The sequence below is a fragment of the Hyla sarda genome, chromosome 9 (assembly GCF_029499605.1).
Source record: "Hyla sarda isolate aHylSar1 chromosome 9, aHylSar1.hap1, whole genome shotgun sequence".
Taxonomy (NCBI): domain Eukaryota; kingdom Metazoa; phylum Chordata; class Amphibia; order Anura; family Hylidae; genus Hyla; species Hyla sarda.
This window is the reverse complement of record NC_079197.1, coordinates 157,745,026-158,033,383: the sequence shown is the minus strand read 5'-3', so window position 1 is coordinate 158,033,383 and position 288,358 is coordinate 157,745,026. Positions and strand designations below refer to the sequence as shown.

Here is a 288,358-nt window from a genome sequence, read left to right as displayed (position 1 = left end):
GAAAAATTGTGGTTACCTTATCTTCCTAGGTGCCGCTAAAAGTCATATATGTAAATGAAAGTATTGGCATTCCCTAGCCCCAAGATGTACTGGGTCATTTTTCCAGGCCAGTCTCTCACTCACACCCCCTATTGAATATTCACATGTTCCATCTTCTGTGTGTAGATGCTACATGCTCAGATCGTGCAGGTTCTCAATAGGGGTCCTGAGTCAGAGATCGGCCAGGGAGGTGAACCAGTGCACCATAGGGCTAGGGATCTCCGAAGTGTACCCAGAGCCTCATATACATGTATTGATTTTTTAGGATTTCTCAGGAACTGCAGCACTTAAGGGAATTAGTAACCACCATTCTTATCAGTGTCATTGGCCCTAACATAGGGACAGAACATGAGAACATTGATCCAGGGATTTATTCTGATCGCCATACTTGGAGTTGGGAAGCAATTGGCATCAGCCTCTTAAAGGGCATCTGCAGCGAAAACAACTTATCCAAGAGCCACAGGATAGGGGATATGTGTCTGATCACGGGGGTCCGACAGCTGGGACCCACTGCGATCTCCCAAACGGAAAACCCCCATTGCCGCGCTCTGCGCAGGCTAATGCGTGTAGCCATGACCTCAGCTCTATGGGAGAGGCAGGGAGGCATGAACGCTGCCTTTCCCATAGAGACACATGGAGGGGGCATGTTGGCCGCAACGTCATGTTGCAGCCGACACGCCTCCTACATGGCAGAGCCGTGGCCCCGTGCAGGAGATTGCAGGGGGGGTCCCAGCATTTGGACCCCCACGATCATACACTTTTTCCCTATTCTGTAGATAGGGGATAAGTTGTTTTTGCTGCATATTTCCTTTAAGGGATTTTTGACTTTTTCTGGATTAACACAGTAGGGACACCATAGAGAAATAGGCTAACCTTAAGGGACTCTAGTTGTTTTTTCAACTTTATGAACTATATTACTAAGTAACAGAAAGTATCAGGGGGCTATTGCCAGTGATGCTGCTTACTAAAATCAAAGCACATACACACAAAGGGTCCTTTTTGATTTGAGTTTAATAAAAGCTAATATTTGGCTATTTTCTCACCTACAAATGGTCAACATTTACAGTTGATAAAAATCCAAGCTAATGGAGGCGGAACAGGGGACCCCTCTATAAATTAGAATTTCTCAAAAGAGTATCTCAAATGCATTTTACAAAGCAGATAATCATCAGATTGTCAAAAAGTAACATAGGTTCACATTTGGCAGATTTGTTACTGTAAATTGTAAACGGACCTTGCCGAAATCCATGCCCATGCAGCAGAAACAACCCCATTCAGATTTATGGATGTAGTGCTCCTCAACATAACTGGAAGCTGTGGGGTGAGCAGTGATGCATTCAGTAATGGATGCATCGTCACTCAGGCTCACTAAGGCTATGTTCAGACGATGGAATATCCATGCCATTAGAATTCCACACGGATATTGCACAGCAGCAGCAGTCCCATTCATTTCAATGAGATTCTGCTGTGTTGTGCACACGGTGGAATTTCTGCGACAGATGTTTCTGCCACGGAAATCCTCATTCTGGAGTCCGTAGAAAGAATAGACATGTCTGTTCTTTTTGCGGAGTCTGCACGGAAATGCATGGAAATTCGACCAACTAGCACTCTGCTGTTGGTGGAATGACATTCCACCATGTGAACATAGCCCAAAAAGTGCTGTGGGTCGGGGGCTATTTGCAGCATGTGAATTAAGCATACCAACAAAGTAACATACGTAACATACGAGTTGGGGGCCCCTACAAGTGTATGAAATTAAAGGGGTTTTCCAGGCAAAAAATAAAATATTTTGGCTCCAGAAAAATATACTGGCTCCAGAAAGTTAAACAGATTTGTAAATTACTTCTATTAAAAAATCTTAATCCTTCCAATAATTATCAGCTGCAGAAGTTGAGTTGTTCTTTTCTGTCTGGCAACAGTGCTCTCTGCTGACATCTCTACTTGTCTCGGGAACTGCACAGAGTAGAAGAGGTTTGCTATGGGGATTTGATTCTACTCTTGACAGTTCCCGAGACAGGTGTCATCAGAGAGCACTTAGATGGAAAAGAGCAACTCAACTTCAGCGGCTCATAAATACTGAGAGGATTAAGATTTTTTTTAATAGAAGTAATTTACAAATCTGTTTAACTTTCTGGAGCCAGTTGATATATATATATTAGGGATCTACCGATTATCGGCAGATAATCACGATTATGGGCATTATCGGTATCGGCAATTACCTTGCCGATAAGCCGATAATGCCCTGCCCCCCGCACCACCCCCACTGCACCACGACCACCCCCCGACCCGCCGCACCACGACCGCCCCCCCCGACCCGCCGCACCGCGTCACACCCCCCACCGCACCGCCCCGGCCCCATTACCTCCCCCATCCCAGGTTTTATAATTACCTGTTCCCAGGGCCCACGCTACTTTTGGCTCCTGCTGCGTCCTGCGTTATGCTGTGCGCAATGACGAGTGACGTGATGTGCGCAACGTGACGTCACCGTCAGTGCACACAGTGACAGCTCAGGAGGACGGAGCCAGATGTAGAGTGGACCCCGGGAACAGGTAATTATAAAACCGGGGATGGGGGAGGTAATGGGGCCGGGGCGGTGCGGTGCGGCGGTGGGGGTGCGACGCGGCGTGGTGCGGCGGTGGGGGGAGCGGTGCGGTGGTGGGGGGAGTGGTGCAGCCGCCACCGCCACCCGCTACTCTCCCTCTGCCTGTCCGGGGGTCCCGAGTCCTATCACCTAAAAAAACTATATCGGTCGATCCCTAATATATATATATATATATATATATATATATACACATACATTTCCTGGATAATCCCTTCAACCTACAGTCCCAGAAACTTCTACTTCTGAATATAAGCAACTGAATTTTTACAGGCTGAGATTCCATTGGCGCTATGACCATGTGGATATGCGCTATCCCCATTGACAACAATGAAGTCCGGGTGGAATTTCGGCAAAAGAACAAACATTCCAGATTGGTGGAGCCCCGAATCCGGAATTTCCACAGTGAAAGAGCAGCAGAATTCCATTGAGATCAATGGGATTCTGCTGCAAGTGGAATTCTACTAGAAAATCCCAGTGTGTATTGCTTTCCTGACATAAAGAAGAAAAAAAATTATTGAACTGGAAATAGAATATTTTGCTTGTCAAAAAAGGTAGTGGAACCAAAGAGTATCTTCTCAGTGGATGTAGTTACAATGGAGTGACAAGACACCAGGGAATAGCTGCCAAGGCGTACATATATATCAAGGTCATCTCTGGATCACCGTGCTTTTGCAAGTACATCTTCCTCCCCGACATTTCTGCCTGCCATAGTCTCCGAGCTGACACCTCTGCACCTCTAGGAGAGAACACACATAGAATATGGAGATCAGCGTGAAAACAGGAGCAGATGTTGCTCCCAGCCTGGTAACTACGGGGATGAGAGAGTCACATTAAGTCACGCTGATAGGAAATACAAAATCTGGAATTGCAGCTTCCACGAATTCAGCTGGCAGCCAAGCTCGGGCTCAGCCAAGTCTGAATACATCAATCCTGCTTCAGAGCTCTGTCACCGAGCTGTGTACAAACCGCACTGCCGGGTCAGCCAGCACTTTGTCCTAAAATAGCTTTAAATAGTATGAGAAGTGCCTAACATGGACACAGACACGACGTTGACACAGGATCACATGACCATCGCAGTCGGACAACTAACATAAACATCTAACTTAAACGGCTAACTTGGGTGTGTGTGCGCTGGTTAAGTGCCCATTAGCATGCCCGTGTTTATACGCCATGTTTGGTCTGTATCTTTTTGTGCCAAAATCGAGACCAGATCCAAGAGTAAAGCCTCTATCTAGACGCTAGGTATCCAACTTGTGGACGTCCAGCTGTTGCAAAACTACGATTTCCAGTATGCCCGGACAGCCGTTGGCTGTCCGGGCATACTGGAAGTTGTAGTTTTGAAACAACTGGAGGCACACTGGTTGGAAAACACTGGTGTAGACTAGCTGACATGTTGGCACAGACACAAAAAGGAGATCCTGTTCCCTTATATCTCTATAGTACATCCTCAGAAACCCCTCTCCATAGACTTGTATAGGCAGCTGTGACCTGATACATCATCAGCTGTTTTTTCTCCAGAATGTTTCACTCAGTTGATGTAGAGTAAAAGATGAGTTTATTAGGAACATGGGTGCAGAAAAAGGGGCCGATAAGTGGAGAAAGAGACATTTTACATTCTAACATTTACTTAAATTTTTTCACATTTATTTGCACTATAGATTTTTTTGACGTTTGTTAGAAGTGTACTGCCTATTTAGGGACTAATAAAGTTGAGATTCCACAGGAGTTAAGTGGTGGTGAAAAGCATCACTACTTACCTCCATCACTGTTCTCTCTCTCTCTCTCTCTCTCTCTCTCTCTCTCTCTCTCTCTCTCTCTCTCTCTCTCTATATATATATATACATACAGGGACCCTTAACAAAATCACAGGAGTTCCAGCTTTTACCAATGCTGGGACATACACAAAAAGCGCTGATGCATCTCAGGTTCTCCCATAACAAATTCATGGAGGGCATGTCGACATTTAGCTCCATGCAGAGGTAGAAACGGCACCCCATTCCCATTCTGGAGATTGTGGAGGGGGGTGGGGGGAGTCCAACCTCTGGGACACTTATCCCCTTATGCTTGGAAAAGTTTTAAATTAGTGGAGTACCCCATTAACGCCTCAGCCACTGTACAACTTGACTCTATAGCAGCTGGGAGACGGTATTGGGGCGCTTCACTATAACTGCCGTAAAGCAAATTTCTGAACTGCTGTTATCAGAGAAAACCAACTCAGGCAAGATGGCTGCCCCCATGTTGATGTACTGAAGATCAAATTACTAAACATTTACAGAAATTTTTTAAAAATATGTTTTCCATTCTGAATTAATTAAAAAAAATATTTATATAGGTGATACATTTAATTTAGAAACATTTTGCTTAACATCTGTACAAATTTATTATGGTTAGGGAATCTGTCATCACTCATTCTTTTTTTTTTTTTCCCTTTTCTTAACAATCCATATGTGATGGGAAAATTGTTGTTATCGCCGCTGTTTTGTATTAATGAGCAGAGAATTATACATTAGATAAGTGAAAGTTTCACCATCTGTGTTGTCTTCCTCTCCACTGCAGCAAGGTGCTTCTATATATGAAGGTGCTGATGAGACGTTATTTAAAGAGCTATTCCCGCAGCGATAACCTAAAGCTTACCTCCATTTCCAGGTAACTTTTCAGGATCTCTGTGTGTGTACGTGAGCAGTAGCACTGTTTTGGGCCATTATATGACTTGTACAAGACATTTTCACTTGTTTTCCCTTCCGTCTGTAAGTTTAATTGTCCCTGTTCTATTGGGTATATGATTAAGGTCTAAAGACCAAAACACGTCAGGTCTCCTGAACCCAGATTTGATCTGAACTTCGGGGGTACGCGACTCGTAGAACTTGTGAACATTGCCAGGTTCGGCTCGCATGAACTTTGCAATGTAGGGCCTAAGCTGTGCCCGCAGCTAGACAGTTTTGGTAAAGATAATGCTTTAAATGGCCACTCTCATTAAAGGGTACCTCTCATCAAAAAAACTTTTGATATGTTATAGATTAATGTATGCAGAATAACTTTACAATTGCATGTTATTAAAAAATATGTTTCTTTCTATTTAATTTTCCACTTTGAAGAAATGACCACTAGGGGTCTCCCTACCAGTCCTGGCAGCAAGCATTTCAGACTCATACTGGAGTCCTAAACACTACGTGCTGCCAGTCTGCTTTTTTCACAAAGGAGAACACTCAGAGCTGCCAGCCTGCTTTGTTCACAGCCTGTTTGGCTGTGAACAAAGCAGGCTGGCAGCTCTGAGTGTTTAGGACTCCAGCATGAGTCAGAAATGCTTGCTGACAGGACTGATCGGGAAAAATACAATAGAAAGAAGCATATTTTTCATTAACATGCTATTGGAAAGTTATTCAACATCCATTAATCTAAAATATATCAAAAGTTTATTTGATGAGAGGTACCCTTTAAAACTAATTTTTGCTATTGCACTGTTCCCCTTGATCTTTAGAATACACCCTCAGAAACCCCTTTCTATAGACTTCTATAGGCAGATGTAACCTGATACATCAGTCAGCTGTTTCTTCTCCATCCCTGTACCTACTCAACCATGTATCAACTGTGTAATGTCTTACACAGTTGATACATGGTTGAGTAGGTACAGGGATGCAGAAAATGAGCCTGAAAAGTGAAGTACTCTGATAATATATAATATATATATATATATATATATATATATATATATATATATATATATCAAATTTTCTTACATGCACATTCACTATTGATTTATGTAAAGTTTGTTAGACATATAGGTGAAATGTATCAAAACCTGTGCAAAGGAAAAGTTGCCCAGTTACCCATAGCAACCAGTCAGATCGCTTATTCCAGGATATATATATCAACTGGCTCCAGAAAGTTAAACAGATTTGTAAATTACTTCTATTAAAAAATCTTAATCCTTTCAATAATTATCAGCTGCTGAAGTTGAGTTGTTCTTTTCTGTCTGGCAACAGTGCTCTCTGCTGACATCTCTGCTTGTCTCGGGAACTGCACAGAGTAGAAGAGGTTTGCTATGGGGATTTGCTTCTAAACTGGGCAGTTCCCAAGACAGGTGTCATCAGAGAGCACTTAGACTGAAAAGAACAACTCAACTTCAGCAGCTCATAAGTACTGAAAGGATTAAGATTTTTTAATAGAAGTAATTTACAAATCTGTTTAACTTTCTGGAGCCAGTTGATATATAAAATAAAGTTTTTTTTTCCTTGATAACCCCTTTAAGACCTCTTTGTGGCCTCCTCCTCTTTGGCCCCATGCAACCACACACTTAGTAGTGAGAATATCTATGAGCCAAGTTCACTCCCGATGTCTTCCTCATTGGCCTCTAGTGACAATTTAGTTATCACTTTTTCTCCTGCAATACTCTAGTGATTACTAAATGGTCACTAGAGGCCGTACTTCTGATGGCTTTGTATCATCCACGTGTACATTACAATTATATATTGTACATGACTAGTCTGCTATAGACCAAGTCATGAGATTTCTTTTTGGCCTCCTCCTCTTTGGCCCCATAAAGCCACACACATAGTGGTTAGAATAGCTATGAACCGGCCGGTTACAGCGAGGGTGCTGCACCTAAAAAATTGGGGCCCCCCCCGACTGCCTGCTGCAAAGACCTTTACTATAACAGAGCCGCTGTCAGATTAGCAATGTTCTATTAATGTTCCATTCATGTTCTAGCTGGGAGGCTCCTATTATGTGTGATATTTGGTTCTCAGGATTGTGGGTTCGGTGGCACGGCGAGTGTTGTGAAGCAGACAGGTTTGCTCTTGATGCGGCAGGCTTGTTTTGTCAGCAGGCGCGGCAGCTCTGTTAGATCATTTCTTAATCCAACTCCCAATAGGCAAAGAGGAGAATAATATTATCTGCATGTTAATATTTGGAAGTAATCCGACACAATTCAGTCAAGCGCAAATGCCGAAATCGCTTCTCACAAAAGAGAAAATGGGAAAAATAACTGTGCCACGCCCTGTGTATCAGTGTTTCCCAACCAGGGTGCTTCCAGCTGATGCCAAACTACAACTCCCAGCATGCCCGGACAGCCAAAGGCTGTCCGGGCATGCTGGGAGTTGTAGTTTGGCACCAGTTGGGGGCACCCTGGTTGGGAGACACTGCTGGATATCATCTAATAGACCGGGCTCTACGACAGCCATGACCTACCCAATCATTTCTCTGATACATTGTTAATCCCCATGCATGTTAACATAGCAAAGTTGAGTTTGTGACGTGGTACATGTTATTCTGATACTACAATGTGTTAGCTGTTATTTTCTACATAGTACCATAAAGGGTAATCCAGAAATAGAAAAACAGAGCTAATATGTTTTAAAACAGCACCACGCCTGTTTTCAGGTTGTGTGTGGTATTGCAACTTGGCTCCATTCACTTCAATGGAACTGAGCAGCAGAACCACACCCAATCTTAGCTCTGTTGTAATCCTAGATAACCCCCTTTGAAGCATACCTGTCATATCACAGACAATATAGCTAGGGCCTTGTTCACATTGCCGTTCGCAACCGAGCCGTTAAAGGGGTACTCCACTGGCCAGCGTTCAGAACATTTAGTTCCGAACGCTGTGTGTGCGCTGCGGGGGTCGGCCACGCCCCATCGTGATGTCACGCCATGCCCCCTAAAGGCAAGTCTATGGGAGGGGGCGTGGAGCGCACCAGCATGCAGCATGCACACAGCGTTCTGAACTAAATGTTCCAAACGCTGGCCAGTGGAGTACCCTTTTAAGGGTGGGATCGGCTTTTTTTTTTTTTTGAGCCAATCAGACCATAAAATGGGTTGGATGCAAACAGCTACTATCGGGTCCTGACGGACCCTATTCACTTGCATGGGGTCCATCTGGGATCTGGTAATTTTACAGGAATTTGGCGGAGAAAAAAATAAGTGCTCGCACTAAACTCCCATCCTTCTGGATGGATTGCCGACGACACTAAGAATAGCAGAGTTAGATGGCAATGTGAATGAGGCCTTATATATGTTACTCACTAGATCTGGACAGGCTTCCGTACCCGGCAGACAGGAGGCCATCAGCTGGCTTCATGCTGGCAACAGTTTCCTATTAATCCTATAGATGCCATGCTCAGTACTGACCACGGCATCTATGGGGTAAATATGGCCAGGACCAACGCGATCCCGGTCTTGTCAGTTGCTGTGATTGAAAGCCAGTTTCTTCCAGGAGTACAGTGAGAATGAAGGACATATATATATATATATATATATATATATATATATATATATATATATGCAGGAGAATACAGTAGCACACTGCTAGCACAAAGATATAGATGAAATATGAAATGATGCTATTTTGCTATAATGAAAAATGTTGGTACTTAGCTTACCATTTGGCCACATAGTGTGTACCATCCCACCAACATAAGATGACCTAATTGGAACGGATCCTACACTATGAACAGCCTCTGAGCATTTGGTTACCAGGCTTGTAAGGTCTGGGACATCCAGTATATATATATATATATATATATATATATATATATGTATATATATATATATATATATGTATATATATATATATATATATATATATATATATATATATATATATATCAACAGGAAAATACAGCAGCACACTGCTAGCACAAATATATAGATGAAACATGAGTATATAGATAAAACATGGGTATATAGATAGAACATGAAAGCTATACAGCTGTAGTGCAATAAATGAAAATATGAAACTATGAAATTATGAGGTACTTAGCTTGCAAAAATAGCGTGGACCGTCCCACCACGGTAAGGTGACCTCATTCTGGGACGGACCCTACACTATGAATATACCTCTGTGTGAACAGTACAGCAGGCATGCAAGGTCTGAAACATCCAAGGCCCCTAATAGACACCTAATAGAGGTGGGTGGGGTGCAAGAGCCAACATGGAGCTAGCCACTCCCCCTTATGTGTAATACAACCAAAGAATAAGTTGGCCAGCACTATTAACTCCAAACTATTGTATAGACCTGGCTTACAGGTGCAGGCTGGTGGGCTAAATATACAGCATCAGGAGAATACAGCAGCACACTATTTGGCCGCCAAATTCGCAAGCTAAGTACCTCATAATTTCATAGTTTCATATTTTCATTTATTGCACTACAGCTGTATAGCTTTTCATGTTCTATCTATATACCCATGTTTTATCTATATACTCATGTTTCATCTATATCTTTGTGCTAGCAGTGTGCTGCTGTATTCTCCTGTTGCTATATATTTAGCCCAGCAGCCTGCACCTGTAAGCCAGGCCTTTACAATAGTTTGGAATCAAATAGTGCTGGCCAACTTATTCTTTGGTTTTATATATATATATATATATATATATATATATATATATATATATATATGCCCAGTTGCACTCCATATGCATACGTCTCATAGCAGGAAGGGGTATTAACTGAGCTCCTTACTTAATTACATTACATATTGGAATGTGTGCGGTCTACTGTTCACCCAACTACTAGTTCCTACAATCAGCTCTTAAAGGGGTACTCCAGTGAAAAAACACTTTTTCTTTTTAAATCAACTGGTGCCAGAACATTAAACAATGAATTCTCTTTAAAAATCTTAATCCTTCCAGTACTTATCAGCAGCCGTATGCTCCGGGGGAAATTCTTTTTTTTTTTATTTCCTTTCTGTCTGACCACAGTGCTCTCTGCTGACACCTCTGTCTGTCTCAGGAACTGTCCAGAGCAGGAGCACTTCCCCATAGCAAACCTCTCCTGCCTTGGACAGTTCCTGAGACAGACAGAGGTGTCAGCAGAGAGCACTGTGGCCAGGCTGGAAAGAAATGTAAAAAGAAAAGAACTTCCTGTGGAACATACAGCAGCTGATAAGTACTGGAAGGATTAAGATTTTTATATAGAAGTAATTTACAAATCTGTTTAACTTTCTGGCACCAGTTGATTTAAAAAAAAATAGTTTTTCACCAGAGTAGTACAGTGGTCCCTCAACATATGATATTAATTGGTTCCAGGAGAACCATCATATGTTGAAACCATCATATGTCGAGTACATATGTCTATGTAAAAATGGTAATTGGTTCTGGGGCCTTGGAACCATTGTATGTTGAATACATATCTCTATGGGAAACTGCTAATTGGTTCTGGAATGACCATTGTATGTGGAGTGTATGGGGAGTGTTTAACAAACCAGGGTGCCTCCAGCTGTTGCACAACTACAACTCCCAGCATGCATGTACAGCCATTGACTGTCTGGGCATGCTGGGAGTTATAGTTTTGCAACAGCTGGATGCACACTGATAGGGAAACATTGATGTATGGGGTGTATTGTGTGTATATGTATTGTATGTGATGTGTGACATCGCATACAGTACTGTACAGTTCTTTAAATACCTTCAGGGGGGACAGAATGTCCTCCATTACGATCCTGCCGACTACAGCTCTATAGGAAAGGAAGGGGAGCAGCTCATTGGATGCCTGCAGCAAGATGCTGCAGGCTATTGGCTATGGCTGCACTGGGGGGGGCGGGGCTTACACGGAGCTCACAGTGGAAGCCTGCGTGAGTTAGCAGGACAGCATGTGAGTAACAGGAGGCAGAACGGGGCACACGGGGCACATTATATAACTATCTGTCAGTTACTGAAGTTGTCAGCGCTGTCAGATAGCTGTTTGTACGATGGCCCCGACACACAGCAGCATCATATGTCCATGCTGACTTCAACATACGATGGGCTCTGAGAGGCCATCATATGTTGAAATGATCATATGTCGGGGCCAACATAAGTCGGGGGGTCACTGTATTTTGGTGCTCATATTCCTGGGGTCTGTATGGGGGGATCCTGATATGTAAGTCGGGGTTCTGCCTCTATGATGGCAGCTCTGGGATCCAGCTCCTGGCTGTGTGTGGCTGCAGTATTTGGCAGGGCACCGCCTGGAAACATATGCTCAGCACCTGGGAGGCAGCAGCACAGCCAGCCATTGGAGATGGAGAACGATACAGTCTATGCACACAGAGCATTACACAATCTCGAGATGCAACCGGATAAAACACACAAAGCAATGTGGATAGATCTTCTCATTCCTGACAGCGTCCGTACATCACAGGGCTGACAGATAATAAAGAATCAAATTACAGATTCTACATTTTACAAGTATAGGAACAGCTAGAATCTTCAAGATATGTTTCAGGATACATTCCCAGTCAAGGGCCTATACCAGTGGTCTAGGCCCTTCCCAATCAGGGTGCCTGCAGATGTTGCAAAACTACAACTCCCAGCAGCTGTTGCAAAACTACAACTCCCAGCATGCCCAGACAGCTGTTGGCTGTCCGGGCATGCTGGAAGTTGTAGTTTTGCAACAGCTGGAGGCACCCTGTTTGGAAAGCACTGGCCTATTTTTATTTTTTTTAAGAGCCGAGGAACGTGCTCTCGAATCACTCAAAGTGCAAGAAAAAGTGCAAACGTGTTACACTAAAAAAACATGCACAGAGGATGCGGTCTATCGCAAGCCCTACTCCGATAGGAGAGAGGCCCCCGCAACAAACCTTACCCTTCACCTCCGGACCAAAAGGTACCTCCTGCGAGGTTCCAGGTTCGATGTCCCTACTAAGGGACCACAAATGCTCCCGGCATCTCCCTTGGTATTAGCCAAGGTATCTGCCTGTAGAGCCGATAACAGTAGGTACCCTGCCAGAGCAGGAGTACCCGGGGTGTTTGCAGGGAGGTGCGGAACCTAATGGCCACACACACCTCCCCTAGACCGCCAGGAGGGACACCCAAAAGGGCTACCGCATCCTGATAAATCCTGTGGACACACAACACACAAAAAGTGACACAGTGAGACAAAAATAAATAAATAAGTGAATGTGTGCAGATTAGAGATGAGCGAACTTAGAGTAAATTCAATTCGTCACGAACTTCTCGGCTCGGCTGTTGGTGACTAATCCTGCGTAAATTAGTTCAGCCTTCAGGTGCTCCGGTGGGCTGGAAAAGGTGGATACAGTCCTAGGAAAGAGTCTCCTAGGACTGTATCCACCTTTTCCAGCCCACGGGAGCACCTGAAAGCTGAACTAATTTATGCAGGAAAAAAACTAAAACTGCCGGCATCAACTGCCGAGCCGAGAAGTTCGTGACGAATCAAATTTACTGTAAGTTCGCTCATCTCTGGTGCAGATATACTGCCCGGAAATCAAGCCGGATCTATAAAAATGTCTCTGATCCTTGCCAGAAGGCCGGGAATCAAGAGGTGAGTGCCACAAGGTGAAGAGATTATGGTGCCCGTGCTTCAACTCAGTGAGCCAGTACTCCCAGTGAGTTTCGGCACCTCGGGGTCACCACTCCCCGAGGCACTAAAGTACCTCGGCTCTAGACCCTCTCAGCCTCATGGCGAGACGCGGAGGAAGCAGGTCACATCGGGGCAGCCGTCGGGCTGATTCCTCAGAACCAGCCCCGGAACGTCCTGGTACACCTGTCCCCTCCATGCAGCACCCATCCCTACCAGCCCCACACCGTTGTGGACTGCCACTGACATGAAACTGATAAGAACAGATACTACACTTGATCTTAGCCAAAAGGCCGAGAAGCGATACTGTATACCATAAAGACAGACCAAGGAGCTGCTATGGAGCCCTTAGAGTGAGGTAGCCCCCTATCCTGGTTGGTCTCATTCCCTTTCGACTATTGGTAAGAAACTGTGCAGAACTCCTGTCTCCAAGTGAATGCATTGTCAGAAAATTCATGGAGGGGGTATTGTCCAATAGTGATGAGCGGCAGGGGCCATATTCGAATTTGCGAGATTTTGCGAATATATTGACGATTCGTGAGAATTCGCATATTCGCTATGTTTGTTCACTTTTGGTTCCATGCAAAAATTCTCATGGAAAATTTGCATAAAAATTTGCATGTGAAAAAAAAATGAATATTCGTCATTACGATTATATAGCACTATGTTCTAAATATTCACGAAATTGCAAAGTGCCGACATTCGCGATAAAAATTTGCATTACGAATATTCATGCTCAACACTATTGGCCAATGGGAATAAACACCTGAACTCTGTCCCGGAGGACAAAATCAGACGCTATGATAGGAGACACATTTAGGTATTTGCTATGGCGCCCCCCTTCTTCTATCCACGACACTGTTCACAATACATAAATAAAAGGCCCCTATTTGGAGCATTGGATCAATACTGGAGAAACATGTACAACTGGGCAACATTCTCGCTATGTGGCGGCAGCTTGCTAATGACCTTACAACTTTGCTGGTAATGCCACAACGAAGCCAAGTGGCCATTGGCAACATGTGGGCATGATCTCATCTGAATATGGCAACTTCTGCTTGGTAACACAGTCCTGGTTCTATCTACCACTTATAAATGGGGCTGCAGTTAAAGGGGTACTCCGGTGGGGGGGAAAAAATGCTTTCAAATCAACTAGTGCCAGAAAGTTAAACAGATTTGTAAATTACTTCTATATAAAAATCTTAACACTTACAGTACTTATCAGCTACTGTATGCTCCAGATATACTACAGAGAAATTTGTTAATTTCCTTTCTGTCTGACCACAGTGCTCTCTGCTGACACCTCTGTCCATGTCAGGAGCTGTCCAGAGCAGGATACGTTTTCTATGGGGATTTGCTCCTGTTCCGAACAGTTCCCAAACTGTAGAGAGCACTGTGGTTAGACAGAAAGGAAATTCAAGAAGAAAAGAACTTCATGTGGAGCATACAGCAGCTTGTAATTACTGTAAGGATTAAGATTTTTTAAATAGAGGAAATTTACAAATCTTTTTAACTTTCTTGCACCAGTTGATTTGAAAACATTTGTTTTCCACTTGTTTTCACCAGAGTACCCCTTTAAGTCTGTGCACTGCCGCTGCATTCAGAGTCCCGTTCAGGAGGCTGTTATTGAGATTACCGGGGGTCCAATGGATCAGGCCCCTGTGAACATTGGTCCCCTGTACTATAGTTATAGCCTGTAGTATACTCCACTTACTTTTCTGATGGAGGAGTCACCATATACTCATTACATGACTTATCCTGTACTGATCCTGAGTGATATCCTTATATTATACTCCAGAGCTGTACTCACTATTCTGCTGGTGAGATCACTGTGTACATACATTACATTACTTATCCTGTACTAATCCTGATTGATATCCTTATATTATACTCCAGAGCTGCACTCACTATTCTGCTGGTGAGATCACTGTGTACATACATTACATTACTTATCCTGTACTGATCCTGATTGACATCCTTATATTATACTCCAGAGCTGCACTCACTATTCTGCTGGTGGGGTCACTGTGTACATACATTACATTACTTATCCTGTACTTATCCTGAGTTATATCCTGTATTATACTCCAGAGCTGCACTCACTATTCTGCTGGTGGGGTCACTGTGTACATACATTACATTACTTATCCTGTACTGATCCTGAGTTATATCCTGTATTATACTCCAGAGCTGTAGTGTTGAGCGGCATAGGCCATATTCGAATTCGGGAATATTCGCGAATATATGGACGAATATTTGTCATATTCGCGAATATTTGCATATTCGTAATATCCTCGTTTTATTTTCGTATATGAGAATATTCACGTGTGCGAAAATTAACCTATGCGAAAATGTACATATACAAAAATTAACATAAGCGACAATTCGCATATACGAAAATTAGCATATGCAAATTTTCGCATATGCGAATATTCGCACACCAGTTTCATACAGTAGTATTAGAGCCTTCTTTACACCACATAAGCTGGAAGCAGAGAGGGATGATCACTGTGATGTGTACTGTGAAAAAAAAATAATAAATAACTAATATTCGTAATTACGAATATATAGCGCTATATTCGCGAATATTCGCGAATTCGCGAATATGCGATATTCGCGAATAAAATTCGAATTGCGAATATTCGCGAGCAACACTACAGAGCTTCACTCACTATTCTGCTGGGGAGGTCACTGTGTACATACATTACATTACTTATCCTGTACTGATCCTGAGTTATATCCTGTATTATACTCCAGAGCTGAAATTTGTATTTTCTCCACCATGGTGCCCCCAGCTATTACAAAGCTACAACTCCCAGCATGTCCGGGCATGCTGGGAGTTGTAGTTTTGCAACTGGTGAAGGCAACCTGGTTGGGAAACACTGGTCTATAACATAGGATTGGTACAAGATAAAGTAATGAAATATTTTTACACAATCATCCTTTTTATGTAGATCAAGCTGTCTTTATTGCAATATTCTCTTTTTTTTTCCCATGGGAACCAACCAGATCTTAGCTTTTCTTTCCCATAATGGTCTGTCAAAATGAACGCTGAGCTCTGATTGGCTACCATGAAGCTCGATACTTTAAATCCCCCTCTGACTATATATAAAATGGAAATCAACATTGGACTTGTGACCCCTTCACTTACAGTACGATTAATAAGGCCGTAAATATTCCATGACGTTTTCCAGTATAGAGTAGAACAAGTATTCATGAGCTAGTAGAGCAAGACCAAGTGCCAGATATCAGTCTTCACCCCGGGACTTATGTGTGAAGACATGGAAATTGGCTTCTGTGAGATTGTGTGACCAGACCTGTACTCACTGGTTCAGTAGAATGGATACAGCTGGGGATGCAGAGCCATAAATTCAATCTGAAGATAATGGTTTCTATCGTATTAGATACCTTCATCGCCAGGATAGGAACCGGCGGCATGTCTAATAGTCATCCATGTATCTTCCTTTATAGAATTTATACATGCAGAAATGATTTTACTCTCTACATTCCATGTCCCGTAATGATTTATGGTCATGCTCCACCGTATCTTGAAGAATAATTCCAAATAAGAAGTTCTAGCTGGGAGTGCAAAATTTGGAATAATTCCACTTGACAATGAATTGACATTCGTGGGTGTCCCGGCAAAGCTGATGTATGAGGCCGGCACACGGTCTCTATCTGCCACTGGAGGTTCGTGTCCTGTGCCCAACTCTACACCGGTCACTGCTGTGTCCCTGCTGTGCCACTTCCTGGTCTGGCCTATAGGGGACTGCGCACTCTCTTGTTGCTGTTCAAAGATCCAGCACACGACCAACATCCTGTGATCCACCCAACATTCTGTGCCGGGGCGTCGTTGTGGTTCCTTGCATCCATTACATGTGCTGAATCTGTTCCTGCTATCCTGTATAATGACCCTTGCCTGTCCCCATGCCTGTCCTCTGCAATCTGTCTCTGTACCATATCATCTCTCCTGAGACCAACCTTTGTGGTGTCTACTGGATGTATGGAGGCGCGCGCGACGTCAGGATGTTGGACAAACCTGACCTTAGTGATCGCCCCTGTCTGCCTGGGAGGTGGCGCTGTACTCTTCCAGCAGGCTGAAAAAAACTGATTTTTATAGTACGGCTGGGATGGAGGTAGGTTTTGCTTGATGAGTAGGTGCTTCGGATGCTGGATAACTTTATTGCAGCAGGCAGAGCAGCATGAGCATCAAGAGGGCGCTCTAGGCGGCTGCCTACTTTGCCTATAAGCGCTCCATAGAGTAGGAACATTTAAAACCCAATGGTGGGAAGAATATATTGATTTACTGCTCACTCTGGGTGGTTGTGTAGCCTCATACACAACAATGATAACAGCGTGTAATCGTAGGTTGTCTGCTGCCCTCCGGTAAGTATATGGCAATAGAAGAATTGGCTTCAACGGAACCCGGCTCCATGGCGCTGACTGACCACAACAGGTGTATAGGTAAAAGAGGATTTATTAACCAGAATGCAACGCATTCTGGTTAATAAATCCTCTTTTACCTATACACCTGTTTTGGTCGGTCAGCTCCATGAGGCCGTGTTACTTTGCCTATAGGCAGAGTCGGCCCTACCTAGAGAGTGCTGAGTGAGACTCCACTCCTGAGCGTGGCCCATTTCAAACCCGTTGGCTAAGATAACTGGTCCCAACCCTTTGTTGCTCAGAACAAAATGATAACTCACCATTAGGCTAGGTTCAGACTATGGAATCTCCGGGCAGAAAATTTTCACCCGGAGATTCCGAGTGCGGACAGCGCTGACTGATTCAGGACCGCGCGGACACTGCAGTCTCCAATAGACTGCAATGTGTTCCGCGAGTATTTCCGCCTGAAGAAAGAGCAACGCCATTCTTCAGGTGGAAATTTCCAAACGGATTTCCCGTTCACAAATTCCGCTTCACAAATTCCGAAGTGTGAATTTGTGAACGGAAACCCTTTCACTGCACTATACATTTAAGCAAGCGGAATTTCCGCCTGCAATTTCAAAGCCGAATTGCAGGCGGAAATTCCGTAGTCTGAACCTAGCCTTAGGCCAAGTTCACACTACGGAATTTTTGGGCAGAATTTCTGCTGGAGATCAAGCCAGCGGCACTAAGACCGCACAGACTGCATTTCCATCCCAATAGACAGCAATGCATTTCTGGGTGGATCTTTCGGAAGACCTGCTCAGAAATGCATTGACATCTATGGGGACGGCAATGCAGTCAGCACGGTCCTAGTGCCGCTGTCTTGATCTCCAGCAGAAATTCCACAGTGTGAACTAAGCCTTAGATGACAGGAATTGTAGTAATGTTTTGCAGTATGGTTCAGCTGAAAGACAAACATCAGACAGTGATGTAAATTAACTGAGATGAGGGCAACGCTTAGGGTATTTTTATCTGGCGGAATATTTGCGAAATGTCAGGCTGGGAAACACGGCCAACATTTCGCAAGTATCGGGCGCCCAGCAAAACATGCAGGCACTAGGACCACTCGAAAATGTCTCCATAGAAGGCAATGTCATTTCCAAGCTGATTTTTTTCTGCCGGATTCTACACCGAAATTTTGTTGTGTTTGTTTTGTTGTTGTGTGAATGAGGCCTAACTTAGGAAAACAAGCTGAGAGCATTAGGATCCAGCAGAACTCAATATGCAAAAGACTCACCAGAGAAACTCTCCAAGCACAAGTCCTGTAACCTTCCCCTCATACTAAACGCTGAAGTAACTCAAACAAGAAACATGAAAAAGACAAAAACATTTAAAGGGGTACTCCGCCCCTAGACATCTTATCCCCTATCCAAAGGATAGGGGATAAGATGTCAGATCGCCGCGGTCCCGCTGCTGGGGACCCCCGGGATCCCTGCTGCAGCACCGCGCTATCATTACAGCACAGAGCGAGTTCGCTCTGCACGTAATGACGCGCAAAACAGGGGCCGGAGCATCGTTATGTCACGGCTCCACCCCTCGTGACGTCACGGCCCGCCCCTTTCAATACAAGTCTACGGGAGGGGGCGCGGCGGTCGTCGCACCCCCTGCCATAGACTTGCATTAAGGGGACGGGCCGTGATGTCACAAGGGGCGGAGCCATGACGTCACGCGGCTCCGTCCCCTGTATCGCCCGTCATTACGCACAGAGCGAACTCGTTCTGTGCTGTAATGATAGCGCGTGCCGCAGCAGGGATCCCGGGGGTCCCCAGCAGCAGCACCGTGGCGATCTGACATCTTATCCCCTATCCTTTGGATAGGGGATAAGATGTCTGGGGCGGAGTACCCCTTTAAGAAACCAGCACATTTGAAGCACTGGATGCTATTCAGTGGAACCTTAAAGGGGTACTCTGCTGCCCCAGCATTCGGAACATTTTGTTCCGAGCGCTTGCAGCGGGCAACGGGATCGTAACGTCGCAGTCACGCTGCTAGTGCTGCCACGCCCCCTTCCATAGACTCACATTGAGGGGATGTGGTGTGATGGCACAAGGGGCGTGGATGTGATGTCACGGTCCCGCCGCCCGCACTTAGCGTTCGCAGATGGGACCCCGGCAATCTCTGTGCAGCACACAGCGTTCGTAGAGGATAGAGGATAAGAAATCTAGGGGTGGAGAACCGCCTTTAAAGGGGTACTCCGGTGTAAAACTTTTTTTTTTTTTTTATCAACTGGTGCCAGAAAGTTAAACAGATTTGTAAATTATTTCTAATAAAAAATCTTTACTCTTCCAGTACTTTTTAGCAGTTGTATGCTACAGAGGAAATTCTTTGCTTTTTGAATTTCTTTTTGTCTTGTCCACAGTGCTCTCTGCTGATGTCCGTATCAGGAATTGTCCAGAGCAGGAGAAAATCCCCATAGCAAACCTATGTTGCTCTGGACAGTTCCTGACATGGACAGAGGTGTCAGCAGAGAGCACTGTGGACAAAAAAGACAAAAAGAAATTCAAAAACAACATAATTTCCTCTGTAGCATACAGCAGCTGAAAAGTACTGAACGAGTAAGATTTTTTAATAGAAGAAATTTACAAATCTGTTGAACTTTCTGGCACCAGTTGACTTATAAAGACCTAAAAAAAAAATACCCCTTTAAAAAGGAGTACCCCTTAAAAGTTCTTTCCAGTCTGACCACAATGCTCTCTGCTGACACCTCTGTCCATGTCAGGAATAGTGTTGATCGTGAAAATTCAAAATTAAATTTTTTACCACGAATATTGACACTTCGCGATGTTGCAAATATTTAGAATATAGTGAGATATATATATATATATATATATATATATATATATATATATATATATTCGTAATGATGAATATTCCTTTTTTTATGTGAATTTATGCGAATATTTATGCGAATATCGTCACTTCCAGACTGGACACTGACCCCTCCCTTCTTTTAGGTGATATATAAGTACGCATGCACACTACGCAAATTTCATTGCGGATTTTCACATGGAAAATGAAAAAAAAAAAAGAGAACGAACATAGCCAATGTGCAAATTTCGCTAGAATAGGATGAATATGCGTCCATATATTCATGAAATATCACTCATCGATAGTCAGGAACTGCCCAGAGCAGGAGAGGTTTTCCATGGGGATCTGCTCCAGCTATGTACAATTCCTGACCGGGACAGAGGTGGCAGCAGAGAGCACTGTAGTCAGACTGAAAAGAACTACACAACTTTCTCTGTAGTATACAGCAGTTTAAGTACTGGAAGGATTAAGATTTTTATATAGAAGTAATTTACATATCTGTATAACTATATGGCACCAGTTGATTTGCAAAAAAATTTTTCCCTCTTACTGCTGGACCACTTTAACCTACCCATCACGACATACTGCTGCTACACAAAGGAGCAACACAATAATAATAATTCCTTATTAATATAGCAAAAAAACATATACCATAGAGCTTTTACCAGAATTTTTTTGGGAGTGTAAGGGTATACACAGCAGAATGTCCATGCGGAATTCCACCCAGACATTCCGCTACAGCAGAGTCCCATTGATTTCAATTGGATTCTTCTGCACTGTTCACATGGGAGTATTTCCGTGGCAGAAATCCTGATTTCTGTGTCTGTAGAAAGAAAAGACACGTCTTTTATTTCTGTGGATTTCGCTCGGAGACGGACTGCTGTCTAGTGGTGTTGTTAAGGATGCCTTAAAGGGGTACTCCGGTGAAAACCTTTTTTCTTTTAAATCAATTGGTGCCAGAAAGTTAAACAGATTTGTAAATTACTTCTATTAAAAAATATTTTTCCTTCCTGTACTTATTAGCTGCTGAATACTACAGAGGAAATTCTTTTCTTTTTGGAATTCACTCTGATGACATCACAAGCACAGTTCTCTCTGCTTACGTCATTATAATAATAACTCTTTATTTATTGTTGTCCTTAGTGGGATTTGAACCCCAGGCCCCAGCGCTGCGAGGCAGCAGTGCTAACCACTAAGCCACCATGCTGCCCTTAGCAGAGAGCACTGTGCTCGTGATGTCATCAGTGTTCCAAAAAGAAAGGAATTTCCTCTGAAGCATTCAGCAGCTAATAAGTACTGGAAGGATTAAGATTTTTTAATAGAAGTAATTTACAAATATGTTTAACTTTTTGGCACCAGTTGATTTAAAAGAAAAAAGGTTTGCACCGGAGTACCCCTTTAATGTGCGGCCTTAATCTGTGAGTGACTACCGCTGTACTAATTTCCGAGTGTCGACATAAGAAAATTCACACCAGGCCAGGTTGGTATGAGTTCCCTCCTCGGTACCCCAGGGAGTTCTGTTTATTACAGGAAGTAAATTTGGTTTTTACATTGTACAAAGAAGGAGGGTGAATTATGACATCATAATTAGCATATTACATTCTGATTGGTGTCCGTACATATTAGCATATCTAGTGTCCATTAATTTTTCTTGGCCAAAGTTCATTTATGCAGCCCTCTCACTCTTTGCCCTTCTTATACAATTTGCATCTTCCTCAAATATTTTGACTCAACATCTCATCTTGGGTCTTCTGTCGTTGTTCCAAGGTTATTAAGTCACGAGTAGATTGCAAGCTCAGGAAAGATGTGCATAGTTTAACCGATAGCTTTTTCCTTCAGCATTAGAAATGACATATAAATATATGAGTATTAATATATATTGATCAACAGTCAGAATCAGTTTGGTCAACTTGACAGTGTTGGGTGCGAATATTTGCATTTTGAATTTTTATCGCGAATATCTCAAATTGCGAATATATTCGCTATAAATTGTAAATGACAAATTATCTTTTTTTTTTTATTCACAGAACACATCACGGTGATCATCATCCCTCCCTGCTTCCAGCTTGTGGTCTACAGAATGCTCCAATAGTAGTTACTGTGTGAGACTGTGGAGCGTGAATATTTTGCACATGTGCATATTCGCATATTCCTTCTTTTCACTTGTGGGCCAATTAGAATGATGCAAATACACTTGTCAGAGGTTATCAACAACATCCCTAGAAACCAATAGTAAAATTTCCCACCCCTTCACTATATAAGATTCCTCCCAGCAGCGTTTTTTTTGCAGTTTCATGTGCGATTACATGAATATACAATGAATACGCGCATTCGCGATGACGAGAATATGCAACGAATATGCAATTACACAACAAATATAAAGAATACGCAAAATTTGTGACTATAGGATGAATATTCATCCATATATTCTCGAAATATCGCAAATTCGAAAATGTCCCCTACCGCTCATCACTACTGTCTAGGAGATGACGCATTTCCGAATAGTCCTAGCGCCCACCGGATTAATCAAATGTACACCCGTGTTTTCTGAGTGAACATTTTGCATATATTAGGTCATGTGAAAATGGCCAAAGAGGAAACCCACCCAAATACAGGGAGAACAAAGTCTTTCACAAATGTTGCCCTTGGTGGGATTTGAACCTTGGACCCCAGCATGTCAGGGCAGTAGTACTAACCACTAGTGATGAGCAGTAGTGTTGAGCACGAATATTCGTAATGTGAATTTTTATCGCGAATATCGGCAATTAGCTATTTCGTGAATATTTAGACTATAGTGCTATATACCGGTATTCGTAGTGACGAATATTCTTTTTTATTTTTATTTTTTTTCACATGTGACATAGCGAATATGCAAATTTCGCGAACATAGGGCAAATAATCGTCAATATATTCGCGGAATATCGCCAATTCCAATATGGCCCTGCTGCTCATCACCAATGATCCAATTAGCGATATTTCGCGAATATATTGACGATTATACGTCCTATGTTCGCAAAATTTGCATATTCGCTATGTTCATTCACTTTTTTTCCATGCGAAAATTGCATGAAAAATGTGCATAAAAATTTGCATGTGAAAAAAAACCAAAAATTTGCATACAAATTCCCATGTGAAAAAAAGGAATATTCGTAATCACGAATATATGGCACTATATTCAAAAAATTCGAGAAATTGCATAGTGCCGATATTCGCAATAAAAATTCGCAATAAGAATATTCGTGCTCAACACTACTAACCACTGAGCTACCTGTAAATGTTTGCTTACGTTGTATTTATAGTGACAGCCGCAATGTTGCTGTTGCATCTTTGCCATGACTTTACTGTGACCGGAGAACAGTGATGAGCAGTAGTGTTGAGCACGAATATTCGTAATGTGAATTTTTATCACGAATATCGGCAATTCGCGATTTTGCGAATATTTAGAATATAGTGCTATATATTCGTAATGACAAATATTCTTTTTTTTTCTTTTTTTTCACATGTGAATTTTTATGCAACTTCCCGTTTTTTTTTCCACATGCAAATATTTTGCGGATTTTACATGCGAAAATGAAAAAGTGAATGGACATAACGAATATGCAAATTTCGCGAACATAGGGCAAATAATCGTCAATTTATTCGCAAAATATCGCCAATTCGACTATGGCCCCTGCTGCTCATCCCTAGTGATCGAATTTGCGATATTTCGCGAATAGATTGACGATTATACGTCCTATGTTCGCATATTCACTATGTTCATTCACTTTTTTTTCCATGCGAAAATTGCATGAAAAAAATTGCATTCAAATTTGCATGTAAAAAAACAAAACAAAATTTGCATACAAATTTGCATGTGAAAAAAAATGAATATTCGTCATTACTAGAGATGAGCGAGCTTACAGTAAATTCGATTCGTCACGAACTTCTCGGCTCGGCAGTTGATGAGTTATCCTGCATAAATTAGTTCAGCTTTCAGGTGCTCCAGTGGGCTGGAAAAAGTGGAAACAGTCCTAGGAAAGAGTCTCCTAGGACTGTATCCACCTTTTCCAGCCCACCGGAGCACCTGAAAGCTGAACTCATTTATGCAGGATAAGACATGAACTGCCGAGCCGAGAAGTTCGTGACGAATCAAATTTACTGTAAGTTCGCTCATCTCTAGTCATTACGAATATATAGCACTATATTCTAAATATTTGCGAAAAAAGTGCCGCTATTTGTGAAAACAATTTGCATAACGAATATTCGTGCTCAACACTACTAACTAGAGATGAGCGAACTTACAGTAAATTTGATTGGTCACGAACTTCTCGGCTCGGCAGTTGATGACTTTTCCTGCATAAATTAGTTCAGCTTTCAGGTGCTCCCGTGGGCTGGAAAAGGTGGATACAGTCCTAGGAGACTCTTTCCTAGGACTGTATCCACCTTTTCCAGCCCACCGGAGCACCTGAAGACTGAACTAATTTACGCAGGAAAAGTCATCAACTGCCGAGCCGAGAAGTTTGTGACGAATCGAATTTACTGTAAGTTCGCTCATCTCTACTACTAACCACTGAGCTACCTGTAAACTTTTGTTTACGTTGCATTTATAGTGATAGTTGCGGTTGCATCTTTGCCATGACTTTACTGTGACCGGAGAACAGTGTTTTCCAAACAGCGTGCCTCCAGCTGTTGCAAAACTACAACTCCCAGCATGCCCGGACAGCCGAAGGCTGTCCGGGCATGCTGGGAGTTGTAGTTTTGCAACAGCTGGAGGCACGCTGTTTGGAAAACGCTGCTGGAGAACGAGCACATGTCACATCGAAGCCGTAGCCTTATGGTCAGGCTTTGCATTGGTAGGAGAATTAGAAGTCCTGATACATTGTAGTTCTTCATCAGGTTGTCTGTCTTGAAGAGATGAAATATATCAGCCTCCCCATGTATTTGGCTTGTCCCTGGCAGTCCTGTGGTGGCAGCTCATATCAATAGAGAAGATTAATGGACTATTAGCAACAGCTGCCTGGGATTCCTAGTATGATAAAATGGTCTCCACAATGCATAACACGCCCAGACACTTCACTGATTTCCGCAACTGAAGTAAAGTGTTCCATGAAAACCCTGGGTCCACGCCGCGTTTCTGCAATACGGTCCCCGTATACCTTTTCAATTTTAAAAACCGTACGGAACCGTATTGAAAAACATACGCATTGACTCTCCATGCCAAAAGATGCATCAGGTTGTGTCCGTTTTTCATCCTGCACGTTTTTTTTTTCCCGTACCCAAAATCGCAGCCTACCACGGTTTTTGGTCCGGGTGACAAACCGTGTTGAAACGTTTTTTGTTTTTTTTTAACATGGGAGTCAATGAGAACCGCACGGAACCGTATGTGCGTAGGGTTCCATCCGGTTTTCACCATCCGGTTTTTGACTTTGCACAGTTTGTTTCTTGGAATTTCAATCAAACAAGTGAAACTTTATTCATAATGGAGTGAAAAGTTAAAAACGAAAAACGTATAAGTTTTTTTTTCTTAAAAACGGATGCAACCGGACATCATTTTTTAAAAAAACGTATACGGGTTAAAAATTGTAAACACGTTTTGATACAGTTTAGTCCGGTTTTGAGAAATCCGTTTTTCATCAAAAACCTGATACGGAAACTGTATTGCGAAATCGTGATGTGAACCCAGCCTTATATGGCGGAATCTGACTGTTAAAGTGTACCTGTCATATCACGGAAATAAATATTGCTTCTATATGTTACTCACGAGGTCATGCTGATTATTTATACGCCTTTTTATTTGTCTGGCTTCTGTATTTGTCTCACAAATACCTCTGTTCTGTTGCTCACTCATTCTGACATCCACTGTTCAGCAAGAGGCATGTCTGAGGCAAGCACTGAGCCCAACCTCACTCACCATGCATTCACTTTCTCCCTGAATCTGCTGTGCTGGGTTTCTTCATCCAATCACTGCATACTGCTCTGTAACCCCCTCCTCTCTGTTTTCATGCTGCAGTCTGATAGGACAGGAGTGAGCACAGGGGAACGCTAGTCCCGCCCTCACTTACTGGACTTTGTACTAGCCTGTGCTTCAGCTGGGACAAAGATGATGCTGCAGCCGGACAGAATTATGTTCTGGATTGTATGGGGACCCCTAGTGGTCTTTTTTTTTTATAAACCATGATTTCTATAAAAAGAAATATTTTTTTATTAAGTAAACAGTCATGGAAGTAAATGTTGACACCCCTTACATTTTAAAAAATGAAGTATTTCTCACAGAAAACAATTGCAGTAACACATGTTTTGCTATCCACATGTTTATTCCCTTTGTGTGTATTAGAACTAATCCAAAAAAGGGAGGAAAAAAGCAAATTGGACATAATGTCACACCAAACTCCAAAAATATGCTGGACAAAATTATTGGCGCCCTTAACTTAATATGGAAAAAATAACTGAAATCAGTGGCTTCCTATAACCATCAATAAGCTTCTTACACCTCTCAGCCGGAATGTTGGATCACTCTTCCTTTGCAAACTGCTCCAGATCTCTCTCATCCCAACAGCAATTTTAAGATCTCTCCACAGGTGATCAATGGGATTTTGATCTGGACTCATTGCTGCCACTTCAGAACTCTCCTGCCCTTTGTTGTCATCCATTTCTGGGGGCTTTTCGACATATGTTTGGGGTCATTGGGGGAGATTTATCCAGACCTGTCCAGAGGAAAAGTTGCTGAGTTGCCCATAGAAACCAATCAGATTGCTTCTTTAATTTTTCAGAGGCCTTTTCAAAAATAAAATAAAAACTCTGTTTGGTTGCTATGGGCAACTTAGCAACTTTTTCTCTAGACAGGTTTTGATAAATCTCCCCCATTGTCCTGCTAGAAGCCCCAAGATCTCGGACACAAACCCAGCTTTCTGACACTGGGCTGTACAGTGTGACCCAAAATCCATTGGTAATCCTCAGATTTCATGATGCCTTGTACACATTCAAGGCCCCCAGTGCCAGAGGCAGCAAAACAACCCCAAAACATCATTGAAGCTCCACCATATTTCACTGTAGGTACTGTGTTCTTTTCTTTGTAGGCCTCATTCCATTTTCGGAAAACAGCAGAATGATTTGCTTTACCAAAAAGCTCTATCTTGGTCTCATCTGTCCACAAGACATTTTCCCAGAAGGATTTTGGTTACTCAAGTTCATTTTGGCAAAACGTAGTCTTGCTTTTTTATGTCTCTGTGTCAGCAGTGGGGTCCTCCTGGGTCTCCTCCATAGTGGGGTCCTCCTGGGTCTCCTCCATAGTGGAGTCCTCCTGGGTCTCCTCCATAGTGGGGTCCTCCTGAGTCTCCTCCATAGTGGGGTCCTCCTGGGTCTCCTCCATAGTGGGGTCCTCCTGGGTCTCCTCCATAGTGGGGTCCTCCTGGGTCTCCTCCATAGTGGGGTCCTCCTGAGTCTCCTCCATAGTGGGGTTCTCCTGGGTCTCCTCCATAGTGGGGTCCTCCTGGGTCTCCTCCATAGTGGGGTCCTCCTGGGTCTCCTCCATAGTGGGGTCCTCCTGGGTCTCCTGCCATTGGGTTTAATTTCATTTAAATGTCGACGGATAGTTCACGCTGACACTGATGCTCCCTGAGCCTGCAGGACAGCTTGAATATCTTTGGAACGTGTTTGGGGCTGCTTATCCACCATCCGAACTATCCTGCGTTGACACCTTTCATCAATTTTTCTCTTCTGTCCACGCCCAGGGAGATTAGCTACAGTGCCATGGGTTGCAAACTTCTTGATAATGTTGCACACTGTGGACAAAGGCAAATCTACATTTCTAGAGATGGACTTGTAACCTTGAGATATTTTTCTACAATTTTGGTTCTCAAGTCCTCAGACAGTTCTCTCCTCCTCTTTCTGTTGTCCATGCTTAGTGTAGCACACACAGACACACAATGCAAAGACTAAGTGAACTTCTCTCCTTTTTAATCTGCTTTGAGGTGTGATTTTTATATTGCCCACACCTGTTACTTGTCCCAGGTGAGTTTAAAGGAGCATCACATGCTTGAAACAATCTTATTTATCCACAATTTTGAAAAGGTGCCAATAATTTTGTACAGACCATTTTTGGAGTTTGGTGACATTATGTCCAATTTGCTTTTTTTCCTCCCTTTTTTTGGTTTAGTTCCAATACACACAAAGGCAATAAACATGTGTATAGCAAAATGTGTTACTGCAATCCTTTCTTGTGAGAAATACTTCATTTTCTAGTAAAATTTCAGGGGTGCCAACATTTACGGCCGTGACTGTATTAGAAAGGATGATATTTTGCTGAGATGTACAACATATAAAAAGTTTTTGAATCTGACAGTGCCCATTTAACTTTCATACGAAAATAAATAATTAGACGATAGTTTTGCCTAGTAATACCATTGGTAGTAGTAGTGTTAGCAGTAAATATGGCAGTACTAAGGGTAGAAGTGGCACTAGTGTTGTAGCATTAGCAGCAATAGTGTTAGTAATGGAAATAATCAAATGGGTAATAATAGGTTCAAATGTTCAAAAAAGTATCTTTATCTAACCCCCTGGCTCATTATACAGTTGCATATTAGTATGTTGAACTATTTGCACATATTTGTTGAAGCATATGCCCACATACCAAACACCCGCTTTGACCCCTTGATTCCTGCACTAGGAATGTCACATTGGGGAGGGGGGGGGGGTTCTGTGATTGGAGTTTGTCCACTGAAGTAAGATGCAACAAACCAAGAGTGAGGAACATGTCATTTTAGTGCAATTTCTCATTCTCTACATTTTAGTAGGTGGGACTAGGCTGATCTGTTTGACATGAGTACACACACAGGCACTTCCTCCCTTAGTTGCCTAGCCAATCACAGCGCAGCCCAACACTCAGCGCTTACTGCTATGCCATGACATAGTGAAACTGCACTGAACAGGCTAGCTCTGCGCTGGGGAATGCATTATACACGGTTATACAGATGGAATGTGAGGTGGGGGGAGGGGTTACTGATGTACTTGGTCTGTAACGTGCTGTGTGAGCAGAAATGTAAAACACAACAGTAGCAAGGAACTAAAAGGTAGGAGGGGGGTTACAGTGCAACACTGTGGACATACAGGAGAAGTAACATTCCCTTTAAGTGTTTTTTTTTAAGTTTGGCAAATTGTCAGGCGTCTATAGTAGATAGATAGTAGATAGTATACATCTTATAGGCAGCATTGTTTCCCCTGAGGAGTCTTAGTCACTGTTTCCCAGCCAGTGTGCCTCCAGCTGTTGCACAAGTACAACTCCCAGCATGCCCGGACAGCCTTCCCCTGATGAGTCTTAGTCACTGTTTCCCAGTCAGTGTGCCTCCAGCTGTTGCACAAGTACAACTCCCAGCATGCCCGGACAGCCTTCCCCTGATGAGTCTTAGTCACTGTTTCCCAGTCAGTGTGCCTCCAGCTGTTGCACAAGTACAACTCCCAGCATGCCCGGACAGCCTTCCCCTGATGAGTCTTAGTCACTGTTTCCCAGTCAGTGTGCCTCCAGCTGTTGCACAAGTACAACTCCCAGCATGCCCGGACAGCCTTCCCCTGATGAGTCTTAGTCACTGTTTCCCAGTCAGTGTGCCTCCAGCTGTTGCACAAGTACAACTCCCAGCATGCCCGGACAGCCTTCCCCTGATGAGTCTTAGTCACTGTTTCCCAGTCAGTGTGCCTCCAGCTGTTGCACAAGTACAACTCCCAGCATGCCCGGACAGCCTTCGGCTGTCCGGGCATGCTGTGAGTTGTACTTGTGCAACAGCTGGAGGCACACTGGCTAGGAAAAAGTGTTCTGTGTAAGTGTATTTTTGGTGTTGCTGCCTGAAGAATTGCATTGCGTGTTGTTGTGTTTTTGCTTTACATATTGTATTTTCAGTGTGCCATATATGTGTATTCTAGATATGGGGAAAAAAGGGGACATATACAGGTCCACCCTCCAATCACAGTTCTGTGATTGGAGTTTGTCCACTGAAGTAAGATGCAACAAACCAAGAGTGAGGAAAATGTCATTTTAGTGCAATTTCTCATTCTCTACATTTTAGTAGGTGGGACTAGGCTGATCTGTTTGACATGAGTACACACACAGGCACTTCCTCCCTTAGTTGCCTAGCCAATCACAGCGCAGCCCAACACTCAGCGCTTACTGCTATGCCATGACATAGTGAAACTGCACTGAACAGGCTAGCTCTGCGCTGGGGAATGCATTATACACGGTTATACAGATGGAATGTGAGGTGGGGGGAGGGGTTACTGATGTACTTGGTCTGTAACGTGCTGTGTGAGCAGAAATGTAAAACACAACAGCAGCAAGGAACTAAAAGGTAGGAGGGGGGTTACAGTGCAACACTGTGGACATACAGGAGAAGTAACATTCCCTTTAAGTGTTTTTTTTTAAGTTTGGCAAATTGTCAGGCGTCTATAGTAGATAGATAGTAGATAGTATACATCTTATAGGCAGCATTGTTTCCCCTGAGGAGTCTTAGTCACTGTTTCCCAGCCAGTGTGCCTCCAGCTGTTGCACAAGTACAACTCCCAGCATGCCCGGACAGCCTTCCCCTGATGAGTCTTAGTCACTGTTTCCCAGTCAGTGTGCCTCCAGCTGTTGCACAAGTACAACTCCCAGCATGCCCGGACAGCCTTCCCCTGATGAGTCTTAGTCACTGTTTCCCAGTCAGTGTGCCTCCAGCTGTTGCACAAGTACAACTCCCAGCATGCCCGGACAGCCTTCCCCTGATGAGTCTTAGTCACTGTTTCCCAGTCAGTGTGCCTCCAGCTGTTGCACAAGTACAACTCCCAGCATGCCCGGACAGCCTTCCCCTGATGAGTCTTAGTCACTGTTTCCCAGTCAGTGTGCCTCCAGCTGTTGCACAAGTACAACTCCCAGCATGCCCGGACAGCCTTCCCCTGATGAGTCTTAGTCACTGTTTCCCAGTCAGTGTGCCTCCAGCTGTTGCACAAGTACAACTCCCAGCATGCCCGGACAGCCTTCCCCTGATGAGTCTTAGTCACTGTTTCCCAGTCAGTGTGCCTCCAGCTGTTGCACAAGTACAACTCCCAGCATGCCCGGACAGCCTTCCCCTGATGAGTCTTAGTCACTGTTTCCCAGTCAGTGTGCCTCCAGCTGTTGCACAAGTACAACTCCCAGCATGCCCGGACAGCCTTCGGCTGTCCGGGCATGCTGTGAGTTGTACTTGTGCAACAGCTGGAGGCACACTGGCTAGGAAAAAGTGTTCTGTGTAAGTGTATTTTTGGTGTTGCTGCCTGAAGAATTGCATTGCGTGTTGTTGTGTTTTTGCTTTACATATTGTATTTTCAGTGTGCCATATATGTGTATTCTAGATATGGGGAAAAAAGGGGACATATACAGGTCCACCCTCCAATCACAGTTCTGTGATTGGAGTTTGTCCACTGAAGTAAGATGCAACAAACCAAGAGTGAGGAAAATGTCATTTTAGTGCAATTTCTCATTCTCTACATTTTAGTAGGTGGGACTAGGCTGATCTGTTTGACATGAGTACACACACATGCACTTCCTCCCTTAGTTGCCTAGCCAATCACAGCGCAGCCCAACACTCAGCGCTTACTGCTATGCCATGACATAGTGAAACTGCACTGAACAGGCTAGCTCTGCGCTGGGGAATGCATTATACACGGTTATACAGATGGAATGTGAGGTGGGGGGAGGGGTTACTGATGTACTTGGTCTGTAACGTGCTGTGTGAGCAGAAATGTAAAACACAACAGCAGCAAGGAACTAAAAGGTAGGAGGGGGGTTACAGTGCAACACTGTGGACATACAGGAGAAGTAACATTCCCTTTAAGTGTTTTTTTTTAAGTTTGGCAAATTGTCAGGCGTCTATAGTAGATAGATAGTAGATAGTATACATCTTATAGGCAGCATTGTTTCCCCTGAGGAGTCTTAGTCACTGTTTCCCAGCCAGTGTGCCTCCAGCTGTTGCACAAGTACAACTCCCAGCATGCCCGGACAGCCTTCCCCTGATGAGTCTTAGTCACTGTTTCCCAGTCAGTGTGCCTCCAGCTGTTGCACAAGTACAACTCCCAGCATGCCCGGACAGCCTTCCCCTGATGAGTCTTAGTCACTGTTTCCCAGTCAGTGTGCCTCCAGCTGTTGCACAAGTACAACTCCCAGCATGCCCGGACAGCCTTCCCCTGATGAGTCTTAGTCACTGTTTCCCAGTCAGTGTGCCTCCAGCTGTTGCACAAGTACAACTCCCAGCATGCCCGGACAGCCTTCCCCTGATGAGTCTTAGTCACTGTTTCCCAGTCAGTGTGCCTCCAGCTGTTGCACAAGTACAACTCCCAGCATGCCCGGACAGCCTTCCCCTGATGAGTCTTAGTCACTGTTTCCCAGTCAGTGTGCCTCCAGCTGTTGCACAAGTACAACTCCCAGCATGCCCGGACAGCCTTCCCCTGATGAGTCTTAGTCACTGTTTCCCAGTCAGTGTGCCTCCAGCTGTTGCACAAGTACAACTCCCAGCATGCCCGGACAGCCTTCGGCTGTCCGGGCATGCTGTGAGTTGTACTTGTGCAACAGCTGGAGGCACACTGGCTAGGAAAAAGTGTTCTGTGTAAGTGTATTTTTGGTGTTGCTGCCTGAAGAATTGCATTGCGTGTTGTTGTGTTTTTGCTTTACATATTGTATTTTCAGTGTGCCATATATGTGTATTCTAGATATGGGGAAAAAAGGGGACATATACAGGTCCACCCTGTGCCTTTATCTCATTTTAACAAGAGTTTGTGAGTGTGCAAGGGAACTGCTCACCTTGTTGTGTTGCGCTCTGGGCATAACACCGAGAATCGCCTGGGGGGGGGGGGGGGACGCGTGGGGTAACAGCAGCAGCCCGTGTCCGTCAATGCCTGGAATCCTGGAACGGTCGTAGAACTGGAGGGAAGCACAACTTGCGGCAGTGTGGGGAGAAAAAAATGGACACTTTCTCCGGCGCTTGCTGGAAGTAACTTTGTAATGATGATTTCAGACTCCAAAGAGGTAGAAGAAATAGGCGTTTTATTCATACAAAAACGGGATGACAACACGTTTCGAGGTGACAGCACCCCTCTTCCTCAGGTCATCAAGATCAGGTCATTAATCACCTGAGGAAGAGGGGTGCTGTCACCTCGAAACACGTTGTCATCCCGCTTTTGTATGAATAAAACCCCTATTTCTTCTACCTCTTTGGAGTCTGAAATCATCATTACAAAGTTACTTCCAGCAAGCGCCGGAGAAAGTGTCCATTTTTTTCTCCCCACACTGCCGCAAGTTGTGCTTCCCTCCATATATGTGTATTCGTTACAATGTTTCACTGAATATGATGTTACCATATTAAAGAAATAATAATGTGGCTGTCTAGGATTAGAAAAGCATAACTAATATAATTCAGGAACAGCCTCACACCTGTTCCTCTGCTGGTGTGTCAGCTCTGTAATTGTGAATGAGACTTAGGCTACGTTCACACAGAATTCCGCCGGAAAATTCAGCTGGTAAATTCTGAAAAATTTACAGCACATTGAACTGAAGCGTTAATTTTTAACGTAAATTTGTTTTCCCTTAGTCCTAACAGCAGCACAAGTGGGGTGTTCTGCCCCTGTGAAGCTGGCAGGACGGTGGAATTTTTAATTCCGCCCAAGCAATTTAAATTAATTAGCCCCCCCATAAAAGGCCTCCTCCCCTAGGCCATCTCGCTTAATAACAAGTAACAAAAAAGTTTAGGGCGGGAAATTTGTGTGCTGCTGTTAGGACTAAGGGAAAACAAATTTACGTTAAAAATTAACGCTTCCCTTACGTCCTAACCAGCAGCACAAGTGGGGACTTAGCGAGTAACAACACAAATAGGGAGGGACTACGGCAGAGTGGCACTTAGGATTGACTGCCCAAAGGCCAACTCTTCCGATCGTTTGGCATTAACCCTGTAATGACTCAAAAAAGTATTGTGGGTGCTCCAAGAAGCAGCAGCACAAATCTGTTCCAGAGGAACAGACCTTTTCTCAGCAAAGGAAGTAGAGACTGCCCTAGTGGAATGGGCAGTGACAAAGGCAGGAGGAGTTAGCTCCTGGACTATGAAGGTCTCTCGGATTGCCTCCTTAATCCACCTACTCAGGGTAGGTTTAGAGGCTTTCAAGCCCTTGTTCTTTCCAGAAAAAGAGACAAGGAGGTGTTCCGACTTCCTGAATTCTCCAGTTCTTGAGATATAGACTCTGAGAGCTCTAGAGATGTCCAGAGTGGGGTCAACCGCTTCTTCAGGAGAGGATGGATTAGGCAGTAGAACTGGAAGAGAAATGACCTGGTTGGTATTGGAGAAAGTCGGAACCTTAGGAAGGAAGGTAGGTAAAAACCTCAACAGGACTCTGTCCTGTAGAAAAACAGTGTAAGGCTCGAAAGCCGAAAGGGCCTGAAGCTCACCCACTCTCTTGGCTGAGGTTATGGCCAATAAAAAAGTGACTTTAAGGGATAAATACCTAAAGTCTACTTCTTCCAGAGGTTCAAAGGGGGGAGCGCATAACCCCCTGAGAACAGTGGTTAAATCCCAACTGGGAATAGGTCTGAGAACTGTAGGTTTAAGTCTTTCAGCCCCTTTGAGGAATCTTCTAACCAGGGATTCTTGTGATAGAGACCTGCCTAGGAAGGCAGAGAGTGCTGCGACCTGAACCTTTAAGGTGGATGGGCTAAGACCCTTGTCAAGGCCATCCTGGAGAAAACGCAGTATTGCAGAAAGAGGAGGATCTGAGGTAACTACCTCTTTCGTTGCACACCATTGAAGGAAAATCTTCTTTATCCTGGAGTAAACCTTGTTTGTAGACTCTGCTCTCGAGTGTGCAATAGTTCTCAAGACCTCCGCAGGAAGCCCACTCCTTAGTAGGGTCCTGTCAATCTCCAGGCTGTCAGATTGAGTCTCCTCAGATCTAGGCAGGAGCCTGTGTTGTGAGACACAAGGTTCTGCACGTGGGGAAGCCTCCAATAACACCCCTGACTCATCCTCATGAGTTGGGTGAACCAAGACCTCTTCGGCCAGAATGGGATGATGGCAATCACTGAGGTCTGGTCTTGCCTGACTTTCATCAATACCCTGGGTATCATGGAAAGTGGAGGGAATATGTAGGCCAGCCTGAACCTCCATGCGATGGACAGAGCGTCTATCGCCACCGGATTGTCCTCCTTGTAAAGGGAACAAAACTTGCTCACTTTGGCATTCAGCCGGGTTGCCATGAGGTCTATTTCTGGTGTACCCCACTTCAGGGTTATCCTCCTGAAGATCTTCTCGTTGAGAGACCATTCTCCCTGGACTGCAAGCCCGCGACTTAGACGATCTGCCACTACGTTGAGATCCCCCTTGATGTGGACTGCAACAAGGTGGGATAGGTTGAGCTCTGCCCATGATAGAATAAGTCCGGTCTCCCTGAGGAGCACTTGGGACTTTGTGCCACCCTGTCTGTTGATATAAGCCACTACAGTGGTGTTGTCTGACCGGACTCTTATTGCTTTCCCTAAGATATGGGGAGCAAAGTGGAGGAGCGCAAGACGAACTGTTCTCAGTTCTCTCATGTTGGATGAGAGTAACCTTTCCTGAGGGGTCCAGGTACCCTGAACCGGATGGTCGTCCAGATGGGCTCCCCACCCTAGAAGGGAGGCGTCTGTGGTCAGAGTGATCCACAGAGGTTGAATCAAGGACTTCCCATCTGTCAGGTTCGTCCACCACCTGAGAGAGGCACGGACTTCGGACGACAGGGTGCACTTTTTGTCCAACCCACTGGGGTTGCGATTCCAGGCAGTCAAGACCTGATCTTGGAGAGGTCGGAGGTGCCACAGGGCCCAGGGGACTGCTTCTGCAGACGCTGACATGTGGCCCAACATCTTCATTAGAGTTCTGATGGGCACTCTGCGTGGTACCGACAAAAAACTCTGCGGCTCTTATGACGCGCTCTCTCCTTTCTGGGGTGAGAGACAGCGTCATCCGAGAGGAGTCTAGGACAAACCCCAGAAACCTTCTTGAGGTAGATGGGATGATCTCGGACTTTTCCCAATTTATGAGCCACCCTAGGTGTTGAAGAAAATCCAGGGTCAGTTGAAGATGAGCTTGAAGAATGTCTAGAGACGCGGCTTTTAAAAGCCAGTCGTCTAGATAAGGAACAATCTCTAGGCCTTTTAGTCTTAGAGCAGAGACAACTGGAGCCACCACCTTTGTGAAGGTGTGGGGAGCGGAGGTAATGCCGAACGGTAGAACAGCAAATTGGAAATGCCTTACCATACCTTTTATGGTGACGGCGATTCTTAAGAACTTCCTGTGGGCAGGAAATATAGGGACATGAAGGTATGCATCCTTCAAGTCTATAGTGACCATGAGATCTTGTGGGTTCAGGATACTGACCACCGAGCGAATGGTTTCCATTCTGAACCGCCTTTTCCTTATAAATCGGTTTAGGTAGCGCAGGTCTATTATCATGCGCCAGTCGCCATTTGGTTTGGGAACCAAAAATAGACGCCAGATCCTCTTTGATCTGGGGGAACTTCTTCCAAAGCTTGCTTTCCCAAGTATTGGAGAACTGAGGTTTCTATGACAGCCTGTTTTGGCTGAGGAAGTAACTTTGTTAAGACAAACTTCCTTGGGGGAGGGGAGGTAAATTCTATCCTGTACCCCGACTGAATAACCTTCAGAACCCAGGGATCCTGGATTTCTTGCATCCAGGTTGTAAGGAATAAACTTAAACGTCCTCCTACTGGAGGAGGATGGGCAGATAGATTCTCTGCAACAAACACTTGAGGGGAAGGGAGAGGGAAAACGTTGGTGGATGTCAGTGGAGAGTCATAGCTCGGCCTTCCGGTCTTTACCGCGGCCGCGACCTCCACCACGTTTTTGAAAGGACTGACGTCTCTGGGATCTAGGAGGGCCCTGGGACTTCCCCCCTCTTGCTCTACCTTTACCCCGAAAGGCCTGAACAGGAAGGCACCTGCCTTTTTTGTCAGCATAACCTTCCATTATGCGATCCAGCTCAGAACCAAATAGCCAAGTAGGCTCGAAAGGCATCCCACACAAGTTAAACTTGGAGGTGTTGTCCGCTACCCAAGGGCGTAACCACAAGGGACGTCTGCTAGCAGAAGCGAGTGCCATGGACTTGGCAGCTAGCTTAAGGTGTTGCTGGGAGGCCTCGCAGAGGAAGTCTATACCAAGGAGGAGTGTCTTGAAGCTGTCCAAGATGTCTTCCCTAGGGACATTGTTGTCAATCTCAGTCTGTATGCGCTCCACACGCTCCTTCACGAAGTCAGACACTTCTCCCGAGGCAATAGCCACAGAGGCAGACGCTGATGCTGCTGAATATGTGCGTCTGAGAAGGGAATCCACCTTCCTATCAAGCGGGTCCTGGAGGTTGCTTCCATCATCCGCGGGAACCAAGACTCTCTTGGACAGTTTATTTACTGCCATATCAACCTTAGGAGGTGGCATCCAGGAATCAGATTCCGCGTCCGAGAGAGGGTACATCAATTTGAAGGTACGAGTGACAAGCGCAGGTTTATCTGGGTGCTTCCACTCAGCCTTCATCATCTTTTTGCGTGCATCATTCACCTTGAAAACCCAAGGTTCTCTAGAGGTGGATGCAGAGGCTTCCCCTTGGTCAACATCCTGGTCCCTTGACCGGATGGACCTAAGTAATCTCTGCGTCTTTTCCGCAGGGAAAAGAGGCGGACACATCTTCACCTCAACAGGCTGTTCAGACTGTACAGATGACCTCTGGTCCAATACATCGATCGACATAACGGATTCTTCCGCCACAGAAGGAGGAGTGGATTCAGTTCTAGCTCTTTTGGGAACAAGAGCACTCTTAATTTCAGATATGGAATTTCCCATAAACTCCTTCATCCAGATGAACATGTCCTGGACAGTAGGTTCAGCTGGATTAGGGGGTGGACGGCAACCGGGACACCTGTTATATTCGTAAGCGTCCGGAAGCGGAGTGCCGCAATTGGCGCAAGCTAGATGGCGTTTTTGGCGCTAGCCTTACGACCACCAGAGTGTGGGTCACTAGAGGAAGGAGTAGACATGACTCTGGAAAGAAAGAAAATAAGTTAGGGATAATAAACAAAATTATTATCGCCCTAACGCCAAATAGAGAGGGAGAGATACCTATAATGCAGATAGGAGCTCTAACCACTAATGCTAGGCTTGTAAATAGGACTAGCTATGATGGCAGCAGAGACTGAATGAAGGTCTCAGCTGTCTTTATATGGGAAAGGGCCCGGAAGCCCCGCCCCCTTCAGAGAAGACCAGCCTGCAATAGGCTGAAACACCCGGAAGGGAATTTTAATAAAAATTATCCACTGAGCCCTTCCCTAACTAGGAAAGGGCTCACGCCTGACTTTTCACCTAAGTATAAAACTTAAAAGGCAGCGCAAAGCGCTGAAGAAAGTGAGGCCGGGACCGGAAGTCGTCAGATGACGTACTTCCGGTCCACGGCTCGCACAGTGTAATGGAGGCGAGCGTGCGACGAGACACGTGGGACGCCAGGCGGGTAAGAAAAAAACCCGCAGCGGCATCCCTAATGCTATGAGGGATCACCGGATCCTTGTAGCAAAAAAATAGTCAAAACAAATAGTTTTAAGATAAACCAGGCCGGTGGCCTAGATAATATAAAGAGAAAAAAACAGGGGGCAGTTGAAAAAGGTACTGCGCCCCAAAAATATCTCCCCAATACAGGGGAGACATCCAGGCAGGCTCCAAAGGAGCCTGCACCGTCCTGCTGTCCTTACACAGGACAGAAAAAAAGCGAGATGGCCTAGGGGAGGAGGCCTTTTATGGGGGGGCTAATTAATTAAAATTGCTTGGGCGGAATTAAAAATTCCACCGTCCTGCCAGCTTCACAGGGGCAGAACACCCCACTTGTGCTGCTGGTTAGGACGTAAGGGAATGGTGGATTTCACTGTCCCATTCACAAGGTAGAGTTTCCACTGAAATTCTGCTGCAGAAATTCTGCTTTCCCGATTCTAAACTCAATGGGGCTTTGAATTTCCGCAGAATTCTGTGTTTCCAGCACAAAGAAAATTTGCCGAAATTCCGCTCAAATTCCACACACAAAAAAAATAAAATAATAATAATTCCTCAGCATGCCTTGCAGAACAGAATTTGAGAGGAATAGCAGAATTTCTGCCATGTGAACATAGGCTTAAGGGGATTAAAGGGGTGCTCCGGTGAAAAATTATATTTTTAATCAACTGGTGCCAGAACGTTAAACAGATTTGTAAATGACTTCTATTTAAAAACAAATCTTAATCCTTTCAGTACTTATCAGCTGCTGTATACTACAGAGGAAGTTCTTTTCTTTTTGGATTTCCTTTCTGTCTGACCACAGTGCTTTCTGCTGACACCTCTGTCCATGTCAGGAACTGTCCAGAGTAGGAGCAAATCCCCATTCCAAACCTATCCTGCTCTGGACAGTTCCTGACATGGACAGAGGTGTCAGCAGAGAGCACTGTGGTCAGACTGGAAAGAACTACACAACTTCCTCTGTAGTATACAGCAGCTGATAAGTACTGGAAGGATTACAATTTTTAAGTAGAAGTAATTAACAAATCTGTTTAACTTTCTGGCACCAGTTGATTATTATTATTTTTTTTTTCCCACCGGAGTATCTCTTTAAGGTAAAACCTCATCCAAAATGAACTTTCCCAAAATAAACATATTACACTTGGATATAAAAAAGCCATATACCAGGGTGGAGTGTTTGTTGTTTATTGTTAATTTATTGTTGTTTGATAAATAGCTCTGGGTGTTTCCATCACATACATGTATTTACCCTGTCAAATATATTTTATTTATTATTCCTTTCATACCTTTATATATGATATTTGTACAGATTTGAGAATTAAAGCATAATGTTGTATGTTTACTATGTATTTCCTGTGAACCCTGGTGATCTGATCTCTCTCCCCGCATGTCATTCTGCCATTAAGTCTTACATTTCTATGTGCGTTATTCATCATGCACATGTCAATGCTGACCTGTGTCAAAGGCTTGTCATTAATTTTTCCTTATGGACCTTTCTGTGTGTAATGTTTATGTTTATTCTACCTCAAGGTCTCTATGTCTCCATTGTCTATTATAACTGTTGTTGTTGTTGTTTTCCTATTATTTACATGTGAGCCATATTACCTGCTACGGGGCTGCACACAAGGGCCCATAACCCCTTAATGACCAAGCCCATTTTCCCCTCAAGGACCAGGCCAATTTTATTTTAGCGTTTTTTCCTCCTCGTCTTCTAAAATCCATAACTCCTTTATATTTCCATCTACAGACCCATATAAGGGCTTGTTTTTTGCGTGACCAATTGTACTTTGTAATGAAACCTCTTATTTTACCATAAAATGTACGGCGAACCCCCCAAAAAAATTTTTAGGGAGGAAATTTAAATGAAAACCCAAATTTTGCACATTTTGGAAGGTTTTGTTTTCACACTATACACTTTACGGTAAAAATGACATGTGCTCTTTATTCTGTGGGTCAATACGATTAAAGTGAAACCCATGGCTACATACTTTTATATTTTTGTACCGCATAAACAAAATCTAAAACTTTTTGTACAAAATCAGTAATCTAAAATCGCCCTATTTTGACCACCTATAACTTTTAAATTTTTCCGTATATAGGGCGGTATGAGGGCTCATTTTTTGCGCTGTCATCTGTACTTTTTTTTAGATACCACATTTGCATATATAAAACTTTTAGATAATTTTTTATTAATTTTTTTTAATATAATGTGACAAAAAAGCAGCATTTGTGGACTTTTAAAAAAAAATATGTTTACGTTTACGCCGGAACCTGCCGTGTATGACGCGATCACCCTTCCGATGCTCGCGGTCATACACAGGAAGTCCCACCAAACCAGGACGTACATTTACGTCCGTGGTTGTTAAGGGGTTAACTACAGACTTGTATTTTCAATGTCAATAAGTTTTTATTGAATTTTACCGACTTAACACACATGAATAAAGAAAATGAAGTAGATTGTGTGCAATGCATAGTCATTTCTGGTTTCACATGAATAATAATAATACAAATTAAAAAACAAAAATAATGTGTGTTATTAATAGTCATTATTACTGTTTCCGTATAATTTACAAATGATTTTTATTCTGTTTAAGGGGTACTCTGGAGGAAACAAAATATTTTGAAATCAAACTGGTGCCAGAAAGTTAAACAGATTTGTAAATTACTTTTATATAAAAATCTTAAACCTTCCAGTACTTATCAGCTGCTGTGTACTACAGAGGAATTTGTGTAGTTATTTCCAGTCTGAGCACAGTGCTCTCTGCCGACACCTCTGTCTGTATCAGGAACTTTCCAGAGTAGAAGCAAATCCCCATAGCAAGCCTCTCCTACTCTGGACAGTTCCTGACATGGACAGAGGTGTCAGCAGAGAGCACTGTGGTCAGACTGGAAATAACTAAACAACTCCCTCTGTATCATACAGCAGCTGATAAGTACTGGGAGGATTAAGATTTTTATATAGAAGTAATTTACAAAACTGTATAATTTTCTGGCACCAGTTGATTTGGATTTTTTTTTTTTCCTCTGGAGTACCCCTTTAAAGTTGAATTACTTGTAGTAAATATGTCAGATGTCATAAGTGATCATATAAGCTGATGTAACAAAATAAGTGCATGTAATATAAACAAAACAACCAAGAAAGTTAGACTTGTATTTTTATATGCAGGTCGTTATCAGAATAAATCCCTGGATCAACGTTCTTTCCCCATAAATCTAATATCCATAACCTGTAATATTATATTTTTACAGAAAAAAATCCAGGCCCCCCTTGAATTTGTTTATTGATTCAGACAACATCATGGGGCAGAGAGTTCCATAGTCTCACTGCTCTTACAGTAAAGAATCCCAGTCTGTGATGAAGGAGAAACCTTCTTTCCTCTAGATGTAGATGATGCCCCTTGTCTTGGTTATCAGCCTAGATATAAAAAGATCACTAGAAAGATCTCTGTACTGTCCATTCATATATTTGTACATTGTGATCAGATCGCCCCTAAGACGTCTTTTCTCCAAATGAAATAACCCAAAGCTTGATAACCTGTCTTGGTCCTGTAATCCTCCCATACCATTATTATCTTTGTCGCCTCCTCTGCACCCTCTCCAGTTCGGCCCTGTCCTTCTTATATACAGGGGCCCAACATTGGACACAATACTCCATATATGGTCTGACTAATGATTTATACAGAGGTAAAACTTTATTCCTGTCCCGAGACTCTATGGCCCAGATTTATCACAGAATGTCTACGGTAGAGCTATTTCCCCACGTTTATTTGGTTGTTGAGTTTGACTAGCGTCCATCTTATTTATCATGGAGATGCAGCAGGATGATGAATTTTGCGCAGCTCTGCTGTGGTGGGAAAAGCTCAACCACATACACTTTATCTAGACGCTTGTGAGGGAGGGAAGTAGACACTTTCTCGGGTCCTGAATTCGGCAGGTTTGGTGTTTTTACTTTCACAGAGCTGCCGGGACATTTTTACTTGCATTTTAGACGCTACAATCAAATTTGATTGTGGTGTCTAAGGGGTTAAAGCCGGGAATCACTGTGATCGGTAATGTCTGGCATTAGAGATGGGTCCTGGTGGCAGATAGCAGACAGGACCACCCAGCTATGACCCGCGCTCAGATCCTGAAAAGGGGATTGGGATGCTGTTGTCCACAAGGGGTTAAAGGTTGAATTGAGGAAGGTAGACATTATTCTCACGCCTACTGGTAGGTGGTGCAGCTTTGCACCTAAATAAGTACCTTTGCGCACAAATTAGCGACTTTTCAAAAGTCGTAAATGATAAATACGGGACCACTGCAGGGTCAAAAAGAAAAAGTTCTACGAGTAGGAAAAAGAGTGAAACTGTTATTATCAAAAGACGCATAAAAGTCGTTAAATATTCTGCTTGCGCCTGAACTGCGCCAAAACATAGAGAAAATAAATGCTCTAAAAGCAATGATAAATCTCCCCCTATGTCTCTCTTGATACATTCCATGATTTCTGGAATAAATGATAGTAAATCTGTCTCACCTTGGGAAGTCCATCCATACAGGCAAAGCCACGCCCACTTTTTGTGAAGGTCACGTGAGCGGAGCAAAAACGGAAAGGACTCAAACTTATGTGCAAAATCTGCCACTTGTTTAACTCCAAGAAAAAGGACACAGTTATTGTATTCAATACCCCCCCCCCCCCCCAACACAGTATTTATTCTTCATGTATGTGTATTATCAGTAGGGTTACTATTATTTATGTAAACATTATCTACAGTGAGGTCACAGCATTATTTGGTGAACGCCATCATCCTGTAAAATAAAGGGAGATGATCTGCACAAGGCCCCTCCCCTATGGTGCTATTATTATTATTATTACTATTATTATTATTATTATTATTATTATTACTATTATTATTATTATTATTACTATTATTTCTATTATTATTATTACTATTATTATTATTATTATTATTATTATTACTATTATTTCTATTATTATTATTACTATTATTATTATTATTATTATTATTATTATTATTATCATTATTACTATTATTATTATTACTATTACTATGTGCTATGCATGTGTTCCATGCCACCAGTACTACCATTATTTGATGCTGCTGATAATAATAATAATAATAATAATAATAATAATAATATGGTGTTATTAATAGTAATAATCATTATTATTATTATTATTATTATTATTATTAGTTGTACATGTGTGCTATTCCTATCATCATCATCATCATCATCAAATAATGATAGCACTGATAAGGAACACATAACAGATAGCTGCCCCTGGCAGTGCCCGGCTGTTCCCTAGCTGCCCCTGGCAGTGCCCGGCTGTGTTCCCTAGCTGCCCCGGCAGTGCCCGGCTGTGTTCCCTAGCTGCCCCTGGCAGTGCCGGCTGTGTTCCCTAGCTGCCCCCGGCAGTGCCCGGCTGTGTTCCCTAGCTGCCCCTGGCAGTGCCGGCTGTGTTCCCTAGATGCCCCTGGCAGTACCCGGCTTTGTTCCCTAGATGCCCCCCGGCAGTGCCCGGCTGTGTTCCCTAGCTGCCCCTGGCATTGCCCGGCTGTGTTCCCTAGCAGCCCCTGGCAGTGCCCGGCTGTGTTCCCTAGCTGCCCCTGGCAGTGCCCGGCTGTGTTCCTTAGCTGCCCCTGGCATTGCCCGGCTGTGTTCACTAGCTGCCCCTGGCAGTGCCCGCCTGTGTTCCCTAGCTGCCCCTGGCAGTGCCCGGCTGTGTTCCCTAGCTGCCCCTGGCATTGCCTGGCTGTGTTCCCTAGCTGCCCCTGGCAGTGCCCGGCTGTGTTCCCTAGCTGCCCCTGGCAGTGCCCGGCTGTGTTCCCTAGCTGCCCCTGGCAGTGCCGGCTGTGTTCCCTAGCTGCCCCTGGCAGTACCCGGCTTTGTTCCCTAGATGCCCCCCGGCAGTGCCCGGCTGTGTTCCCTAGCTGCCCCTGGCATTGCCCGGCTGTGTTCCCTAGCAGCCCCTGGCAGTGCCTGGCTGTGTTCCCTAGCTGCCCCTGGCAGTGCCCGGCTGTGTTCCTTAGCTGCCCCTGGCATTGCCCGGCTGTGTTCACTAGCTGCCCCTGGCAGTGCCCGCCTGTGTTCCCTAGCTGCCCCTGGCAGTGCCCGGCTGTGTTCCCTAGCTGCCCCTGGCATTGCCTGGCTGTGTTCCCTAGCTGCCCCTGGCAGTGCCCGGCTGTGTTCCCTAGCTGCCCCTGGCAGTGCCCGGCTGTGTTCCCTAGCTGCCCCGGCAGTGCCCGGCTGTGTTCCCTAGCTGCCCCTGGCAGTGCCGGCTGTGTTCCCTAGCTGCCCCCGGCAGTGCCCGGCTGTGTTCCCTAGCTGCCCCTGGCAGTGCCGGCTGTGTTCCCTAGCTGCCCCTGGCAGTACCCGGCTTTGTTCCCTAGATGCCCCCCGGCAGTGCCCGGCTGTGTTCCCTAGCTGCCCCTGGCATTGCCCGGCTGTGTTCCCTAGCAGCCCCTGGCAGTGCCCGGCTGTGTTCCCTAGCTGCCCCTGGCAGTGCCCGGCTGTGTTCCTTAGCTGCCCCTGGCATTGCCCGGCTGTGTTCACTAGCTGCCCCTGGCAGTGCCCGCCTGTGTTCCCTAGCTGCCCCTGGCAGTGCCCGGCTGTGTTCCCTAGCTGCCCCTGGCATTGCCTGGCTGTGTTCCCTAGCTGCCCCTGGCAGTGCCCGGCTGTGTTCCCTAGATGCCCCCCGGCAGTGCCCGGCTGTGTTCCCTAGCTGCCCCTGGCAGTGCCCGGCTGTGTTCCCTAGCTGCCCCCGGCAGTGCCCGGCTGTGTTCCCTAGCTGCCCCTGGCAGTGCCCGGCTGTGTTTCCTAGCTGCCCCTGGCAGTGCCCGGCTGTGTTCCCTAGCTGCCCCTGGCATTGCCGGCTGTGTTCCCTAGCAGCCCCTGGCAGTGCCCAGCTGTGTTCCCTAGCTGCCCCTGGCAGTGCCCGGCTGTGTTCCCTAGCTGCCCCTGGCAGTGCCCGGCTGTGTTCCTTAGCTGCCCCTGGCATTGCCCGGCTGTGTTCCCTAGCTGCCCCTGGCAGTGCCCGGCTGTGTTCCCTAGCTGCCCCTGGCAGTGCCCGGCTGTGTTCCCTAGCTGCCCCTGGCATTGCCCGGCTGTGTTCCCTAGCTGCCCCTGGCAGTGCCCGGCTGTGTTCCCTAGATGCCCCCCGGCAGTGCCCGGCTGTGTTCCCTAGCTGCCCCTGGCAGTGCCCGGCTGTGTTCCCTAGCTGCCCCCGGCAGTGCCCGGCTGTGTTCCCTAGCTGCCCCTGGCAGTGCCCGGCTGTGTTTCCTAGCTGCCCCTGGCAGTGCCCGGCTGTGTTCCCTAGCTGCCCCCGGCAGTGCCCGGCTGTGTTCCCTAGCTGCCCCTGGCAGTGCCGGCTGTGTTCCCTAGCTGCCCCTGGCAGTACCCGGCTTTGTTCCCTAGATGCCCCCCGGCAGTGCCCGGCTGTGTTCCCTAGCTGCCCCTGGCATTGCCCGGCTGTGTTCCCTAGCAGCCCCTGGCAGTGCCCGGCTGTGTTCCCTAGCTGCCCCTGGCAGTGCCCGGCTGTGTTCCTTAGCTGCCCCTGGCATTGCCCGGCTGTGTTCACTAGCTGCCCCTGGCAGTGCCCGCCTGTGTTCCCTAGCTGCCCCTGGCAGTGCCCGGCTGTGTTCCCTAGCTGCCCCTGGCATTGCCTGGCTGTGTTCCCTAGCTGCCCCTGGCAGTGCCCGGCTGTGTTCCCTAGCTGCCCCTGGCAGTGCCCGGCTGTTCCCTAGCTGCCCCTGGCAGTGCCCGGCTGTGTTCCCTAGCTGCCCCGGCAGTGCCCGGCTGTGTTCCCTAGCTGCCCCTGGCAGTGCCGGCTGTGTTCCCTAGCTGCCCCCGGCAGTGCCCGGCTGTGTTCCCTAGCTGCCCCTGGCAGTGCCGGCTGTGTTCCCTAGCTGCCCCTGGCAGTACCCGGCTTTGTTCCCTAATGCCCCCCGGCAGTGCCCGGCTGTGTTCCCTAGCTGCCCCTGGCATTGCCCGGCTGTGTTCCCTAGCAGCCCCTGGCAGTGCCCGGCTGTGTTCCCTAGCTGCCCCTGGCAGTGCCCGGCTGTGTTCCTTAGCTGCCCCTGGCATTGCCCGGCTGTGTTCACTAGCTGCCCCTGGCAGTGCCCGCCTGTGTTCCCTAGCTGCCCCTGGCAGTGCCCGGCTGTGTTCCCTAGCTGCCCCTGGCATTGCCTGGCTGTGTTCCCTAGCTGCCCCTGGCAGTGCCCGGCTGTGTTCCCTAGATGCCCCCCGGCAGTGCCCGGCTGTGTTCCCTAGCTGCCCCTGGCAGTGCCCGGCTGTGTTCCCTAGCTGCCCCCGGCAGTGCCCGGCTGTGTTCCCTAGATGCCCCCCGGCAGTGCCCGGCTGTGTTCCCTAGCTGCCCCTGGCAGTGCCCGGCTGTGTTCCCTAGCTGCCCCCGGCAGTGCCCGGCTGTGTTCCCTAGCTGCCCCTGGCAGTGCCCGGCTGTGTTCCCTAGCTGCCCCCGGCAGTGCCCGGCTGTGTTCCCTAGCTGCCCCTGGCAGTGCCCGGCTGTGTTCCCTAGCTGCCCCTGGTAGTGCCCGGCTGTGTTTCCTAGCTGCCCCTGGCAGTGCCCGGCTGTGTTCCCTGGCTGCCCCCGGCAGTGCCCGGCTGTGTTCCCCAGCTGCCCCCGGCTGTGTTCCCCAGCTGCCCCCGGCTGTGTTCCCCAGCTGCCCCCGGCTGTGTTCCCCAGCTGCCCCCGGCTGTGTTCCCCAGCTGCCCCCGGCAGTGCCCGGCTGTGGGCAGGTGATGCACGTGTGTCGGTGCCCGTGCCGCCCTCCGGTTCTGTGGTGCAGTGTAGAGTCTGGCTCCGCCTCCCCCCGGCAGGCCCCTCCCAGCCCCGTCCTCCCTTCCTCCCCGTCACCTCCAGCCCCCCCACCCCAAACACCCAGACTCACCGAGCGAGGGATTGGACGAGGTGGCTCCCGCACGGGTCCTCCCGGGGGTCGGATGTGTGCCCTTCTCTTCCTCTCGGGGGGCTGCCGGAGCGGGCGCAGTGTCGGGGCGCAGCCGGATGGCCTGGGATAACTAGCCGGGGATTGGCGCTATGGATGGAGCCGCTCGTGCCCTCTGAATGCCCCCTCCGTGCCAGCTGCTTTCTTGAGGCGGGGGCTGCTGCAGAAGGGGCGGCCAGTGCTGGCACCAGGTGGATGGCATGGCGCAGAGAGAGCCCAGCTGAAGGTAGGTGGTCACACACTGCAATGCCAGCCTGCCCGCGTTTTCTGCTCCATCTTCAGCCTCCTCTGGTGATGATGATGGTAGCGGCTCCACTAGACCCGGCTGTCTGCAGCTTCATTCCCTGGGCTGCCTCTTTTTGGGTAGTGGATGTCTCTCTGTCTATTCCTATGGAGAGTCTCCCCTGTGCTCTCCAGTCTATTCTGGGACTGTCTCAGCCGGTGCCTGGCTCTCTATGACATCCCCTGCAGGCAGTGACTTACTGACTCCATGTTTGGCTCTTCCCGATGCCCCTTACAGTGGAGATGGATATTTGTGCCAATGGTCCTGATCCTGATTCCACCTCAACATTGCAGAACTCTCCACATGCATAGTGCCGAACCAGGTCCAGTCCACAGTGCAGAGCTACTCTGATCCATATTACTGTCCCTGTTTATGGTCCTGGACCTGCCCTGACCAAGACTCTGAACCTGCCCTGACCAAGACTCTGAACCTGCCCTGACCAAGACTCTGAACCTGCCCTGACCAAGACTCTGAACCTGCCCTGACCAAGACTCTGAACCTGCCCTGACCAAGGCTCTGAACCTGCCCTGACCAAGACTCTGAACCTGCCCTGACCAAGGCTCTGAACCTGCCCTGACCAAGGCTCTGAACCTGCCCTGACCAAGGCTCTGAACCTGCCCTGACCAAGGCTCTGAACCTGCCCTGACCAAGGCTCTGAACCTGCCCTGACCAAGACTCTGAACCTGCCCTGACCAAGGCTCTGAACCTGCCCTGACCAAGGCTCTGAACCTGCCCTGACCAAGGCTCTGAACCTACCCTGACCAAGGCTCTGAACCTGTCCTGACCAAGACTCTGAACCTGCCCTGACCAAGACTCTGAACCTGCCCTGACCAAGACTCTGAACCTGCCCTGACCAAGACTCTGAACCTGCCCTGACCAAGGCTCTGAACCTGCCCTGACCAAGGCTCTGAACCTGCCCTGACAAGGCTCTGAACCTGCCCTGACAAGGCTCTGAACCTGCCCTGACCAAGGCTCTGAACCTGCCCCAGTCCATATTACTGGACCTGACCATGGTGCTGAGCCTGCTCTTATCTATATGACTGGACCTGCCCATGGCGCTGAGCCTGCTCTTATCTATATGACTGGACCTGTCCATGGTGCTGAGCCTGCTCTTATCTATATGACTGGACCTGTCTATGGTGCGGAGCCTGCTCTAATCCATATTACTGGACCTGCCCATGGTGCTGAGCCTGCTCTAATTCATATTACTGGACCTGCCCATGGTGCTGAGCCTGCTCTTATCTATACGACTGGACCTGTCTATGGTTCTGAGCCTGCTCTTATCTATATTACTGGACCTGTCCATGGTGCTGAGCCTGCTCTAATTCATATTACTGGACCTGCCCATGGTGCTGAGCCTGCTCTTATCCATATGACTGGACCTGCCCATGGTGCTGAGCCTGCTCTTATCTATATGACTGGACCTGCCCATGGTGCTGAGCCTGCTCTTATCTATATGACTGGACCTGTCTATGGTTCTGAGCCTGCTCTTATCCATATTACTGGACCTGTCCATGGTGCGGAGCCTGCTCTTATCCATATTACTGGACCTGTTCATGGTGCGGAGCCTGCTCTTATCTATATTACTGGACCTGTCCATGGCGCCGAGCCTGCTCTTATCCATATTACTGGACCTGTCCATGGTTCTGAGCCTGCTCTTATCTATATGACTGGACCTGTCTATGGTTCTGAGCCTGCTCTTATCCATATTACTGGACCTGTCCATGGTGCGGAGCCTGCTCTTATCCATATTACTGGACCTGTCCATGGTGCGGAGCCTGCTCTTATCCATATTACTGGACCTGCCCATGGCGCTGAGCCTGCTCTTATCTATATGACTGGACCTGTCTATGGTTCTGAGCCTGCTCTTATCCATATTACTGGACCTGTCCATGGTGCGGAGCCTGCTCTTATCCATATTACTGGACCTGTTCATGGTGCGGAGCCTGCTCTTATCTATATGACTGGACCTGTCCATGGTGCTGAGCCTGCTCTTATCCATATTACTGGACCTGTCCATGGTGCGGAGCCTGCTCTTATCTATATTACTGGACCTGTCCATGGCGCCGAGCCTGCTCTAATTCATATTACTGGACCTGCCCATGGTGCTGAGCCTGCTCTTATCTATATGACTGGACCTGTCTATGGTTCTGAGCCTGCTCTTATCCATATTACTGGACCTGTCCATGGTGCGGAGCCTGCTCTTATCCATATTACTGGACCTGTCCATGGTGCGGAGCCTGCTCTTATCTATATTACTGGACCTGTCCATGGCGCCGAGCCTGCTCTAATTCATATTACTGGACCTGTCCATGGTTCTGAGCCTGCTCTTATCTATATGACTGGACCTGTCTATGGTTCTGAGCCTGCTCTTATCCATATTACTGGTCCTGTCCATGGTGCGGAGCCTGCTCTTATCCATATTACTGGACCTGTCCATGGTGCGGAGCCTGCTCTTATCTATATTACTGGACCTGTCCATGGCGCCGAGCCTGCTCTAATTCATATTACTGGACCTGTCCATGGTTCTGAGCCTGCTCTTATCTATATGACTGGACCTGTCTATGGTTCTGAGCCTGCTCTTATCCATATTACTGGACCTGTCCATGGTGCGGAGCCTGCTCTTATCCATATTACTGGACCTGCCCATGGCGCTGAGCCTGCTCTTTTCTATATGACTGGACCTGTCCATGGCGCTGAGCCTGCTCTTATCTATATTACTGGACCTGACCATGGCTGTGACTGAACCTGCTCCAGTCCATATTTCTCTCCCTGTTTATTGTGCTGAACCTTCTCTAGGTCATATTACTGTCAATGGTGCTGAACCAATCCATATTCCTCAACCTGTCCACCATGGTAGGTCCAGTAATCAACATTACTGGTAGGTCCAGTAATCGACATTACTGGACCTACCATGGTGTGGAATCTGCTACAGTCCACATTTACATCTGATCTAGTCCATGATGATAAACCTTTTCTGATCCATATTTCCCTTGTCCATGGTGCTGAAACTGCTGTAGCCTGGATTTGAATCTGATCTTGTCCATATTGCTGAACCTCCAGTCCACATTACAAGACATGTCCATGGTGCTGAATTCTTTCAAATCCATTTTGCTAGACCTGTCCTAGACCGTCCCTGTCCATAATGATGTAATCTTTTCCAATTCAGATTACCAGATCTGCCCTTGGTGCTGAACCTACTCTAGTCTATAGTACTAGACCTGTCCCTGTCCTTGGTCCTGAACCTACTCTGATCTATAGTACTAGACCTGTCCCTGTCCATGGTGCTGAACCTACTCTAGTCTATATTTCTGGACCATTCCCTGTCGATGGTGCTGAATCTACTCTAGTCTATAGTACTAGACCTGTCCCTGTCCATGGTGCTGAACCTACTCTAGTCTATAGTACTAGACCTGTCCCTGTCCTTGGTGCTGAACCTACTCTAGTCTATATTTCTGGACCATTCCCTGTCCATGGTGCTGAACCTACTCTAGTATACATCACTAGACCCATCCCTGTCCTTGGTGCTGAACCTGCTCCAGTCCAGATGATTGGACCTGCCCTTGGTGCTGAAGCTTCTCTAGTCTATATTTCTGGATCTGTCCATGGTTCTGAATCTACTCTAGTCTTTAGTACTAGACCTGACTCTGTTCATGGTGCTGCACCTGCTATAATCCACATTTAGACCTAATCCCGTTCATATTGCAGAACCCACCATTACTCCTGGTGCTGATCCCCTTTCTCATGCCTAAGCATGCTCTGATTTATGGTGCTGATCTTTGATCCTATTGCCAGGCAAACAAACCCCCGTGTACAGTGCTACCTCTCTGTCTATAATGCTGAACATAGTGCTGAAAAAGCAAACCCGTTCTCTAATGGTAAAAGTACTGCTATCTATAAAGCTGATCCTACCCATCCAAATATGTCCTTGTCTGTCTTACTGAACGGTGTTATCTTCTGAGTCAGATTTTTGGATGCCTAATAGCTACAAGAAAACAGCGTCTGTGTCACAGGCTATAAGTCGGCATGTATGTCACATCATATATATTCACAATGCAGGTCAATAACATACCGCGTTACATCTCATAGCGTCGGGCATCCATCGGACTACATGCTAGTAACCTGGTACATACATGTCAGGAAGGACAACACCTTGAGAAAACTGAGACGTATTAATAGGCACAGGGCAGCTCCGAGGCTCAATCCCTTTTATGACAATTTATTTGCATACATGCAGCAGCCCTTGGAGGTGACATCCATATTTCTGCTGCTCCCCTTGAGACACGCCAGCAAAATGCATCCCACCATCTTATCACTAGTCAGCACTCTACATCAAATAGCCCAGCAGCATGCTTTTTTCCTTCCCTGATACACAATACCAGCATAAATCTTCCAGCCTTGACACATATCAGCAGCATGTAGAAAATATTGTCTTAAAAGAAACAACATTATAATCCTATGTATCTGAGACCTTGATATGCATTAGCTTGAATGCACTGTATAGTCCTTTCATATCCTTTCATTCTATAGCAACGTTTCCCAAGCAGTGTGCCTCCAGCTGTTGTCAAATTACAACTCCCAGCATGCCCGGACAGCCGAAGGCTGTCCGGGCATGCTGGGAGTTGTAGTTTGGCAACAGCTGGAGGCACCCAGCTTGGGAAACACCATTCTATGGTATTGCATTCACGATTGTGATACAGCAGCACAGATCTCATGCCTCGTCTGCAGATCATTAGGGTATGCGATGATCACTAGTCAGCAAAATAGGTAGGAAAATATTGTCTTAAAAGAAACATTAAAATCCTATTTATCTGAGACCTTAATATGCTGTATAGTCCTTTCATATCATGACACTGTGATATTCTATGGCAGTGTTTCTCAAGCAGGGTGCCTCCAGCTGTTGCCAAACTACAACTCCCAGCATGCCCGGACAGCCTTCGGCTGTCCGGGCATGCTGGGAGTTGTAGTTTGGCAACAGCTGGAGGCACCCGGCTTGGGAAACACCATTCTATGGTATTGCATTCACGATTGTGATACACCAGCACAGATCTGATGCCTTGTCTGCAGATCATTAGGGTATGTGATGATCACTAGTGAGCAAAATAGGTAGGAAAATATTGTCTTAAAAGAAACATTAAAATCCTATTTATCTGAGACCTTGATATGTATTGAATACAATGTATAGTCCTTTCATATCATGACACTGTGATATTCTATGGCAGTGTTTCCCAAGCAGGGTGCCTCCAGCTGTTGCCAAACTACAACTCCCAGCATGCCCGGACAGCCGGAGGATGTCCGGACATGCTGGGAGTTGTAGTTTGTCAACAGCTGGAGGCACCCTGCTTGGGAAACACCGTTCTGTGGTATTGCATTCACGATTGTGATACACCAGCAGAGATCTGATGCCTCGTCTGCAGATCATTAGGGTATGCGATGATCACTAGTGAGCAAAATAGGTAGGAAACTGATGGCAGATGTGATTAATACAAACGACGTTGTCAGAAGTTAATAAACTGGATCTCATTTGTGTACACAGAAGGGGGTTTTCTGGATGTTTGTTTATGTGTATGCGAGTCATAAGAATGGAATCTTGCTAGATGATATTCTTGATGGAGATCATTATACCGTACCTGCAGAATCCGGGGCAATACATCCTTCATGTTTGCTCAACATGTTACATTGTTACCAATGGGCTACAGTGATACATTAGAAATGACTGTTCGGTTACTTGTTGGAGAAAATTGTGGCATTTTTTTTCCATTGTCTTGTAGGGACTAAAGTCCTAGTATCTGATCCTAATGTCCAGCGGTGGAGCGCAGAACATACAGATAAGGTGCTTTAGGTAGCTTTATCATTGGAAACCAATGGGGTTATTCGCACGTGGATTAATACTTACGTGATTAAAGACGTTGGTTTTAGAGATACCCTAAAAGGGAATACTGAGTAAATAGAAAGAGTCATTCATTCGTGACCCCCATCCATTAACCAGAACAGAAAGCATTTTTCACTCCAGAGGACTTGGTGTATCCTTCCATTACACTGACAGCCCAGTGATTACAATGGGCACCGTGTAATGCTTCATTTATACTGAGGTGGTGCTGCAGGAAACGTAACATTTACTACCAGGTTCCCCCCTATTGAGTATAGCTGATTGATGGGGGTCCCAGCAGCCGAACACCCGGTGATCGGCTGAACAGAGGAAGGGTTGTCCCAAGGGAGCTTTTCCTTTTTATTGTACTATTGGGTATTATAGTAATGTTGCAAAAAGTATCATGACATGTAAATTATGGACATTTTGTATCTATTGTAATTTCATTGTATCGAATGGTTAATGAGCCTTCACCTTGTTCCCTTACACTCTTGACTATTTCTCTCTCCACTCACTTTACCATTTCCCCAAAAGTGATGAGCAGCATAGGCCATATTCAAATTTGCGATATTTTGCAAATATATGGACGAATTTTTGTACTATATTCGCAAAATTTGCATATGCAATATATTCACAGTTATTTTCGCTTTGCGTAAATGCGCATGCGCGTATTTGCATGTGGATAACTATCTACCTATCCATCTATATTATCTATCTATATTATCTATCCATCTATCTAAACAGGAGAATACAGCAGCACACTGCTAGCACAAAGATACAAGTAAAACATGAAATGCTATATTGCTACAATGCAAAAAAGGCAAAAATGAGGTACTTAGTATTTAATGTTTTACTTGTATCTTTGTGCTAGCAGTGTGCTGCTGCTGTATTCTCCTGTTTGTGTATATTCAGCCTAGCAGCGTGCACCTGTATGCCGGGTCCATGCAGTAGTTTCGATATCAGTATGTACTGGCCAACTTATCCTCGTTTTCATCTATCTATCTATCTATCTATATTATCTATCTATCCATCTATCTTTCTATCTATCTCCTAATATTCTTGGTCTATACAGAAGTGATAATGTGTCTATTAAATTTTTCATTTTGAATGTTGTCATATTATATTCCCAAATATCGTCACTACCTATCTACCTATCTCATTTTAGTGATGATATTCGCAAATTTGAGGATATTCATGAATATTTAAATATTCTCATATTCACAAATATTCGCTCTCCAGTCTAATACAGTAAATAGTATAGGAGCCTTCTTTAGACCACAAGCTTGAAGCAGGGAGGGATGAGATCACTGTGATGTGTTCTGTGGGGGAAAAAAAATTATGAATATTCGTAATTGCGAATAACTAGCGCTATATTCGCCATATTCGTCTATATGCTAAATTGCGAATATTCGCCCTCAACACTATTCACCAACTCTCACTTCATTGACTGTTCACGCTCCCTTCTTTCTCATTGTATATTTACTATTTACTATTTACTATTTAGGTATAGATGTCATATATTTACCATTTAGGTACAAAATGTACTTGGTACAACAGTCCTTTAAGCAGCGGTATAACTCTGGACTCTATGGCAAACTTTAGAAGTCTCCCTTTCCTTGAGTATGAACATCTATGTAAAATAAAAGGACACACTTTAAAAGTAAATAAATACATGAATAAACAAACATAAATAAATAAATAAAACATGTGTGCTTATCCTTACAGGTAAGCAATAACATAAGAAGCAGCTAAGCACTGATATGTGATGCAACCACAGCCCGAACCCATAAATTCTCTTTGACACCAGAACAAAAGTGTAAAATGGTTTTCCAGGCAATATTGATTGATGTCTTATTCTCAGGATAGGCTGTCAATAGTGGATTGGTGCTGTGCTAACACCTGGCACCCCTACAGATCCGCTGTTCTGCAAAGCAACGCTACCTGGATGTCAACAAAGTGAATGGAGCAGGAAGCCCCAGCTCTTTATATTGTGTAGTGGGTGTTCTGGATTAGTGCAGTCCAACCTGGCATGGCCAGTACACAATGTATAGAACTGAGGCTTCTGGTTCCATACACTATGTTTACATCCGGGTGCCATGTCTTCGCAAAACAACACATTGACAGTATGCTGGTGTCTCTAGAATTTAAGAGAGCCCAGCAGAAGGTAGGTGGCCACACACTGCAGTGCCAGCCTGTCCATGTTTTCTGCTACATCTTCAGCTTTCTTTATGGTGTCTCATGATGCTGATGGTAGTGGCTTAATTAGTCCTGGCTGTCTGCAGCTTCATCGCTCTAGGTTGGATCGTTTTGGATAGTGGATGGCTCTCATCTGTCTATTTCCATGGTGATCCTGCCTCCTTTGCTCTCCAGTCTATTCTGGGACTGTCTCAGGTGGTCTCTGCCAGTGCATGGCTCTTGTTAACATTTCCTGAAAGCAATGGCTTGATGACTCCATGTTTGGCTGTTCCTGATGTCCCTTACTGTGGAGATGACTATTATTTGACAATGGTCCTGATCCCACATCAACATTGAGGAACTCCCTACTATGATGCTGAACCTTCTGCAGTATATAGTGCAGAGCCTGCTCTAATCATATTAATTCCCCTGTCCATAGGGTTGGGCTTGTCCTGACCATGGCTCTAAACCTAACCAAGCCCTTATTCCTGAACCCGTTCATGGTGCTGAGCCTGCTCCTGCCCCTGTCATTAGACCTGCCCATGGTGCTGAGCCTGCTCTAATCTATATGAGAGTACCTGTCCATTATGCTGAACCTGCTCTAATCCATATGACAGTACCTGTCCCTGTCCATGGTGCTGAGCCTGCTCTAATCCATATCGATGTCCCTGTCCATGGTGCTGAGCCTGCTCTAATCCATATGACAGTACCTGTCCCTGTCCATGGTGCTGAGCCTGCTCTGATCCATATGACAGTACCTGTCCATGGTGCTGAGCCTGCTCTAATCCATATCGATGTCCCTGTCCATGGTGCTGAGCCTGCTCTAATCCATATGACAGTATCTGTCTCTGTCCATGGTTCTGAACTTGCTCCAGTCACCATTACTAGACCTGTCCATGATGCCTAGCTTGCTCTAATCCATATTACTGGACCTGAATGGCGGCGGTGTCAGGTGTCTTTAGAGTGTAAGAGCCCCTAGAGGGTCTGGAAAGGCATATCTTAAACAGATAAAGCTTTGTATATTATTTTAGTGCATAGAAAATATATATGCTTCTTTAATGGACTTTCAATATATCATGTATTTTTAATCTTTACTGGATGTGTTGGTGCTTGAAGGACCTAACTACCGACCAGGAGTAGATAACCTAACTTCGGACTGGGTCATCTACTCCTGGTCCATGATGTTGTCAGCATGCTCCTAGTGGTATCTAATAGCTTTATCTTCATAGAAGAGAAAAGAAAATGCTGAGCACTGCCCTTACTTTCAGATGTGGGCTCCTGGTGAATGCAGTTCTGTATGGATCCCCACCCGGTCCTCTGTGTCTCTACCTGTAGGTAGTAGTTCACATAGGATTCTTGATACAAAAGAGATAGACGCGGCCACTCAGATGCATAGTATCCCAAAAAATAGTCTTCTTTATTTCAAAAGATCAACATAACAGGTAACGGGGTAATGCGGGGAAAGACAAACAGAGGGCTATGGAGCAGTGAATGCAAAGAGCCATTTCATGCCCATAATTCACTTCTTCGGACCACCTTAAGGTGGTCCGAAGAAGTGAATTATGGGCATGAAATGGCTCTTTGCATCCACTGCTCCATTGCCCTCTGTTTGTCTCTCCCCGCATTAGCCCGTTACCTGTTATGCTGATTTTTTGAAATTAAGAAGACTATTTTTTTTTGGATACTACGCCTCTGAGTGGCCACGTTTATCTCTTTTGTATCAAGAATGCTAATAGCTTTCTACCTGGCCATAGTTTTAAACTGTATGTGCATCCTGAGATGGCAGATAAAGTTGAATGTGGTGCTTTCCTGGGTTTATAAATACAGGGAATGTAATGTTGGTTATCAGTGCAAACAACAGACAGATTGGGACTTTCTGAGACCCCAGGAACCCCAGTAGATGCTCTGGTTGCTAGTTACTAAACTGATATTAAGTCAACCGGCGTGCGGGAATACACCTTAATGAAGATCACACATTTCTCTCTATCTCATCATTAAGCCTTAGAAACCTTTTGGTTTGTTAATGTCATTAGTTCTTTTTTGTAGCCCACATTGTATTTTAGGTTTAGTGTTTATTCACGTAATGAGCTCAACTGTGAGATCCTGTGACAAACATTACTAATGGTAAAACCATATATCATAGTAATGAGAGCTTCCTTTAGAAAATGATGACTGGTAACACAATGGGCTGTCCACACAGTGCCAGGGTGGATTAAAGTTTCAATAGACTGTCTTATAAGCAATGACCTTCATATAAGCTATCAGAACTAGCACAAAAAGGGAGCAACTCTCCATAAAACCAATCTTACTCCATTATCTTAACTGGCCTATCGAGTTTAATGGTTCAGCAGTGACTCGATTGCCACTGCAGGATCCCTGTATTTATGACCGGTGGGGGTCTAACTAAGTTGTCAGCTCCATACTCATCAGGCACCCTACGTCTAGAGGAAAGAAGGTTCTACCAACATTACAGACAGAGATTCTTTACTGTAAGAGCAGTGAGACGCTGGAACTCTCTATCCTTTGATATTGTGATGTCTCACTCAATAAACAAGTTCAAGGGGGGCCTGGATGTTTTTCTGGAACAATATACTATTACAGGTTATGGATATTAGATTTATGGGGATAGAACGTTTATCCCTGGATTTATTCTGATGTCATATTGGGGTTGAGAAGGTTTTTGCCTTCATCTGGATCAACACAGTAGGGCTTTAGGTTGAACTCAATGGACTCTTGTCCTTTTTTAACCATAAATTATGTTACTATGTTACTTATCAATAGAGATTAGTAAATCAATTTGGCACAAATCAGATTCAGTCCAATCCTCAAAATTAGAATCCAAACTTTATTTATTTTTTGGGTTTTGTTTTATCTCTGCTTCTGTACACTAAGCAGCCCAGAGATAAGCAACAATGTTTCTTCTCCATAATGTTTTCTGGGCTGTCCGGTCATGCTCAGGATGGAAGTTTTGCAACATTTGGAGGGCCGCAGTTTGAGACCACTGGTCTAAAGAGTCAAGTGTCGCACAACCGACCAAATTAGCCAGAAATAGGGGTCTTGTAGATAAAATGTACCTTCTTGTTTATCTCAATTTACTGTTTATTGCACTTATTTTTAATCAATTGTTACATTGTCCTGTATGTAGCATAACCAATAGAGTGCACTATTGCTATACAGCAGTGGTCTTCAACCAGCGGACCTCCAGATGTTGCAAAACTACAAATCCCAGCATGCCCGGACAGCCAACGGCTGTCCGGGCATGCTGGGAGTTGTTGTTTTGCAACATCTGGAGGTCCGCAGGTTGAAGACCACTGCTATACAGTATAAATCAATAGCAAAAATGAATTGATCCTTAAAGATGAACTAAAACACATAAGTTCAATAAGGACTTATTTGCATATTGTTCTTTAGGGAACTGGAATGTAATAATCGTTCAGGCTTCACTTCTCTCATTGTGTCATGGAGATTCATTAATTTAGCCTTAAGGGGGTCAGATGCTTAGAACAGAAGCCACCGACCGGCTCCTTAATCTCCTTCTCCCATGGGAACAAAGGATTAAGTATGTTAAATTCTAACCAGCCTGACCTTTTCTTCTCTAGATAGCTTTAGGCTCTCAGGGCATGCTGGGAGTTGTAGTTTTGCAACAGCTGGAGGTCCACGGGTTGGGGAACGTGACCTTAAGTAGTAAATATATGATAGCTTGTAATGTAGCTTGTAACATTTATGGTGCTTGTGCATTGCTCCTCGTGTCTTCTTCCATGTTCTCGCTCCTTTGCTATCTTAACAATAATGTATAATTTCCACCAATTATAAACAATGAATTATGTGTAATTTATCTGGTGATAAGCTTTATTAGATAATAGAAGTCTATCTGTAATAGGCGTGAACCCTGATCCTGATTTTATTAGGCTGTAATCTTCTGATAATGGTAAGCGCCAACAAAATGGGTATAATGGAGTCCATGTGATGAAGTGATCTGTGATAGGAGCTAATGCCGCTTTTATGTTGTTGTGTAGTGAAGAGAGCTCAGTATATATCTCAGAGAGCTCAGTATATATGAAGAGAACAGAGCTCAGTATATATGAAGAGAAGAGAGCTCAGTATATATGAAGAGAAGAGAGCTCAGTATATATGAAGAGAAGAGAGCTCAGTATATATCTCAGAGAGCTCAGTATATATGAAGAGAAGAGAGCTCAGTATATATGAAGAGAAGAGAGCTCAGTATATATGAAGAGAAGAGAGCTCAGTATATATGAAGAGAAGAGAGCTCAGTATATATGAAGAGAAGAAAGCTCAGTATATATGAAGAGAAGAGAGCTCAGTATATATCTCAGAGAGCTCAGTATATATGAAGAGAAGAGAGCTCAGTATATATCTCAGAGAGCTCAGTATATATGAAGAGAAGAGAGCTCAGTATATATCTCAGAGAGCTCAGTATATATGAAGAGAAGAGAGCACAGTATATATGAAGAGAAGAGAACTCAGTATATATCTCAGAGAGCTCAGTATATATGAAGAGAAGAGAGCTCAGTATATATCTCAGAGAGCTCAGTATATATGAAGAGAAGAGAGCTCAGTATATATGAAGAGAGCTCAGTATATATCTCAGAGAGCTCAGTATATATGAAGAGAAGAGAGCTCAGTATATATGAAGAGAAGAGAGCACAGTATATATGAAGAGAGCTCAGTATATATCTCAGAGAGCTCAGTATATATGAAGAGAAGAGAGCTCAGTATATATCTCAGAGAGCTCAGTATATATGAAGAGAAGAGAGCTCAGTATATATGAAGAGAGCTCAGTATATATGAAGAGAGCTCAGTATATATGAAGAGAAGAGAGCTCAGTATATATGAAGAGAAGAGAGCTCAGTATATATTAAGAGAGCTCAGTATATATGAAGAGAAGAGAGCTCAGTATACATGAAGAGAGCTCAGTTTATATGAAGAGAGCTCATTATATATGAAGAGAAGAGAGCTCAGTATATATGAAGAGAAGAGAGCTCAGTATATATGAAGAGAGCTCAGTAAATATGAAGAGAAGAGAGCTCAGTATATATGAAGAGAAGAGAGCTCAGTTTATATGAAGAGAGCTCAGTATATATGAAGAGAAGAGAGCTCAGTATATATGAAGAGAAGAGAGCTCAGTATATATGAAGAGAAGAGAGCTCAGTATATATCTCAGAGAGCTCAGTATATATGAAGAGAAGATAGCTCAGTATATATGAAGAGAAGAGAGCTCAGTATATATGAAGAGAAGAGAGCTCAGTATATATGAAGAGAAGAGAGCTCAGTATATATAAAGAGAAGAGAGCTCAGTATATATGAAAAGAAGAGAGCTCAGTATATATGAAGAGAAGAGAGCTCAGTATATATGAAGAGAAGAGAGCTCAGTATATATGAAGAGAGGAGAGCTCAGTATATATCTCAGGGAATCAATGTCTTAGTGATATTTGTCATCGCCCAGTACTTGGTAGTGTTGGTGGTCATAATAGCCTTCTTCTGGGGTCTCATGGAGGTGTTGGAGATGTTTCTTTTCATTCAAATATTAATTTATTCATTCACTCACTTGTGTTTTGGGTCACAGTCATTAATTAATTTATATTCTAATAGTTGAATGTATGCTAGAATGTCATAGTGGAGACAACCAGGGCCGAGTTATACTGATCTCTGTAAATGTTTCAATTGTCAGATATTAACGATACAGGTAGAGAGCGGTATATTATGTATAGCACAGGTAGAGAGCAGTATAATATGTATAGCACAGGTAGAGAGCGGTATATTATGTATAGCACAGGTAGAGAGCAGTATAATATGTATAGCACAGGTAGAGAGCAGTATATTATGTATAGCACAGGTAGAGAGCGGAATATTATGTATAGCACAGGTAGAGAGCGGTATATTATGTATAGCACAGGTAGAGAGCAGTATATTATGTATATTACAGGTAGAGAGCAGTATAATATGTATAGCACAGGTAGAGAGCGGTATATTATGTATAGCACAGGTAGAGAGCAGTATAATATGTATAGCACAGGTAGAGAGCAGTATAATATGTATAGCACAGGTAGAGAGCAGTATATTATATATAGTACAGGTAGAGAGCAGTATAATATGTATAGCACAGGTAGAGAGCTGTATAATATGTATAGCACAGGTAGAGAGCAATATAATATGTATAGCACAGGTAGAGAGCGGTATAATATGTATAGTACAGGTAGAGAGCGGTATATTATGTATAGCACAGGTAGAGAGCAGTATAATATGTATAAAACAGGTAGAGAGCAGTAAATTATGTATAGCACAGGTAGAGAGCGGTATAATATGTATAGTACAGGTAGAGAGCGGTATATTATGTATAGCACAGGTAGAGAGCGGTATATTATGTATAGCACAGGTAGAGAGCAGTATAATATGTATAGCACAGGTAGAGAGCGGTATAATATGTATAGTACAGGTAGAGAGCGGTATATTATGTATAGCACAGGTAGAGAGCAGTATAATATGTATAAAACAGGTGGAGAGCAGTAAATTATGTATAGCACAGGTAGAGAGCGGTATAATATGTATAGTACAGGTAGAGAGCGGTATATTATGTATAGCACAGGTAGAGAGCAGTATAATATGTATAAAACAGGTGGAGAGCAGTAAATTATGTATAGCACAGGTAGAGAGCGGTATAATATGTATAGTACAGGTAGAGAGCGGTATATTATGTATAGCACAGGTAGAGAGCAGTATATTATGTATAGCACAGGTAGAGAGCAGTATATTATGTATAGCTCAGGTAGAGAGCAGTTTATTATGTATAGCACAGGTAGAGAGCAGTATAATATGTATAGCTCAGGTAGAGAGCAGTTTATTATGTATAGCACAGGTAGAGAGCAGTATAATATGTATAGCACAGGTAGAGAGCGGTATAATATGTATAGCACATTTAGAGAGCAGTATAATATGTATAGCACAGGTAGAGAGCAGTATAATATGTATAGTACAGGTAGAGAGCAGTATATTTTGTATAGCACAGGTAGAGAGCAGTATAATATGTATAGCAGATGTAGAGAGCAGTATAATATGTATAAAACAGGTAGAGAGCAGTAAATTATGTATAGCACAGGTAGAGAGCAGTATATTATGTATAGCACAGGTAGAGAGCAGTATATTATGTATAGCTCAGGTAGAGAGCAGTTTATTATGTATAGCACAGGTAGAGAGCAGTATAATATGTATAGCACAGGTAGAGAGCGGTATAATATGTATAGCACATTTAGAGAGCAGTATAATATGTATAGCACAGGTAGAGAGCAGTTTATTATGTATAGCACAGGTAGAGAGCTGTATAATATGTATAGCACAGGTAGAGAGCGGTATAATATGTATAACACAGGTATAGAGCAGTATATTATAAATAGCACAGGTAGAGAGCAGTATAATATGCATATCACAGGTAGAGAGAAGTATAATATGTATAGCACAGGTAGAGACCAGTATATTATGTATAGCACAGGTAGAGAGCAGTATAATATGTATAGCACAGGTAGAGAGCGGTATAATATGTATAGCACAGGTAGAGAGCAGTATATTATGTATAGCACAGGTAGAGAGCGGTATAATATGTATAGCACAGGTAGAGAGCAGTATATTATGTATAGCACAGGTAGAGAGCGGTATAATATGTATAGCACAGGTAGAGAGCGGTATAATATGTATAGCACAGGTAGAGAGCAGTATAATATGTATAGCACAGGTAGAGAGCAGTATAATATGTATAGCACAGGTAGAGAGTGGTATAATATTTATAGCACAGGTAGAGAGCAGTATAAAATGTATAGCACAGGTAGAGAGCAGTATAATATGTATAGCACAGGTAGAGAGCGGTATATTTTGTATAGCACAGGTAGAGAGCAGTATATTATGTATAGCACAGGTAGAGAGCAGTTTATTATGTATAGCACAGGTAGAGAGCGGTATATTATGTATAGCACAGGTAGAGAGCATTATATTTTGTATAGCACAGGTAGAGAGCAGTATAATATGTATAGCACAGGTAGAGAGTGGTATAATTTTTATAGCACAGGTAGAGAGCGGTATAAAATGTATAGCACAGGTAGAGAGCAGTATAATATGTATAGCACAGGTAGAGAGCAGTATAGAACGCAGAGCACAGGTAGAGAGCAGTATAGTACATGCAGCACAGGTAAAGAGCAGTATAGTACACAGAGCACAGGTAGAGAGCATTGTAGTACATGTAACCAAAGTAGAGAGCAGTATAGTACATGCAGCACAGGTACAGAGCAGTATAGTACATGTAGCACAGGTACAGAGCAGTATAGTACATGTAGCACAGGTACAGAGCAGTATAGTACATTCAGCACAGGTACAGAGCAGTATAGTACATGTAGCACAGGTACAGAGCAGTATAGTGCATGTAGCACAGGTACAGAGCAGTAAAGTACATGCACCACAGGTACAGAGCAGTATAGTACATGTAACACAGTTACAGAGCAGTATAGTACATGTATCACAGTTACAGAGCAGTATAGTACATGTAGCACAGGTACAGAACAGTATAGTACATGTAGCACAGGTACAGAGCAGTATAGTACATGTAGCACAGTAACAGAGCAGTATAGTACATGTAGCACAGGTAAAGAGCAGTATAGTACATGTAGCACAGTTACAGAGCAGTATAGTACATGTAGCACAGTTACAGAGCAATATAGTACATGTAGCACAGTTACAGAGCAGTATAGTACATGTAGCACAGGTACAGAGCAGTATAGTACATGTAGCACAGTTACAGAGCAGTATAGTACATGTAGCACAGGTACAGAGCAGTATAGTACATGCAGCACAGGTATAGAGCAGTATAGTACATGTAGCACAGTAACAGAGCAGTATAGTACATGTAACACAGGTACAGAGCAGTATAGTACATGCAGCACAGGTAGAGGGCAGAGTAGTACATGCACCACAGTTACAGAGCAGTATAGTACATGTAACACAAGTACAGAGCAGTATAGTACATGTAGCACAGTTACAGAGCAGTATAGTACATGTAACACAGGTACAGAGCAGTGTAGTACATGTAACACAGGTACAGAGCAGTGTAGTACATGTAGCACAGGTACAGAGCAGTATAGTACATGCAGCACAGGTAGAGGGCAGTGTAGTACATGTAACACAGGTAGAAAGCAATAAACATATATCACAGGTAGAGAGTAGTGTAGTACTGTACATGTATAGAGCAGTATAGTACACAGAGCACAGGTATAGAGCAGTATAGTACACAGAGCACAGGTAGAGAGCACTGTAGTACATGTAACCAAAGTAGAGAGCAGTGTAGTTCATGCAGCACAGGTACAGAGCAGTATAGTAAATGAACACAAAGGACAGATAGAGAGCAGTGTAGCACATGTAACACAGGTAGAGAACAGTGAAGTATATATATAGCACAGGTAGAGGGCAGTGTAGTACATGTAACACATGTAGAGCACAGTAGAGTATATAAAGCAGAGGTAGATAGCAGTATAGTACTATACATGTAGCACAGGTAGAGGTCAAGCAGTATAGTACTGTACATGTAGCACAGATATGTAAAGCCAGTGTATTGGTGTAATCATAGCGGCCAGTCAAGTGGCAGGTTAGAACAGTGCAGGCAGACACTAATACAATACATATACCTATATACTATTCTTCCAGACAGCCCTGATTGTTTCTACCAGTCTGGGATGCCCATAAAGGGCACAAGCTGACCGTCTGAAGGTGGCATACGGGCTCAGCCGGGGTCTATTTTATCCTTCAGGAGCATCAAAGACCAAAATCTTCTCTTAATAATCCCCTATACACATAGCCCTCCTCATAAGTGGATCGGAAAGCAAAATGAATATGTTGCGAAAGAAATGCGGCCCAATTTCCCTTTCATTATGGAGTAATAGGACAGCCGGCCCTGCTCCTTTTTCGCAGCCATGATCCTTTGAGTTCTTCCTTTTAAGCCACAATTATCATGCATATGAGATTTGTGTATGGATAATGAGCCTGTTTAATGGGAGCATGCACTCTTTACGAGAACATGGCCATAAAGGCAGTCACAAACAAAGGCGCAGAAACATCGGATGAGGCCGCTTCTCCACAAATGGCTGCCCTGGGTGTCGCCCTATCCCAATGCATCCGAAATGCGTCTGTTGCATCTGTCGTCTTTTGGATGGAGGAGCCAGACAGATAATTATACGTGGCGTCCTCTAGAGCATAGTCCGAGCAAGTAAGGCTCTGTTCACATCTACGTCAGAGGCGTATACCTATGCTACAAGAAAAACAGCTCAGCATGGCGTTTTTAATGTCTAAACACCTTTCCGTAACCCCACATCTCCATTATGCGTCAACAGGATCCGTGGTGTTTAGGAAATGTGTTGTGGTTGAAGTTTATATAGAAACTATTACACAGATGTGAAAAGAGCATAAAAGTCTTCTGTTACATCAGTAGTTCCCACCCAGCGTGCCTCAGGGACGTGCACACATAGACATAACAGGGGCTTGAGCCCCGGCCCTTTTTCTGCCCTTTGATGCCCTATTGACAGGCATATTATTGCATTTCGCTGCTATTTGAACACAGAAAAGGGACAATACTCACTAAGACATCCCAGTAATCAACACAATGATGTCACAGTACAGGGATAATACACACAGTGATGTCACAGTACAGGGATAATACACACAGTGATGTCACAGTACAGGGATAATACACACAGTGATGTCACAGTACAGGGATAATACACACAATGATGTCACAGTACAGGGATAATATACACAGTGATGTCACAGTACAGGGATAATACACACAGCGATGTCACAGTACAGGGATAATACACATAGCAATGTCACAGTACAGGGATAATACACATAGCGATGTCACAGTACAGGGATAATACACATAGCGATGTCACAGTACAGGGATAATACACAGTGATGTCACAGTACAGGGATAATACACACATTGATGTCACAGTACAGGGATAATATACACAGTGATGTCACTGTACAGGGATAATACACACAGTGATGTCACAGTACAGGGATAATACAAAGTGATGTCACAGTACAGGGATAATACACATAGTGATGTCACAGTACAGGGATAATACACACAGTGATGTCACAGTACAGGGATAATACACAGTGATGTCACAGTACAGGGATCATACACACAGTGATGTCACAGTACAGGGATAATACACAGTGATGTCACAGTACAGGGATAATATACAGTGATGTCACAGTACAGGGATAATACACACAGTGATGTCACAGTGCAGGGATAATACACAGTGATGTCACAGTACAGGGATAATACACACAGTGATGTCACAGTACAGGGATAATATACACAGTGATGTCACAGTACAGGGATAATACACACAGTGATGTCACAGTACAGGGATAATAGATACAGTGATGTCACAGTACAGGGATAATACACAGTGATGTCACAGTACAGGGATAATGTACAGTGATGTCACAGTACAGGGATAATACACACAGTGATGTCACAGTACAGGGATAATACACACAGTGATGTCACAGTACAGGGATAATACACAGTGATGTCACAGTACAGGGATAATACACAGTGATGTCACAGTACAGGGATAATACACACAGTGATGTCACAGTACAGGGATAATACACACAGTGATGTCACAGTACAGGGATAATACACACAGTGATGTCACAGTACAGGGATAATACCCAGTGATGTCACAGTACAGGGATAATATACAGTAATGTCACAGTAGAGGGATAATACACACAGTGATGTCACAGTACAGGGATAATACACACAGTGATGTCACAGTACAGGGATAATACACAGTGATGTCACAGTACAGGGATAATATACAGTAATGTCACAGTAGAGGGATAATACACACAGTGATGTCACAGTACAGGGATAATACACACAGTGATGTCACAGTACAGGGATAATATACACAGTGATGTCACAGTACAGGGATAATACACACAGTGATGTCACAGTACAGGGATAATACACAGTGATGTCACAGTACAGGGATAATACACACAGTGATGTCACAGTGCAGGGATAATATACACAGTGATGTCACAGTACAGTGATAAATCACAGTGATGTCACAGTACAGGGATAATATACACAGTGATGTCACAGTACAGGGATAATACACACAGTGATGTCACAGTACAGGGATAATAGATACAGTGATGTCACAGTAGAGGGATAATACACAGTGATGTCACAGTACAGGGATAATGTACAGTGATGTCACAGTACAGGGATAATACACACAGTGATGTCACAGTACAGGGATAATACACACAGTGATGTCACAGTACAGGGATAATACACAGTGGTGTCACAGTACAGGGATAATACACAGTGATGTCACAGTACAGGGATAATACACACAGTGATGTCACAGTACAGGGATAATACACACAGTGATGTCACAGTACAGGGATAATACCCAGTGATGTCACAGTACAGGGATAATATACAGTGATGTCACAGTAGAGGGATAATACACAGTGATGTCACAGTACAGGGATAATGTACAGTGATGTCACAGTACAGGGATAATACACACAGTGATGTCACAGTACAGGGATAATACACACAGTGATGTCACAGTACAGGGATAATACACAGTGGTGTCACAGTACAGGGATAATACACAGTGATGTCACAGTACAGGGATAATACACACAGTGATGTCACAGTACAGGGATAATACACACAGTGATGTCACAGTACAGGGATAATACCCAGTGATGTCACAGTACAGGGATAATATACAGTGATGTCACAGTACAGGGATAATACACACAGTGATGTCACAGTACAGGGATAATACACACAGTGATGTCACAGTACAGGGATAATAGATACAGTGATGTCACAGTACAGGATAATACACACAGTGATGTCACAGTACAGGGATAATATACACAGTGATGTCACAGTACAGGTATAATACACACAGTGATGTCACAGTACAGGGATAATACACAGTGATGTCACAGTACAGGGATAATATACAGTGATGTCACAGTAGAGGGATAATACACACAGTGATGTCACAGTACAGGGATAATACACACAGTGATGTCACAGTACAGGGATAATACACAGTGATGTCACAGTACAGGGATAATACACACAGTGGTGTCACAGTACAGGGATAATACACAGTGATGTCACAGTACAGGGATAATATACAGTGATATCACAGTACATGGATAATATACACAGTGATGTCACAGTACAGGGATAATATACAGTGATGTCACAGTACAGGGATAATACACACAGTGATGTCACAGTACAGGGAAAATACACACAGTGATGTCACAGTACAGGGATAATATACACAGTGATGTCACAGTACAGGGATAATACACAGTGATGTCACAGTACAGGGATACTACACACAGTGATGTCACAGTACAGGGATAATACACACAGTGATGTCACAGTACAGGGATAATACACACAGTGATGTAACAGTACAGGGATAATACACAGTGATGTCACAGTACAGGGGTAATACAAATCGGCTGTCTGCGAATGCTGAGAGTTGTAGTTTTGAAACAGCTGGAGGCACACTGATTGGGAAACACTACCTACAGCAGTTTATCTTTAGTTATATATAAAAAAAAATTATCAAAGGGACCTGACTATATGAAAAACCCACCAAATCTTGAGAACAAGGGTCCCAAGCATCAGTCAATTGCCAGTCCAATCACTGTTTTTTTGCGACTGGGCTTGACTCATTCTGGAAACACCCATAGATAACCAATGGAGCAGCAACATGCATGACCACTGCTCTATGGCCGACATTTATCATTGTCTTTAGACTGTTTTTTTGTGTCTAGAAAAGGCGCAAGCAGGGTTTATTTGCGCAGTTTTTGCACCTTTTGGTTTACACATTTTCTGCTGATTTTGAGTGGCAATCCACTGATTTTGGCAATACACATGATATGGAAGCGTTTTATGAACTGCGCCATTTTGTGAAAAGGCGCAAAAAAGGCGCAAAGCCACTGAAAAGTCTCTAAAACTGAATCAGCCCAGACTTAGCTTAGCTTTTTGGTGTATGTAAAGAGAGAAATTTCAGTAAAATGCGACCTGCACAAAATGTATCAAATCCTCTGTGACCTTTTAATAAATGTGGTGCTCCGACACATTACCAGAACACACAAAGAAAAGGTGTAGAAAAATGCTTCATGTACACCTACAATGATAAATGCTTCACTTACACCTACAATGATAAATGCTTCACTTACACCTACAATGATAAATGCTTCCCTTACACCTACAATGATAAATGCTTCACTTACACCTACGATGATAAATGCTTCACTTACACCTACAATGATAAATGCTTCACTTACACCTACAATGATAAGTGCCGGCCTATATTTCTATGAGAAATGCACCATAATTCCCAGGAGGGCCAGTAGTTGGACTTTTCATGATTGTATTCTTATACTCTGTTCATAAGTCTCGAAGGGGTTATCCAGGAAGCGAAAAACAAAGCTAATTTCTTTAAAAGAAATAACATAACATTGGTCCTCATTTACTAAAGGGAAACTGACAGTTTTTGTCGGCTTGTGCGCCCAAATTTGTGTCACACGGCACGTGCGACACTTTCGGCAGCAGGAAAACCCGACAAAATCAATCTTCACTCGGAGTGTTTTTTCAAACCTAAAAAATGGGCGTGTTTGCCAGAAAAAGGGGCGTGGTCCCGACAAAAGCAAAAAAACACTCCGAGTTTGTGAAATAGCTCTCCAGAAAAGTGGAGCTGTCGGGATAGGTCTCAAAGTGTAGTTTTTTTCCTTTGGATGTTCTCCTGCATTGCTTTCATCTTTTTAAACCTTTTTTTGGACTTTTTATTATTTTTATGTGTAGTTATGACATATGTTGTACACTTTATAAGACTTAGATTTCTTTATTTATTTGAATCAAATATCTTTACTTCTATGTTGCTCAAACAGATTTCACATTAAACACATTTTTCATATTTGGCCAAGGCCATATACTGACAGGCCCTCAAGCACTCGTTAACAATTTTTGAAAACAGGTAAGTTATGAAGATCGTTACATTTCATCATGTCACAATGCTCCCTATTAACACTTAGTCAGCGATTTGCTGTTCTGTTGTTAAATTATTGCAATATCAAAATGTTTTCTCCACATTTTTTTTGCTATTTAATAATTATTTTTATTTTAACCCAAAAATCAATGACAAACTTTAGTATTGTCCAAAAATTTTACCCACTAGACCATGTTTCACCTTTTTTTTTCCCAAACATTTTGGCCTACTTCATTTTTCTATTGTCCAAAAAAGGTTTGCGTTATATGCTGCCGTACAGCCTGAGATCCACTTCTTGATTAGCTACAGTAGCTATGATCTCTTCTCTCAAATCCTCTACTATTTCGTCAGGCATCTGATGTTTTTGGGCTATATTATGTAACATACAGCATGCAATCACAATCTCGCATACAATTGGTGGTTTATATAACAATGCCCCGCCGGCATATGTCATAGCATCTCTATCCATTACTCACAGCACTGAAGGGTCTGAGACTGTGAGCAGGAGTGAGACGTCTTCACGCTGCCTTCTTCCCTCACCGGTTTTGTGTGAGTGGATTTTTGGCAGTTTTTTTTTTTTTTTTAACTCCGAGAACATGCAACACTTTCAGGAAACCCGTGCGACACATTTCCAAATCCAAATCCCCCCCCCCAAAAAAAAAAGGTTGGGCGACAGATTAGTAAATATGGAGATTTTCACTCAGAGAATTCTGGGAAAACACTCAGAGATTAAACCGACACTCCTAGTAAATGAGGGCCATTGTGTGTGTGGCATTACAACTTGGCTCTATTCACTTCAATGGAACTGAGCTGCAATACCACACCCAACCTGAGGAGAAGAGTGGATAAACCATCTCTGTTCTACTAATCCTGGATCACCCTATTCATGGTGGCCAATGGTGGACTATGAGCTCCATATTGCACTAATTATTTCTCATTTTTCTATATTTCCAGTAGTTTTAAGTTTGAAACATATTTTTACTGAGAAGGAACAAAAAAAACACACTAATAATATACGATAAACAAAAGAAATGTGAGAGCTAAGGGTAAACTCTGGATTGGTCATGTAAAGATGGGCACAAGGGTTGCAATCTGATAGTGGGCAGGGTCCTCTGGGAGCCTGTATGTTCTTCATGCTCATTTCATGTTCATTTCCAATACCATTCTATATGACTGGTTTTGGTGCTCATGTTGCCTTCAACATCATTGGCCTTCAGTGTGTTTGACTTCAAAATTAAATTGTCAATGGCAGAGGTCACCAACCTAGTCCTCAAGGCCCACTAAGAGTCCAGGATTTGAATTGTTCCCTGTTCTGTTCCAAGAGAGTAAGTGAAAAAACCTAGAATGTTGGTGGGCCTTGAGGACTGGGTTGGGGACCATTGGTCAAAGAAACTGGTGTGGGGTGAATTTAGGAGACGAGAGAAAGAAACTACACTTTGTCAATGGATTGTGAATGGTTGATAATGGGATTGGGCATGTAGCATAGGGTTGGTTTTCCTAGGGCTCACGGTAAAGAATGAAGACCCACCTTCTATCCAAGCAAATGACAATTGAACTAATACAGAGAGAATAATGTCGCTTGTGGTGCATATAATTCTGAAAATGTCTAAGTCACTTAGTCAATAGATCATCTGATAATGGAATTTGGCATGTAGTGTTGGGTTGGTTCTTCTAGGACCCATCATAAAAGTGATGACCCATCTTGTATCCAAGCAAATGACAGTTGAACTAAATGAAACTCAAAGCATAACTTCAACATTGGTACATACAGGGGGAGATTTATCGATTAGCCAGAAACCCTAATTGTTTGGTTTTCCTATAGTAACCAATCACAGCTCAACTTTCATATCTTAACGAGCTCTTGTAAAGTGAAAGTTGAGCTGTGATTGGTTTGGTTACTATATGAAAAACTAGACAATTAGGTTTCTTGCTATTCGATAAATCTCCCCCTGTATGTACCAATGTTGAACTTATGCTTTGAGTTTCATTTAGTTCAATTGTCATTTGCTGGGATACAAGATGGGTTATCACTTTTATGATGGGTCCTAGAAGAACCAACCCAGCACTACATGCCGGATCCCATTATCAGCCATTCATGATCTATTGACCAAGTGGCTTAGACATTTTCTGAATTATATGCACCACAGGCTACATTTTTCTCTTTGTATTAGTTAGTCCAATTGTGATTTGCTTGGATAAAATGGGGGTCATCATTTATATGATGACAATTAGGGTTTTTAGGCTGATTGATAAATATGGGCCATAATTTCAGAAAATGTCCAAGCCACCTTATCAATAGATCATGAATGTCTGATAATGAGATTGGGCATGTAGTGTTGAATTGGATTTTCCAGGAGCCACCATTAAAAAATGATGACCCAACCTACTATCCAAGCAAATCACAATTGGACTTAATCAAACTCAAAACATAACTTCGCTATTGGAACGTATTGTTCAAAAAACGTCCAAGCTCCCCGTGTTATAATATTAGCCATGCCGCCATCCAGGCATTTTGGGAAATGTAGTTTTGCAGCAGCCGCAAGTTGGAAACCACTGCCACCATTGACCACCTTTTGTTATGTTATCACTATATAAGGAATACTTTATATCCGTATTACAGTATGAAGGAGAGACACAATACAACTGTCTTAGTAAAGGAAAAATAGATACTGGCAATTACATCCCCGCCGCATAATTTCCTGTCACCCACATCACAATGACCCAATTGTCATCTAATTATATTATTTGTCTCCTTCATCTGGATGACATTATATACCGAGACATGACAGAGAAGCCTTTGCTGGTGCCAGGGGGGTCTTGCCCTGCTCCCATGACTTTAGTATAATAACAGTCCCAGAGGACCTCTCCCTCATGACAGTGCCTGCATGGCTATTATTGTAGAAATATTAAAGAGTTTTTCTTCCTTTTTGACAATTCTTAGAATTATAAAGGCCCTGCGTCGCCCTCTGGTGTTTTTTTAATATTTAATTGCCAGATTTAATATCTTAGTTTTCTAAACAGAAAAATAGATATTGGCTTGGTCTTCATTCACCGTGCTTGGTACAGCCGCTCAATGCCATTCTCTCGAATGCGATGGCATGTGTACATGCGCCAATGGGTTCTGGCAAACATTGATGGGGAGTCTGCTCCATAAAGAATTGCTGCCCCTTCATTCTACCAATCATTAAAGGTCCTGGTGGTTGGATATCCATCGATAACACATTGATAAACTCTCTTATGCGTCTACAGTAAGATCTATAAAGAGATATGTCTCAATTGTTGGTTCCCCCATGCTAATATAACCACAGATTTGGCTTTTTTTTTAGTTTTCTGACTCTGCCTCCCCCATTCATCAGAAATTGGTGGCATTAGTTTTGGTGCCCAATATGCAAGGCTTGTAGGCTGGGACAATATCCATAGACCAGTGTTTCACACACAGTGTTCCTCCAGGTGTTGCAAAACTACAACTTCCAGGAAGTTGTAGTTTTGCAACAGCTTGGGGGGACACAGTTTGGAGACCATTGCTCCATGGCGTCATGTGCAGCACTACATGACTCAACTTCCAATCCATGCTGAGACATCTCGATTCTTGAAGGACACTGGTTGAAGAACACTGCCATAGACTGTCAGGAGGGTGCTGACCACCACCCTTGTCAATAGGGTAGGGACCTTAGTGCTGTCCCCATTGAGAACTTAGCATGTTGACCACCCAGATGACAGTCAATGGCCTCATTCACGAGGTGCGGAAATGGAAGGAACAGAAAAGCTGAGGAACAACCAACTAGTAAAAAAAAACGGTCAAATTTGTGGATTTCGGCTAATGTTTTTGGAAGAGGCCTTAGGTCTTTATTGGGGATTAATGATTTATTGACACAAACATAATTTTTCACAATGCATATGATAGGAAGCCATTTTAAAAATAAGGGAAAACTGATCCAGGTCCTTACTGGTTCTTGCTGGAAGAAGAAAGCTTTCTGCCTTAGCCGGTATGGGGACATCATGGTATTGGGATGTCTGTATTTCTCTGTTCAGTTTTTCCCACCAGAACCTAAGGTACTGTATATGGTGAGGTGAGTCTTGTATGGTTTAGTAGAATCCAAGGCAGTAGATTAAGACACTGGCATGGTCATCTAGAAAAAAATTTGACATGATCTTCTGAGGAAGACAGTGAAACACATGTCGAGGCGGTGGCGGGGAGCAGCCGATCCTGTTAAAGTCCAGCATGACTACTTCAGGTAATATCATGTGACCAAGTCGTCTATGATTTCATTACATATAGACTCAAGGGTACTTTATATCAGGCTTGGACTGTTCTGGTCGGCTGCACCTCACCATTTTGTGGGTGTTTGTTTTTAAGTGGGAGGGTCCTGTCGTAATTGTATATTTATATTGTATATTTATATTTATCAGTAAAGGTTTTGTGCATTTTGGACATTCATTGATGTTTTGGTATTTTTTATAGTGTTGGATTATATGTATATTAAAACTTTTGACATGTCCTAGCTACATGTCAAAAGTTTGGATCGTTGGAAAGTGTTCAGACCTCCACCGATCAGGAAAACTAACCGGGAGACGTCTATGTTTAGCACATTCTCTCCCGGCTTACTTAACGTTGTCCATCTCAACGTCCTCGATGGACAAGGTACATCTGCTTTGATGATAAGTGAGGAGCTTACCCTTCTGGAGAGATCTCTGGCTTGGCATACATTCCCAGTCAGTTTCTAAGACTTCTAGTTGGAGTGAAGCACTGACTTTAAGGGAAAACTGCCTGGAAAGGGTGGCTGGAGAGTTTCTTTAACTTTCTATTCCTCCCAGAATTCCCAGTGGAGCATGAATGGCCTATAAGCCTCTACACATCTTTATAAAGCTCTCCTTTTTGTGGCATGGGGCGTGCCAACAAGGGTATTTATAAACATGAATAGGGCAAGAAATGAAATAGGAGATGCTAGCTAATGGCTCTGGCTATAGAAATACCTGTAGCTTAAATATAGAAGCATAAAAAAAAGGTCAACGTGAATCATCGGCATGTGGGTTGTATTTATTTGACGTGTATGGAAACCTCATTGCGCCCATCACATCCTCTATTTTCCTATGACAAGTTAAGACAGGCCATCGTCTCGAGATCTCCGCGCCCGGCTATCGACTCGGCTGCCAATTACAATATTTGTGGTTGTAGAAAATGTCTCCGGCTGGAAATTTCTGTAAACACATTCTTATGTCTTCGGCTTCCTAGGTAAATAATATTCACATAAAGAAACAAGTCGAGACAAAACTGTTTTTGTCTGTGCAAACAGCGGGAAGCGCGGCTGACGTATGTTCAAGAGCGAAAAGAAAATGCAGATTACTGACATTTTGTTCCGGAATTGGCCATTTTATGAACCATTGTGAATTTGCAGTGACAAATGCGGGAACACTGGGGGGATGCGCTCAGATGGGCTCTCAGCATATGTCCCATGATCATGGAGTTTGTATCATATCCATAGATTAAGTACCGCATGGATATCCCAAACACACAAAGCCATCTGCTGTATTGCTCTTGTCTATCAGCTCCCTCAACATCTGTCCCCGCTTCATCTTGCTCTCTGCTCTTTTTCAAGATAAATTCTTTTTGTTCCCAGGAACCTGAATGTATTTTCTATAATGGCTAATGCACAATATAAATCTTCCGCTCCTATAGATGAGATGCAATGTGGGATATGACTAGAGGAACCTGCTCAGCAGTAAAATGTCCCCAGAGCTTTTACTAAAATAGTCCAAGCTACGGTCCGATGAAGAATTCCATTGGCCATATGTCCCGGTCATGTCCTCATTTCATAAGGTGATCATTCATAGTCTCCCCTACTGCGCGAAAGCTGTCATTACTAATTACGCCTGTAGGAACCGTGATGTCATCTTAATACTGACACTTACTGAGAGCAACTTGGACCATGTATAATGAATTAGAGGCAGCTATCCTGTACATCAGGGCTTGACAAATGGGTTATGAATCTAGGAGTCAGCAAAAAAAAGTTAGGAGCCAGAATGATGCATGTCAAGTTATGTTACATCACACAATGTGATGTGACATCATATGATCAGTCATTATTATCCCCTCATATCATGCTGTGTCACAACCATTAGTGTCCCCTCATCTTCCCCTGTGTCACAGTCATTAGTGTCCCCTCATCTATTCCTGTGTCACAGTCATTAGTGTCCCCTCATCTATCCCTATATCATAGTCATTAGTGACCTCCTTATATCTCTGTGTCACAGTCTTTAGTGCCCCTCACCTCCACATGTGTCACAGTCATTAATATCACCTTATCTCCCCCCCCCGTGTCACAGTCATTAGTGACCTACTTATCTCTTTCTCTGTGTCACAGTCATTAGTGCCCCTCACCTCCACATGTGTCACCATGTGTCACAGTTATTAGTGTCCCCTTATCTCTCCCTGTATAGCAGTCATTAGTGTCCCCTCATATCTCCCTGTGTCACAGTCATTAGTGTCCCCTTATCTCTCCCTGTATAACAGTCATTAGTGTCCCCTCATATCTCCCTGTGTCACAGTCATTAGTGTCCCGTCATCTATTCCTATGTCACAGTCATTAGTGACTCCTGATCTCTCCCTATGTCACAGTCATTAGTGACCCCCCTCTCTCTCTCTGTGTCACAGTCATTAATGCCCCCCTATCTCTGCATGTGTCACAGTCATTAGTGACCCCTGATCTCTCCCTATATCACAGTCATTCGTGACCCCCTTCTCTCTCTCTGTGTCACAGTCATTAATGCCCCTCTTTCTTTGCATGTGTCACAGTCATTAATGCCCCCCTATCTCTGCATGTGTCACAGTCATTAGTGTCATCTCATATCTCCCTCTATCAGTCATTACGGTCCCCTCATCTCCCCTGTGTCACAGTCATTAGTGTCCCATCATCTCTCCCTGTGAAACAATCATTAGTGTCCCCTAATCTCTCCCTGTGTCACAATCATTAGTGTCCCCTCATCTCTTCTTGTTTCACAGCCATTAGTGTCCCCTCATCTCTCCCTGTGTCACAGTCATTAGTGTCCCCTCATCTCTCCCTGTGTCACATTGATTGTTGTTCCCTTCATCTCCGCAGGTGTCACAGTCATTAGTGACCCCCTTATCTCTTCTTGTGTCACAGTTATTAACGTCCCCTTATCTTCTTCTGTGTCACAGTCATCAGTGGCCCACTCAGTAGGCTGCAAAGCCTGATTTCTATAGCGGGCATATTGAATTTTAATTGTGTGATCCTATTGTTCTTAAAGAGTTAAGCCATTGCCAGAGGAGTCTAGAGAAGACAGAGAAGTCTGGCAGAAGGTTAACCCTCCTCTCTCTATTCAGAACACATGAACACTTGACAGGCCCAAACATTTGCGTGCATGGAGGGATCAAGAGGTTACTGTCTGCTTATACATTTGTATAGGTACCTTATAGTTGCCTATAAAGAGGTTAGGATCTGATTTCCTATGTTTGTCAAAAAGTGTCTTTGCATCTTCTATTATATGACTTATCATGACAACCCGATAGTTTGAAATTAGCTTATCGACAGGACCAAGGTTTAGTGGTATAGTATTCCCCACAAGCCTAGAAGTGTAGTCAAATATCTTGAGCCAGAAAGGATAGGCAAGGGGACAGGACCACTACATGTGGAAGATGTCACGTCTAACTCCATGGTTTCTGCAGCCTAAGTGTCTAGGAGAAGTCTGACAGACTGACTGGTGAATAATGTACCATTGTACTAAAGTTAATTCTTAACATTTTACATATAGGACTATTTTTTAGATTGCGGTATATGTTTATACTGTGCTGTCTCTTCACCTTGACCTTCAGTAGTTTAGACTGGTAGTGGGGGTATGTTTTTATTTTTTATTTAAGGTTTTATATTCATGACTATTTTGTAAGAAGTCTGCCCCATCTATTCACAGTAACCATGCATAATACTGGTAGTGGGAACTTTTTTTCCTTTGTGGTTTGTAATTCAAGGGGTACTCTGCCCCTATACATCTTATTCCCCATCCAAAGGCTAGGGGATAAGATGTCTGATCGCAGGGGACCCCTGCAATCTCCCTGCTGCACCCGGCATTCGTTTAGAGCATCGGGTGCAGCGCCACAGCGTCGGAGGCTCATGACGTCACGGCCACACCCCGCTCATGATGTCATGGCCATGCCCCCTCAGTGCAAGTCTATTAGAGGGGGCCGTCACGCCCCCTCCAATAGACTTGCATTGAGGGGGCATGGCTGTGATGTCACGCGGGTCGTGACTGTGACATCACGAGCCCCTGCCCCGCATTGCCAGTCATCCAGAACAGGGCACTTCGCTCCATACACCTCCTTTGGATAGGGGATATAATGCCTAGGGGCTGAGTACCCCTTTAAGGAATATTTGTCATAACAAGGATTCTACAGGGTTCCACATTTTGGTGACAGATTTTTTTCACCCAGTAGAATGACCAGGGGTTTCTTTTCCCTCCGTGCTATTTTCATGGCTTTTGAAGATGACGTTTACAGGTGACCAGTAGCAAAAGTAATGGGAACGTTAAGCACTGGGCTTCGTATCTTTTAGCAGTTGCATGGGCTGCATCTATACTGTATGACTTTCTTGACCTTCACAATGACGTGTGGTGCATCCACATTGTCCATTTATAACAAGGACTTATCCTGAGAACCCTGCTTTTCCTTAGACTTTTCCATAGTTTTGTATGGACCTCCTTAGTGCCGTGTCTTCCCCTTGATATATATAGTACATGGCAAGGAACCCTGCATTCATTCTGAGTTTTCCCAGTAGGAACTTACACTGTATTTGCCACCAAATAAGGAAACAACCATGTCTATCCACTTTGACCTCATCTGAGGAACCTGTCTCGTCCATGTATTCTAATCCCGGTGATTTATACTATTGGATTTATGGTCTCATTAAATATAACAGCTCAGTATAATGTCCATGTTTCCTCATCTTCACTGCTATAAATCTGTCCTAACCATCTTTCCTACCCACTACTGGCAGCCAGATGACTTATTGCTCCACATAGATTTGCTATATTCATGCATTAACAATGATTTGAAGAACTTTATATATGTTTCCTCTATGGGATATTACATCTATACAGAATGCCCTTTCTGACCTTCACAATATGTATATGTGTGGTGTCTTCACCTTGACTATTTAAAATAAGGACTTATCCTGGGTCTCCTTGGGATTTTGAATCTTGGCTTTCCTATAGTTTTATGTTGACCTCTGCAGTGAAGTTCAGTGTCTTTTCCTTGATCTGTGTATAGTACATGGCAAGGAACCTTCATTACGGTTAGGATCTTCCATTAATTCTCATTTTTTCCACTAGGTACTTCAACCATTCTTCTTCTTCTTTACCAAAACCATATCTATCCACTTTGACCTCCTCTTTGAGGGACCTGTCCATGGTTCATGTCTTCTAATCCTGGTGAAAACTACCATATGATTTATGTTCTTAATAAATCTAGCAGCTCAATATAACATCCATGTTTCCTCATCTTCACTGTGATAAATCTATACTTACCATCTTTCCTACCCACTACTGTCAGCCTAGTGACTTATTGCTCCACATAGATCAGCTGTTTCATGCATGAACAATGGAGTTCCCACTTTTAGAAACTTGAAATGTTCCTTTTAGAGATGAGTGCGTCAATAGGGCACCAATCAGATCGGTAGGTTTTTGTTATTTGTTTTAGATTTGTCCTGTTGTGGAGTTGGAAGTGTCCTAGATGATCTGCAGTTGCCTATAAAAAGTATCTACATGAGCAGGGACTTTCAAAAGCAGGAGTCTCTGTTAAGTTCCTGCATGAACAGTGGTTTGAGGAACCTTATTTAGGTTCCCACTTTGAGGTACCTGTGATATTCCTTTTAGAGATAAGTGCGTCAATTTGGAACCAATTGGGCTATCCAAATCCAATTTGGTGCCAAATTGACGCGCTCATCTGAATTTCACGAGAAATTCTGATTTCGGCCCTGGTCCTGTTTTGGAGTTGGAAGTGTCCTAATTGCTCTACAGTTGCCTATGCAAAGTATCTACAGGAGCAGGGACTCCTTTCAAAAGCAGAAGTTTCAGCTATATTCAAGCATGAACAATGGTTTGAAGAACCTTATATGAGTTTCCACTTTGAGGAACCTGTAATGTTCCTTTTAGAGATGACCTTGTCAATTTGGCCCCAATCAGATTCGGTTCGAATTTCACAAAAAGAATTCTTATTTTTCTGATCTATTTTTTGGTATTTGTTTTAGATTTGTTTCATCTTAGTTCATATTTTTGGAGGTGGAAATGTCCTAGATGCATTGCAGTTGTCCATATAAAGTATCTACAGGAGTAGGGACTCCTCTCAAAAGCAGGAGTCCTAGCTCTGTTAATGCTTGAGCAGTGGTTTGAGGAACCTTATATAAGTTCCCACTTTGAGGGACTTATAAAGCTCCTTTTAGAGATGAGCACATCAATTTGGCACCAACTAGATTCGGCACGAATTGAACAAAAAAAATTGATCTGTCCTCTGCTTTAGATTTGTTTTAACCTGATCCTGTTTCAAAGTTGAAAATGCCCTAATGGCCCTGCAGCTACTCATGCAAAGTATCTACAGGAGAAGGGATTTCTCTCAAAAGAGGCAGTCCCTGCTCCTGTACAGTACACTGAGCAGCCAAGGGAAAAAATTGTCTTTCTGTATAGATACCACATACCACACCCTGTACTGCACAGGCCACTGTGCAGGGACTCCTGCTTTTGAGAGAAGTCCCTGCTCCAGTTGCCCACAAAAAAGTATCTACAGGAGCAGGGACTCTTAAAGGGGTACTCCGCCACTAGACATCTTATCCCTTATCCAAAGGATAGGGGATAAGATGTCAGATCGCCGGGGTCCCGCTGCTGGGGACCCTGGGGATCGCTGCTGCAGCACCCCGCTATCATTACTGCGCAGAGCGAGATCGCTCTGCACGTAATGACGGGCAATACAGGGGCCGGAGCATCGTTACGTCACGGCTCCGCCCCTTGTGACGTCACGGCCCGCCCCCGTCAATACAAGTCTATGGGAGGAGGCATGGCGGTCGTCACGCCCCGTCATAGACTTGCATTAAGGGGACGGTCCGTGATGTCATGAGGGGTGGAGCCATGACGTCACGCTGCTCCGGCCCCTGTATCGCCCGTCATTATGCACAGAGCGAATCCCCGGGGTCCCCAGCAGCGGGACCGTGGCGATCTAACATCTTATCCCCTATCCTTTGGATAGGGGAGAAAATGCCAGGGGCGGAGTACCCCTTTAAAAGCAGGAGTCTCTTCATGCAATGAACAATGGTTTGGAGAACTTTATATAAGTTCCCACTTTGAGGAACCTGTAATGTTCCTTTTAGAGATGAGCGCGTCAATTTGGCACCAATCAGATACTATCCGAATTTGAGGAAAAAACATGATCAGTACTTCTTGTTATTTGTTTTAGATTTGTTTCCTTGTATACATACAAGCTACCACTCATGAGTGATCAGTGTACTGTACAGGAGCAGGGACTCCTGTTTTTAGGAGGAGTCCCTGCTCCTGTACATACTTTGCATGGGCAACTGCAGATCAATTAGGACACTTTCAATTCCAAAACAGGAACCAAAACAAATCTCGTAGTCAGATTCAGGACCTCCAGAATTAGACCTCAGGAGTTTCACTCGTCTCTATTGGTTATCAAACTGTGGACCTTCAGGTGTTGCAAGACTACAACTTCCAACATCCCCGGACAGCCAACCATCTAGAAGTCCACAGGTTGGAGACCTAGGCTTCACATGGATGTGAAAAACCATTTGTGAATATGTAGTATCTTCTCAAACCTCGTCCTTTATTATATGCAAATCAGTCAGGCTGTTATTGGTAAAAAGGCTCATAAAGCCTTTTATCACCGGGATAATACGAACTGTAATGTCTAATAAGCTTTTCATGATTTCGGTCGTAAATTTTTGTGATTATTTATAGCATTTACTCATGAGACAAGTCAATTGTACCGGAAAGCTCCTATCCTAGAACAAAGGTATGGACAAGCATATGTGCCGACAAACAGATACAAGGGTAAAAAAATAAAAGTTAACATTTCCCAAGCCCTTGCCCTTTGGCGGCAGGGATCGATCTGCGGTTCTTTGGCTTTCCAGAAAACATGTAAAGTGGTGAGAGTCTGCGTGTTTGCGGAGATTTCCTCTAATCTGTTATATGATGTATCCTCGTGCTCGCTCCTTTGGAGTCGGTAGCGTGTGGTGAGTTGGCGGTAGACACTTTGATGGTGGATGTGTCAGATGATGAAAGGAAGACGCTTCAATAGACTATTCACCAGAGGAAGGGGGGGGGGGTCACTTGAAAAGTAATTATTAGAGGGTCCTTTACCTTCATTTAACTTTAATAAGAGCGTAACTAGGAAATTTAACTCATCCATTGTATTGAATTAAACACCGGCAGGGCTTGGTTTCCTAAATCTCATGAACTATTTAAAGGGGATATCCACCATGAGGGGATTTTCAGTACTTACCTGCCAGACAGTAAATGATATGCTTAGGAAGGATCCGTACTGGTCTTCGGGCTAAATGGCTGTGTTGTGATTCCAGTATAACGCTGCTGATTTCTTTTTGTGAAATGGCTATTTCCTGTTGGAGTCCCCTGCCTTCAACTACAAGTCCCAGAATTCCTTGTTTGTAAGTGTGAGGTCCCTTTTCTCCCTCCCACACATCAGCCACCCCATCCATTGAAGCACAGGTGTGCTGCCTTCCAAGCTTTGATGTAATCAATAGACCAGTGTTTTCTAACCAGGGTGCCTCCAGCTGTTGCAAAACTAAAATTCACTGCAGAATGATCTCCCTCCCGCCCAGCAGTTGCTAAGCCCAATGAAGCAAATACAGGCTTCTTTGATCACCTGACTAGTGATCTAATGTCTCAGTCTGCACTGCAACCTGGGAAAACAACAGTCATTTTGTATGCTGTTAAAAATAAACATTGGGGCGAAGATCACATAAGAATTGCGAGATCACCATCACACACAGGTACAGACACTAAATTATGAACTACACTAACTTTGCAGCCCCTGTAGCATAGTCAAATAAAAAGAATCTGGAATACCCCTTTAAGCAGCAGAAAGCAGTTTGTTACGTGCAGTGAGCTCGTAGCCACATACCATCTACGGATTTACATAGGACTGCAGGTAAAACCATTGCATACTTTTAATTCAAACATGTATGTGAAAGCATGCAAACATATACGTGTTAGATGTGGATATCTTTCATGTACATTATTCATGAGCAAAGAATAATTAGGGCCTTGGTCTAGCGCTACTGTTCTAGAACACACATGGATTCTTAAGGGGGCGCCACAAATGCACAGGACTTTTATGTTTATTCAAAAATGCTTCGACACTGGACAATGCGTTTCGGCCTTGAAAATCCCTTCCTCTGGTCCAAAAGTAATCTAATTCTGACGTCCTGTTCCGAATGTGACAATAGCATGTGGATTTGGATCATGGCGCCAGAATTATATTACTTTTGGAGTGAGTGCCGAAACGCGTTGTTCAGTGCCGAACCATTTTTGAATAAACATAAAAGTCCTGTGCATTTGTGATGCCCCCTTAAGCATCCATGTGTGTTCCAGAACAGTAGCGCTCGACCAAGACCCTAATTTTTCATCTCTCATGCCAGTTTCCATTCGGCACCCCAGGGTATACAGACAGGAGTCACGGTGCTGCAAAACTGTGCATACATTCCTATGCCACATGCTTATCATAGAGTTGTGCCTACTCGGTAGCCTCACCTAGCAAGGTTAGTACAGCATTTTAGGTGTGCGGGTTCATTCTTCTCCCAAAATGCTACATCTGGGAGTTCCACAGCGTTTTTGTCTCTTTTCTGTTTATATGTACATCATGCTTCCTAACATCTGCCTCCTCCTCATGTAATTAGCTTACTACTGGGGTGACACACTGTAACAAACCTCCTCATGCATGCTGCTGGCTGAGCGAGTGGTTTGGATGATGGTTGTCTAAGTTTCTTGTGGCAGGCAGAGCCTGCCCTGGTATTATAGTATTTATAGAAAGTTTATATGTGACATATATCTCAGATGAAGAAGAAGATTCCAGTGGACTCCAGTAGTCCATAAAAGCTTTATACTTGCAAATCCATAAGTGACAGGGAGGTATACACATTTCCAACAAGACAAGACAGGCTTGACGGGTTTCAAGCGATGCTTATGACTTATGGCTTATGAAAAGGTAATCCTCCCACCCCCGAAACCCGTCAAGACTATATTATCTTGTTTGAGAAGTGTATACCTCCTGTTTCTAATGGATTTACAATGTATTATAAAGCTTTTATGGTCTATTGGAGCACCAGATTATTCTTCTTCATCTCATATATGACCCTGCCCCCGTGGTTTGTCCGAGCGGACCCAGAATCCTCAAGTAGTGAGCTGACTTATCTTAATGTTTGTTTGACAAATCCCAGGTGGTATACAGAACAAACCTATTTTCTTAGTGCATGCAGAACATTGACATTCATGGATCTCTTTATAATCTTTATTACCCCCAACAGGGCTTAGATGCGCCGTGACACCTATTAAGTGCTGGGTAAGGACATATACAAGGCGGTATATAACTGGAATAAACCATTCCGTGGAGACCTTGGAATGTTCTCTCTATCTTCACAATGAGTCTGTGAAGTATTGTGCTGATGCTCTTCGAATGATCCCAATGGGGATTATCTTCGTCTCCGCAAAATGTTTTGGGACGTGTCCTATTTTATCCGACAGTGGGAGTCACGAATTGTTACTTATTGACTGAACGACATGTAAGACAACAACTCTGTGTCCCTACAGACTAGTGCTCCCCAACCTGGGGTTTCCTAGCTGTTGCAAAGCTACAATTTTCATCATGTTCTGAGAACCGAAGGGTGTCAGGGCATGATGGAAATTGTAGTTTTGCAAGAACTGGAGTGCAACAGGTTAAGGATCACTGTGATGGTGGTGAGTTATGCATTGTATGCCTCACCATTCAGTTTGTCCAAAAGCAGGGACTCATGTCAAAGAAGGGAGTCCCTACATCTGTACAATAAATGGCAATGTTTTATGCATCACTAATTGCATTTGCTCTGTGTCTAGCCGAATAAACGGTGTCTGAACGGTGAGTTATGCAGTGTAGTAGGCCTCACCATTCAGTTTGTGTAAAATCAGGGACTTGTGTCAAAGAAGGGAGTCCCTACTCCTGTACAATAGGTGGCAATGCTCTACACATCACTACATCCATTTGCTCTGTGTATGGCCAAACAAATGTTCTCTGAGTAATGAGTTATACAGTGTATGCATCACCATTTTGTTTGCGCAAGAGCAGGGACTCATATCAAAGAAAGGAGTACCTACACCTGTACAATAGGTGTCAATGCTCTATACATCGCTACCTACATTCACTCTGTTTCTGGCTAAACAAATGTTCTATGAACAGTGAGTTATATAGTGTATTTCTATATGTGGTGGAGATAGAAGGTCGAGACTGTTAAGTCAGGATGTTTATTGGATTTTTGTATTAGGCACGTGGTACCCTCAGGGATTGAACCATAGATATGATTTGATGTATCAGTATTAGGAATCTGTTTGTTGTATCATTCCAATCTGACACCTCTATATTTGTTCCTTCTTTTCTCCCTTCCATTTCCCTTCCTATTCTTCCCCCTTTCCTTTTTTCGCCTTCCTTTTTTGTACATTTCAGGTTTTGGTATTTATTACAGGTGCTATATAAAATTCATGATTGATATTCTTTATCTGTATGATTTGCACAGTGTAATCTATCTTGATGTTGCGTCTTTTTTTATCAATATACTGCTAGGAGCGTGCTTCCCTGTTTTACTTGAAACCACATGTTGTGGGAGTGTTTTAGTATTTGATCTGATATATACTGCATGTGTGTTTTTTTACATTTGTGTGTGATATGACTATGATTAAGGACCTTGTGTCCGAAATACGTCAGTCATGATTTTATATCGTTCCTGCATCTGTATACTTTAAATATTTAATAAAGTGATATTGGACTGTTATTTGAAGAGCCAGACATTCTTTTGTAAATAGTGTATGCCTCACCATTTAGTTTGCAAGAACAGAGACTCACATCTTTAACAGGAGTCCCTGCTCAGGTACATAGTTTCTGTGGCACCCTGCACCAATAGCATACATAGCTACCAAGGCATTCTATGATGATAGGATAGCACTCCTTGGAAAAGATGTAGCACGCCACCAGTAAAGTTGTCACGGACAATGAGGGTGAATTTATCAAGACCGGTTTCACACACCCTCTATTTAGCTTCCAAAATTTATTTAAAAAGCACATGCCTCTTTATAAATCAGGCAATGAAGCGGCTCTTTGCCGTGCTTCCGAAATCCACACTAGATCAGAGCTAACATAGATGCTCCACTCCTTCCTCCCCCCTTTTCTGACAAGGTGTGCTGCCCTCCAATAAACAACCCCCCCCCCCACCCCCCCTCGACCTGGACCTTGTTGCTCTGTTGGTAAATATGCCACTGGCTTCCACTCATTACTTTTGCTGGGCTTGGCACTTTGCACCTGGCCCAGCAGTTTAGTGTACTGTACAGGAACAGGGACACCTATCTTTGACAGAAGTCCCTGCTCCTGTACACACTATGCAAGGACAATCACAGTAAATTTGTAGCACTTGTGAATCCAAATCGCTATTTAAATACTAAAGGAACCTACAAACGAATTACGGGACATTTATTCATCTCCAGTGATAAGCTCAAACTCTAAGTATATTAGAAAGTTGCGGAACTTTACTGTATACAGCGATTAAAGCTTCATTTGCATAAAACCCAGAAAATCCCTTTTAAAGATTTAAGTTGAAAGGAACCTAACAAGTGGGTTACTGTAAGGTTAGAGCAACGATATGAAGAAACCTAGTTAAAGTTTTCTCCATTATATCAGTGTTTAACTACCAGGGTGCCTCCAGCTGTTGCAAAACTACAACTCCCAGCAAGTCCGGGAATGCTGGGAATTGTCGTTTTGCAACAGCTGGAGGCACCCTGGTTAGGAAACAGCGCATTACAGAATGTATGGAAGTATCTGTATGAAGTAGCAGAGTCGAATGTGCATCTATGGCAATTTTCACCTTTCTGGGTCTGTACATAAATATAAAGTTGGGCTCCAGTTCAGACTTTCACATTCTATGTGTTCAGGGATATATACAAATTGATGTTGGTCACATATGGGTTTAACACTATAACACCTTCCTCCTTCTGGATGTCTCCTTCTAACCTGCAGAACAACAGCTTCCCCATCATAGTCTATTTCTAGAACAGGGCTTTCAAACTCCCAGAATGCACGTGCGATGCAGTCACTTATAGCGCGCACCTCCGCCAGAAAGTCCCCACAGGCAGATGTAACTAGTGCAGTCCAGGTGGGGAATCTGTCCTATGGCTACCTAATGTGGAGAATCTGTGCTAGGCTACCTAATGTGGGGAAACTGTGCTAAGGCTACCTAATGTGGGGAAACTGTGCTAAGGCTACCTAATGTGGGGAAACTGTGCTAAGGCTACCTAATGTGGGGAATCTGTGCTGCGCTACCTAATGTGGGGAAACTGTGCTAAGGCTACCTAATGTGGGGAATCTGTGCTGCGCTACCTAATGTGGGGAAACTGTGCTAAGGCTACCTAATGTGGGGAAACTGTGCTGCGCTACCTGATGTGGGAAACTGTTCTAAGGCTACCTAATGTGGGTAAACTGTGCTGCGCTACCTGATGTGGGGAAACTGTGCTAAGACTACCTAATGTGGGGAAACTGTGCTGAGGCTACCTAATGTGGGGAAACTGTGCTGAGGCTACCTAATGTGGGGAAACTGTGCTACGGCTGCCTAATGTGGGGAATCTGTGCTAAGGCTACCTAATGTTGGGAAACTGTGCTACAGCTACTTAATGTGGGGAAACTGTTCTGCGCTACCTAATGTGGGGAAACTGTGCTGAGACTACCTAATGTGGTGAAACTGTGCTACAGCTACCTAATGTGGGGAAACTGTGCTAAGGCTACCTAATGTGGAGAAACTATGTTACCTAATGTGGGAAAACTCCTACCTTCCTAATGTGGGGAAACTTCTGCCTACATAATACTTCCCCCCCCCCCAGAAGCAGCACCCCCATGATCCATCAGCTCATGCTATTACTACAGGGGGAGGGTAGGGGGGATGGGAGAGGTGTTGCTGGTGGATGATGGGAGTGCTACTGCTGGTGCAGGTGTTGCTGGTTGATGATGAGGGGCGCATGATGGGGGCATTATATGTGAGGGGCGCATTATGGGGGCATTATATATGAGCTTATGAGCTGTTACCAACGGCTGTCCGAGCATGCTGGGAGTTATAGTTTTGCAACAGTCTGAGGTCCGCAGTTTGGAGACCTAGGTTATAGAGCCTTGAAATGGCTAAAGTGATGGTTGAAGGAGTTCTCCAGGGGGAATTTAGATGTTGCATGTTCAGTGGGAGCTGCAATACCCAGCATGGCCACTACACAAAGAAAGGAGCTGTCTACTTCCTGCTCTGTTTCATTATGCACATAGGTGGCCCAAACAGCTGAGTGTTGGACCTCCTTTGGTCTGATATTCTTGGCCTGTTGGTAAATACACCACTGGATAACTTGCACTACATTCTCTGGCCTTGGCATGCTGCACCTGGTTTAGCAGCTCAGTGTACTGTACAGAAGCAGGGACTCCTACCTTTGACAGGTGTCCCTGCTACTGTACATAATGGGGGTATTTATCAGTTTTACCTGTTGTCAGTTTCTTTTTACCAGTTTTTTTCTTTTACTTTGGTTTTTACCAACAGCTACTTTTACCCGTGAAGAGCAGACATTCCCGAGTCCCTCCTGCAGCTGGTCAGCAAGCGACATGAGTGTTTTTTTCGGGGGGGTTTATAGCTACCTAGTCAAAATATTATTCACGAAGTCAACGAAATTTAAGCAATGGACGAGTGAACGATTGTGGAAAGATGCGATCGTGTTAAAAGCACCAACCTTTTTAATAGTAGAATTGAGCCTTACCATATTCTCCCTTTGATATATGTGTTTTCAATGTCAGAATAATGTTGGCGGTGATTTGCGTCAAAAATGCGCCATATACCGCCAATTTAGCACCAAAGAACAATTGACGCAATTGAGAAATTACTGACCACTGCAAAAATCATACATAGGACCGTCAAAGCCCTAGCAAGTTTACAATTTGACAGAGTAGAGAATGTGCCAAACATTGACGCAAAAAGACACTGCGCCAAAGAAATGCAATAAAACACACATAAATCCATTGATTAATACCCCCCCCCCCCCCCCCAATGTGTGTGGACAATCGTGGGCAATCAGAGCCCTTCTAAATGTCAATCCTCATCTAAATCCTAAATAAACCAAATGGTTAGACTTGTCTGAGATGAGTTATGTCTGCAGTAACCCAGCACGGCCACTATACAATGTATGGAGCTGTTTGCTTCCTGCTCTGTTTCACTATGTATGTGCCCCAAACAGCTGATCATCAGGAGAGCCGGGTGTCAGACCCGCTCTGGTCTGATATTGTTGGCCTTGAAGAGTGACACAAGTGAACTAAAACTGTCTACCCCAGATGGGACTAGTATAGATACCTTCACATAGAAGTTCTTAAATGGGTTCTAGCTTGGACCCCCTTGTGTTGTTTAGCATAAGATTGGCAGAGTTTAGTAGATAATAAGGCCATAGGACACCAGAAAAATACTATATATTTTTTTTGTATTCACATAATATTGTCATATTGTGCAAATATTGTTATAAACAGCCAACAAAATACCATCAAATAATATGTAGTATCTAAATAACACATCATTACCAGTGATACAAGCAAACTGTCTGATTAATCATCCATCAGATTAAATTCAGTCAAAATCGAAAGGGTCCAGATAGACCTAAAAAGTCATAGATGACTCTCTGGGGTCTTTAGGTTTGTTATGTCTGTCCTGGGCAGAGTAGGGTTCCCAGCAGTGGCAGCACAGTATCGACATTATGGACAAGGCAGGAGATGTGCGGCTATGTAGGGCTAGTAATAGAAGTAGTAGTGTTAGTAGTAGTAGTAATAATAGTAGAATCTTCAACAGGTAGAAAATACCCAGGGCAACTCACCGAATGCGATAACTTCACCACTTCTTTATTAAGACATGAAAGGTACAAACAGTACAGGACAAGGGTGGACGATACACGCGGGGATGTTCGTTCGGGGCTACGGTGCCGTTTTGCAGAATATGCTTCAACAGGCCCACTGGTAATGAACAATAAGGATTGTGATCAAGATGGTTCAAGAGTGCCCCCTTGTGAATGGAGTGGTAATGTGCTTGCAGTACCACTGCTCCATTCACTGGTATGAGACTAATGGAGAACATGCACACAGGTCAGTCCCATAAACAGCAAATGGAGTGGTGGTCACGCAAGCGCATTAACCTTCATTGGCAAGGAACACTTGGACACCATGATTTTTTTGATCCATGTGGATGCCAGTGGCTGATCAACATTTAAAGGGGTACTCGGTGGAAAACATTTTCTTTTTTTAAATCAACTGGTGCCATGAAGCTCGTGTAACGAGTGAAACAGAGTCTGTTGCCTACTGCTTACCCCCCCTGCACGGGTCCTTCTCCCTTACTGCATTTCATGTTGTGAGTATGTATTAATAAATAAGCCTTTTTAAAGAGAAGACCGGTGAGTGCCGATGTTATTCTATTCTCTACTGTATTGAAGATTTGAACTTTGCTACTACGTCAGAGCACCACCACATCTCTATTGGTTTGTCCTAGTCATACGCCCGCCGTATAATTCAGTTTAGCCAGTAGGAGCAGTGCCGAATATCACATCTTCGCCTTGTCATTTACAAATCTGTTTAACTTTCTGGCACCAGTTGCTTTAACAAAAAAAATGTTTTCCACCGGAGCACCCCTTTAATGGCATTTAGTTTGTTTGGTGGGGGGGCATAAACTAGCACCAATGAAGGACCCATTATAGGGAAATGATCTCCTCTTTGTAGATCCCTGTATTAAAAAATTGCGCTTGCACATCTCAACACCCTCCAATAGTCTCTCTAAGCCAGTGGTCTGAAACTGTGGCCCTCCAGATGTTGATGTTACAGCTGTTGGCACACCGGTTGGGGAAACACTGGTGTAAACCAGCTGCTATGTTGGCACAAAACACAGACTCCATATACTTCTATAGGCAGCTGTATCCTGATATATCAGTCAGCTGTTTCTTCTCCATAGTGTTTTCTGGGCTGTCCAGGCAGGCTGGGAGTTGAACGTTTGCAACATCTGGAGGACCACAGTTTCAGACCACTGGTCTAAAGAGTCAAGTATCGCACAACCGACCTCAGTCCAGAGGCTAGCCGGATTACTAAACCCTACCCAATTAGCCAGAAATAGAAGTCTCTAGTCATCTAAGGCCCCTTTCACACTACAGGTATCATCCTGCTTTTTTACTGCCGTTATTTTACAATAACGGATGGGAAAAAAAACATGGATGCAATAACTAACTGGTAATAACGGATGATAACTGATGACCTGATGTTTTTCATCCGTTATCATCTGTTATTACCAGTTATATCTGTTTTTTTCATCAGGTTTTTAACCCTTATTTTGTAAAGCTGTACTGAGCATTCTCAGTACAAAAAAGTGATGTTAAAAAAACCTGACAATAACTGATGATAACCGATGTTTTTTTTTTTTTGAACATCCGTTTCCCATAGACTTCAATGTTAAATTTTAACATCCGTTTTTTTCACCATTTTTTTTTTTTGTTTAGTTTTTTTGCCTGACCAAAAATTTGTGTGTGCACCGTCTTTTGTGCCGGCAAACATTACTGATATTAGTAAAAAAAGAGAAAAAAATGGACATGCCTGATGCAAAAGGATAGTCCAAAAAAATTCCATGACATGAATGGGATTTTTTGACGGCCGTTTTCAGGACTTTTTGCCGGGAGTAATAGCGGAGTTTTTTTTTTTTTAACAGGATGATACCTGTAGTGTGACAGGGGTCTAAGCCAGTGGTCTGAAACTGTGGCCCTCCAGATGTTGCAAAACTTTAAAGGGGTATTCGAGGAAAAAAATTTTTTTTTTTTTTTAAGATCAACTGGCTCCAGAAAGTTAAAACAGATTTGTAAATTACTTCTATTAAAAAATCTTAATCCTTCCAATAATTATCAGCTGCTGAAGTTGAGTTGTTCTTTTCTGTCTAAGTGCTCTCTGATGACATGTGTCTCGGGAACTGTCCAGCGTAGAAGCAAATTCCCATAGCAAATCTATTCTGCTCTGTGCATTTCCTATAGGAATTTGCTTCTACTCTGGACAGCTCCCGAGACACATGTCATCAGACAGCACTTAGACAGAAAAGAACAATTCAACTTCAGCAGCTCAGAAGTACTGAAAGGATTAAGATATGTTAATAGAAGTAATTTACAAATCTGTTTAACTTTCTGGAGCCAGTTGATATGTAACATTTTTTTTTTCCTGGATAACCCCTTTAACTCCCAGCATGCCCGGGCATGCTGGGAGTTGAAGATTTGCAACATCTGGAGGGCCACAGTTTCAGACCACTACGCTAAGCCCTTCCTTACCTCCTAAAACTAGCCGTAGGCCGCACACGACTTCCTCCTTTCCCTTGAAGCACCTGTTTTCCTTGTCCTATATTTCGTCTCTACCGATTTCTAAGCACCGTGATACATCCTGACGTGGTTACAGTTATGATGTTGGATATGTGGGTGTTTGCCCAGGGGAATGATTATTAAGCGTTATTGTGGGATGGGTTATGCTGGGTAAGTGCTGTTAGTAATGTATCATTCCTCATACTAATGCACAGTATTACCGCCTCATACTGCTTCCCGAGCGCTCGTAGACTCCCAGTCTCCTGCACGTCGTTCACTGCTCCCCAAATATTTCTTGTTTTGTCTCCTATGTCTTTGAACAACGTTTCTTTTCGCTCCTTGTATAGAAACCGTATAACATTTTTATTTTATTTTTTATTTTTTATCGGTTGTCAAGTTTCCTTTCCTTCTCGCCGAAATGCAATGTTACAGCCCTTCCGTGCATTTGTTCTGCTCCAATAAGCGGGGACTAGTCATGCTAGGGGACATTTTACAATATTAGGATATGCACCTTGTACAAGGTTTGCCATGGGTTTTTCATTATTTAAAGGAACAATGTACATTGTATTATTTCTAGTGAAGGTACTGAAGGAGCAGCAAAGAATATATATTCCTACGCGATGTACCGCCCATTGAGCCCTGAACCATGTATAACACAATGGATAACTTTAGCTTGGAGTTTAATGTCTTTAAGAAGCATCCAGGTTACGAGTCCTACAGAGTCATCTGTTTTATTCCAGCACAGCTGCATTCATGCTTTTCATTACTGTAATTGGGTCATGTGATCACAAGCCCAACCCACAGAACCCACAGTGTTTATTTTTTGTTGGAGGAAGTGATCATTCCTGGGTCAGCTGACTTCCTGTGAACTTTAGGAGGACATCATCACCTATTAGATCTCTTCGGGAAGCTCACAGACCCCTCCCCTCTGCTCTATCTGTATACTGCTGCTGATGCTATCTCTGTATTGCTGCGGCTATTTCTATGGGACTGCAAATGAACATGTGTTCAGGGATGTGCTTTAAAATGTAACTGTCAGGCCCAAGGCCTGATTATGGAAACATACCTGTGTTTTATTATTGCATCTGTGTATAAACTAAGACCTGGGGGGTGAGGGGTCATTCAGACGGTGTGTCCCTGTTTGTGTATTGCATTTTATTAGGGGGCCTGGCTGGTTATTTGTTTGAAGTCAGGAGTTTCTTTGAAGCGGCAGGATGGGAGATAACAGATGCCCCTTGGTGGGATCAGGGGGGAGGGGGGAGTGGAGCTTCCCTCCAAAAACAAGCAGATATGATATTTAAACAATGCTAGACTCAAAGTTGGTTGTTAAGATCTGTGCCCCAAGCTGACAAGACCATCCTAAGAACAGCTGGAGACTGCTATACTATTACGCTGTAAGAACTTCATTTTTGTTTTCTGAACTTGCTAAACTCTTTTATATATTTTTGTAACTGTATGTCATTTATTTATTTTTATATGGTCAGCACTGTGATGCCTTTTATCAGATTAAATGTTTAATTAATCAGCTCTGGTCTTTGATCTCTAAATATATGAGCTCACCTTTCTGAAGGCAGCTCTGGTGAAACACGTTTATCTAAGGGTTAATTTGGTGACTTGCTGGGACTAGTAGTGGATACCCAGAGGTCTGGCGGCTTTAACCCTTGCACCATCACACTCTATCTAGCGTCTTGGCTGGACCGATAGAGTGTGATCGTGACAGTAACTTTTACTAGATATGCTTTAAAATGCAAAAACGTGCCCAAGTGAAAGGATTAACACAAGGAACCAAGATTGGACCTGTCTAGAAACAGACAAGGCACTCACTGAGGTCTGCAGGGCCCAGCCAGCCCTGCGGTGCAACACCTCAAGTATATAGACCCACTATCCAATATAGTACAGTCTTGCTACGGGTGAAAAAGAACAAATACCTCCAACGCATTTCTGCAGCTAGATTTAGAAGCGGTGTCATCAGGGGGGTATATTATGACAAAACAAATGAGGACCAAGCAGCAATATATAAATAAATAAATTATATGAAGATTGGATGTGGTGACCAACAGGACCTAGAAAGAAAAAGCCTGTCCCTATAAATCCTGAAAAAGAAAATACATATACAGTAGACTCAATAGATATGGCTCTATGTGGAGGGAAAAAGTTACTTTCCCTAGTGGTCAAACCACACTCATCCTATATTCACAGTACAGACGTCATCTGGTATCACGGTTCGTAGAAATCACGACGGAGCCGAGAGGATACACCTGAATACATGCAGGGAGCTGGAGTTGTCCGGCTCTCTAGCTGTGTGCAGCAAGGATTTGGCATCTGACCTCCTACCATATAGGGACAGACTTTTTCTTTCTAGATCCTGTTGGTCACCACCATTTTATCTGCATAATATACCCCCCTGATAACACCGCTTCTAAATCTAGCGGCAGAAACGTGTTGGGGGTATTTGTTTTTTTTCACCCATAGCAAGACTGTACTATATTGGATAGTGGGTCTATATGCTTGAGGTGTGGCACCGCTGGGCTGGCTGAGCCCTGCAGACCTCAGTGAGTGCCTTGTCTGTTTCTAGATAGGACCAATCTTGGATCTTGTGTTAATCCTTTCACTTGGGCACATTTTTGTATTTATCATTTTAAAGCATATCTAGTAAAAGTTAAATTTTAAGCTCATACATACATTATATGTTCCTTCATTTAAGGCTGGATGCTGATAATTGCCATTGGGAGTCTACCTAGTACCCATACCCTTCAGCTCTCTGTATACTGCTGCTGCTATCTCCATGGAATCATGATATATAGTTACACACCTCCCCTCCAGATCTATTTGTATACTGCTGCAGCTATCTCAATGGGATCAGAATATATATTAGTTATACACCTCCTCTCTGATCTATCTGTATACTGCTGCAGCTATCTCTATGGGATCAAAATGTATAGTAGTTATACACCTCCCATCCAGCTGTCTCTATACTGCTGCTGCTATCTCTATATGGTCAGACTATATAGTAATTATACACCTCTTCTTCAGCTCTATCTGTATACTGCTGCTGCTATCTCTATGGGATTAGAATATATAGTAGTTATACACTTCCTCTCCAGCTCTATCTGTATACTGCTGCTGCTATCTCTATGAGATCAGGATATATACTACCCATATACTGCTGCTGCTATCACTATGGAATCTGGAACTATAGTTGTTATACGCCTCTTCTCCAGCTCTATCTGTATACTGCTGCTTGCGCTATGGGATCATGATATATAGTAGATATACACCTCGCCTGAAGCTGTGTTTACCCATTGGTCCTGATTTGAGTGTAGTGTAGTTTTTCTTGTGGGTTTTAATTCCCTACATCTTTTTTTCCACAGTATTTACTAAGTTTTCCCTCCACTTTGCACTTTTCCTTACACTTTGCTTTTTTTTACACATGCTCTGATCTGTCTGGTTTTTCTCATCTCAAATCCACCACATTTACTGTGGAAATCTTAGTAAATATGTTGTTTTTTTGTAAAAATGATGGGGTCACGCCCACCTTTTGCAGCCACGCCCACTTTCCCTGATGGCTATGCCCCTTTTTCTGGTTTTCTCAGTAAAATGTGAAGTTAGTCTGGATTTTTCCAATTCTGACGCACATTCTGGCGCAGACAGAATTTCTGGCACACTATAAGATTAAGCTCATTACAGTTTATAAATTCTGAGAACCCTGGTATGACCGCCACATCAGACCCCCAGATAAATAAGAGGTCGTCGATGTAGCGGCCATACCTCAGCAAATGTTGGCTGTAGGGGTTTATGGGGGCGAAAAGAAAAAACATATTGTTGAACATAAAAACTCCACCACCAACAAAATATATTCACGTAAAGGAAGTGAGTATGGTGTGCTGCACCCTTGAGTCTGGATACAAACATGTATACTGTATCTTCAGGAAAAGACCTGAACAGAGAGGGAGATTTATCAAAACTTGTCCAGTGGAAAAGTTGCTGAGTTACCCATAGCAACCAATCAGATCGCTTCTTTCATTTTTGAAAAGGCCTCAGAAAAAGGAAAGAGGTGAGCTGATTGGTTGCTATGGGCAACTCGGCAACTTTTCCTCTGGACAAGTTTTGATAAACCTCCCCCATAGTCACTAAGGGGGAGGTATATCACCTCTTTCATTTTCAGATTCCTGCTTTCATTTTTGAAAAGACCTTGGAAAAATGAAATAAGTGATCTGATTGGTTGCTATAGGCAACTGGTAAATTTTTCCTCTACACAGGTTTTGATGACTCTCCCCCTAACTGTCCATGTTCAGGCTATTGACATCAATGGGGCCTGTTCCTGTCTGTGCCCATACATGTCGGCATCCCATGTTGACCAAGACCAGAAGCATAGAGTAAAAGTAACATGTTTATTCGGATTTCCAATACTGCAACGCGTTTCACCTCACTAGCGCGGCTTCATCAGGCATGATGAAGTCGTGCAAGCACGATGAAACGCATGGCATTGTTGGAAATCCGAATAAACCTGTTACTTTTACTCTACGCTTCTGGTCTTGGTCAGCGCCGTTCAAAGCCATCCACCCCTTGGAAGTCAATTCTCCATTACTACTCTTGTGATTGGAAAGGCTGCAGACCCGGCATTACTACCTCTCCACGCTTACCATTGTTGTGTGTGAGGTCACCCAACCACCGATGGTAAGAGTTCCTAGTTATTATACTAGTTTACCTTAAGGTGGTTTTACGATATGGAGCGCTCTCCTTTTTATCTTTGGCATCCTATGTTGACAGCTCACCATTATGTACGTGCCATGGAGCGCACCATCGTCATGTTAACCGAGTCTAAGATTTTAAAGGAGAGCTGTTTCCCCTGTGCTGAAAAAACTAAAAAAAACTAACTCATCTTCCTATGTTCCCCCGTTGCACCGATATCAACATCCCGGTCCTCCGGTGCTGGTCTTCTTCCTTGAGCCCAGGAACCAGGAAGAAGACCAGCACCGGGGGACCAGAATGCTGATAGCGGTGCAACGGGGGAACATAGGAAGATGAGTTAGGTTTTTTTTTTGTTTAGTTTTTTGCAGCCGGGGCATAGGGGAAATGGAAAATGTTACGCCACAGTTCTCCTTTAAAGATTAAACTAACATTTGTGGGTAGAGATATCACATAAGGGTTCTTGAGGTGACATTGATGGTTGTACAATGCCATAGCTGACTACTTGGCCTGAAGAAGACCATATACCCAACCTCTTGTTAAGACCATCTTTTCCGATACATGCACCTGTCCCGTGGCGGGCAGCCTGTGGGTACACCATGGCTGACTTCTGGCCTGGATAATGATGACATATGCCATATGGTCGCCTGGTCTGCTCTCTCTGTGAGGAATACGATGTTGGCCTCTGCACACAGAAGCCTAGACAGGAAGCTGGCTCTTGTGGCCGCCAGGTCCATATTGGTCGGTTCCAGGACTGAACTGCTGGTAACATTACCCAGAGATCAATGAAACTGTGGGCGCGGAGGACGGAGAGATCAACACAACAATCCTGCAGTGTGAAGAACCCATAACTGTCTGTGGAGCATGGGAGAGAGAGCAGTAGGGACGTGTTATATATAGTGCAACATTTACCAAATGACTCTCAGGAGTTTGTTGCATTTACATTAAAAGCCATCATCCCCGGAGTACGGCACCATCCAGTCTGCACTGCGCTTTATTTATCCGGGATTTGTTTATAGGAACCAGATGAGGGATCATAGATCACCTACTATTCATAGAGCTTATGTGTTCTGTAACAGAGATAGATATATAGATAGATAGAGAGATAGATAGATAGATAGATAGATAGATAGATAGAGAGATAGATAGATGAGGGATAGATAGATAGATAGATGATAGATATGAGATAGATAGATAGATATGAGATAGATCGAGAGATAGATAGATAGATAGATAGATAGATAGATATGGGAGATAGATAGATGATAGATATGAGATAGATAGATATGAGAGAAATAGATAAATAGATATGAGATAGATTAGATAGATAGAGATAGATAGGATAGATAGATAGAAATGAGTGAGATAGATAGAAGGATAGATAGATAGAAATGAGTGAGATAGATAGATAGATAGATAGATATGAGATAGATAGATATGAGATAGATAGATATGAGATAGATAGATATGAGATAGATAGATATGAGATAGATAGATATGAGATAGATAGATAGATGATAGATAGATAGATATGAGATAGATATGATATAGATAGATAGATAGATAGATAGATATGAGATAGATATGAGATAGATAGATATGAGATAGATAGATATGAGATAGATAGATATGAGATAGATAGATATGAGATAGATAGATATGAGATAGATAGATATGAGATAGATAGATAGATGATAGATAGATAGATATGAGATAGATATGATATAGATAGATAGATAGATAGATAGATAGATAGATAGATAGATATGAGATAGATATGAGATAGATAGATAGATAGATAGATAGATAGATTGTTTAAAAATTCAGGATAAGAAGTACATTGATTTTTTTTCCCTCAGGTCTGTCTAGACAACACAGTATTAATTCAGTGAATCTCCGTGTCATCACTATACATTTGTCATGCCTTTATACACTTCTTTTGTATTTTTCATGGACACATCAGTCTGTTGCAATCCACATCATTATAGCTGCAGATATAGGATAATAATTCCAGACAGTGATCAGCCAGAACATTAATCCCTGAAGTATTACTAAATATCTTGTGACAATGACATGTGAGCAAGTGAGCACTCACTTTTTGGAGTTGATGTATTGAAAGCATAATGGTTAGCACCAACCACAAGTGATCCAAAACTGCTCCAAGGAAGGACAACTTGGGAACCAGCGGCAGGATCATGGGGGTCCAATGTGCACTGATCTGCTGAAGGAGTCAAGGCTTGAGCTTATATGGGATGTGCTTAAGAATCAAGTCTGATCCATGGAGAACGCGCCTCACAATAGGATCTCCTGAGGACATCTTTCAGTGATAATGTAGAGTGAATGTCTTGAAGGGTCAAAGCGACACAAGAAGAACCTACTCTATATTAGGCAGGTGGTTTTATTGTTCCGATCTGTATACATGGTACAGTGTGTTGTGAATGCTTTTCCACAGATACATCATAGTCTCCCAGGGCAATGGGGGGAGATGATGAATTACCATTATTTCATAATTCTGCTATTTTATTAAAGGCGTAAAACATCTTATCCCCTATCAAAAGAATTGGGGATAAGATGTTAGATCGCAGGGATCCCGTCGCCCGCCGGTGCGGCACCCTGGTTATCCGTGCAGGGAGCAAACTCTGCTCTGTGCAGGATGACTGGCGACTACAGCCACTGGGCCCCCTCCATTCAGGTCTATGAGAGAAAGCATGAGGGCTACGTACTAGCCGTCACCCCCCCTCCGATAGACATGAATGGAGGGGGGCGTGATGTCACGAACATGGGAGCTCCACACTCCCGTGTTCCGGAAGCTGCTGCAGCCAACCCGGAGATCGGGAGGGTCCCCAGCGACAGGATCCACCCGATCTAACATCTTATCCCCTATCCTTTTGATAAGGGATAAGATGTTTTGCACCGGAGTACCCCTTTAATAATCTGGGTCATGATTTTCTTGTCCTGCTAAGGTAATTTCCAGCCCCTTTAAGGGTATGTTAAAGTCACCCTCACTGCTGACTCCAGCCTTTCTTCTCCTGACCTTCTGCTTCTGGCTCTTTTTATTGTGGGATTCGGAACCTCTGAAAGTCAATGTCAGAGCAAGTTACTAAATGTAAAAGCAATGAAAATTCTGGACCATCAGACTATGATCTAAGGCAGTGGTCTCCAAAACTGCAGCCCTCTAGCAGTTGCAAATCTACAACTCACAGCAGGCTGTGAGTTGTAGTTATGCAACAGCTGGAGGACCACAGTTTGGAGACCACTTTAATGAAGTTTTATATTTTCTAATTTTGAATACATGCAATGAGATACGTTTAACTATTTGGGTGCCTCCCATAGATTTATGTGGAGTGTTACCCATGCCTCCATGGTCATCACTCCACGGGCAATAGAAAAACTTGCACCTCTGTAGATTAGTGGGGTAAGACCCCTATCGACAAAATATGCCATATATGTCTCCATTGGGAAAATCCATTTACTGTTGTACAACGGCATTAAAGGGGTTATCCACCATAAGGTGATTTTTAGCACTTACCTGCCAGACAGTAATGGACATGCTTAGGAAGGATCCGTACTTGTCTTTGGGCTGAATGGCTGTGAGTCCATCATAATGCTGTTGCTTTCTTTTTGCGAAATGGCTATTTCCTGTTGGCGTTCCCTCCTTCCAACTACAAGTCCCAGTATCCCTTGTTTGTAAGTGTGAGGTCACTTTTCTCCCTCCCACACATCAGCCACCCTACCCATTGAAGCACACCTGAGCTGCCTTCCATGCTATGCTGTAAACAGTAGACCAGTGTTTTCTAACCAGGGTGTCTCCAGCTTTTGCAAAACTACAGTATCCTGCAGAATGATCTCCCTCCCACTCAGCGGTTGCTCTATCTATTGAAGCAGACCTCTAAACACCAGTAATGTAGTGGTAGTAATGTAATGTCTCGGGCCACAATGCAACATGGGAAAACCTGAAACGACATTAATTTTGTATGCTGTTAAAAATATCACATAAGACTTGCGAGACCTCCATCAAACACCGGTACATACACTATATTATGAACTTCACTAGCATAGTTAAATAAATAAAAAAATAAAAAATCAGGAAAACCCCTTTAAATAGTTACAGCAAAGGGGAATTTCACCTATCATGTGATTCCCAGACCAAAGGGACAGCAAAACTTGGTTCATGCATTGACTTTGGGGGGCTTTTCATTGGACCAGCAAATCATTTACTCATGAAATTAGTTATCCCCTATCCGCAGTTCAAGTGTTATTGCCATTTAAAAGGACTTTTGACATGTTGACCCAGGTTGAGATCGCATCAGGTCTTACTCCTGAGACTTGTTGCGAACGTAAGTTATACCCTTATTCTCCACCTGCCAAACAAATCTGACCTTTTCTATACAGATAAAAGGTCGGATCTGTCGGCTGTATGGAAGGGGGAGTGGAGGGTGCTGATGTGCACTTCACCAGCTTATAACACTCGCAGCAGGTCAAGAGTGAGACCTGGTGTGATATAAACATGGACGTGTCTGGGCCACATGTCAAAAGTTGTTTTCAAGGACAGTCATCCTTTCAGCACTCAGCAGTGTTCAGAAGCCCTATAAAGAATGGAGGCAGCGCTGGCCTTCATACTGCCAATCCATTTGTTTGGGAGACAATTGTGCCTAGAGTAGGGCCCAAAGAGGTAGAGGGTGATTCCATCATTGCACACTGTCCTCCCAGTGTTGCCTGTGTATTCCTTACTAGATCAGCTCAAGACATTATCCCTCTGAAGTATTAGGTAACAGCTGCTCATAGAATTCTATGGAGAGGAGGAGGATGAGTAGAAGTAGTCGAAAAGAGCAAGAAAGATGCAAACAGAGAAGACACAAGTAGAGACTGCAGCAGCTTGTAGTAAGGGATATAAAAGGGAGCAGTGGCCGTTGTATGGACAATCCATTTGTTTGGGATTGAGTGAGGGCTCAACTCCTGCACCACAACTGATCCTGAAAATCCCAGTCCTGCAGCTGCTCTCCACCCCGTGGCTTCTCCCTGCCCCCCCCCTCCCTCCCCCTCCTGATCCTGAGTGACGCTTCTCTCCCGATCTGTGTATAGGTAGAGACGCATCACTCTGGGCCAGGAGGGACTGAGAGCAGTCGTGGAGACCACCCTCATGACTAGTTATCCAGGTCTAGCATTTTAGAGTAAATCATAGTGTTTCAGGACCCCGCTCCCTGCACCTGTTTGATGCCACCTGCGATTTGGGTAGCATAAAACAGTTGAAAGATTCCCTTTAAAACAACTAGTTGTCGTCTTACTTTGATCTAAAATGTTATGCCACAAATTTGGCACACCGTTTCAGTTTCGCATGAAGCCTGTGCCACTTTCCGCTAAGCCACACAGCCTTGTTGAGCAAGACTCAAAAGTGTCTAAAACATATAATAAAGATGGAACAAGTTATGTACGCTGTTTTTTTTCCCATGCATTTGCAATCTGCCCCAGTATACGAGTTTTAATGATGTGTTCTGATGAATACAACACTGTTTTGGAATTTCCGACCTTAAGCATGATTCATATGATCATATGAGTCACATATCGAAGCCATAAACATTATTTCCTCTGTGAATTGAGAGGGACCCAGATTACGCAAAAATACTTAAGGCATCTGATGTCTTGATGACATATGAGATGATGACTAAAGGGGGAATTTTCCATTAAAGGAACAGTCCAAACAAAACTAATACACTATATTGTGCCTAGAGTAGGGCCGGATGGGGTACAGGATCATTTCCATCATTCCTCTTTGTCCTCCCAGTGTTGCCTGGTGTGTTTTAGGTAGCAGCTACCCATTGAATTCTATAGAAGGTAGGAAGAGGAGAAGTGGTGGAAGAGTGAAAAAGAGGCAGACAGAGAAGAAACAAGAAGAGGCTGCAACAGCTTGTAGTGAGTGTTATATCACACTTCAGTGCTGGATTCACAGCTTACACTGTCCAGTACTGCTCTATTATATCCCCTGTGTTGCTTCTGTCTCTAAAGGTATGCTGTAAAGATATAGGGATTCCTTCTCTTTTCTGTGCATGAGCAGTGTATGGGAAACATCATAGCAGCTAGTCTAATTATTTGAAATAGATCATCTCAAAAGATTAGCTCACTTAAAGGAGTACTCCGCCCCTAGACATCTTATCCCCTATCCAAAGGATAGGGGATAAGATGTCAATTCGCCGGGGTCCCGCTGCTGGGGACCCCGGAAATCGCCGCTGCAGCACCCCGCTATCATTACTGCACAGAGCGAGTTTGCTCTGCGCGTAATGACGGGCAATGCAGGGGCTGGAGCATCGTTACGTCAAGGCTCCGCCCCTCGTGACATCACGGCCCACCCCCCTCAATACAAGTCTATGGGAGGGGGTGTGGCGGTCCTCTGCCATAGGCACGACCCCTGCCATAGACTTGCATAAAGAGGGCAGGCCGTGATGTCACAAGGGGCGGAGCCATGACATCACGCTGCTCCTGTATAGCCCGTCATTACGCACAGAGCGAACTCGCTCTGTCCAGTAATGATAGCGGGGTGCCGCAGCGGTGATCCCGGGGGTCCCCAGCAGTGGGACCCCGGTGATCTGACATCTTATCCCCTATCCTTTGGATAGGGGATAAGATGTCTAGGGGCGGAGTACCCCTTTAAGGATCAGGTAACGTCTGTAAATGGAAGTCTATGGAGAGGGAAGGGTTGAGAAGAAGAAGAGGTGACTGGAGAGAGATAGAAATAAAGAGGCAGACATAGGAGACACAGTGAGAAGCTGCAACAGCTTGTAATGAGTGTTCTTACCTCAATACTGGGTTCACAGCTTACACAGCTCAATACTGCTCTATATTGTCATCCCTGCTTCTTCTGCCTATAAAAGTGTGCTACAGAGATATAAGGGAGAAGGATCTTCTGTTTTAGCAGTGTATAGGACACATCATAGTATCTAGTCGAATTATTAAAAATAGATCAGTTCAAGACATTAGCTCACTTAAGTATTAGGTAACAGCTTTCCACATAAGTCTTTGCAAAAGAAGAGGGAGAGGTAAATAGAACAATAAAGTAAGTGGCAGATAAAGGAGACACAATGAGGGTCTATACCAGCTTGTAGTGAGTCTTATATCTCACCTAGATACTGTATCTACAGTTTACACAGACCAGTAGTGCTCTATAATGTCCTTCATGCTGCATCTGCTTCTAAAGATGTGCTATAGAGATTTAGGGATAGAAATGTTCCCTCTTCTGTGTGTGAGCAATATATAGGAAATATCATAGCAGCTAGTCTAGTTATTATAAATAGATCAGCTGAAGACATTAGCTCATTTAAGTATCAAGTAACAGCTCTACACAGAAGTCTATGGAAAGGGGAAAAGGAGGAGGAGGAGAGGTGACTGGGAAGATAAAATAAGAGGCAGATAAAGAAGACATGGACAGAGACTATAGCAGCTTGTATTAAGTCTTACATCTCCCCTCAGTACAGGATTCACAGCTTACACTTCACAGCAGTGTTCTATAATGTCCTCCAATGCTGCATCTGCCTCTAAAGATATTTTTTCCCCTTTACTATGTGTGAGCAGTGTATGGGAAACATAATAGCAGCTAGTCTCGAGCCACTAAATCAGGGAGCCTGCAGAGGGAAAACTGGTGAAAAATATAATGGCCAGAAATAGCACTAATCCTCATGTACACACACATAACAGCTTATAATGGAACGTTACCTGAAATGACAGATGCGCTTTCATGTTCAGCAAAACACATGTAGTTAAGGTCACCATTCTGCTATTCAGGTGTGTTTAATAACATACTTCACATTGTACTCATATAATGATACAGTGGATTATATCTTACTACTCAGGCCGGTATAAATGCAGCATTCTGCACTATTTTCCATGTTTGTGAAGCACTTTGTGCTATTAGTCATGTTTGCCAGCTTTCCTGCCTGCTGGTTCAGTTATTAATGGCTTAAAGGAAGGTTCCGTGCCTGATATAATAGATCACTTCTGTCATATTGTGTTTAGTACATTAGTGACCTGGTTAAGCTTATTATGTGTCATGTGATTCTTTTTAATTACTGTGTTAATCAGGAAATCCTTAGAGTGAAAAAATAATATACAAGATAGTCCTCCCTACTGTAGATTATAAGAGTATTATAAGTCACCTATCTGCCTGCACGAGAAGAGAAGAGGACTGACTGGGGGCCTATACTATATGGGGACAGTGTGGGGGCCTATACTATATGGGGACAGTGTGGGGGCCTATACTATATGGGGGCAGTGTGGGGGCCTATACTATATGGGGACAGTGTGGGGGCCTATACTATATGGGGACAGTGTGGGGGCCTATACTATATGGGGGCAGTGTGGGGGCCTATACTTTATGGGGGCAGTGTGGGGGCCTATACTATATGGGGGCAGTGTGGGGGCCTATACTATATGGGGGCAGTGTGGAGGTCTATACTATATGGGGACAGTGTGGGGGCCTATACTATATGGGGACAGTGTGGGGGCCTATACTATATGGGGGCAGTGTGGAGGCCTATACTATATGGTGGCATTGTGGAGGCCTGTACTATATGGGGACAGTGTGGGGCCTATACTATATGGGGGCAGTGTGGAGGCCTATACTATATGGGGACAGTGTGGGGGCCTATACTATATGGGGGCAGTGTGGGGGCCTATACTTTATGGGGGCAGTGTGGGGGCCTATACTATATGGGGGCAGTGTGGGGGCCTATACTTTATGGGGGCAGTGTGGGGGACTATACTATATGGGGGCAGTGTGGGGGCCTATACTATATGGGGACAGTGTGGGGGCCTATACTATATGGGGACAGTGTGGGGGCCTATACTATATGGGGACAGTGTGGGGGCCTATACTATATGGGGACAGTGTGGGGGCCTATACTATATGGGGGCAGTGTGGGGGCCTATACTATATGGGGGCAGTGTGGGGGCCTATACTATATGGGGACAGTGTGGGGGCCTATACTATATGGGGACAGTGTGGGGGCCTATACTATATGGGGACAGTGTGGGGGCCTATACTATATGGGGACAGTGTGGGGGCCTATACTATATGGGAACAGTGTGGGGGCCTATACTATATGGGGACAGTGTGGGGGCATATACTATATGGGGACAGTGTGGGGGCCTATACTATATGGGGACAGTGTGGGGGCCTATACTATATGGGGACAGTGTGGGGGCCTATACTATATGGGGACAGTGTGGGGGCCTATACTATATGGGGACAGTGTGGGGGCCTATACTATATGGGGACAGTGTGGGGGCCTATACTATATGGGAACAGTGTGGGGGCCTATACTATATGGGGACAGTGTGGGGGCCTATACTATATGGGGACAGTGTGGAGGACTATACTTTATGGAGGTAGTATGGGGGCCTATACTATATGGAGGCAGTATGGGGGCCTATACTATATGGGGGCAGTGTGGAGGCCTATACTATATGGAGGCCTATACTATATGAAGGCAGTGTGGAAGCCTATCCAATATGGAGGCAGTGTGGAGGCCTATCCTATATGGAAGCAGTATGGGGGCCTATACTATATGGAGGCAGTATCGGGGCCTATACTATATGGGGACAGTATGGGGGCCTATACTATGTGGGAGCAGTGTGGGGGCCTATAATATTTGGGGGCAGTGTGGGGGCCTATATTATATGGGGGCAGTGTGTGGGGGCCTATACTATATTGGGGCAGTGTGGGGGCCTATACTATATGGGGGCAGTGTGGGGGCCTATATTATATGGGGGCAGTGTGTGGGGGCCTATACATATGGGGGCAATATGAGGGGATGATACATTATGGGGGCAGTGGGGGGACCACTACTATGTGGGATGCAAATCGGGCTAACTACTATATGTGGGCTATATAAGGGGCATTACTACTATATGGGGGTATTGTGAGGGGCCTTACTACTATTTGAAGCACAGAGGAGCCTAACTACTAAATGGGGCAAAATTTGCCTTGGGGCCCACAGAACTCTAGTTATGCCTCGTGTAGCCAATTATGTGTTTCTTGTGTTCTACAACAGCTGAGATGGGCAGTATGAGTTTCTGCAACAGTTGACGTGTATTATAAGATTCTGCAGCAGCTGAGGTGTGTATTGTGATGTTCTTTAACCTTTAAGGACTGTAATGTGATGCACTGAAGTTGCTAGGGTGTGCTCTATCATGTTCTGCAGCAGCTGTGGTGTGTATTATGTGGTTCTGCAGCAGCTGTGGTTCATATTATAATGTTATATAACAACTGAGATTTGTATTGATGTGGATTATGAGATTCTGAAGCAGCTGAGGTATGTATTAGGGGGTGTTGGCATCAGTTGGGCGTGTGTCATATGATGTTCTGCAGCAGCTTTATAATACCCACTGCAGATGATAAACAACTACATTTCAACAATAAACTGGTTCAGAACAGGAGAAGGTGACAAACTGCTGCTGTGTGAAGAGATAAGCTGCATCTATTAAGCTCCACTCAGCTCAGAATGTGATATTTATTCCAGTTTCATTTACAGATTTGTCAATAGGAAATTTCCATTAACATTCATAACATTTACATATTTCTAAAATATTAGGAAGTCTGGTGAATAAGAACCATAACTCCCACTTGATCAGAGCCTGGTACAGTCATTCTCTCTGTAGTAATAGTGTCCAGCTTCAGATATCAGTCAGTGATAAGTGGAGTCAGAGGAGCGGAACGTCGGAGTTGCAGTATGATTAGCACAGCATGAAATTATCAGGTAAAGCACTAAAGGGCCCAATATATCTGGGTATCTGGGGTCACCTGAAGTCAATGCAGGATGCAAGACACTTGATGTGCTGTACCCGCACCCAAATCAAATGGGGCATGGCGCCAGACATGTCAACTCAATGTATGAAAATTTTTCGGTCCAGCACAACATCACTTAAGCGAAGCTATATCGGCTCACCAGACATATGTGAACCCAGCCTGAGGAAGGACTTTTCTGGACTGCTTTTCAGTAAGGGTGTGTTCAGACTACAGATGTTAAAAATGGATGCTGCTACCATCTGTTCCCCATTTACTTACAATATAAAACAAAAACTGACCATAAGGCAGGATTGGTGTCCTGAAAAGGGCAGAAAAGGGACACAAAACCCTCTATGCGGTTTTATCACCGTTACTGTAAAACAAAAGAAACATCTAATGAAAACAAATTTTGCGGTGACAGAACAGATGCAGAACGCTCTCTGCTGCTTTACTACAATTATATATATATATATATATATATATATATATATATATGGATCCTACTCGTATCTGTGTTATTTACTGCTCCCTGTCCCTCACAGAGATCTTCACCTAACACATGCTATCTCTAAAATGGCTGCTGTAGCTATGTGCATAGGCTTTTACAGTGGCTTTGACATCATCCCTATACTTACTCCTGATTGCCTGGGAGAGCTGCTTGAAAGGCATTATGGGGTTCCTTGAGGCCATGTGATCCTTTCTCCTGCTCTTTTCTACTGGTGTTATTTTAGGAGGTTCTCCAGGACTAAACTGCCAGAAATTTGAGTTTGAACTAAACTGAATTTTTAGTTCTGACTAAACTTGGGTTCTATGGGTTCGGTTTGCTCATCTCTAGCAGTGACCTTTCTATTATACCCCTTAGGAGAGGACTGCATGTGGCAAGGGCAATGTGCAGAACAGGAAAAGGACAGAACATGACAAAGACCCTCAGGTACTAGCAGCAGAGGATGAATGTGCTTGTGATGTGGGACCACATTGTTAGAAAGCAGAAGCCTGCACATTACAAGAGCAGCATCAGGAAGCAAATTATATACATGTTCTCCAGCTTATTAAAAATAATTGCAGCAGAAGGAGAGGAGCATACTGATCCTGCAGGAGACAGTGACTTGTCCACTCTTGTGATTATTAGAAAGCAGAAGACTGCATGTGACAAAAAGAGAGAGTTGGAGAGAGAAAAAAACAAAACAGGGGGTGCTCCATTGTGTAGTATATCAATTGATATGTAAACCCTCCCCCACACCAAAGTGGGTGGTATACTGTCCTTAAATGGGTACTACGGTGCCCCAGCATTTAGAACATTTTGTTCCGAATGCTTAGAGCGAGCTACGGGGATCGTGATGTCACGGCCACGCCCCTCATGACATCATTCCACACCCCTCAATGGAAGTCTATTGCCACGCCCCCTCCCATAGACTTGCATTGCGGGGGCATGCCGTGATGTCACAAGGGGCTTGACCGTGACGTCACAACCCCGACCGCTCGCACCCAGCATTCTAAACAAACGCTGGGTGCTGCATAGAGATCGCGGGGGTCCCAGCTGTGGGACCCCCGTGATAAGACATCTTATCCCCTGTCCTTTGGATAGGGGATAAGATATCTAGGGGGGAGTACCCCTTTACAGAATTTTAAAAAAAGTGGCAAGTTTAACTCAAATATAGGTACCAGATGCGATGATAGAGCTGCTGCACTTCGACCCTATCCTACTCTAAGACAGAGCAGATGCACAATAGGGGGTTGAAAGAAACCAAGCAAAAAGTGGTCTAGGAGGCGCTGCTCAGTGTAAAAGCAATTACGACCACAGGCAAGCAAAAGACTATATGTAATTTTATTCTATACAATTTGGACAACACGTTCTGGCACCGTACTGTGCCTTCCTCAGGACCACTAGATATACTGGTATAATGTTCCTGGTGACATTCTGTGCTGCCGAGATCTGACATGTGACAAAAAGGCAGCATTAGCAAATAGATGATATAAATGCTCTACAACTTATAACATAATACAAAAAATTGTGGCAGAAGAAGAGGATACTGATTCTGCAGGAGACAGGGACTCGCCCACTTATGTTATTGTTAGGAAGCAGAAGACTGCACGTGGCAATGGCAGCATGAGAAAGCAGATGAGTAAGATGCTCTACAACGTATTACATATTATAAATAATTGTTGCAGAAGGAGAGGAGGGTACTGATTCTGCAGGAGACAGTGACTCGCCTGCTTATGTTATTGTTAAGAAGCAAAAGACTGCACATGAAAAAAGCACAGCATTACAAAATAGATAAATGCAAATGCTCTGCAACCCTATGGTAAAATGCAAATAATTGTAGCAGATGGAGAGGAGGATACTGATTCTGCAGGAGACAGTGACTTGCCCACTTATGTTGTTAGGAAGCAGAAGACTGCACGTGGCAATGGCAGCATGAGAAAGCAGATGGGTAAGATGCTCTACAACTTATTACATATTATAAATAATTGTTGCAGAAAGAGAGGAGGATACTGATTCTGCAGGAGACAGTGACTTGCCCACTTATGTTGTTAGGAAGCAGAAGACTGCACGTGGCCATGACAGCATGAGAAAGCAAATGGGTAAGATGCTCTACAACTTATTGCATATTATAAATAATTGTTGCAGAAGGAGGGGAGGATACTGATTCTGCAGGAGACAGTGACTCGCCTGCTTATGTTATTGTTAGGAAGCAAAAGACTGCACATGAAAAAAAGCGCAGCATCACAAAATAGATAAATGCAGATGCTCTGCAACCCTATGGTAAAATGTGAATAATTGTAGCTGAAGGAGAGGAGGATACTGATTCTGCAGGAGACAGTGACTTGTCCACTTATGTTATTGTTAGGAAGCAGAAGACTGCACGTGGCAATGGCAGCATCAGAAAGCAGATGAGTAAGATGCTCTACAACTTATTACATATTATAAATAAATGTAGCAGAAGGAGAGGAGGGTACTGATTCTGCAGGAGACAGTGACTCACCCATTTATGTTATTGTTAGAAAGAAAAAGACTGCACATGAAAAAACTGCAGCATTACAAAATATATAAATGCAAATGCTCTGCAATCCTATGGTAAGATGCCAGTAATTGTAGCAGAAGAAGAGGAGGCAGTGACTTGTCCACTTTATTAGGGAGCCTATGGCTAAATGTGAGGTAGTAGATGATATAGATACTCTATGACTAAGTAGATAATAAAAATGATCATAGAAGGATAGAAATGTGCTGACTGTGCAGGAGGCAGTGACTTGTCTAGGTATTTGAATGGATCAGTGTTCGGAAGTAGATGGATGATATTATAGAGAGGAGTATGCTGATCAACAGTAGAGGCAGATGAGCGTATTCTACTTGTGACAGTGACTTTTTCACACATTTTCACATAACTTCAATATTGTCATTGAGGTTATATGAATGACAACAGCAGAAGGAGAACAGTGTGTTGATCTTGCAAGAGGCAGTCACCGATATGATAATATTAGTGAAGACACATGTGACAAGGTTAGTGTCTAGATCACTGTTTCCCCACCAGGGTGCCTCCAGCTGTTGGGAAACTACAACTTCCAGCATGCTTGGACAGCCAACGGCTGTCCGGGCATGCTGGGAGTTGTAGTTTTCCAACAGCTGGTTGTTTATTTTGCATCATAAAGTATGTGATGCGACTGATGCAGGAAATATTTATTTATTAGTTCTGTTCTGTTCTTGTCGGGTTCTATTTACATGACCCAGATTTGTAGAAACTAAGTTGTTTGTATTCTGTAAAAAAAAATATTTTTCGACTGAATACTTTTGTTTCATTTTACATCTCCTAGAAGCTAGTGGGTTCAGACAGCAGCAAATAAACATTCTTGAATGCTTTCCGACTGCTTACTGGCATCTGGAAAGATCCTTGGATCAACCTTCAAGGTTGGTAATAGCAGTTATGCCCAAGGGCCAAACACAGATAGAATGGGGGGGGGGGGGCTGTGTAAGAGCAACATGAGGGCCCCATGCTTTCCATTAGTTCATCATAAAGTGGGCATTCACACCTAGGTTGCACAGGTTGCACCTATGAAATGTATCTAAGAAAGAAAAAAAAAAGGAGACCAAATCCAGAGGACGGCGCCTCGTGCGTTACCCTAGACAAATAGGGGTAAGGGAGGTTCCCTTGCGGGAGGGGTGCAGGCTCTGTAGATTGGCCACTCACCTTGAGCGTATAGAACATGCGCATGTCACCCCGTATAGGGGTATGAGAATGATATGGATCTGTGCAGCCAGCCGGTGTCCTGTGAAGTACTGGATATGGGGAGGAAAAGATGACCTTGACCTTGAATTACACTCAGGTCACGAGGTAGTAAAGTACGGCAACTTTATTGGATGTACTGCTATACAGCAATGATGTGTTTTGGGGTGAGGCTACCCCTTCAATGTACTACTGCCAATCTGAAGAAGGGGTAGTGACACGATTCGGCTGGCAGGAGGTGGATCCTCTGTGCCAGAGAGGGATTGGCGTGGACCGTGCTAGTGGACCGGTTCTAAGCTGCTACTGGTTTTCACCAGAGCCCGCCGCAAAGCGGGATGGTCTTGCAGCGGCGGTAGCAACCAGGTCGTATCCACTAGCAACGGCTCAACCTCTCTGACTGCTGAAGATAGGCGCGGTACAAGGGAGTAGACAGGAGCAAGGTCGGACGTAGCAGAAGGTCGGGGCAGGCAGCAAGGATCGTAGTCAATATGGCAATAGCAGGAGGTCAAGTACACAGTATGGACAAACACAGTAAACGCTTTCTCTAGGCACTAAGGCAACAAGATCCGGCAGGGGAGTGCAGGGGCAGTGATCAGATATAGCCAGGGAGCAGGTGGAAGCCAATTAAGCTAATTGGGCCAGGCACCAATCATTGGTGCACTGGCCCTTTAAGTCTCAGAGAGCTGGCACGCGCGCGCCCTAGAGAGCGGAGCCGCGCGCGCCAGCACATGACAGCAGGGGACCGGGACGGGTAAGTGACTTGGGATGCGATTCGCGAGCGGGCGCGTCCCGCTGTGCGAACCGCATCCCCGACGGCCATGTCAGAGCAGCGCTCCCGGTCAGCGGGACTGACCGGGGCGCTGCAGGGAGAGAGACGCCGTGAACGCTCCGGGGAGGAGCGGGGACCCGGAGCGCTCGGCGTAACAGTACCCCCCCCCTTAGGTCTCCCCCTTTCTTTGTGCGGTAACTGCTTCCCATGGGATGAGGACACCGGGAATGATTGAAGGGTTTCCTCAAAGGCAGGCCGTACAACAGGAGTGGGAATGGGGAGGGAGGGCAGAGGGTGACTTAGATGAGCGATCTGTCGGGATTGCTGGGCGACCAACGTGGTGAGGTCAGAGACAGCTGGCAGGGGAACCTCAGCGGGATCCATGGCCGGATCTACTGACACGACTCGGCTGGCAGGAGGTGGATCCTCTGTGCCAGAGAGGGATTGGCGTGGACCGTGCTAGTGGACCGGTTCTAAGCTGCTACTGGTTTTCACCAGAGCCCGCCGCAAAGCGGGATGGTCTTGCAGCGGTGGTAGCAACCAGGTTGTATCCACTAGCAACGGCTCAACCTCTCTGACTGCTGAAGATAGGCGCGGTACAAGGGAGTAGACAGGAGCAAGGTCGGACGTAGCAGAAGGTCGGGGCAGGCAGCAAGGATCGTAGTCAATATGGCAATAGCAGGAGGTCAAGTACACAGTATGGACAAACACAGTAAACGCTTTCTCTAGGCACTAAGGCAACAAGATCCGGCAGGGGAGTGCAGGGGCAGTGATCAGATATAGCCAGGGAGCAGGTGGAAGCCAATTAAGCTAATTGGGCCAGGCACCAATCATTGGTGCACTGGCCCTTTAAGTCTCAGAGAGCTGGCGCGCGCGCGCCCTAGAGAGCGGAGCCGCGCGCGCCAGCACATGACAGCAGGGGACCGGGACGGGTAAGTGACTTGGGATGCGATTCGCGAGCGGGCGCGTCCCGCTGTGCGAACCACATCCCCGACGGCCATGTCAGAGCAGCGCTCCCGGTCAGCGGGACTGACCGGGGCGCTGCAGGGAGAGAGACGCCGTGAACGCTCCGGGGAGGAGCAGGGACCCGGAGCGCTCGGCGTAACAGGTAGCCTCACCCCGAAATGCATCATTGCTATATTGCTGTACATCCAATAAAGTTGCCGTACTTTACTGCCTCGTGACCTGAGTGTAACTATTTCTACTGGGATTCTGAGCGCCTGCTGCCAAGGTCATCTTTTCCTCCCCATATCCAGCACCTATGAAATATTTGTTTCTGATCGTTTGAGTGGACACATGCACATTTGTGGGGTGCTGTAGGTCATTTTGCAGGGCTCTGGCAGTGCTCCTCCTTGCACAAAGGCGGAGGTAGCGGTCCTGCTGCTGGGTTGTTGCCCTCCTACGGCCTCCTCCACTTCTCCTGATGTACTGGCCTGTCTCCTGGTAGCGCCTCCATGCTCTGGACACAGTAAACCTTCTTGCCGCAGCTCGCATTGATGTGCCATTCGTAATGAGCTGCACTACCTGAGCCACTTGTGTGGGTTATAGACTCCGTCTCATGCTACCACTACAGTGAAAGCACCGCCAGCATTCAAAAGTGACTAAAACATCAGCCAGGAAGTATAGGAACTAAGAAGTGGTCTGTGGTCACCACCTGAAGAACCACTCCTTTACTGGGGGTGTCTTGCCAATTGCCTATAATTTCCACCTGTTGTCTGTTCCATTTGCACAACAGCATGTGAAATTGATAGTCAATCAGTGTTGCTTCCTGAGTGGACAGTGTGATTTCACAGAAGTGTCATTGACTTGGAGTTACATTGTGTTGTTTTGGTGTTCCCTGCATTGTTTTGAGCAGTGTATATTCTCCCTGCAGCTGCTTGTACAGTTTAGTTGCAGTATTACATGGTGGCTCCTTACATGAATAGTCAGCTATTTAAAGGGGTATTCCAGTGATTTTTTTTATTTGACTATGCTACAGGGGCTGTAAAGTTAGTGTAGTTCATAATATAGTGTCTGTACCTGTGTGTGATGGTTTTCTCACAATTCTTCTATGATTTTCACCCCAATATTTATTTTTACCAGCATACAAAATTACTGTTGTCTCAGATTTTTCCCAGTTTGCAATTCAGCCGAGACCTGACTCACTAGTCAGCTGATGACAGGGAGCCTGTCTGCTTCAATGGGTGGAGGGATCGCTTGGTGGGAGAGAGATCAATCTGCAACTAATGCAACAGCTGTAGGCACCCTGATTGAAAACCACAGGTCTTTTGAATGGATGCAGCTCATTTATGTTTCAATGGGTGGGGTGGCTGATGGGAGGAAAATGGAGTTGTGGGATTTGTAGTCAAAAAAGAAAAGTCAAACAGGAAATACAAGTTCACAAAAAGCTAGCCACAGTGTTATGGTAATCTCGCAACATAGCCATTTAGCACCAAGACTAATCCTTTTGGTAGAAAGCTGAAAAAGCTGGGTGGCACGCATACTGCGTGTCTCCCAGATTTCCCAGTCATCTGAAGCTCGAACAGTGATAGACTGCTCGTTCTTCCTGAATTCCTTACTACAGCAGCGCTGTCATGCCAGTTCCCTGCCCCCACATTGATGCCTTCTCTCCGCCCTGACTCTTCTCTTAGCCCACAATAAATATTCTATCCCTGCCCCTGCACTTACTATACTCTTCACCTGCCAGACAGTTAAATTATTCTACACCATAACGGTGTTTTGCAGGATGTTCAAAATTCCCAGGCAATCTCCGCAGTCTGACAGTAACACGATCATGAGATATCCCCGAAGTCCCATAGTTTTAAACATCTTGTTGTCAGACCAATGTCATGGTAAAGTAGGATTTAACTATTCAGGCTCTGTTATTTTACCCTTAGGCTGCAGAGAATGTCGGCATTGAGACTTTACTAAACTCTACTCTATGTTTAGTTGACATAAAAGAAAGATACGTACTAAGTTTAATCAACATATCTCTAGCCGTTCAGAAGTAAACTGTAACATATATATATAGGCCATTAACCCCTTAAAGACTCAGGGTTTTTCCGTTTTTGCACTTTCGTTTTTTCCTCCTTACCTTTTAAAAATCATAACCCTTTCAATTTTCCACCTAAAAATCCATATTATGGCTTATTTTTTGCGTCGCCAATTCTACTTTGCAGTGACATTAGTCATTTTACCCAAAAATGCACGGCGAAACGGAAAAAAAAATCATTGTGCGACAAAATCGAAGAAAAAACGCCATTTTGTAACTTTTGGGGGCTTCCGTTTCTACGCAGTACATATTTCGGTAAAAATTACACCTTATCATTATTCTGTAGGTCCATACGATTAAAATGATACCCTACTTATATAGGTTTGATTTTGTCGCACTTCTGGAAAAGTCATAACTACATGCAGGAAAATGTATACGTTTAAAAATGTCCTCTTCTGACCCCTATAACTTTTTTATTTTTCCACGTACAGGGCGGTATGAGGACTCATTTTTTGCGCCGTGATCTGAAGTTTTTATTGGTATGATTTTTGTTTTGATCGGACTTTTTGGTATAAAAAGTGACCAAAATATGCTTTTTTGGACTTTGGAATTTTTTTGCGCGTACGCCATTGACCGTGCGGTTTAATTAATGATATATTTTTATAGTTCGGACATTTACGCACGCGGCGATACCACATATGTTTATTTATTTATTTTTTTACACTGTTTTATTTTTTTTTATGGAAAAAGGGGGGTGATTCAAACTTTTATTAGGGAAGGGGTTAAATGACCTTTATTAACACTTTTTTTTTACATTTTTTTTGCAGTGTTATAGGTCCCATAGGGACCTATAACACTGCACACACTGATCTCCTATGCTGATCACTGGCGTGTATTAACACGCCTGTGATCAGCATTATCGGCGCTTGACTGCTCCTGCCTGGATCTCAGGCACGGAGCAGTCATTCGCTGATCGGACACCGGGAAGGCAGGTAAGAGTCCTCCCGGTGTCCTGTCAGCTGTTCGGGACGCCGCAATTTCACCGCGGCGGTCCCGAACAGCCCGACTGAGCAGCCGGGTCACTTTCACTTTAGAAGCGGCGGTCAGCTTTGACCGCCGCTTCTAAAGGGTTAATACCGCATATCGCCGAGATCGGCGATGTGTGGTATTAGCCGCGGGTCCCGGCCGTTGATGAGCGCCGGGACCGACGCGATATGATGCGGGATCGCGGCGCGATCCCGCTTCATATCGCGAGAGCCGGCGCAGGACGTAAATATACGTCCTGCGTCGTTAAGGGGTTAAAGGGGTACTCCGTCCCTAGACATCTTAACCCATATCCAAAGGATTGGGGATAAGATGTATGATCGTGGAGGTCCCGCCACTTGTGACCCCCGCTATCTCCCTGCTGCACCCGGCATTTGTTTAGAGCGTTGGGTGCAGCACCAGAGGCTCATGCCGTCACGCCCCCTCCCATAGATTTGCATTGAGGGGCCATGGCTGTGACGTCACAAGCCTCCGCCCCGCATCACCCTTCATCTGACACGGAGCAAAGTTCGCTACGTGCATCGGATGTCTGGGGTGCCGCAGCCGAAATCACGGGGGTCCCCAGCGGCGGGACCTCCGCAATCAAACATCTTATCCCCTATACTTTTGATAGGGGACAAGATGTCTAGGGGCGGAGTACCCCTTTAAATTGTTGGACAGGGATGTCTTGGTTCAACAACCCCTTTGTTTAGCTACCATACTTAGGACTTTGTTACCCAAATTTTTTTTTTGTGATTTTTAGTGATTTTCTTCTAATGTGTTAATATTTCGAGATGAATGAGTTGTTTCATTCAAACTGAATTTGATTTTTCATGCCTCAGATGAAAATGAAAGTGCTAAGTCAGCAGAGCTGCTAGCACAAACAGTGTGTGATTGGCTGCCAGCACAAACATTGTGATTGGTTGATGGGAGGGTGTGTGCAGTCCCACTCCACTGTTTCGACACACTTCTTTACAAACCCTAATCTCTCATGTACCCAGCTTTTCACGATTCTTCAAAACAAACCTACGCTCTCAGCTTTTACCGATTCCTGCAAAACCTAGTTATGTAGTCAGCTGTTCCTGATTCCTGCAAAACAAACCTACGCTCTCAGCTTTTCCCGATTCCTGCAAAACCTACAGTTATGTACTCAACTTTTCCCGATTCCTGCAAATCTTACACTCATTTACCCAGCTTTTCCACATTCCTGCAAATCTTACACTCATGTACCCAGCTTTTCTAGATTCCTGCAAATCTTTGCAGGAATCTGGAAAAGCTGGGTACATGAGTGTAAGATTTGCAGGAATCTGGAAAAGCTGGGTACATGAGTGTAAGTTTTGCAGGAATCGGGAAAAGCTGAGTACATAGCTGTAGGTTTTTCAGGAATCGGGAAAAGCTGAGTACATAACTGTAGGTTTTGAAAGAATCAGGAAAAGCTGAGTACATAACTAGGTTTTGCAGGAATCGGGAAAAGCTGAGAGGAAAGGTTTGTTTTGCAGGAATCGGGAAAAGCTGAGTACATGACAGATTAGGGTTTGTAAAGAAGTGTGTCGAAACAGTGGAGCGGGACTGCACACACTCTGCCATCAACCAATCACACTGTCTGTGCTAGCAGCTCTGCCGAAGCTCTGCTGACTCAGCACTTTCATTTTCGTCTGAGGCATGACAGAGTTTAGGATGACAAAGGTTTTGGCTGACGCCTGACGGAGGAGGGATGAGGCGGGACGCTGTATTCGCTGAAGGATGAGGAAGGTACGGCTGAAAACTGACAGCGATTTGTCTGAGGGAGGAGGCGGGACGCTGTTTTTCCTGACAACTGACGGAGATACAGCTGACGGCTGATGCTGTCCTAAAATGGAAACCGTAGAATTCAAATTGGCTATTGACGTCATGTTCCCATGGAAGACAATTTGCAGAACATCCACCCGGAAAACATGGGTGGACATTTCGCAATTAGCGAGCGCTGGCTGGAACATGCCACTGCTGGGACCGCTAAGAATTGCGCTGTCTCCATAGACGGCAATGGGACTCTGCTGCAGAATCCGGCAGAAACTCTGTTGTGCAAACATAACTAAATCCAAATGGAATCCAATGGTTGATTTTAGGGAATTGACCTTAAATTGGATTTAAGTCAGATTCGCTCGCTTACGGTATACGAGTAACCATCTGTAACCATTGCGCTTTAGTTAGAGACCAGAGTTTCCTCAAGTACCGGAATAGCTGCGATTTCCCATTCGGGAATTAATCCATGTGAGAGGATCTCTCATTATCTAGATTTATCCCACAGATAAGAATATCTTTCCTGTGATGTGTCCATACGTTATCCCCTCGTGAGCTTCTGCCGCTCTCTCTATAGTAGTTATCATTGGCTGAGAGTATTTTATTCACATATTATCTCTCTTTGAGAATAGAACGGCTTTCAATTATCCAGCCATAGGTCAACCTAACAAGTGGGTTACTGTAAGGTTAGAGCAACGATATGAAGAAACCTATAGTTTTCTCTATTATATCAGTGTTTTACTACCAGGGTGCCTCCAGCTGTTGCAAAACTACAACTCCCAGCATGCCCGGACAGCCTTTGGCTGTCCGGGCATGCTGGGAGTTGTAGTTTTGCAACAGCTGCCGGCACCCTGGGTTGGGAAACAAGGCTGTAAAGGGAAGTCAATTATATATGTATATATGTATATGTAGCCTATGTAACTAGGTAAAGGCCAAATTGAAAAATGATTTCACACAACAGTGCTGCTTGTCAACCTGCTTTTCCAGGAACAGATAACATTTTCCACCTCTCTTTGATTGTCTCTCCCTTAGGCTATGTTCACATGATGGAATTATTGTGCAGAATTCGGCATAAGAATTACGCACGGAGTCCCAGTGATTTCATTGGGATTCTGCTGTACTGTTCACATGGCAGAATTTAAAGGGGTATTCCAGGAAAAAAACTTTTTTTTTTTTTTTTTTTATATATATATATCAACTGGCTCCAGAAAGTTAAACAGATTTGTATATTACTTCTATTAAAAAATCTTAATCCTTTCAATAATTATCAGCTGATGAAGTTGAGTTGTTGTTTTCTGTCTGGCAACAGTGCTCTCTGCTGACATCTCTGCTTGTCTCGGGAACTGCACAGAGTAGGAGAGGTTTGCTATGGGGATTTGCATCTATACTGGGTGGTTCCTGAGACACGTGTCATCAGAGAGCACTTAGACAGAAAAGAACAAGTCAACTTCAGAATCTCATAAGTACTGAAAGGATTAATATTTTTTAATAGAAGTAATTTACAAATCTGTTTAACATTCTGGAGCCAGTTGATTTATATATAGAATAAAAAAAAAAATCCTGGATATCCCCTTTAACCCCTTAACGACGCAGGACGTATATTTACGTCCTGCGCCGGCTCCCGCGATATGAAGCGGGATCGCGCCGCGATCCCGCATCATATCGCGTGGGTCCCGGCGCTAATCAACGGCCGGGACCCGCGGCTAATACCACACATCGCCGATCGCGGCGATGTGCGGTATTAACCCTTTAGAAGCGGCGGTCAAAGCTGACCGCCGCTTCTAAAGTGAAACTGAAAGTATCCCGGCTGCTCAGTCGGGCTGTTCGGGACCGCCGCGGTGAAATCGCGGCGTCCCGAACAGCTGATCGGACACCGGGAGGGCTCTTACCTGCCTCCCCGGTGTCCGATCGACGAATGACTGCTCCGTGCCTGAGATCCAGGCAGGAGCAGTCAAGCGCCGATAATGCTGATCACAGGCGTGTTAATGCACGCCTGTGATCAGAATGAGAGATCAGTGTGTGCAGTGTTATAGGTCCCTATGGGACCTATAACACTGCAAAAAAAAAGTAAAAAAAAAGTGTTAATAAAGGTCATTTAACCCCTTCCCTAATAAAAGTTTGAATCACCCCCCTTTTCCCATAAGAAAAATAAAACAGTGTAAAAAAAAATTAAAATAAACATATGTGGTATCGCCGCGTGCGTAAATGTCCGAACTATAAAAATATATCATTAATTAAGCTGTACGGTCAATGGCGTACGCGCAAAAAAATTCCAAAGTCCAAAAAAGCGTATTTTGGTAACTTTTTATAACATTAAAAAATGAATAAAAAGTGATCAAAAAGTCATATCAAAACAAAAATCATACCAATAAAAACTTCAGATCACGGCGCAAAAAATGAGTCCTCATACCGCCCCGTACGTGGAAAAATAAAAAAGTTATAGGGGTCAGAAGATGACATTTTTAAACATATAAATTTTCCTGCATGTAGTTATGATTTTTTCCAGAAGTGCGACAAAATCAAACCTATATAAGTAGGGTATCATTTTAACCGTATGGACCTACAGAATAATGATAAGGTGTAATTTTTACCGAAATATGCACTGCGTAGAAACGGAAGCCCCCAAAAGTTACAAAATGGCGTTTTTTTTTTCGATTTTGTCGCACAATGATTTTTTTTTCCGTTTCGCCGTGCATTTTTGGGTAAAATTACTAATGTCACTGCAAAGTAGAATTGGCGACGCAAAAAATAAGCCATAATATGGATTTTTAGGTGGAAAATTGAAAGGGTTATGATTTTTTAAAGGTAAGGAGGAAAAAACGAAAGTGCAAAAACGGAAAAACCCTGAGTCCTTAAGGGGTTAAGCGCAAGATGTTTTTGGCATGGAAATTCAGATTCCGGCGTCCACAGAAAGAATGGACATGTTAATTCTTTCTGCAGAGTCTGCACAGAAATGCATTGCCGTCTATGAGATGGCACATTTCCAGGCGGTCCTAGTGCTGGCAGGTTCTGCTAGTGCTCCACTGCCAGTGGAAAGTGGGGATTTTCCATGCGGACATTCCCTCATATGAACATAGCCTTAGACAGAATGCCTGTTTTATCCCTTAACTCCTTCAGGACATCACCAATTATTATTTTTGTGGTTTAATATGTGGGGGATCTAAAAAAAAAAATCTGCAAATTTTGGAGGGTTTAGTTTTTGTGGAGTGCACTTTATGGCAAAAATGACATGTTCTCTTTGTACCGTGAATAAATACGATTAAAGGGGTTATCCAGGAAAAAACTTTTTTTTTATATATCAACTGGCTCCAGAAAGTTAAACAGATTTGTAAATTACTTCTATTAAAAAAATCTTAATCCTTTCAATACTTATGAGCTTCTGAAGTTAAGGTTGTTCTTTTCTGTCTAAGTAATCTCTGATGACACGTGTCTCGGGAACCGCCCAGTTTAGAAGAGGTTTGCTATGGGAATTTTCTTCTAAACTGGGCGTTTCCCGAGACACGTGTCATCAGAGAGCACTTAGACAGAAAAGAACAACCTTAACTTCAGAAGCTCATAAGTACTGAAAGGATTAAGATTTTTTAATAGAAGTAATTTACAAATCTGTTTAACTTTCTGGAGTCAGTTGATATATAAAATAAAGTTTTTTTTTCCTGGATAACGACTTTAAACAGTACCCATGGTTATTGTACTGCTGTTAAAAACGGTCAAACTATTTAAACAAAATAGGATGGGGGGGGGGGGTGAGAAGACCGAGGGTATAGGGGGAGGGGGGATTTGATGAGGAGACAGAGAATGGGGGGAGCTTGTTGATATGGAGATGGGGGATATGTATATATATGTATGTATGATGTGTGTATGTATCATGTGTGTATGTATCATGTGCGTATGTATGTTGTGTGTATGATGTGTGTATGTATCACGTGTGTATGTATGTAATTATGATGTGTGCATGTATGTGTGTATGTATGTGTGTGTATGATCTGTATATGTATGATGTGTGTATGTATGTTGTGTGTATGATGTGTGTATGTATGTTTGTGTGTATTGTGTGTGTATGTATGATGTGTATATGTATGATGTGTGATTGTATGTATGATGTGTATATGTATGTTGTTTGTGTATATGCATGAAGTGTATGTATGATGTGTGTGCATATGATTGGTGTGTGTATGTATGATGTGTGTATATGTATGATGTATGTATGTATGTATGTTGTGTGTATGTATGATGTTTGTGTGTGTATGTATGATATGCATGTATGATGTGTGTGTATATGATAGATGTGTGTGTGTGGTAGATGTATGTATGTATGTCTGATCTGTTATGAGAAACAACGATCAGTGTCTAGCTCACCTGAAATTCTCCACCGCGTCTCAGACTGGTGTATGGCAACACCAATAGCACGCTATAGCAAGAGAAGAAGCAGGTGCTATGCCTGCAGGTCCCGCAAATCCCACAGTAGCCTCAGACTCGGCAGCAGCAGACTCCGTAGCAGCCCCATCATCCGAGTACATTCACCAATCACTCATCATGGTGGGGCTGCTGCTCCTCCTAACTGTCTCCTCCCGCCGCTCACCTCACACCGGCGCCAGGAACTCGTGACATCATAGCCCCGGCCCCACATGATGTCCTGCTCCGCCCCCTCAATGCAAGTCTATGGGAGCGGGTGTGACAGCCGTCACACCCACTCCCATAGACTTACATTGAGGGGGCGGGGCATGGTGTCATCAGGGGGCGTGGCTATGACATCATGAGCTCCCGGTGTCGGCTCCAGCATTCAGAACAGTTTGTTCCAAACGCTGAGCAGCGGAGTACTGCTTTAAGAGTTATGTGGAAAAAGATTCAAAATATCCTGTTAAATATTGATATGAATACTGATCCTTTTAGTGCTTTGGAGTCCAGTAGGCGGTCCAATTCAGTGATTGACAGCCTTCCCTGCATGATTGTAGACACAGAAATAGCTTCAGCTTAGACTGTTTGATATGAATGGTTTCCATTCACATTACGTAAATAAGAGATAAACATTGACCAAACCCGCCATGCTGGAGGCACTAACAGACCGCTATATGTTACTAGAGATAAGGATCAAGCAGTTGGCATTTAACTGCCCAAATCTTTCCTTCTCTAGGAGATAAGGCAGGAATCTGGCAGCGGCTTATCCCCCGCTCATCTATGATCATTGATCATTTAAAACCGTGTTGCGATGAGAAATAAAAATGGACACAAATGCTAAAGTACATACAAAGAAAATGGCCCTTAAAATGTTGTTATTGGTCCTGAAAGTAGATGGTCCCGTACAGCTGAGTAATTCTTAAAGGGGCACTCCACTGGAAAAAAAATAAAAATTAAATCAACTGGCTCCAGAAAGTTAAACAGATTTGTAAATTACTTCTATTTAAAAATCTTAATCCTTCCAGTATTTATCAGCTGCTATATGCTCCAGAGGAAGTTCTTTTCTTTTTGAATTTCCTTTCTGTCTGACCACAGTGCTCTCTGCTGACACCTCTGTCCATTTTAGGAACTGTCCAGAGTAGTAGCATATCCCCATAGCAAACCTCTCCTGCTCTGGACATGGACAGAGATGTCAGCAGAGAGCACTGTGGTCAGACAGAAAAGAAATTCAAAAAGAAAATAACTTCCTGTGGAGCATGCAGCAGCTGGTAAGTACTGGAAGGATTAAGATTTTTAAATAGAAGTAATTTACAAATCTGTATAACTAGCCAGCACCATTTGATAAAAAAATAAATAAATAAAGGTTTTCCAGTGAAGTACCCCTTTAACCCCTTAAGGACTCAACCCATTTCGGCCTTAAGGACTCAGACAATTTAATTTTTACGTTTTCATTTTTTCCTCCTCGCCTTCTAAAAATCATAACTCTTTTATATTTTCATCCACAGACTAGTATGAGGGCTTGTTTTTTGCGCGACCAGTTTTCCTTTGTAATGACATAACTCATTATATCATAAAATGTATGGCGCAACCAAAAAACACTATTTTTGTGGGGAAATTAAAAAGAAAAACGCAATTTTGCTAATTTTGGAAGGTTTCGTTTTCACGCCGTACAATTTACGGTAAAAATGACGTGTGTTCTTTATTCTGAGGGTCAATACGATTAAAATGATACCATTTTTACATACTTTTCTATTATTGTTGTGCTTAAAAAAAATCCCAAACTTTTTAACCAAATTAGTACGTTTATAATCCCTTTATTTTGATGACCTCTAACTTTTTTATTTTTCCGTATAAGCGGCGGTATGGGGGCTCATTTTTTGCGCCATGATCTGTACTTTTTTTTCATACCACATTTGCATATAAAAAACTTTTAATACATTTTTTATAATTTTTTTTTTATAAAATGTATTAAAGTAGCAATTTTGGACGCTGTTCACCGTACGGGATCATTAACATTTTATTTTAATAGTTTGGACATTTACGCACGCGGCGATACCAAATATATCTATAAAATTATTTTATACTTTTTGGGGGTAAAATAGGAAAAAACGGACGTTTTACTTTTTTTATTGGGGAGGGGATTTTTCACTTTTTTTTTACTTTTACATTTTTTTACATTTTTTTTTACACTTGAATAGTCCCCATAGGGGACTATTCATAGCAATACCATGATTGCTAATACTGATCTGTTCTATGTATAGGACATAGAACAGATCAGTATTATCGGTCATCTCCTGCTCTGGTCTGCTCGATCTCAGACCAGAGCAGAAGACGCCGGGAGCCGGACGGAGGAAGGAGAGGGGACCTCCGTGCAGCGTTCTGAATGATCGGATCCCCGCAGCAGCGCTGCGGGCGATCCGATCATTCATTCAAATCGCGCACTGCCGCAGATGCTGGGATCTATATTGATCCCGGCACCTGAGGGGTTAATGGCAGACGCCCGCGAGATCGCGGGCGTCGGCCATTGCCGGCGGGTCCCTGGCTGCGATCAGCAGCCGGGATCAGCCGCGCATGACACGGGCATCGCTCCGATGCCCGTGGTTATGCACAGGACGTAAATGTACGTCCTGGTGCCTTAAGTACCAACGCACCAGGACGTACATTTACGTCCTGCGTCCTTAAGGGGTTAAAAGTCCCGAAGTTATATTAAAAACGTCCGGATATACCTCTTATTAAAGGGATTGTCTTGAGTGCCTGCTCAAATTAAAGGGGTAATGTGGTGGAAAATAAATATATTTAAATCAACTGGTGCTAGTAAGTTATACAGATTTGTAAATTACTTTTATATAAAAATCATAATCCTTCAGCTGCTGTATACTACAAAGGAAGTTGTTTAGTCCTTTCCAGTCAGACCACAGTGCTCTCTACTGCCGTCTCTGTCTATATCAGGAACTGTCCAGAGTAGAAGCAAATCCCAATAGCAAACTTCTCCTGCTCTGGACAGTTCCTGATTTGGAGAGAGGTGGCAGCAGAGAGCACTGTGGTCTGACTGGAAAGGACTACACAACTCCCTCTGTAGTATACAGCAGCTAATAAGTACTGGAAGGAGTCATTTACAAATCTGTATAACTTACTGCCACCAGCCGATTTGAAAAAATGTTTTTCCCCCCACCGGAGTATCCCTTTAAGTTCCGACTCAGTTGTTCTAGCTAGGGAAGTTGGGGCCATCCATATAGCAGCGGCCACTACAGGTTAAATGTGGTATTACATATCGTCCTGGTCCTTAAAGGGGTTGTGCGCTGCCCTGCCGCTCGCAGCGTCTGGAAGTTCATTACTCCGAACGCTGTGTGTGGGCTTCCGTGTTCGCGGCCGCCCCCTCGTGACGTCACGCCCGGCCCCTCGTGACATCACGCCCTCCCCCTCAACCAAAGTCTATGGGAAGGGGGCGCGACCGCTGTCACGCCCCCTTCCCATAGACTTTGGTTGAGGGGGCGGGCGTGACGTCACAAGGGGGCGGCCGCGAACGTGGAAGCCCGCACACAGCATTCGGAGTAATGAACTTCCGGACGCTGCGAGCGGAGCTCCGAAAGGCAGGGCAGCGCACAACCCCTTTAAGGGCTTAAAGGGATAAAGGGGTGGCCCAGGATTTTAAAAGTAAAATAAAATGTTGCCTCTTTCTTGCAAAAACAGCACCTACCTACAGGTTGTGTGTAGTACTGCAATTCAGTCCAATTCACTTCCATGGAGCTGAGCTGTAGTACCAGAGATAGGCTGTGGACTGGGGTGGTGTTATTTTTGCAAAAAAAGAAACAGCATTTCTCTTATACTGGATACCCCCTTTAACCTCAGAAAAACAAGTTGATATGCCTTTAATAGGTGTTGTATAAAATAATTGCTGCATTCCTCAAGAAACAGTGCCACTCTTATTTAAAGGCTGTGGGTGGTATTGCAGCTCCAACACCATGTGCCCCAGTAAGGATAAATATATTGATGAACCTATAGGACAGTGTTTTCCAACCAGTGTGCCTCCAGCTGTTGCAAAACTACAACTCCCAGCATTCTGGAAGTTGTAGTTTTGCAACAGCTGGAGGCACACTGGCTGAGTAACACTGCTGTATCTGGCTATTATGTGAAATGGGCATCCTGTGCCCCCACTATAGATAGCCATTATCATTGTAAAGTGGCTTCTTCCTTTTATTACAGAACAATCTCCTATATTAATGTATGTCATCTTGCGTTAGTCGCACATTTATAAGAGGTGTCTAGGGATGTTCTTCCTTCCATCTCTGGTAATATTTTTTTTTATTTCCCGAAATGACATTTTTCGCCTGAATGGTACGTGGTCTCCTCTGTGTCACCCTGAAATTCATCAAACCGTCCTGCTGAACTAATATCTAGATTGGTCGTCGAGGACACGAGGAATCCGCTCACAGCCTGACCTTCTGTGCCTTTGTACTATAGTATCATAATGTACTGCAGCCAAGCTAGATACTCAAAGATACATATGAGATAGATAGATAGATGGGTATGAGATAAATAGATATGAGATAGATAGATAGATATGAGATAGATAGATATGACATAGATAGATAGATAGATAGATAGATAGATAGATAGATAGGAGATAGATAGATAGATAGATAGATAGATATGAGATAGATAGATAGATATGAGATGAATAGATAGATATGAGATGGATAGATAGATATGAGATGGATAGACAGATATGAGATAGATGGATAGATAGATATGAGATAGATAGAAAGATAGATAGATAGATATATGATAGATACAAGCAGGAGAATACAGCAGCACACTGCTAGCACAAAGATACATATGAAATGCTAAATTGCTATAGTGAAAAATCGAGGTGCTTCGCTTACAATTTGGCCAAATAGTGTGTACCATCCCACCACGATAAGGTGACCTCATTGGGACGGACCCTAAACTCGGCCAAATGGTGAGCTAAGCACCTCCATTTTTCATTTTTCATTGTAGCAATATAGCATTTCCTGTTTTATCTGTATCTTTGTGCTAGCAGTGTGCTGCTGCTGTACTATCCTGTTTGTGTATATTTAGCCTAGCAGTGTGCACCTGTATGCCGGGTCCATGCAGTAGTTGTGTATCAGTATCAGTACGTGTTGGCCAACTTATCCTTTTTTTTTTTAGATAGATAAATTTAGAGGAGTATAGACCTACATCTCCTACTTATATACAGTTTATGTATATGTATATATATATATATATATATATATATATATATATATATATATACATATAAATAGAGAGAGAGAGAATAAATAGTACATTGTACATTAGTTAATCCACAGTCTGTGCACAGAGCAACTAATATTCTACATGTTCTGATATAAATTACCCAAACAGATCAAACACAGTGTAACAGAACTACTGCGATGTGACAACCGTATTAGGCTGGGTTCACACTACGTTTTGTCCCATACGGGAGCGCATACGGCAGGGGGGAGCTAAAAGCTCGCGCTCCCGTATGTCACCGTATGCGCTACCGTATGTCATTCATTTCAATGAGCCGACCGGAGTGAAACGTTCGGTCCGGTCGGCTCATTTTTGCGCCGTATGCGCTTTTACAACCGGACCTAAAACCGTGGTTGACCACAGTTTTAGGTCCGGTTGTAAAAGCGCATACGGCGCAAAAATGAGCCGACCGGACCGAACGTTTCACTCCGGTCGGCTCATTGAAATGAATGACATACGGTAGCGCATACGGTGACATACGGGAGCGCGAGCTTTTAGCTCCCCCCTGCCGTATGCGCTCCCGTATGGGACAAAACGTAGTGTGAACCCAGCCTTACTTAGTATTAGTAGAGCTGGTAGTTGTATATTGTCCTAGGCAAAGAACTCTTTTCAGGTCTGTCTTCAGTGAGCTCCCTCTAGTGGTGACTGGAGGCAAACAGACTTTTGCCCCAATCCTTACTAAAATAGATTATTATATTAATCAGAACAACATTTTTGAATCTAGACTATAGAGTGAGATATTTGTGGGGTGAAGGTAAATTTGAGTTACATATTACTGATTGGGGCAGAGCTCATGTTATCGGGCATCATAAGGGCATTCTTTTCATTTGGGCACAGAATAACAATGTATTACTGGAATGTTTATGACAGTGCAGAGCATAAGATTTTATGGAGAGATTTATCTCGGGGTGTCATGGTGTGAGGAGACGGATGGCGGAGAGCTGATTGACTGTCAGCTGGGAAGATGGCAGCGCATGGGACAAGTTCAAACATATCCGTCCTAGTTATAAAGTGAGGAATATGCCGACATTTTACAGATGCACAACAAATCATTATTGTCAGGGCTGGAAATATACACAACCCTGCAGATAAATATATACTTCATAGGGACACAACAGGAACAGGATATATATAATGTAAGGACCTGTCCTAATGAAGACGTCTTGTGGTGTCAGCCGGGCTCACACCAAGAACCTTACACAGATTGTATGGAGACAATGAGGAGACATAACGTGTAAAGTATAGAAAATCTACATTGATCTTAGATAAAACCCAAAATAGATACGAGATAGATAGATAGATATGAGATAGATGGATAGATATGAGACAGATAGATATGAGATAGATGGATAGATATGAGATAGATGGATAAATATGAGATAGATAGATATGAGAGAGATAGATAGATAGATAGATAGATAGATAGATAGATAGATACGAGATAGATGGATAGATATGAGATAGATAGATATGTGATAGATAGATAGATAGATAGATAGATAGATAGAAAGATATGAGATAGATAGATAGATGATAGATGATAGATAGATAGATACAAGATAGAGAAGCAGGTGGAGCAGCACTCTCAAGTTAAACTAGGTGCGGTGGGTGCAGGCTGTGGATGGGCCCTGGTCCTCGGGCCCCGATGAAATACAGCAACCAAGTAAACGCAGCAGCACTCCAGCGTAGTGAAGAATAGTGACTTTTATTTATCACCAAAAAGCAATAGCGACGTTTCAACCACCTCACGTGGCCGTCCTCAAGCAGTGCAAGTTACATAGTGAATGCATTAAATAGGGAGAGACAATGTGACCTCACTTCCTGTGGGCGTACAATAATTTGCAAGTGTAAACAAACAAGTAAGATTACAGTAATATACCTCTATACATCTCATGTACAGGGAACCCTGTTCTACTGCAAAAATAAAGTGTAACAACAAAAGATGTAAAAAGCAAAACATTTGTGCTACGCATACAATACACGATTGCTATGCAGTGCAGTGTTATAGAGCATTATTCCGTGCCAATCAGTCCATACCTCCAGTCCCAGGCGTGGGACCCGAACATACAGATCCCAAACAATCCCCCTGATACCTCCATAGGAACAGAAAAAGCAAAGTGGTAGATGATGGGCGTCCTTGCCGACTGTAGTAATTTCCGATGACCGGATCCAAACTTCCGGTTCAAAGGCCTGTGGTACTCCAATTCACGCATGCGTGGCGTTCCAGCTGGAGACTACACGCCATCTTGAGTATTGGCAGGCCCTTTCTCGTGGTGCTGGCGCCTGCGCACTTGTCGACCGAGCTCGCGCTTGCGCCTCGGCGCCTTGAGCTCCCGGTCGGCCATCTTAGGTGCTGGAAAGTGGACAATTTAAGGCTTGACATAGTCCCTGTGTTGCCAGTACTTCTCCCAGCGGGCCCCCGGTGTCAGTGCAACTGATGGTTGTTTCCCCACTGGTAGGGGTAGTTCACCAGTGCACCGTGATACCTGCTAAACCACCTATATAGTACGGGTTATAGCAGAGAGGACACCGGCCCCTGATATGGAGAATAAATGTACCCAATGGATGTCTAGCCCGTCCATAGCATCCAGTTCTCCATAGCAGGAAAACGCCACTTTAGTTAAACTGGAGTCCACATCCTGGCCCAAAACAAATAGTAAAAAATATATAAGATATATAAAAAAATCTTCTGTTTCTCTTTTTTTATATATCTTATATATTTTTTACTATGGGGAAACAACCATCAGTTGCACTGACACCGGGGACCCGCTGGGAGAAGTACTGGCAACACAGGGACTATGTCAAGCCTTAAATTGTCCACTTTCCAGCACCTAAGATGGCCGACCGGGAGCTCAAGGCGCCGAGGCGCAAGCGCGAGCTCGGTCGACAAGTGCGCAGGCGCCAGCACCACGAGAAAGGGCCTGCCAATACTCAAGATGGCGTGTAGTCTCCAGCTGTAACGCCACGCATGCGTGAATTGGAGTACCACAGGCCTTTGAACCGGAAGTTTGGATCCGGTCATCGGAAATTACTACAGTCGGCAAGGACGCCCATCATCTACCACTTTGCTTTTTCTGTTCCTATGGAGGTATCAGGGGGATTGTTTGGGATCTGTATGTTCGGGTCCCACGCCTGGGACTGGAGGTATGGACTGATTGGCACGGAATAATGCTCTATAACACTGCACTGCATAGCAATCGTGTATTGTATGCGTAGCACAAATGTTTTGCTTTTTACATCTTTTGTTGTTACACTTTATTTTTTGCAGTAGAACAGGGTTCCCTGTACATGAGATGTATAGAGGTATATTACTGTAATCTTACTTGTTTGTTTACACTTGCAAATTATTGTACGCCCACAGGAAGTGAGGTCACATTGTCTCTCCCTATTTAATGCATTCACTATGTAACTTGCACTGCTTGAGGACGGCCACGTGAGGTGGTTGAAACGTCGCTATTGCTTTTTGGTGATAAATAAAAGTCACTATTCTTCACTACGCTGGAGTGCTGCTGCGTTTACTTGGTTGCTAGATACAAGATAGATAGATAGATGATAGATAGATAGATTGATACGAGATAGATAGATAGATAGATAGATAGAGGAGGAAAGTAGCACACCAGAGGTAGGGTGTATGGGTGCCTTCCTGTTGTTGATCTGGTTCAGAGATCCGAGTCATCTAGCAGAAGCAGTGGCACTCCAGGTAGGTGAAATAAAGTGGTGTCTTTATTAATCCAAGGTGAGCTACGTTTCGGTGGCCCCTCGCCGCCTTTGTCAAGCCGGCGGTCAAATAGCCTGGACCGTCCCACCGCGATAAGGTGGCCTCATTGGGACGGACCCTACACTGTGAATATGCCTCTGTGTGAACAGTTCAATAAGCATGGCAGGGTCTGGAACATCCAAGACACCTTATATACACACCTGATAGAGGTGGGTGGGGTGCAAGGCCAACATGGAGGTAGCCACTCCCCCGTATGTGCAATACAGACAAAGAATAAGTCAGCCAGCATAGGCCAGGTCCATATAATAGTTTGGTATCAACTAAAGTGCTGGCTGACTTATTCTTTGTCTGTATTGCACATACGGGGGAGTGGCTACCTCTATGTTGGCCTTGCACCCCACCCACCTCTATCAGGTGTGTATATAAGGTGTCTTGTATGTTCCAGACCCTGCCATGCTTACTGAACTGTTCACACACAGGCATATTCACAGAGTAGGGTCCGTCCCAATGAGGCCACCTTATCACGGTGGGACGGTCCAAGCTATTTGACCGCCGGCAGAGACAAATTTCGGCTAAGTGCCTCATTATCTCATAGTTTCACATTTGCATCCATTACACCATAGCTGTATAGCTCTCCATGTTTTATCTGCATGTTCATGTTTCACCTATATCCTTGTGCTAGCAGTGTGCTGCTGCATTCTTCTGTTGCTAGATAGATAGATAGATAGTTGATGGATAGATAGATAAGATATGATGTAGATAGATAGATATGAGATAGATAGATAGATATGAGAGATAGATAGATACAAGATAGATAGATAGATGACAGATAGATAGATTGATACGAGATAGATAGATAGATAGATAGATAGATAGATAGATAGATAGAGGAGGAAAGTAGCACACCAAAGGTAGGGTGTATGGGTGCCTTCCTGTTGTTGATATGGTTCAGAGATCCGAGTCATCTAGCAGAAGCAGTGGCACTCCAGGTAGGTGAAATAAAGTGGTGTCTTTATTAATCCAAGGTGAGCTACGTTTCGGTGGCCCCTCGCCGCCTTTGTCAAGCCGCCGGTCAAATAGCTTGGACCGTCCCACCGCGATAAGGTGGCCTCATTGGGACGGACCCTACACTGTGAATATGCCTCTGTGTGAACAGTTCAGTAAGCATGGCAGGATCTGGAACATCCAAGATACCTTATATACACACCTGATAGAGGTGGGTGGAGTGCAAGGCCAACATGGAGGTAGCCACTACCCTGTATGTGTAATAGAGACAAAGAATAAGACAGCCAGCATAGGCCAGGTCCATATAATAGTTTGGTATCAACTAAAGTGCTGGCTGACTTATTCTTTGTCTGTATTGCACATACGGGGGAGTGGCTACCTCCATGTTGGCCTTGCACCCCACCCACCTCTATCAGATGTGTATATAAGGTGTCTTGGATGTTCCATACCCTGCCATGCTTACTGAACTGTTCACACACAGGCATATTCACAGAGTAGGGTCCGTCCCAATGAGGCCACCTTATCGCGGTGGGATGGTCCAAGCTATTTGACCGCCGGCAGAGACAAATTTCGGCTAAGTGCCTCATTATCTCATAGTTTCACATTTGCATCTATTACACCATAGCTGTATAGCTCTCCATGTTTTATCTGCATGTTCATGTTTCACCTATAGCCTTGTGCTAGCAGTGTGCTGCTGCATTCTTCTGTTGCTAGATAGATAAATAGATAGATAGATAGTTGATGGATAGATAGATAAGATATGATGTAGATAGATAGATAGATATGAGATAGATAGATAGATATGAGAGATAGATAGATAGATGATAGATAGATAGATATGAGATAGATAGATAGATAGATATGAGAGATAGATAGATGATAGATAGATAGATATGAGATAGATAAGATGTGATGTAGATAGATAGATATGAGATAGATATATAGAGAGATATGAGATAGATAGATATAAGATAGATAGATATGAGCTAGATAGATGATAGATGGATATGAATAGATAGACAGGCAGACAGACAGGTAGATAGATATGAGAGAGAGAGAGAGAGAGAGAGAGAGAGAGAGAGAGAGAGAGAGAGAGAGAGAGAGAGAGATAGATATGAAAGAGAGATAAATAGATAGATAGATAGATAGATAGATAGATATGAGCTAGATAGATAGATAGATTATAGATAGATAGATATGAGATAGATAGATATATAGATATACAGCAACAGAAGAATGCTGAGATAGATAGATATGAGATAGATAGATATGATATAGATAGATAGATAGATAGATATGAGATAGATAGATAGATATGAGATAGATATGAGATAGATAGATATGAGATAGATAGATATGAGATAGATAGATATGAGATAGATAGATATGAGATAGATAGATAGATAGATAGATAGATAGATAGATAGATATGAGATCGATAGATATGAGATAGATAGATAGATAGATATGAGATAGATAGATAGATAGATATGAGATAGATAGATAGATAGATAGATATGAGATAGATAGATAGATAGATATGAGAGAGATAGATAGATAGATAGATAGATATGAGATAGATAGATATGAGAGAGATTGTTCAATGTCTCACACAATGTTAGTGAATGGTGTTGCATGTGACATATTGTCACTGCGATGTAACAGTCACAAAAATCTGTCTTTGGTGGATTTTTGGTCACAACGTACGCACCACTTTGTCACTACTTATCTTAGTGCAAGTTGCCTGCCACAAGCTTGTGACTTCTCTGAAATTTGGCTTTTTTGTGACTGAAACTGTAGTAAAGTTGCACACAATACTCTGGTGCACAGGCCTAGTAGTATTGTTGTATTCTTATACCTTTGTTATTCAGTGGATGACGCAGAAGTAACTTTGTGCAGAAAGAAGCAGCACCAGGCATCTTGCAGCAGAGATAAGCAGCGCCATGTGACGCCAACCATTGTCAGACCCTGACATCACTATGAGCGTTATTCACAGACAGGCCCACTGACGTATATTATTTATAGATATTTCTGAATTATGGCGGGGATAAAGTGTACTGAAGCAGCATAGATATGGTGTAAGCCGAGCTTTGAGGATATTGTGTACCCACCCACCTCCGTAAAGTGAGGACTTATCTCCCAGAAATTGCATACACAGATGTACGGCACCGTCAGGGGCGTCTTCATAAGACTGCGCACGTAATGCACAATATCGCACACACACATAAAAGTAGACATATGACATTGCACACATGGACGCACAATATAGTAATTATACAGCTCCTAATCCATCATGCAATGCACATTAATAATAGTATGCACGGTGTACTCTATGGCGCCGCTTTTCACTGTTCATTATCAGCTGCAGATCTCACGCCTTCCCCCGGGAGCTTAGAAATATTTGATACAGACATCAGGCTTAATCCTGAATAGAAAAATGATCTGAATATCACCGGTATAGGAGAAAGAAAATGGCAAAATCTCACTTAATGCCATGGCAACCAGGAAACTTAAGTTTACCCAATGCCTTATTGTTCCCTCTCCAAACAATCAAACCTTATTTGAATTATTTGATCAGTGTCAGATCAGTGCTTGTCCCACCTCTGGAACCCAATCTGTCTCATGAACTGTGGCCCTAGATTTAAAGGGGTACTCCGGTGAAAACCTTTTTTCTTTTAAATCAACTGGTGGCAGAAAGTTAAACATATTTGTAAATTACTTCTATTAAAAAATCCAGTACTTATTAGCTGCTGAATGCTACAGAGGAAATTCCTTTCTTTTTGGAACACTGAAGACATCATGAACACAGTGCTCTCTGCTGACATCTCTGTCCATTTTAGCAACCATGCATAGCAGATGTATGCTAAGGGCAGCATGGTGGCTCAGTGGTTAGCACTGCTGCCTTGCAGTGCTGGGGACTTGGGTTGAAATCCCACTAACAATAAATAAAGCGTTATTATTATTATAATAACGTCAGCAGAGAGAATTGTGGTCGTGATGTCATCAGTGTTCCAAAAAGAAAATAATTTCCTCTGTAGTATTCAGCAGCTAATAAGTACAGGAAGGATTAAGATTTTTTAAAAGAAGTAATTTACAAATATGTTTAACTTTCTGCCACCAGTTGATTTAAAAGAAAAAAGGTTTTCACCGGAGTACCCCTTTAAGTGGAACAGAGGTAGGGATGGGTGGGGCAGTGGGAGAGAGTCCCAAAATCGGGACTCTACCGCTCAAATCGGTGTAAACTCGATACCACCTGAAAATTCGACCACTGGCCACCACATCAAGACAGGCACTAAACTGAGACGACTACCGGAACATCTGAGCTTACTTGTCTTACTTGTCTTCCTTGCTCCCATTCATATCTATGGATAAGCGTCTTAAAGGGGTTCTCCAGTTCATGAGCGTTCTGGACATTTATTTCAGAACGCTCAGAGCTGGAGGCCGTGATCATGACTTACGGCCATTCAACCTCGTGTTGTCACAACACGCCCCCTCCATTTATGTCTATGGGAGGGGGCCTCATCCCATAGACAGAAATGGAGGGGACATGGCGTGACATCACAAGGGGTGTGGCCTTGTTTAGAACAGGACCACCATCATCAGACATCTTATCCCCTATTCTTTGGATATGGGCTAGGATGTCTAGCAGCGGTGTACCCCTTTAAGGAGATTAAATTGGAATAGTAGGAGGACATGCCCAAACCCCATAGCACCAGAAAAGACATCAAATGACCACCAAATCTAGGCAGCGACCAACAGAACAGCTAAGTTTACCACTTTGATGTCTCCCTAGCTCATATTCACATCTATGGGTAAGTGTCTCAAGGAGCTTAATTGGGACAGTTGGGGTGCATGGCCAAATTCCATGCCACCTGAAAAGACAACAACCAACCACCACATCTAGGCTGGGACTAAACATAGAGGGCTACTGGAACAGTTGATCTACTGCTTCGTTGTCTCCCTACTCCTATTCACATCTATAGTTGAACGTCTCAATGAGATCCTTTTTGGTTCAGAGGAACCTGCATAAAACATGGCAGAAAGAAAAAGAAAGGATCACATGACATCAAGGAATCCCAATATATTGGGGATGTCAGAGTCACTATAAGAGTCAGAGTTATCTAGCCTATGCACATAGAATCAGCAGCCATTTTAGAGATAGCAGATGTTAGGTGAAGCTCTCTGTGAGGGACAGTGAACAGTGAACAAACAGATAGTAGTAGGAGCCATATATATATATATATATATATATATATATATATATATATATATATTATAATAGTTGTAGTAAAGCAGCAGAGATCGTTCTGCATCTCTTCTGTCAGTGCAAAATCTATTTAATAGGACACCAATCCTGTTGCAATGCCCCAAAATGGGAATAATTTTTCACAGCTTGTAAAAAGCTATTACTTCTTTACTTGCCAGGCACAAATCCTATTGCTAATCCTTAAAAATGATAATTTTTGGACCACTTTAAAAAAAATAAACCCTGGCAGGCATCTGCCTAAAAAAAGGGATAATTTTTAGACATTTTAAACAGCATAAAAAATCCACTATTACAGTGTGTGTTTATTCAATCTGTGTGTTATCACCGGGTACCATCCCTTTGCCCATAGCCATACTTTGAAATTAACTTTGCCATAAATACAGCTCGGAAGTCCATAGATACCCTCCTAGGTGACCTAACAGTATTATACATGGCTGTCAGGCCTCTTAGACAGTGTTAAACACACATTTTGGGCTATTGGTAAAGTGTAGGTTCCGAATGAATGAGTTTGGTCAAACCAGAACTTTTGCAATTTAGAAAATTAGAAATTTTCTAAAAGTTTGCTCATCTCTAGTAACAATCTCTAAAACCCTATAATCAGTATTTGTAAGACCTGGTCTAGAGTACTAGTGTTGCTCACGAATATTCGCAATTCGAATATTATTCGCGAATATCGCATATTCGCGAATTCGCGAATTTCGCGAATATAGCGCTATATATTCGTAATTACGAATATTCGTTTTTTGTTTTTTTTTTCCACAGTACACATCACAGTGATCACCCCTCTCTGCTTCCAGCTTGTGTGGTGTAAAGAAGGCTGTAATACTACTGTGTGAGACTGTCGTGCGAAAAATCGCATATGCGAAAATTCGCATATGCGAATTTTCGCATATGCTAATTTTCGCATATGCGAATTTTGTATATGTTGATATTCACATGTTAATTTTTCGCATACGAGAATGTTCACATATGCGAAAATAAAACGAGGATATAACGAATATGCGAATATTTGCGAATATATGACGAATATTCGTCCATATATTCGTGAATATTCGCGAATTCGAATATGGCCTATGCCGCTCAACACTATAGAGTACATAAGTCTTTAGCTGGAGCTGCCCATACACCTTCAGTAGCTAAACGTTCTTTCTGCCAAAAACCAATCTCACTATAGGCTGACATAATTTCTTTGCCAGATTTCCCCTGAAGATCCCAGTAGCTTCCGGGTGAAACACGAAGGGGCAGTGTTTTGTTGTTGATTGGCCTGGATATCTATAGCTAAATTTTGATCTTGATTAGCAATTTCCTTTGCTGACTGTTATATTCTAACGCAGGTATTAGATTTTAGAGATGCGGTTTACTGTTGACCTCATGGCTGATGTTCGGCTTTTAAATTATTGTTTTGTCTCTTTTTGGGGGTAACATACTTTAGACATGTTATTTAATTTCATTAAAAGTTATGTTTTTAAACAAGTGCTACAGTGGTCTATTTTCTCTTCCGATCTCCACATACACATGGGCTGTTGACTTGGGTCAACATTTATGTTTTGTAAATGATGATGGGGTGCTAAATTGCTGCCACACATCTCTGGCAGCGGCTTCTCTCTCTGAACACAAGAGGGGAGATTTATCAAAACCTGTCCTGAGGAAAAGTTGCTGAGTTGCCCATAGCAACCAATCAGATCCCTTCTTTCATTTTTGAAAAGGCCTCTAAAAAACGAAAGAAGCGATCTGATTGGTTGCTATGGGCAACTCAGCAACTTTTCCTCTGGACAGATTTTGATAAATCTCCCCCAAAGGGTTTATGACTACAACAGTGTCTTCCAAACATGTATGTCTCCAGCTATTGCAAAACAACAACTACCAGCATGCCCGGACAGCCTTAGGCTGTCCGGGCATGCTGGGAGTTATTGTTTTATGCAACAGCTGGAGACACACTGTTTGGAAATCACTGGGCTACAGAAGCTGGGAGTTGTCGTTTTGCAACAGCTGGAGGCACAATGTTTAGAAAACACTGGGCTACAGAATCTGTATTCTGTTACCATGGAGACACATAGCTCAGCACAGGTGCTGTAGAAACTGTGTATTCTGTTACCATGGAGACACATAGCTCAGCACAGGTGTTGTAGAAACCAAACAGGAGGGTAGCTTTTTAATGAAGACTATCATGAAGCACACTGATTGAAAAACTGGGAGTTGTTGTCTTGCAACAGCTGGAGGCACACTGTTTAAAAAACACTTGGCTACAGAAACTGGGATTTGTCATTTTGCAACAGCTGGAGGCACACTGTTTAGAAAACCCTGGGCTACAGAATCTGTGTTCTGTTACCATGGAGACACATAGCTCAGCACAGGTGCTGTAGAAACTGTGTATTCTGTTACCATGGAGACACATAGCTCAGCACAGGTGCTGTAGAAACTGTGTATTCTGTTACCATGGAGACACATAGCTCAGCACAGGTGCTGTAAAAACCAACACAAGAGGATCTTTTTAATGAAGACTATGAGGAAAGACGTAACATTGTTTCCTTTAGGTGCACACTATTAATCATTCAACTGTCTAATTTCCCTTCGGCGCAGAATAGCGGAAGAGTCTACGGTTACCGGTGAGACATCGCGGAGCGCCGGAGAATGACATCACACTGTGTTTTGTGTTCTCTGGCGGAATGTGATATTTATCTCACCTGCTCTTGTCCCTCTTGTCCTCTGAGCCCTCGCTGGATAATATTTATGTGATTACACCAGCGGGGAGCCAAGAACTCATCCTGAGCCTGACAGACTGATAACGCCGCCATTCCTCCAATATCTATATAAATAATATTACCTGGTTAAATGCAAATAAGACCTCTGAGGATCTTTCTAGACCTCTGAGGATCTTTCTAGACCTCTGAGGATCTTTCAAACTATATCCACACTATCTGATACGCACCAACAAGCAGGGTCATACCATAGGAGTACTGTGTTCATTGCCACTAGGTAGAGTACATAAAGATAATATAAAATAATATAAATAAAAATAATGCTACTATATATTACTCACTAGGTCATGCAGATGCTTTACATGTATTTTTTATGCGTCTAGCTTCTGTATTTGGCTCACCAATCCCTCTGTTCTGCTGCTCACTCATTCTGACATCCAATGCTCAGGAAGGGGCATGTCCAAGGCAAGCACTGAGCCTGCCCTCATGTATCACAAATTCCCTTCCTCCCTGAGTCTGCTGTGCTGGGTCTCTTCATCTAATCACTTCAGGCTGCTCTGTAACCCCCTCCTCTCTGTTTTCATGCTGCAGTCTGATAGGACAGGAGTGAGCACAGAGGAGTGCTAGTCCCACCCTCACTTCCTAGATTTTGTCCCAGCCTGTGCTTCAGTTGGGACAAAGAAAATGCTGCAGCCGGACAGGATTATGTTCAGGACGGTATGGGGACCCCTAGTGGTCTTTTTATAAGCAATTATTTCCTGTGGTTTTATGAATAGTCATAACATATGCATCACTGCAGTGCGCACGGGCCCCCAATTAGAGAGTTTGCACAACAACAAAGAAACCAACTAAAGCAACCGTAACCCAAATAGGTCAAGAAAACATCTAAATATGTATATATATCGCTACATACCAGCGGGCGGAATAGATGACATCACTCGGCGGAATCTCCGCTGAATTTCCCGGAATGATTTAGACACTTCGGGAGGTGTCAGAGGTTACTGAGCAAACGCTCATATGTTGATATGAAGGCGTGCAAGACATCTGTTATAGATCTGCTTCATATCTGGAATAACTGTGCCAAAAATATTCTTAGTATCCAAGATGTTTCCCATCTCGCAAGGATGTTTCATATAAATCAAAGTTAGAGGGGACTATCATACTTACTGAAAAGAGGTTCTGCAGCAACTGAGATGTGTATTATAAGCAGTAATTTCTACTAATATTTTTATCCCATATCTCAGTATTTCCCAACCAGGGTGCCTCCAACTGTTACAAAACTACAAGCGTTGGTTGTCCGGGCATGCTCAGAGTTGTAATTTTGCAACAGCTGGAGGCACCCTGGTTGGGAAATACTGTGGTGTATTAAGGTATCTGACCCGTGTGATGTGTGCTATTGGGGATAGGATCCATCATCTGTTTTGAGTCTTAGTGCAGGTGCATTACCAAGAGGGATGCGATGTATACGCTTTCACCGTTTTGATGTGCTAAGCCTAAAGCTTAAGCACTCACTTTATAATTGGATTTATAGGAACGATATTAATAGAGCATTAAATTACTTTTCATTCATTTGCTATAATTGTTTATTTGAAATGCAAATGGCAAAGCATTTACTAGAGCAGGAAAACCCCATATGAGCACGTTTGTAGGTGTGCTGTCTTTTACGTGCCATGTCAATCTTGTGCGCGTGTAGGGAAATCCTATTTTTTTGCAGCCGAAGAGAACCCAAGCTCACGGGTAGCCGAGGTATGATTCACATAAGGGGATAATTATATTATGTGTGGATTTAGGCTACTGCTTTATGTCCACAGCCCCTGTACAAACCTTTGTGTTACAAGCTTACAGACTACCAAACAAACACAAAAAAAATAGTAAACAGTCTCAGGGCCGGCGCTACCTTAAGGCAGCTAAGACAGCTGCCTTAGGGCGTCAATGATGCCAACGACACCGAGTCAGGGGTGTGGGATCTCCATAGCCACTTAATGGTATGTGATTCGGACACTTAACTGCGGACGAGCACCCCTGCCCCAAACCCCCCTAGAAGTACATGATACCATCCAGTACTGTAGATTGTAATGAGCACCACTAGGATGGTAGCATGCACTGTATGTTGCTATGGTCCACAGTAATATACATTACACATCATCATCTTAGAGGGGCCCATAGCAAAATATATTACATGCTACCCGCCTAAAGCAATATTATATATTGCTGCAGGTACCTCTAGGATAACAGTGCATTGCTATAGGTTCCACCAGTATGATAATATATTGCTAAAGGTACCCAGTCTTGCCGTGATTTGTGTCTCACGGCTCCATAGACTTAAATGGAGCATTGAGACAAGAGGGAGGGAGGGCATCAAAATTCACCTCCGCCTGTAGAAAACAAAATCCTTGTATTGAGTATTAAGTATGCAGAGTAGAACCCATGACCATCGGCAAGCTCCAGAAAGGGAGATACTCTTTTTTTTAAGGCACTCTCTACTTGCTAACTTATGACTGAAGGGCCATCTTATCTACTTATAATCCCCATATCCAGACCTTATATCCTGTCTTTATATCCTGACCTCCTATCCCATCCTCATATCCCGACCTCATAACCCATCCTAAAATCCCAAGCTCATATCGGGACCTCATAACCTGTCTTTATATCTTGATTTCATATCCCATCTTCATATCCATTCCTCAAATACTATCCTCATATCTTGTTCCTATATTCCGCCCTCATATTCTGACCTCATATTCAGTCTTTATATGGATAGGGGGGATAAGATGTCTAGGGGTGGAGTACCCCTTTAAAAATGAAAGCGAGCTAGATGCGGAATGCCGTCTTACGATGTTATGGCCCACGTGCTGCCATCTCTGCCCGCTCTAGTGCGAAATTGTCGAGCCAAGCAAACTTCCCGGCCGCGGCATCAAACAGCGGAGAGGGTCCACCTGTTCACGTGCCTGTGGGATTAATATTCATTTTCATGCATAAATTTGTGCTGAGCCTCGGAAATTTCTTTAGCGAATGCGAATGACCCAGATGAAAGCGAATGTCTGACTGGTTGCTGTAGGTTACTGCTTATTTGCGTTTCATTAGGGAATAAGCTCAAGTGACATTATCCATGGCTAAATAATATAGAATAGGATCAATGGCTGAGCCTCCAGAATACAACAGACACAGCTGACAGATGTTTGATGGGCCTAATCCAATTTTACATGGCTAGTTCCGCTCAGGACTTATCTATCTTTCGGTACACGCATTTTGTAGACGTGCGCTCATTCGGAGTTTCTCAAGGAGACTCAGAAAGAGACAAGCTGGGAGCGCAGTCATGACTTCTCGGTGACCGCAATTCAGTCTTGTCATTGCCCTCAGTCAGATCTCTATAAATGACTTATTCTGCCCTGGACTCATCTATCTATTGGCATGTGAATATTGTAGATGTACGCTCAGCGGGAGCGCGGTCATGGCTTTTCGCTGCTCCGTGATACACCTTGGGTTTCACCGCTGTCTCCGCGCGTCCCTTGCTGATTTCAGTGGAAATCATGTGACAAAAAATACAGAATGCATCTCTGTTAAATCCGGGGAGAATAGATTTATTTCCTCATTTTCGCACATGGCTGAGCAGCTCGACTATCTGAAAAAAAAAAATCTAATTAGGGGACAGCTTTTCTGTCACAGAGAATGTAACGGAGCCCTGTGTACACTTGTAAACAGAGGCAAATAGTCCTTGTTAGGTTGTTATTTCCTTATAATTAATGGCCCCGGGCTGACCTCGGTGGAAAACAGTTCTGATCTCTCCCACCATACTGTGCGGCAAGTCAGAGAGACAGAGCTGCCATAGTTCTCCAATGAAGAAGGCAGCAACGGCTGACGTAGGTACGAAGGATGTAGAGGGAAGAACTGTGGGTTGGAATCGCTCCAAGTCTTGTCAGGGTTACTTCGCTCCTCTGCAAGTTCTGCTTTGGAATTATTATTATTTTTTTGGTATTTTATTTAATTTACATTTATTTATTTTTTTATGTCAGTTGAGTTCATTGATAAAAGGGTCTTGGTTGGGTTTTCTGTGTAGGTGTAGAAAATAGATACTCTAGCTCTATCCACCCACGTTTGATAAGAGTTCCAGGCAGGGATTTTCGGATGTGACACATTTAGGGTTAACAAACTCCATAGGAAGATAGGACAGTGTTGTAGTACAGTAAATCATAGCTCTGTGTTATATCCAATGCAGGGAATAAATGAGTGGTGCATGACACCAGATTCTTTTTTTGGGCACCACCTACTCGGACCATGCACTGCACTTCTCACTATACTTTTTTACTAGTAGAGTACCTGGCATTACCGGGTCTTCCTACCTAAACCTTGTGGGAAAGGAAAAGCTAGAATGACGCTCTCATATCTCGTCCTCATATCCTGTCCCTATATCCCATCCTCATATCATGTCCTCAAATCCTTTCCTTATATTTCGTCCTCATATCCTGTCCCTATATCCCATCCTCATATCATGTCCTCAAATCCTTTCCTTATATTTCGTCCTCATATCCTGTCCCTATATCCCATCCTCATATCATGTCCTCAAATCCTTTCCTTATATTTCGTCCTCATATCCTGTCCCTATATCCCATCCTCATATCATGTCCTCAAATCCTTTCCTTATATTTCATCCTCATATCCTGTCCCTATATCCCATCCTCATATCATGTCCTCAAATCCTTTCCTTATATTTTGACCTCATATCCTGTCCTTATATCCCATCCTCATATCCCATCTCTCGCACTATCTATTCTCTGCTTGACAGTTGGTAGGATGTTTAAAAGTCCTGGACAATCTTTACAGCCCGAGACAAATGTGATCAGGAGATGTACCGGACGTCCCACAGACTTGCAGAGGTTTCAGACAAAAACTCCCACCTTCGCAAATGGGGGTGGATTAGGGTTATTTTAACTCTATTAATTTAAAGGGGTACTCCACTGGACAGCGTGGGACTAAATGTTCCGAACACTGTTTTCCCGCTGCGGGGGTCGGCCACGCCCCCTTGTGACGTCGCAGCTGTCACCCCCCCTCCGATAGACTTGCATTCAGGGGGCTTGGCCAACCATCGCAGCACGAAAACAGCGTTCGAAACAGTTAGCGCACCAAGTTTCATCAAAATAACTCCAGCCATTTGGAAGTTATGCTGGATCATACATACATACATACATACATGCATTGAGTTCTATATATATATATATATATATATATATATATATATATATTTATAGAAAAAGCAGGAAAGCAGCACTCCAGGTGAAAAAAAAAAGGGGGTACACGGGTGCCTTCTGTGTCAGGTCCAGGTTGGGAACTCCTCCAAAACACAAAGCCAAAATGAACAGTGGCACACCAAATGTCAAAAAAGAAAGGTGGTATATTAAAAAAAGCATGTTAGGCAACGTTTCAGCTGGCTCACCCAGATATATATCTTTTACATCAGTGGTCTTCAAACTATGGCCCTCCAGCTGTTGTAAAACTATAACTCAGCATGCTGGGAGTTGTAGTTTTGCAACTTCTTGAGGGCCACAGTATGAAGACCAACCTTTTACATCTAACCAATATAAAGGAGGGAGCTTTGCAAATAGTCTTATTTAAACATATTGCACCATTTTGTGTCTTCAGCTCCTATGCAAACCAATTTGTTTACACGATTACAGAAGCCAAACAAACCTTGTATACAATCATCCTGTGGTCATAGGGCCATCCGTTGTCACCCTACTTCTTGCAAACCCACTTAACGTAAATGAGTAAGAATGAGCAAACAAATAGTATTAAAGATGATTGCATGATCAGACTACACAGAGATTGTAGTCTGTTACCATGGAAACATAGACACACAACAAATTTAGAGTATTTACATAGGTGATTCGTTCTTCATTGTAGATTCATTGGAATGCAAATGTATTTTCCTCCATAAGGATAAAACTCTCTTACCAGCCAAACCAGAGTCTCCTCCAAAAGGAAGTGTCATCCATTTAGAGAAGTCTTTCTTTTAGAGAAGACTCTGCTGTGGCCAGTATGAGATAGTATCCTTCCTCTGGAGGAGAGGGAGTATGCATACTTTTTCCCGTAAAGAATTCTCGATAACAATGATCTCTTCAAAGAAAATCACTTTCCCCTTGGGATGCATTGGAAAAAATGGTTGTTAAGACGGATCTTAGTGTTGAGAAAGTCATTGCTCCAATTCATGTTGCCCTCTTGACCCTTTTAGTTTTATACATCATGGATGGAATTATCCTCTATGGAACCGTTGTCAGCTTAAATTTGACCTCTTTCTCTTTCCCTTTGCACAATTTCCCCACTCCACGGGTATTCCCATGTTAGCAAATAAGGGGAAAGGCAAAAGTGTACGTACCATAGAGGTAGATCTAACGGCTGCAATGGAGCCCTTAGAGGATCCAGCACTGATCGATCCCTTCCTCTTTAGAATTGAGGGGTAAGATCTGTGTTGGACCTCCTTTTTCTGATAAAATACCTAATAGCAAATAAGGAGATGAAGAATTGGTCCACTGGATCACCAAGAGATCATGGAAGACCAAACAGATACCGGACCTTTCTGTTCTGGGTGGCTAAACCATCATCAAGGGGGCTTAATTTGATCCTTGATATAGGGGGCCCCCCACTCTTCTATGTTACCCACAAGTGGGAAGGAGCTCACATAAATGGGAATCTGTAGTCCTACAAGGCATATAAAAGAGGGGGTGAACAAGGCTTTGTGTATATATATATAGTTTTTGCATTAAAGGGGTACTCTGCCCCTAGACATCTTATCCCCTATCCAAAAGATAGAGAATAAGATCGCTGGAGTCCCGCCACTGTGGACCCCCACAATCTTCCTGCTGCACCCGGCGTTCAGTAAGAGCATCGGGTGCAGCACCAGAGGCTCATGACGTCACGGCCACGCCCCCTCAATGCAAGACTTGACGTCACGAGCCTCCGCCCCGCATCACCAGTCATCTGGCACGGAGCGAAGTTCGCTCCATGCACTGGATGTCTGGGTTGCCCCAGCTGAGATCACGGGGATCCACAGCGGCGGGACCCCCCCGATCAGACATCTTATCCCCTATCCTTGGATGTACCCCTTTAAGGACTCGGACCCCTATGTACATCCAGGTTGACGCTCCACTCATTGGGCGTGCACAGGAGGGTTTTATTTTTCCCATTGTAAGGGCTGCTTTATTTTTTAAGTCCACACACTGGTATTCTCAAATATTAATCTCCTTGGATGTGTTAAAAGCAGATAAAAAGTGTTTTCCTCCGTAAAATGGCAAAGGTTGTGCGTAGATTTCATCACCATATAAAACCCCATTACTCAGAACACAAAATAAAAGGTTGTTTAGATGTCTATGTCATTAAATGGGAGAGGAACTTTTATTCAGAGGAACGCTTTGGCAGATGGCCCAGAAATACTGTAGAACCTGATATTTACAATAATTACTACTGTGTGTAGGAATAGCCGTAAGTGGTGAGACCCTGACTGACGACCTTTCTGTGGTGGACCTCATTGAATCAACTAAAAATTTTCTAGGGAAATCCATATGATCTTTTGCCTGCTTAACTCCTCAAAGTCCTACCCAAAGAGAGGATTATATAGAAACTATAGGGACGATAATGAATTAGAAACTTGGAATGGGCCAACTCTACCATGACTTAGTTTCTCTTTCCACCAAACCATTGTGACATGTAAGGCCGCCATGACAGTAGCAATGAGTCTACTGGGGTTGTTTTGGATTGGTATAAGGTTAAACTAGGGGGTGAAGTTCAAGGAACCAATGGGATTCACTCTTTAACCCCTGTACAGGGATTTGGATTTAAATGCTGGGAACCCTCTAAAACTATCCAATTTTGTGATAGCAAAATTATTTGAATAGTAATTTTCTATACCTGATGTCGCCAAACAAGCAGACAGGAGACTTAGGTTGATCAGGGCAGGAAGAGTACAGTCATCATGGGTAACCGGCAGAACATAGGACAGAGGGCAAAGAGAATGGCCCTAAAAATCATCTCTCAAAAACTGAGAGACACTATTCAAAATGCTCCTTTACAGCTCTCAGGATCTAACTTTATTGTTGAGGCGTGGACCATAGCAGAAAGGGATCCTTTATGGTATTATGGTAGGATGAAAGTACATTGGAGAGGGAAGTTTAAAAAAACTGTGTGTACTGGCACTTTAAGTAGGCAAGAGACAGACCACACTCCTTCGGACAGTACGTACCCTCAGGAAATGGGATGATGAGAAAAAGCATACTACTGGAATTACTGGGCCGGTCAGGGGCGCAGCTATAGAAGTAGCAGAGGTAACAGTCGCCCAGGGCCTCTGGTACCTAAGGGGGCCCCAAAGCACATCTGCCCCATTAGAGACAAGTAATATAATTGTCATATGGGGCCCTGTTGCAGATTCTGCATCAGGGCCCAGAAGCTACAAGCTACCCCTATAACCCCTATAATCACCCCTATAACACCCCAAGCACCTCTCATCACCATTGTAGTCTGCAAACAACACGTCCCCCCCCCCCCCCCCCCCGCCCCTTCACTTTACCTGCCGCGGGGTTCGGTGCAGCTGCTGCTCCTGTCACAGTGTTCCACTGCACGGGGAGGATGCGTCGGGAGGATGCTGGACTGGAGATTGCGCCGGGACAGGTCAGGTGACTGGAGTAGACGTGCGTGCCTGCGTGGGGCATGTCGACTCCCATCAGCCCCTGGCCTGTCCGGCCCTGCCATACTTCTTAAGGGGCCCGCGCCCTAGAAAGAGCGGGCCTCATAGTCCTGCGGGCCCCCCTGACTACAGATCCCTTGCATTTGATGGATCTGAAACGTATTAGGCGTTGTTATAGACAATAAATAGTGGGCGAGGATGTAGAATTATCAGGAGGTAAAAGTGGTAGGATGCTTGGGTGAGAAGTTAGGACCTAGGTGGCCTCCTACAACCCCACACGCAATGTTATAGGATGCAGTTAGCCATGCGGCGATCACAGTATACACAGTATATAGAATAAATTATAATTTAATGTAGTTTATAGTATCTTCACATACTATATAATATCTTCATGTAGTATATAATATCACCTTCAAAGCTTCAAAGAAATTGACATGATGTTAAAGGGGTACTCCGGTGGAAAACTGTTTTTTGTGCCACAAAGTTAAACAGATTTGTAAATTACCTGTATTAAAAAATCTTAACCCTTCCAGTACTTATCAGCTGCTGTATGCTCCAGAGAAAGTTATTTTCTTTTTGAATTTCCTTTCTGTCTGTCCACAGTGCTCTCTACTGACACCTCTGTCCATGTCAGGAACTGTCCAGAGCAGCATAGGTTTGCTATGGGGATTTGCTCCTACTCTGTACAGTTCCTGAAACGGGCATCAGGTGTCAGCAGAGAGCACTGTGGTACTGGAAGGGTAAAGATTGTTTAATAGAAGTAATTTACAAATCTGTTTCAATTTCTGGCACCAGTTGATTTGGAAAAAATAAATATTGTTTTCCATTGGAGTACCTCTTTAAAAGGGTGACGGACCATGGATTAGCGAACGCTCCGTGCAGCAGTCATTTCCCGCCATCTGTTTTCTGCACCCTTGACAGATCCTGTCAGCTTTACTCTATGGGTCACTGATCGTCGCTTCAAGCTCAGTTAAACCTCCATTCTTTACATCATGACTAGAACATACATGACCGTACACGTGAATGGGCTGAAGCATAATCCCGATAGAAGCACGTCCATCATCCCCTAGATGTACAATAGCAATTCTTCTATAACCCACAGTATGATAGATGATATGATAGTTCCTGGAACGGGTGGTGGTAGGATATATATATATGAGGAGGAACCCGCACCCTGGCGTCACGACAGTTAAGGGTTAATACAACACCCTTTCATCACTGCACAGCTACACTCTATTTCACCCTACACCCCCCAAGCTACCACAGAGACATGGCACGTCATATGGCCCCGGCTCGTCCTTTACATAGGCGTTCTCCTTTCTGATGTCACTTTCCGTAGATTCCCTTTGCTCGCAGCCTCGTTCTCCTTTGAGTAGGGGTGGGGCTGGCTGAGCGTCTGCCAGATGGGAAGGATTGATGAAAGAGGTATCGTTCTAGACTGCATTATTGTATTCAGAAAATTTGTCTTCAAAGCACAAGCTCTCGAAGAGTGGAATATACCACGGGGGATTGTGGGCCATAGTCGCTAAGCAGCCTTCTCCGTGCACTTGTACATTCAGTAGCTCAATTAGGCGCGGCAATCAACGGCGTCTCTCAGGATGTGGCAGCCGAGGCTGAAGATGTGTTTTTATGTAATGCATAGAGCAGGATCGAGCGGGGCAGGCCGATGCAAGCAATATTAATGCATTCCTGTTAACCTGTTACATTCTAGAACAGTGATCTTGAACTGTGGCCCTCCAGATATTGCAAAACTTCAACTCCCAGCATGCCCGGACAGCCAACGGCTGTCCGGGCATGCTGGGAGTTGAAGTTTTGCAACATCTGGAGGGCCACAGTTCGAGATCACTGTTCTAGAGGACTCAACACTTTTTTTTTTTATATAAAATGAGCCATCGGTGAGGCTCATGGTCATAGTCTGGGCTGTAAAGCCTCGTGTAGTACCTACTTACATTTGGGTACAGCGCAACACTATAAGGCTGAGGGTGAGTTCACACTATGTTTTGATAACACAAAGACCGGATCCGGCTAGGGGGATTGAAAACCGGGCTCTCCCTTGTGCCAGCCGGCCCCGGCCCCGATCGCATTCATTTGATTGAGCTGACTGAAGTCTGATAGTGACTCCAGTCGGCTAATTTTTGCCCCGTATCTGGTTTTCTGACAGAACCCAAAACTGCGGTATACCATGGTTTTAGGGCCAGTCAAAAAAACAGATACAGGGCAAAAATGAGCCGACCAGAGTCACTCAGACTTCAGTCGGCTCAATCAAATGAATGCGATCGAGGCCGGGGCCGGCTTGCACATCCCCCTAGCCGGATCCAGTCCTTGTATTATCAAAACGTAGGGTGAACCCACCCTTAGGGTATGTTCACACTACGTAATTCCCACGGAATTCCGTGTTGAGAACATAAATATGAGTGTGAATGGGTTTCCGCGAGACCTGTTCACACTGAGGAATTTCAGCGGCAGACAATTCCGCTGCTGAAATTGTTCCGCACAAAAAAGAACATGTTCATTCTTTACGCGGAAGTCCGCAAACACTGCATTGCCGTCAATGGTGACGGCGCAGTGCCGCACTGTAATAGAATCTCCGCTCGCGGAATTCTGCGAGTGGAGATTCCGTTCACAATCTGTAGTGTGAACATACCCTTACTGTAGGGATGCAATATTACTATAAGTTGCCAACGTCTAATGGTTGCAATGCCATACCACCAATGACGCCACACCCTGCCTATGCTACTGATGTGCTGTAATATACCGACATCACTATAGGGGACACTATTAGACATATCATTGAAATCAAGATATATATAAGCAGGGGCCTTATGGTCATAGGTGCTGGGTTAGAGTGGAGAAATAACCCATACTGCTTTGGACATCCATTTAGCAACAAATGATTTTGGTGATTTTTTTTTTCTTCATAAAATGATCTCACCAAATACCATGTTACCAAATACCAGGTTAACAAATACCAGGTTAACAAATACCAGGCAAGCAAGAGGAATGCAGAAAGCAGGATAGGGAAGCTAGCTTCAGAAACAATGTTCTTTCACAGGCCCAGACTGGTGGAACACTGAAAGCTTAAAGGACATCTGCAGCCTAAATACACTTATCCCCTATCCACAGGATAGGGGACAAGTGTTTGATCGCGGGGGGTCCGACCGCTGGGACCACCCTCGATCTCCCAAACGGGCCCCCGGCATTGCCGCTCTGTGCTGCGGCTAATGCGCATATGAGGTCGGCGGTACGCCCTCTCCACGCCCCCTCCCTATACTGCTCTATGGGTGAGATGGGGATGCATGAACGCCTTTCCCATAGAGATACATGGAGGAGGCGTGTCAGCCGCAGCATCATGCTGCGGCTGGCACGCTTCCTGCACAGGAAAGCCATGGCAAAACCCGGGCCTCGTACAGGAGATCGCGGGGGCTCCCATCGTTCGGACCCCCCGCGATCAAACACTTATCCCCCCTGTGAATAGGGGATAAGTGTATTTACTTGAATGAAGATGAAAAGAAAAGATTGTCGACTCACCACTTGTAGCTTGCAGAATTTCTTCTTTATTGAAAAATACTCACAGACATGTAGCGGGGAAGAGAGGGTAGTGGAGGGACACTGGATGGTGACCAAACTCCGTTTCGCACAGACTATGACATAGTCTGTGTGAAACGGAGCTTGGTGTCCCCCCCACTACCCTCTCTTCCCCGCTACATGTCTGTGAGTATTTTTCAATAAAGAAGAAATTCTGCAAGCTACAAGTGGTGAGTCGACGATCTTTTCTTTTCATCTTCATTCAAGTGCATATGAATCTCTATCTGTGATCTGAGCACCACCATTAACACATCAAGGGGTCCACTACCACCTATTATCCATATCCTTACACTGGGACAGTGCAGTGCCGTGCTATCTTTGTCTTTCACCGATAAGTGTATTTAGACTGCAGATGTCCTTTAAATAGGCAGCTGAACAAGTGTGGTCACACAAGGTATCTGAATGGCTAAAGAGACAGACCAACGGATAGGTCAGGGTGTAACCACAGCTTGACAAGCTAAACCAGAACCTAAAATGTTAACCTTTTGGACCAAAACTGGGACGAGTCATTACACTTACAACCTTAGATGGAAAGTCCAGTAGCATTCCTACCATAGAAACATGTGTTGGCTATGAGCCTATGGGAGGAGAGCCATCACCGAAATGTGTCTGAAGCGTGTGTGACATTGACATAATGGCTACTTGCTTAGAGTTGAAGGCATCTCCCATTGTGTTCAAATTTAGGACACTTGGGTAAGTGTCCTAGATTTCCCCGTGCTACCGTGGCCAGCAGCTGTACCTCCCAGCCTGGTAGGCAGTGGTGCCCTAGTTGGGCACTTACTCATTTTCCTAGCCCTAACCAAAAGTCTTGTGCCCCAGATGCCCAAACGGCCCCCCATGAGGATGGGAACCATAGGCAGTTCAAGCCCAGCTATATACAAATATATACAGCCTCGTTCCTGCTCTGTCCTCCATTGTTGTCCTCTTCTATCAGTCAGTCTTGTGTATGTTACTCCTTTAGTCACACCATAGTGACGGCCCACAGTATGTTCACCTCAGGAATAACTCATAGTACCATTTTCTCTAAGGGTTTCGGTCCATGTCAGTGGAGGGTACCTCCTATGAGAAATCAACTATAGAAGATGCATTTTTAAAGAACAATTGGAAGTCATAGGAAATACACTTTATGAGAGGGAAACGCAGGGTTAACATTGTTTTTGACAAACCATGCATAAGTGTTCAGGATATTTAATAAAATTATGTTGCTCTTAAAAAGGAATTGAGTTGAGCTGCTACCAACAAAGCTGCACATTTACGTTTTCATTGCCTTATTAAATGAGTCCAATAACATTTTATGGACAACTGCAAAGTGCTTCTCTTGTTCTACATGTGGAGGCCGCGTTCTTGGATCTCGTCTACATTGGGGATTTAAACACATTTTATTCTTGTTTTCACTGGTTTTACTTCTCTGTAGTCCTATGAGTGAAGGCGGGCAAATGTAGAGTTACCTACAAATGGGACCAGGCTTATCCAGAGTTACCTACAAATGGGACGAGGCTTATCCAGAGTTACCTACAAATGGGACCAGGCTTATCTAGAGTTACCTACAAATGGGACCAGGCTTATCCTGAGTTACCTACAAATGGGACGAGGCTTATCCAGAGTTACCTACAAATGGGACCAGGCTTATCTAGAGTTACCTACAAATGGGACCAGGCTTATCCTGAGTTACCTACAAATGGGACCAGGCTTGTCTAGAGTTACCTACAAATGGGACGAGGCTTATCCAGAGTTACCTACAAATGGGACGAGGCTTATCCAGAGTTACCTACAAATGGGACCAGGCTTATCTAGAGTTACCTACAAATGGGACGAGGCTTATCCAGAGTTACCTACAAATGGGACCAGGCTTATCCAGAGTTACCTACAAATGGGACCAGGCTTATCTAGAGTTACCTACAAATGGGACGAGGCTTATCCAGAGTTACCTACAAATGGGACCAGGCTTATCCAGAGTTACCTACAAATGGGACCAGGCTTATCCAGAGTTACCTACAAATGGGACCAGGCTTATCCAGAGTTACCTACAAATGGGACCAGGCTTATCTAGAGTTACCTACAAATGGGAACAGGCTTATCCAGAGTTTCCTACAAATAGGACCAGGCTTATCTAGAGTTACCTACAAATGAGACCAGGCTTATCTAGAGTTACCTACAAATGGGACCAGGCTTATCTAGAGTTACCTACAAATGGGAACAGGCTTATCCAGAGTTTCCTACAAATAGGACCAGGCTTATCTAGATTTACCTACAAATGGGACCAGGCTTATCTAGCGTTACCTACAAATGAGACCCGACTTATCTAGAGTTACCTAAAAATGGGACCAGGCTTATCTAGAGTTACCTACAAATGGGATCAGGCTTATCTAGAGTTACCTACAAATGGGACCAGGCTTATCTAGAGTTACTTACAAATGGGACCAGGCTTATTCAGAGTTACCTACAAATGGGACCAAGCTTATGTAGAGTTACCTACAAATGGGACCAGGCTTATCCAGAGTTACCTACAAATGGGACCAGGCTTATCTAGAGTTACCTACAAATGGGACCAGGCTTATCCAGAGTTACCTACAAATGGGACCATACTTATCTAGAGTTACCTACAAATGGGACCATGCTTACCCAGAGTTTCCTACAAATAGGACCAGGCTTATCTAGAGTTACCTACAAATGGGAACAGGCTTATCTAGAGTTACCTACAAATGGGACCAGGCTTATCTAGAGTTACCTACAAATGGGACCATGCTTATCCAGAGTTTCCTACAAATAGGACCAGGCTTATCTAGAGTTACCTACAAATGGGAACAGGCTTAGTCAGAGTTACCTACAAATGGGACCAGGCTTATCCAGAGTTACCTACAAATGGGAACAGGCTTATCTATAGTTACCTACAAATGAGACCAGGCTTATCCAGAGTTACCTACAAATGAGACCAGGCTTATCTAGAGTTACCTACAAATGGGAACAGGCTTAGTCAGAGTTACCTACAAATGGGACCAGGCTTATCTAGAGTTACCTACAAATGGGACCAGGCTTATGCAGAGTTACCTACAAATGGGACCAAGCTTATCCAGAGTTACCTACAAATGGGACCAAGCTTATGTAGAGTTACCTACAAATTGGACCAGGCTTATCTAGAGTTACCTACAAATGGGACCAGGCTTATCTAGAGTTACCTACAAATGGGACCAGGCTTATCCAGAGTTTCCTACAAATGGGAACAGGCTTATCCAGAGTTACTTACAAATGGGAACAGGCTTATCTATAGTTACCTACAAATGAGACCAGGCTTATCCAGAGTTACCTACAAATGAGACCAGGCTTATCTAGAGTTACCTACAAATGGGAACAGGCTTAGTCAGAGTTACCTACAAATGGGACCAAGCTTATCTATAGTTACCTACAAATGGGACCAGGCTTATCTAGAGTTACCTACAAATGGGACCAGGCTTATCTAGAGTTACCTACAAATGGGACCAAGCTTATCCAGAGTTACCTACAAATGGGACCAGGCTTATCCAGAGTTACCTACAAATGGGACCAGGCTTATCTAGAGTTACCTACAAATGGGACCATGCTTATCCAGAGTTTCCTACAAATAGGACCAGGCTTATCTAGAGTTACCTACAAATGGGACCAGGCTTATCTAGAGTTACTTACAAATGGGACCAGGCTTAGTCAGAGTTACCTACAAATGGGACCAAGCTTATGTAGAGTTACCTACAAATGGGACCAGGCTTATCCAGAGTTACCTACAAATGGGACCAGGCTTATCTAGAGTTACCTACAAATGGGACCAGGCTTATCCAGAGTTACCTACAAATGGGACCATACTTATCTAGAGTTACCTACAAATGGGACCATGCTTACCCAGAGTTTCCTACAAATAGGACCAGGCTTATCTAGAGTTACCTACAAATGGGAACAGGCTTATCTAGAGTTACCTACAAATGGGACCAGGCTTATCTAGAGTTACCTACAAATGGGACCATGCTTATCCAGAGTTTCCTACAAATAGGACCAGGGTTATCTAGAGTTACCTACAAATGGGAACAGGCTTAGTCAGAGTTACCTACAAATGGGACCAGGCTTATCCAGAGTTACCTACAAATGGGAACAGGCTTACCCAGAGTTTCCTACAAATAGGACCAGGCTTATCTAGAGTTACCTACAAATGGGAACAGGCTTATCTAGAGTTACCTACAAATGGGACCAGGCTTATCTAGAGTTACCTACAAATGGGACCATGCTTATCCAGAGTTTCCTACAAATAGGACCAGGGTTATCTAGAGTTACCTACAAATGGGAACAGGCTTAGTCAGAGTTACCTACAAATGGGACCAGGCTTATCCAGAGTTACCTACAAATGGGAACAGGCTTATCTATAGTTACCTACAAATGAGACCAGGCTTATCCAGAGTTACCTACAAATGAGACCAGGCTTATCTAGAGTTACCTACAAATGGGAACAGGCTTAGTCAGAGTTACCTACAAATGGGACCAGGCTTATCTAGAGTTACCTACAAATGGGACCAGGCTTATGCAGAGTTACCTACAAATGGGACCAAGCTTATCCAGAGTTACCTACAAATGGGACCAAGCTTATGTAGAGTTACCTACAAATTGGACCAGGCTTATCTAGAGTTACCTACAAATGGGACCAGGCTTATCTAGAGTTACCTACAAATGGGACCAGGCTTATCCAGAGTTTCCTACAAATGGGAACAGGCTTATCCAGAGTTACTTACAAATGGGAACAGGCTTATCTATAGTTACCTACAAATGAGACCAGGCTTATCCAGAGTTACCTACAAATGAGACCAGGCTTATCTAGAGTTACCTACAAATGGGAACAGGCTTAGTCAGAGTTACCTACAAATGGGACCAGGCTTATCTAGAGTTACCTACAAATGGGACCAGGCTTATGCAGAGTTACCTACAAATGGGACCAAGCTTATCCAGAGTTACCTACAAATGGGACCAAGCTTATGTAGAGTTACCTACAAATTGGACCAGGCTTATCTAGAGTTACCTACAAATGGGACCAGGCTTATCCAGAGTTTCCTACAAATGGGAACAGGCTTATCCAGAGTTACTTACAAATGGGAACAGGCTTATCTATAGTTACCTACAAATGAGACCAGGCTTATCCAGAGTTACCTACAAATGAGACCAGGCTTATCTAGAGTTACCTACAAATGGGAACAGGCTTAGTCAGAGTTACCTACAAATGGGACCAAGCTTATCTATAGTTACCTACAAATGGGACCAGGCTTATCTAGAGTTACCTACAAATGGGACCAGGCTTATCTAGAGTTACCTACAAATGGGACCAAGCTTATCCAGAGTTACCTACAAATGGGACCAGGCTTATCCAGAGTTACCTACAAATGGGACCAGGCTTATCTAGAGTTACCTACAAATGGGACCATGCTTATCCAGAGTTTCCTACAAATAGGACCAGGCTTATCTAGAGTTACCTACAAATGGGACCAGGCTTATCTAGCGTTACCTACAAATGAGACCAGACTTATCTAGAGTTACCTAAAAATGGGACCAGGCTTATCTAGAGTTACCTACAAATGGGATCAGGCTTATCTAGAGTTACCTACAAATGGGACCAGGCTTATCTAGAGTTACTTACAAATGGGACCAGGCTTAGTCAGAGTTACCTACAAATGGGACCAAGCTTATGTAGAGTTACCTACAAATGGGACCAGGCTTATCCAGAGTTACCTACAAATGGGACCAGGCTTATCTAGAGTTACCTACAAATGGGACCAGGCTTATCCAGAGTTACCTACAAATGGGACCATACTTATCTAGAGTTACCTACAAATGGGACCATGCTTACCCAGAGTTTCCTACAAATAGGACCAGGCTTATCTAGAGTTACCTACAAATGGGAACAGGCTTATCTAGAGTTACCTACAAATGGGACCAGGCTTATCTAGAGTTACCTACAAATGGGACCATGCTTATCCAGAGTTTCCTACAAATAGGACCAGGGTTATCTAGAGTTACCTACAAATGGGAACAGGCTTAGTCAGAGTTACCTACAAATGGGACCAGGCTTATCCAGAGTTACCTACAAATGGGAACAGGCTTACCCAGAGTTTCCTACAAATAGGACCAGGCTTATCTAGAGTTACCTACAAATGGGAACAGGCTTATCTAGAGTTACCTACAAATGGGACCAGGCTTATCTAGAGTTACCTACAAATGGGACCATGCTTATCCAGAGTTTCCTACAAATAGGACCAGGGTTATCTAGAGTTACCTACAAATGGGAACAGGCTTAGTCAGAGTTACCTACAAATGGGACCAGGCTTATCCAGAGTTACCTACAAATGGGAACAGGCTTATCTATAGTTACCTACAAATGAGACCAGGCTTATCCAGAGTTACCTACAAATGAGACCAGGCTTATCTAGAGTTACCTACAAATGGGAACAGGCTTAGTCAGAGTTACCTACAAATGGGACCAGGCTTATCTAGAGTTACCTACAAATGGGACCAGGCTTATGCAGAGTTACCTACAAATGGGACCAAGCTTATCCAGAGTTACCTACAAATGGGACCAAGCTTATGTAGAGTTACCTACAAATTGGACCAGGCTTATCTAGAGTTACCTACAAATGGGACCAGGCTTATCTAGAGTTACCTACAAATGGGACCAGGCTTATCCAGAGTTTCCTACAAATGGGAACAGGCTTATCCAGAGTTACTTACAAATGGGAACAGGCTTATCTATAGTTACCTACAAATGAGACCAGGCTTATCCAGAGTTACCTACAAATGAGACCAGGCTTATCTAGAGTTACCTACAAATGGGAACAGGCTTAGTCAGAGTTACCTACAAATGGGACCAGGCTTATCTAGAGTTACCTACAAATGGGACCAGGCTTATGCAGAGTTACCTACAAATGGGACCAAGCTTATCCAGAGTTACCTACAAATGGGACCAAGCTTATGTAGAGTTACCTACAAATTGGACCAGGCTTATCTAGAGTTACCTACAAATGGGACCAGGCTTATCTAGAGTTACCTACAAATGGGACCAGGCTTATCCAGAGTTTCCTACAAATGGGAACAGGCTTATCCAGAGTTACTTACAAATGGGAACAGGCTTATCTATAGTTACCTACAAATGAGACCAGGCTTATCCAGAGTTACCTACAAATGAGACCAGGCTTATCTAGAGTTACCTACAAATGGGAACAGGCTTAGTCAGAGTTACCTACAAATGGGACCAAGCTTTTGTAGAGTTACCTACAAATGGGACCAGGCTTATCTAGAGTTACCAACAAATGGGAACAGGCTTAGTCAGAGTTACCTACAAATGGGACCAGGCTTATCTAGAGTTACCTACAAATGGGACCAAGCTTATGTAGAGTTACCTACAAATGGGACCAGGCTTATCCAGAGTTACCTACAAATGGGACCAGGCTTATCCAGAGTTACCTACAAATGGGACCAGGCTTATCCAGAGTTACCTACAAATGGGACCAAGCTTATGTAGAGTTACCTACAAATGGGACCAGGCTTATCTAGAGTTACCTACAAATGGGAACAGGCTTAGTCATAGTTACCTACAAATGGGACCAGGCTTATCTAGAGTTATCTACAAATGGGACCAAGCTTATCCAGAGTTACCTACAAATGGGACCAAGCTTATGTAGAGTTACCAACAAATGGGACCAGGCTTATCTAGAGTTACCAACAAATGGGAACAGGCTTAGTCAGAGTTACCTACAAATGGGACCAGGCTTATCTAGAGTTACCTACAAATGTGACCAGGCTTATCCAGAGTTACCTACAAATGGGACCAGGCTTATCCAGAGTTACCTACAAATGGGACCAGGCTTATCCAGAGTTACCTACAAATGGGACTAGGCTTATCCAGAGTTACCTACAAATGGGACCAAGCTTATGTAGAGTTACCTACAAATGGGACCAGGCTTATCTAGAGTTACCTACAAATGGGAACAGGCTTAGTCAGAGTTACCTACAAATGGGACCAGGCTTATCTAGAGTTACCTACAAATAGGACCAGGCTTATCTAGAGTTACCTACAAATGGGACCAGGCTTATCCAGAGTTACCTACAAATGGGACCATGCTTATCCAGAGTTTCCTACAAATGGGAACAGGCTTATCCAGAGTTACCTATAAATGGGAACAGGCTTATCTATAGTTACCTACAAATGAGACCAGGCTTATCCAGAAATACCTACAAATGAGACCAGGCTTATCCAGAGTTACCTACAAATGGGACCAGGCTTATCCAGAGTTACCTACAAATGGGACCAGGTTTATCTAGAGTTACCTACAAATGGGACCAGGCTTATCTAGAGTTACCTACAAATGGGACCAGGCTTATGCAGAGTTACCTACAAATGGGACCAGGTTTATCTAGAGTTACCTACAAATGAGACCAGGCTTATCTAGAGTTACCTACAAATGGGAACAGGCTTAGTCAGAGTTACCTACAAATGGGACCAGGCTTATCTAGAGTTACCTACAAATGGGACCAGGCTTATCTAGAGTTACCTACAAATGGGACCAGGCTTATGCAGAGTTACCTACAAATGGGACCAAGCTTATCCAGAGTTACCTACAAATGGGACCAAGCTTATGTAGAGTTACCTACAAATGGGACCAGGCTTATCTAGAGTTACCTACAAATGGGAACAGGCTTAGTCAGAGTTACCTACAAATGGGACCAGGCTTTTCTAGAGTTACCTACAAATGGGACCAGGCTTAGTCAGAGTTACCTACAAATAGGACCAGGCTTATCTAGAGTTACCTACAAATGGGACCAGGCTTATCTAGAGTTACCTACAAATGAGACCAGGCTTATCTAGAGTTACCTACAAATGGGACCAGGCTTATCCAGAGTTACCTACAAATGGGACCAGGTTTATCTAGAGTTACCTACAAATGGGACCAGGCTTAGTCAGAGTTACCTTCAAATGGGACCAGGCTTAGTCAGAGTTACCTACAAATGGGACCAGGCTTAGTCAGAGTTACCTACAAATGGGAACAGGCTTAGTCAGAGTTACTTACAAATGGGACCAGGCTTAGTCAGAGTTGCTTACAAATGGGACCAGGCTTATCCAGAGCTACCAAATGGGACCAGGCTTATCTAGAGTTACCTACAAATGGGACCAGTATGATTGGTTCAGCAGAATCCCATTGAGAACAATGTGAGGCTGCTGCACCGTATTTTCCAAGCAGAATTCCAGAGCCCAATTTCTGTCTGGAAAATTTGTAGTGTGAATGAGCCCTAAGCTTATGTTTACACGCTGTGAGTTTGTGGCAGATTTTGACCTTGAGGAAATCTACAGCAAACCCTCAGCATGTAAACATACCCTAAAACTGCCAGTCACCCCCCTTTCATGCCAGCCTGCGCTACTCTGACCCTGTTCAGGTCAGCCCAGCAGACAAAAAAACGGAAGGTATTTCTTATTTATTGTTGCTATATAATTGCATAGCAACATGTTATGGAGATGTTAAGTGTTATGTTCTTTAGTTTCGCCTTGATCTACTTAAAAGACAAACTCGTTCCTGCTACATCTGAATGTATGCATAGACTTAAGTCTTTTTTATAATCTTTGATGTTATAGACTGCGCAAATTTAGTACAGCATTTACACATCCCTCAAGTGCGGTTGTTGCTGTAGTTTGGCAATCTCGGTCCGTCCCTTGAAATCCCATGAAATTATAGATGTAGCAGAGCTGAACGTTACCTTCAAGCCAGTGGGGCCCAGCAGCTTGTTATTTATGGTAATTGGTAAAAATACTATTGAGGTATGAGGGGAGATTTGGTAAACCTGTATAAGTGTGGTGTAGTTGCCCATAGCAACCAATCCGATCATTTCTCAAAGGCCTTTTTAAAAATGCCAAAATGTTATTGGTTTGTATGGGCAACTGCACCACTCTGTCTCTGCACATAGGGGGAGATTTATCAAAATCTGTGTAGAGGAAGAGCGGTGCAGTTGCCCATAGCAACCAATCAGATTGCTTCTTTCATTTTTAAAGAGGCCTCTGAAAATAAAAGCAGCGATCTGATTGGTTGCTATGGGAAACTGCACCACTCTTCCTCTACACAGGTTTTGATAAATCTTCCCCATAGTTTAGATACGACGTTCTCATTGGAGAAGATCTCTGCTTGCATTCAGTGAATGGGAACATCCTTGTTTACTTTTAGAGGAGTTGGTCTCCAAACTGTGGACCTCCCAACTGTTGTAAAATTACAACTCCCAGCATGTTGGCTGTCGGGGAATGCTGAGAGCTGTAGTTTTGCAACAGCTGGAGGTCCCATTTGGGAGACCACTGATTTAGAAAAATCCATAGCTCAATTTATGGTTAAAATGGATATTTTGCAATGGTTTTCGTAGCCTATTTAGTCTTATCGGTGTCCCGGTTACCTCACTCAGTTTCTGTGTGGAGACCGCGTCAATGAGTTACATGTCGCATTATTATTATTATTATTTATTAATTATTTTTTTTCCTAATTCAGCCTGGTAAAAAAAGCAGAACATTCGCCGCTGAAATTCTGTAGTTTGAATGGTGCAGCAGAATCCCATTGTTTTCAATAAGAGGCTGTTGCACCGTATGATATTTCAAGTGGAATTCTGCTCGGAAAATACGTAGTGTGAACAGGCCCAGCAGATTGTATAAGCGAATATTAGGTTGCATTCACATTGCACTAAAGCAGTGGTCTTCAACCTGCGGACCTCCAGATGTTGCAAAACTACAACTCCCAGCATGCCCGGACAGCCGTTGGCTGTCCGGGCATGCTGGGAGTTGTAGTTTTGCAACATCTGGAGGTCCGCAGGTTGAAGGCCACTGCACTAAAGGCTCCATTAGGGTGCGTTCACACTGCGGAATTTCCCAGCTTATAAATTCCGCTCCATGCACCAACATCGGTGAGAATGGGTTTTCGGTTGACCCATTCACACATGTCGAAAATTCCACTTTGGAAATGCAGGATTCAGGACCCACTGAAAGAATGAACATGTGGAATTCGAGGACTGCATTGCCGTCAATGGTCATGGTGCAAGTCCTAGTGCCGATGTATTTCAGCAGCGACTACTGCAGACGCATTCCGTAGTGTGAACGTACCCTAAGAGCCTCAGTTGAAGATTACAGGAAAAATACCGGACAAACTCGAAGCTCTGTTTTGTTCGGTAATATGCATACATTTGTTATTTTTATTATTATTTTTTTAAATCAGCTGGTGCCAGAACGTTAAACAGATTTGTAAATTACTTCTATTTAAAAATCTTAATCCTTCCAGTACTTATCAGCAGCTGTATGCTCCACAGGAAGTTCTTTTCTTTTTTAAATTATTTTCTGTCTGACCACAGTGCTCTCTGCTGACACCTCTGTCTGTCTCAGGAACTGTCAAGAGCAGGATAGGTTTGCTATGGGGATTTGCTCCTCTTCTGGACAGTTCCTGACATGGACAGAGGTGTCAGCAGAGAGCACTGTGGACAGACAGAAAATACATTTAAAAAGAAAAGAACTTTCTGTGGAGCATACAGCAGCTGATAAGTACTGGAAGGATTAAGAATTTTAAATAGAAGTAATTTACAAATCTGTTTAACATTGCTCCTGTTCTGGACAGTTCCTGACATGGACAGAGGTGTCAGCAGAGAGCTCTGTGGTCAGACAGAAAAGACATTTAAAAAGAAAACAACTTCCTGTGGAGCATACGGCAACTGAAAAGTCCCGGAAGGGTTAAGATTTTTAAATAAAAGTAAATTATAAATCTATTTAACATTGCTCCTGTTCTAAACAGTTGTTCCTGACATGGACAGAGGTGTCAGCAGAGAGCACTGTGGCCAGACAGAAAATACATTTAAAAAGAAAAAAACTTCCTGTGAAGCATACAGCAGCTGATAAGTACTGGAAGGATTAAGAATTTTAAATAGAAGTAATTTACAAATCTGTTTAACATTGCTCCTGTTCTAAACAGTTGTTCCTGACATGGACAGAGGTGTCAGCAGAGAGCTCTGTGGTCAGACAGAAAAGAAATTGAAAAAGAAAACAACTTCCTGTGGAGCATACAGCAACTGAAAAGTCCTGGAAGGGTTAAGATTTTTAAATAGAAGTAAATTATAAATCTGTTTAACCTTGCTCCTGTTCTGGACAGTTCCTGACATGGACAGAGGTGTCAGCAGAGAGCACTGTGGTCAGACAGAAAATACATTTAAAAAGAAAAAAACTTCCTGTGGAGCATACAGCAGCTGATAAGTACTGGAAGGATTAAGATTTTTTAATAGAAGTCATTTACAAATCTGTTTAACATTCTGGCACCAGTTGATTTAAAAAAACAAAAAATAGTTTTTCACTGGCGTACTGATAATTCAGAGGCAGGGTAGAATGACCGAAATACGTGACGCCGGTGTGAACGCGGCCTTATCCCCTGAATGTGTAGCAGAGCTGAGTTTATCTTGTAGGTTTAGTCGTGGAAATATGATTTTTCTCTGAATGTCACGTCACCAGTAGAGATGAGCGAATTTACAGTAAATTTGATTCGTCACGAACTTCTCGGCTCGGCAGTTGATGTGTTATCCTGCATAAATTAGTTCAGCCTTCAGGTGCTCCGGTGGGCTGGAAAAGGTGGATACAGTCCTAGGAAAGAGTCTCCTAGGACTGTATCCATCTTTTCCAGCCCACGGGAGCACCTGAAAGCTGAACTAATTTATGCAGGAAAAGTCATCAACTGCCGAGCCGAGAAGTTCGTGACGAATTGAATTTACTGTAAATTCGCTCATCTCTAGTCACCAGCTCGGCTCTGCTACATCCGCATGATACGGCCAGCGCCTGCCTCCGTCTCCGCTCTCGCTGGCGTTTTTTTTTTTATTGTGCTAGACCGACTGTACATACAATAAATACACAATTACAGACTTTTTCGCTGAACAGAAATGTTAGAACGCACAGGAAGCCATTTCGGGCTATAACATCTTCTTTTCATTTTCACCATTATGCTCCAGTGAATTTCATTTATTCGGCGGTCTCGTTGCGAAGCACGAAGCCTCGTCTGCTGACGGAAAGCAGTTTTTCCTGTGTCTCTTGTGTAATAGCAAAACAGTAATAGGGAGATCAAGAGCGGAGTTATGTACAGGAAAATCTGCTTAGCGGGGACGACTCGCCTGCATGTTCCTTGGCAGCCATTTTGTGCAGGCTCTGCTGCTCTCTTCAGTCATGTCCTCAGAGAAGCACCTATAATGGTCATAAGTTAAAAAAAAAACAAAAAAAATAAAACATGCTTTTTGAAACAGCGCCACTCCTGGCCGTGGGTTGTATCTGGTATTGCAGCTAGGCTCAGCTGACGTGAAAAGGGCAGTGTTTCCCGATCAGGTTGCCTCCAGCTGTTGCAAAACTACAACTCACAACATACCCGGACAGCCAACGGCTGTCCGGGCATGTTGGGAGTTGTAGTTTTGCAACAGCTGGAGGCACCCTGGTTGGTTAACAGTGGAATAGGGATTATCTGCTATACTTTGGAACAGAGCAGGCATATTCATTTAAAGGGGTTATCCAGGAAAAAAAAAATGTTTTAAATATCAACAAAGTTAAACAGATTTTTAAATTACTTCTATTAAAAAATCTTAATCCTTTCAGTACTTATGAGCTTCTGAAGTTAAGGTTGTTGTTTTCTGTCTAAGTGCTCTCTGATGACACCTGTCTCGGGAACCGCCCAGTTTAGAAGCAAATCCCCATAGCAAACCTCTTCTAAACTGGGCTGTCCCCGAGACACGTGTCATCAGAGAACACTTAGACAGAAAAGAACAACTCAACTTCAGAAGCTCATAAGTACTGAAAGGATTAAGATTTTTTAATAGAAGTAATTTACAAATCTGTTTAATTTTCTGGAGCCAGTTGATATATATGTATATATGAACAGGTTTTTTTTCCCTGGAATACCCCTTTAAATACTGTGGAACCTTAAAAGGGTACTCCGGTGGAAAAAAAAAGAAATAAATCAACTGGAGCCAGAAAGTTAAACAGATTTGTAAACGACTTCTATTAAAAAAATCTTTACCCTTCCAGTACTTATTAGCAGCTGTATGCTACAGAGAAAATTATTTTATTTTTAAATTAATTTTTTATCTTGTCCACAGTGCTCTCTGCTTACACCTGATGCCCGTATCAGGAACTGACCAGAGCAGGAGAAAATCCTCATTGCAAACCTATGCTGCTCTGGACAGTTCCTGACATGGACAGAGGTGTCAGCAGAGAGCACTGTGGACAAGACAAAAAAGAAATTCAAAAAGAAAATAATTTCCTCTGTAGCATATAGCTGCTTAAAAGTACTGGAAGGGTAAAGATTTTTTTAATAGAAATCATTTACAAATCTGTTTAACTTTCTGGCACCAGTTGATTTAAAAAAAAAAAATTTCCACCGGTGTACCCCTTTAATTATTGTAAAAATTGTAATTTCCTGTTGCAGGAGCAGTAATTGTAAGGCCTCGTTCACACGGTGGAAAATTTGCGTAATGTCCATGGACAGACATTTAGAATGTTCCGCTGGCGCTAGAACTGCTCGGAAATGTGCAGTCTCTATAGACGGCTGAGAATTCCCCAGTGGATTCTGCCAAAAGAACGTGAGGTGGCCCAGTACCGGAGGTGTTACCCTGTACCCTTGCTGTCCTGTCAGGCAGCCTCCCTTCAAGGGATACTCCGGTGAAAACCTTTTTTTCTTTTAAATCAACTGGTAGCAGAAAGTTAAACATATTTGTAAATTACTTCTATTAAAAAATCTTAATCCTTCCAGTACTTATTAGCTGCTGAATGCTACAGAGGAAATTCCTTTCTTTTTGGAACACTGATGACATCACGAGCACAGTGCTCTCTGCTGACATCTCTGTCCATTTTAGCAACCATGCATAAAGGGCAGCATGGTGGCTCAGTGGTTAGCACTGCTGCCTTGCAGGTCTCTCTGCTGATTGCAGTGCTGGGGACTAGGGTTCAAATCCCACTAAGGGCAACAATAAATAAAGCATTATTATAATACCATCAACAGAGAGAACTGTGATCATGATGTCATCAGAGAGCATTCCAAAAAGAAAAGTATTTCCTCTGTAGTATTCAGCAGCTAATAAGTACAGGAAGGATTAAGATTTTTTAATAGAAGTAATTTACAAATATGTTTAACTTTCTGCCACCAGTTGATTTAAAAGAAAAAGGTTTTCACCCGAGTACCCCTTTAATATATGGGACTGTTAGTAGCGGTACAAGAGCACTTTTACACACTATTGGGGGTATTTATCAATTTTGCCTGTTGACAGTTTCTTTTTACCCTTTTTTTTTTTCACTTTGGTTTTCGTGGACATGCACCAAATTTATCATTTGGTGCAAGTTGTTAGTAATTTTGGCGCAAATGTTGAAATCAGCCGTTCACAGCGCCTTTTACACAGAACTTACCGCCACAGAGGACGCGTATTTTACCCCTTGTGCAGCCATTTCGGAGTCCCCCCTGCAGTATATCAGCAAGCGACAGGAGTTATTTTCTTTTGTGGGGTTTATAGTCACCATGTGAAATGGATTTTAGTATGGTAATGGTAGTTTATTATTTTTTTTTTTTTTACTTTAGCGCAGTGGTCTTCAACCTGTGGACCTGCTGGGAGTTGTAGTTTTGCAACATCTGGAGGTCCGCAGGTTGGAGACCACTGCTTTAGTGCTTTACCTTTCCTGAACCTGTGTGGCCATGTCTAATGCTGGCTCAACGGAGGGTGAAGGTTCCTCAGAGACAACTATGTCGCAGGATAGTATTGAGCAGCCTTGGAGGCGTCGCTGCTTTCACAGAATTTTTTTTTTTAATATATTTTGACGCCTTTACATTTTCTCACATTACTAAGTGTGTTTTCCATGTGCAAAATTTCTTGGCGGGGATTTGCGCCAAAGAAAAAAAAACGGGACTTGCGCCAAAATTGCGCCAAAGATCGATTGGCGCAAATTATGAATTAAGTTAAAATCACACACAGGACCGTGTGATTTTGAGAAAGTTGTAAAAAAGACAGTGGAGAAGATGCGCCAAACTTTGGCGCAAAAAGACACTGCGCCAAAGTATTGCGCCAAAGTTACGTGAAAAAAAAACACATGAATCCATTTTGATAAATACCCCCCCATGTGGCTTCTGGGTTACTTTCGGACTCTATACTGGGAAAAAAAATGGTGACAGGTTATCTTTTTAAGCTTTCTTTTGTAGTTTTAGCCATTAATTTATGTCTGTGAGGGTTGGGAGCTCCCAAATCTCTTTTGCGTGCGGAAAATAATGACGCTCCATATATAATTTATCTGTCATTAGATGAAGAAAGAGAAATGACTGTGACATTTTTCAACTCATCTCCAGAAAAAAGAATAATAATAATATTTTCCAATTGGGAACAAATGGTCGGGTAACAAGATTATCTCAATGGACTGTCCATCATACGGAAATCCAGGCTTGGCTGTCAGAGCTAGCGCAAAGCTTTCGGACGTCTGTGCACATCCCCCACCCAAACCCAAGTCTCATATCATTTCTCTTTAGGATCGCGTCTATAATTACTTTCTGATAAACAGTATGACCTTGGTGGCCAACTACAATGAATTATTAGTAGCATTGATACATAGGGGATTATGGTTTGGTTTGCAAACATGTCTGACAGGTACATGGTGGAAAAGACATAGATTTCCCTGTATCACTTAAAGGGGTACTCCGGTGAAAACCTTTTTTCTTTTAAATCAACTGGTGGCAGAAAGTTAAACATATTTGTAAATTACTTCTATTAAAAAATCTTAATTCTTCCAGTACTTATTAGCTGCTGAATGCTCCAGAGGAAATTCCTTTCTTTTTGGAACAATGATGACATCACGAGCACAGTGCTCTCTGCTGACATCTCTGTCCATTTTAGCAACATGCACAGCAGATGTATGCTAAGGGCAGCATTGAAGCTCAGTGGTTAGCACTGCTGCCTTGCAGTGCTGGGGACTTGGGTCCAAATCCCACTAAGGACAACAATAAATAAAGCATTATTATTATTATAACATCAGCAGAGAGCACTGTGGTCGTGATGTCATCAGAGAGCATTCCAAAAAGAAAAGAATTTCCTCTGTAGTATTCAGCTAAGGATTAAGATTTTTTTATAGAAGTAATTTACAAATATGTTTAACTTTCTGCCACCAGTTGATTTAAAAGAAAAAAGGTTTTCACCGGAGTACCCCTTTAATCATATGTGATGGAAATCCCCATAATGACACCTAAGGGCAAGAAGAGATAATTAGTGTTGAGCGGCATAGGCCATATTCGAATATATGGACGAATATTCGTCATATATTCGCGAATATTCGCATTTTCGTAATATCCTCTTTTTATTTTCGCATAAGCGAAAATTTGCGAATGCGAAAATTAACATATGCGAAAATTAGCATATACAAAATTAGTATAAGCGAAAATTCACATATGCGAAAATTAGCATATGCAAATTGTCGCATATGCGAAAATTCGCACGCACAGTAGTATTAGAGCCTTCTTTATACCACACAAGCTGGAAGCAGAGAGGGATGATCACTGTGATGTGTACTGTGAAAAAAAAAAAAAAAAAAAAACGAATATTCGTCATTACGAATATATAGTGCTATATTCGCGAATATTCGCGAATATGCGATATTCACGAATAAAATTCGCATTGCGAATATTCGTGAGCAACACTAGAGATAATTGAAGAATAGTCCGATAAACCGAAGACATCCATAAACCTGTAATGATTGTGCCCTTTGATAAGGATTATGTAAAAAAAAAAAAAAAAAAAACTGAATTCTCCAATTTTGAAACACCCACAGAAGCAGCAGTAGTATGGAAGACATTATAGAGTAGTACTGAGCAGTGGAAGCTTCAAGCAGCGAATCTGTGTCTCTGTCTGTCTCTTTGCCTATTTCTGCAGTTCCCATAACCTCACTCACCCTTTTTCTTAGGTATGGACAGCATAAAACCCTCAGTGAGCTAATCCATAAACTTTAGCTATTTTGCTGAATGAATGGGAGGAGGGTGAGGGAGGAGTTTGATAGGTGGTAAAAAGAAAAGGTTTTTCTTTAGTTTATCTTACTGTGTATTTCTTTTTTGTATTCTATACTAGGCCTTGCTCGGTCTTTTTACCTAAACCTCTTGGGAGAAGAATACCAACTTAATCCAACTACGTTTCATTGTAGGCATTTTCACACCTCAAAATAATCAATCAATTATTAACTAATCAATAACTAAATGAATGCCATTTCAGGAAACGCAGCAGCTAAGTGACATCTACTGTTTCTCTTCATGTCTCCAATATGGCTGCTTCACCAGACATATATACTCTTTAGGCACTTAGCTTTTCTAGTCCTTAGGAGAGAATATATGTCTGGTGAAACATATTGGAGCTCTTCCGGAGACTAGGAAAGCTGGGTGGCACACATACTGCATGCAACCTTGCTTTACCAGTCTCCTGAAGTCTCAGCAGTGTTAGGTTGCTTGTCCTACCTGCACTTCTCACTGCAGCAGGGCAGCCATGTCCTCTTTCTGCCTCACACTAATGCATCCCCCCCTCCCCTTCACTCTTCTCTGAGCCCTCAAGAAATCCCCTTGGCTGTCCCCTCTCCCTGCCCCCATACTAAAAATTCTATGCAAAGTTCACAGACACTTGTCCAGCTCACCAAAACCCCTCCAATGTGCACGGATCGGTGTCCAGCCAACACCCAATAGTAGAACAAAGAAGCAGTAGATCCAGCAATCTTCTTAGCAGTTTTATTGTAACAGCACTCGGATAAAATCTGCCAATTCATCAAACGCGTTTCGAGCGCATGCGCTCGAAACGCGTTTGATGTATTGGCTGATTTTATCCGAGTGCTGTGTTACAATAAAGCTGCTAAGAAGAGTGCTGGATCTACTGCTTCTTTGTTCTAAAAATTCTATGCACCTGCCTTCTGGACAGTTAAATCTTACTTTACAATAGCATTGGTACACTGGAAGGATGTTTAAAACTCCTGGCCAATCTCCGTAGCCCAAGAGAAAAGTGATCAGGAAATGTGCCGGAAGTCCCATAGACTTGCATGGGACTTCGGTATATCTCCTGATAGTGTTACTCTTGTGCTGCGGGTATTAACGTTTTCTTGTGTGTTTGAGTGTTGTGTAGTTTTCTTTGTGGGTTTAAATTCCGTAGAAAGAAAACTTCCACGGTATTTACTAAGGTTTCCCTACATTTTTCTATTTTCACACATGCTCTGATCTGTTGGGTTTTCCTCAGCTCAAATTCACCACATTTTCTGTGGAAACCTTAGTCAATGTGCTAGGTTTTTGTAAAAATGTCTGCCACGCCCCTTTTTCTGCGGCCATGGCCCCTTTTCCCAGTGGCCACGCCCCTTTTTTTAAAGGGTTTTCTCAGTAAAATGGAGAGCTAGTCTGCGCACAACCCAACAGGACATGTCGGGTTTACAATAGTAAATCAGGGCCATACTGTGTATATATATATATATATATATATATATATATATATATATATATATACACACACACACACTGGCCCTGATTTACTAAGAGTGTCGGGTTATTTTCAGAGTTTTTTTTTTTTTCCCAGACTACTTTTTCTCACATGTATTTATCAATTTCCGCACATGTCGGGAAAATTCTGTCGCACTATATTAAATTCTCTTGCATGGGGAAAAAAGTGTCGCACAGGAAAAATTAAGTGTAAAGCAAATAAATAAAGCAAAGTAACTCTGCACCAGGACGTAACTTTACATTAATGGTCGTTAATGGGTTAACAAACAAAAAGTAAAAAAAATGTAAAAATAATTAAAGCCAAGATTTTTTTTTTTAAAAGAGAGAAAAACAAAAAAAAAAAAAACTAATAAAAAAAAAAAAAATTTAATATAAAAAGCTACTAAGGGGACAGAGTAACAGACTCCCACTTTTTAACAGATTCCCCACACCTCAACGCAGTCGGGTAGAGATGAGCGAACTTACTGTAAATTTGATTCGTCACAAACTTCTCGGCTCGGCAGTTGATGACTTATCCTGCATAAATTAGTTCAGCTTTCCGGTGCTCCGGAGGGCTGGAAAAGGTGGATACAGTCCTAGGAAAGAGTCTCCTAGGACTGTATCCACCTTTTCCAGCCCACGGGAGCACCGGAAAGCTGAACTAATTTACGCAGGAAAAGTCAGCAACCGCCGAGCCGAGAAGTTCATGACGAATCGAATTTACTGTAAGTTCGCTCATCTCTACAGTTGGGTTTTCAAGTTCAGTAATTCACAATTTTTCTGGTGGGTTTTTAAATACAACTGTCGGGTTTTCAGGAAAATGTCGGGAACACGCCCCCTAATTATGCAAACCACGCCCCTTTAGTCAGGTTAAAAAAAAAATATACTCGGAATAATTGGAAAACCGTCGGGTTTTTACTAGTAAAATGTGTCGCACAAAGTGTCGCAGAAGACGTGCAACACAAATTGTGTCGCATAACATTAAAATAAGAGTCGGGATCATGTTAGTAAGTCAGGGATATTGAGTTCTCCATATATAGATTTTTTTTGGGATGAATTTTCACAAGAATTTTATATACCGTATTTTTCGCCGTATAAGACGCACTTTTTCTTCCCCAAAACTGGGGGGAAAAAGTCGGTGCGTCTTATACGGCGAATACACCCCTATCGCGGCGGTCCCTGCGGCCATCAACGGCCGGGACCCGCGTCTAATACAGGACATCACCGATCGCGGTGATGCCCTGTATTAACCCTTCAGACACGGCGATCAAAGCTGACCGTCGCGTCTGAAGGGAAAGTGACACTAACCCGGCTGTTCAGGCGGGCTGTTCGGGACCGCCGCGATTTCACCGTGGCGGTCCCGAACAGCCCGACTGAATAGCCGGGTTAGTGCTTACAGGACACCGGGAGGGACCTTACCTGCCTCCTCGGTGTCTTCTCCGTTCAGGGATCCCCTGTATGGCCGGCGCTCTCCTTCCTCGTCATCACGTGCGTCGGCGTGCGTAACGACGTGATGGCGGCGACGGAGAGCGAGGATACCCAGCCGGCAGCAGAGACGTTCCGGAGCGACGGGGACACGGCGACAGCGATGGAGCGACATCCAGGGCAGCGGTGACGGGTCCGGAGCGGCGGGGACACGTGAGTATTACCTCCTATCCAGTGGTCTTCAATCTGCGGACCTCCAGATGTTGCAAAACTACAACTCCCAGCATGCCCGGACAGCCAACGGCTGTCCGGGCATGCTGGGAGTTGTAGTTTTGCAACATCTGGAGGTCCGCAGGTTGAAGACCACTATTGGGTTCAAAATCTTAATTTTTTTAGATTTTGCACCTATAAATAGGGTGCGTCTTATACGCCGGTGCGTCCTATAGGGCGAAAAATACGGTATATGTTTATTACAAATTTTTTATTGTTTGTTTGTTTTTGTTTTACTTTCTGTATTTTATATATTGTATGCAAAGCTGAAACAACAATCCTTCCCACTCTTACTTAACAATTGTGTCAATCTGCTGAGCCGGATTTAGAACACATTTTGTAACACCATTCATTTTAGCAGACATATGTGATACATTATTCATGGCAGAAGTGATGAGTAATGATTTCCCGAGAACCAAAAAAACGGAGCTATATTAAATTAATTTTGTATATAAATCATCCCTACTGCCATAGTACTCAAGGTTACAACATAAAATAACAACACGTAGGTGCAGCATTGTGTCTGGTCACTTGTGTAGTCATAGGGTAACAGCAAGAAATGTTTCAAGATCATAAGGAATTAAAGGGGTACTCCGGTGGAAAACATTATTATTGTTTTATTATTATTATTTTTAATCAACTGGTGCCAGAAAGTCAAACAGATTTGTAAATGACTTCTATTCAAAAAAAAAAAAAAAATCTTTACCCTTCCAGTACTTTTTAGCAGCTGTATGCTACAGAGGAAATTCTTTTCTTTTTGAATTTCTTTTTTGTCTTGTCCACAGTGCTCTCTGCTGACACCTCTGTCCGTGTCAGGAACTGTCCAGAGCAGGCTGGCTATAATTCACAGCTATCGGATTGCTTTGGGGCTGTACTCATTGCATATATTGCTCTGGTTTTATGGCCAGCTGGAACCTGCAGATGCCACATCAATTACCGTATTTATCGGGGTATACCACGCACCGGCCTATAACACGCACCCTCGTTTGACCAAGGATATTTGGGTAAAAAAAGCTTTATACCCAAATATCCTTGGTAAAATGAGGGTGCGTGTGTGTGCATGTGTATACCCCGATACACTGTTTCTGACCCCACAGAAGCCCCCAGGAAAGGCAGGGGGAGAGAGCCCCTCACTGCCCGCTTCTCTCCCCCTGCCTGTCCTGGGGCCTAGAGCCCTGCTGCTGGCCCTTCTCTCCCCCTGGCTATCGGCGCCGCTGCCCGTTCTCTCCCCCTGACTATCGGTGCCGGCGCCCCATTGCCGGCGCCGATAACCAGGGGGAGAGAAGCGGCGCCGGCAATGGGGCAGCAGCGCCGACAGCCAGGGGGAGAGAAGGGGCAGTGCCCCTTTGCCTCCCCCCATCCCCGGTTGTATAATTACCTGTTGCCTGGGTCAGGTCCGCGCTGCTTCAGACCTCTGGTGTGCGTCCCATGCATCGTTGCTATGCACTGCACGGCGCGGCGCATGACGTCATAGAAACGACGCAGGGGATGCACAACGGAGGCCTGAAGCAGCGAGGACCCGACCCCGGCAACAGGTAATTATACAACCGGGGATGGGGGAGGCAACGGGGCAGCGGCGCCGGCAATGGGTGCCACTGCCCCTTCTCTTCCCCTGTCTCTCGGCGCCGCTGCCCTGCTGCCGGCACCGATAGTCAGGGGGAGAGAATGGGCAACGGCACCGATAGCCAGCGGGAGAGAAGGGCCAGTGCAGGGCTCTAGACCCCAGGACAGGCAGGGGCAGAGAAGCGGGCAGCGATGGCCCCTGCAAAGCCGCTGCAGTTCGTTGATTTAAAGCGCCCGCTATAAATCATTGAACTGCAGCAGCTTATCGGCGTATAACACGCAGGTAGACTTTAGGCTAAAAATTTTTGCCTAAAAAGTGCGTGTTATACGCCGATAAATACGGTACTATGAGCTTACGACATCCACTGTAGTGTGAGGGAATACAGAGCTATGTGCATGTGGATAACTATATGGATCATTCCTACATTTGCAGCGATAATGCATTTATTTTGCCTTTATATTTTCCATGCATTTTGAATAGTTTCCATGAATACCTTATAGTAATGTACATGAGCAATGGAAACTTTAGCTTGATTCTGTTGGGTCAACAAGGCATATCTACAAAGCCTCCTAGAAATGTCCAGTAATAGAATTTTCCAGGGGCTTCAACCCTTTTTGGGGTCATTGGGGGGTATTTATCAAAGGATTTATGTGTTTTTTTTCACCTAACTTTGGCGCAATACTTTGGTGCAGTGTCTTTTTGCACCAAAGTTTGGCGCATCTTCTCCACTGTCAACTTTTTTACAACTTTCTCAAAATCACACGGTCCTGTGTGTGATTTTAACTTTAGTCAGTAATTCATCATTTGCGCCAATCGATCTTTGGCGCAAATCCCGTTTTTTTTGGTGCAAATCCCCGCCAAATAAATTTTGCACATGGAAAACACACTTTCAAATACGCAGCAGTAAAGTTTTTTTTTTCTGCCTTCCTCTGGATCAACACGGTAAGGTTATAGATTCAACGTGATATGCTCTTTACTTTTTCTACCTTATCAACTATGTAACTATATCAAAAGAAAAACAGGTCTTGTACTGCATATTATAGATATACATTAAAGGGGTACTCCGGTGGAAAAAACTATTTCTTAAATCAACTGGTGCCAGAAAGTTAAACAGATTTGTAAATGACTTCTATAAAAAATCTTTACCCTTCCGGTACTTTTTAGCAGGAAATTTGTTTCTTTTTGAATTTCTCTTTTGTCTTGTGCACAGTGCTCTCTGCTGACACCTCTGTCCGTGTCAGGAACTGTCCAGAGCAGCATAGGTTTGCTATGGGGATTTTCTCCTGCTCTGGACAGTTCCTGATACGGGCATCAGGTGTCAGCAGAGAGCACTGTGGACAAGACAAAAAAGAAATTCAAAAAGAAAAGAATTTCCTCTGTAGCATACAGCTGCTAAAAAGTACTGGAAGGATTAAGATTTTTTTAATAGAAGTCATTTACAAATCTGTTTAACTTTTTGGCACCAGTTGATTTTTAAAAAAAAATGTTTTTCACCGGAGTACCCCTTTTAAAGACCTTGAGTGCCAGTTTTTCATATTATCTATTGTTCTTCTACTTTTCCACCTATAGGTGTTTTCCTGGCCGTCCCTTTATCTGTTTTTGCAAACTATGCACCTATGTCCATGTGGTGTATTAGAGTATATGGACACTGGTTGACAAGATTAGATAACTACTTTATACTTATTGGTTTTAAGCTTCTCTTGGGGAATCTGTTGTGCTACTTCATCTTTTCTAAGCCGTAGTTCTTTTGCAGACTGCAGCAGGTTTTCTTCTAGGATTTCTCTATAAGTTAAACAATAAATATTTTATTGCTTTTATTATTGCCTGACAACTCAGAATGTAATTGAGTGGGCTTAAAGGGGTACTCCGCCCCTAATATCTTATCCCCTATCCAAAGGATTGGAGATAAGATGTCTGATCGCAATGGACTGGACCCCCAGGATCTCTGATGCAGCACCCCAGACATCCGATGCACGGAGCAAACAGATGACTGGCGAAAAGGAGCGGAGGCTCGTGACGTCACGGCCATGTCCCCTCAATGCAAGTCTATGGGAGGGGGCGTGACGGCAGTCACACCCCCTCACATAAACTTGCATTGAGGGGGCGTGGTCGTGACATCAAGAGCAAGGCGTGGCTGTGGCGCACCCAACACTCTAAAGGAAGGGAGATCGCGGGGGTCCCAAGCAGCGGGACCACCGCGATCAGACATCTTATCCCCTATCCTCTGTCACAGTACAGGTAAGGAACGACTGAGGCGTTTCACACTCACAGGTGCTTAATTGTAGTCTACGATTAAGCACCTGTGAGTGCGAAACACGTCAGACGTTCCTTACCTGCAAGGAATGCCCGGTCAGCCGAAGGGATTCTGGGAGTTGTAGTTTTGCAACAGCTGGAGGCACCCAGGTTGGGAAACACTGGTCTATCAATTAGGCCATCAATTCTAAATAAAGGGGTACTCCGGTGAAAAACTTTAATTTTTTATTTTTTTTTATCAACTGGTGCCAGAAAGTTAAACAGATTTGTAAATTACGTCTATTAAAAAATCTTAATCCTTCCAGTACTTATTAGCTGCTGAATACTACAGAAGAAATTATTTTCTTTTTGGAACACAGTGCTTTCTGCTGACATCACAAGCACAGTGCTCTCTTCTGACATCTCTGTCCATTTTAAGAACTGTCCAGAGTAGGAGAAAATCCCCATAGCAAACATATGCTGCTCTGGACAGTTCCTAAAATGGACAGAGATGTCAGCAGAGAGCCCTATGGTCATGATGTCAGCAGAGAGCTCTATGTTCCAAAAAGAAAATAATTTTCTATGTAGTATTCAGCAGCTAATAAGTACTGGAAGGATTAAGATTATTATAATTATTATTATTTATTTATTTTTTTAAAGAAGTAATTTACAAATCTGTTTAACTCCCTGGCACCAGTTGATTTAAAAAAAAAAAAATTAAAAAAAAAGTTTTCCACTAGAGTAACCCTTTAACTGGTTAAATCCTTTAAGAAAACTTGAAGCGACGATGACCGAAAAACATCAGTCACGTGATGTTGTAGAAAAGAGCTGAGGATGTTATGATTTCTGGCTGAAGTAGATAAAATCTGATCTTTTTCCACCAAAATTGATTTTCCCAGATCCCCTTGGATAAAGGTGGAGGAGACATTGAACGCCGGCCGAGCTGAATATTGCATGAGGTTCATTTTTATAACAGATAATGCAGATGGTGCACAAAGGCAGAGCCCAATGATGTCCGGGCTGCATTTACATTCACACAATGTACACATACAGGAGGCGAGACCTTGTCAGTTTGTGATCATTTTAACTATAATTTAATATCTTTTTGTTGGGAAACAGTTTGCAAACCCAACTCGATGTGGCAGCATACATATTCCCCCATACAAATGATATTCAAGCCATTCTGCATCCATCTCTAATAATAGGGCATTCATAGTGGAGCACATTATAGCTGTGTACTTACCTCTTCATCTGTTGCATCCTCATCTGCTTTGACATATTTCTAGCTTGACTGATGACTGAAGGGACACGTTCCCCTCACTTTACCCCAACTTCACACCTGTGACCCCCTACCTCCAAATTCCTTTTTTCCCCAAAAAAATACAAGGTCACAAGTGTGGTAAAAATTGGTCCGCTCGGTCTGTTTGTGGTGACACGGGGGTGCAAGGAATTCTTATCACTTTGTGACGCCAGGGCACCGTTAGCCTATACACGGTCCGAGGTGGAGACAGGTTCTCCTGGGTCAGACACGGAGGAGGGTAAGAAACATACCGACATCGGGTTACAGATAACTTTTTTACTGAGCAGGTGCAGATGGTACAACACACAGTATGGAGCAGAGGAGAAGGGATGCAGTGTAACCCTTGGGAGCCCTATTGCCTTGCTGGGACTTATGGTGCTTTTCAACCAGTTGATTGATATAGCTTTTAGATTTGAGATTAGAAGATTTCCCACGCTGACTAAGGTTCTGACAAGGTGGCCAAAATCAGCTCCTCCATTTTTCACTCTTTTCCAATAAGCTTGCAGAACCCACAACTTCCAAGGTCCCTTTTCCTGCCAAAAACCAATAAAAGCAAACAACAACCCAAAGGAGGGTGAATGGCACTTTCTTTCTGAACTTCCCGCTGACTGATAATGCCTCCCCCTCCCCTTGCCTTATATAACCCCAATCTACTCCCCTCAGCCTAACCCCTGACCTGCTCTGCCTGCCAAACTCTTAAATAGCCCCTCTCATTAAAACTATTTTTTGCTATTGCACTCATTATGGTAAATAAAAATCTTTCTAATATACTTGGTTAAAAAAAATGTAGTTTTCTATGTTTTATTTGTGTTTAAAAAAGCTGCCACTAGGTGTCTCCCTACTTGTCCAGAGCACATTACCCCCCCCCCATCTTTTGCGCAGACTTTGGACTCCTGCTGGCCTGGCAGAAGTCCAAAATTTGGAAATGCAGTCTGGAGTACAGAGGGGGGGGGGGGGGGTGCAGCCTTATCCAATCAGAGCTCCTCTCTGCCATTTGCTGTTGGTTGCAGAGTGAGGGAGGAAGTTCTCCCCTGTATGGCTTCAGATGATGTCACGCCTGCTGGGGAACGCCCCTTCCCAGTCTGTGAATCTGACTGATACTGAGCAGAAAATACAGAGCAATATCAAGGTAGAGAACAAAAATATAATAATAAAAATAAAGGCAGGGGGTGGTTTATCATGATGGGGGCAGTGAACTGGGAGGATTGTACAATTTATCAAGTTAATGAGAGGTACTCTTTAAAGCCCCAGTAATCTCTCAAATACCTCACCTGCCTTGACCCCCTGGAAGTTGTAGTTTTGCAACAGCTGCAGGCACCCTGGTTGGGAAACGGCACTTAGAAGCTAACTTGAATATAGGAACTTTAGGAGTACATCGGGGGATGATGCATGGTGTCTGTAGATCACTTAATAATCTGTATTTAAATCTATTTCTTTAAACCTGAAAAGGGTATTGATCTTTTGCGCCGGGAATCTTTGCCACTCGTCTCGCGCCTGTACGATTTAAGACTTAATCATGGAAACTGTCAGGTGTATACAGTAAAATGTTGATTTTATTACCAACTTTGTTAGCACAGTATAAAGTCGTCTTTTATAACAATGGAATGCAGATCTTAAAGGTTTATTAGATGTATTTGTTCTCATTGTTAGATGACCGGATTGATTTACGCGCGGGCCGTCTCTTTACGACTCTCATAAATGTCTCTTTGATTTCCAGATCCAACTAAACTCCCTTGTTGCGATGTATACATGACAGCGACTCCGGCTTGTTGACTCCAAAATGTAACACCCCTGCACTGGTAAGAGGTAGGTGGATTCCTTTAATGTGATGGCTCTAATTCATTAGAATAATTTCACAAATATATATGAGACATAGCAGAGCTGGATTTGTTAATCAAGTGTTTTTTATTGGCACTGGGAGAACTTTTTAAAGGGGTACTCCGGTGGAAAACACACCGGAGATCAGTGTTTCCCAACCTAGGTGCCTCCAGCTGTTGCAAAACTACAACTCCCAGCATGCCCGGACAGCCTTCGGCTGTCCGGACATGCTGGGAGTTGTAGTTTTGCAACAGCTGGAGGCACCCTGGTTGGGAAATACGGGTTATAGATGGATGCATATAAGACTGCAGAATCAGACTACACTTTGCTCGTAGTCTGTCACTAGAGATGAGCGAACTTATAGTAAATTCGATTCATCACGAACTTCTCGGCTCGGCAGTTTATGACTTATCCTGCGTAAATTAGTTCAGCTTTCAGGTGCTCCGGTGGGCTGGAAAAGGTGGATACAGTCCTAGGAAAGAGTCTCCTAGGACTGTATCCACCTTTTCCAGCCCACCGGAGCACCTGAAAGCTGAACTAATTTATGCAGGATAAGACATCAACTGCCGAGCCGAGAAGTTTGTGACGAATCGAATTTACTGTAAGTTCGCTCATCTCTATCTGTCACCATGGAGACACATAGGTCTTTATAGGAGTCTAAACAATACATTTTCAATTAAGATTATATGAAAAGTTGTTTCATTTTATTTATTTTTTTCAATGCCCCTGAAACAAGAAAAGGGTAGGAAGGTGGACATAACTGGGCCGTCATACCGTACGAAAAGGATATTCAGAGTACTTGATGCATGTGTATTAAAGGGGTACTCCGGTAGAAAACATTTTTTTTTTTTTTTTTTTTTTAAATCAACTGGAGCCAGAAAGTTAAACAGATTTGTAAATGACTTCTATTAAAAAAATCTTTATCCTTCCAGTACTTTTTAGCAGCTGTATGCTACAGAGGAAATTCTTTTCTTTTTTAATTTCTCTTTTTTGTCTTGTCCACAGTGCTCTCTGCTGACACCTCTGTCCGTGTCAGGAACTGTCCAGAGCTGGAGAAAATCCTCATAGCAAACCTATGCTGCTCTGGACAGTTCCTGACACGGACAGAGGTGTCAGCAGAGAGCACTGTGGACAAGACAAAAAAGAGAAATTCAAAAAGAAAAGAATTTCCTCTGTAGCATACAGCTGCTAATAATTACTGGAAGGATAAAGATTGTTTAATAGAAGTCATTTACAAATCTGTTTAACTTTCTGGCACCAGTTCATTAAAAAAAAAAAAAAAAAAAAAAAAAAAAGGTTTCCACCAGAGTACCCCTTTAAAGGAGTTCTCCAGTGCAAAAACGTATCCCCTATACAAGTAATCATTTAGATTGTGGGGGGTCCAACCCCTTGGACCCCCGTGATCTTCTGCAGGGCACCATGGCAGTCTCCAGGAAGCAGGGATGTGTGCAGACATTTTGGGGGGAACCTAAAAGAAAGGGCACTTCTCATAAATTTTTTTGTAAATGCCCACATAATGATTCCAGACTATGCAGGGTGATTTTAGGAGGAACAGCAAAAAGGCAGGGGCTCAAGCCCCCTTTGTAGTCAACCTGTGCACACCCCTGCCAGGAAGGGAGCGTGTCGACCCCTGCACGAAGTGGCAGCCAACATTCCCTCTCCATGTATCTCTATAGAAGAGACAGAGATATGCTGTATCTCCGGCTGTCCCACAGAGATACATGGAGGGGGCTCGTCGGCCACCTCCAGTGGTATTTTTGTTATCATCCAAGTGCATAAAAAGTGCAAATATGTTACACAAAAAAGTGCACAAAGAAGTTCCTCAGTTTTAAAGAAGAGACTCAGTTTTAAAGAAGAGCAGTGTATGGGAAACATCATAGCAGCTAGTCTAATTATTTGAAATAGATCATCTCAAAAGATTAGCTCACTTAAAGGAGTACTCCGCCCCTAGACATCTTATCCCCTATCCAAAGGATAGGGGATAAGATGTTTGATTGTGGGGGTCCTGCCGCTGGGACCCCCACGATCTCCCTGCAGCACCCGACATTTGTTTTGAACATCGGTTGTTGCGCCAGAGGCTTGTGATGTCACGGCCATGCCCCTCATGATGTCACGGCGATGCCCCCCTTAATGCAAGTCTATGAGGGGGGCATGGTAGCCCCTACACCGAATCCCATAGACTTGCACTGAGTGGGCGTGGCGTGACATCTCAAGCCTCCGGCGCCGCAACGCCAGTCATCCAGCATGTAGCGAAGCAGAGATCTTGTGGGTCCCAGCAATTAGACATCTTATCCCCTATGCTTTGGATAGGTTTATAAGATGTCTAGGGGCAGAGTACCCTTTAAAGGAGAACCAAAAGTGCTCCCAGCATCCACCTAAGCATCAAATGTTTTTGCAATGGGTTTGGAATAAACTGATTTGCTCATCTCTACCTGTTATCCTTTTTCCAATCCAGTTGTAAGTGGGTAAAGCCTATTTCCATTTGCAGCACAAGTCATCTTCTTGAATGCTCTACTAGGCCATCTCGAGCTGATAGAATTGGGTCAGCAGATTGAGACTCCCCTTTGTTCATCAGCGACAAGAAACGCAGCAACCACACTGTTCAGCTCCAGAGGATTTTCACTGGGTGCTGCGTAATAAGTGCGCACATGGCGGGTCCTTAATGATAACAATTGATCGGCTGTCTCCTGTGGACCCACAATTTGTCCACCCCTTTCAATAAGTAATCTTGTGTATGCTCCCAGCACATACTGTACATGCCTCTCAGAAGCAATGTGGGGACTTTAGTAAGAATGGTAATGATTTATTCTTTAAAGACTATAGAAATATCAGTGGAAAAATAAGACTTTACATATATTCAGGTCCCTGGATGTTGCCATCGCAACGTAGATAAAACCTACATTGTAGGCAACATGCAGAGAGCTTGAAAATGTAGAATGCAGAATGAAGTTTGTACAAAAAGTTATATTTTATTAAATTACTATTTTATTTATAAGACCTCATATCAGTCTTATATACCGGACGACTGAGCTGTGATAAAAAGATTGTAAGACGAAAATTCTGGGGTGTGTGGCTTATGAGAGGGGTTGTGGATTGCAAGCCGGACCGGCACATTCACCTGGAGATGCAGAGCTTGTGGAGTAAAATGGGGCTGAGCTGTGATGTGGTTGTATGGGCCGAAAATGGTGTTTTCAACCTTGAGCCACTACAAAAAGGGCCAGAAATAGAAGGGGCTTGGCTGGCGGGAGGGGGTATGGATTGTAGGAGCGACATGGCTGCAGGAGGGGCGTGGCTTGCAAGCTGGACTGGCACACTCACCAGGAGATGCAGAGTGGAGTTTGTGAAATAAGATATCAGAAGGCTCATAGACTTGTATGGGACTTTAGACAAAAACCCGACCCTTACAAATGGGGGTGCATTAGGATTAGTCTAACTATGCCATATTTTTAGATGACATATAGATAATGTTTACCAAAATATCTCCAGCCATTTGGAAATGATGCTGGAACATACATACATACATACATACACTCATTGAGTTTTCTTTATTTAGATTAGGCTTCATACTGTACACACGGAGTCCCTATGGTAAAGAGCCAGAGTTTCTCCTCCTGCCCCTACAATGGATCCCTAATACATGCTGCAGCTCCCAAATACTAATACATACTAAGGGTAGGGTCTCACATAGCGCATTCCAGCGTATTTGACGCTGTGGATGCGCTACTGACCGTCCCACTACAAGCAGACACACATGCACCTGCGAGTCGCGCGCGGTTTACTCACAGACATCACGATCGCTCCCCCTACTCCCTGAGCTAAACTGAGAGTGGACGCGATGTCAGTGAGTACACTGCACATGTGTGCGTGACTCGCAAATGTGGCTGTGTGGCTGCTCCTACCAGCAGATTGCTTCTACAAGCAGACAAAGCAGGTCACATGGGCAGAGCAGGGGCTCACTCTAGGGATGGTCAGTGGTGCATCTGCAGCGTCAAAAACACTGCTGGTGCGCTACGTGTGACCCTACCCTAAACATGACTGTGTGTATGAGGCCCCACAAAAAGTTTGTGTGTTAAAGAGAGGGATCTCTATACCAACTCTTTAACCCCTTAAGGACCAGGCCCACTTTGGCCTTAAATGGGCACTGTCAGATACAAAAACATTTGATATGTTGTAAAGCAAGCAAAGCCAATGGGTTTTGCAATTGCTTTCATTAGAAATTTTTTTAGTATTTCATACTGAAAAAGCCAGTCAAACAACTGCCCCCCCCCCCTGCCTGCTTGGACACATACTAGTCCTGCTGTGTCCATGCGTCATCACCTATGTCATGGACACACTTCCTTGATTGACAGCTGTGAGTGCAGGGCTCATAGCTAGAGGAAAAAACCCCTCCCACTGTCAGCTTGTGTCCCGCTACTGTCAGTGAGGACAAGCTGGGAGTTGTAGTTTTGCTAATGCTAGGGGAGATGTGAGTAGACAGCATACTGAGGGAGGGGGCGGAGACCTGCACAGTGAGGCCACGCCCCCTCCATTTGAGAGGAATTCAGACTAGTGAGCTAAATAAAAAATGTAATTAAAAATAAAGGTGCTAGACACATAAAAATTTGATGTACATGGTCAGGATTAATACTGATGTATTAAAAAAAATGCTTTTTTGTTGGAGCTGACGGGTACGCTTTAAGGACCAGGCCAATTTTATTTTAGCATTTTTGTTTTTTCCTCCTCCCCTTCTAAAAATCATAACTCTCTTATATTTCCATCCACATACCCATATAAGGGCTTGTTTTTTGCGTCACCAATTTTACTTTGTGGTAATATCACTTATTTTACCAAAAAATGTACGGCGCAACCAAAAAAATATTATTTATGTGGGAAAATTGAAAAGAAAAGTGCAATTTAGCAAATTTGGGAAGGTTTTGTTTTCACTCTGTTCACTTTAAGGTAAAAATTACATGTTTTATTTATTCTGTGGGTCAATACGATTAAAATGATACCCATGTTATATGCTTTTCTATAATTGCACCTCTTTAAAATCTCAAACAATTTGAACAAAATGTGTATGTTTGATAGGTTTGCTTAGGTTTTACTTTTTATGAATTTTTTGGGGAATAAAATGTGTCAAAAATTCAGCAATTTTTGAATTTTTTTTTACTTTTTTAAGTTTATGCCATTCACCATATACGGGGATAACTAACAATATATTTTGATAGTTCAGACTTTTACGCATGCGGCGATACCAAATATGTTTACTTATTTATTTATTTGTTTTCACTTTTTTGGGGGGTAAAATGGGAAAAAAGGGGATGATTTACATTTTTATTGGGGGAGGGGATTTTTCTAATTTTTGAACTTTTTTAATTTTTTTTTTTACACTATAATAGTCATCATTTGATTGCTAATACTGTTCAGTGCTATGCTATTCAGTGTTATCTGCTATCTTCTGCTCTGGTCTGCTCGATCTCAGACCAGAGCAGAAGACCCCTGGAGACGGCCGGAGGGCCTTCTCTTTGTCACTATTCACTAGACAAACTCATTGGCCCTCATTTACTTAGAAAATCGGGTTGTAAGTCTATCTTGCTTTCTTACCCGACTGCTTTTTTCCCCTGGTATTTATTATTATGTCGCATCCTGTTTGTCGCACGTGGGTTTTGTTGGTTTTGGTTTCCAACTCCTCTGAGTTGTCGGGAAAAAATCCACAACAATTCAACAAATTCGGGTTGGAAACCTTTATAAATACCTGGGAAAGCTCAGAAATGTCGGGTTACACCCCCTTTTTTGGGTTTGGGAGAATCCACATCGGGTCCGTCGGGAAAAAATGTTGCATCGTGTCGCACACTGGCGCACGATGTCTGCGACATGTCGCAGACAAAGATGTGCCAAAAAAACCCGACAAAAGAAGTCGGGTTTAGAATAGTAAATGAGGGCCATTGAGCTATTTCTCTCTTAACAGGGGCTGAGGTTTAATCAAGCTCTCCCCTCTCTAGTAGAAGCCCTATCTAGTGTATGTGTTCACATGTATGTGCTAAGGTTAACTCATGCTAGAAGGTCTCCTATTGAAATCACATTGTAAAGGTCTTACCTCAAGGGGTAAGCAGTATGCTTCTCCAACAAATCACAGATGTCTGCCTCTAAAGTCTTAACATGGAGGAAACAGTTTTTCAAAAGCTGGCTATACATTTGAGATAGCTATCTATCTCAATCCCTACACACATGCACATTTTGAATTAGGAGAGGGGAGAAAGTAAATAGGATTGGGCATGTTCCCATTGTGGGGATCCCCCATACACAATAGCTGGTTCGCCAATCCCAACAATAATGGCTAGCTTTAGAGCAAGAGGCTATGGTTATGCAGTTGCTTCATCCAACATTTTGTTATAAACTTTTGTTATAAACTTTTATCATAAACTTTTCTAAACTAACTCAGGTTATGTTCCCTAACTACTCCTAACACCCTTCCCACCCTTAAAAAAATGTCAGAGCTTTAAAAAGCTTTAAATATCTTACCATTCTTCTTGCTCACATAGTGCAATCTCCCAGCAGGGGAAAGTGGGCGTTTCCCAGCAGGCATGACATCACTGAAGCCTGCTGAGGGGCCACTTCTGCCCTCACATTGTTGCAGTGCTGTGATGAATAGAAGTCCTCAGGCTCTGTGCATGTTTCAGTGAGGCTCTATGCATGTTTCAGTAAAGCTTCAGTGAGGCTCTTTGGATGTTTCCAAGAGGCTCTTTGCAGCTTTCAGTGAGGCTCTATGCAGCTGTCAATCAAGCTTAGTGCAGAGAAACACTTCCTGAGTTTGGACTCCTGCCAGGCCGGGAGGAGCAGAATAGAAGGCATTAGACATTAGGAGGATTTGCCTTGCATGTCTAAGCCCTCATTCTCATTAGAAACCAATGGAAAAACTTCAACAAGCAAGAGGACCAGAAATATGCCTCTTGTATAAAGACTGCATCTGGTAAAATATGGGTAAAGCCAAGCTCTTCATAAAGTCTGTCTGTCTATCCACAACATAATAGAAAAGGAAATAACAATTAACATAGCAAGTGAATAAATGTAGACTCACTACCCTCCAGTGAGGTCACAAATGGAGGATGCCACTAGGTTGCTCTAGGTGATCCCATCGGTCTTAGGTAGGAGAGAAAAAATAGATCTAAAAAGAAGGCAAAAAAACAGGAGAGTTGCCATTATTAACTACAGTAACACTACCAAGAACAGCAGGATGTGGTAATAGATAATAGTGGTTGATATAAGTTCTTTATTTGATGGAGGTAAACTCAAAGGTTAACCAACCAATTTGGGGAATATGCAAAATATGATCCTGCTGAATGAAAGCAAATGCATACCCCCATAAGGCTGATACAAGATGAGTGTTGGGTTGGGTGGCATTTACTCACACAGAAACAAAACAGTAGACATCATTTTTGGTTTGTTCTACATAGAATGGTAAAAATATATAATAAGGTAACCACCTATGAGGGTCAAACTGCAGCACTCAAAAGGAGGTACCCTACAGTGAGTGCATAAAATTTAATGTATGAGGTGCACCTGATGGGTACCAACAGATATGCACAGAAGCACAGGTTTGTCCAGCTCACCTCAAGCTTTTTGATTTCTTTCTTGGCATGGACAGCTTTGCAAAAGACAAGGATGTCCAGCCAGGTATGAAAATCATACCTCAAAGTAGCTTTATTTTTTGATGCTTTTAAAATCACATATTTTGCACTGACAGAACAGATGCAGAATGTTCTCTGCTGCTTTGTTACAATAATAATAATAAAAGACTATGCACTTTGCATAAGCAGCCATTTTAGAGATAGCAGGTGTTAGGTGAAGATCTCTGCGAGGGACAGTGAGCAGTGAACAACACAGAAAGGAGCAGAAGCCACATATATAATAATTGTTCTGCATCTATTGTTATTATTGGACGTTAAATGGGCACGGTCAGATCTAAAAACTTTTTATATGTTGTTACTGATGAAAAATAAAGACATTTCGTAATATGGTTGTTTAAATTTTTTTAATATTTAATAAAGAAAATGGGACACTAACCAGTCCTGCAGCAGCATCAGCTTGTCTAGGAGTCATGGACAAGAGATGACTCATAGACAAGGCTGCATGAGCAGACACTCCAATCATCTCCCACCGCCACAAGGGAGGGACACGCCCCCTCTCACCACGCACCAATCACCTCCCACCGCCACAAGGGAGAAACACCCCCCCTTCCGCTAAGAGTATTTCTAACACTGGATTTTTATAATAAATATAGGTGATAGAGGCAGAAAAATATATGGTAAATGATCAGGATTAGGTACTAAGTAACATGTTAATTCAAAGACTTGAAGCCCTGCATAGAGAGTTTTGTGTCACTTTTGTTCACTTTCTAGGATGCCAATCCTGTTGCTATGTCCCAAAATGTGAATTATTTTTCACAGCTTGTAAGAAGACATTGCTTCTTCTTTTTCCAGTCACAAAATCTGTTGCTACCTCCAAAAATTGGTCATTTTTGGACCACTTGGAAAAAGCCATTACTTCTTCTGATACCTCTGTGTGCATATAAACACTGGCAGGCATCTGCCTCCAAAATGGAATCTTTTTGGACATTAATTTTAAAAGGCATAAAAAATCCCCTAATGCACTGTTTTCATTCAACCGGTTAGGTACCATCCATTTATCTATCGCAATAAATGTTGCCGTAACTTTGAAATGAACTTTGCCTTAACCCCTTAGGGACTCAGCCTATTTTCACCTCAAATTTTATTTTTTGCTTTTTCGTTTTCTCCTTCTTCCCTTCTAAAAATGATATTGCTTTAAATTTTGCTCCTACAGACCCATATAAAGGCTTGTTTTTTGCATCACAAATTTTATTTTATAATATAACCTGTGGTGAAAAATAAACGCCATTTTGTAACTGTTGGGGGCTCCCGTTTCTACGCAGTGCACTTTTCGGTAAAAATGACATCTTTATTCTGTAGGACCATACGGTTACAAGGATACCCAATTTATATAGGTTTTATTTTATTTTAATACTTAAAAAAATATAACCTACATGCACCAAAATTAGTATGTTTAAAATTGCCATCTTCTGACCCCTATAACTTTTTAATTTTTCCGTGTACGGGGTGGTATGAGGGCTCATTTTTTGTGCCGTCATCTGCAGTTTTCATTGCTACCATTTTTATTTTGATGGGACTTTTTGATCGCTTTTTATTTATATTTTTATGGTATATGAAGTGACCAAAAATGCACAATTTTGAACTTTAGTATTTTTTTTACATGTATGCCATCGACCGTGTGGGTTAGCTAATCTTATATTTTAATAGTTTGGACATTTGCGCATGCGGCGGTACCATATATGACTATTTGTATTGTTTATTACATTATTATATTTTAAAAATGGAGAAAGGGGGGTGATTTAACCATTTATAAGGGGTTAATGAACTTTTATAAAAAAAAATTACACTTTTTTTTGCCCATAGGGGGCCAAAAAATGCAATCTTCTGATTACATACACTGTTCAATGCTATGCCTGTTACGCCGAGCGCTCCGGGTCCCCGCTCCTCCCCGGAGCGCTCGCTACACTCTCGCTCCCGCAGCGCCCCGGTCAGATCCACTGACCGGGTGCGCTGCGATACGCCTCCAGCCGGGATGCGATTCGCGATGCGGGTGGCGCCCGCTCGCGATGCGCACCCCGGCTCCCGTACCTGACTCGCTCTCCGTCGGTCCTGTCCCGGCGCGCGCGGCCCCGCTCCCTAGGGCGCGCGCGCGCCGGGTCTCTGCGATTTAAAGGGCCACTGCGCCGCTGATTGGCGCAGTGGTTCTAATCAGTGTGTTCACCTGTGCACTCCCTATGTATACCTCACTTCCCCTGCACTCCCTCGCCGGATCTTGTTGCCATTGTGCCAGTGAAAGCGTTCCCTTGTGTGTTCCTAGCCTGTGTTCCAGACCTCCTGCCGTTGCCCCTGACTACGATCCTTGCTGCCTGCCCCGACCTTCTGCTACGTCCGACCTTGCTTCTGTCTACTCCCTTGTACCGCGCCTATCTTCAGCAGTCAGAGAGGTTGAGCCGTTGCTAGTGGATACGACCTGGTCACTACCGCCGCAGCAAGTCCATCCCGCTTTGCGGCGGGCTCTGGTGAACACCAGTAGTGACTTAGAACCGGTCCACTAGCACGGTCCACGCCAATCCCTCTCTGGCACAGAGGATCCACCTCCTGCCAGCCGGCATCGTGACAGTAGATCCGGCCATGGATCCCGCTGAAGTTCCTCTGCCAGTTGTCGCCGACCTCACCACGGTGGTCGCCCAGCAGTCACAACAGATAGCGCAACAAGGCCACCAGCTGTCTCAACTGACCGTGATGCTACAGCAGCTACTACCTCAGCTTCAGCAATCATCTCCTCCGCCAGCTCCTGCACCTCCTCCGCAGCGAGTGGCCGCCTCAGGCCTACGACTATCCTTGCCGGATAAATTTGATGGGGACTCTAAGTTTTGCCGTGGCTTTCTTTCACAATGTTCCCTGCACTTGGAGATGATGTCGGACCAGTTTCCTACTGAAAGGTCTAAGGTGGCTTTCGTAGTCAGCCTTCTGTCTGGAAAAGCTCTGTCATGGGCCACACCGCTCTGGGACCGCAATGACCCCGTCACTGCCTCTGTACACTCCTTCTTCTCGGAAATTCGAAGTGTCTTTGAGGAACCTGCCCGAGCCTCTTCTGCTGAGACTGCCCTGCTGAACCTGGTCCAGGGTAATTCTTCCGTTGGCGAGTACGCCGTGCAATTCCGTACTCTTGCTTCAGAACTTTCCTGGAATAATGAGGCCCTCTGCGCGACCTTTAAAAAAGGCCTATCCAGCAACATTAAAGATGTGCTGGCCGCACGAGAAATTCCTGCTAACCTACATGAACTCATTCATCTAGCCACTCGCATTGACATGCGTTTTTCCGAAAGGCGTCAGGAGCCCCGCCAGGATATGGACTTTGTTCGCACAAGGCGTTTTTTCTCCCCGGCTCCTCTCTCCTCTGGTCCTCTGCAATCCGTTCCTGTGCCTCCCGCCGTGAAGGCTATGCAAGTTGACCGGTCTCGCCTGACACCTCAAGAGAGGACACGACGCCGCATGGAGAATCTCTGCCTGTACTGTGCCGGTACCGAACACTTCCTGAAGGATTGTCCTATCCGTCCTCCCCGCCTGGAAAGACGTACGCTGACTCCGCACAAAGGTGAAACAGTCCTTGATGTCAACTCTGCTTCTCCACGTCTTACTGTGCCTGTGCGGATATCTGCCTCTACCTTCTCCTTCTCCACTAAGGCCTTCTTGGATTCCGGATCTGCAGGAAACTTTATTTTGGCCTCTCTCATCAACAGGTTCAACATCCCAGTGACCAGTCTCGCCAGACCTCTTTACATCAATTGCGTTAACAATGAAAGATTGGACTGTGCCGTGCGTTACCGCACGGAACCCCTCCTAATGTGCATCGGACCTCATCACGAAAGAATTGAGTTTTTGGTCCTCTCCAATTGCACTTCCGAAATTCTCCTTGGACTACCATGGCTTCAACACCATTCCCCAACCCTGGATTGGTCCACAGGGGAGATCAAGAGTTGGGGTACCTCTTGTTTCAAGGACTGCCTTAAACCGGTTACCAGTACTCCCTGCCGTGATCCTGTGGTTCCCCCTGTAACCGGTCTCCCTAAGGCCTATATGGACTTTGCTGATGTGTTTTGCAAAAAACAAGCTGAGACTCTTCCTCCTCACAGGCCTTATGACTGTCCTATTGACCTCCTCCCGGGCACTACTCCACCCCGGGGCAGAATTTATCCTCTGTCCGCCCCAGAGACTCTTGCTATGTCTGAGTACATCCAGGAAAATTTAAAAAAGGGCTTTATCCGCAAATCCTCCTCTCCTGCCGGAGCCGGATTTTTCTTTGTGTCCAAAAAAGATGGCTCCCTACGCCCTTGCATTGACTACCGCGGTCTTAACAAAATCACGGTAAAGAACCGCTACCCTCTACCTCTTATCTCTGAACTCTTTGATCGCCTCCAAGGTGCCCACATCTTTACCAAACTGGACTTAAGAGGTGCTTATAATCTCATCCGCATCAGAGAGGGGGATGAATGGAAAACGGCATTTAACACTAGAGATGGACACTTTGAGTATCTGGTCATGCCCTTTGGCCTGTGCAACGCCCCTGCCGTCTTCCAAGACTTTGTTAATGAAATTTTTCGTGATCTCTTATATTCCTGTGTTGTTGTGTATCTGGACGATATCCTGATTTTTTCTGCCAACCTAGAAGAACACCGCCAGCATGTCCGCATGGTTCTTCAGAGACTTCGTGACAATCAACTTTATGCCAAGATGGAGAAATGTCTGTTTGAATGTCAATCTCTTCCTTTCCTAGGATACTTGGTCTCTGGCCAGGGACTACAAATGGATCCAGACAAACTCTCTGCCGTCTTAGATTGGCCACGCCCCTCCGGACTCCGTGCTATCCAACGTTTTTTGGGGTTCGCCAATTATTACAGACAATTTATTCCACATTTTTCCACCATTGTGGCTCCTATCGTGGCTTTAACCAAAAAGAATGCCAATCCTAAGTCATGGCCTCCTCAAGCGGAAGACGCCTTTAAACAGCTCAAGTCTGCCTTTTCTTCTGCTCCCGTGCTCTTCAGACCTGACCCATCTAAACCCTTCCTATTGGAGGTAGATGCCTCCTCAGTAGGAGCGGGAGCGGTCCTTCTACAAAAAAATTCTTCCGGGCATGCTGTTACTTGTGGTTTTTTTTTCTAGGACCTTCTCTCCGGCGGAGAGGAACTACTCCATCGGGGATCGAGAGCTACTAGCCATTAAATTAGCACTTGAGGAATGGAGGCATCTGCTGGAGGGATCAAGATTTCCAGTTATTATTTACACCGATCACAAAAATCTCTCCTATCTCCAGTCTGCCCAACGGCTGAATCCTCGCCAGGCCAGGTGGTCTCTGTTCTTTGCCCGATTTAATTTTGAAATTCACTTTCGGCCTGCCGATAAGAACATCAGGGCCGATGCTCTCTCTCGTTCCTCGGATGCCTCGGAAGTAGAGCTCTCTATGCAACACATCATTCCTCCTGACTGCCTGATCTCCACTTCTCCAGCCTCCATCAGGCAAACTCCTCCAGGGAAGACCTTCGTCACTCCACGCCAACGCCTCGGAATCCTCAAATGGGGTCACTCCTCCCATCTCGCAGGCCATGCGGGCATCAAGAAATCCGTGCAACTCATCTCTCGTTTCTATTGGTGGCCGACTCTGGAGACGGATGTTGTTGATTTTGTGCGGGCCTGCACTGTCTGTGCCCGGGATAAGACTCCTCGCCAGAAGCCCGCTGGTCTTCTTCATCCTCTGCCTGTTCCCGAACAACCTTGGTCTCTGATTGGTATGGACTTTATTACAGACTTACCCTCATCCCGTGGCAACACTGTTGTTTGGGTGGTCGTTGATCGATTCTCCAAGATGGCACATTTCATCCCTCTTCCTGGTCTTCCTTCTGCGCCTCAGTTGGCAAAACAATTTTTTGTACACATTTTTCGTCTTCACGGGTTGCCCACGCAGATCGTCTCGGATAGAGGCGTCCAATTCGTGTCAAAATTCTGGAGGACTCTCTGTAAACAACTCAAGATTAAATTAAACTTTTCTTCTGCTTATCATCCTCAATCCAATGGGCAAGTAGAAAGAATTAACCAGGTCCTGGGTGATTATTTACGGCATTTTGTTTCCTCCCGCCAGGATGACTGGGCAGATCTTCTACCATGGGCCGAATTCTCGTATAACTTCAGAGTTTCTGAATCTTCTTCCAAATCCCCATTTTTCGTGGTGTACGGCTGTCACCCTCTTCCCCCCCTCCCTACTCCCTTGCCCTCTGGTTTGCCCGCTGTGGATGAAATAACTCGTGATCTTTCCACCATATGGAAAGAGACCCAAAATTCTCTCTTACAGGCTTCATCACGCATGAAGAAGTTTGCTGATAAGAAAAGAAGAGCTCCCCCCATTTTTTCTCCCGGAGACAAGGTATGGCTCTCCGCTAAATATGTCCGCTTCCGTGTTCCCAGCTACAAATTGGGACCACGCTATCTTGGTCCTTTCAAAATTTTGTGCCAGATTAATCCTGTCTCTTATAAACTTCTTCTCCCTCCTTCTCTTCGTATTCCTAATGCCTTTCACGTTTCTCTTCTTAAACCACTCATCATCAACCGTTTCTCTCCTAAACTTATCTCTCCCACTCCTGTCTCCGGTTCTTCAGACATCTTTCCTGTAAAGGAGATACTGGCCTCCAAAAAGGTCAGAGGAAAAACCTTCTTTTTGGTTGACTGGGAGGGCTGTGGTCCTGAAGAGAGATCCTGGGAACCTGAGGACAATATCCTAGATAAAAGTCTGGTCCTCAGGTTCTCAGGCTCCAAGAAGAGGGGGAGACCCAAGGGGGGGGGTACTGTTACGCCGAGCGCTCCGGGTCCCCGCTCCTCCCCGGAGCGCTCGCTACACTCTCGCTCCCGCAGCGCCCCGGTCAGATCCACTGACCGGGTGCGCTGCGATACCGCCTCCAGCCGGGATGCGATTCGCGATGCGGGTGGCGCCCGCTCGCGATGCGCACCCCGGCTCCCGTACCTGACTCGCTCTCCGTCGGTCCTGTCCCGGCGCGCGCGGCCCCGCTCCCTAGGGCGCGCGCGCGCCGGGTCTCTGCGATTTAAAGGGCCACTGCGCCGCTGATTGGCGCAGTGGTTCTAATCAGTGTGTTCACCTGTGCACTCCCTATGTATACCTCACTTCCCCTGCACTCCCTCGCCGGATCTTGTTGCCATTGTGCCAGTGAAAGCGTTCCCTTGTGTGTTCCTAGCCTGTGTTCCAGACCTCCTGCCGTTGCCCCTGACTACGATCCTTGCTGCCTGCCCCGACCTTCTGCTACGTCCGACCTTGCTTCTGTCTACTCCCTTGTACCGCGCCTATCTTCAGCAGTCAGAGAGGTTGAGCCGTTGCTAGTGGATACGACCTGGTCACTACCGCCGCAGCAAGTCCATCCCGCTTTGCGGCGGGCTCTGGTGAACACCAGTAGTGACTTAGAACCGGTCCACTAGCACGGTCCACGCCAATCCCTCTCTGGCACAGAGGATCCATCTCCTGCCAGCCGGCATCGTGACAATGCCATTGCATAGCATTGATCAGTGTAACCGGAGCTCTGCTGCTCTAGCCTGCTGCGCAGGCATGGAGCAGTAGATCGCCGATCGGACAACAGAGAGGCATTTGAGGACCCTCCCGTCATCCAGTAAGCTGATCGGGACATCGCGATTTTGTCGCGATAGTCCCGATCAGCTCCACTGAGCTGCCAGGATTATTTTACTTTCACTTTAGATGCCACGATCAACTTTGATCGTGGCGTCTAAAGGGTTAATGCCGGGCATCGGCAGTGCCCGGCATTAGTCGTGGGTCCTGGCTGCCCATAGCAACCGGGACCCATGGGGTTGAGAGCGGTTTAAACCCGTTTAACTGGACCAGGGCGTACAGGTACGTCCTGAGTCCTTAAGGATCGGGGATGCAGGGTGTATGCATAAGCCTTGCATTCCCGAGACGTTAAAAACACCTCAGAAGTCCATAGATACTCTATTAGGGGACCGAAGGGTCTATTCACACAGCAGAAGAGCAGTAGATACTAAACAAACACCAGGTGCAGCAGGGAGATTGCAGGGGTCCCCATCGGCAGGACACCCATGATCAGACATCTTATCCCCTATCCTTTGGATATTGGATAAGATGTCTAGGGGCAGAATATCCCTTTAACAATACAATGCAGCAGACTCAAATTTCCCCAACCAAGGAGGCCATATTTAAAAAAAAAATTATGGTACATTTTCAGGACCTATAGAGTATTTTATACAAAGGAACATACTACTAAAATAGTCCAACCCAATGTGCTAACACATATGTATCTGTGAATTCCTATGACATTTAATTATTTTCCTGGCACAAAAATGTCAAATTCGAAAGAACATCCTCTTATGTGTCCCCTGCATAATTTTATCTATGATTCCCAAAAGACAGACCTGTGAATCTGAGGAAGCATATGTGCCTAAGCAATGCAACTTTATACCAGAATCGGGATACTCTAGACTCCATAAAGGAAGGTTCCAGCAGAGAAAACACATCCTAAACAAGTGTCTGACTCATCGGCCTTATTAAAATTGTGTAGAACGAGCCATATATGAATCGTTATTTTCCCCTTATTTAACATTTTGATCAAAAATCTTAAATTTTAAGAGGCGTTTAGATATAGCCAAATACTTTTTACTCCCCTTTTTATATTACAGGTTGGCACCACAACATAATTTCAGCATGAAACGACATTTCCGGATGTAAAAGCTTTCAGGCTGGAAATAGCCGTGCTGTTTTAGCAAATTTTTGGTGAGAAAAGATGGAAAATATTAATAATTCTTGTTTATTTGCTATTTCAGCTGAGCTACCAAAAAAAGCCACTAAAAGGTCAATGCGAGATAGTGTTAAACGGCAGATTGAGGTCCCATAGAAGATATAACAGTGAGAGACATTTTCTCAGCTTCCTTCTTTCAGAAATTTATGGATTTAATAAGCCTTAAAATATCTCAATGAGGAACATAATTGCTACATAGCAGCACAACCCAAAGGATAGGATCGATACAAATCCTATATTTAAAGATACGTGCCGATACTGTTCCAAGAATTTTACCTCCGTAATAGAGATAGAAGTAACAATCTTCTGGACAATGACTGGAACCTGGAGAGAAGATACAAAAAATCCGGAATATAGAGATACAGAATAGTGTTGTATAACTCTATGGGATGTATAGCCTATAGAGTGATGTCATGAAATATAACACGACAATGTTATCTAGAGATACATGAAAACATGGAATATTGTTAGGGTATGTAATTACCTGCATTCAAATAAAAAAAGAAAATTTTTTTTTTATATTTCTTTTTAAAATATTAGCTTTTCTTGCAGCACCCTCCTGTTCCCGAGATATAGCAGTTTTATTATTTAGTTGACTATCTGCAGTTTTTACAAAAAAAAAAATCAGATGAGCTGGTCCTTTATTGCAAAATTGGTTGTGGATGCTAAGCTCAGGGCAGGTGTGCAAGCAAGAATACAGGTCCAGATTCAAACAAGGAAAAGCAGAGGTACTACACACCAGGCTAGTTGCAAAGCAGAAAGCAATGGTTCAGGACCTATACCGAGATGAAGAGGTCTGAATACAAGTATAAGGTTCAGGTAACAGATAGAAACTAGACAGAATACAACTGACCATAAGTACAGGCAGATCAAAACAGACATGACAAGGCTAAAAACTAGATAAACGGGTCAGAACTGTGAAGCCATGGCAAAATAACTAACTAACAAGACAGAACTAAAACAAACTAGACTAAAACCAGGACAAACCTAAAATGATGCCAATCAAATGCAAAGCCAGAAGGTAAAGAAGAAGTTATTTAAGTACCCTGCCTCTACTGCTGATTGGCCCGGGCCTGTAACTTATAACTAACCAGAGCACAACATGCAAGCCCTGGCCAGATGCGGTTGTTACAGAACCATGGAATAAACAAATATTACACAATGTTGTCTATACAATGGGTCATGGGGTGAAAGGTTAGATTACTGTCTAGTCCCTTTTGAAAGGATGAAAAGAAAACATATTGTGTAGGGAGCTTTGGAACCTGAATGTGTCTTATGACTCAACATACAATGCAATATGATTTGGCATTGGAAAATATATGATATGGAGACCACATGTTGTCATGACACATGGATTACTGGAATGGAGAGGCAGATGGAATTTCTAAATCGAATGTTTTCTACTGACACCAAGTTTTATGGAATTTAGAGATGGAATTCAGTGTGTAAGATGGGATGTAGACTTACAATGTTGTCTTTACATACAATATATTATGCAGTAAATAAATAATACAGTTTGATGTCATTGGAAGAAATAGGATAAGTATAAGGAGGGAAGGGTAGAGAAGGTTGTGTCTTGTATGTGTACATCATAAAATGTCGGGTGTGGTAGTATGGTACATGAAGATTGAGTATTGAGTATTTATTGACGTGGGAAAGATGGAATGTCTAATCGTTCATCTGGTCTTCTTGTATGTAGCTCCAGGGTACTCAGGGAAGTTTTATAATACTTCAGTCAAAAAATGTAATTGCACCCCTTGCCAAATGTAGGGATGATCAGTACGTGGCCTTCTTAGTTGTGGCATTCCTGTTCTTCAAACATGTCCATTCTATCCATACGGGAAAAGGTTCTCACCGATTGATTGCACATAAGAGAGAATTCCATGCCAGTCATACTAGGGATATCAGGGAAAGATTTCAAAGGAACCCGGCTCCACGGCGCTGAACGACCACAACAGGTGAACTATAAAAGGGAGTTTATTTGACCAGTATGCAACGCGTTTCGCTGCGCATGCGCAGCGAAACGCGTTGCATACTGGTCAAATAAACTCCCTTTTATGGTTCACCTGTTGTGGTCGTTCAGCGCCGTGGAGCCGGGTTCCTTTGAAGTCTTTCCCTGATATTGCCGTATATCTACCGGAGGGCAGCAGTTGACCTAGGATCATTCTATGCTTATATCATTGTTGTGTATGAAGTTGCACAACCACCCAGGGTGAGCAATTTATTCATATTATTACCTCACCACGGGATCTCAACGTTACTACTCTATGGAGCGCCTGTCTCTTCTATTTCCTATACTAGGGATATGACCCCTATGGGTCTCACCCGTATTGATCCTGTACCCAGAGGGGAGGGATATGACACCTATGGGTCTCACCCGTATTGATCCTGTACCCAGAGGGGAGGGGGGGGTGATCGTCATACTATGTTGTTATGGAAAAAAAATGGCTTACATTCTCAGAACACAAGCACTAGGACCGCTAGACATCAAAGAGCAAAGTGATTTAACCCCTTTAGGACACAGGAATCTTACATTTTTGCCCTTTTGTTTTTTCGTCCTTGCCTTCTAATGGCCATAATGCTTTCAATTTTGTAACTGTATCATTCATTTTACCACCAAATCTACAAAAAAACTATATATATATATATATATATATATATATATATATATATATATAAATATATATATATATATATATGTATATATATATATATATAAAAAAAAAAATATATATATATATATATATATATATATATATATATATATATATATATATATATATCATGAAACAAAGTAACGCAGCACTACTTATCCAAGTCCATATTAGGTGCCAGCGCCCCAGACTCAATCCCAGTCCACAGGATACAACATTTTTTTAAAGCGCAGCGCTCATCCAAATAGAGAAAGAAAGTGAATTTATTGGCTCACATAGCAGCAACGTTTCTGTCATACCATGGGACCATTTTTAAGCTTAGTGATACAATTCAAGAGGAGGATATATATACCCATACATCAGTGAGCAATCAGTTAGTCATAAGTATATATATATCTCATATACTTTGGATGTATAAGGGCTAATTTTTGGTGCCTTGATCTTTAGTTTTTATAGGTACCATTTTTGTTTTTTTGGGACTTTATGATCACTTTTTATAAATTTTTCTGGTTTGTGAATTGACCCAAAATACACAATACTGGACTGCGGCATTTTTACATTTTTAATGCCATTAACCGTTCGGTTTAAGTGGCAAAACCATATATGTTTGTATTTATTTTTGATTGCATTATTTTATTTACCACATTTTTCGCCATATAAGACGCACCCAATTTTAAAGGATGAAAATCTAGAAGAAAAAAAAAATTCTGAACCAAATACAATGTAAAGTATAGGACAGTGATCTTCAACCTGCGGACCTCCAGATGTTGCAAAACTACAACTCCCAGCATGCCCGGACAGCAGCTGTCCGGTCATGCTGGGAGTTGTAGTTTTGCAACATCTGGAGGTCCGCAGGTTGAAGACCACTGGTATAGGAGGTTATACTCACCGCTCCGGACCCATCACCGCTGCCCTGGATGTCGCCCTCCATTGCTGTCGCCGCGTCCCCGGGGTGTCCCCGTCGCTCTGGAATGTCTCTGCTGCCTGGTATCCTCGCTCTCCGTCGCCGCCATCACGCCACTCCGCACACCGCTACGCACTCCGCTCCGCACGCTGCTCCTATTGGATGACGGGACGGCGGGCGCGACGACGTGATGATGACGAAGGAGAGCGCCGGCCATGCAGGGGATCCCGGCATGGAGCAGACACCGAGGAGGCAGGTAAGGTCCCTCCCGGTGTCCTGTAAACTGTTCGGGACGCCGCGATTTCACTGCGGCGGTCCCGAACTGCCCGACTGAGCAGCCGGGTTAGTGTCACTTTCCCTTCAGATGCGGCGGTCAGCTTTGATCGCTGCGTCTGAAGGGTTAATACAGGGCATCACCGCGATCGGTGATGTCCTGTATTAGCCGCGGTTCCCGGCTGTTGATGGCCGCAGGGACCGCCGCGATAGGGGTGTATTTGGCGTATAAGACGCACCGACTTTTTCCCCCCAGTTTTGGGGGAAAAAAAGTGCGTCTTATACGGCGAAAAATACGGTACTTCTTATGTTCTATTCCTTCTCTGCAAATATTATAAAGGGGTTAATCTGATGGGCTTGATGTTATCTCTGAAGCCAGCTGGCCGTGTAGGAGTACAGACCAACGCCTCGGCTGCCCTAGAGCCGGTGTTTGTGTGGGCACAACACCATTGGTGTACAGCACGAGACATGAAGAGGTTAAAGAGTAGGAAGAAAAGCCAATGTGTAAGAATGATGTGTTTCTTTAGTGCATGAACCCATATGCTTGGTGCTATAACGATGCAGTAAAATTGTGTATTTTCCTAAAGAGATGAGGGTTCTGTGAGAGTTTAAAGGGCTTGTCCTGTGATAATGCCTGTTAAGCGATACTTAGGGTAGCGCAATTATAAACAGATCGCACTGGCATATAGATATATGTTGGGGCATTAATGTTATATGTACCATAAAGGAGTTCAAAATAAGAATAAAATACAACCTGTTCCATAAACCAAGACCTCATACAATTATGTTAATGTAACAATGGGAGAAAAAAAAAAGCTATTGTTACGGGAAACATAAACAACAAGAAAACAGTTCTTTAGATTGCAGACCTCATTGGGCAGGGTTGTAGTATTATGTTAAAGGGGTACAGCAGCCGAAATGAACTTTATTCCCTACCCACAGGATAGGGAATAAGTAGCTGACCGCAGGGGTGGGACCCCATCTCGCTCAGTGGGGAGCGAGAGTTGTCTACCTCTAGACGGCACACGCTCCATTCATTTGTATGGGAGCGATGATGATCCGCTCCGATCACTTTGGAGCTCCCATAGAAATCAATGGATCACGTGCTGTCTACCTCTAGACGGCACACACTCCATTCATTTGTCACTTTGGAGCTCCCATAGAAATCGTGCGCGTGCTGTTTGGATCGTGCGCGTGCTGTCTGCTGTCTGAAATCGTGCTGCCCGTTCTGGATATCGCTGGGGGTCCCAGCGATCTGACAATCCCTCCCCCCCCCCCCCCACGCGTGTGATCAGCTACTTCTCCCCTATCCTCTGGATAAGTTCATCTCAGCTGCAGTACCCCTTTAAGGCCAACAAAGAAGAAGAAATGTAAAGTCTTCTGACTCCACTGCAGAAGAAAAGAGAGCATTAAAAACTATAAAGAAGTACTCCAGGTTTTTATTCCCTCCATATCATGCACACTCACCATTACTAGTCATACAGCGCCATTTGTTTTATTTCAGCCCAGCTGCATCTATAAGTTTCATTATGGTAACTGGGTCATGTGATCACCAGTTTCTGTGCTTAATATGGAAGTCAGACCTGTTTTTTTTTACTTTCTGTGGACTACAGGATGACATCATCACCTACTGAAGGACCCTTTCACCCCTTAAGGACGGACCAATTTTTTTACCTTAAAGGGGTATTTCAGGAAAAAACTTTTTTTTTTTAAATAATAATAATATTTATTTTTGAATAATTGATTAAATAATATTAATAAGATAAGAATATCATTCCCAAAAAAAGAAAGAAACAAAGCAAATAGAGATGAGCGAACTTACAGTAAATTCGATTCGTCACGAACTTCTCGGCTCAGCGGTTGCTGCCTTTTCCTGCATAAATTAGTTCAGCTTTCCCGTGATCCGGTGGGCTGGAAAAGGTGGATACAGTCCTAGGAAAGAGTCTCCTAGGACTGTATCCACCTTTTCCAGCCCCCCGGGCACCGGAAAGCTGAACTAATTTATGCAGGAAAAGTCATCAACTGCCGAGCCGAGAAGTTCTTGACGAATCGAATTTACTGTAAGTTCGCTCATCTCTAAAAACAAACGAAAAAATAGCAAAGAGCTGGTGTCAAATTTTCTGGTGTAAAATGATCTCTCACCCTTTAAAACTATCATGTAAAACGTGAAATTTACATAACTATGCCCACTTAAAAACAAATGGCGCGACTAGTGTAAACCTTGAATCCTTCTCACGTAAAACACTTTGAACATCAAAGTAGAAAAGATGGAAACTTTTTTGCGCCAAAATTTGGAAGAGTTTTGAATATGTCCATCATTGGGGGAGATTCATCAAAACCAGTGTAGAGGAGGAGTGGTGCAGTTGCCCATAGCAACCAATCAGATTTCTTCTTTCATTTTTAACAAGGCCTTTGAAAAATGAAAGAAGCGATCTGATTGGTTGCTATGGGCAACTGGGCAACAGGTATTGATAAATCTCCCATTTTGTGTTTCTTGCTTCTTTTTTGTCTGTTTTTACAGTCATTTTCCCTGATTCATAGCAAAAATGGAGACATTGTACCGCAACTGGGCAAAATAAAATGTGTAAATTTTACTACGATTTTGGAAAATCGTTGCAAAAACTGCTAAAATGCATTAAAAATTAACATGTGAACACAGCTCGAAGTTGTTAAATCTTCATAAAAGACCTGAATTGAGATTATAGGTCAAATCACTTTCGTCTCATGCCAATAGTTCTCTAAAAACACATGAAAACTGCACAGTGTAAACTGACCTCAAACCACTTATGCATCTAATGACTTCACCTGGGTGATCTCCAGCACTAACAGCCTTATGAGATGGCCAGGTCCAGTGATCAAACACCATGCCCTCAGCCAGAGGATTCATGGGAAATGTAAAAGCTGCATTACAAAAGTCATTTTAGAGATTCTGTGTCCATCCAACACGGTACCTATCCCATTCCTGCCACAAAGGCTAACACGAGTAAGAAGAAGGTGTACACAAGAACCTCAACATTATTCTCTAATGATAGCCTATGTTGCACTATATGAGCAAAACAATAAATCCCAGAGTGCTTCTATAATGACACCTTGTTACCAAGCTGAAGGAGGAACTATAGACTAGGAACGTACATTGTAGAAGGATTCATTGTGAAGACAAAATGATACATGTGGTGACATGAGAAGAATAGTATGTGACCATAGAAAGGGATCTAATGGAAACATGGAGGCAATAGAGCTGGCATTAACCCCTTAAAGGGGTACTACGGCGCTTAGACATCTTATCCCCTATTCAAAGGATAGGGGATAAGATGCCTGATCGCGGGGGTCCTGCCGCTGGGGACCCCCGTGATCCTGCACGCAGCACCCCAGTTAAAATCAGTCCCGGAGCATGTTTGCTCTGGGTCTGATTACCGGCGACCATGGGGCCGGCGGCATGTGACGTCACGCCTACGCCCCCGTGTGACATCACGCTCCGCCCCTCAATGCAAGCCTATGGGAAGGGGCATGACAGCTAACACGCCCCCTCCCCCCCCCCCCCCCCCCCCAGAGTTCTTATCAGTTTTTTTTTTTTCTTTTGATGAAAACATTTTTTGGGCAATTTAGTGGTTTATGGGGTTAAAACTTGGAATGTACTCTGGACTTGGAGTGTACTCTGGAAAATGTTGTACTGCATGGAAGTGTGATACTCCCTGAAGTACTCTTTAATGCAGAGGCCCGGATGATCGGGGCAAGTGTCACATTGAGTGGTGGTGTCCTTCCGTATCCCCCTCTTGTGACACACTCTGCATCTTTTCTGGGATCATCCCTTCTTTCCAGTGTGGGGGACTTCACCTGGAAAGTGCTGGCCTGGGAAGATCCTGGCACCTATAACTTCAGTTCTTTCCCGTTCACCAAAGATCAGGACTTTAGGACTTGGAACTGGAGGTATGTCCCTGTGTTGCTGGGATAGTACAAAAGAGTTGTACATGGCAACCTGTACCAAGCAGACCACAACTTTTTTGTACCATACCCGTGTTTTCCGCATGGCCATGTATGACTTGAGGACTTGATCAGAAAGATCAACTCCCCCCATATACCGATTGTAGTCCAGAATACAATCGGGCTTGAGGACCGGTGTTGTGGGACCTCGCACAGGGACAGGTGAGCGGCCGTTACCATGAATAGTGGTCAGCATAAGGACATCCCTCTTATCCTTATACCTGAACAGCAACAGGTTTTCATGGGTAAGGGCACGGGACTCACCCTTGGGTATAGTTGTCTTAACAAAATTTAGAGGGAGGCCTCTCTGGTTCTTCCGCATGGTTCCACAAGCGGACATGGATCTGGCGGCAAGGGATGTGAACAGAGGGATGCTGGTATAAAAGTTGTGTGTAGGGGGAAGTGTGTAGTGTGTGTGTTTGGTGTGAACTTTATATATAACGGTGTGATTAGAAATCATGCTGCGGACAAATAAAAAAGGGGGGAGGGGGCAAATGCAGCACCCTGAACCCCTAATAGGGCCCGGGTCATGCTGTAAAAACTGGGGTGGACCCTTGAGGACCTATTAGAGGGTCGGGGGGGGGGGGATTTTTTAAAACTTTTTTTTACTTTTTTTATTTTTAACTCCTACCTGTCCCTGCAGACAAAGCTCACCCTGAACTAATGGACACTTCTTTAGCCTGAGGGGCTCAGATCTTCACAGTGGGGGGTCCCTATCTCCTTCTCACAGCTCTGCCCGCTGAATAAACTCGGTGGATGAGCAGAGCTGAGAGAAGGGGACATTAACCCCTCCTCTGCCGGCTGCTATTGGTCCGACCAGTAGCTGTGCTCCGGGGGGGGGGGGGGTTGACGGGATCACCACTTCCCCCTAGCCACAGGAGGTGATTGGAGGTGTATACTACACCGCCTATCACCATCCAACTCCGGGACCTGTATGAGTGGAATTGCGATCGCCGACATGGGGGGTCTCAGGACCCCCCTGGGCATTGTTACGGGATGCCTGCTGAATGATTTCAGCAGGCATCCCGTTCCAGTGCCCGCCCCGGCGTGCGGTGGGGACCGAAATTCCCATGAGCGTACAGGTACGCCCTGGGTCCTTAAGTACAAGGGAGCGAGGGCGTACCTGTACGCCCTGGGTCCTTAAGTGGTAAAAGACTATGGAAGAAGAATTTCATAACAATTGTGCATGTATTGGGAGGTCTTTCACCAGCTACTATACGTAAATTGAAGTATTACATGGTACCCAATCAAGTCAACCATATACTAAATGGTAAGACCGGGTCCAGCTAAGCAAGAGCAGCCCTTTATTTTACCCTCTGCTTTGGGTAATAGGAAACCATTCCAAGTGAAAGCCCCACCTCTATGATGGAGATCCAATCTTTGTTTGTTTTACACTATTTTATTATGTATTTGGCCAACGTTATCAGACTATATTGTCCCCTATAGTGCAGTGTTTTTGTAATGCTGGAATATGCCCTCCTTGAATGTCACGCGCCAGGTGAAATTGGTCCTTGGGTGTCTAATGACAGCTAAGCTTGTGCTCTAATGTGCCCAAATGCCTAAAAGAGGGAGGGGGCTCCCTGTGCCACCCCATTGGTGCCCCAGTAACACTATAATGGGTGCCCTTGGGCTTCCATGTAGTGTGGTGACTAATAAAGGCCCCCAGGTCTGTCTTCTTTGTATTCCCAATAGTCCTTATGACAAAATGTTCTATTACAGAGAAAACACATTATTAATCTTGCTGTGTCTTTAAACACTGAACCATAAAATTGTTATATTATTTATTCATCTAAAAATTTAAAGTTGAAAACAACAATAAAGTTACTGTTTTTGTTCATCGCACCTCCTGACGTAGCAGGAAAAAAAATTAGAAAACAAAAAGAAGTTCAAATTCCCCAAAAAATTCTGTAAAAATTGACTAGAACATCTTATAAAAGCAGAATATAAACATCTCAGCACGACAGCTAAAAGCTTGACGCATTTCAGGGAGTTTCCCCTTAATCAACACCCACCCTCCCCCCCCCCAAAACCCGTCAAGATTTTACCTGTCCTGCAGCAATGTTTGCACATCTTTGCTTCTAATTGATGTTTTAATGAAAAAAAAATATATATATATAGAATTTTTGGAGCGCTGGAACCTCTTTTTTAGTTCTCTACATATTTACCATTGCATCTGTTTGTTGTCCGGGTGGTTCCAACTGAAGCACTCTGGGTAAGCTTTCTTGCTCTTCTGTTTGTCTAGAATAACAAAAATTTGCATAAAAAATCAACCCAAAAATAGTGGCAAATAAAGTCCAACACAGTTGTCAACAGTAAAATATTTTTTTAAGGTTTTTCTCTTTGCAAAAATCATACAAACCTAATCCTATAAATATGTAGCTCTGGGGAATAAGATTATATATAAATAATATATAAATAAAAAATAAATAAAAAAACTGGCAGATTTTTTTCCTTCCCCAGAAATGAAGAAAAATCCTACAATAATATTCTCTGCTGAAAAATACAGCTTGTCTTACAAAAAACAAGCTCATTGGAAAAATAAAAAAAAGTTATGTCTACTGATATTTCACAATGCAAAAAATGAAAACTATAAAGTACGGTTAACTTCAGTAACACCAGATTGTGTCATAACCCAAACATTTTATATAAACTGTATATTATCTGCCTGCGAGCGAGCTTGAATTTGGCTGTGACATGATGGAGCGTTGTAGTCCTGTTTCAATATCCCATGGCGTTGTAGAAAGTACATGCAAAATCATGCCGCCTCTAAGGTAGAATTACATGCTGCTTGTACAAAGATGCCATCCAGGCTGCGGGCGACAGACATTACTGCACGCCTCTTGACTTAAAAGACATTTCCAAGAATTTTGAATAACTTTTCTCTAGGCCAAAAATATATTTAAAAAAAAAACATTTTAAATAACATTTTCCAATTTTTTTAAGTTCTCCTCTGTTTATCATGTTTACTGTGTCTTATGTCTTCACGTGTGATCATGGGAGGTTTAACCAGTGTGGACGCCATGATATCATGAACTGGAGACAAGAAGGAAGTTGCTTTTGGATGTACGAAGTCCAGTATCACATGGTTGTAATTAGGAATGTCCCAATCGGTATCAGCACTGATACAGGACATCTGCAGGACAAGTACTTGTGAAAATGTCCCCGATCCCCATCCTGATACCTGCAGACCATATAAAAAGGTAAAAATCCATCCTACCTTTCCTCCGCTCTGGCACTGAGGCATCTTCATAGTTCGCTCCATTTTCTGGAGAATGTCCTGCACGACTAACAGAGCAGAGGATATAGAGGCTTCAGTGTGGGAGCGGAGGGAAGGTAAGACCGATTTTTATAATATTTTGGAGCAGGCTTATTGGGGAACACTACTTAAAAAAGGGTACCATATTTTTCGCCGTATAAGACGCACTTTTTCTTCCCCAAAACTGGGGGGGGGAAAGTTGGTGCGTCTTATATGGCGAATAGATATTAAAACCCTGTCCTATCGCGGCGGTCCCTGCGGCCATCAACAGCTGGGACCCGTGGCTAATACAGGATATCACCGATCGCGGTGATGCCCTGTATTAACCCTTCAGACGCTGGATCAAATCTGACCGCCGCGTCTGAAGCGAAAGTGACACTAACCCGGCTGCTCAGTCAGGCTGTTCAGGACCGCCGCGGTGAAATCGCAGTGTCCCGAACAGCTTACAGGGCACCAGGAGTGACCTTACCTGCCTCCTCGGTGTCTGCTCCGTGCCCGGATCCCCTGCATGGCCGGCGCTCTCCATCGTCCTCATCACATCGTCGCGCACACCGTTCCGTCATCCAATAGGCGCGGCATGCGTAGCAGTGTGCGTAGCAACGTGATGGCGGCGATGGAGAGCGAGGATACCGGGCAGCAGAGACATTCCGGAGTGACGGGGTAGTTTTGGAGGTCCGTGCGCGATTTTTATCCTTTAAAATTGGGTGCGTCTTATATGCCGGAGCGTCTTATATGAAGAAAAATACGGTACCTTTCATCAAAAAAACTTTTGATATATTATAGATTAATGTATGCAGAACAACTTTCCAATAGCATGTTATAAAAACATATGCTTTGGCTGATGTATGGAGGCGTGCACAATGTCAGGATGTTGGACGGACCTGACCATAGTGATCGCCTTTGTCTGCCTTGGAGGTGGCTCTGTTCTCCTCCAGCAGGTTGAAAAATGACGATTATTCTAGTACCGGTGGGGTAGGGGTAGCATGGAGGGGTTTTTCTTGATGGGCAGGTGCTTCAGATTGGCGAGTGCTTTGGATGCTTGCTAACTTTATTGCAGCAGGCAGAGTGGTACCCCCATTAAGAGGGCGCTCTAGGCGGCTGCCTATTTTGCCTATAGGATCTGAAAATGTAGACTAAAACTTAACATTTAATAGGTACAACTAAAACTGTCCTCCAAAACCTGGACAGAAAAACACCACATGTGCAATAAGTGTAAATAAATGAAGATTCTGCTCCAAATACAGATATAAAAATTCAGCACATTAGCTGTACTCAGATATTTGATATTCTTTGACCAAGTAATACCAGCCTAGCTGATTCTGTCCCTTTCCCCATGATTCGGGAGGGGTCTCAGGGTGGGACAACAGGAGGGGGTTGGTAGGGAGCCTGTTAGATACTATGCTACCCCTAGATAGCCTACCCCTAGGCGGGGTGGGCGTCCTAATAAGGACGGTCCCGCACAGGAACCTATTCCCTGTTGTACTATCACCATCCTACAATAAACTCACTTGCTAGCTACTCAATATGACTGACTACCTGCGGGGCCAATACCCTAGTGCTGATCTATATATAATAATATTTATGATCAGTCAGAGCAGAGGAGTCAGGGCTGCAAGGAGATGGTCAACCTTAGTATAGTCAGAGAATTGACAGTATATATCCCTTTCCCCTTTAAGGCTAATATGACACAATTCCCACTGATATATGGATATCATTCGTACATGTGCATAGCAGCAAGAGGATACAGCACTATCACCATTCCATATTAATCATAAGGTATAAATCAGACCATTTAGCTGGGATACTTATGGTTTGTAGTCATGAAGATGCATGGTTAACGTCTCGACGCGTTTCTTACTATCCCGTTCATCAGGAGACCGATAAGGATATAGATAGAGGATAAGGAGCACGCCATCCATGTGCACCCTGCAGCGATATCAGAGGGTTCTGTGCGGCTACTGATCTGGCGCACAATGCGCCCTTAAGTATCAGGTGAACCGCACGCCAGCACACCCGTTGCGATTCACGGTGGAACGCACACTCGCGTCATTTCCGGTTGAGACCGGAAATGACATATCGTATTGTATGCGAGCTTACAAAGGTAAGTAAATTAACTATAATTCAAAGCTGGTCCTAAGTTACCGACTTATTCCAATATAAGTGAGAGATATACCTCATATTAATTTCGGTGCATTATGTGAAGTAATTACGGTCGTTTTAGATAGATGATGGTCCTTTAGGGGCATCATTCTGTTATCCTGCCGACCAATCGGGTTAGCTTTAGTATAGATATTAGCTATAAGTAACTAGGACCAACCCCACGTTTTAGTACTTTTACTCTGGGTCCTAGGTGTCTGGTATACTTTCCCTCAAAGGTACCTATATGTGTGAAAAAAAGGTGTCAGCATTTTATGCTGGCATCAAAATGCAAAAAGATCAATTAAACCGGCACTATCTCGTGCCAAATGGGCAGGCTTTCTACCTAGTTGGGGTAAACCTGAGATTTAGTATTCGTAGGGTATACCCTTTCGGAGGTATAGACAGTAATTAGCTAGACAATGGACTTATATAAAACATCCGAAGGATAATGCCTCATTTAGGCCATGGGGAGAAAATGATCTTATCCTATAAATCCATCTGAGTTCCTTCTGCAGAAGTAATTTATCAAAATCTCCTCCCCTCATTGGCGGACGTACAACCTCAATTATGGTGAAACATATCACCTTCTCATCCCCTGCATGTTTTTCATGTATATGCCGCGCAATAGGGGTGTTCCGATTATGTCTTATGTCACCCATATGTTCACCAATTCTCCTTCTTGCCTCCCTTATGGTTTTACCCACATAATCGAGGGGGCAGGGGCATTGACAAAGATATATCAGGCCCTTCGTTTTCCAATTGGTTAACTCTCTGGAATAGAAGGTTTCACCTGTAGATGAACTTTTCCATGTGTTTGTGCGTTTCATTTGGGGACAAAAAGAACATGTACCACAGGGAAAGTTCCCAACAGTTATGTGTTGAAGCCAAGTCCCTCGTGATTTGGGTCTGGAGTAGTGGCTGTGAACCAGCCTATCTTTTAAACTCCTTCCTTTCCGAAATGTGATAAGGGGACGGTCAGCAACAAATTCACTTATATGAGGGTCAGCCCGGAGGATGTCCCAGTGTGTAGATAAAATATCATACACAGTAGATGATCTGTCATCATATGTTGCAATGATACGTGTCCTTTTATCCTCCTGTCTAGGCCCATTTGGGGTCAATAAACCTTCTCGATGAAGGCTCCTAGCATGACCAAATGCCTTCTGTAGGCAATCCTCCGGGTACCCCCTCATTCTAAATCTGTCCTTTAGGATGTGGGCTTGTTTAAAAAATTCCTCATTCGAGGAGCAATTGCGTCTCACTCTAATATACTGCCCTTTAGGGATACCTTTTTTTTGGGATGTCGGATGGTAACTGGACCAATGTAACAATGAGTTTGTTGCTGTGGCCTTTCTGTATAGTGTGGTAGAGAGGTTCCCCACCTGATCTTTAACGACCAGTACATCCAAGAAGGGGAGACTTTTTTCATTAATTTCAAAAGTGAAAAAAAGGCCAAATGTGTTATTGTTTAGAAATTTTATGAAGTCCTCAAATTCCGCTTTTGTACCTCCCCATAAAACGAATACATCGTCGATGTATCTAAGCCAAAGATGTATTTTTGATGGCCATATTATTTCATCTTCGGGTGGAAATACGGCAGTATCCTCCCACCACCCCAACATCAAATTTGCATATGTAGGGGCGCAGGGGCTCCCCATCGCCGTCCCCTTAGTTTGATGATATATCCAGCGATCGAATGTAAATACATTATGGGTGAGTAAAAATTGTAACAACGAAATGACAAATTCATTGTGTGCCGTGAATTGATTACCACGTGTTCTTAAAAAATGCTGTACAGCTAGTATACCCTTATCGTGTGGAATCGAGCTGTACAATGATACCACATCGATACTGGCTAAGAGCATCGACTCGTCAACTGTGACCTCTGATATACGTCTCAGAAAATCAGTAGTATCGCGAATATGGGAGGGGAGTGATGTGACAAAGTCCCGCAAGATCCTATCTATATACAGACTAATGCCTTGTGTCATGGAGTTTATCCCTGACACAATTGGCCTACCTTTCAACGGATTAATCCCTTTATGAATTTTGGGCAATCCGTAAAAGGTGGCCATTGTGGGATTCTTTGGAAAAAGATAGTCCAATTCCTGATTACTTATCAGATTGTTATCTTTCGCCTCGGACAGAATATTCCACAATTCCCTCTGAAATATAGGAAGGGGATTTTGTTCAAGGATACGATAGCTTGAGGGGTTATTGAGAATGTCCAGACACATCTTCCTATATGGATCATGGTCCATTATTACTAGGTTCCCACCTTTGTCACTAGATTTCATAATTATACTGTCATCTTCCTCAAGATTTTTTAAAGCTATGTTTTCTTCACGGCTCAGATTATGTTTGACAGGTTTCCCTGTTTGTATAGACTCAATCTCTCTTGTAACAATTTCTAGGAAGATGTCAATACTTGTGACATCAGATATAGGTGGCATCCTAGAGCTTTTTGCCTTTAAATCAGTGAACGGACCTAGTCCAGGATCATTCTCCCCCTCTTCCATCAGGTCCCTCAGCATTGTTACTGTAGGGAGATCCTCCTCGAGAATCCCTAGTTCCTCACATTGACGTTTGTTATGAAATTTAAAGAAACGGTGCCATTTGAGTTTACGGCAAAACAAATGGAGATCTTTTACCCACTCAAAGGTGTTAAATCTGGTCACCGGAACAAATGATAGCCCTTTTTTAAGGGCTCTCCGTTCTACATCAGTCAGTGTCCTTGATGAGAGATTTATGATCTCGAAATTATCATTGTTTCCCTCTCTTTTTGTAGAATTTATTTCTTGTTCCGTCCCCGATATCGTGTTGTACATGGGGACGGTGGCTGTGGTGAAAAAGCAGAACCAGAGGGTAATGATTGTGATACATTTGATAAATATCCCTCTATGTTTGGCTGATTCATGTCTCGCCTTTTGGGGCCCCTCGATTCTGCCATCTTCCTCTGTCCTTCCCTCTCCTTCCTCTGTTCCCTCCTCTAGGGACCTGTTGAGAGCGGTCAGTATCTGATGTATCGTATTCAGAGGAAGACAAGTCAGTACTTGAGGCCACTACCAATGGCTGTTTAGAGAAGCTGTAAGCCCTTTTTTCCTTAAATTCCGTAAAGTCTTTCAAGAACTGTTTATGCTTACGGTCTTTGATAAAATTTTGAAATGTTTCTACTGATGACTGTAGCATAGACTCCTGTCTATTATAGTCAGGATTCGTTTTAAATGTCTGCGCGGTCTGAATGACTTCCCCCAGATATTTAGTGGTGGTTTCAAGCGTTTTGGACTCCTCTTCAAGGAGGATTTGCATAAACTCTAGCGAACTATCTGTCGCTTTCTGTTCCCACCTTTCTAACAGAGCTGGGGTCCTTGACCTTACAGCCGGTAGTATATTTATTCTTAGACCTGCAGGCACAATTCTGTGCTCTATGTAGTTTTCTAAGGACCGGACTTCCCACCAGGATTTGACTTTGGCCTTATATGCCTGGTCTAATTCCTTAAAGGTGGATTTGATGGATGGTACTAATGTTGAACTCGAGAGGTGCTCTTTTTCTGAAAATACCTCCTTAGCTTGGGCTACCCATGACTCAGTATCCACTTTGTCTAGAAAACCTGCCATAATCCGACTTATTTAACAAAAATTGGGATGTATGGTCTACCAACAATTATATGATCTGAAAATGTAGACTAAAACTTAACATTTAATAGGTACAACTAAAACTGTCCTCCAAAACCTGGACAGAAAAACACCACATGTGCAATAAGTGTAAATAAATGAAGATTCTGCTCCAAATACAGATATAAAAATTCAGCACATTAGCTGTACTCAGATATTTGATATTCTTTGACCAAGTAATACCAGCCTAGCTGATTCTGTCCCTTTCCCCATGATTCGGGAGGGGTCTCAGGGTGGGACAACAGGAGGGGGTTGGTAGGGAGCCTGTTAGATACTATGCTACCCCTAGATAGCCTACCCCTAGGCGGGGTGGGCGTCCTAATAAGGACGGTCCCGCACAGGAACCTATTCCCTGTTGTACTATCACCACCCTACAATAAACTCACTTGCTAGCTACTCAATATGACTGACTACCTGCGGGGCCAATACCCTAGTGCTGATCTATATATAATAATATTTATGATCAGTCAGAGCAGAGGAGTCAGGGCTGCAAGGAGATGGTCAACCTTAGTATAGTCAGAGAATTGACAGTATATATCCCTTTCCCCTTTAAGGCTAATATGACACAATTCCCACTGATATATGGATATCATTCGTACATGTGCATTGCAGCAAGAGGATACAGCACTATCACCATTCCATATTAATCATAAGGTATAAATCAGACCATTTAGCTGGGATACTTATGGTTTGTAGTCATGAAGATGCATGGTTAACGTCTCGACGCGTTTCTTACTATCCCGTTCATCAGGAGACCGATAAGGATATAGATAGAGGATAAGGAGCACGCCATCCATATGCACCCTGCAGCAATATCAGAGGGTTCTGTGCGGCTACTGATCTGGCGCACAATGCGCCCTTAAGTATCAGGTGAACCGCACGCCAGCACACCCGTTGCGATTCACGGTGGAACGCACACTCGCGTCATTTCCGGTTGAGACCGGAAATGACATATCGTATTGTATGCGAGCTTACAAAGGTAAGTAAATTAACTATAATTCAAAGCTGGTCCTAAGTTACCGACTTATTCCAATATAAGTGAGAGATATACCTCATATTAATTTCGGTGCATTATGTGAAGTAATTACGGTCGTTTTAGATAGATGATGGTCCTTTAGGGGCATCATTCTGTTATCCTGCCGACCAATCGGGTTAGCTTTAGTATAGATATTAGCTATAAGTAACTAGGACCAACCCCACGTTTTAGTACTTTTACTCTGGGTCCTAGGTGTCTGGTATACTTTCCCTCAAAGGTACCTATATGTGTGAAAAAAAGGTGTCAGCATTTTATGCTGGCATCAAAATGCAAAAAGATCAATTAAACCGGCACTATCTCGTGCCAAATGGGCAGGCTTTCTACCTAGTTGGGGTAAACCTGAGATTTAGTATTCGTAGGGTATACCCTTTCGGAGGTATAGACAGTAATTAGCTAGACAATGGACTTATATAAAACATCCGAAGGATAATGCCTCATTTAGGCCATGGGGAGAAAATGATCTTATCCTATAAATCCATCTGAGTTCCTTCTGCAGAAGTAATTTATCAAAATCTCCTCCCCTCATTGGCGGACGTACAACCTCAATTATGGTGAAACATATCACCTTCTCATCCCCTGCATGTTTTTCATGTATATGCCGCGCAATATACATGAAAAGGCGCGGCATGCGTAGCGGTGTGCGTAGCAACGTGATGGCGGCGATGGAGAGCGAGGATACCGGGCAGCAGAGACATTCCGGAGTGACGGGGTAGTTTTGGAGGTCCGTGCACGATTTTTATCCTTTAAAATTGGGTGCGTCTTATATGCCGGAGCGTCTTATATGAAGAAAAATACAGTACCTTTCATCAAAAAAACTTTTGATATATTATAGATTAATGTATGCAGAACAACTTTCCAATAGCATGTTATAAAAACATATGCTTTGGCTGATGTATGGAGGCGTGCACAATGTCAGGATGTTGGACGGACCTGACCATAGTGATCGCCTTTGTCTGCCTTGGAGGTGGCTCTGTTCTCCTCCAGCAGGTTGAAAAATGACGATTATTCTAGTACCGGTGGGGTAGGGGTAGCATGGAGGGGTTTTTCTTGATGGGCAGGTGCTTCAGATTGGCGAGTGCTTTGGATGCTTGCTAACTTTATTGCAGCAGGCAGAGTGGTACCCCCATTAAGAGGGCGCTCTAGGCGGCTGCCTATTTTGCCTATAGGCAGAGCCGGCCCTGGATCCCCAACCAGAGTGCTACAGCTATTGCAGAACTACAAGCGCTAGCATGCCTGGAGAGCCACAGTAAAGAAGATCCTTCCAGGCTCCACGCACAGGCTCTGCTCTTACTCCATGGCGTCCTGACTTCTTATTCCCAACACCATAAGAGGCCTCTCATCTTCCCATGACGTTGTCTCCATCCTGTCCATGGCTGTCAATATTAGATAACAGTTCTTCTAAAAACGGCTTATTCTGGAGCGCTGTCAGTTTGAGTGAAATCAGCTGCGAGGGAATGATCATACATCCAAATGGCCTGGAACAGAATGTTCAGCAATGTTATCCGCTTACATAACTGCCGGAGCTGAACACACATCTATAATTATGTCGCCGAGTTTTGTCTATTGAGTAGATGGTAGGTGTGTGTGGTGGGGGGGCTGCAAGGACCATTTTACTTATGTATTCTTTAGAATTTCGTTTTTCAATGGCATTCATTCTGCAATCCGATAACCTATAAAGGCGCTTCAGGCTTTTCAGTTGTTGTGGAGCTACAAGGAAGAATACGCCATTCACGTCTATATCGGGGACAGTGATGTGCCTATCAGTCACCATGTCAAACATATGGGATTAGATGTGACATAGGCTTACAGGAAACAGTATACAAATGTAAATATCTGATCTCAGCTGGACCTGTGCACAAGAAAATATCTGTTCTCCTCCTATCAATAGAGTTGTGGGGTCCAAAGCATGATCGGATAAGGTGTAATGGGAAATAACAGGGCTTTATATTGTAACCCCTTAAGGACTCAACAATTTTTTATTATAGTGTTTTAATTTTTTCTCCTCGCCTTCTAATAGCCATAACTATTTCAGTTCTCCACCTACAGAGCCATATGAGGCTTATTTTATGCTGGACTACTTGTACATTGTAATGACATCACTCATTCTGCCACAAAATCTATAGCAAAGCCCCAAAAGATTATTTTTAAGGCAAAATTGGAAAAAAAAAATTCAATATTTACAAAATTCTCCCTGAAAGTTTGTCTCTCCTTCGGATGTTGTCATTGATCGTGTATGGCCAGTGTAACCCACTTTACTGCTCACTGTGGACAATCATGTGTTTGACTGCACTTGTAAAATAATGTTTTATCAGCCAATCATTTTTTTTAATGGTTGGTCAACCATATACCTACTTCGATTTGATGAGAATGGCCACCTTAGAGCCAAATACAAGTCATCACCTCATATAGATGTCCCAGTCATCAGTGGATGTGTGGTTGCCCTACTGCTTAGACACTTATCTTAAATTGTGGTGTTCAGTTGTTGGTGGCCCAATGACTGGTGTTCCCGAAGGTGGTGGCCCAATGGTTGGTGTCCCCACTGGTCATGAGAATAAGTCAGTTAGTGTTGGTAATGGGTTGTCCTGAAAGGGTTGATTCCAAGAATGCTGTATTTAACTGGTTGTGGTGCCCAAAAATGGGCTGTCCAGTCATTGTGGTCCAACTGCTGAGACTTCCATGAAGCACAAGAACAGGGTGTCCAGATAGTGATTGTCTGACAACTTAGATACCCACTGACCCTGAGACTGGAGTTTCCAGTTGGTGGTGGTCTAACCATTTGCTGGTGGTCTAACCATTCATCCCAACAACAAAATGCCTAATCGGGATACCGAAATAGCTGAAAACGTCAACTTGACTTCTCCCCAAAGCCTTAATAGAGACCAAAGATGCCGAGACCATACTCCTCTTGTCTTAGTTAGGGTCCCAGCAGTCAGAACTCCCCCTCCTATTCTGACATTCATGTTGTATAAATTGACAAGCTATAAATGTTAAAGGGGCATTCTGATGGCACATTTTTTTTAAAGTATTTGGCTCAAAAAACAACCATTTTTACCTTACCCAATCCACCACAGCTGCCGTTCAGGCTGCTTCTTGTCCCCAATCCCCTCTGCTCTTGGCTCCTTCCTGGTTCCTGTGATGTGTTGTTCCTGTAGGAACTCCCGCACGGGTTGAGGCTGGTCACCACTGTGGATAGTGATTGGCTAAACGTTCAGTTTCTGTGTGGACAAAACACATCACAGGAACCAGAAATCAGCAAAGAGCAGAGGAGACCAAGAGCTGCCATAATGGCTGCAGTGGGGGTCGGGGCAGATGAATATGGTTTTTATTTTTTATTTTTACAGCACTTCAAGTTAGTTTATATAAAATCCATGTTATGTAAAGTGTAAATCATTACTTACTATCGATGACCCAGTTACCAGATTGAGTAATTATTAGAGCTGAGACTTTGTTAACAGAGTTTGATACAGAGTAATTACGGCTTCCCACCTTGTGCTACTGAATATCCGGTATTCAGCCAGGGATGTGCCTCATTACCTAAAAGCAAGAATCTTCTTTATACCCTGCTGTTATTCTTATATAAGATGCATTACAGTCGAGCCTTTTGGCACCCTGAGAACAGCAGGTAAGATAAATATTTTTGCTGATGTTCCAGATCTCTGGTTCCTCGGTCTCGGCATCAAATCTGTTGTTTTGGAAGTCTATCCACGGTCTGATTGAACGTTCTCCGCAGCATTATTCCAGCTTTACACCTTGTTTTATCAAATGTTCCATCTAGTTGGTTATTTACTCTGGAAAATCCCATGTTTAGAAGCAATTAATTATTCCGTTGAATGTGTACATACCACCTACACATAGCGAAGAAAGATTGCTACGGATGTACATTTGAGAGGTTTCAAGGAATATATATAGCAGTTACATCACCAAGATAGGAAAGTAGGCTCCCTATTATTGTAGATCCAGCCCAATCAATTATGAAGTAAAAAAAAAAATGAATTTAGACAAAAGGATTTTGAGGAAAGGAAGTTGCACTAAAGGGGAATTCTGGGGAACATAACTTGCAGATAAGTGTCTGATTGCAGGGTCCGACCGCTGGGACACTCGAGATCACCTGTATGGGGCCCAGCTACTCATCAGTCCCAAGAGTGCTCTAGCTCCTTTTTTCGAGATGGGCAGGAGTGATGGGACACTCAGCCAATCACCAGCTGAGGTGGGACCCGGTCTCAGCCATTGATTAGCTGAGGGGGAGGTCTATCCTGCTTGTCTCAGAAGGTGGGGGCCGGAGTGCTCAGGAGTATAGTTAAATGGCAAGACAGGTGACCATAGGGGGTCCAAGCAGTCGGACTCCTCGCAATCAGACACTTATCCCTTATCCTGTGGATAGGAAATAGGTTTTGTTCCCAAAAAAAAGTACTTGTTTTAGTTCTGAATGAGCAAAATCCAACACTTATATCCCTAGTGTTAAAGTAAGTGCCCCCCAACTTAGTGGTAGTATATTTTTATTCAAGGCTATTTGTAATGTTTTTTTTTTGTCTGTGTGTGTGTGTGTGTGTGTATTTTTGACCTACTGCACTAAACATGGGCTTAGGGGTTGTACAGCTAGAATCTACAATTGCTTACAATATTTCCACTCATAGCCCACTCCAATATGTAGGGGGTGGCTGTAAGCCTAGGACCTGCTCTTAAATAAAGATCGGCACTGTGGGTGTCTACCAAAGTGGCGTTCACCACTATTTGTAGAGGAAGGACTCGCAAGGCCTTGCATAGAAGTTCCTGCTGACAATGATTATATAGAGTCGGCTCCCTCTATAGTTGGCACAATGTAATGAAGATGGAAACTTGCAGTCTCACAAAGGGTCAATTATTCGCAGTCGAAATTATTGGTTTTCTACATGTCCAAAGGAGGATTAAAGCAGGATAACATTGAGAAGCTAGGGAAGTAGAGGATTGTGCTGATGCTGAATCAGCACAGGGGGGACTCATTCAGTAAGACTATTGTACAACTTCCTGAGCTATCTCATTTCTTATTCTGTAAGATAAGGAAGCCTTGAGCTAAGAGCATAGCAAAGCTTCACTGGTCAATGGATGAGCTGGATGAGTTTGGGACATTTAGATTGCAATGGATGACCACAGACAAGGAGTTTCCTATGGTTTCTGATAAAATAATGGGCTCCAAAAGGCTCTGCAAAACATTAACTCACTTAGAGAAAACTTTATTTGCTGACCATAGAGACTACCAGATGTTTAATTTCCTTTGCTTGGCCCAAGAATCCCAGAGGCTAGCCATATGTATTATGTAGCTACTGGTCAACAGTTATCCCACTTTCAACTCCCCATAGACATGCCTGATCTAATCAATATGTGTTCTAAATAGTAAGAGGGCAGTTAGCTACTTGCAAACTCCTCCACAGAAGGTTATCTTTCTTCAATCCAAAAGATTGTCTAGTACGTACCAATGTCCCCGATACCTGTCCCAATACCTACAGACTATAAAAAGAAAAAAAAAGTGCAGGACCTGCTACACAATTACATCATTTGATCTTGCAGAAGGTCCTGCACCACTCCAACTTGCAGAAGAAGGTCCTGCACCATCGAGAGTGAAGGATGTAGAGGCTTCACTGCAGGAGCATAGGAAAGATGAAAAATGACTTTTTTTCTTCTTAGAGGAGACTTATTGATTGGAACTTTACGGGAGCATATACCTAATAGGAGGTCCCCTACCTACCTGACTAACTATCTTCTGGGGGCTTCTACCTAATGGGGGGTAGGACTACCTACCTTCCTATTTTCTGGGGGCTTCTATCTATTAGGGAAATTCCCTACCTAGTTATCTTCTTGGGTGTTCTTCCTATTAGGAGAACTCTCATCTATCTTCTGAGGGCTTCTACCTAATATGAGGGATTACCTACCTACCTACTAATTCCTACCTACTGGGTGCTTCTACCTTACAGGGAAGATTCCCTATCTAACTACTGTGATGATGCCTTAATTATGAGCGTCATTGAGGGCCTCTTGTTTGACTTTTGCCTCAGACTTCCTAAGCCATCTCTGTGATCACATGACATAAAAAAAAGGTTATTGGTATCTGTAAGTACTTGAAAAAAAAGTACTTACGGTTCTCGTACTTGGTCTTAAACAAAATAGTATCAGGACATCCCTAGTAAAATGAAGCAGAATGAAGCGGAATTGGAGCTTATTTGGCACCGAAACTCAAAGTCCCATTGACTCTGGCAGAGAAATGGACATGTCCAATTTGGATCCTTCTTCGAAATGTCTATGAATAGAGTGGCAGAAATCCTATTAAAATCAAAGAAAATCTAATTCAAGGCAGAATATGTGCTGCATTTAATGCAGATCCTAATCCTAATGGATCCCACCAGAACTCCTCATTGTTAACCTATATCCACTCTCTAGAAATGGCGATGGTGGAACTCTGCCGTTGTTTTCTCACATTAACCAGAATCATTCTTCATGCAGATGAAAGTCTTGAAATAATAGCTGCATTGTGTATTGTATCAGTGACACTTCATTGGTTTGACACATAGACGTTCGGATTGCCCCCCCCCCCCTTATTTCTGACCATGACAACAGCATAGTCTGGAACAGCCTGCTTGTCCTTTTTAAAGGTCTAATCGAAGTGAAAAGTCCACGCTTGTTCTGTCCAAGTGTGTCATCCCGATTCAGGCTCATGTACCCTATCCGGAGGCAGCTGACAGATCTCTCCCGGGAACAGAAGTAAACAACGTGTCACCTCCTGTAACCCATCACCGACACGTCACGTGGTCCCCAAGGAGCAGAAGATCTTAGGGGAATAAATGTGGAGTAATGTCTTTGTAGAAGGGTATGACAATCCCTTATTGTATAATTATAGGTGCACGAGGGCGAATAAGAGAATATTTTCCAAACCAGGGTGCCTCAAGCTGTTGCAAAACTACAACTCCTAGCATGCCTGGACAGCCAACGGCTGTCCAGGCATGCTGGGAGTTGTAGTTTTGAAACAGCTGAAAGTAAACTGGTTGGGAGACACTTCAATAGCTATGGGTGCAAATCCATACTTTGCTATTGCCCAATTTATACCCATGTCTAGAATATATTACTAATCTAAAAATATTAAAAAGGAGTATTTCAGGAATATTTTATTTGATTATGCTACAGGGGCTGTAAAGTTACTGTAGTTCATAAAATAGTGACTGTTTCTGTCTATAACAGTTTGCCTCATATTCTTATGTGATCTTGGCTCTAGATGTGGATTTTTAACAGCATACGAAATTACTCCTGTCTCGGGTATTTCCCAGGATGCAGTGTGGCCGAGATCTGACATCACTAGTCAGGTGATGACAGGGAGCCTGCCTGTTTCAATGGGTGGAACAGCTGGAGTCACCCTGATTAGAAAGCACTGACCTTTTTCATTGAATCTACCCCACCCATTGGACAACAAACGAGCTTGATTCAATGAAAAAGGTCAGTGCTTTCTAATCAGGGTGCCTTCGCTGTTCCACCCATTGAAGCAGGCAGGCTCCCTGTCATAACCTGACTAGTGATGTGTCGGAGGTAGGAACGTGGAATTCTGGGATTTGTAGTAAAAAATTCACTTCAACAGGAAATACGGAGGTTCACAAAAAGAAAGCCACAGCTTTATGGTAATCTCACAACATAGCCATTTAACCCAAAGACAAGTGCAGATCCTTCCTAAGCATGTCTATTACTGTCTGGCAGATTGGTGCTAAAATCACCTAATGGTGGATAACCCCTTTAATCTAAGGGCAACAAGGGCAATAGCATGTATAGTGAGATCAGTACTCTACTAATACAGACTGGCTTTGCAGCCTATATCAGAGGTGCGACGATTGGGCTGCACAGAGGATGTGCCGTCCCGTCATCCAATAGGAGCGGCGTGCGGAGCGACATGATGATGGCGATGGAGAGCGACGATCCAGGGCAGCAGTGACAGTTCGGAGCGGCGGGGACACGTGAGTATAACTTTCTATATTCTTATTGCACGGATCCCTCAACATACGATGGATTTAAGTAACGATGGTTCATTTGAACGAATTACCATTGTATGTTGAGGGACCACTGTATATGGGGGCCTACCACTAAATGGAGACTGTATGGGTGGGGGGGGGGACGACAACCATTTATAACCCTGTCCAGTTTTCACTATCCAAATGTCCCATTTGTGTCTCGAGGAAATGCGATCAGCCGAATCCATGAGAAATGAAAGAGTATAATCCATATTTTATATTTCCCATTCCTTATGAATCCACTTTTACTTTTTATCTATCGCCTGTTCCTTCCCTAGTGTAAGGCTATGTTCACACGTCCAGAATTTCTGGCACGGAAATGTCGATTTCCATGTCCTCAGAATGATTGAACATGGCCTAAAACTGGACGGGCAAGGACCCCTGCAGACAAAAGTTTTGCACAAAACCTAAGGACGTGGCTAAGGCATTTAGGTTGTATTGACAAGACTCATTTGGGAAGGTATTATTCACAGTGGAGTAAGAAAACATCCCGAGAATGGTAATGGTGACGTGAATATCCAAGAGGCGATTTTACCCACGGCTGCAATCACGGTGTATCGCCTGCTTGAGATTCATTGCTTACCGCAGATAATCAGTGTGATTTATGATTACAAGCCGCATTTACATTTGGGAATTTTTAGCATAAATTTCTTATCAGGTATATTTGATATCCACACAAAAAAAAGTCAAATACATACAATAGAAAAAGACGTCAGCCCTCTAGATCACAGTTTCCCAACCAGTGTGCCTCCAGCTGTTGCAAAACTTCAACTCTCTAGTATGCCCGGACAGCCAACGGCTGTCCGGTCATGCTGGGAGTTGTAGTTTTGCAACAGCTGGAGGCACACTGGTTGGGAAACCGTGATCTAGACTTCTACTTAGCAACTCATTTACATGTGCATTCCTTAGGTTATGTTCAGACAGCGTATTTTTGCGGCACAAAACAATGCTGGTGTATTGTAAAATTATGGTCATATTATTTTTAATCTCCACCAGTATTTTTGGCGTATGTTACTTTTCATCTATTGCTTTACATTTTTGGGGCTATTATTATTATTATTATTATTATTATTATTATTTATTGTTATTATTATTATATTATTTTGCGTATTCCTGCTCCCTAGCCTATAAGCCACACCCACAAAATTATAAAATTAAAGCTTAAATTCCTCCTGCTGCCTTTTAACAATTCAATATTTAAATGAATTTAAATTCAAATCGCTTTTTTTTTTTTTTTTTTTATAATTTAGGTCTAGATTTCGGTTGGAAAAAAAAAAAATATATATATATACACATATATATATATATATATATATATATATATATATATATATATATATATAATTATAATTATTATTATTTTAATATTTAATTATAATGCGTGCGTACACCTGCCCCCCGGCCAATTAACCCCTTCACGATGAAACCAAAAGAAAAGAAACCACTTGAAAACGGACCATGTATAAACTAAAATGAATTTTATTGAGAATAATATAAAGACATATAATGATTACACACACAGCGTGGACAAACAAAAGTGGGAACCAGGGAGCAGGGGGAGATAAAAAGAAGGTTACAATAATATATATAGTGTCCAAGTGTGTTGAACAATTTAAAGTGCCAGCAGCGTGCCATAAATAAATAGGACCAATATGTTAAAAACGCGCACAAAACGGATCACAGAGAAAACCAGATGTAGTAGTGGCATAAAACAGTAACACTCCCTCCGCTCCCCAGTTACCCACCAGACCTCCAACGCGTTTCACCCAACGGGGCTTTATCCAGGAGTCTCCTGGCTCCTGGATAAAGCTCCGTTGGGTGAAACGCGTTGGAGGTCTGGTGGGTAACTGGGGAGCGGAGGGAGTGTTACTGTTTTATGCCACTACTACATCTGGTTTTCTCTGTGATCCGTTTTGTGTGCGTTTTTAACATATTGGTCCTATTTATTTATGGCACGCTGCTGGCACTTTAAATTGTTCAGCACACTTGGACACTATATATACTATTGTTACCTTCTTTTTATCTCCCCCTGCTCCCTGGTTCCCACTTTTGTTTGTCCACGCTGTGTGTGTAATCATTATATGTCTTTATATTATTCTCAATAAAATTCATTTTAGTTTATACATGGTCCGTTTTCAAGTGGTTTCTTTTTCTTTTGGTTTCATATTTAGAGTGTTTACCACAGGACTCTATACATCTATGAGCATATCTCCTCCCCCTTTTTTGGTGCTTTTCCCTTCACGATGAGCGACATACATGTAAGGCACCGCGAAGTGTCACTAGGCGCGCGGCGACGTACATGTACGTCGCAGGGTTCCGTGAGCGCCGTGTCACCAGTAGCGGTGATCGGGCCAGGATGACTGCTGTTATCTAACAGCAGGCATCCCGGCACATCGCCGAGGGGGGTCCTGAGACCCCCCCATGACCGCGATGGGCGCAAATCGCAGATCAATTCCGAACTGCGATCTGCGCGATTCCTGGTCATACGGGTCACTGGTGACCCGGTGACCCGGAAAATAAGAGGGATCGGGGGTGTCCGAGACACCCTCGATCCCCCTGAAGGGATAGGAGTTTGGTGGCAGGGGTGCCACCCCTCCTATCCCTGCTATTGGTCGGCCGAGCGACCGACCGATGGCAGACCGGGGGAGTGGGGGGGTTAAAGTTCGGTTCCCCCGCTTTGCCCACCTATCGGTATCCGGGGAAAACGGGGGAACTGTCCAGGGAAGGTCGGCGCCGAAGGTCCCTTACCTGGATCCCGGATTCTGGAGTGCAATCCTCCATGCGGGGATCCCCCACGTGCAGCGGCGGCGGGGGCAACAATACTTCCGGGTCCTGATAGGTGAGTTGTTGCCTAGCAACATCCAGAGGGCCACAGTTTACAGTGGTCTTTAAACCGTGGCCCTCCAGATGTTGCAAAACTACAACTCCCAGCATGCCCAGACAGCTGTTTGCTGTGTGGGCATGCTGGGACTTGTAGTTTAGCAATATTTAGAGGGGTTCAGGTTGTAGATCACTAAGTGGTCTCAAACTGCAGCCCTCCAGATGTTGCAAAACTACAACTCTCAGCATGCCCAGACAGCAGTTTGCTGTCTGGGCATGCTGCGAGTTGTAGTTTTGCAACATCTGGAGGGCCACAGTTTTGAGACAACTGGACAGTGATTTACAACCTGAACCCCTCTAAATCTTGCAAAACTACAACTCCCAGCATTCAGGAACAGCATAAGGCTGTCTTGGCATGCTGGGAGTTGTACTTGCGTGCCTCCAGCCATTGCATAACTACATCTCCCAGCATGCCATTCCGCAATCAGAACTTACTGGTTGGAAAATACTGAGTTAGGTCATAGAACCTAACTCAAGGTTTACCAACCAGTGTGCCTCCAGCTGTTGCAAAACTACAACTCCCAGCATGCATGGTCTGTCAGTGCATGCTGGGAGTTGTAGTTTTGACCCCCCTCCCATGTGAATGTACAGGCTACATTCACACTGGCGGCAGATTACAGTGAGTTCCCGCTTCAAATTTGAGCTACGGCAAATTTTCCGCCACAGCTCAAACTCCTAGCGGGAGACTCAGTGTAATCTGCCTCCAGTGTGAATGTAACCTAAAAACACTACACTACCACAAAATAAAGAGTAAAACACTACATATACACACGTACACTGCCCCCCCTACCACCCCCCTTCCCCAATAAAAATGAAAAACTTATTGTACGGCAGTGTTTCTAAGATGGAGCCTTCAGCTGTTGCAAAACAAAAACTCCCAGCATTTCTGGACAGCAATTGACTGTCCAAGCATGCTGGGAGTTTAACAACAGCTGGAGGCACCCTGTTTGGGAATCACTGGCATAGAATACCCCTATGTCCACCCCTATGCAACTCCCTAATTCAGGCCTCAAATGCGCATGGCGCTCTCACTTTGGAGCCCTGTCGTATTTCAAGGCAACAGAATAGGGTCAAGTATGGGGTATCGACGTACTCGGGAGAAATTGCCTAACAAGTTTTGGGGGTCTTTTTCTCCTTTTACCCCTTATGAAAAGGAACAGTTGGGGTCTACACCAGTATGTTAGTGTAAAAAAATTAACATTTGGTGTTGCCCTATACTTTTCATTTTCAGAAGCGGTAAAAGGGAAATACGCCCCCCAAAATTTGTAACGCAATTTCTCCCGAGTACGGAGATACCCCATATGTGGGCACAAAGTGCTCTGGGGGCACACAACAAGGCCCAGAAAGGAGAGTGCGCCATGTACATTTGAGGTGATTTGCACAGGGGTGGCTGATTGTTACAGCGGTTCTGGCAAAAAAAAAAAACATACACATCTGACCCCATTTTGGAAACTACACCCCTCATGGAATGTAATAAGGGGTGCAGTGAGAATTTACACCACACTGGTGTCTGACGGATCTTTGGAACAGTCGTCCGTGAAAATGAAAAATTTAGCACAGCCCACTGTTCCAAAGATCTGTCAGACACCAGTGGGGTGTATTAAGGTTCATTTTACCCCTTGTTACGTTCCCCGAGGGGTCTAGTTTCCAAAATGGTATGCCATGTGGTTTTTCTTTTGCTGTCCTGGCACCATAGGGGCTTCCTAAATGCGACATGCCCCCCGAGCAAAATTTGCCCTCAAAAAGCCAAATATGACGCCTTCTCTTCTTAGCATTGTAGTTCGCCCGCAGTGCACTTCAGGTCCACTTATGGGGTACCTCCATACTCAGAAGAGATGGGGTTACAAATTCTGGGGGGTCTTTTCTGCTATTAACCCTTGCAAAAATGTGAAATTTGGGGGGAAACCCACATTTTAGTGACATTTTTTTTTTTTTTTTTTACATAAGCAAAAGTTGTGAAACACATGTGGGGTATTAAGGCTCACTTTATTCCTTGTTACGTTCCTCAAGGGGTCTAGTTTCCAAAATGGCATGCCATGTGTTTTTTTTTTTTTTTTTTGCTGTCCTAGCACCATAGGGGCTTCCTAAATGCAACATGCCCCCCGAGCAAAATTTGCTCTCAAAAAGCCAAATATGACTCCTTCTCTTCTGAGCAATGTAGTTTGCCCGTAGTGCACTTCAGGTCCACTTATGGGGTACCTTCATACTCAGAAGAGATGGGGTTACAAATTTTGGGGGGTCTTTTCTGCTATTAACCCTTTAAAAAATTTGAAATTTGGGGGAAAACCAAAATTTTTGTGAACAAAATTTTTTTTTTCACATATGCAAAAGTCGTGAAACACCTGTGGGGCATTAAGGCTCACTTTATTCCTTGTTATGTTCCTCAAGGGGTCTAGTTTCCAAAATGGTATGCCATGTGTTTTTTTTTTCTTTTGCTGTTCTGGCACCATAGGGGCTTCCTAAATGCGTCATGCCCCCCAAAAGCAATTTCAGAGAAACGTACTCTCCAAAATCCCCTTGTCGCTCCTTCGCTTCGGAGCCCTCTACTGCGCCCGCCGAACACTTTACATGGACATATGAGGTATGTGCTTACTCGAGAGAAATTGGGTTACACATACAAGTATACATTTTCACCTTTTACCCCTTGTAAAAATTCAAAAATTGGGTCTACAAGAACATGCGAGTGTAAAAAATGAAGATTGTGAATTTTCTCCTTCACTTTGCTCCTTTTCCTGTGAAACACCTAAAGGATTAAAACATTTACTGAATGTCATTTTGAATACTTTGGGGCGTGCAGTTTTTATAATGGGGTCATTTATGGGGTATTTTTCTAATATGAAGACCCTTCAAATCCATTTCAAACCTGAACTGGTCCCTGAAAAATTGTGAGTTTGAAAATTTTGTGAAAAATTGCAAAATTGCTGCTGAACTGTGAAGCCCTCTGGTGTCTTCCAAACATAAAGTAGACATATTGTATATGTGAATCCCCAAAATTTTTTGGGGGGAATATCCATTTTCCTTACAAGCAGAGAGCTTCAAAGTTAGAAAAATGCAAAATTTAAAATTTTTTCATCAAATTTGGGGATTTTTCACCAAGAGAGGATGCAAGTTACCACAAAAATTTACCACTATGTTAAAGTAGAATATGTCACGAAAAAACTGTCCCAGAATCAGAATGATAAGTAAAAGCATTCCAGAGTTATCAATGTTTAAAGTGACAGTGGTCAGATTTGCACAAAAGGGCTTCGTCCTAGAGGTGAAAATGGGCTCCGTCCTTAAGGGGTTAACCACACCCACATTGTTATAAAATCAAGGCTCAAATTCCTTCTTCCCCCCTCTTTTAATGATTCATTATTTAAATTACTTTAGATTTTTCTTTTTTTTTTTTTTTTTTTAAATGATTTAGGCATAGGAAAAAAAAAGAGTGAAAATAAATAAATATGGTTATATTATAAAAAAAATAAAACACACACGGATTTTTCATTTTTGGACTTTCGTTTTTTTCCTCCTTGCCTTCTAATAGCCATAATGCTTTACATTTTACACCTACAGATCCAGGTGAGGGCTTGTTTTTTGCACCACCAATTGTACTTTGAACTCATTTTACCACTTAAAGGAATACTCCGGTGGAAAACCTTTTTTTTTTTTTTTAAATCAACTGGTGCCAGAAAGTTAAACAGATTTGTAAATTACTGCTATTAAAAAATCTTAATCCTTCTAGTACTTATTAGCAGCTGAATGCTACAGAGAAAATTATTTTCTTTTTGGAACACAGTGCTCTCTGCTGACATCTCTGTCCATTTTAAGAACTGTCCAGAGTAGAAGAAAATCCCCACAGCAAACATATGCTGCTTTGGACAGTTCCTAAAATGGACAGAGATGTCAGCAGAGAGCAACTATTGTCATGATGTCAGCAGAGAGCACTGTGTTCAAAAAAGAAAATAATTTCCTCTGTAGTATTCAGCAGCTAGTAAGTACTAGAAGAATTAAGATTTTTTTTAATAGAAGTAATTTACAAATCTGTTTAACTTTCTGGCACCAGTTGATTTAAAAAAAAGTTTTCCACCGGAGTACCCCTTTAATCTATGGTGGAACCCCCCCCAAAAAATTATTTTTGGGGTGAAGTTGAAAAAAAAGTAAGAAAAAAAACACACCATTTTGCATTTTGGGGGCTTTCATTTTCATGCAGTGCACTTTTCTGTAAATATGACACATTATCTTTATTCTGTAGGACCATGATTACAACAACACCCAATTTACGTATGTTTTTATTTTTTTCATTTTACTACTTTTGAAAAAATAACTTTTTGTACAAAAATTTGTATACTTACTTTGATGTGGCAATGGTTGCTGACACCTGTCAATATGTCTAACCCGGTCAGTCATACATCTACCATGTTGATGCTGGACTTAACGCATTATTTGGTTGCATCCTGTTGATACAAGTTATTCTATGTTTGTATTTTGGAAATTTTCAATACATTCTTATTGCAAAAAAAAAAAAAAAAATTATTAGTATACTTAAAATTGTACTCTTCTGAACCCTATAACTTATTTTTTTTCCATATATGGGGCTCTATAGGGGCTTAATTGTTACCCCATAATCTGTAGTTTTTATCGGTACCCTTTTTGTTTAGATGGGACTTTTTGATCGCTTTTTATTCATTTTTTTTGGTCTGTGGTAAGTGACCATAATGCTTTTTATTTTATTTTATTTTTTAAGTAGAAATGTATACATTTTTCAAAAGTGTACAAACAAATGAGCATACAAAACATGTGTATTGCATGAAAATGGCCATAAAGCAGAAAGAAGGAAAAAAGCTTAGGGAACAACATGGTCCTTAACTCGGAACACCAGCAATATCGGTAGCAATATACAAGAATCAGATAGTAGGGCCAGAGATGGGGCCTCATTGTAGAGGGGGGGGGGGGGGGATTGGAAAAGGGGAGAGGCACAGAGGAAAACAAGGGAGGGGAGAAAGAGGAGGAGAGAAAGAAAGAAAGGCAGGAGGAACTCAATGTATGGGTGCTTACCTTGCAGGACACGTCCGGGTCCCCAGTCAACGAGACCATGGCATTGCTGGGGAGAAAAGGGAGCAGAGAAGGGGGGGGGGAGACTGTGTGTTAAGAGGCTGTAGAAGGGAAGGAAGAGTTACAGAGCCCAAGGTGAAGCCGGAGGGTGAAGATCCCTAAACTCAGGTGAGGAGATGAATTCCGTCCACAGATGCCAAAGTGTCAAACTTCCATAGGAATCCCCCATAAGTTCCTCCATCCTATGGAGAGTGGACAATTCCTGAAGCCAAGACGAAAGGGAGGGAGGGGTAGTGGATTTCCAGAGTCTGGAGATAGTTGTTCTTGCTAGGAGAAGAAAATGTAGTAGAGATTTGGACCACTTAGAGATCGGGCCGGGTAGAACACTGAGAAGAAGTTGGCATGGGTCGAGGGGTAATGCCACTGAGGTCAAGCGATGTAACACATCCTGAACCTGTTTCCAGAAAGATTCCAATGCAAGGCAAATGTGGGTCATGCAACCGCCAGTGGAATGACAGCACCAGCACACGTCCGGGAGGGAGGGGTAGATATGAGAGAGGAGGGTCTGTACTCTGTACCATATGGTAAGTATTTTGTAGATGGTCTCCTGTACCTTACAGGAAATGGATGTTTTATGACACAGAGCCACGGCCATGTTTCATTCCTGGTCAGTAAACTCACGACCAGTTCGTACTCCCAACCAAACCCAGAGGGTAAGGGCATGTTACAGTATTGGTCTAACAGAAGGCCATAAAGCACACTCACCGGGCGGTGGACTGGCACTGCAGAGGCACATAGCAGCTCAAAGGGTGTAAGCTGGTAATGTAGGTTAAGGGCAGATTTAGAGGTAGTGTAGAAATGGCATTGTTGCATGTATTGGAAACAGTAGGAAGGGGAGGAAAGTTTATTCTGTAAGATGTCAGGTAGAGATTTCAGAGAGGTCTTTGAAAGAAAAGAGCAAAACAACAGTCCCTCTCTTCTGTTGTGTTCCAGGAAGGATGAAGATGTGTAGGCTGGAGCAAAAGCTTAAATGCCAAAGACTGGAGTCATGGGTCCATTCAGAAGTATAAAGGTACATTTTCTCATGTAGGAGTTGTGCACACAAGCGATGGAGTGTAAGATTGGATGGAGGGGAAGAATTGACAGGATGGATCTGGGAAGGTCTTGAGTCGGGAGCCAGAGGAGGGATCTCATGTTAATGCCCACGGAGGATGCTTCGAGGTGTACCCATTGTTTTGTTTTATGGTGGTGGAAGCTATCTAACACTCGGGTAAACACAGCACATAGGTGGTAAGATAGGCAGTCCGGTAGAGCAAGGCCCCCCTCTGACTTCCTTCGATCAAGACGTGTCGTGCCAACCGAGGATGCTTGTGAGACCAAACAAAGCCAGATGGGAGCCCAGCAAGGTCCTGGAAAAATGGACAAGGGAGGTGTGTCGGGACTGTAGAAAATAAATATAGAAGGTGAGAAAGAATGTTCAGGAGGAGGATGGGAGGTGGGGAGAAGGAAGGTTATAAAGGGATGTATAATGGGATTGAAAAGCGTCTAAGATTTCAGGTATGAGGTGTTTGATGTAGCCCAAGGGCGTTTATGGAACAAATAGGGAAGATTGTTTTTTCTGGAGTGCATTTGCAAGGAGCTTGCCCAACCTGTTCCCCATTTGTAAAAGACCTTGCCCGTGACCTGTTTATAATAGCGATGTCTGATGTTTAAATGGGCTAGAAATTCATGTTGGGCCTGTATGAGTTCTCGCAATGTAGCTTCCTGGAGTGATTGCTTATAGAGGGATTCTAGGGATTGCAAACAACCGATAAGAGAAGCGTATTTTGCGGCCGATGCCCTCTTCAGATGAGCCCCGTGTTTGATCAGCCGCCCTCTAAGAACACACTTCAGGGCCTCCCACTTAATCATGGGTCTGGAGTGATCCTCTCGGTGAGTGTCCCGGAAATTAGAAATCGCAGACTTGACATCCTGGAGGCAGAGCTCATCCAGGAGGAGGGATTAATTTAATTTCCAGAAAGAGTGGGGCTTGACAAGAGGGAAGGGTAAAGGTCATCCTCACAGGGGCCTGATCCGAATGCGTGCCTACGCCTATGCCAACCTGTCTAATTGAGGGCAGGAGGTGATGTGGGCAGAAAACTTAATCTAAGTGGGAGTAGGAGTGGCAAGGGTGGGAGAAAAAGGTAGAGTCTCGATGGTCTGGGTATAAAGCGCACCAAGTGTCGCACAGATACAGGAGGTGTAGCTTCCTCCTCAGGGCACAGAGCTTGTTTTAGGAAATATAAGATTTACCAGAGGACGTATCAATGAGAGGAGCGAGAGCTAAATTGAAATCCTGCATAGAAAGATAGGTCCTGTGGCGAAAGAGGTAAGTAAGTCCAATGTCCTGAGGAGGAAGGGAACTTGATCATGATTAGGAGCGTAGAGGGTGGCTATTGTCAGCGGTTGTCCTGCAATTGGCAAATATAAAGCGGGCCTGGGGGTCGATCATGGAGGTAAGTACAGTGATGGGAAGGGATTTGGAGAATGATAGGGAAACCCCTTTTGTCTTGGCCTCAGGATTAGTGCTATGTAGCCATGTGGGATAGTACCGGTTGGTGAAAGCGGGGAGGAAACTTCACTTAAAGTGAATCTCCTGAAAAAAATCTGTATTCTTTGCTTATGGAAGGAGTAGAGTAGTTGGGCCCTTTTCTCTGGAATATTAAAACCCTTAACTTTAAGGGTTGCCGGGGAAATGTCAGCTGCCATGGGGATGGTGTGGGGATGCATCGTACTAACCATGGTCTCATCTGCAAGGCGTGAAGCTGGAGAGCTTCAGGATCCTGCAAGAAAAGAGAGAGAGAGGAAAATGAGAGAAGGATAGGAGGGCAGGGAAAGACATGGAAGACAGCAACTGTGGGGGGACAGTCTACAGAGTGACTACAGAGTGAGGCCATATGGGCCAATAAAGACATTAGAGCCAGTCCGATATCACACCTAGTGGGGGTAAAATGGAAGGCGAGCCAAAAGACAAACAGTGAACACACAACAAAGAAACACATTAACTGTGCAGTAAATCGAGACCAGGGCTAGGCAAATGGGTCTAGTCAGAATAAGGGGCATATCAATACTAAGTAGGTCAACAGACCTGCTAATGGCTATTAAAGGGGCATATATGAACTAGAAAAGCAAGGGGGAAAAAACACAGTTCTGGGAGGATCTGTAAAGGCAGCAGGTCAGGATCCAGATGTCAGAACAGTCAGGTGAGAAAATACAAGTCCTCAGACGAGGTTGTCAGTAGTGTTGGGTGCGAATATTTGCATTTTGAATTTTTATTGTGAATATCGCAAATTCGCGAATTCGCAAATATTGTGAATATATTCGCTATATATTCGAAATTACGAATATTGACTATTTTTCCACATATGCGCATATTCACATATGTGAATATTCGCATATTCCTTCTTTTCACTTCTGGGCCAATTAGAATGATGCAAATACACTTGTCAGAGGTTATCAACAACATCCCTAGCAACCAATAGTACGGTTGCTCACCCCCTCACTGTTTTCTTTTCTTCCTCGATTAAGCGAATATGCGAATATAACGAATACGCAAAATTCGCGAATATAGGATGAATATTCGTCTATATATTCGAGAAATATCGCAAATTCGAATATGGGCAATGCCGCTCATCACTAATTGTCAGGTCTTTTGCATCTGGCGTTGAGGCAGTGGAGCCGGTGGAATGCTGTCTGGATGAGGTTGAGGAAGTCTGCCATGGTCGGCCATGGGAGGAGGTGGTTCAAGCAGATCTGTGAAGAGTTGTAGGGGTACTGGAGGCAGCTTAAAGGTCTGCAGAAAAGCAGGCAAGTCCTTTGGGTGGCGAAGGGTAGCCGAGGTAGTCTCGTATCAAGCAGTTAGGGAGAAGGGATAGCCCCAGCGGTATACAATGTAGGCCGTTCTGTAGCATCTGAAGGCAGCACGTAGTTTCAATGTGCGGAGGGAAAGATCAGGATATAATTGGATGACCATTTCATTATAAGAGCGATTAGAGAGTGCATGCACTTTGCGCATGATGTCACCCTTAATGAGATAGTGAGGCACCCTGCAGATCACATCACGTGGTTTCTTTGGGTCTGGATTCTTAGCTTTCAGAGCCCTATGGGCCCTGTGAGGTTCCAAGGGGGTGTATGGTGGGTGTTGGAGGATCTTGTTGAATATCTTCTGCAGGGTTTCTTGTATGTCGTTCGGAGCAACTGATTCAGGGAGGCCTTTAATGCGGATATTGTTCCATCTGTTTCTGTTATCAATATCATCCAAATGTTCAATGGTGGACAGTTGCTGAGCCCGGATTTTAGCAGTTGAGATCTGAAGGTCACTCACCTGTGCTTTTACATTTTTGCAGAAGAGGTCCAAGTCGGAGACTTTCTTTTGTAGATGATGTGTAAAGCAAAGAGAAAAACAGGCGCTCCCTTGTGAAGAACCAACGGATCACAGGTGTGTGGGAGGGGGAGGGAAAAAGTAAGGCTCACCCTGCCAGGTTGTGCGTACTCCCACACAACCAAGATGTGCGTTTGGTATGATAATCTTAGTCTGCAGCCTTCCCAGAAATGGCGTAGAGATGTGAGGTGAACTTCAGAAACGATGGGAATATCGGCGCTGACCAAGGAGAGGACAATAGAGCCAGGTGTGTAGCGAACAGATTTAATCCAATGCGACGCGTTTCCCCGCGCTTGCGCGGTTTCATCAGGCATGATGAAACCGCGCAAGCGCGGGGAAACACGTCGCATTGGATTAAATCTGTTCGCTACACACCTGGCTCTATTGTCCTCTCCTTGGTCAGCGCCGATATTCCCATCGTTTCTGAAGTTCACCTCACATCTCTTTTGTAGATGATGGACATCTTTCAGCACAGGATGTAGATCTTGTTGCCAGGCTTTCTTAAGAACAGAGGCCAGAGCAGGCATGTCTGACTTTGTCAGGAGTAGAGTGAGCAGAGCGTGCAACTCAGGATGATCTTTCAAGGTGTGGATCGCTGCTTCAGCTGAAGGCTGTGCTGGAGCTACAGGTGGAGTAGTGGACGGGGAGACCTGGTTTCTGTGAGTTGAAGCAGGTGATTGACTGGGACGACGGTCAGTGCGGGGATCCAGCTGTTGAGAGTCATCCGATGAAGAACAACCGGAGCGTGAGTACGCCATTACGGGAGGTTTAAGAGTAGTCTTAAATAACTTATTTTTTTTTTGGGGGGAAGGGGTGGGCTTTCCCCCCAGTAATCAGGAGGTTCACTGTCCTCAGATGAATCGTTAATAGGTGTGGAGGCATCTGAGTCCATTTCAGTGCAGTCCACTATAGGTGAGTATAAAGGAGGTGAGATGGAGGACTTGCAGGCATGTAAGCCACTCTGAGGATTCAGTGAGGTGTGGACCAGGGAGAAAGCATGTCCCTGCAGTCCCACATTGGTTGGTTCTTGAGGAGACATTGGGAGGTGAGCAGATGGACAGAGCGTGGCCTGGGGTATGTTAGGTATTGCAGACCCCATAGGAGTGGCAGCAGGAGCGTCCTTAGTCACATATAGGGCCATGAGGTGGGGGGGGAGGGGGTCAACAGCAGCTTGGAGCTGCAATGCAGCCTGTGTGTGCAGGGCCTGTGAGGGAGAGGAGGCTGATGCTGCAGGCTAGATGGATATGGCGGGACCCGAGGGAGCACTTATCTGAGGTTGGTGGTATAGTGGCGCAGGTCCAGAAGCCGCGATCTTGGGTCTTTGCACCGCTGGAGCTATATTGTGAGACGGGCTGTCAGGTGAACCGTGCGCAGCCAGATATCTCCCATGTGCTGCGCATGGGAGATCAGAGGAAGATTGCCACGTCTGGTCTGGGAGCCGCGGTGTTTGCAAGGGCTGTGCTAGAGAAAAAAAGCCTGTGATTGCTTGTTGGAGGTCCGGGGCATCTGAGGAGGGTTTCCCCTGGAATTTATGCTTGTTTCTGCCGACCATATTGCTGTAGAAAGCCCTAATAGCTGGGTCCCGTGCTGGAGCTCTTACAGTTAACATCCTGCTGCCAGCCCACCAAGCCCCCCACAAAATGCCTTTTATGTCTTTGAATCTGCTGTTTAATTAACATTATATTTTACTAGCTCGGACATTTCCGCATGCGACAATACCACCGAGGGTGATTCAAACTTTCATTAGGGGAGGAGCTTATTCACATTTATTAAAAAATGTTTGTACATTTTATTAACTATTTTGTTTGTTTAGTCTTCATAGGAGACTATTACATGGAATCTTCAAATTACATACACTGAACAATGCTGTGTTATAGCAAAGCATTGATCAGTGTAAGGGTGCATTCGCACCCCGTTTCCAAGATCTGGATGAAAACTGTAGCATTTTTCAGTCTGGCCACAAAACTGGATACTGGGCAAAAATGAGCCAACCAGAGTCTGACTCTGGTCGGTGCATTTAAATGAATGAGATTCGGCACCATTCTGGTTGGGTCACGGAAGAGCACGGCTTTCCCAGCCGGATACGGCAGCTGGATCTCGCGTTACAGTGCTAAAGTGCTAATGCCAGAAATCAGCCTGATCGGCGATGTTTGGTATTAGCTGTGGATTCTGGCCGCTGACAGCAACTGGGACCCACTGGGTATGAAGCGCGCTCAGGAGCACCGGGAGCAGGCAGACGGTGTACATTTATGCCCTTTTTCCTTAATGTCTTTAAAAAGGCGGGGAGGAAAAACGATAATGAAAAAATGTAACATCATAACAGCACTTAAGTGAAAACATACAAAAAATATAAATAAATATAATAATCAATAAAGAAAAGAAAAACAAGTGGCACTGCTAACAACCACAGGGTCTAGTAATAAAGGATACACATCGGAGGTTTACAACAGATAGGTACTTGTACAAGGGGTCCCATCGGCGGTGCTAGGTGAAACAGAACGTAGTCAGTAATAGAGCAAACAAAGAACAAAATTACACCTGCACTCACCGCAAGGGTACCGCAACTCCGGCCTCACTCGAACGGTGCCTACAGTCAGCGATCGGGCATATCAGATGTGGAGCGCTCAGAAAAGGCGACTGCCGGCGGTTTCACGCAATTACTATGCGCTTCATCCGGCCTCATGAGGCCGGATGAAGCGCATAGTAATTGCGTGAAACCGCCGGCAGTCGCCTTTTCTGAGCGCTCCACATCTGATATGCCCGATCGCTGACTGGAGGCACCGTTCCAGTGAGGCCGGAGTTGCAGTACCCTTGCGGTGAGTGCAGGTGTAAATTTTATTCTTTGTTTACTCTAAATATAATAATAATGATCATAATAATAATAATAATAATAATATATTACAAAAGACATTATAAAAGAAAAAAAAAAACAAGTGGAGGATAGTGGAGATGAGAACGCACTGTATGACCTCTTAGAATACATACAGGATAGGGAACACGTATGCTTTCAGAGCACATACTTCATCTCCATTTGCAATGTCATTTTAAACATATATATCAATCCTTGCACCGGATTTGCAAGTAAAAAATTTCACAAAGCAATGAATATGATTAAAAACATATGCGTTATGTATAAGCTCGAGAATTTAATATACAATGTATATATGAGCTGCGGGGCCCTCACGGCAAATTATTATGCAATAAATGAACCGTCATATATATTACATATAACTAGCAATGATCTAAAATGAATTGATGTTCCTCAGGTTTATATTGACGTCCCTCAGTAGTATATAGTCTTGTGTAGATGCTTACACTTCATGTGTAGATTTCATACACTGCATAATACATAAGCAGATGTAAAAATAGTTCTAATAAGGAGCTTTATACTGTATAACACAAGTAAATATCTCACAATTCCCGTCACGCTGGGATTATAGTCAGAGGGATATAACTAGATGTGACAGTTCTCTGCGCTGGCTCAACCATCTGTTGTGCATTTAGACTTGGTGGGATGTGAGGTCAAAATATGAGGATAAGCTATTAAGACGGAATATGAGGTCGGAATATGGATATGAGATATGAGGACGGGATATGAGGTCGGAATATGGATATGAGATATAAGGACGGGATATGAGGTCGGAATATGTATATGAGGACGGGATATGAGGTCAGGATATATGGATATGAGGACGGGATATGAGGTCGGCATATGGATATGAGGAAGGGATATGAGGTCAGGATATATGGATATGAGATATGAGGACGGGATATGAGGTCGGAATATGGATATGAGGAAGGGATATGAGGTCAGGATATATGGATATGAGATATGAGGACGGGATATGAGGTCGGAATATGGATATGAGATATGAGGACGGGATATGAGGTCGGAATATATGGATATGAGGACGGGATATGAGGTCGGAATATGAATATGAGATATGAGGACGGGATATGAGGTCGGAATATGGATATGAGATATGAGGACGGGATATGAGGTCAGAATAAAGCTGTGAGATGTAAGGACAGGATATGAGGTCAGAATATGGATATGAGATATGAGGACGGGATATGAGGTCGGAATATGGATATGAGATATAAGGGCGGGATATGAGGTCGGAATATGGATATGAGATATAAGGACGGGATATGAGGATGAAATATGAAGATGGGGTATAGAAACTGTCAGGATATGAGGTCAGGATGTGAGGTCAGGTCACTAAGTATTTTGGAAGTTACAAAAATTTTACATGAATAGGAAACTTTGAAGAGATCATTCCACAGGTAGCGGAAGGCTGAGCTGTGAGGTTCATCTTTTGTTGTCACCTTTCACTGTAATGCTGTATTGATAACTTTCCATCTGCCTCCTGCTTGTCATCACAGACAGAGCAGGAAGCCTCCGCTTAATATTTGCCCCAGTGGCCAGAAGGATTTTAGGATTGTTTTTAAATATAGATAGTAAAATCTGAATACATTCACATTAACCAACCAAAAATTCTTAACAAATATTAACAAAAAATTTGCTTCAAACAATAGGTCATATTTTGATGGCGCATTCCCTTTCAGTCTCATTCTCATCACATTTCAGGGCTATAATATATATACGGCTACCTTTAACCCTTTGAGGACACAGTTTCCATTTTTGTGTTTTTGCTTTTTGCTCCTCGCCTTTTAAGAGCCATTGCTCTTTTATTTCTCCACTGACAGAGCTTGTATGGGGGCTTGTTTATTGCGGGACAAGTTGTACTTTGTAATGACATTTTTCATTTTACCATAAAATGTACCGTGAAACTAACATAAAAAATTAGAAAAAAAGAGCAATTCAATTCATGCCATTCACTGTACAGTTAAAATGACATGTTGTTCTTCATTTTGTGGATCAGCACAATTGCAACCAACAATATATATATATATATATATATATATATATATATATATATACATTAAAAATATATATATATTAAAATTTTTTTATTTTTTATGATTTTTTTTTTTTACTTTATAGGAAAAGGGGGGAGGGTATATGTTTAAATACTTATTTATTTATTTTTTGCATAATGTTTGAGACCCCCCAGGCACCATTTACATGCAATCATTCAATCATTTATACAGATGAATGCAAAGCATATGTATTACATAGATTTAATATATAGTGTTGAACGGCATAGGCCATATTCTAATTTGCAATATTTCACAAATATATGGATGAATATTCGTCATATATTCGTTAAATTCGCATATTCGTAATATTCACATTTTATTTTTACATATGCGAAAATTCGTGTATACGAAAATTAGCATATGCGAAGATTAGCATATGCAAAAATTTAGCATATAGCATATGCTAATTTCCGCACATGTTAAAATTTTTAACGCCAGTCTCACACAGTAGTATTAGAGCCTTCTTTACACCACACAAGCTGGAAGCAGAGAGGGGTGATCACTGTGATGTGTACTATGAAAAAAAAAAAACGAATATTCGTAATTACGAATATATAGTGCTGTATTCGCGATATTCACGAATAAAATTTGCATTGCGAATATTCGCGAGCAACACTACTAATATATCAGCACTCTACTAGTACAGCCTGTCATTGGAAGGCTATAATAGTATAGTTTACATGACTTCAGAAGACCCAAGACCCTCTGCTACCATGGTAACTGTTTGGTATCCCCGATTGGAGGTCTGACAGGACAGGCAGCAGTCAGACAACCTTCTAAATACAATTATTGCTATTCAGGCATTTAGGGAGCTAAATGACCCACATTTGCGTAGTGTCAGATGTTGGTCATTAATGGTAAGTGTTGGCTGCTGATAGCAGCCGGCACCCACCGTGTATGAAGCAAGCTCAGTTCTTTAGCTCACTTCATACACGCTAAGTGTTCATCTGCTGTACATGTATGGCGAACATAACCAAAGGGCTAAAACGGTATATTTCATTTACTGTTACCCACAGCAACACCATTTACTTTAATGGATTAAAAGTGGTCTTCTAGTGACTACATTCAGTGGGGCATGTACTAAGGTGTTCCAATGGCATGCATGCTCAAAACTCACACTCAGAAATTGCACTACTCAGAAATTGCACTACGTATAAATTGCACTATTGCTCACATATGACATATTTCTGTGTAAAAGAGTGCTAAAGTGTGCACATACTCTGGTACGGTACATAGTACATGACCCCTAAAATTGTTTCCTAAGCCTATGCTTTTTATGCATGAGTCAAAAGCTTTGTGTATTAAATTGTACTTTCAGTATTAGACTTAAAGGGGTACTCCCCCTCCCATAGATTTGCATTGAGGGTGTGTGGCTGTGATGTCACAAAGTGGCGTGGGCGTGATGTCACAACCCCCGCCGCCCGCACCTAGCGTTCTAAATGAACTCGGGCAATGCACAGAGATTGTGGGGGACCCAGCGGTGGGACCCCCGTGATCAGACATCCTATCCCCTACCCTTTGGATAGGGGATAAGATGTCTAGGGGCGGAGTCCTTTAACACAGTCACTTGACTACATTTGGTTTATTTACGTGACTGGACCACCAAGGGTACTATACGGGATACTTTTTTTTTTGCAGGTATTACATTGTTTACCTTGGATGTAATCACGAAATGTGATGCAAATGGGTGGTCCTGATAAAAATCTATAAAAAGAAACAGTAATAAAAATATATAATGCATATAAAAAAACAGAGAAATAATAGAAATATGTGGAGGAACTTAAGGAGATGTAATAAGAGTGACAGCAATTCTGTGTGCATGGAGCCTGAGAAACCGGTGAGAACAAAACACTGGCTCCAAGGCGGTGATTGTAGAACGATTTCTTTTAGTTTTTCTTTTGTACAATATTCCTGTCTGTGAGTTCATTAAAGAACACAGTGGGGAGCAACATGTAAGCTTTTATGAGAAGAGAAAAATAAGAAGGATGAAGCAATATTAAAATAGTATATACACTATGCCAAAGATCTTAAATTCTGCAGTGCTGCGGAAAATGATGGTATAAGGGTATGCTGCAGAGAGGAGGTGATGCATCCAAAATTCAGAGGGACATTGAGATACTCATCACCTACAGAATGTATCTCTTGCCTAGAGTTGAACAAGCCACATCCCTCAAACCTGAATTTGTACCAAATTTTGTGGGGACAGCAGCTCGCTGAACCTTGGAACAATGCCAGGTTTGGCTCATTACAAATCTGGCAAAGTCAGGGCTGAGCTGTGCTCGCAAATAGACAGTCGCCTGTACAGCTCATGCTATGGGTAATTTTACATTTGACTTCGAACCCCCTATCCTAAGGAACACTTTCCGAATGTTTGGCGAGCCCTGCGAGCTAAACTTTTGGAAAAATCGCTCAACTTTACTCTTGTCATTTATTAAACTAGCTGAGAACCTGGAGTTGCCCGGTCTCCTACCTAACCCTTGTGGGAGAGGAAAAGCAATGATGATGCTCCCATCCTCACATCCCATCCTCACATCCTCTCCTCATATGCTGTTGTCACATTCCGTTCTCACACCCCATCCTTAAATCCTGTCCTCATTTCTTGTCCTTATATCTCAACCTCATATCCTGATCTTATATCCCATGCTCATATCCTGACCTCATATGCTGAACTCATAACCAATCCTCATATCTTGCCTTCATATCCTGTCCTCATATCATCATTTCATATCCCTTCCTTATATCCAAATCTTATATCCTGTCCTCATATCTTCTCTTCATATCCTGACAACATATCCCATTCTCATATTCTGACCTCATATCCCATTTTCATACCCCCCCCCCTCATATCCTTTCTTCTTATTTCAACCTTATAACCCATCCTTATATTCCGAATTTAATATTCCAACCTTATTGTCCCCCACACTAACTATCCTCTGCAGTTGTCCGGCAGGATGTTTAAAAGTCTTGGGCAATCTCTGAAGCCAGAGAGAACTGCTATGGGTCTAGCATCCAAAGAGAAGCCCCAACATCATCAGGGCATTTTAAACCAGTAGTCTCCAAACTGAGGTCCGCAGTTTGAAGATCACTGATGTTGATTATTCTTCCATAACACTTCCGCTCCAACCTTCTTCCATACCAGAGATATAAGGCAGTTGGGATAAAAACCAATGCAAAGACCATGGTGTGTATGCAATAGTGATGAGCGGCATTGCCCATATTCGAATTTGCGATATTTCGCAAATTTATAGACGAATATTCGACCTATATTCGCAAATTTAGCGTATTTGTTATATTCGCATATTCGAGGAAGAAAACAGTGAGGGGGTGGGCAACTTTACTATTGGTTCCTAGGGATGTTTTTGATAACCTCTGACAAGTGTATTTGCATCATTCTAATTGGCCCACAAGTGAAAAGAAGGAATATGTGAATATTCACATATGTGAATATTCACATATGCAAATATTCACATATACGAATATTCGCACATGCGAATATGCACATATGCGAATATTCACATACCCGAATATGCGAATGTGCGGAAAAAAGTGAATATTCGCAATTTCGAATATATAGCGAATATATTTGAAATATTTGTGAATTCGCAAATTTGCAATATTCACGCTCAACACTAGTATGCAATAACCAGCATCGGGAGATGGAAACTTATCTTTGTCTCCATATTACAGATGCATTGCTAACTAAGGAGCCTACCCTTATTCAGATATATATATATATATATATATATATATATATATATATATATACACACACACACACACACATTGTCTAAAGTGCATGCCCATCACTGCCAGACCTCATTACACAGCTCCACTCCATAGGGTTGTCGATAAGCAAACAACAGCAGATTTCTTTTCAAAGGGTTTTTATTGAAAATTTTCAACAAGTAAAATAAACATTTCAATAAAGCGTTTGTCCCCAATGCTTAGGTTACAGAATAAGTAACAAATAAAAAGTATAGCATGAGAGATAAGAGTATTTCTAAGAGTCACTTGGTGGAACATAGCAAAGATATAACAACAGCAGATTTCATGGGTTATCACCAGTTGGCGCTGACCAGAACATGTTTTCCCTCTATCTCCAACGCTCATCTGCTTTTAACCTCAGCGGTCTAATCTCATTGATTTTCAGACAGTAAAAGCTTCTTCCTTCCCCTACGGAATACATTTCCCGTTAAACAGTAACCTTAGAGATCTATACATGAGGAGAAAACACAGCATAAGGAGGAGGCTGTGAGCAGACGGTGATGGAAACGGTGAACCGAATATACCACCAGGCATCTAAGATGATGATGGGGGGTGACTGTTCGTCCTAGTGCCGTGACACTGCTGTGTGTGTCTGGTTATCCACTTGGATAGCTCACAATTCCTGGTGACCCGGTAGGATATCATCTGTTCCTAGTTACCCTGTGGAATAGCTTTGTCCTCCAAATTGTGTAGGTCACAAATCACTTTAAAATACAAGAACTATCGAGCTACAGTCAGGGGAGAAGCTCCAGGAGATGCAGAGGTTGCAGAAGAGCAACGGAGCCTAAGGGGGGCCAAAAGGATCCGTGTTTCTATAAATGCTTATCTGAGTGCTGTGCCCTTTCTTTTTCTGATCGGCTCTGCTCAGCTTTCCCCAGAGAGATGAGAATATGGTCATGATGATTCATGGAAAGTCTAGTAGACTTTCATATAGAGAGTTAACAGCCAGGCTTGGTGCGATAACACGTCTAGTTAACAAATCTGCTACATTTGTACCATGATCTTGGATTTCCAATGACAGCTAAGAAGAAAATGGTCACGGTGCTCCGGTGAGGAGGTATTGCATCCGACATTGAAATACTCATCACCAAAATAATAGAGCTGTATGAACTGCTATCGGTCTACCATTCGAAGAGACACAACAGCATTATCGAGGCACCATGAGACATCATGTAGACCAGTGGTCTCCAAACTCGGTGGTCTCTGGATGTTGCAAAACTACAACTCCCGGCATGCCCAGACAGCCGTTGGCTGTCTGGGCATGCCGGGAGTTGTAGTTTTGCAACATCCGGAGACCACCGAGTTTGGAGATCACCGATGTAGACTATCACTTCTTCCTTCTTCCAGGCCAGAGAAATAAGACAATGGGGATGAAACTAGGGCTGCAACAATTAATTTATATTATCGATTAAAATTGATAATAATAATTGTTGCCGACGATTTCAATCATCGATTAATCGATAGTTAAAGGGGTGGGGCCTTGGTCATTAGAGGCATGGCCTAGCAATGCAGTATATCTACTATTTTTGCTCTTTTCCCTGCCTTTTCACCCCCCAGTCTGCCCCTACATGTCCCCCTCCATCTACCCTTACTTTCCAGTGCCTTTTTGAAGATGCTGCCTTCAACATCTGTGGCCTACCTGCAGCAGTAAGACTGCGGCACTGCGGCCTTGAGTGCTGTGTAGACTAGAGATATTCAGAAAATACCTCCACAATATGATTTCACCATATGGTGGTACATGATTGCCATGGTAAGGACTGCAGATGGGTAGATTTTCACAAAAAATATTTAGGATCTGATTTGATTTAATTTACCCCTGAATTAGATTTAGATTAAAATTTTTAAAGTGCCCCCAGTACCCTGAAATGTTGTGTAGGACAATTTAAGGTCTCTTTGGACTTTAACCCTGACTAAGTAGGGCTCAAGTCTTGGGAAAAAAGCATGGGAACTCAAGGACTGGTCCTGAAGAACTCCTGGTAATGAGAACAGTGTTGTTGCAGTGGAAAAAGTGCAGGAACTCCCTTCCATGCGTTCCTGCTGGACTTGGGCTCTGATACTGATCCTAACCGCGTAAGCCTGATGGCCTCTATTTTGAATAATTTACCCAAAACAGATCCCAAAAGGTTCGGATTTAAAGAAATCGTAAACCTTTGAGTAATTCTGAAGTATTTAAAACCTTTGAGTAATTCTGAAGTATTTTGGTTTGCAACTAATTGTTTAGCTCCATCAGTAGCACCATAAAGTATGTAGATTGTTAAAGGGGTTGATCAGTTATTAAAGGGGTACTCCGCCACTAGACATCTTATCCTTTGGATAGGGGTTAAGATGTCTGATGTTACCAGCGGCGGGACCCATGCGATCTCCTGCATTCCACCCGGCATTCTGAACTGTTTGTTTGTAATGCTGGGTTCAGGGCCATGGTCGTAATGTCACGCCACAACCCCTCATGATATCATGCCTCCCCCCTCCATTCATGTCAATGGGAGGGGTGTGGCTGCCATCATGAGGGGATGCGGCATGACATCACAACCACGGCCCTGAACCCAGCTTTCCAAACGAGCAGTTCAGAATGCCAGGGTGGCGTGCAGGAGATTGCGAGGGTTCCCAGCGGCGGGACCCCCACAATCAGACCTCTTATCCCCTATCCTTTCTATAGGGGATAAGATGTCTAGGGGCGGAGTAACCCTTTAAAGCTGTAGGGGGAAAAGTGTGTTATCATGGGGACCCCCATCATTTCCAAAACAAGGCTATGTTTTACCTCTGAGTGCTCTGGCCACCACCTTTAGAGACAAACTGTTCTTGAATGTGATGGCCCATTTCAATAATGACTGGCCGCAGCGATGTCCCCCCTTGGCCAATGATTGGTGGAGTGGGCAGTCACTCCCTAGACCAATTTGGACGGGCCCCATTCTGAAGACTGATGAACCCCCTGCAATCGTACACTTATCCCCTATCCTGTGATTAGGGGATAAGCTTTTATAACTGGACAACCCCTTAGACCATCTACATCAGGGATCTCAAACGCTGCACAGTGGCGTAACGGGGGGGGGGGGGGGGCGTACTCTAGCATGGTGGAGCGGAAGCTGTAAGCTCCCGCTCCTCCATTCCATAAACTTCCTCACACGCTGTGAGTACACAGCGCGTGAGCCGCGAGGACGTGATCCACGGCAGCCTGGTACGATGGCATCACATAATCGTGCCAGTGCCTGGAGATCCCGTTCTCGCGACTCGCATACTGTAAGTAAGAAGAGTATGCTCAGGGCCCGCCGGGCACTATATCGTACAGAAAGAGGAGGGGGGGGGGGGGTTAAAAACTTGGGGGGGGGCAGAGAAAAGGGAATATTAAATGTGAGGGGCAAAGCACAGGGGTCATTATGTGTGAAGAGCACATGACAGGTGGGGCCCCTATGCTGTGCTCCTCACATATAATGCCCCCTGTGCTTTGCCCCTCACATATAATGCTCCCTGTAGGGACAGGACAGTGGGCATTATATGTGAGCGACACATGACCGGAGCATTATATGTGAGGGGCACAGCACAGGGGGCATTATATATGAGGGGCGCATGATGAGGGCATTAAATGTGAGGGGTGCATGATGGGAGCATTATATGTGAGGGGTGCATGATGGGAGCATTATATGTGAGGGGTGCATGAAGAGGGCATTATATATGAGAGGCACATGATTGGGGCATTATATATGAGGGGCACATGATTGGGGTATTATATGTGAGGGGCACATAATGGGGGCATTATATGTGAGGGGCGCATGATGGGGGCATTATATGTGAGGGGCGCATGATGGGGGCATTATATGTGAGGGGCACATGATGGGGGTATTATATGTGAGGGGCACATGATGGGGGCATTATATGTGAGGGGTGCATGATGGGGGCATTATATGTGAGGGGCGCATGATGGGGGCATTATATATGAGGGGCGCATGATGGGGGCATTATATGTGAGGGGCACATGATGGGGGCATTATATGTGAGGGGTGCATGATGGGATCATTATATGTGAGGTGCGCATGTGGCCCAGCCTCACCCAGCCTCTACCTCCAGTGGCCCCCAGATAATTTGGGTTTGAGACCCCTGATCTACATAATGTATGGTGCTACTTACTGTGCTAAATCCATGAGGGCTGGGCTTGGAAACATAGAATGTGTCAACACATATCCTGTAAGAACCATTCGGCCCATCTAGTCTCCCCAATATTCTGAATACTATAAATAGTCCCTGGCCCTATCTTAAGCATGCATGCTTAAAGGGGTAAACATCTTATCCCCTATCCAAAGGATAGGGGATAAAATGTCTAATCACAGGGGTCCTGCCACTGGGGACCTCAGTGATCTCCAGTTTGGCAGCAGCAGCGTCCACATTTGTGAAGTCACGCCACGCCCCCTCCATTCATGTCTATGGGAGGGGGCGTGGCCGCAGCACATAGTTGTCCCGCCTCCTCCATAAACCTGAATGGAGGGGGCGTGGTGGCCGTGTTCCCCAGTCATCGGGCACTGAGCGGAGTCCACTCCATGCACCGAATGACAGGGGTGCCGCAATGGAGATTGCGGGTGTCGTTAGCGGCGGGACCCCCGCGATTAGACATCTTTGGATAGGGGATAAGATGTTTTTAGCGGAGTTCCCCTTTAAACTCCTATTTGCAGCTACCACTATCGCAGGAAGGCTATTCCATGCATCCACTACTCTCTCAGTAAATTAAATTTTGGGGATAGAGGATAAATTTTCAATAACCAGACGACCCCTTCGGAGAGACAAAGTTAAAGTGAAAAAAAATGTAAAAGAGCCAGTGCTGATGGGATGTTACCGTATCCTTTCATTCCCAATCGGTCCCTTATGATTTCTATCAATTGAATTACTGTAAATAATCCATACAAGTAATGAGTCTGATTATTTCTCTAATCTGTCTTCTGACCGGGGTGGGGGGGGGGGGGGGTGGAGCTGATGTTTAGCAATGACACGGGAAAGCTCTGTCCGATAAAGCGAAAACGCTACATACTTTCGATCAATCTGACGGATCAATCGCTGCCACAGACATGGCCTGCTCAGGTTTTTCATGTTTTTTTTTTTACTTACACTTGACATATGAGAAATCCCAGGAAAAGTTAAACTATTACATCTGCAACCTGCATGTTTTATGAAACGGCGATTCGTCATTAATCATAGTTTATTTTATTATTTTACTTTATTCATTGATATTACAGCTGCAGGTAAACTTCTTTCATTTTTAACAAGGCCTCTTAAAAATGAAAGAAGCGATCTGATTGGTTGCTATGGGCAACTGGGCAACTTTTCCTCTGTACAGGATTTGATAAATCTCCCCCCTACATAATAAATATCACTTCGAGATAATGATGTTCATTAACAAGTTCAGCTCTGCTACATCTCCATGCATTTGTAATGTGTTTTTATAAGTGTTTTTTTTTAACCTTTTTTGTAGAATTGTTTTTAAAAGGGGCATATCTAGTGTTGGCTGTTTGGGTTTGTCCAATGTAAGGGCACTAGGTTCCCTGATGGTCTAGGATAGTGCTTTCCAACTGGGTGCCTCCAGCTGTTGCAAAACTACAACTCCCAGCATGCCCGGACAGCCGTTGGCTGTCCGGACCATGCTGGGAGTTGTGGTTTTACAACAGCTAGAAGCACCCCGGTATGGAAACACTGGTTTTGGAACTGATATTCTTTACACTCGTCCCAAAATTGGTGCCACTAAAGTCCCTCTTTTATGCTTGGCGGCTGCCACAGAGGGAGACAGAGCAGGTCTTTATCTGGCATATGGCATAGATATACAGTGATCCCTCAAGTTACAATATTAATTGGTTCCTGGACGACCATTGTATGTTGAAACCATTGTATGTTGAGAACATAACTCTAAGGAAACCTGGTAATTGGTTCTGAAGCCACAAATTGTCATCCAAAAATAGGAAAAAGTGAGGATTAAAGAAAAGTAAGCAGATAACTAATATAGATAAAGCAAATCCTTACATATACAAGTAATAAAGAGCTGCTGGAGCTGTAATCACTGTCTATGTAGAGAACAGGAGCTTCTTCAGGGTCCTGTACAGTACACAGTGTCCTAAAAAAGTAACATGGATTCATCCTCACCTGGTATCTAAAGGAGCAGCTAACCCTGGTACAGGTAAAGAGTACAGAACATGTAATACCTCCCTGTACTGTAGGGGGGCGCTACCAGACATCAGTCAGTGAATGCCCTTCAGTAATACAGGCGTTTTACCAGTAAATGTCCATTCTGATTGGTCAGATCTTCCGGCCATTGACAGGTATCACAGATCTGGACTGTCTGTACATTGTATGTTGTGTCTGGTTTCAAGTTACAATGGTCCAGAAAAGAACATTGTATGTTGACACTATTGTATGTTGAGGTAATTGTAAGTTGAGAGATCACTGTAATATGGGAGTATTAAAGGAGTTATCCGGAGAACATGATTTAAAAAAAAAACATATTTAGACTTCCAAAAAAAAAAAAAAAAAAACCTATACTTACCTCTCACTCAGTCCCTGTAGCCTACGGTATCACTGCTCCCAGTCTCTGCCATGTGGCACTTCCAGGTGCTGGGGGTCAATGGGTTAGAGTGCTGTTCAGCCAATTATGTGCTATGGCAGGACACCGCTACAACCAGTGATGAGCGGCAAACGTCTATCCCGGTCTCTGGTAAACTTTACTTCCTACTGCTGGGACCCAATGTGTCATATTGCTTCTCAGCCAACCACTGACCACAACAGTGTCCCGCCTTAGCCTATGATTGGCTGAGCAGTAGTCTGACCCATCAAACCCCAGCACCAGGAAGTGAAGGAGCAATGATACTGGAGGATACAGGGACCAAGTGAGAGGTAAGTATAGGTTTGTTTTTTTCTTTGCCACCCTGAGCATGTTTTTAGAAAAATTCTCTTCCCAGACAACCCCTTTAATAAAAGGTACTGTGCATGGCACTAAACAAGCCAAGACTTTCAATTAATATGTGCATGTATTGGAAATATATTGAGGAGCATGCACTTATATATATGTACAGGGGCCTAACTATAGATGGTGCAGTGGTAGCAGTCACACCGGGGTCCTGTTGTCTAAGTGCTCCCCAAGGCACATCTGTCCCATAAGGGACCTGTATTATAATTGGTACAGGGGAAATCGGGGCTTCTAAATATGTGTATAAAACATACAAATTAATTCTTAAAAATTGTGGCAAGTTTAGATTTGAGCTAACTGAATAATAAATCTGATGCCAGTCAGCAATTCCCCTCCATAAGCCACAAACTTGGCAAACATAGTACCAACAATTCTTGTCGATGCTAGTTTCATACATGTGTCCTCGTGTGTTACAGTATGTAGTTCTACATACCACCATAATTGTGCAATAAATATAAGAGAATCCATTAAGACTTCTCTGGCTAATTTCATTATAATACATGAATTTAATTTTACACTTGCGGAGGCTCTGTTGCCAAACAGTCCCGAAACGGGATCTCCAGTGAACCGGAATTGTCTGCAATATTCAGGGACATTTATGAGAAGCAGTAGAAGAGATCACACCACCCATAGCATCTAGTTAGATATTACCCTAGGCGGCACTACAGAAATGACAGAATCTAATTATTTTCTTCAAGAAACATCAACTTTTTTCCCGGAAAAGTGTTCTCATAAATGTCCCCCACCTGACGGTAATAATTTACCTGTAAGGCTGGAGTGATAGACTTGAGGGTTTGTTAATACATTTCTTGGAAATTTTTACAGAAGGTATTAAAAAGTCGAAAATTACAGCCCCGGGGTTCTAATTGGTAAAGACAAAATGAATTGTTTATGCAAATCTGTTAATAGTGAATATTCATATTTATAGAAAATTATATTTAATGGTCTTTTCTCTCTCTCTCTCTCTCTCTCTCTCTCTCTCTCTCTCTCTCTCTCTCTCTCTCTCTCTCTCTCTCTCTCTCTCTCTCTCTCTCTCTCTCTCTCTCTCTCTCCTGAAGACTCTTTTGGCCAAGGGGCCATGGAGAAGTTGCTATGCCTGTTGCTGATGGGAGCCCTGGGGTACTTTGGGAGAGCACAACATTGCCCCGGTCGCTGCATTTGTCAGGTCAACTCTCCGACTCTCACCATGCTGTGTGCCAAGACAGGACTTCTCTTCGTCCCACCAGCCATTGATCGCAGGACAGTAGAGTTACGACTGACCGATAATTTTATCACCATCATTCGGCGCAAGGACTTCAGCAACATGACCAACTTGGTGCACTTGACACTGTCACGGAACACTATAAGCCAAATTGTGCCATTGGCGTTCTCCGACCTACGCTCTCTAAGAGCCTTGCATATGAACAGCAACAGACTTTCTGCCCTGAGGAATGAGCACTTTCGAGGCTTGGGCAATTTGCGTCATCTTATTTTAGGTAACAACCAGATAAATACTATACAGCCTGGGGCATTTCATGAGTTTCTTCCCACTGTGGAGGATCTTGACTTGTCATATAATAACCTCGAAGAACTGCCCTGGGAAGACATTGGCCAAATGGTGAATCTCAACTCGCTAACTCTAGACCATAATCTGATCGATTACATTGCAGAGGGAACGTTCACAATGTTGCATAAGCTTGTCAGGCTTGACATGACCTCCAATCGCTTGCACAAATTGCCTCCAGATAACCTTTTTCTTAAGGGTCAAGTGTTGGCCAGTTCGAGAGGTAGCAGTTCTTCATCTCTGGCCATAAGCTTTGGTGGGAATCCCCTACACTGTAATTGTGAACTTTTATGGCTCCGACGACTGACAAGGGAGGATGATCTTGAGACCTGTGCCTCCCCGGAACAGCTAACAGACAAGTATTTCTGGTCAATTCAAGAGGAGGAATTTATCTGTGATCCTCCCCTTATAACCAAACACTATGCCAGCAAAACATTCGTCATGGAAGGACAAAGTGTCAGCCTTAAGTGCAAAGCTGTAGGAGATCCCGAACCATCGGTCCACTGGATAGGTCCAGATGGAAAACTTATCCATAATACAACAAGGATTATTGCTCATGACAACGGAACTCTGGATATCACCATTACAACACTCAAAGATAGTGGTTTTTTCACCTGTATAGCATCTAATGCCGCTGGTGAGACGACTGCTCCGGTGGAGTTGGCAATAGTACCCCTTCCATTGCTGGTAAACAACACGGCTCATATTAAAGAACCTGATCCCGGTTCTTCTGATATCACAACTTCAACTAAGTCTGGATTTAATGATACCAAGAATTTACAAGACAGGAGGATTGTAGTGGACAAGTTGAAGTCAACCTCAGTTGTCATCCAGTGGCCATCAGAGCGTCATATCCCTGGGATCCGCATGTATCAGATTCAATATAACAGCTCCTTAGATGACTCCTTAGTGTACAGGTGAGATATATTGGTTATAATATCTGTAGTAGTTCAGTCAGTAGAATTTTATTGAATGGAATTACTATAAAAGGTCATTTGTGACCAAACAACTCCCAAAGCTGTGCTGAGATGTGCGTATGATCTAAAACAGTGTTTTAGGTAACAGTGTGTTACCTTTGGCAATCAGTTGCATGCTGTAATGGGTTGTAGCATCTATTTGCAGGTACCCAGGGGCATAGCTATAGAGGTAGCAGAGGTAGCAGTCGCACCGAGGCCCTGGGGCCTAAGGGATCCCCAAAGCACATCTGCCCCATAAGAGACCAGTATTATAATTGGCATATGGGGCTCTTTTGATGACTTTGCATCGGGGCTCAGAAGTTACAAGCTACACCTCTGCAGGTACCAATACTGTACATTCCACATAGAAATGTGTCCTTTATCGCAGAGGTCCCCAATCCAGTCCTCAAGTCCAACCAACAGTCCAGGATTTAAACAGTTTTATTCCAATGGAATAAGTAAAACATATTGGGATGTTGGTGGACCTTAAGGACTTGGTTGGGGACCACTGATTTATTGAACATATCCTAAGAGCAAAAATGACTCTTAGGGTAGAGCAGGGTGCAAATATAGACAGAATCTTTACCAACCAGGTGCTCATGTTATAGACTTTTGCGGGGTTTTAGCTATAGGAGGGGGTGGAGGTGGCAATTATGCTCAGTGCTGGAGTCTGTAGAGATCAAAAAGCTCTCCGTGGGTAAGAAGCTAGTATGTAAATAGCACATGGTAAGTAGGGAGCCTGTTTTGGATTGTTTATGGTGGTCCAGGAAAACGGTCATCTGTTCACCCACACTAAACCCAATACACTGGGTTATAGTGTGGGTGAACAAAAGACTGATGAGGAGTTAATGGGTTAAATACGTACCTGCACTGCAGAGATCTGTCCCTCCGAAGATCTTCTTCCATCTTTAGTGAATTGTGCGCTGGAGGCGGGCCCGCTGGCTCAATTTGAATATTCATTGCTGTGGGTCATGCAAACGCTGTGCCGACTGAGCATTCACATTCACAACTCCTCAGCGTCAGCAGGAAATATCCTACTAGATGCAATCTTCTTAGGAAACTACTAAAGATATGGTAGCTGTGATGCCTTTTATCAAACATATATAGTATCTAGGGCTTAGTTAAACTTCTGTATAACAGATATTCATTTCAATTTGCGGCAAAATTAGAAAAGGGAAAACACAATTAATATAATATACTGCTTTTCATCGAAGAGACTCGGTGTAGTTAGCCTTAGGGCTCTACTGGAGCACCCAACCCTGTGTGTAAAGGAATGCTGATCCCACAGATCGGTACTTGTTTACAGAGATTATTACAAGTGACTTTAAGAACTTGGCTCCAGTGCAAAATCTTTTACAGGACCCCCAGCTTTAATATGTAATTTATAGCACTAGTCTGCTCCTTTACGAAAGACAGACCTTATGGGCCCCTCAGGTGTAACTGCACCCCCTATAGTTATAACCCTGCCTATAACAAGGCTTGAGCGTTAGTTGGGTAGGAATCATTCTCGTGGCTCTATCCTGCAATCAGCCATCATCCTCACAACCCCCATTATGTGCGGCCAGCAGGCAATGATTTTTCAGCCAAAAAGACCCTAGCGTTGGCTTATTCGTCCATTGATTGCTAGCCTTAAGGGTGGGTTCACACTACATTTGATGATACGGTCACCGAATCTGGCTGGGGGAGTGAAAACCGGGCGTTCTGTATACCTGCCGGCCCCGGCCCCGATCTCATTCATTTAAATGAGCCAGCCGGAGTCATATAGTGACTCAGCTCAGCTCATTTTTGCCCTGTATCCTGTCTTCTGACCGGTACACCATGGTGTACCATGGTTTTAGGTCCTATCAGAGAACCGGATACAGGGCAAAAATGAGCCGACCGGAGTCACTATATAACTCTGGTCAGCTTATTCAAATGAATGAGATCGGGGCCGGGTCTGGCTGGGATACGGAACGCCCGTTTTTCACCAACCATATCACCAAAACGTATTGTGAACCCAGCCTTACACAGGATGATATGGCTTGTTCTACCCATAATTGACACTTGTAATGGGGCCCTTATTTTCAGGCAATGCTTTATTTGAAAAAGTAGGCAAGTTGACTCTCTTAATACTATTTTCATGAAAACAGTCACCTAAGCACAATGTCCATGAAAAGAATGGAGGTAGCAATACCCTTTGTATGGGGCTCTACCAAGCCTATATGAAAAAGTGATGTCAGTGTATACTAGGGCATAATAATGGACAAGTTAGGCATAATATATCAGTAAGGAACTACACACAGACCATCTTGATCAGATATCAACTTAAAAACGTTTTCTTTATTAGTATTATCCCTATGACATGACTTTCATGCCTTCTCATTCGTTCAAGATGAGATGTTACGGCCTTATTCAGATGTAATACATCCCAAGCTCCAGCCTGCAGCGCTACATTTCAGGGGCGGACCTCAGGGGCAGACCTCCTTAGTCATGCTCCTAATACCAAACCACTGTCTCCAACCAACAAAGCAAAAGTTATCTATTGTAGACAGCAGTGTTGAGGTGCTTGCCTATCACCACTACAAAGTAGGGTACAGGTTGGCTTAGGTGCAGCTCAGTTGGTTTATAGTGTCTTATTTTAAGGCAATCAGAATGAAATTAAAGGGGTTATCCAGGAATTGAAAAACAGTGCTAATTTCTTTTGAATAATGCTCCACATCTGTCCCCAGGTTGGGTGTGGTATTACAACTTGTCTCCATTCAATTTAATGGAACTGAGCTGCAGAACCACACCCAAACTGGAGACACACGGGGAGCAGTTTTGAAATAAATTTTATCTGTTTTTCTATTCCTGGATAACCCCTTTAAGGGTTAGGGTATGTTTATACTACAGAATTTCCGTGTGCTGATTTGCACTCGATAATTACACTGTGAACCTTGGTGTGAGTGGTTCTTCTGCGGACTTGTTAACACTACAGAAATTGATCCCCAAAAGAATGAACCTGTTATTTTGGTGGCATTACGCGCACTGCATTGCTGTCAATAGTGATGAGGCAGGTCCATGTGATACTACCGCCAAAAGATTTCTGTGAGCTCCAGATGGAATCTCCGAGCGGAAACTCAAAGGGGTGTGAACATACCCCTAGAGTTTCTTACCTGTTCTGTCATGGTTTGTTAAATATTTGGGGCCTCTAAAGAAGGAATGACAGCCATTGAATTTTGTGGGGCAGGAAGCGGATTTAAGTTTAGTTGGGGAAAACTGTTCCGTCATCTCCAGTTATATACACCTACAGTATGTATATATCTCATAGCCCCAATAGGATTCTTAACCATGATACTGTAATCGAGAAGGTTGCTTCACAAAGCCCCTGTTTCCGTTCCTGTGCATTATACCATCTGAGAATCCTTCCTATTATTGCTGTAGATATTTCTTACCATGAAAGAAGCCAAGAAGAACTGGAGAGATAAGATCGTCCCTGCGCCCGGCATCACCATAATGAGATTCTCCTCAGTGTAAAGAAAGAGAATGTCACACACTGCAAACAGTTTATAATGGGACTAGTCAGGCTTGCCCAGCAATATGGGGTGGCAATATTTGCCGTAGATAAACATTACAGAGGAATAAAATCTGCTTAACGTGTAGATACAAGGCGGATTAAAGTGTGCGCTGTTTAACTATAGATATTGCATAGAGTATAGGAGACGGGACATATCATCAAGACGGTGTAATACTATAGATTGTGTGTGTACCATCCCATAGGAAATAGAGGTGAGTGATTGGCTCCATTGTCACCTCCAAATGGGGTTAGAACATGAAGAAAAAATAGGAAAATTTTTCCAAGCGCTCAGAGGAGTGTTGAACTATCTTACACAATGTATTATGGATAAGGACTTACTCCACAGTGGGGGGAAGTGTTATTGAAAACGTATCCCCCCACCTCGTAGGCATATCAAACAGGCTCGAGACCAAAACAATCACAGGCTTCCACCCGGGTTGCTGACCGATTCCGGACCAAGGAGAGCAGACCACTTTGTCGACAGGCTATGTATTCATTGTAGTTTATTTGACACATGCGACGCGTTTCTGAGGTATTATTTGGCTTGCGCCACCTCCTTCAACGTTTTCAATAACACTTCCCCCCACTGTGGAGTAAGTCCTTATCCATAGTACATTGTGTAAGATAGTTCAACACTCCTCTGAGCGCTTGGAAAATTTTTCCTATTTTTTCTTCATGTTCTAATCTCTACGGATCTACCTGAGGTATATCTGGATATCCCTGCGATCTCCTATATGGATACCGTATTGGTGGAGTAGTGATATAATATTGTACAACGTGAACGTGGCTCTGGAGGTGTTAGTGGTTGTCTTCCATATGTAGGAACCACCACCTACACCAGGTGAGTCACATTCTATTCCCCGATTTTGATTATAATATATCACTTGGTTTTTTGAAAGTAGCGCTCCCTGGTTGTTTTTGTTTTTGTCTATTTTTTCTTCCAAATGGGGTTGTCTTCTTGTGGACACATTATTCTGTCAACTCCTAGGTCAGTGTTTCTTAACAAGTGTGCAACCAGCTGTTGCAAAACTATAACTTCTAGCAACTATCTATCTCATATCTATCTATCTATCTGTCTCATATCTATCTATCTATCTATCTATCTATCTCATATCTATCTATCTCATATCTATCTATCTATCTATCTATCATCTATCGATCTCATATCTATCTATCTATCTATCTCCTATCTATCTATCATCTATCTATTTCATACCTATCTATCTATCTCCTATCTATCTCATATCTATCTATCTCATATCTATCTATCTATCTATCTATCGCATATCTATCTATCTATCTCATATCTATCTATCTATCTCATATCTATCTATCTCAGATAGATAGATAGATATGCGATAGATATATATATCTATCTATCGATCTCATATCTATCTATCTATCTATCTCATATCTATCTCATATCTATATATCTAACTATCTATCATCTATCTATCTATTTCATACCTATCTATCTATCTATCTATCTATCTATCTCATATCTATCTATCTATCTATCTATCATCTATCTATTTCATACCTATCTATCTCCTATCTATCTCATATCTATCTATCTATCTCATATCTATCTATCTATCGCATATCTATCTATCTCATATCTATCTATATATCTATCTATAGCAAAAGATGACCACAGCATTCACAGATGAGGTGAGGAGTAGCTTTATTCCATCACAACACGTCTGGTGATGTTTCGGCTACGCAATTGCAGCCATTATCAAGGGCTTGATAATGGCTACAATTGCGTACCCAAAACGTGTCCAGCCGTGTTGTGATTGAATAAAGCTACTCCTCACCTCATCTGTGAATGCGATGGTCGTCATTTGCTCTACACTTCATCTGGCCCTCAAACCGGGACCGTGTACCTACAGCACCCGAATGCCGTTTACACTGCCCAGAGTGTTGCTGCGTCTCCTTCTTCAGTTTATCTATCTACAAACTTTAACAGCTTAAAACCTGAAGAACATAATTACACTGTTTCCTGTAGACTGCATTGAGCGCATTAACCGGCACGCTGCACTAACTCACCCCCATGTGATTTATCGATCGACCACGTCTATCTAGTTTTTATCTTCCACTCCCTTCCACATTACAAATCATGCATCAGGTGCTTCACAGGTTTTTATTGTGTTCCACAATTAGGTACGGTAGAATGTAGTATACTGTTTGTATATGCTGTGCAGAAGTGTTCAGCTCACCTCCTTCGTCTCCCACTGCGCACGGACTAGTACGGACCGTACCAAGACAAAACTGCAAGAAAAGAACTGATGTCCAGCGCTGCTCCCGTATAAAATCGATTTTCTTTATTAATTCACATACACCAACGGTACAAATGACAAGGTAGAAATAGGTAACGCATTTCAGGCAACCAAGGGGCCTTATTCATACCACAAGACTAAGGCTCCTTGGTGGGCTGAAACGCGTCACCTATTTCTACCTTGTCATTTGTACCGTTGGTATATGTGAATTAATAAAGAAACTCGATTTTATATGGGAACAGCGCTGGACATCAGTTCTTTTCTTGCACTGTTTGTATATATTCCGAGTAGATTTGGAAGTTATTTGGATAATAAAATCTTAAATTGTGATCTATAATATTGCCCCTCTTGATGTGTGAAACCATGGTTGTTGCACATATGGATATCACTGCGTTCTGAGTTTCGTTTTTTCGCTTTCTTTGTCCTTTTTCCTTCTGCTGGTTTCCAGCTGGTCACAAATATTTATCGCTTCTGCTTAATGAGCCTTGAAAGATACTTAAAAAAACATTAAACATCACTTGGTCCCTTGAAAATATAAACAGTTCAGATACCATGATAGAGGAACATTTGTGGAATTTGAGATTTTTATGAGTCCCACCCCAATATTTTAGTGGGCTAATTAATAAAAAAAAAGTAAAAAGACAAATGATTATACTCACTTGCTGTGATCCCCTGGTCCCAATGGTGTCTATTCGCTGCTGCTTACCACTTCCTGGTGAGATCTCATCCCAAGTGCCAGCTTAACCAATCACTGAGTGCAAAGGTCACCCTCCTCCAGCAGTGATTGGCTGAGCAGAACCTCTTGTGTCACGGAGACCAGGAAGTGTTGGGAGAGTACTGATTTTTTTTTCTTTGGCAGCCAAGCCTAAAATAAATGGTCAACCCTTTTAAATATCTTGAGGAATAGGTGGCCTGGGTTGACTTTTTCCATCCTACTTCCCAATTTTTCATGACTTTCTTCAGTGTCTGATATTGGTCTTTGGACCTATCAGAAGAAATGATTCTGAGGGCCCACACTCCATTTATACTGAGTATGTCCCCGTACAATTTAACTGCATCATCAATAGCATCTAATATGTTAATTTATTTGTGAATGATCCCATAAGGCCCCTTTCACATATGTCCATCGTCTGGTGGCGTTTCTCTCTGGCGCTGTAGAGAAAGCACTGGAGGGAAACTGATTGTAGAACTGATCTTAATTATTTAAATGGGACAATTTACATTCATCTGGTGTCTCAAGTTGGACGTCGAAAGGTGTCACCAGGCAGAGGGGCGCATCTTGTTGCCTTCCCCTGTTCGGCAGGCACTTTTGTCATCAGTTGTGGAATCAGTTGAGAGAGTCGCATGCTGGAGATATGTGAAGGGGGCCTAAGCAACAAATCCTAGAATTGGCTTTTAAAGTCATCTCCAAATTGTGTTGTCTTCTTCTGGTTCATTATTGTGTAAGAGCATGGCTCACCAGTAATTAATTTGATGAACCAATCCTTTCCTGCATATACTGTATACCCTATCATATACTGTATACCCTGTTTACATATAGTGGTCTTATGTTTGAATATGTTCCTCCTGAGCTTCTAAAAGCTCTCTCTGTTTTCTTCATCCAGGATGATCCCTCCGAGTAATCGAAGTTTCTTGGTCAACGACTTGGCCCCAGGAAGGGAATATGACCTCTGCGTCCTGGCTGTCTATGATGATGGGATGACCTCTCTCACTGCTACTCGGGTGGTGGGATGTGTCCAGTTCAACACGAAAGACGAAAGTGCGCAATGTCAACCACTCCACACTCAGTTTCTTGGTGGAACTATGATTATCATCATTGGAGGAATCATTGTAGCTTCCGTACTGGTGTTTATCATCATCCTAATGATCCGATATAAAGTGTACAGTGGTCAGGAGGAAGGAGGGAAAGCCAGGGTCAGTAATGTCTATTCCCAAACAAATGGGCAACAAGGCATGGCTTGTGCTCATTCCTGTGTCAAGTTGGGTGAAAATAACTATGAACCGTTGCCCCCAGCTTCCAAAGACCGCCCAATGCAGGGCAAAGACCCTGGCAAAGGGGAGAACCAACCTTGTTCACCTATTCCAGCTCCTCTGATGGAAATGGACAAGAGGAGAACTAAGACATCTAGTGATCTTCAAACAGTGGCTCTTTTGTCTTCTCTTTCAGGAGGAGACCAGACAGAGACCAGCGCATTGGGCTCCACCACCTCATTATGTCTGATTACTACGGAAGGGCAAGCACACATGGGGCCCAAAGCTCCTCCCAGGACTTATCAGCATAGATTCTCCTTCGATGGAGACTACACTCTGTTCCAGAGCCACAGTTATCCTCGCAGGGCACGGACAAAGAGACACATGTCCGCCTTGGAGTTGCACAACCAAGAAGCTGAGCTTGGACATCGAAGAGTCACATTTAGCAGCACAGAGTGGATGCTAGAGAGCACCGTGTGAATAGCACAGTAGTCCACACAATCTTTGATGGAGCAGAGAACATGGAGGGACACTTCTTATGACACCTTATGTCTCAGCAATCATGTTAGGGGCACCTCAAAAGTTCTGCATTGTGTAGCTATGTTTAATATCTCTGTACACTTTCTGAGCAGAGAGAAATTTTGGGATACAAGGTAGTGGCAGATCCAGGTTTTCTTTCCCAGTCAAGATATGTTCATTCATGTTGTCATAGGTGGTGTGCCGTGTCGAGAATATCTCATTGAGTCATTGAAGTGTACAGATATATTCTACATTGGTATATGAGGCATTTACTTGGGAAGAAGCACAGGCACTGCTTTCTCGAGGGTCTTAAATGTTGTCTGTCTATAGAGCCCACAGTCAAACATTGCCGTGTGATGCAGAATAAGACAAACACCATATCATAACCAAGAGCTATCCAAGAATTTTTCAACAATCTCTACCAATTTGCCCCAACAAAAACTGATCCATATATTTGCCCTCCTGTAAGACCCTCCCTCCTCTGGTTTGGGGATCTAGAGGGATATTGTTCTGCTTGGGTTGTGGTACATGAATGCTGAGCCCTTGGAGCAGTGCCTTAAACCAAGAGAGAGACCAGCACACAAGCTTTCTGGAACCCTCTGTGACCTTTCCTAAAAATTGGGAATGGACATGCCGGGTCATCAGGGGGAAACAGGACTTATGCACAAACGACACGATACCCAAACCTACTGTACAAGGCCTTCTGCACAGTAGAACAAGGGAAAACTTAGAGGGATTTGTTGACCATGTTGTTTGGGTCCTGACACCATATACCGTCTGTACATCTAGCTGGTCTGGATCCTTTCTGAGTTACTCAAGTCAGGAGCCTTTCTGGGACCTAGCAGGAAGAGAAATCATCTAGAACTGACAAGCACAAGTTTTTACATTAAAAACATGTGTCGCCCTCCCTCTCCTCAGCACATATATCATTGTGGAGAGAGAGAGATTGCAGATGGGTGCAGTGGGAAATTAAAGTCCTTTCTGTGACTGCTCCGTGTGTCTCTTGTGTTTATTTCTTCTCTAGAAAAAATGTCGAGTAAGTCAACAAGTAGTTGTATTCATGGGAAGTAGTCATTTAAGAAAGCCAAGAGAAGGAATTGGAATTGGTGGTAACAAATATATAGCAGTACTACTATACAGATGTGTGCACCATTGCCTTTCCTTTAGTTTGGTTAAAGGGGTACTCCGCGCCTAGACATTTTATCCCCTATCCAAAGGATATGGGATAAGATGTCTGATCATGGGGGTCCCTGCCGTTGGGGACCCCAGCGATCTCGGCTGTGGCACCCCAGACATCTGGTGCACGGAGCGAACTTCGCTTCATGCTGATGACTGGCGATGCAGGTCGGAGGCTTGTGACGTCACGCCCCGCTCGTAACATCACGGCTATGCCCCCTCAATACATGTCTATGGGAGGGGGCATGATGGCCATCACGCCACCTCCCATAGACTTGATTCGAGTGTGGCTGTAACATCACAAGCGGGGCCCGGCTGTGGCATCACGAACCTCCGGTGCTGCACCCGACGAACGCTGGGTGCAGCAGGGAGATCGAGGGGCATAGGGGATAAGATGTTTAGGGGTGGAGTACCCCTTTAAGGATTCCAATATTTCATGAAACTCATTCAACACCACATGCTATTAGATCACTTAGAAGGCTTCAATTACATCACAGGGTGTCCCCACATAGACAAACACATTGTATACACCTAGTGAAAGGGTATCAGGAGATTGGGATGTTGTGTGGTCATTTTACATCATACATATATCTGAGAGTTTAGAGATAACTGAAGAATAGACACATCTGTGTATACAATGACTAAAATGGACTTACAAGATGACACAGCTGCTTTTTCTCATTTTCTGCTTATACCTCTGTATGGGGATTTTTAGCTGCACCAAGTGCAGAGGTAGATGCTGCATTTGGGCCCTAGTATTTAAAGGGGTACCCCAGTGTTTTACTACTTCCCTATCTACAGAATAGGGCATAAGTGTCTGATCACAGGGATGGGGGACAGATTGCAGTCCAACTGCTGCGACCTCCCGATCTCCAGAACAGTGCTCCCTGTACACGAAGCAGGGCCGACGCACCTCACTCCATGCACTCCAGAGAATCCCATGCATGTTCCCAGAGATTGCATGGAGGGGTGTGGAACCTGCTGCATGCACAAGGAGATTTGGGTGTCATTCTGGAGATTGTAGTGGGTCCCAGCCATCAGACCCCCTTCTTCTTCATCAGAGGACACAGTAATATAAATCGCACATGGTAGGTGGAGTTTAATATTCTGCCTCAGTTTTCTGTTTATTAACCAGCATGGTCATTTCAGCAAGAAGAGATCTATAAAAGGGCGAAGAACTGAAACACAGGATATATTGAAAAGTTTTAGGACTGGATAGCTGCGGGGCTGTATTTAAAAGTTGTGGATTTTACCATGTTTTGTTGCTCTTTTATATGTGTTCTTTTTTTTTTTTTTTTTACATTACAGTAAAATATATCAATAGAACCTTTTTTTAAAAACAATAAATTAATAAACTTATAGCAAAAAGATATAAAAGAGGCATAAATATCACGGTAGCAGCAAAATAGGAGTTTAAAAACAAATAACAAAGGAATGGGATTTTTTTCAATGTGTCATGTCCTACACGAGTATTTTTTTATTTATCCATGCACCATAATAAATAATATGGTATGCAATATTGTGCACCATTTTGTTTTTGCCTCAATGTATATGCCATGTAATAATGTGCTATTGGAAGTCAAAGGCTTGTACCAGCAAAAAATTAAATGATTTAATATGGGGGTTGTATTATAAATACTAGCTGAATATCCGATGTTACCCGCTTTTTCCTACCTAATCCTTGTGGAGGAGGAAAAGCAACAAAGAAAGAAGCTTTTGTCCTCATATCCCGTCCAGATATCCCATCCTCATATCCTGTCCCTATATCTCATCCTCATATCCTGTCCTCATTTTCCTTCCTCAAATCCTGACCTCATATCCCGACCTCAATTCCCAGCCTCACATCCCATCCTCTTATTTCATCCTCATATCCCGTCCTCAGGGCTGTCTTCAGAAAGTTCGGGGCCCCTTACACAGCTCAAGGCCTGGGCTTCCCCTTCCACCATTTGGCCTGCCCCCCAAATCCGCCCCCAGGGCCTGTCCCTAATCTTATTTTATTTTCTAATTATATATTTCTAATTAGATTAACCCCTTAAGGACTCAGCCCATTTGGGCCTTAAGGACTCAGACAATTTTATTTTTACATTTTTGTTTTTTCCCCCTCGCCTTCCTCGATCACAGACCAGAGCAGAAGACCCGTGGAAGGCAGCAGAGGCAGGTGAGGGGACCTCCGGCTGCCATGCTGGATGATTGGATCGCCGCGGCAGCGCTGTGAGCGATCCGATTATCCATTCAAAGTACCGCAATGCTGCAGATGCCGTGATCTGTATTGATCACAGCATTTGAGGGGCTAGTGGTGGACATCTGCGCGATCGCGGATGTCCGCCATTACGGGCGGGTCCCTGGCTGCTATCAGCATGACGCGAGCATCGCTCCTATGCTCGCGGTTATGCATAGGATGTAAATGTACGTCCTAATGCGTTAAGTACCAGCTCACCAGGACGTACATTTACGTCCTGCATTGTTAAGGGGTTAAAGCAGAGTGCAGTGCAGTAAGACATTGTGCCGCACAGTATTTTATTGCACTGCACCCTGCTATATTCTAACCTACACTCTAATCTAGTTACTGTGAAACTTCCCAAAAAATTCAACAATAGTGCCACATAAATATACAGAGGTAGATACTAGCAAGGGCTCTGCAGCCATTATAAGGGATTACAGTTACATTTACAGACATTTATAGGATGCGGCTGCAGGCAGTATGTCTGTGTACCAGCCAGTTTCCATGGTCCAATCACTCCTTCTCTAGTCTGGGGGTCAGGATCGACTGCTATGGCCTATGGGTCATAGCCAGGGACGGACTGACAACACTCGTGGCCCCCGGACCCAAAAAAGACAAGGGCCCCTGCTAGGCTCTGCAGCTCGTTAATCTTCTGCCTCGCCCCTATTCCACCCAAATCCCACACACAATAAACTAAAATTTATATATGTAAGAAACACTGTAACGTATGTAAATTTCCATGACCAATAATACTGGTATACAAGGAGTAAATATATTCCACCACACAATAACTGGATAATACCGGCATACTGTACTGAATAAAACCGCTATACACAGACCAGTATACTATAAAGGATCTGTATAAGTGATTATATACAATACCATATTGCGGTAGATATCAGCTGTACACAGGATGTATATACCATATAAGTGATTACAGTTACATTTTGGGACTCACAATTACGTCTTTTCTGATCAGCGGCGTCCTCTTTCCTGTTCTTCTCCATCCGGATAAGACCGCCATGTGGATCTCTTAACATCTGCAGGAAAAACATGTCAAACTCTGCATATATTCAGTGCCCTCCCCTCCTCTACACAATCTTCCCATCTATAGGTCCACAAACTGTAATAATGCCCTCCTTGGTGTCCTGCAGAGTAAGAGGGCAGGTAGGTAGGTAGCCAGGTAAATAGGTAACTAGGTAGGTAGATCAGAAAGCCAGATATGTAGGTAGGTGACAAGCCAGGTAGGTAGGGGGCTAGCTAGGTAGTTAGGCAGCCATGTATGAAGGCAAGGTACTTAATTAGATAGCCTGGAATGTAGGTAAGTGGTTAGGCATCCAGGTATAAAGTGAGTTACCCCCCCATTCCCCATAGGTGTAGGCAGAGTTACCCCCCCCCTCTTCCCCATGGGTATAGGCAGAGTTACCCTCCCCCTCTCCCTATATGCAGAGCTACCCTCCTTTCCCTATAGGCAGAATCACCCCCCCCTTTCCCCATAGGTATAGGCAAAGTTACCCCCCCTTTCCCTATAGGCAGAGTTACCCCCCTTTCCTCCCCTTTCCCTATAGGTATAGACAGAGTTACCCCCCTCTTCCCCATGGGTATAGACAGAGTTACCCCCCTTTGCCCATAGGTATAGGCAGAGTTACCCCACATGGCTTTCCCTATAGGCAAAGTCCCCCCCCTTCCCCCATAGATATAGGCAGAGTTACCCCCCCCCCCTTTTCCTATAGGCACAGTTACCCACCTTCTCCTGTAGGTATAGGCAGAGTTACACCCCCCCTTCCCCAAAGGTATAGGCAGAGTTAAAAAAAAAATGATGCTCACCTGATATCCCCCGCCTGCGATCTCCTCAGCAGGGGCCCGCATCTTCTCCCCTCCACAGTACAGGCACCGATGAGTGACGTCATCTGCGCCTGTACTGCGTACTGCATGGGGGCGGAGTTCACGTCTCCTCTGTGTAGCTGCAGATGCGGCTTAGACAGAGGGGACGCCTTCTCCTGTATGTGCGTGTATCACGCATAAAAGGCAGCGCTGTCTGCTGGGGATCTGGGACGAGTGTTCTGGATTCTCAATAGCGGCACTGGGCCCCTGATGGCGGCCCTGCCCGTCCTTATATCCCAACCTCATATCCTGTCCCCTTATCCTGTTCTTATATCGTGTCCTCATATCCCAACCTCATATCCCATCCTCAGGTGGGGCTGAGTTGTGATGTAAATGTTGGGATATAAATGGTTTCATTATTTTTCTGGGACTATATAACAAAGATCTAGAAAAACATTAAATTATCATATGTGGCACTGGAGCAGACACAATAGGCAGGTTATTATCTGTTTCAATAGCTTAATTGTCGGCTTTGCTGTTTTGTCAGCAACTTTTTTGATTGAAAATAACTTTATTAGCAATCAGTCATCATAAATATACATACAATGTTCTGCAACACTGCACAGGCTTGGAAACAGCACAAAATAAATTGATACAATTACCATACATAGCAGATCAGTACAACATACAGCACAGGTGTCCCTACACTATACATCATACCACATGCTACACTAATATGTCGCCTCTGAGGGCCACACGCTACACCTGCCTTCCTGTCCGCCGGGGGATCTGAAGAGGAGCCGCAATACATTTATTGTAGCAGTGAGTGTAGCATTCTTTTGATTCTTATGTGTGTAATACTGCCTGAAATATTCTATTGGGGTTTGTCCTAGCACCACCGTGGGTCTCCTTCACCTGATAGCCTGCAGTGCTTACCCGGGTCTCACTCTCTATATCTTGGTGGAATGGAAGTTGCAGTGTCGCTTCAGTTCTTTGTTGACGACATACATAGCATTACAGTACAACATACAGCACAGGTGTCCCTACACTATACATCATACCACATGCTACACTAACATTCCTGAACACATTACAGACAGTGATGGGGGGTTGGGGTTGTTAAAGAAGGGGGTAGGGAGGGGAAATCACAGGCTTGAAGCTTTATTGAGCGACAGAACACGCAAGGGGAACGGTGGAAGGAGAGGGGTGTTAATCCTCTTCTTCCTTGACCACTGAACTATCCCTGATGGAACAGTCTCTAAGGAGGCTGCAGACCAACCTGGACAGACATCCTCTCTGAGTTTATAATAAGGTGTTTCCTGGCAAAACCCAAAGCATCCTTATAGGTCAGCAGAGTCACCTCAATATTTTTTTTTCATTTGGGGGATGTAATGACAGCCTATTGTACTGAAGCAGAGACCACTATACACATGGAGGAGGCCTTGTTTGGCGCTCCCTGGATACTTTGTCATCTCTGTGGGAAGTAATTGTATTACATCTCTTCCTTAGAGCTGTATTAGGCCATGTTCACACGGCCGAAAATGTGCGAAATATCGGCCCGAAAAAACAGGCGGACATTCTGCACATTTGAATGTTCCAGCATTCGTTAGGACCACTCAGGATTGTGTTGTACATCTGTTTTAGTGGACACCAGATGGGGATTTTCAGAACAGCAATATCTGCGGCAGAAATACCACCACGTGCACAGTGCAGCAGAATCCCATTGAAATCAATTGAACTCTTCTCCACCGGAATTTCCAAGCAGAATATTCCTGCGTAATTCTGCTGTGTCAACATAGCCTGCCTCATGCTCACACGGCTTAAAATGTGCGGAATGTCCGCGTGGAAAACGCACTTTTGAATAATCCGGCGGGAGCTTGGACCGCTCAGAAATGTGCCGCCAATGCATTTCTGAGTGAAATCCTTAAAAAATAAATTCTCAAAAAAAAATCTTTTATTTTTTTTTTTTTTTTTGCGCATGCCGGAAGTAGGTGCCCATCGTGTGAATAGTGCAGCAGAATCCCATAGAAATCAATGAGACTCTGCTGCAGCGGAATGTACATGCAAAATATTCCTGCAGAATTTTGTATTCCCATATTGTGAACATAGCCTTAGTCTATGGACACTTTTCTCTCCATTGACTTTCATTTATTGCCCCCATCCTGAAGCATACATCTCAGTATAGACCAGTGTTTCCCAACCGGCGTGCCTCCAGCTGTTGCAAAACTACAACTCCTAACATGCCCGGACAGCCGATGGCTGTCCGGGCATGCTAGGAATTGTAGTTTTGCAACAGCTGGAGGCAACACCGGTTGGGAAACACCAGTATAAACAATGCAGGATGAGATGTGATATTCAAAATAAATCAAAATCCAAATTCATCTCTGCTTCACCTATGAATAATATATATGTGTATAGAATCTGGTGTGCGTAGTTGTGTGCATTATGCAAAGAGGGTAATGGTAAGAAGTAGGCTGCAGTAAGAGGAAGATGAAAAAGTATAAAATAGTGCCAAGGATGAAAGCGGTATCAGAACAAAGCAAGGTGACCAGAGGGTCCGCAGAGTAAGAACTGAGGTGGGGTGGGTACGGCGGAAGGTTAGGATCTCCATTCTATCCAGAATCATAATGTGTGATCAGTTCTCCCCAAGCCCAATAATTAGAATGAGAACTGGCAGCAAATCCTTTCCTTATATCCCATATGTCCTGAGCCGAAGCGCGGCGCTTAATACTAATCACTTCTCTTGCAAAACAGCTGTCTGACTGCCACTCGAGACCGTAGCGCTGCCCGGTTTTCTTATCCGGTTATCTCAGCTCTTCTTGCATCTGCTATTCCCCCCCCTCGTATCTTCTGAACTCCCTTCTCCCCTTGCTGCTATCTGCTGATCTTCCGCGTCCACCCTCCATGTCGGTGTCGTCCATTACCGCTGTCTCCCTCCTCTCCTTCACCTTCTTTGTCTTCTCTCAACCACGTGAAATCCATGTAGCTCTTGACAGCCGCAAAGGTTTTTACATAAAGCAAACAGAGGCGCTGGAAGCTATGAATTCTAAAGAGGTCTTTCTCTTCGGAATATTTGCGTTGAGGGGTGTCACTCTTTTAGAGAGTACTTATCATTACCCTATCCCCTCATAGGCTATATCCACGCGGCTGAATGTCCGCAGGAATATTTCGCACAGACATTCTGCTGGAGCAGAGTCACGTTGATTTTAAAGGGGTACTCCGGTGAAGAACAATTTTTTATTTATTTTTTTCAAATCAACTGGTGGCAGAAAGTTAAACAGATTTGTAAATTACTTCTATTAAAAAATATTAATCCTTCCAGTAATTATCAGCTGCTGTATGCTAGAGAGGAAGTTCTTTTCTTTTTGAATTTCTTTTCAGTCTGACCACAGTGCTCTCTGCTGACACCTCTGTCCATGTCAGGAACTGTCAAGAGCCGGAGAGGTTTGCTATGGAGATTTGCCTCTACTCTGGATAGTTCCTGACATGGACAGAGGTGTCAGCAGAGAGCACTGTGGTCAGACAGAAAAGAACAACTCAACTTCCTGTGGAACATACAGCAGCTCACAAGTACTGGAAGGATTAATATTTTTTAATAGAAGTAATTTAAAAATCTGTTTAACTTTCTGGAGCCAGCTGATATGAAAAGAAAAATGGTGTTCCACCAGATTACCTGAGTCTTCTTTGATTGGAGTCTTTCACAAATCATCTGGGACAGCCAAGACCAACATAACCACCAATACCCCTATAGAACCACTACAATTACAACACATAGATAACTGGATAATACTGTTATACTGTAATTACTGTTAGTGAATAAAATCCATTATATACAGACTTGTATTCCCTCTCCTCCTCCCCTTCTCCCCAATCCACAGACCATATAGAGGTAGGCGCCGACTCTACATAGGCTCTATAGTCCACATAAGTTGTTATAGTTACATCCAGTGACTCACAGGTGGCGTCTTCCCTGATTGGAGTTGTCCACTTTCCTTACTGGTGATTCACCAGTACAGGTTAGCAGGACTGCCATCCGAAATTTTGGGGGCCCCATACTGCTGAACTGTCTGAACCCCCAGTGCAGGGGAAAGGGGCAGAGCCAGCAGCATTTTTATTTTTCATATGGCCCAAGCCACTGATGGCAGTACCACCAATCCTGGCGCCCTGGATTGGGGTACCAACCAAAAGGTAAGACAAGGTATACAGCTGCATACCTGCCACTGACCAATTCTTGCTCGAGAAGTACAGTTGAAACACTGTGTGAACCAAGACTTAGGGTCCTATTTGATTGACTAACCAATGCCCGATAGAAGCCCTTACATGGCTCCATTATCATCAATCACTAGAGCATTTGTGCATCCATTTAGTTTCACTGTGGTTGGATGCGTTTTATACAGAAAGATACTGTATGCGGCCAATTAACAATGAATTTTAGACCTGCATAGCTGATATGAAAAGCTGAGAAACAAGCGATTTTGGGTTCATTGGCTGATGGCTAGCCCTTTTTCACAGGCCAATTATTGGGAATAAACTTGTTTATGAATATTTATTTGGCTGACAATCTATAGGCCTTTTCCTTGCATGATGCACAAGGTTCTTTGCTCTGAGAAAACCAGATGTCTCTCCTCTGTTGTTCTCTCTCACAGCATGCAGTCTCGTATATACTGTACACCAAAATATAGAAATACTGTAGCCTTATCTCCTCTCTAGCAGCTCTTCCCTATTTACTATATTGTACTGTACCTGCACTTCGCCCATAGCCCAAAGCCATGTGTATAACTCTGTCTAAGAGCCCTAAAAACCCTATATAACACTGTTAGGTTAGGTCACCTAGGAGGGTACCTATGGACTTCTGAGCTGTTGTTAAGGCAAAGATAATGTCAAAGTTACAGCAACATGTATGGCTATGGGTAAACAGATGATATCCGGTGGTAACTAATAGAATGAATAAAAACACACTGCACCAGTGAATTTTTTATGTTTTTTTTAAATTAATGTCCAAAAATAATCCCTTTTAGGGGATTATTAACCGAACACAACATGGCGGAGGCCGAGGTTACACAGCAAGCCGCTGGAAGAAAAAGGGGCCAGCTTCCGGATCTTCACAAAAGGTAAGAAAATACATATATACATAATCACAACACACATAAAAAAACACATACTTATACACACACAACACACAAACATAATAACAAAAAACAGTATAAACAAGGGAGAACCCCTTTAAAGAGAACCTGTCATCAAACCATATTTTCTAAACTAACTTAGATTATGGGGTGCATTTACTAAGATGTGTGATTTAGTTAATTTGTAGTTCTTTTTTTTTTTTTTTTTGCATGTTTTGTTGCGTGACTCTGCCAAATTTATTAAATGGTCACAGAGCATTTGATAAATTTTGTGCAGGTAAACATTTTCTGAAATTTCACTCTTCACATACACCAAAAAGTTATGCTAGGTCTGGGCTGGTATAGAATTGCAACATTTTGGTGGGTTTTGTGACTTTTTTGTGAAAGTCGCAGTTGATAAATTTATTACCACTGCATAAGACTAACCCTTAACAGCTGGTCTGTACGCTCTTTAAAAAAAAAAAATTAAGTGTAAAGCGAAAAGGCGCAAAAAATAGCCTTAGGTGCAGCGCTGCGCCTAAATAGAGACAAATCTACACACAAAGACAGCTGAAAAGATATATATTTCCTAACTACTCCTAACACCCCTCCTGCCCTTAAAAATGTTTCCAATCTTTAAAAAGCTGTATATCTTCCTTTCCCCTTGCTCACATTGTGTGAGCTCCCGGCAGGAGAGAGTGGGCGTTCCCCAGCAGGCGCAACGTCACTGAAGCCTGCGAGAGCTGTGTTTCCTCATCATGCCCAGCACGCACTTCCTGAGTTCTGTCTCCTGCCAGGTCACGAGAAGACCAAACTAACTGTTTGACTTGAAGCAGGGAACAGAACAGAGCCACCTAGGGGCCGTTTTTTATATTGTATTAAGAACATATAAAGGTTGAGAATTTTAACAGCAAGTAAATAATAAAGTGTCTTATACTTACATAAGTAACAATATATTAAAAGTTTACTTTGGTGATAGGTACTCTTTAAGAATTATGTTTTAGTAAACTATCTCCATCATTGACCACTATAGCCATGTTAATACATACAGTCTTGTAAAGTGGTCTCCAAACTGTTTACCTCCAACTGATGCAACCGTTGGCTGCCCGGGCATGTTGGGAGTTGAAGTTTTACAACAGCTGGAGGTCCACAGTAACCATATAGTCATTTTGCACCCATGAACCATAGCAGTGGCACTACTTATGAGCTTACAGACAAGATGTTCACAGTGCCGGCCCTACAATGGGTTCTGCTGCCTCCATTGGACCCAAGCGGCACCTTCACAGGTGTGTCACATTGCTCCCTGAGAAGATTTTTAACCCCTTGGAGGTAGCCGGAGGGCTCACCTCTCCTTCTGTCCTGGCTCTGATTTTGATAGAGCCTGGCTGCACCAGGCTCTATCAAATGATCGCAGAGCACACAGATCAATGTAGTTCAATAGAACTGCATTGATCTGTATGAGGAATATACTGATTCTTCCTAAAAGTTCCCTAAAGGACCATTGAAGTGTAAAATAAAAAATAAAAAAAGTTTAATAAAGGTATACAAAAACACATTAACCCCTTCCATATTAAAAGTTCAAATCACCCCCCTTTTCCCATTTACCATATACGGTATATAAAAAAATTGTAAACATAATAAAAATAAATATATAAGGTATTGCCGCATGCGTAATTGTCCAAACTGATAAAATATAACATTATGTATCCCGTACGGTAAATGGCATAAAAGTAAAAAAAATAAAAAATCCAAAACCCCAGAATTGCAATTTTTTATTATGTCCTCCTGCTATGCAATGGCATAGTACTTTTATTTATTTATTTATTTATTTATTTTTTGTTGGGGGGGGGGGGCAGCATTTCACTCTTGGAACCAGGCAGCACAATTTCTTGGGCCAGCCCTGGACGTTCAACGTGCCAACTTATGAACCAGATCAACAGAAGATCTACTGGACAAGATTTGCCTTAGGGATAACAGCAACTCAAAGCAGTAAGTCACAAAAGTAGGACAAGTGATCTCATTTGAAAGCTTCATGAAGTGGGTTCCCATGGCTGAGCAGATGTGCAAATGCAGAATGCCAAGTGTCATCTGGTAGGAAGCACACTGCCATTGGCTTATGGCACAGTGGACATGCCAGTTAAGTGATGAATGATGCTCCTCCATCTGGCAGTCAAATGGATAAGTATACCAGGGGAATGATTCCCATATGGATATGTAGTGTATAGAGAAGTGGACCTCCAGATGCTGCAAAACTATAATTCCCACCATGCCGGGACAGCCAACGGCTAGTTTCACAACATCTTGACATCCACAGCTTGGAGACCACTGGTATATGGTGGAAGAGCCATCATTCTTTTTTCAACACTTGTGCTTAGTCCTTTAGTTTCAGTGGAGGAAAATGGTTTTCTAGGCTTCGCTAGTTACAATGGAAGGCAACAGATGGGAAAGATCATTTCATATTTCAGCTTGACACTGCCCCCAGGGACTACATATTGATATTCTGTATAGGTAGTCACATAGGGTACTTTTGGGTGCACAATATATAGATTTAAAAAAAATTATATTGTTGCTGCATAGTGTACTGTACAAGAGCAGGGACTCCTTTCATAGGGGTCCCTGCTTCTGTGTTTTGTGTTGTCTATCGCAGGACAATTGTGACACTTCTGGATCTGAATTGGGATTCAAAACAAATCTTAAAAATCTGGCAACTTGGACCTGAAACAAATCTAAAAAAAATTGCACCAGTCAGTTGTTCCCTGTATAAGAGGATAGTTGGCTAATGGTCTAACAAAGAACAAATAAATGAATGATTTTCCATCTAAGGTTATGTTCACACTGAGGAATTTATAAGGTATTTATTTGCGTTATTCCACACCATTATTCAGCTCCAGTTTCGCCTTAAATAAAAGTTCCATTGGCTTTCATGGTCTTTCTGACGCTCTGTTCACACTTAAGAATTTCCGTGGATAATATTCCGACACGGAATCGCATTCCACCAGATTATTGAACATGTTCATTCTTCTGGCAGAATCTGTGGATAAAAGCCTATTAAAATCAATGGGACTATACTTTTCCTGACAAAATTAGTTTTAAGCAGAACTGATCCAGAATTGACGTAGAATGTGCACATGGTTTAAACTCCAAAGTGGCTGAACTTTCTTCACATCATTTCCTGATCTTATCATCCTCCTGATATCCTCTTCAACTTCAGCATCAAATTTTGTGCCATTTCTGCACCATTTCCACGCCGAGAAAAAGAAAAAGACAATTATTGAAAATCTACAGGTGTAGGTAGCCTACAAGTCTATAGTTATGCCTTTATTTATGTAGCACCAACCTTTTCCACAGCACTGTAAATGGTTTGTCGTTATTTACTTCAGTCCCCAATTGGGTCCACAATCTAAAATCCAAATAAAACTACCAGTGTTGGAGGAAACACTCACAAACATGAGAACAAAGAATATACAAACTCTACATCACACCATATATATATATATATATATATATATATATATATATATATATATATATATATAAATATATATATATATATATATATATATATATATATATATATGCTGAATTTCCTGAATACACCCATCCGTCAAGCTTTAGGGACCAAAGGTGGCCAGGCATATTCTGAAACCACTGTCTCAGACACCAATAAAGCTTGTCGTGGGCTGATGCCTCCATTTACAAAGTGAGGTCAATAAAAAAACTAGGACTCCACCATTTGGCAAAGTTTCATGAGTTTTTGAGTAACAGTGCTGCAATTACAGTAGCGTCGGACAAAACAAAAATAATCATAATAATAACAATAATGTTAATAATAATAATCTAAACAAAATTAAAAGGTGTCCTTGCAACTTTGTTGCCTGGCTACCTAAAAAGTCTTCATAATTTTGGCTCAAAGAGTTTGCAGTCCCATAAACCAAAGTGTCATCACCTGTAAAACTAAGAGTAAGCAAGGTTGTCCCAACCCGCTTACCAGACTCGCTCCCCGTCTGTGCTGCCCCGGCGTGTGCGGCCCCGCTCCCTAGGGCGCACGCGCGCCGGGTCTTTGCGATTTAAAGGGCCGGTGCGCCACTGATTGGCGCATGGGTTTTAATTAGTGTCTTCACCTGTGCACTTCCCTATATTACCTCACTTCCCCTGCACTTCCTTGCCGGATCTTGTTGCCATTGTGCCAGTGAAAGCGTTCCTTGTGTGTTCCTAGCCTGTGTTCCAGACCTCTTGCTGTTGCCCCTGACTACGATCCTTGCTGCCTGCCCTAACCTTCTGCTACGTCCGACCCTGCTCTTGCCTAATCCCTTGTACCGCGCCTATCTCAGCAGTCAGAGAGGTTGAGCCATTGCCGGTGGATACGACCTGGTTGCTACTGCCGCTGCAAGTCCATCCCGCTTTGCGGCGGGCTCTGGTGAAAACCGGTAGCAACTTAGAACCGGTCCGCCGGCACGGTCCACGCCAATCCCTCTCTGACACAGAGGATCCACCTCCAGCCTGCCGAATCCTGACAATAGTGTCTGTACCTGTGTTTCATGGTGATCTCGCAATTCTTCTGATTTTCGCTCCAATAATTTTTTTTTGCCAGCATACAAAATTACTCAGGTCTCTGGTTTTCTCAGGTTGGAGTGCGGCCGAGACATGACATCTCTAGTCAGGTGTGCAAAGTAAGCCTGTCCTGCTTCAATGGTTGGAGTGACCACAGGGTGGGAGATCATTCTGCAGTTAATTGTATTTTTGCTATAGCTGGAGGCACCTTGGTTAGAAAACACTGGTCTTTTGCATGGAAAGGATTACAGGTGTGTTTCATTGGCTGGGGTGGCTGATGTGTGGGAGGGAAGAAAGTGACCTTAAACTTACAAACACGGAACTATGGGATTTGTAGTTTGAGAGAACAAACTCCAAGAGGACATACCCAATTCCCAAAAAGATAGCCACAGCGTTATGGAAATCGGACAACAAGCACAGACAAGCACAGATCCTTCCTAAGCATGTCCATTACTGTCTGGCAGGTATGTACTACAATAACCTTATGAAGGATAACCCCTTTAATAGAAAGGAACCCCATTGGTAATGTTCCAGCAATTTAGTGAAGAGTAGAAGCTGTTGATGGTGATGGGGGCATAAAAAACAACTTCAGATTTGGAGCCAGATACTTCACAAGTACAAAGGCAATTAGTATTAGTAAAAAAAAACAATAATTTGTAAAATTTTACATTCAGCTCTGCTACATTTGTAGAGTACGAGGCTTCAGACGAGGATGCTTTATGGATTGAAATGAACTCCAACATTAAGACAGGTCTGTACCCAGAGATTCGCTCTAACAGAAGGCAGCAGTTATTGATTGATGTTTCGAACTTCACCGATGATGACGTAACCGCGCTGTACTCAGGAGAAATTCTACAAATCAATAGATATGAGCATGCACTGAAGGTCATTTAGGAAGTTGCATATACTATTTGGAGAGATTGTTTGTCTATTTTATACATTTACATTCACTTTATAGAGACATAAATGAATCCACAACCTGGTGACTCAATGATGCTTCCATGGTAAATTGAAACATTGATGGTTGCCACCAGGAATACACCTGTAAAGTTGATGTACCCATACAATTTATTTTATTTCTTTCAAATTTCCCTGAGAGTATTATGAGATAAAGGTGGAAACCCAGAGTGACCTCGCCTCTCACATATTGATTGGCAGCTCTTCTGTAATCGCTTAATGGAGGCAGGACTCAAAGGCTTAGTCTACTGGGTAAGAATATGGAACAAGTACAAGGTTAACTGAGTAATTGTCATAACGGGTATTCACATTCACATATTAATGGTGGCATAAATAGTGCCTCAGATATAAACTCCAAAGCCATCACACTATCTGGATATGTTCTCTATAAATGATCCTGCCTCATATGAATGGCTCCTGTGGCCCCTGTTGTCTTCTCTGCTTGATATTCTTTGTTATCCTTCCCTCCCCTTTCCTACCTATCTCCCAGCAATCATTGCAGCTCTGCTCTGCCAGCCAGCTTACTCTCTGATAGCAGCCCCCATCCTCTTGCTCTGAGCAGCAGAGAGATTCAGTATGTTATCAGCTGAGGCTGCAAATACCTCCCAGTTCTCAGCACTAAAGGGAGCCTGATTCATCAGTGCAGGGCAGAAACCACAACGTCTGTGACTCTCAGAAGGGTGAGGGCTTCTTTCAGAGAGAGACTTGGACAGAGACACAGTGGATGGCTGGATGATGTTTTTTCCTCACTCCTTGCATGTAAGTGACAAAACTGCTCTATATAGCTAATGAATGCTGTTTAGACAAGTAAATAGGTTTGTTAGAGGGAAAGGATGGGTCATGGGATCAGTTCCCCGGAGTACACCTTTAATGAGATATTTATTGTTGAAACTAAAGTTCCAAAATGAAGTCCTATTTAGCAAAGTTCTGGATATCATTAACAACAGGATGGTAGCTCCTATAGGGGTAAAGTACATTTGGAAGATGTGTTAAACTGCTGCTTATTATTAAAATACCTGAATTAAAGATGAGAAGGCCTAAAATATTTATTTAAAAAAAAATTAACTCCTTTATGAAGTGTAAAGAGGAAGTCCCACCATTACACATCTTCTATCCACACATGACTGCCAATACACTGCCACAGAGATTCAGGAGTCTCATTCTCAAGATTTCAGGGGTCCCAGCTGTTTGACCCACACAATCATCCACTTATCCAGAATGTGGTAGATTAAGGGATAAATGTTAAAGGGGTACTCCACTGCTCAGCGTTTGGAACAAACTTTTCCGAATGCCGGAACCGGTGCCAGGAGCTTGTGATATCATAGCCCCACCCCCTCATTACATCATGCTATGCCCCCTCAAATCAAGTCTATGGGAGGGGGCATGACAGCCGTCATGCCACCTCCCATAGACTTGCATTGAGGGGGCGGGGTGTGACAGCCATCACGCCCCCTCCCATAGACTTGCATTGAGGGGGTGGGGTGTGATGCCATGAGGGGGTGGGGCTATGGCATCACAAGCTCCAGCGTTCAGAACAAATTTTTCCTAACGATGAGCAGCAGAGTACCCCTAAGGGTAGGGAACCCCCCTATATAAAAGACATAATAGACTTTACAAAGGTTCTTGTAGGACACTAGCTTGGTCATCACACCATTAATCAGTGCCTTCTTATTGAGGTTTAGGTTTATATATGCAAAATATCGATTTCCTAGTCATCATATTTCGATTGACAGAATCTTAATCAAGATTTCTTGCTAGGGGTCTACCCTCTCACCTTTTAGAGAACATAGATCTCAGAGAAGTAATGCCTTCCTTATACTGTGTAAGAATGTTATCAAATAATCCAACATAGTTCGGCATGCAATGTTCTCAGATATATTGGATATGTATTTTTGTCACTTTATATTTTTCTACACACAGTTTTTCTTTTGTGATGTATTTGTTGGAAAAATTGAAAATTTCTTCAAAATAAACAATTATTGAAAATCTACAGGTGTAGGTAGCCTACAAGTCTATAGTTATGCCTTTATTTATGTAGCACCAACCTTTTCCACAGCACTGTAAATGGTTTGTCGTTATTTACTTCAATCCCCAATTGGGTCCACAATCTAAAATCCAAATAAAACTACCAGTGTTGGAGGAAACACTCACAAACATGAGAACAAAGAATATACAAACTCCACCAAGATGTAGCCTTTGGTGTGATTTGAACCTAGGATTCCAGTGCTGAAAGTAAATAGTGCTAACAACTGAGCTACCATGCTTTCCAAAGGAGCTGAGGACAGGAGCTGAGAGGACAGGAGCTGAGAGGAAAGGAGCTGAGGACAGGAGCTGAGAGGACAGGAGCTGAGGACAGGAGCTGTGAGGACAGGAGCTGAGGACAGGAGCTGAGAGAACAGGAGCTAAGAGGACAGGAACTGAGAGGACAGGAGCTGAGAGGACAGGAGCTGAGAGGACAGGAGCTGAGAGGACAGGAGCTGAGAGGACAGGAGCTGAGGACAGGAGCTGAGGACAGGAGCTGAGAGGACAGGAGCTGAGAGGACAGGAGCTGAGAGGAAAGGAGCTGAGGACAGGAGCTGAGAGGACAGGAGCTGAGGACAGGAGCTGTGAGGACAGGAGCTGAGGACAGGAGCTGAGAGAACAGGAGCTGAGGAAAGGAGCTGAGAGGACAGGAACTGAGAGGACAGGAGCTGAGAGGACAGGAGCTGAGAGGACAAGAGCTGAGAGGACAGGAGCTGAGGACAGGAGCTGAGGACAGGAGCTGAGAGGACAGGAGCTGAGGACAGGAGCTGAGGACAGGAGCTGAGGACAAGAGCTGAGGACAGGAGCTGAGAGAACAGGAGCTGAGGACAGGAGCTGAGAGGACAGGAGCTGAGAGGACAGAAGCTGAGGACAGAAGCGGAGAGGACGGGAGCTGAGAGGACGGAAGCTGAGGACGGGAGCTGAGGACAAGAGCTGAGAGGACAGGAGCTGAGGACAGTTGCTGAGGAAAGGAGCTGAGAGGACAGTAGCTGACGACCGGGGCTGAGAAGACAGGAGCGGAGGACAGGAGCGGAGGACAGGAACTGAGAGCACAGGAGCTGAGGACAGGAGCTGAGAGAACAGGAGCTGAGGACAGGAGCTGAGGACAGGAGCTGAGAGGACAGGATCTGAGAGGACGGGAGCTGAGAGGACGGGAGCTGAGAGGACGGGAGCTGAGGACGGGAGCTGAGGACAGGAGCTGAGAGGACAGGAGCTGAAGACAGGAGATGAGGACAGGAGCTGAGGACAGGAGCTGAGAGGACAGGAGCTGAGGACAGGAGCTGAGGACAGGAGCTGAGAGGACAGGAGCTGAGGACAGGAGCTGAGGACAGGAATTTCAGAATCCACCATACCATCCTTGGTCAATGTCAGATAGCAAGTCATTGAGATAATTGTCCTTTCCCTTCCAATTGCTAGCAGTCTAGTAATGCATTCTACCCAATACCCTCCTCCACACTTGAGCAATATTAAGGAATATTATTATGAATAAATAACTGGTTCACTTAGGTAAAATTGTAGACAAGCAAACAATTGGATTAGTTTCTGATCTCTTGTGCATACTATTATCTGAAGAGAGAATCAGTTATTTTTATACAAAAATTCTGTGATGTTTATTATCATAAGAAAATGTTGTCATGGTGCTGTGACATCTGAACACAAAGAGACAAAGTGGATATGATATAAGGTAGCCATGTATACCTACAGAGAAGGAAAAAGTATTTGATATGATGGTTTTGTACGACGTTTACCCACTGACAAAGAAATGATCAGCCTATAATTTTAAAGGGGAACTCCACTGCTCAGCATTAGGAACAAACTTTCGAACGCTGGAGCCAGCAGCGGGAGCTCGTGATGTCATAGCCCCGCCACCTCATGATGTCACGCCCTCCCCCCTCAATGCAAGTCTATGGGAGGGGCGTGACAGCCGTCACCCCCCCCCCCATAGACTTGCATTGAGAGGGTGGGGCATGATGTCATGAGGGGGCAGGGCTATGACATCCCAAGCTCCCGGCGCTGACTCCAGTGTTCAGAACAGTTTGTTTCAAATGCTGAGCAGCAGAGTATATCTTTAATGTTCGGTTTATTTCAACAGTGAGAGGCAGAATAACAACAAAAAAATCCCCAAAAAACTAATTTCTAATAAGTTATGAATTGATTTGCATTTTACTCAGTGAAATAAATATTTGACCCGCTATCAATCAGCAAGATTTCTGACTCTCAGGTGCCTTTTATATAGATAACAAGCTGAGATTAGAAGCACTCTCTTAAAGAGAGTGCTCCTAATCTTAGCATGTCACCTGTATAAAAGACATTTGTCTACAGAAGCAATCAATCCGATTCCAAACTGTTCACCATGGCCAAGACCAAAGAGCTGTCCAAGGATATCCAGGAATGATTGTAGACCTACACAAGACTGGAATGGGCTACAAGACCATCAGCAAGCAGCTTGGTGAGAAGTTTACAATAGTTGGTGCGATTAATATAGACAATTTTAGCCTTGAATAAGTCTATAATCTTGTACTGCAGAAAACTGGCTCCAGAACCAAGAGACCTATAAGATATAGGGCTCTAAGATTCTCCATTATAGGAGTAGAAGCACTTCACTTACTTTGGGTTTGAAAAAACCTTTATTTAACCATCATATATCTAGGTGTACCAGTCCTTGAAATGGAACAAACAGGGGAAATGTTTCTCCTTGAGGAGAGCATCATGTGGAAATATGGAGATTTATAGGCTAGTCACACTCTACTATGAAGGATAGGCAAAGCAGTTTTCACATCATTTTTTTCCAAGTGCCTTTCCCTTAATGTAAATGTTTTACTCCAACTAGGAGTCTTAGAAACTGACTGGGAATGTATGTCTAGTTAGAGATCTCTCCAGAAGGAATGAATACCCATCTGTAGACACCTATTTCAGGGTTTCCCACTCATCAATACAGATCAGGGTGCTAGCTCACTTGTCTTACATACTCAGTCAGTAGAACACTGATTTTAAGGGATATCCACTTGTAAAAATGTAGTGCGAGGGCTGCTTTGCATATGCTTTCTTCCCAGAATTCCCAGTGGAGCATAAATGGCCAACCAGTCTCGATGCGTCTTTTTGATGCTCTCCTCAAGGCGAAACATTAACCGTTTCTATCCTCTCACTAGCCAGCACCCTACTCTGAACTCATAGGGACCATAACCATAAGCAGCTGTCTACAGATGGGTATTCTTTCCTCCTGTGGAGATGTCTGATTTGGCATATATTCCCTGTCAGTTTCCAAGACTTCTAGTGGGAGTGACTTTAAACAAGAGACCCTTGGAAAACGTGATGCGATAACTGCTTTGCACATCCTTTCTTTCTAGAATTCCCAATGGAACGTAAATGGCCTATAAGTTTTCACACATTTTTATGACTCTCTCCTCAAGGAGAAACATTACCCCTTTACTCCCACAACAACAAGCCTTTTTCTATCCAGGACCCTGCAAAACCCCCAAAGTAGCTGTCTGCAGATGAGTATGCTTTCCTTCTGGAGAAATCTCTGGCTTGGCATACATTCCTAGTCAGTTTCCAAGACTCCTAGTTAGAGTGATTTTATGCAAAAGCCACTATAAAAAATAAAAAGTGATGTGATAGCTGCTTTGCATATCTATTCTTCCCAGAACCCTTGAAATGGCATAGTAACCACAACTATGTTTATAGTAAAAGGAAAACAGTAAGAATTGAGGGACATCAAAGATGCAAGAATGTATAACAATTTACATACACTGTAACTTTTACCAAGACTTACGGTGTATCCTCTATACTGTATATCTATAGTCTGCTTCCTCCTTCAGCTTTTTCACTTGGCTCTACCCCTTGTCTTTCTTGTATTTATATACACTGATTAGCAGTAGAGAGGGAAGTGCTCATGGGTGTATAAAGAGAGGTATTAGCAGTAGATAGGGAAGTGCTCATGGGTGTATAAAGAGAGGTAATAGCAGTAGATAGGGAAGTGCTCATGGGTGTATAGGGAGATGTATTAGCAGTAGATAAGGAAGTATTCATGGATGTATAGGGAGAGGTATTAGCAGTAAAGAGGATAGTGCTCATGGGTGTGTAAAGAGAGAGATTAGCAGTAGATAGGGCAGTGCTCATGGGTGTATAGGGAGAAGTATTAGCAGTAGAGGGGGAAGTGCAAATGGGTGTATAGGGAGTGGTATTAGCAGTAGAGGGAAGTGTTCATGAATGTATAGAGAGAGGTGTTAGCAATAGATGGGGAAGTGCTCATGCCGCTGTATAGAACACTGGTGAGACCTCACTTGGAGTATTGTGCGCAGTACTGGAGACCGTATCTCCAGAAGGATATAGATACACTAAAGAGAGTTCAGAGAAGATACTAAACTAGTACATGGATTGCAGGATAAAACTTACCAGAAAAGGTTAAAGGACCGTAACATGTATAGAAGAAAGACAAGACAGAGGGGATATGATAGGGTATAAGGATATCCTTCATATAAGATAGAGATAGGTATAAGGCTATCCTTCATATAAGATAGGGATATGCATAAAGCTATCCTTCATATAAGATAGAGATAGGGATAAGGTTATCCTTCATATAAGATAGGTATTGGTACAGTGGTCCCTCAACATACGATGGTAATTCATTCCAAATTGTTTGTCGAATCCATTGTATGTTGAGGGATTCGTGCAATGTAAAAAAGTGCATTTAATACTCACCTGTCCCCACCGCTCCGGACCGCGTCCTCACCGCTCCCGATGCTGTCCCAGGGGCTCCCGCTGCTGTCCTGCTGCTCCGGCGTCTTCTTCGGGATCCTCCGGGTTCTTCCGCATCTTCCCCAGGGTCTGGGCCTCGCTTTCTAGTGACGCTATTACATTTTTGCGCCGGGACGGCGTGCGTAGCAACATAATAACGATTCCGGAATGCGAGGCCCGGACCCTGGAGGAGATGCAAAAGACGTCGGAGGATCCCGAAGTGGACCCGGAGCAGCGGGGATAGGTAAGTGAACCTGTCCTGTCTGCTTAAACTGCTATCCAACAGCAGCTTAAGCATTTTGCGCTGTCGGATAGCAGTTAATGCGATTGCCCCGATTTTATCATATGTCGGGGCCATCGCATGTCGTGGGGTTACTGTATAAGGTTACCCTTCACATTAAATAGGGATAGGCCTAAGCTATCCTTTATATAAGAAAGGAATAGACATAAGGCTATCCTTCATATAAGATAGGGCCAGGGACTAGTCATAGTATTCAGAATATTGGGCAGACTAGATTGGCCAAATGGTTCTTATCTGCCGACACATTCTATGTTTCTATGGAACTGCTTCCCAATATACTGTTATCAGAGGCTTGGCACAGGGTCTAATTGATAAGAACCATTTACCGCACACCTACCTCCCATGAGTAGCCCAAGTGACTACCAACTTCACTTACCTGAGACCTTGTCAATATCACTAGGTGTGACTATATCGGTGGTCTCAAACTGTGGCCCTCCGGATGTTGCAAAACTTCAACTCCCAGCATGCCCGGACAGCCGTTGGCTGTCCGGGCATGCTGGGAGTTGAAGTTTTGCAACATCCGGAGGGCCACAGTTTGAGACCACTTGGCTACACGCTTGGGGTCTATGAATTTAGTTCCACCATCTTTATCCAAAGGTATTCTGATCTTCATAACTGTGATTCTTCCGGCCATACGTGAGGACACTTCCTTGTTAGATTATTCCAGGATAATTTTAGTTCGCTCAAAATTTTGTTCGTATTTATAGAGCGAAAGTTGGCAAAGTTTCTTTCACGCCTCAGCTGAGAAGTCGGCTTTGTTCCGTAGTTCCAACGCTTACAGTTGTTCCAACAGCTGAGACAGCTTTTCATTCCGCTACCATAGAAAGTAGGAGATGTTACGGATGAGAATCCCTCTCGCAGAGGCCTTGTGGGTATTCCATATTGTGAATTGATTTGTCTCATGGGTGTTAAAAAATTCTGCAAGTTCTTTGCGGAGAGTGTTTTGCATTTTGAGAAAGGGAACCGAGGGACATGTTCATTTGCCGTATAAATTCCGAGAGATGGATATTAGAAGCGGCCGCTAACATTTAACCAGTCGGGGACGGACTCCGTGGACCCTACCGACTTGCAGAACTGGACTAAGCTACAGTGGCAGGAACAGCCATATCTATTAGAGATGAGCGAACTTACAGTAAATTCGATTCATCACGAACTTCTCGGCTCGGCAGTTGATGACTTTTCCTGCATAAATTAGTTCAGCTTTCAGGTGCTCCCGTGGGCTGGAAAAGGTGGATACAGTCCTAGGAGACTCTTTCCTAGGACTTTTCAGAGCACCTGAAGGCTGAACTAATTTATGCAGGAAAGGCATCAACTGCCGAGCCGAGAAGTTAGTGACGAATCAAATTTACTGTAAGTTCACTCATCTCTAATATCTATATCTACAGTACCATGCATACGTTACTACAACAGCTCTGTCATTTTGTACACTGAAGGAGGCTCCAGAAGTCAGTCCCCTTCCACTTAAAGGGGTACTCCCAGGGGTCAAGTCCTGGAGGAAAAAAAGTGTGGGAACTCACCCAAGATTTCCACTTAAAGGGGTACTAGACATCTTATACCCTCTCTGCTGCTGGGTCCCCCCTAGTTCTCCCTGCAGCACCCGGCGTTCGTTTAGAGCATTGGGTGCAGCGCCGGAGGCTCGTGATGTCAAGGCCCCTCAATGCAAGTCTATGGGAGGGGGCGTGATGGCCGTCATGCCCCCTTCCATAGAATTGTTTTGAGGGGGCATTACTGTGATGTCATGAGCCTCTGCCCCACATCATCAGTCATCTGGCATGGAGCGAAGCTTGCTCTGTGAACCGGATGTCTGGGGAGCCGCAGCCGAGATCGCGGGGGTCCCCAGCAGCAGGACCCCCGCAATCAGACATCTTATCCCCTATACTTTGGATAGGGGATACGGTGTCTAGGGGTGGAGTACCCCTTTAAGGCCTGGTCCTGCAGGACTCCTGCTAATGGGAACTGCGTTCCTGCTGTGGACTTGAGCCCTGGGTACTCCGGTGGAAAACTTTTTTTTTTTAAATGGGAGGGGTGTGATGACTGTGTACTAGCTGTCACGCCCCCTCCATAGACACAAATGGAGGGTGTGTGGCCTGATGCCAGGAACACAGAAGCCCCAAGGTTCCGTGTTCAAAACACCATGGTGCCGGCCCAGAGATTGCAGAGAGTCCCAGTGACCGGACCCCCCGCGATCAGACATCTTATTCCCTATCATTTGGATAGAGAATAAGATATCAAGGGGTTGAGTACCCTAGTATTTTACTCCATTGAGTGTTAAAGGGGTACTCCGTTGGAAAACTTTTTTGTTTAAATCAACTGATGCCAGAAAGTTAAACAGATTTGTAAATTACTTCTACTAAAAAATCTTAATCTTCCCAGTACTTATTAGCAGCTGTATACTACAGAGGAAATTATTTTCTTTTTGGATTTCTTTTCTGTCTGACCACAGTGCTCTCTGCTGACACCTCTGTCTGTGTCAGGAACTGTCCAGAGCAGGAGAGGTTTGCTATGGGGATTTGCTCCTTCTCTGGACAGTTCCTGACATGGACAGTGGTGTCAGCAGAGAGCACTGTGGTCGTGACAGAAAATAAATCCAAAAAGAAAATAATTTC

At 43.6% G+C, this 288,358-nt stretch overlaps 1 protein-coding gene, 1 long non-coding RNA gene and 1 pseudogene across 3 annotated transcripts; 1 reads left to right on the top strand and 2 right to left on the bottom strand.

Annotated features, from left to right (window-relative positions):
* Nucleotides 1-13,095: 13,095 nt before the first annotated feature.
* Nucleotides 13,096-13,231, bottom strand: LOC130292076 (U2 spliceosomal RNA; annotated as a pseudogene).
* A 34,340-nt stretch (nt 13,232-47,571) lies between these two features.
* Nucleotides 47,572-263,851, top strand: LOC130290282 (leucine-rich repeat and fibronectin type III domain-containing protein 1-like). 2 transcript variants are annotated; one of them, XM_056537693.1, is made up of 4 exons: nt 47,572-47,887; nt 181,604-181,685; nt 253,114-254,515; nt 261,973-263,851. In XM_056537693.1, the coding sequence occupies exons 3-4, from the start codon at nt 253,134-253,136 to the stop codon at nt 262,817-262,819; spliced, it is 2,229 nt and encodes a 742-aa protein (XP_056393668.1). In that variant the 5' UTR covers nt 47,572-47,887; nt 181,604-181,685; nt 253,114-253,133; the 3' UTR covers nt 262,820-263,851. The 2 variants fall into 2 exon arrangements, with proteins under 2 accessions (XP_056393668.1, XP_056393667.1); XM_056537692.1 differs by having other exon boundaries at nt 181,604-181,692.
* LOC130290286 (uncharacterized) lies at nt 101,978-188,850 on the bottom strand. The gene is made up of 3 exons (XR_008847554.1): nt 188,765-188,850; nt 105,231-105,310; nt 101,978-102,393 (listed from the first exon to the last, which is right to left on the bottom strand). It is a non-coding gene; the product is annotated as an uncharacterized LOC130290286 (long non-coding RNA).
* Nucleotides 263,852-288,358: the final 24,507 nt, after the last annotated feature.

Excerpts from the sequence above, each read along its gene's own strand:
- LOC130290282 (XM_056537693.1), top strand. The coding sequence starts at position 253,134 with ATGGAGAAGTTGCTATGCCTGTTGCTGATGGGAGCCCTGGGGTACTTT. Across the intron at positions 254,516-261,972 it reads GATGACTCCTTAGTGTACAG|GATGATCCCTCCGAGTAATC; the intron begins GTGAGATATATT and ends TTCTTCATCCAG.